Raw genomic sequence first — 288,358 nt, 5'->3', positions numbered from 1 at the left:
TTCATCATTTAATTCAAAAGCAGAGGGAGTGGCAATCCTGATTAATAAAAATCTTACAATTGCCTTGGAAAATATTTTAATAGTCCAAGTAGGTGAATATATAATGATAAATGGCAAACTTTACTCTGACTCTTGGATACTAATTAATATTTTTGCCCTGAATTATGACAATGAAGTCTTTATGAAGGATATATTTTTAAAAGCAGCAGAGGGAATGCTAAATATATTGATTGGAGGGGACTTTAATCTTTGTCTAGATCCAATCCTTGATAAATCAACAAAAATGGTAATGAGCTAAAGCAGCCAAGTTAACTCTTTCATATTTGAAAGATTTAAATTTGATGGACGTGTGGAGACAGTCCAAACCTAAAGAGAGATATTACTCATTTTATTTTTTAAAAATGACTAGCATACTAGAATAATTTTTATTATCGTCAAGTCTGAAAGACTGAGTAGTAAAAACAGAATATTTACCTAGGCTGCACTCGGATCACTCGCCGCTAACTTTGGTAATACAAATATCGGAGAAACAGGAAAATAAATATAGATGGTGATTAAATACGACGTTACTGAAAAAGGAAGACTTTAGACAATTTATAAAACAGCAGATCGAATATTTCAGTGAAACTAATGGGTTTGTCTGATAAGTTTTTTTAAATATGGGACACATTAAAGACATACTTAAGAGGACAAATTATTTTATACATAAAAAAAGATTAAAAGAGAATTTAATGCAGAAATACATAAACTGGATACAGAAATAGGGGAATTGGAAAAAGAATATCAGAGAACAGGAGACCAGGATAAATATAGAACAATGGAAAATAATTAGATCCAATACAATACTTTACAAACATATAGAGAAGAGAAGACAATATTAAACACAAAACAGAAATACTATGAATTAGGAGAAAGGGCACATAAAGTACTATCATGGCAAGTGGAAGCTGAAGAATCAGCAAGAGCCATAAATGCTGTGCAGAAGGAAAATGATACAATTACATGTAATCAAAAGGAGATAAATGAAACATTTCAACAATATTATAAAAACAATTATATAAATCTGACTCGCCGGAAGATGAGGTTGAAATAAAGAAATTTCTGGATGGAGTGGAACTTCCAAAGTTGGATGATGAGGCCAAAATTAGATTTACATTTTACTAGGGAAGAAATTGAAAAAACACTGGGAACGCTTCAGGCTAATAAAGCCCCGGGTGATGATGGATTTCTGGTTGATTTTTCTAAAAAATTTAAAGAGCTTTTATTATCTTTGTTCATGGATGTAATAGAGCAAGCAGTAAAATCTTAGACATTACTGGACTCCTTCTCAATGGAAATAATTACTGTGTTGCCAAAATAGAATAGAGATTCTCTGAAAACCTCATCTTATTGGCCAATATCTCTTTTAAATGTAGATTGTAAAATAATAGTGAAAGCACAGGCAAATAGGCAGGGACAGTATTTACCCAAACTAATACATACAGATCAAATGGGATTTGTTAAGGGGAGACAAACATCAAATAACCTAGCATAATTATTTAACATAATACATTTAGCTCAATCACGGAAGGACTCCAATATAGTGGTATCTTTGGATGAAGAAAAGGCATTTGATAGAATTGAATGGCTTTTCTTGTTTAAAACACTGGAAAAATTGGGGATAGGATGAGGATTTATAAACTGGATTGGGGCATTATACCAAAATCCACAGGCAAAAATAATAACTAATAATTAGATATCAAGAAATAGACAGGGCTGCCCCCTCTCTCCAGCATTATACGTTATGGCAATAGAACCTCTAGCAGAAATTATTAGGGGCCATCCTGAAATCAAAGGCTTCGAGGTCAGGCAAATTCAGCTCAAGATTAATCTATTTTCCAATGATATACTGTTGTATATGTCTGAACCCAAAGGGTCCTTGGAAAAATTATGAAATTTTATAAAATACGGGAGAGTATCACGATATAAAATAAATATGGAAAAAAGTTAAATTTTACCAACAATAAATCAAGACTATGAGCGCTTTAAAGTAAATAGTATGTTCAAATGGAAAAGTGAAGGGATTAAATACTTAGGAAATCATGTTTGATAATAATTCAAAAACATTGTACAAATTGAATTATTCTCCTCTTCTGGCAAGAATAGAAAAAAGATTTGCAGAAATGGAAAGACCTGCCCCTGATGTTAATAGGAAGGGACAATTGTATTAAAATGAAGATTATACCAAAGATTCAATGTTTATTCCAGTCAATACCAATGTATTTACCAAATAAGTTTTTCAAAATAATAAATGACTTGGTTAGGCAATTTTTATGGAATAACAAAGTACCAAGAATAGCACTGGATAAATAGGTTCTTAGCATTTTTCTTTGAAAATGACTTACCAAATTGGGTACCTATGGTATTACATAAGATAGACAAAGTATTATCCAAAGATTTTATCTATATATGGAACCTGAAATTAACCAAGAAAAAGACTTCAAACTCTTCTACTGAGTCATTTGATAAAAATTTGGCAAGATATTAATGATAGTATAGGAAGTAAAATTGGAATTTCTTTAAAGTCTCTATTATGTAATAATCCAATGTTGTCCATAATAATGAGGAATAGGATTTTAAATATATGGTCTCAAAAAGGAATTCGGTACATTGTGAGCTGTTATAAGGATGGAGTCTTAATGTCATTTGAACAAAGGAAGCAAATTTATGATGTTCCAAATGGCACCTTTCTTTGCTGTCTACAATTAAGGGTCTTTCTAAGAGAAAGCTGTGGAGTCAACTGAAATGCACATTATGGATGGGTAATACACCTAAATTTATTACCCGAATATATTATTCCCTGCAAATGGATGGGGAAAAGTTTGGAATTCATAGGTCCAGGGAAAGATGGGAAGCGGATCTAGCAGTGAACATATCGGAACAATCTTGGGCTGAATGATGTAAGGATGGGGTAACTTCAATTATTAATGCAAGGTACAGTTTGGTGTCATACAATTTTCTCCATCAATTATATTTGACTCTGCAAAGATTGCACAAATCAAAGCCAGAGATATCAGACAGATGTTTCCGATGTAGAATAGAAGAAGGAACATTTTTCCACTCCGAATGGGTGTGTGTGGAAGTATCTGGCAATAGGTATCAGAAGTGTTAACAAAGATTACTGGAGTCAACTTTCCTGTTAATTCAGAACTATATCTATTGGGGAATTTCATAGATATAAGTAACCACTTAACTGACTTTCAAATATCACTTACTAAGATTCCACTAGCCATAGCCAAGAAATGTGTCACAGTTACATGGAAGACAGATACGCCAGTTTCTTTGAAAAGATGGATAGCTAAATGGATAGTTGTATTCCCATGACACCTTCCTGAAGACCTGGCAACCGTATTTGAATTACATTGGTGCACAAGTATATTACTGCTGTAAATTCATGATCCGCCCTCGATTTTATTTTTTATTAGTAAAATAGACTGAGAGTCCCGGCGGTGGATGGAAAGATTCTGTATCTGCCTTATCTTGTCTGTTTATCTTCTTTAAATTAAGGGGAAGGGGGAAATGGGGGAGCTGGAATGTTTTTGCTTTGGGATTTTATTTTGGTTTTGTTATCAATACTTGTGAATGTTGTATTTTTCTATATAAAAAAAGAAAAGGATTTATATTTTGTATGTAAATGGTGTATAGGCTATTTTGCTATATTTCTTTGGCTTGGCTTCGCGGATGAAGATTTATGGAGGGGGTAAATGTCCACGTCAGCTGCAGGCTCGTTTGTGGCTGACAAGTCCGAGGCGGGACAGGCAGACACGGTTGCAGGGGAAAATTGGTTGGTTGGGGTTGGGTGTTGGGTTTTTCCTCCTTTGCCTTTTGTCAGTGAGGTGGGCTCTGCGGTCTTCTTCAAAGGAGGTTGCTGCCCGCCAAACTGTGAGGCGCCAAGATGCACGGTTTGAGGCGATATCAGCCCACTGGCGGTGGTCAATGTGGCAGGCACCAAGAGATTTCTTTAGGCAGTCCTTGTACCTTTTCTTTGGTGCACCTCTGTCACGGTGGCCAGTGGAGAGCTCGCCATATAACACGATCTTGGGAAGGCGATGGTCCTCCATTCTGGAGACGTGACCCACCCAGGCTATACAACTGATATATGCTTGAAAAGCAAAAATATTTTTTAATTAAAAAAAATAGAAGAGGCATCTAATTCCATCTGATCTTTATTTTCCAATTTTGGCAATTCAATCAATGAGAGAAATTCATCTATCTCATTAGATCACCTAATAATTCTGACATACAGATTAGTATCATATTGTTTTAAAGTGTCATCAATTTGGTTCGGATTATATGTTAATTTATCAGGCTCTGTTTGGATTGCATTAATCATCCTTGATATCTCTTCCACCTTTAATTGCAGTAACAGAACTTTACATGCTCCATCTCCCAATGCCATTATATTTCTGTTTTTATTTTAAAATAGTCATTTTTATTTTATATGTTTGCAATGTATTAGATTTCATTTTTTTACTTTCCAAGGTCTTATATTTATCTTTCGAACCCAATCTCTGGTACCCTATTTCCAGCTCTGTTATTTCTTTCTCCAGACCATTGACCTCTGCCCTGTGCCCCATATTAAAAACCATCATTAGTAGAAGGGAAATTGATTTCACAAAACAATTCTATTTGTCCCCTAATAAAATGACAGAAATGTATCATTTTCAACAGTATAGAATCATGACACTGTCCTGGGTAAACTTGTACCTCTCACTTTGTTCATCTTAGATTGGTCACAATGTTTGAGCTACTGAAAGAAAATAGACACACACACACCGAGAGCACTTCAGTTTATACAAATCTTTATTACAAATTCAAAAGCTGATTTCAAGCTACAATATGCAAGCCCTTCCCAATTATACTTATCAACGCCTGGGCTGGTCCCAACTGCCGAAGCGAGGCAACAACCGCACACTCGTAGTAGGTTGTCGGGGCGCCGGTAGCAGCTTCTCCACCTCCCCTGACCGGGACGTTGGCTGGACTCTAGAAGTTCTTCTTCTTGCTGAGAGATGTTGCCACCTCTCGGAGAGTCTCCCACTTCAGCAGTGGGACCATGGCTTATATTACCCAAAAACTGCTTACCCAAGCACCTATTCCCAGCACAGCAAGAAAGATAAGCGAGCAAGCTAGCATGCTAGGCTTCTATCGAATAACGTAATTTTCAGCTTATCACTTTGAATACAATGGTTTATTTTGCATCAAGGCTAGGCCTCTGACAGTCTGTGACCAAAACAAGCAGGATGATTAAATGTTCTTGGTATACAGATGTCCTTTCTTCAGATAACTGCATCTCTGGCCCCTGGGTGGAATTTAGCTTATGTCTGCTGATTCTAAAAAACAAGCAGGTTCTCAGCCTTGTAGAAGCAAAGGCTGCAAAAGTAAAAAACACGGTTTAAATCTTCCATTACAGACACCATCTACAAACACTCTCTTGTTTTTCTGGCATCACTCATGTTAGAATCAGCAATGTATGGTAAGATACTCCATTTCGACCACTCTGTTTGCCAATTGTACAGACATTAAAAAAAGATCAATTCTTGTATAAGAGTTGTGAACCTTTGAGTAGACTGAATAATCTGTCACCCTGGGATGTGGCTGTCTCCATGCATCTATCAGATTTAAATCCTTCATAAAACATACATTAACTTTCACAGCTTTTGCTTTTGTCCCTGTCTTCACTGATTTATCAAGGATGAGGTCCAAGCAAAAATTGAAATCTCCCATTTTGTCTTCCTTCCATTATTTTTGAGAAGACATTCTCAGAAAGGATTCATCATCAAAGTTCAAAGCATAATTATTCAAAAGCATCCAGGGTTCTGCATAAATCCATTACAAACATTCCTGCTGAGTCAAGGGATGTGTCCTCAACTAACACTGGTATATTTTTGTTAAATAAAATTGCCACCCCTCTTGCTTTGGAGTCGAAGGAAGACAAAATGACCTGTCCCACCCATTCCCTTTTCAATTTATTATGTTCCAATTTTGTAAGGTGTGTTTCTCGTAGGAAAACTATGTCCGCCTTTAAATTTTTCAAGTATCCCAAGATTCTTTTCCTCTTTATGGGTCCATTTTGGGTTGTTTAAACCATTAAGATTATAACTAATAAATGTTAATGTTTTACTCATATCCAGTTTTACCATATGACCCTTCTGCTTATTCATACAATACAGTGATTTTTCTCTTTTAAAAAACACGTGATGCCCCTGCACTGACAATGATGTAATCTAGAAACCCCAGAAGCCCACAGTACTAAGAGTGCCATTCTGCAAAAACTCTCTTCTCCGGTGCTATTAACCCCCTTAAATCGCGATACCTGCCCTGCTAATATTTTACCAAGTATTCACCCTCTTCTGAACTCTCTTTATACATTTCAAAACTACTTTAATTAACTAATAAATCATTCTATTTTTACTTTTACCCAGAATTTTAAATTCACTGTTCACTTTATCTTTTTTTCTTGTTCTTTCTGGAATCCATTCTGAGGTCCCCCTTGCAAATATATCTCTCTACCTCCTATGGAGATTTACAGAATCTTTGAGCACTCTCTGACATATCGATCCTCAATGTCGCTAGGTATAACTTCAATACTTTATGTTCTGTGTTCACAGTTGTCACTTGATGCCATCAAATTCCTTTCTTTGTTTAACCAAGTTCGCACTAAGCTCTTGAAAAAACAGCACTGTTCCACCCTCAAACTTGGCTGGGCCATTATTTTCCCTGGCATAATTGCCTGGTTCTCTTAGCATTGCCTCCCAATCCCTGTAACTCAGAAATCTTACCAGGACGGGTAATGGGGAGCTCTCTCCACAAGCAAGTTTTATTTGAATCTTCCTGCTTTCCACACTCGTGGGATCCATTCCTCAAAGAACTCCACTGGGTCATTCCCTTCAGTCCCTTCTTTTAGCCTGATGATACGGACATTATTCCTTCTACTGAAATTCTCCATATGATCCATTTTATCCAACACCAGTGTTTATCCAGTTTCCATGCCGTTGTATTTTCTTCCAGGGCCTTCAGTTTTTCATGAGCCATTATCAGATCATTTTCGGCCCAGCTCACCTGAGTCGTCAGGTCTTCAAGTGCCTTTCCCATCATCTGTATTTTGTCTGCCACCTTTCTTAGCACATTCTTTTATCTTAGAAAATCATCCACTCAAGGTCTCCATTGTTTCCAGCAATTTTTGACCAATCGTCTATTTGCGTCTACTCCAACATCATGGCAGCACCTTCTTCATCACGGCCTTGTGGACTTCCTGTCGATGATTTCGGTGATCTTTGAACTTCTTCAGCCTTAGCTTTATGGACTTATTTTCTTAACCTTCATTTTCTACTTTTAGCATGTAAAATCTTTAACCTGATATCTTTGAATTGACTTTTTAATCACTCTTCATGGAGAGCTCGTCTAACCCATGTCTGACTAGATCCTTCACATGGCCACCACCCCCACCCCCCAACATGCAGTGATCTTAATTTAGTATTTCCACTCTATCCTCTCAGGTGACCCCAAGCAGAAAAAAGCAAGCTCATTAGAGCCAGGTATAAAACAAAGCTGGAATGCACTGTAAGATAAGATGTTCCTTCCACCAGAAATGAGTAAGTACATCCCTTGCATGAAGATTTCTAGATGAGGGAAGGAGTTGGATTTCCAAAGGTTGAACATTGTGTTTTGCATTTTCATGGATCAACTCCGCACAGTGATCCAAAGGGGTGGAATGCTGTGCATTCATGCAAATTATCCCCTGAAATACCCCATCAGAATACCTAATGTTTTAGGCAGAATGAGGCAGTACAGCTCTGCAGAGTATCCATCCACCAGTCGACCCCTTGGAAATAAGATTTCCTAATACACACCCTGCAAACCAAACTAAATGTGTGTCCTGATCACTTTTATAACTCCAGTGTTTATTGCTCATTTGATAAGATTTGTGTGAAATATCTAAGCATCTTTATCTTTTACTAGAATTGCTGTAATAGATTTTCATTTGATGCATCATTTTTCCCCATTATCTGTTTATGAATAATTTTTCAGTGAAACTGTAATATTGAAAATAATGGATCAGATGTTAGAGGACCCATGAGCATCAATCATATGGTTTATTTTCTGCGATATTGTGACATCAAGTATGTTGATGAATCAACTGTCAATGTTTGATCTCAGTGTTATGGAGAGGCTTATTGAAATGACATCAATTTTTACAAATCATTTTGTGAGTATTTTTCAACAAATGTAGTCTCCTTCAGTGTCTTGTCAACTTAAATGTTTCAAATTAGCGGACACCACCTGAACTTTTTGTATTTAAGATACCGTAAGGAAACACAGGGAATTATGCAGTACTTTCCTATTGAAATAATTAGCATTTCAAAGCATACAGTGCAAACGGCCAAAACACTGGGGCCAATATTATTTAACAGTACTGAGTTTGTGTGCTCTTCCCCAGACACATGGCACCGCCGTCTTTTGGGGCTGGATGGTTACAGTTCCGTGTTCGTCTTCGTGAACCACGAGTGCATGAAGACCATTGAGACCAGCAGTCCCAACCTCCATTTGTGACCCCTGTGAAAGTAAAGGACAGTCAGACATTTTTCCATTAACTTGGTCTGGCATCATATTCACCTGTAAACAAAAGGGCAAAGGTTATAAGCTCCTTTTCAAACTCACACTAGAAAAATTTGGTACAGTATTTCCTCAAACATAAATTATGATTTTGAACAGAAGGCACATCTTATCCTAAAATTTTATTATATGAAATTATTAAAATGATTTAAACTTGAGAAAGCATCATCAGAATAATGAGTAGTTAATCTGTGTCCGATTACTCCACCTGCAACTGTTTGGCACAAAATCAAGATTTGACACTTTTTTAAAAGCCATTTAAGTAGAGTTGGCTCAACAGGTGCAGTCCTGTCCACATCACAAATCTTCATATTCTTAGAAATTAGCAGCTTCAAATAGCTGACCTGGGAAATGAAAATTGATGGTCAAGAATCCATATTAACGCATCTACTTGGTTAGAAGACGAAGGAAGTTCAGCACGTTCCCTTGTCCCTCAACATCTGCAGATGCACCATCAAAAGCTTTCCAACTGGATGCATCACAGCATGGTATGGGAGGTGTTTGGAAGAAGCTGCTGAAGGTGGTGAATACAGCTCAAAACATAATACACTTTCCTGTCCTCCATGAATTCCATCTACATCTTCCATGGCCTATACCCATAACACCACATTCACACTTCCTTCTCCCTCTTCCCATTGGGGAAAAGACTCAAGGGGTTGAAAGCACACATGAACAGGATTAAAAACAGTTTCAACCCTGCACCCATCAGGGTCCTGAATGAACCTTACATCAGTTTTATCCTGTTGCCCCTTTTTGGTACGAATTGATCTTTCTTTTCATTGTAACTCTTTACTCTGTAAATTGCACTCCATGCAGAGCTTTCTGAATGTTAGATATAACCTATTAGATTGCTTGCAGAGGAAGCTTTCTCACTGTACAAATGTGATGTGACAAATAACCTTAAACTTCAGCTTAAACTTAAATAAATGCAGCCATGAAATTCCAATTTGTCATTATAGCTACTATATTTCCTATTACTTCTCAAGACTGGAGAGGCACTGTCAAGTTTAAACTGAAAGCATCAGGCTGTGTTATTATGTGTCCCAGTTGCAGACTCAGAGCTGTGAAAAATAAAACATCAAAGGTGAGTAAAATTAAAATTCCTTAAATGTTCTTTTTTCAAAAAGCCCAGGTGCATGATTATTTCAGAATGTAAATTGATTCCTTGGCTGACAATACAATTTGTGCCTCTGGCTTTAAATGTCATTGAAGATGGAGTTCACAGAGTGCTTTAGAAACTCAGCAGATCACCCAGGACACTTGGAAAGTAAAAGTAGTCGATGTTTCAGGCCTGAGCCCTTCTTCAGGAGTGCCGAAAATTAGGCAGACACGTGGATAAAAAGGTTGAGGGGGGGAGTAAGGGAAGGGGGTGGAACACAGTTGAGAGGTAATCAGTGGGAGGGTAGAAGCTGAGAAGTGTTGGAGAGTCAAGCTTATTGTCATCTGATTGTACAAGTACAACCTGACGAAATAGTGTTGTCCAGTCCTCGATGGAAAAACATGCAGACTCACAACCAGACATAACATACATACAGACAAACAATACATATGCAGGACAAGTAGTATAGCTATAAAAATAAATAAATAAATGTTGTTTTGTACAAATGAGAGTCTTGGATGGTTAGTGTGAGCAGTTCCTGAGGGCAGAGGGCTAAGAAAGATGGTTCTCTAATCAGAAAGGAGTGGAGAACTGGAGAAAGGAGGATTAGGGAAAGCGAGACCAGGGAAGTGGGTAAACAGAAATTGGAGGAAAATGTTAATGCTGTCTGGTGAGAGACTGCCACGATGAAATAGAGGTATTGTTTATGCTATATGCCATTTGACTTAGCAACAGTAGGCCCTGATCCATAGAGTCAATGATGCACCACACAATGAGCAAATCGGATGTTTTTAACAACATACTGGTCTCTAAGCTTTGAAGTATTTTAACAAAAAAATAATGCATACAAACAAGAGATTACATTTATATCTGCAATAGAGGTAATATTTGTAACTTTAACTGAAACGACTACAAGGATCCTGATAATATCTGTCATAATTTCTTACCCTTTCGTTTTGTTTCTTGACAAGCTTTCCCACTATAACCAGGTTCACAAACACAGCTACAGACATTGGTCATGAGTAAAGGACTTCCGTTATTGTAACATTCGTGGCACCTGCAAGGATGAAACTCAGACAAATATTCCTCCATTGCTGTCTTTAAATGCTGTTGCTTAATGTTAACTGATGGAAGATTACTTCTGGATATCAATTCATAAATGGGCATGACCTAGAATAAGTGACATAAATGAAAGTTTAGACTTGGCCCAAAGTTAAAACTTTGCATCAGTCTGTTCATTTTAATTTAATTTGTCTCAAAGCACAAAAGCAATTTTAAAATTACTGAGACCAGTCTAGATCATATATAATTATGGGGATAAGGCTGGAAAGGGGTACTGATAGTAGTGTCAGCCATGATCTGTAAAATGGCGGTGCTGGCTCAATGGGCCGAAGGGCCTACTCCAGCTCCTATTATCTATCTATAATTTTAATTTTTAAAAAATGTAGACATATAGAACAATAATACCCTATTTGGCCCATGAGCCCCTGCCACCCAATTACACCCTATTGACCTACAACCCCGGAACGTTTTGAAGAGTGGGAAGAAACCAGAGACCCTGAGAGAAACTCTCGCAGACACAGGGAGAATGTACAAACTCTTTACAGACAGTACAGGATTTGAAACCCAGTCCCAATTGCTGGCGCTGTAACAGCATTGCGCTAACCGCTAGGCTAACCATGCCAACCCAAAAAAGGATATTCCTAGTTAATATCTGCTTTGAAGCATTCGTTATATGTAAAATCACCAAACATTGCAATTTGTGAGTATTATTATCTGCATTGATTCTGCTTCTTAATTAAAGGTCTTTCCAATCTCAGAAAAGTTTATTGCATTGCAGTGACTGTAACAATAGTAACACACAGCACCAAAACTTTCCGTTTCTGAAAGGTCTTTACTCGAGGAACCTCACTGCCCTGATATCTCAGTTCTATTTCTGAATCTTGTTCTGCTTCCAAATAAGTATCCAGCATTTCTTTAAAAGATGGTCTCAGCTAAGTATTCTGACAAAAATATTCATGCTTAACTCACTCTGCTAAAAAAAATTGTCCCTCTTCTACTTCCCACTTTGAAGTAACCGTTTTAAATTAATATGCTTTAGTTGCTGATTTCAGATTCACAAGAAATAGTTTTGTCCCTATTCAATGCTTTAGAAAATCCTAAGATTTGAAGCCAACTATAAAAGCAGGTGTTTTTCTTGATCAGGAGGCTGCACCTTATTTCCTCCCTCCCTACGTATCTTTACAAGTCTCAATGCTTGCAGACGCTTTGTCCATGTATTAAAGCATTATCCATTTTCTGTTTGGATTATGACACTTTCACCAACATCGTTCCTTAGTAGATTTCCCTTTGGGCTCACTATCTTTCTAAATATTTGTTTCAAGATCATTATGACAGCTGTCTGTCTTGTTACAAATTAGCTATTATGATATTCGGGTCTTTGTTTGCTGCTTCACAAACAAAACCAATGACTTTTTCATTGAATTTTTAAAAATACTATTGCCCCTAAAGAATTTCTCCAAGGAGTAGTGCAAATGTAACAACTAGAATCATGCCCTGTTCTCACTTATCTATTCATGTTTTGGTCTTGCTTTCAATGCTTCAGGGCTGCTTGGTGGAAAATTCTCCTCTATTCCCATTTTTATTTTTCTTCTGTTCCATTTATCTATCAGTTCACATGTTTCACCTGCAGTCAAAAGATATCCTCAGCAGTGGTTCACAGATCCTCAATGCTTCAAATGCTCATTTAAATGCTCTTAATTTCTAAGATGCTGGATGATATATTTCATAATGTTTGTTTTAATTGCATCAAGATGAAGATGGGATATTTTAATTTTCCTTAAATAGCTGGGATAAATCCTTATTTGTGTGAAGTAGAGCACAGATCTCTGGATGGCTCCCAGATTATGATTTTACCTCAAAGTCAATGATTGCTGGAACGTATTTCAAGGATTTACCCCAGTGCCGATACATTTTGGCATTTGGTACTTCTTGACCTTGCATTCCGCCAATTGACTTATGGTCTCCTCCCACAACATGTACAATAACATCTTGTATGTAACTTCTCGAACTGCTTGAAGCTAAAATAATAATTGAAAAATATTTACTTTTTCATAGAATATCACACACTGTACAACTGAATTTTAGGAGAATGAAATTAATGCTCCAAGCACATATTAATTTTGAATATTATTTCAAATTCAGTCAAGGAAATCCTACCATGATCAAATAGACATTCTCCTTTGACTTAGTTGGTTTTTTTTTCTTGACCTTATCATTGTTGTATTTCATTCTTTTTGGTTCTTCAGCAAATATTATTGCACGATTGATTAATACTCTAATTTTTAGCACCTAACATCTGGCTAAATGCAGGAAAGGGTTCTGCATCAAATTGCCAAATTAACTCATGTCAATAAATAATTTTGCACTTAGTATTGATTAAAGTCTTTAACATATCAGCCATTTTACTGCACAAAAACACAAGAGCTGCAGATGCTGGAATCCTGAGCAAACAATGAGGACCTTGAGGGTCTCAAGCATCCAGATAGAGAAATTTTTCAGATCAGAATCTTCCTCAATCTACCTTACTATGCTTGTTTCTACTGGGAGAAAAAAAAATGCAGTGTGTTAGGACAGGTTTCGGTGCTTTTCAATAATCTCAATGTATATATTTTTTAAAAGGAATGATTATTTCTACAAATATTGTGAGTTGCAGATAAAAATGCAGTCATGAGATTTGTGATACAACACTTTGAACTTCCTGAAGTGGACCTCAGCCACAATTTTATGCATCTCGTAGATAAATAACAGAAAGACAATTTTGAAAAGCAGTTTATCATCATCAATCATAACTAGCTCTTCACATTATACCAGTAATTTTCATGTGAGTCCATTTACCTTTATATTTACCTTTTAGTGCAGCCTAAACCAAGTAATTCTTTGCAGGAAGTGCTTTCTTTTGGTTTTACTCTGCAGTTTAATGATTCTATGAAATTACAATTAATGTTAAACTGGGACTAATTCACACTGATGTCAACCTTGAAGTATAAATGCAATTTAAGACAAAATGTCCTCAATGGAACTAAAATGTTTTCTCTGCACTGTTGCCAGCTTTGCTACCATAACTTTGAGTGAGTTTGAATCCAGATTGCTTGTGTGGGGTCTTCTCTTCTATGACTTCAACTCTTGTGCCATCATAACCAGGGAAGCTGAAGTGTATTTAGCCCTCCATAATAATGAGAGTGGAACCATGGACTACATTTGGCAAGAGTTCAATTCTTGAACCTGGGGTGTTTGAGAAAGATGGATAACCAAGCAAATATTTATCTTTTTAAAAAAAAACATATTTTTGCAACAATTTTGAACAAGATGCTTCCTGTGTAACTAATGACTCATTTAAACTATCAAATTTTGTTGTGTATTTTATACTGCAATAAATAGTAATTCACAGCTATTAAAATATAAGAAGCATTTGTGTTAACAAGTAAACTTTATTATTGTGATTTAATGTTTGTTATTTGCTTACTTTTTTCCTCATTTGCTCTGTGCTGACACTTTTCAAAGCCAACAGAAAAAGCACCCATCAGTACTCCCAGTGATCCTGCAATACAACTTCCAGCTTGGTCCGCAGAAAAACCTTTAAGTAAATAAAAGAACATGTACTTAGATACAACTTATTCAAATTGTGCTGCAAATTCTGTCATGCTTTGCAAGGACCTGCATTGAGAATCAGGTAATGGACAGTACACAGGTAGCAAAAGAACTCATTCTCATGTGGAGTTCAAGAGGAAGAAAGTCCAAGCCATTTAGTAAAATTATATGAACAGATATAAGGAGGAGTTTCTTTATCCAGAGGGTGGCGAATTTGCAGAATTTGTTCCAAATGGCACTGTGGAGACCATCATTGAGGACATTTAAGACATTTAATCAGGAAGTGGATCAAGGGATATGGGGAAAAGGCAGGAGAATGGGATTGAAAAGGATAGTAAATCAGCCATGATGGAATGGCAGGGAAGGCCATTCGATAGGCTAAATGGACTAATTCCCACATCTATATCTAATGGCCTTAAACCAGATCTTTCACAATTCATATGAAACATTGCAAATTCTCAGGTAATCTTAGGAAAGTCTCTATTATAAACATTTTAGCTCAGCAAACTTAAAAGTTTGTTTTGAGGTTCTCTAAAAATGTACCCTGTGTATTTTTGGTCCAATTTCTTTGTCATACTTTATATGGAATACCGCCTTAATAAGAACTAATAGAGTCTATCAGCAAAATAAACCGGACAGAGAAAGAGATTACAGTGATGGATAGACCAATGAGATCTGGAAACTACAAGGAACCAAATTAATGTTAAAAAAAAATCAAAGAAAATCATTTTTTAAAAACAGGATTTTGAAATGGAAGGTGAACTAAGAAAAAATAAATGATAAAATTAATTACCTCTCAGGGTAAAAGTTACCATTCAGGCCAGATTATGATTTCCCTTGAGCTTAGTGGCTTACTAGACCATGTCCAGGGTAACTGCAAGTGAACATGGGTCTGGAATTACACGTACGCAAATTGGGGCAGATCTGCTTCATGGTCCTCAAGATATGCAGAGGTCCCTGAACTCTTGAAAAAAACAACAGCTCAAGTTGCAGAGATCCCAGCATGTAGTGCTACCGTCCACTGTCACTCATGCAACAATGGTCCATTTTGTGAGAGCTTTTGTTGGGGATGCCAGAGCAAGCAGTGTGACCACTCAGGCTGCATTTTGGTCACCATGCTATTATGGGTGCTGGCATCTATGGCAACACCATGATTTCTACCTGGACTTTGTAGGCTGGTCCAGAAAGTTAAAAGACAAAGGATTAGAGGCATGGACCCAAAATTAGCTGGGTGAAAGGAGAAGACAGAGAGTAGTGGTGAATATGTATTTTTTTCCTAAAATCTGTTATGGTGGACCACACAGATTAGTGATCAGATCTTTATTGCCTTTAATTTATATAAATGTCATAAATGAGAAGACACAAAAGTTGATAGAGACATGGATAATGAAGAAGATTTTTTAAGGATATAGTGGTATATTCAATCAGCTGAACAGTTGGGTGGAGCTGTGGCAGATGGAATTTAATCCAGTCGAATGTGAGGGTATGCACTTTGGGAAGTCAAAACCTAGTAAAAAATATAGAATAAATAACAAGTGATTCATTGCAACAGTAGTAACCGCAGCAAGAGCAAGGGTTCAGACCCTGATAGTGTTTTCTTTAAATTCTTGTATAGATCAATAAGACAATTTTTAAGCACACACCAGAATTTAACTCTAGTCATCTATTACAATGCCATATATCCAGTCTTACATTTCTGTTATATTGGCTGTTGTGCAATGCACCCCTCCACAATACACAAGTATGGAGCTAATATGAAGTAACTTCATCTGAAAATAACGTCACAATATTAATTTATTCAAACAACAGTATTAATTGTCACAAACCTGACTTTTTCAATTCATGGTTATTCATGACAAGGAAGAACTCAAAAACACCTCCCATCGTTCCTGAAGCATAGTAATGGGTTCCATAATCAGCAATGAATTTAGAGTACATCCCATAATTGTACTCATCCGGGAGTTTCATCAGGGATTCAATCATTCCTTCATCCAAAATTAAATTGTGTCTCCTCATTTTGAAGTGAGCAGTTTGAATTTTAGTTCGTACACGAACAAAGCTCACATCCTAGAAAAAAATTGTGCCAATATTTATTCAGTAATTATTTTAAGAAATGCAACACAACATGTAATTGTGGACTATAAGTGTCTTTATTAACTAATCAGTCAGTGATGTTATGGAGTCCAGAGGATCCCAAAACCCAGCAGCAATAGATATGCACCATGACAAAGGGTTACTTAAACAAAAGTTGCTTTTAATTATCTTTAAACATGAAAACAGAATCAAACTTTAACTTATTACTATCAACTTACTTAACCTACTTAATCCCCTCTAATTCTAAGTGCACGTGTGTGTAATGTGTATATAAATGTAGAAAAGTTTTTTTGGTTCACAGTCCAATCTCACTGGTTCCAGGCAATTCTTGTACAATGCATAGAAGTTAGCATTAATAAAATTCACAAGGCTCTGGTGCTTAACAGACAGCTGGTTACCACTCAGGAGGGTTCTTGTTGGTTTTTAGAGAGAGATTCCTTTTGTTCCAGGACATCCGGAACTTTTTAATCATTCTTGCTGACAAAACTTGTGCCCTTCAGGGTTCTCCAGATGATCCTCTTTCTTTCAGGCCACCACAGAGTTCCTTTCAAACAGCCGGTCTTCTCCTTTGACCAGGTAGTCTTTCATAGTTTGCCAGCTTGTCCCTCTGGAACCAAAGTTTCTTTCTTTCCTCTCTGTCACTCCCTCCCTCTCTGAGAACACAGCTGTTCTGCCTCTACCTGCAAAGATCACGTGCTCTTCCAGCCAAGTTGCTGCTGTATGTTGCTACTTTGTTGCCTTTTGCAAAATGGCACTCCAAAAGTCCTGCAAAGATTCTGTGTTTTAAAATGTTTGTGTGCAACCTGCTCTAACAATCATCCCAAACCACCTTTAAATACTCTGTCACAATGACCATAAAGTTATTAATATTTCAGTTGCCAAATACAGTCACTTTCCTTTATTTATAGAACCTGTACAGTGACAATGAATATATTTTAATAGCAAACCCATGCATTCACAGAGAAGTGGCTTTGCCATTGGCACAAGAATCCTTCCACTTTCAGTAAGTGGTTAAGGCTACTTCAGAAATAGTTTTCGGACAGCACAACCAGGAACAAGTAGAAGTTGGGCACAAATACAATCGACCAGATGGTGGGTTTTGAAATCTCAGTGAGCTAAAGTACACATTTTAGTACCTACAGCTAAAATTCAATATGCACGCACAACCATATACACAGTTGCAGATAACTTTCAAAGAAACTCAGATGCGTGGCTTTCATAAACATTTGGGGAAACACATTCCACCAAGGGATGATTCAATACTATTGAACTGACATCAATTATTTCCATAGAAATGGTATTTCTGAGAATTGTGTGGGTTCCAGGTTTTTCTTGAGTCCTAGTTTGCATTTTGTACATAAACTTTTGAATGTGGTCTGCATGTCAGCTGTAATGCATACAAATTCAAAAGGTATATGTCTTACATAAGCCCACGTTCACACTAAGCCTTAACTACAGTGAATAGTCCAAGGTCAGCACCAGAACAAGTGTTGGAGGAGGGCATTAGGGTAACCAGGTGGGGCACAGTCTGACAATCATAAACATGCTCAGCCGGGGTGGGGGAGGAGGGGTAGACAGCGACAGCCTACCTGCCCGGGTGGGACATAGTCTGACAGTCATAGAGTCAGTCAGGGGGAGGGTACTGGCAGGGGTCTACCTGCCGAGCAGACATGAACCTCCTCCATCACTCTGATGTAGCAACTGAAAGCACTGCTTTTATTGCATGGAGAGTCACTAGTATGCATCAGGCTGGTTGCTAGCGACTTGATGCACTCTAGTGGCGCTGGTAGAGGAGGGCCTGACAGTAACCATATGGGGCACAACACCTTGCAAGAGGGGAGGCCGTGTCACGCGAGCGTATCGAGCATGTGTGGGTACAGCGCCTCATAAGGAGGAACCAACCATGGAATAGACTACGTCAGTTTCAACTGACATAAATCAGCAAGAAAAATTGCAGTTTATATGCAGACAATTTTACGTGCGTTTTGCTCAAATTTTTTTGGATGCTTACCTTAAATAAATAATATAAATCACTCTGACCAAATCCAATTTGTAAATGTGGAAGAAAACAATAACAATAGGAAAATAGCAAATCAATAAGAAAACTCAAAAATGCTTTGGCCATTTTAACTCTTCCATTAATCTATTCAGTTTGACTAGATTGACAGATATTATCTGCAATTTACTCACCATCTTTTCATAGCTGGTCAGATTTTGAATAACACCTGAGTAGGAACTATACCTGGCTCCAACATCCACAATAAAAAGTTTGAAATTGACTCCAATTTCAAAAGAATTCTCTTTCTTCAATGCTGTGTGTAAACTGTTAATATCTCTGTAAACCTCCACAGAAAACCCAGAATCAGCAATTGCCTATAAGTAAAACAGAACAAAAATGAAGAATAAAAGAGCAGCGAATTGATAAAATTGGACCTATAGCTCAAGTCTGTGAAATTCCAAACTACATGCAGCGTTGAAAAGAAAGTGAAGACAAGACTTAATAAGGTCTCAAGGTGGTGATGAAAACGACAAAAGCCTCCAGAAAGTCCAACAGAAAAAAAATTGGGCCAGTAAGTCCTTAAGGCTAGTTCAGAAATAGTTTTCGGTCAGCACAACCAGGTTGGGCACAAAGGGTACAAACACAATCGACCAGATGGTGGGTCTTGAAATCATGTTTTTAGACCTAGACAAAAGACATAGGGATTTTCCAGAGATTTGTTTCCTGTCCAAAGTTCCATTTAATAATGGCAAAACAAAGATTTATTTCCCCTCCTTGAAAGCTTTAGACTGATAGTCAAGCAAACTGTTGTTGGTCCAAGTCAGCCAAATGGCGTGGGTTGAATTAATGGCTGTCAACAGCAGTATATGGACTGTACTTTGCAAAATTAACACAGGAGAGGAATGATGGCCCAAAACTTTGCATTAGTGGTGTCTCAATAGGCCTGCTGAAACTGCATTGGAGCAACCAGTAAAAGTAACATAAAGTCTTTGCTTTGTTTCAGTCACAGACAGTCTGGGAGTTGTATCACCAGAGTTTCGTATTTCATAACCTATTAAGGAAGAATTTCTGCATTCAGTTCTTACCTCAAACCTATACTGAAATATGTTGTACGGTTTTCGGAAGTATTTCTCATCATCATTATAGTAGAGATGTTCGCACTCACTGTCATATCGCAGTTCCCTCCAATCTCCGTTGTATACATACTCACAATATCCATTGTATCCAGAATTTAAAACAGTGCTTACGACTTCATTTGTTAAGATGTTATAACTTTAAAAATTAAAAAAAAACAATAGGTGAAAACAAATCCAATGCTTGATTTGTAAATATGTGCAAAGTTTTAATATGAGACTCTGTTGATAATGCTGAGACCTGCTAAAGAGTGCAATTTTAAACTGGTAAGATCCAGATCAATGTAGTTCTATGTTTTGTGAAGGTTCTGAACCAAAGACTCAAATGAGAGGCAATTTAACAGTGTTAAAAAAATTTTGCATTGTAATGTTGCAAGGCAGCAAAATAGATAATGAGTGTGACAGAAAGGGACCTTGCATTCTATTAGGGCTTTTCCACAGAAATTCCACAACATTGCTGTAAAGAAGGCCTGGCATTAAGCCGGCTTTGTTAGTTTACACTGAACCAAACAAAGCCGGCTGAATGCCAGGTCATTGTATTATTTTACACAGCAAACCAGCATTCCAGAAGCAAAAGAGGCAGGATGTGTAACACAACAGCGTTGGTGTCTAATGTTGTATAACATACACGTCGGACATTGCTTTCTACATAAAAATGGCGGTTGATGGGCTTATGTTAGCCATGAACATTTATGTCACTCTTCAAACGCAAGCAAATTTTCTGCAGAATGGATGCAGAATTCAGGTGAGCAATGTGTTTGAACGATCAGAAATATATTGGAGGAGAAATTGAAGAGAAGCGGAGAGCTTTTTGAGGCAGAAAGGCATGTGAATTTTCGATATCGTAGATGGAGACATTTAATTCTTGCAATTCAATTCGCGCTGGTCTCAGATAGAAAAATGTGGAGGAAAGAGAGAGACCACATGGGGCCCATGTTCTAGTCTAATGTCCTCAACAATTTTGATGAAGATGGGTGGCGGAGTCATTCTCTTATGTCTTGGAACACTTTTGACTTTGTATTGAAACTCATTGAGCCACATCTGAGGCACATGACAACTAACTGGTGACAGCCTCTGGAACCTCAGCTTGGACTTACTGTTGCTTTATGGTGGTATGCTATCCCATGTGAATATCGATCCATCAGTTGCATTTTTGGTGTCGTTGTCACCACTGTGTGTGTGTGTGTGTTGGTACGCCAAGTTACTGAAGGATTGAAGAGGGCCATTTTTAAATGTTTTGTTGACCTGCCGAGTTGTTCATGTCTTCAGGATGGACTTGCAGAACGGAGTATCCAATATGTGCTTGCGCCATCGAAGGCACACATATTCCCATCATCGCCCTCCCCACCACCCCATGAGGATGCACCAGCCTACTATAATCTGAAAGGGTGGAACTCCATGGTTCTTCAAGCTACTGTTGACCACAACTACTAGTAAGGACCACAATCTGGGTTACAATTATTTGTCTTTATCAATTAGTGTGTTTCATATGTCGATCTGTTACAATTATTTGTCTTTATCAATTAGTGTGTTTCATATGTTGATCTTTTTTGATTTTTCAGATACATAGATGTGTATGTGGGTTGGCCTGGTTACATGCATGAGGTTCGAGTTTTAGTCAGTCTACAGAAAGGCCAAAGATCAAGCAGCTACATCTATCCACGTGAAATAAGTTTATATAGCTCATTGCACTGTAATGTGTGAGTGGATCAATCAATCAATCATTTTTTTTTGTCATATGTAACCATATAGGATACCATCACAGTGAAATATATACATGTTGAAACTGAAGGAATGGCTGACTGAGCCTACTTCAAATGAAACTTATGACAAGTCCAAGGGTCAGGTCCAAGAGTCTTTTTATTGTAAATCAGCCACAAGATCTCAAAGCTTGCATAAAGTACATTGCTCTGCACAGAAACCCTAAATTGTTAACAGAGTGGAAATCCCTGTCCATGTAATCAGAGACCCAGTTTACCCCATCAGGAAGTGGCTTCACTAACCACCATGTGCTTGATCAATGTCAGAAAAGCTTTAACTACCATTTGAGCCCAGCAAGGATAGTGGTTGAAAATGCTATTGGACAGCTCAAAGGTCACTGGAGGTGCCTGGCCAAGCGACTTGATATTTGTACCACTTTTGTATCAGATGTTGTTGTCGCCTGTTGTGTTCTAGACAATATATATGAAATCAACAAGGAACACTTCTTGCCAGAGTGGAACAATGAGCTGCCCAATCTCCCTGAACCTGATCAAATTGCTTATCAGGGTGCAGAAGCACACAGGTCGCCAGGCTATCTGTGAAGCAATTATGTTCTTTCTGTAGGCAATTTAAGCAAACAAATAACAACTTTTAATAAATGTAAATTGCACATGTCAGAGAATTGTAGTATACAGGAAATGTAAACAACAATAAAAAGGGTAAATTCAACAGCAAATAACTATTTACAACTGTGCAAATAAACAAATCACCAATGACCATCTACACATGGCACCGCTGGAGTGGGGTTTACAGCAGCATATATATACCTTGCCTAGTGCCCTTTCCTCCGGCAGTTCGAGCAGGTCATGCTATAGGCTGGACAGTACTTCCGCGGGTGTTTGCTTTGGCTGCAGTGGTTGCACCTCGTGTGCTCAACGGTGGCAGCGGCAGTTAGGGGCCCCAAGTCCCAAGATGGCGTCGCCTGTTCTCCCCACCTGGTGGCCGTGTGGCCTGTTGAGTAGGCCTTCACGTTCTTTTGGGCAGTCTCCAGTGACTTGGCCATCTGCACAACTTCCTGAAAGGACCAGTCGCCCTTATATGATAGGAGTGGAAGCCCATAACTAGCCTGTTGCTGATAAGCTCCTCCTGGTAGATCACTGCAGTCACATCACAGCACCCGCAGGCTCACCTCAGCTCCTGCATGGTCCTTATAAATCGTCAACTGACTCACCAGGTCCCTGGCGTCGGGTGTCCATTTGGTAGCGAGCATACAAAATGTTCATCAGGGCTCCATATTGCTGTCATAGTAGGGCCATTGCTTCTTCATTCCCTTGACAGCCACGGATTATTTGGTATGCTCGGTGGCCCACCACTGTGAAGAGCAGGTCATATCGATCGCCATTGACTGTGATCTCATGGTATCTCATGTAGGGCTTCAAGCAATGTAGCCACATGTCGAACTTGACAAAAGCCTTTGGTTCCTTTGGATTGGTTTCCAGCTTCTCCAGTCTAATCACCTTGTCCATGACAATTAAAATACTGATTAATAAACTGTGGCACAATCAATGACCACCCACAAATACAAAGCAAGTAGTCAAAGGCTTTATTAATCAGAAAACCTTGGCATGCCTCTACATGCTGCTGGCTCACATCCAAGACAGGTATGCGAGAGGAGACTAGGGCCCTCAGCCTTTATTAGGAATCTTACAGGGAGGAGCTACAGGTACAGAAGGTGAGCCAGCCTGCCCAGCCCAGGGAGGTCATGCCTGCAGTACCATGTTCCACCACAGGCACAACACAGTGTGGACAACAGTCACATCACTCCAGCATCTGAAGGAAGGAGGAGGAAGAAGACCCATGTGGTGGATGCTGTCATTCTTCTGTGGTGGCGGGGAATAATACTGCCTCTGGGGTGCTCGTGCTCGGTACTGCCATGTGGAGTTTGGTGCTGTGGAGTGGGAGCAGGGTGCTGTTGATCAGGAGATGCCATGAGTGCAGTCAGGTTCCAAATAAGTGAGGCCTAATTCTGCCTCCAGTGCTGCCATCTCTGCCTCCTGTGCCTCGCTCCTCAGCTGCTCCTCATGGGTCCTCTGCACTTCTGATTGAAGGCACTCCCCACAGCCAGTGCCAAGGAGGGGGCATTCACAGGTATTGCCCCCCCAAATTAGTTATTGTGCCCCCCCCCACCCGCAGCACTAGCCTCACTAGCGTCGCTAGTCACCATGCAGTGCATTTGTCTGTTATGTCAGAGGGAGGGGGAAGTGTGACAGTGGCATACATGGGAGGTTCATGGCAGGTAGGCATCCCACCCCCTCCACCATTGAGTGAGTTTTCGAACATCAGATTGTGTCCCTCCCACCACCGTGGTTGCCCTAATGTCCCCCATTAGGCTTGTTCTGACAGCAACCCTGGCACTCCCATTTCACACCTTCGCGGTCCATAGCCAGTAACAAGTCCTTCATTTCCTTTGTCACCACTTTGGCTTTGGTTGGTCTCTGCCTTTTCTGCCAAGGCAGGCATCCTATTAGCTATTAGCGAGATGGCTCTTTCTGGGCAAACACACTCACAAACACACATGGAAAAAAATTGTTAAACTCAAAATAAAAGGTTTTTACCTGGTCAATCGTGAGGCCCAGATTCATCATTTTTATTGCGGGCCTCTGTATCCATGGCATTAGGGACTCCGGCATCAGCACTGCTGCTGTAGGAGGGAGACACAGCTGGAATGTTCTCAGGGGAAGATGGATCCACCATGTTGCTCAGAAGAGCCACTGGGTTTGCAGTGTGACTTGTGCCCCAAATGGAATAGCACAGATCAAAATATGGCCAATCCAAATGCCATCTACCACACCTGCCATAGTGGTTGTTCACCTAATGGTAACTTTTTCACAGACATTTTAACTTGCTTGTCATCTGTGCCTTGTCCTGAGCAAAGCCACAGTCTCAAAGTTGTTGTGCCATCCTTTCCAATATTCGGCCATCCTTTACTGTCCCCATAATATGTCACCTTATTTTGTCCTCTGCTTGGAGGGTAAGGAGCTCGCAGATCTCTTTACCTCCCCAATTTGCAAACATCGTAACCATTAGCTGCTGACTGCTACCTGCTGCTTTAAATTTTTCAAATTTCCCACTGATAAGTCATACACATAACATGTCATCAAAATGTCATATTCCTTTCCCAACCTGGTCCCAGAATGCCGGATCTCCCCTTTTACATAGACGGTGATCCAGCGCTGTTACAACCTCTGCTGCCAAAAAAAAAGCCAGGACTGGAATGACACGACACCCCCCACCCCCCCATTGATAATAATTATCTTTCAGTCTTATATAGTGACTATAGGGTTGGAGTGAATGTGAATCAAAAATTAATGGGACTTGTAAGAAAGGGCTATTACAATTGTATTTAGATTGGCAAAGGTAGCCATGGGGACAAATCCATAGAGTGAATTCCAAAGTTTCTTGGAAGAATATGTCATGATGCTATCAAAAACCAGCTATTTTTAGATCCCTAACCCTAACCCTAATAAGGCAGGATAAAATAATGATCACATAGTAAAGTATCCTCTGATAAAGTGTGATCATAACATGACAAAATTTTTGACTCAGTTTAAGAGTGAGATATTTAGGTCGGAAATTGGTGATGTAAGTTTAAATTAACATAATTTAAAAGTTAGCAATGTGGTTGGTAAAATAAGCTGAATGCAAGATGGTAGAAAAATAGTAGAAGATATTTAAAGAGTTATTTCAAAATTCTCAATAGCAATATTTAATAAAGATATATCATTGAGATGTAAAGAATCAAACCACAGTTAAATAGATATCACAATGGAGTGAAAAAAATAAAATATCTATAATAAGTGGAAAATAGATTATGAAAGTTAACAAGTAAAATGTTAAAAACAAACACAAAGAAAAAAGTACATGACCAAAGAGGGAGCATTGATGAAATGAACATGGTCCCATTAAATGATGAGAATGGGGAATTAATAATGGGAAATAATAAAATAGTCAAGATTTGATAGAATCTGGTAGAAGATAATAAAAACCTCAGGCACATAGGAGGGAATCAGATGATAAAAGAGAAATATTGCTAAGATACTCTTCCATACATCAAGAGGGTCATGAGATAGTCGTGATTTATAACATGCACCAAGAAAGAGCTCAATGTGTAGCATATGGTAAATTGGAGGAAGTATCTGTTAATGTACCTGACCATCTTCCTCTTCTCTTAAGGCCAATGTATTCCCCTCATTCATATCTTTACATTTTTAACTAATACAGGGGCCATGAGTCTCCTGCTGCTTTCCATTATAACAAATTCCCCTTTTGACCATCATCCCTTTTCCAGATTGTTTGCAAGTCCCAAACTAAATGCAACGTTAAAAAAAAATGCAAAGCAGCCCTTTGGAAGCATAATCACTTACGTGGGGCACCAGCTCAAAGAGCAGCCTTGAATTTCTAGGATCACCAGTGGTTGAGTCACCACACATGTGTGAGCAGGACCGATGAGAGCAGAGTAGGAACATTTTCACAGGATGAACTCCCATGTGTTACAGGAAGCAGAGATGAAGACATTTGTAACAAAGCCTTTACATTGAAAAATACGCAGCAAAATTCAACAGTCAGTTGCCCATTCTAATATGGGTAAGTGTTGTGTAACTACAAAAACTGCTCTCTCACCTGGATGACAAATGGCAGTTAATATCTTTGCTTCAGTGCTTGCCCTCTATTGGCCTAGCTGCTCCCTCAGTGCTGGCCCACCATTGGCCTGGCTGCTCCCTCAGTACTGTCACTCCATTGGCCTGACTACTCCCTCAGAGCTTGCCCTCCATTGGCCTGGCTGCTCCCTCAGTGCTGGCCCACCATTGGCCTGGCTGCTCCCTCAGTACTGTCACTCCATTGGCCTGACTACTCCCTCAGAGCTTGCCCTCCATTGGCCTGGCTGCTCCCTCAGTGCTTGCACTCTATTGGCCTGGTTGCTCACACAGTGCTGGCCTTCCATTATCCTAGCAGCTCCATCAGTGCTGCCCCTGCATTAGGCAAGCCACTCCTTCTGAAATAAGACAATAAGAGATGGCAGCAGAATTAAGGCATTCAATCTATTGAGGCAGCTCCAATATTTGAATCTTGGTTCATATATTGTTGTAAATACCACAATCTATCAGATTCTAGGTTGTACAATACTAGAAAACAAAACTTTTAATATATTTCATATTTCTGCAAGGAACATAATCGGAATCAGATTTATTGTCATGAGCATGTGCCACAATGGAAAGCAAAATATGTTGTGCACATCACAACTTCTAACCCGTTGCAATGCCTAGAGGCTCACGGGTGCCGCAAGGGGAGGCGAGTAGGTACCATGCAGCACATGATCAACGGAAACATAGAAGCAGAGATCTCAGTAATGGAGCCCACTGTGATAGCTCTGACTGTTCAATGAATTTCACGTCGATGACCTTTGCTTCTCAATCTTCACACGAGTCTGGAGTTTACGAAGAAGTATTTGTTGTGTCTTGGAACTATCAGAACTGATCTGCACTCCCTTACTATAGGATCCACGTATGGCAGGTAATAATTGATAACATTTTGCAGTATTGCCAGATCTGTACCATGTTCCTGTCTAATGCACTTATTTTCCATAATTGTCATTCAGGCAAGTTGAGATATGTAATAGATACCAGATCAGATATCACCCCAAACTAAAATACTCAATCAAAATGAACAATTGAGTATGATTTTATATTCTGAGCTAATTAATTGCATGTTGTTACCATCGTAGTTTGTAGTCGTAAATTAGTACCGGTAATTATGATAATGAAAATGACGATGTGTTGATTTTCATACTCATTGCACAATGTACGTATGCCCCAAAATTCTTATTTGCTGCAACTGAACAGATGCTTCACAAAAATCAACTTCAATAGTACACATTAAATTAAAAAAATATAATAAATATTCACAGCAAAAAAGTGCGTTACAATTGTGCAGACACTCACTTTTGTGATGTCAGAGTGTTCCATGGTTAGTGTAACAAGGAGAGGTTCAAGAGGCTGATAGCCTTTATGTACAATTTACCAGCATCCAGCTGCGCTGGATGGGTCACGTCTCCAGAATGGAGGACCATCACCTTCCCAAGATCGTGTTATATGGCGAGCTCTCCACTGGCCACCGTGACAGAGGTGCACCAAAGAAAAGGTACAAGGACTGCCTAAAGAAATCTCTTGGTGCCTGCCACATTGACCACCGCCAGTGGGCTGATATCGCCTCAAACCGTGCATCTTGGCGTCTCACAGTTTGGCGAGCAGCAACCTCCTTTGAAGAAGACCGCAGAGCCCACCTCACTGACAAAAGGCAAAGGAGGAAAAACCCAACACCCAACCCCAACCAACCAATTTTCCCCTGCAACCGCTGCAACTGTGTCTGCCTGTCCCACATCGGACTTGTCAGCCACAAACGAGCCTGCAGCTGACGTGGACTTTTTACCCCCTCCATAAATCTTCGTCCGCGAAGCCAAGCCAAAGAGAAGAGACAATTTACCAGCCAGAAAGCATTGTGAAACATACAAGTCTGGCATTTTAAAAAAAAACCACATGACCATTACACTAGAATGAACAGAGTCAGGGCCGGTTTTAAGCCTATTTGACCAATTTGATCAAATTGGGCCCCACACCTCAAGGGGGCCCGACGCATGTGTTTGAGCCCAGGCCTTGAGCAGAGAACACTGTAATGGACTTTGTTTAAACTGGTAAGAAAATAATAATACTATAGGCCTTCTAAACTAAGGGATTTGTCTGTGAACTCGTGAAGTTATTTCCTTTAATTGATCGTATTATCTCAGTGAAATATTTTTAGGAAATATGTCTTCGATTAAACTACTGGCTATAGGCCTCCTTTGTCTCCCTAGCCAAAAATTTAATGTTTCGTATTCATTTCGCCCAGTAAGATAGATGTATTCCTGAGCTGATGAAGCATCACTTATTATTATCAAGCTCAAAACAGGGTATAGGCTAATCAATAAGAGAACTTGTACTTTAATATGAGATTGAGATAGCGTCATGCTAGCCTAGGGCCTAGCCTATAGCCTAGGCTGAAGCAGTTAGCCTGAACGCAAATAGCCTAGGCCTAAGCGTAGAATTTCTGACAACGTTAGCAATCATAGATGGAATTGGTTAGGATATTCGGATCTTGTAAAGATGAATAACCCCGAAGTTAGGTTAGTTTAAGTTGATCTTTACTAGGCTAGGTCGCTGTGGGGGTTATAGCCTACATCTTTACGAGCTGGTTTACAAGGTTATTCAGCTATAGGGGTATGTACTGTACATCTCAGGGTTATTCATCTTTATAAGATCCAGAAATTCTTAGCAAGGCTGCCTCTGTCATTGTTTCATAATTTTGCAGTAATTTGATTTAGTATCAAAATAGTACTAGGTTACTGTTACTAACTATGCTATTGCACTGCCAGGGCTTAATATAGCCTATTTCATGTTTTTGGTGATTTGGAACAGGTGCAGTTTAGTTTGACCATGCGGAAATTGTTTTCTTTGGGGGTGAATTTCATCCATTACATGCATCAGTTTTTCCACCAATTTTCTACCCAAATATCTAGTGACAAACTAGCGCTAGACATTTGACTCAAAAATCAGCTCAACAAAACGGCAAAATTAAAGTGCGTCCCCCCACCCCCCCCCCCATTCTGGAATGTAACCTTAACTAACTAACCTAACCTAACTAAACTAACCATTACTAAAAAAAGGCAATTCATACTTTATTCGAAGTTGTCGTCATTCAACAAATCCAGAATCGGTCACTTGTTTTGCTGTTCTGTGGCATTCTCAAGTTGAGAGTTGGGCGCGTTGTTCCAAGGTCAGCAGCTGACATTGGAACAACGTAAAGCCAACGAGCAAAGTGACGGGGAATTGACGTTGGTTTCTTACATTGAACCAACGACGATGACAACATTGTTCCATTGTTGGATGTTGAGTCCAATTTTATAACAAATTGCTAATGTCAAGTTTAAACATTTTAAAATATACTTCTTTTACCTTTTTGACCTTAAAAATATAGCCCAGAGAATTAGCATCTTAAAATTTGTATGTAATTTTACATGGCGAGCACAGCAGAGATAGAGACAAAAGGCATAAGTATTTAAGCGGCAACCAGAAACTAGCACTGGCCAAGGCTAAGGTAGCTGAAAATGAAAAACATAGAGGTGCTATCAGAAAATTCCTTGTCACGCCCATGTATTGAGGATGAAGAAAACAAAAACAATTCAGAAAATGACAATACAGCCTTGAGTGCAATTACAGTTGATTAATACAATGATGAAATTTATAACAAGTTAGAAAAGGATGATGCAGCTGTGAATCAAATTGAAGACTGCTTCAATGCACCAGAAGACAGTGCCAAAGCGGAAAGTCCACTTATAGCCGAAAAAGACCAAGTCCAAACATCACGCAATGATGGATCATCCATGAGTACAGTTGTAATTAACATTTATGAGGATCCAGCCAACTGCCCAGCATACATAAGTCAAAATCTAAGAGATTGTTTAACAATGAATGGTCCTCCTATTCCAGTGAACAACTTTCCACGAAATGAAAAGGGATTGTGTTTTTCAAAGTTTCACTGTAAGAGAAAACTTTCAAATGGGGAGTGTGTTGAAAGTCCTTGGATTATATACTCTCAATCTGCTGATAGAATTATTGCTTTTATTGTAAACTTTTTAGTAAGAACACAACCAGTGCATTATCAACAAGTGGATTCAACAACTGGTTTAATCTTCACACAAGGTTGTGAGAGCATGAAAATTCTAAAAAAACCATTTGGAAGCCACATGGAGTTTCTGGGAGTTACACCAAAGACTTTGTAGTGGACAAACAATTGACAAAGAACTTGAAATAATCATCACTGAACATGCAAAGCACTGGCAGCAAGTATTCAAAAGGCTAGTAGCAATAGCACAGTTTCTTGCTGAGAGAAATCTAGCATTTAGAGGAATGGAAGAAAAAGTTGGTAATGAGAGTGTACACAATGGAAACTTTTTAGGTCTTGAGCTGTTTGGAAAGTTTGACCCTGTTCTTGAAGAACACCTACGAAAAGTCAAAACCTACGAAATTCATAATCAGTATTTAGGAAAAGATACTCAGAATGACTACTAGACATTATGGCTACAGCTGTTTTGAATGAGATACTGAAATGCGTAAAAGCTGCTAAGTACTACGCCATAATTTTAGACTGCACACCTAAATTGAGTCACCAAGAGCAAATATCTCTAACGATCAGGTATGTATCTGATGATAACTTGGTTCCTTCAGGAGTTTATGAACATTTCATAAAGTTTATGCAGGTTGAAAGTAGCACAGGAGAAGATTTATATAAAACATTATTAAACACGCTGAAGGAATTAAATTTAGAGGTGAAGGATATTCGAGGCCAAGGCTATGACAATGGTAGCAACATGAAAGGTCACACATCTGGAGTACAAGCACGACTGTTGAAGAGCTTTCTTTGTACCCTGTGCATGTCACAATTAACCTTTTACTCGGAGATGTAGCCAAGTGTTGTCCAGATGCTATAACATTTTTTGGGATCTTGCAAAGGATCTACATATTGTTCTCAGCATCAACTAAGAGGTGGACAGTTTTTAATAAACATGTACCTGGGTTATCAGTGAAACCCTTGAGCAACACAAGGTGGGAATGTCGGATTGATAGTGTTAAAGCTATTCGTTATCAGGTTGGAGAAGTATATGATGCACTTGTGGAAATATCAGAGATAACAGATGAGCCCAAGGTAAAAGCAGAAGCTGAATCTTTAGCAAACCAGCTAAAAGACTACAAATTTTTAGTTTCTTTGATATTTTGGCATGAAGTACTTTTTAAGGTTAACTATGTAAGCAAAGAACTACAAGGTGAAACAAAGGTCATTCATGAAGTCATGGAGTCATTTGAAAAACTATTATCATGGCTAAGAATTTATAGAGAGGGCAGTTATTATGATGTCCTAATAGGGACAAATGAATTGGCTGAAGCTATTGAATTACCATTGGAGTTTAGACAATTTCAAGAAAAAAAACTAAGTAGAAGGAAGAGAATGTTTTCTTGCGAGGCAAAAGATCAAGCTTTAGATGATCCAAAAGAAGCATACGGAGTTCAATGCTTCAGTTTAGTGCTAGACAAAGCTATTCAATCTTTAGAGTCTAGATTTAAGCAGCTTAAAAGCCACGTAAAATTATTTGGATTTTTAAATAACGTTCAGAGCTTACAAAAGGTGGAAATAAGGAAACACACAGCAGACCTTGAAGCAGCTTTAACTGACACCATACTACAAACAGAGCACTGATGAAGGGGTAGTTACTGAAACAACTAAAGACGTGGATGGTTATCTGTTGGCCAAAGAACTTGAAGCTCTGAAAACTTTTCTTCGCTTCAGTGTCATTAAGCCTCAAGCTCTGTTTGAATACCTGGTAGTAAACAATTGATTCACAGCATTTCCTAATGTTTTTATTGCTTTGAGGATTTATTTAACAACGCCCGTAATAGTTGCATCGGGCGAAAGAAGTTTTTCAAAACTAAAACTGATTAAAACAATTTCACAAGAGAGACTAAACAATTTGGAGATGCTATCTATAGAAAATGACATTTCTAAAACCATTGACTTTGAAATTATTTTGAAAGATTTTGCAAATAAAAGAAAGCCAGAAGAGTCTGTTTCTAAAAGACCTGCATAAACAGTAGGTCTGTAATTGTCTTAACTTGTATTAAAAAATTAGAACTTTCATATTGTCTTTCAATATTTAGTATATCAAGCATTTAATGCTTTTTGGCTAAGACTGGCATACTACACCAAATATAAATCATCAATTTCGACTTTTGTAAAGGCCCCGCTATCAATTTTCTAACTGGGCCCCGCAATTCCTAGCACCGGCCCTGAACAGAGAGTAGAGAGGAATTAAAGAATGAAGCCCATCTGAATCCAGGTGGGAATCATAACATGACTTACCCCTTCATAATTGTTTGGTAACCATGGATTGGAAACAAATTCCTGCAGAAAGTATGTATCTCATTAGGACCATCCAATTCACAGACATCCTCATCAGAAGCATCTTCACAATCACTGTCTCCATTGCATAATAAACGTCTTTTAATGCACCAACCTAAAAAATATTAACGTGAATGTCACATGGTGATGATACATTTAGTTCACAAAATATCATATGGTACCTTTAATAGCAAAGTCTTGAAACATCTAATTCATATGTTTGAAAGATGCCATCTTTCTTCCCATCCAGTCTCTGATGCAGAGGAGACCACAAAGGCAGCATTGGATGCAGCAGAAGACCCCCTTCAGTTTCACAAGGGAAGTGTTGCTTCACTTGGAAGGATATTTTTCAAGCCCTTCCCATGCCAACATTGTGTTCTTTTTTAATAGCGCTGCTGCCAGAGCTGCTGTAATGGCAGCACTGTCGCTGGTGCAAACCTGGGAGGGCAGAAATACACCTCAGAGTTCTACCACCTGTTCAAATGCTGGTGACTCCAAACAGGCTTTAAACAACCTGTTAAAGTAGCTGGTGGTGATTTTAATTAAAATTCTATCACCTCGGAGATAGCAGCACCTATGCTCGGGAAGGGTGCAGACTCCAGTGAACAGCAGGGCACCAGAAACAGGGAGAACAACCCCCACTGAGAAGGAGAAGCAGACGAGATTACTCTACAGGACGGTGGACTAACGAGGGGCTCGGCGGCTGAAGGACACATGCTGGATGCAGTATGTTGGTGATTTGTGGTCGAAGGACCCACACAGGCTGCGAGCTGCTAGAACTGGTTCATAGGAACCAGGTATCAGAACTGAGATTTGAAAGGGGACAGTCAGAGCTTCCAAAGTGGCCTCAGATGCTGAAAGCTTCTTGATCGTATTGGAAGTCTGAACCTGGAGTTCAGGTTGCCAATAGATTGAACTGGAATCTGTGTGGTTGCAGAGGCTGATGGAGCACTGGAGGTGAACCCACAGACACTCAAGTGTCTCTGAAGGGACTTTCTTTTGCTTCTATTTCTCCTATTGTGAGGGTGCTGGGCAATGCTCATGGCAACTCTTTGATCACCTTATGGCAGACAAGAGTTGAGGTATCTCATGTACATTACATTTTAATCATGTATATTACATTACATCATGTATATTACATTATATTACATAGCAATAAAAGGGGCCTTTGCACCTTTGAATCTTTTATTTAACACAGAAATTGATAAGTTCTGAGAAGGAAAGGTGTCAAAGGTTTAATGGAGAAGACAGGAGAAGAGGGTTGAGAGTAAAAATACATTAGCCATGAATTGAATGGTGGAGCAGACTCAATGGGCTAAATAGCTCCTATGTCTTATTGTACTAGAACACCAAACACGTTGTGGTGCTGAACAATATTGCTAGCTTATCAAAACATTGGAATGATTGTCTCACATTTGGGAGTGGGGAGAAGAAATGTAAAAATACACAAGCAGCATTTCATCCTCCAACACTGTCCAACATGTTTTGTCACGTGATTTTTGTTTGCGATCCTCAAAAAGAAAATAGTTGATTTAGGAACTAGCTGAATTAGTAATAAACAAAAGATGATAACATTCTAAATGCTTGAAACTCTGAGTTACTTGCCTGAACTACATCGGAATTGATCACCACAGGTATTTATTGATGCACATTCTGTAGATGTTTGGCAGACAACTTCTTCCCAAAGAGATCCAATACATGGGCTACCACCAAATATGGCCGGCCTTTGCAACTTCCTAAATCTCGACTTTATCATAAAATAGATAAGTCAGTTATCAGTCCTGGAACTTCATCGTGGATATTCATTGAAAAAGCAATAGACATCACAATAACATTATTTAATTTTAAAATTGAATATTATTCTGATATCCCAAATTAAAAAAATATTCACTCACCATTTGGATGCAGGCGCACAAGATTTTAAACAACCAATTTGATCTGTTTATATTGATATATTCTTTCACACAACTCAAGCCCATCTCTTTAGACATAATTAAATAGAAATATTAAGTGTTTATCAACAACAATTTGATTCCTTCCTCATCATGTTACAGAAGATTGCAATATATTTTTGCAAAATAACTCAAGATTAAATTTTATTGTATTGGAGAACTGAACTTTCCACACCCCTCCCCCCCCCCCCACCCCACCCTCCCCGAGCCCTGCACCCACCCCTATGGGGTTTTAATATTCCAGACTGACCAATCTAAATGTCAGCTTGGCTCCATTGGTAAAAATATCACTTTGAAATCCAAAGTTTGTGGGTTCTGATACCAATGTCTACCCATGGGCATAACCTAGGTTTTCACTTGCCCACAGTATTAAAAGAGCACTGCTTTGGATGAAAGGTAAAATTGAGGGCCTAACTGATTTCATATCCCCTGACACCAGCTTAAGAAGCTCTCCCAGATTTTTAGCCAATCTTCACTTGTTAGCCATCAACATCAAAAAGCATATTATCCAATCAATTACAGTGTTTGTAATACTTTGCAAAACTTTGCAAATTGCCAATTAAATTCAACGTTAGTGTATGCAACAACAGAGATTGCATTCAAAAATAATTGTTATTATAAAATTTGTTTAAAAGTTCAAAGGACAAGAAAGTTCCTGAATATATTTAATTTCCTTTGAAAAATTGTTCCATTGTGTGATTTAATTCTACCTGCCTCATATTCTAAAACCATTCAATAACTCTGCACAGTCCTCCTCACCTTCCTTATTCTGGCATCCCAGAATTCAAAAATCACTACAATTGGCAGAATCGCTTTACAATTTTTGTTCAGATGAACAAGGCTATTCCTTCTGTTAATTTTGATTGAAATTTGGATGTGGTGAAATTAATGCTCTTGGATCCCTGCAAATGTATTAACAAATTTGCTCTGGGTCAGCATTTGTGGGTAATGGCCTGCACTCTGTCTCTATTGCTGGTCTAAACTCCACTCAGCATTATTAGATCCTGAATATATTTGTGTTTCTTTTGTGATGAGATATATTATATTTTATGTAATATATACATAAGTTTTTTAAAAGAGATAGATTGTGGGGGTTTAGTGTAGGTCACCACAGAGTAACACTTCACATCTATTTAAAATGCAAGAGCTTTGTTGAAAGTGAGACACTGAGGCACTGAGTGCCTTTGCAAAGACAATAAAAGCTACTTTGGAAATGCTTTGCTAAGGAACTTCAGGTAGAAATGAAACAGTCCACACTCAGAGGCTGATAAGATCTTTTAAAGACTAGGTCTGGAGCCCTGCAGGAAGGTCATGTGGCTTTGCAAGCAGAGAGAGAGAAAAGACCAAACAGGCTTTCTCTAAGAGAGAGAGAGAACTGACTTTTGCAGTGGCTCTTAGATCTTGTGGAAAACCCCATTTTGAAGACAGGTCACGAGTTCTGAGTTCAGAATGTTGAAAATTCCTTGTGGTCCTTACAAGAGGAAATGGCTGGCTAGAGTGTTTCACCTGAAATAAGGGAAACAAGACTCTGTGGTGAACTGGAAGAAGAGGTTATCATTTGGAAAACCCTGATGGGGCAAGACACTAGAGTAACTGATGGAAGCAAATCAGTTTGTTTGTGTCCAACGGGCAACAAATCTCTCTCTCTGAAACCAACAAGAACCTTCCTGAGCGGTAACCATCTAACTTTAAGCACCGGAGCCTGGTGAAAATTCATAAATGTTAAATTCTGTGCACAGTATAAGAATTGCCTGATACCAGTGAACTTGGAGGGGTGAGAAGTAAGATTGGACTGTCAAACAAAGAACTTTTCTGAAAATTTACACGTTAGATACACGTGCCCGAGAATTAGAAGGGGGTTAAATTAGGTTAAGTTAATAGCAATAAGTTAAAGTTTGATGCTGTTTTTATGTTTCAACAAAATTAAAAGTAACTTTTGTTTAAGTAACCATTTGTCTGGGTGAATTTCTATTGCTGCTGGGTTTTGGTGTCCTCTGGGTCTGTAACAAATTGTACAGCAACTCTTCTGAGGGTGTTTAAGTTTTTGGATTTTCCATGCAAAGACTGGAATTTTCCATCATGTCTGCAGCTTTCACCACTATTTTCAGTCCAGATCTGCTGTTCATCTGATGCTCAATGTACTCACTTTTTTGTGTCTTTACTCGGTACTGGGAAGTACCGATGCATTGTAAAATAAATTTATTGTAGCATTGGCAACCTTCTTTATAATGCCACATATTGATTTGTTTGCAATTTGGTTTGAGTCGTGGGTGCTTATTTATGGTGTGGCTCAAATTAAACAGTGAAATGAACGGTACAACGTCATTGCATAATGATTGCCGTGTAGCCAATCTTCATTAAATGTGGATCTGGTGCCAAACAGATAGATGTGCTATATTGATCCAACTCATGCATTGTGGTCTTGCCAACAGGACCAACCATCAACTCCCTTCTCACAATCTGCCAGGTCTGATTGGGAAGTTGGTAAGCTGAGAGAACTGGATTAGTTCTTTCATGGAAGATTAGACATTTGATGTGGGTTATGATGTGCCAAGGAGCTGCTACAGAAACATTGGGAACTGTGGTGTTACCAAGAATAATAAGAGAGGACCAGAAGACAAAACATTGTTGGTGAATGATCGTAGAAAAATGGAGGTAGTGCAGATGAATGTGTGACTAAAAGATGGCACAGGAAGGAGGTTCTAGCAACATTTGGGTAGGTCTAGGGAAGGTGAGCTAGTAGAGACCTGACAGGGTAAACCCCAGTAGGGTCCAGGCCCTTTATCCTTACAGGGTAGGTTTGTTCATGTAGTTGAGGAAGGCTTAAATTAGCTGGACATGGAAATAGGAAGTTGACAATATATTTAAGAAGGAGAAAAGCAGAACAAGAAATGGAAGGCTAAAAATTAGTAAAGGAGTTTCAAATGGAAAATGGTCAAAAGTTGGAAAATAGAGAAAAAAGAAAGTTTGGCTGTGTTTGTCAGAATATACCTAAATACAAGTTCAGTGAACAAATCAGATGAGCTGAAGCTATGGATAGACATTTGAAAGTTTGATATTTTAGCCACCAGCAAAACACATCTGAAAGAGGAGCAGATCTGATAACATCACTATCTTGGCTTCAGTGTCTTTAGGTGGGCTAGGGAGGAGGCTAACGAAGAAAATGGGAGGCAGTGAGGGCCAGTATTAGTTATGAAAGCAATCACAGTTTTGGGGAGGGATAATATGCAAGAGTTCATCAACTGACATTGTATGGGTTGAACGAATGAATTAAAAATTCTCCAATCCTCCCTGGCTCCAGGTGTTCAAAAGTGGAGAAAAAGATGAACCAAGTAATTATCAGCCAATTCATTTAATTTCCATACTCAGAGCAAGAAAATGACAGATGCTAAGAGATCTAAATCAAAAACAGGGAATATTGAAGTCATTCAACAGCATCAATTGGGAGAGAAACAAAGTACATTGAATTGTGTGATAGTACAGATTCTATCACCAATGTGCATATGTACAGATTGTAGTGTAGGATGACTGTGATTGGCTGAGAGCGTAGCCACGCCTACTGGCAGGTCTTAAAGGTTGCTCCTAGCCAGACCAGGTCATTCTGGACTGGTCGACCTACACGTGATATGCTCCAGTCTTCAAGTTAATAAAAGTCTTGGTTTGGATCAACAAACCTTTGATTCCTTCGACGCGCTCTACGAACTGGAAAAGTCATAGAGACATGAGGAATGGAATAAGACCTAAGTCCCAACTCTTTATGTTGACCATTATGAAGTAGTCCCATTTGTCCACATTTGGCTCATATCCTTCGTATCCCTTTCTATCCATATATCTGTCCAAATGCCTTTCGAATGTTCTGTTGTTCTGAATAATCTACACTGGAAAATAGACTGTGATCAGTCATGTGTCTATGCTCTCGTGATTTTACAAGTCTATATTAGGACCCTCTCATCTTCCTGTGATCCAGGGAATAAAGACCCAGCCTATTCAATCTCACATAAAAATAGTCTGAATCATTTATAATGAATAATCTCCATTAGCTGTTTTTAAAGCCTGCATCGATTTATTATGGAAACCCTGCAATGTGATAAATAGATCACATTTTTGTTACATACTATTTCACAATAATTTGACAGGAGCTAATAGTTTCAGCAATGCATCGGTTATCGTAAATTATAGATTTCATTTAATATTTTATCTGTCCAAGTGCAAACATTCATGCAAATTTTACCTTACAAGAGATAACACGTAACAGATAGCTGAATAAATATATCTTGGCAAATGCAAGCTATTTTGAAATCACGTGGGTTTGCTGGGATTTATGAAACAGTTCTGCAAGAATAATATTGACTGCAAATTTCCTGTTCCCCTTTATTACTGTCTTCTTCTTTAATTTTAGCGTATTCTTTCCTTGATCCATCAAAATTGGAATTTTATATCTCTTTAAATCTTATGAAAGCTATGAAAATTCATTTGGTGTCACAAAACAAGCACGTCGTAACTTATTTTCTCTTTTATTCTTGGGAATGTTCAATTATACTCTGGACCTGGGTTTCAATTTAAATTTCTTCGTACAATAAAGTAACTGAGTGCTTCAGCTCCAACTAATCCAAGTACCCATCATACTCAAGCAATGCCAGAAATTATATACAAAAATATCTAAATAATATTTTCATGCTCTATTCTTCCTTCTCATTATGTCGAAGCAGTCATATTGCAGATTAGAAATATGACTCTTGAAATTTTTGTTTATTGTGAGCTTCGGAATAGTTGAGCAGAATCTGAAAATTAATTGGAGGACCAGATGTTTTGTGATTGGTTAAAACTTCTAGATTTTTTTTTCTCTCTCTGTAAAATAGACAGTGCAACAAATTAGATGTTGGAATGTGAAACCGAATGCAGGCAAAGTCTTGATTTCTGACTCTTGGGGACTCAGCTAAGGTTTTCCCATCTCAGTTAGTTCCTAGCAACAATGTCAACAACTTTCATTGACAAGGTACCTGGAATGCAGTAAGATCAAAATCAATCAAACTTTGCGTTCAAGGTATATTCTGCAATACAGTAACCCCTCCCACCATGTTATCCAGAATTCAAGCAACCGGCTGTCTCAAACATCCGGGGAAAAAAATTGCAGAAAATAAATAGGTAAAAAATATTTATTTAAATTTAGTGGACCTTGCTGTTAGTTCGGCAAAATGCAATCTCAAGTAACTGGAAAATTCACTTATCTGCCATCTACCAATCCCTTTAGGTGCCGGATACCTGGGGTTTTACTGTATGAGGATTGTGATCAAAGGCCATCTCAAAAAGTAAGCATTTAAAGAGTGTTTTGAAAGAATAAGAGAGGCAGAGAAGATGGGCGATAAGGTAAGAGCTGAGGTGGTGAAAAAAGAGCATGTACAAGTTACTGGAAAATTGGAAATGCACAACAGGAAAATATCTCAGAATTCTGTGGAATTGTAGAGGCTGAGAGGGTAAAGGTCATGGAAGGATTTGAAAACATGAAAATAATTTTAAATTCAAGATGTTGTAGGAACGAGAGCCAGTGTCAGGTGTGATATGTGAAAATGAGCATTTGAAGAAGCATTGGTAGACAGTGGGTGCAAGGTGGCAAACTGTCTCAGAGATAAATAAATGTATTTATTCTATTTAGACATGCAGCACAGTAACAAGTCTTCTGGCCCATGAGTCCGTGCTACCCACATATCCCAATTAACCTGCAACCTCTATATGTTTTTTTAAAAGGTGGGAGGAAACCCATGCAGACACATGGGTGAATGTACAAACTCCTTGAAGACAAGCACCAGGTTCGAACTCAGACTGCTGGTGCTACAACAGCACTGCGCTTAACCATCCCAAAAGTCAAGAATTGCAGATATTTTTAAGAGTTTCAGCAGTGGGTTTTCAAAGGCTGATATACAAACATTTAGCTTGGTGATGAAGATACTATGTTGGTTGGAAATGCAGCTCAGAATCAAGAAAGGTGCCAAGGCAGCGAAGACTTGCTTGGCATCTGACAGTAGCCAGAAGCAGAGATGGAGTCAGAAGCTGGCAAAGGAAATATAAATGACCACAAAATTACCCATAAATTGGGGAATTGCTATTAACCTAGCAACATCATTTAAAGGATTATGAGATGTTTAGTGGGGAGATGGGAAATTGAAGGGACGTAGCAGAAGCTATTCTTTTGAATATGACTGCTAGACAGAGCATTGGATTTTTAGTTCTATGAAATATAACCTGATATCAATTTTGATAGTGAGAAATATGTTTCATATGTTTAGAGACAAAAAATACAAAAACATATATCTCTCTTTTGGACCTGCTATCTTATTTCATTATTCACTGTTTCAATTTCAACCTTTGCGCCATATATTTTCACTTCAATGTTGATTATTTCAATAATTAAGAATTAACTGTCCTTTACTTGTGAATTCGTACCTTTGTTGTTTCACAAGGTGAACAATCACTCCATTTCGCCCATTTACCAAGTTGACAATCAAGTGGGACTAGGCTTCGGATGTTTCGTCCAGAGCGATGACTAAATGAATATTCTGAGCTATGTGAAGTAAAATAAAATAGTCATAATATTCTTTCTGCTTAAAACAAGCCATTTATCTACTTTCGATGAGAGAGTTGCAAGGAATATTCTAGCATTCTTTGTGTCCAGGGATTTAAATTCATTGAGGGGTGTGTGCAATCTGGAATTCATTGCAAGTAGCAGGTGGAAGCAGGAACTCATACAATATTTAACAAGTATCTGGATGAGCCCTTGAAGACACAGAAGATGATAGACCAAATGCTGATAGTAATAGAATTATTTTTGATAAGTGCTTGATAGTCAGTTTGGACGTGATGGCCCTGTTTGTGTTCTGCTTGACTCGATGGTTCTATGACCATTAGAGTTGTAGTCTTAATGATTTGGGATAGAAATAGTTTTTCATGAATGCTGTTATGAAATACACAGCATAGTGGCAGATGTGTGTCTAATTTGTTTCTAAAATGACCAGTTCATAGACAAATCCATCAGTTGAACCTGAATCATCAATGACATGATGAAAAGGGCAATAAAGTCACACCTCTCCAATCATAATCTACTCTCTGGTGCTCCATTAGACTTCCATCAGATGACATTACACATTTGGTTCACAACAAGGACAAAAATGAGTAAATTCTAGAAATAAAGCAGGAATGACTGAAAGACAGCATTTTATCAGATGGTTTTGAAGAATCCAATGAAAACTGAATATCACTGGGACCAAGGGGAAAGATCCCCTATGATCCTACATGAGAAATGCCCATGGTTGTCAGAGATCAATCATCCTAGTCCGAATTCATTACACCAGGAGCTCCAATGGTTATGCATTAGGCATGTCTTTGCAGTTCTAGTCCAATTAAAACCAATAGCTTGCTTTCTCATTCTTCCTTCCAAAGTAAGTAAACTCACATTATCCCACATTGTTCTCCATCTTGCAATTTCTTGTCCATTTGCTTAACCATATTCCTTTGCAATCTCCATGCACTTCTCAAGATTTGCTAATACACTTTCTTTGTATCAATAGCAAATTTGGCTAGAATACATTTGATCTCTTCATCCAAGTTATTAATATAGATTGTAAATAGTAAAGATCCCAACAATGATCCTTATAATCCCCCATTACTTTCTGACTGCTAATCAAGACTGACAAGGACTCATTTATTCTGACTGTCCACCATTCTAAACTTCAATCTTTCCACTGTCATTACATCATGCTTGCAATGTATCATCTGGAAGATACAGAGTAGTTCTCTCTTCATTCAAAGGCACCTTTTAAATTCACAACCTCTTCTAACTATGAGCACAAACACAGGAAATATATGGAAATACCATCATTTTTAAGCACAGGCCAAATTCCATACCATCCTGTTTGGGAAAATCAAGTTGTTTCTTGATTAAAATCCTGCACCTCCCTCACCAAAGGCTCTATGGAAATACCTTCAGATTAAGATCTCCAGTTGACTCCAGCATATTGTCATATTTTCAAGGACAATTAGAGAAAACCTAAAATGAGGTGACCAGTGAAGTCTGCATCCTGAGAAATGACTGGAATGAAGTAGGCATTTTGCGGCTTGGTAGCTGAAATCACATTTGGCATTTTAGAATAGATAGTGGGGGAAGTAGAGGTGGAAAACATGAGTGGAGTTAGTGAAAGTGAGAGCTCAGTCCAAGGGCACATAAGAAACAGCAAAACAATGGTTTATTTTACCAGGAGACTAGACAGATGTGGTTAGATAAATGAGCCCAACCTAATCAATATACTACTGAAAGGACCAAACAGAAGAACCAGAGAAGTAGAGTTCAGGAAGTGAAAAAAAAAGAACTGGGGATTATCTTTTCACTCCTGGAGAATCATGGATTTTGAGTAATGTGGGGAGAGGAGAGCAGGAGCTGCCTGCACTGTTCTCATTCAGCTAGATAGCTCAGGAAAAGATGGCTACTCTGCCATATTGAGGAAGGCAGTTATTTTCTTTCAGTGCCTCATGGCTTGCAAGAAAATAGGATAGTGCGCTTTCCTGAATTAAGTTATGCTCTCCCTGCTCCAAAGAAACTGGATACAGTAGAAAGAAAAACCCAAAATGATAATTTCCTATGATTACATTCCTGTATACATACATCTATATTTGCATTAAATTTATTCACAATCTTCAACATGCGTTGCAATTGAAAGTACATTGCACAGCAACTCTGCATTTGTCTATGAATTATACATTGAATAGTCAAACCAAAAATATCACAATTTTTAAACCACCTATAGACGAGATAAATACAAACCTGTTGCTGATGTGATTCAAATCGACAAAATGAATAAAAAGTAAAAAGTATGCAAAAGATGAGAGGGAATTCATTAGCGAATTCATTCTTTAACCATACAATCCAACTTCTATAAAATAAGAAAAATGACAGTCAACATCAATTCACTAGTTACTTCTACCAAAAATGCTGGTTGTTGCAATTTCACACACCATTGGCAGTGTTGTGAGATTGAGGATGGTTGAATAGCTTAGCGGGCAAGGGGAGTCAGGGCGACATTGTTTTTAAACAAACTTAAAGGCTAAACAAACAGCACTTTTCAGTGAATGAATAACAGCAATGTAAATGCAGAAAGAAATCTTTGACTAAATTCTCCAGTCTAAGTTTGATATGAAACTTTGTTTGCTCCAATACAGTTTATTTTAATGCTCCATTTAACTTTTCAGAAGCTAACAAAGTTCATAATAATAGCATATTGAAAAATTGCTATCTCCATTCCCTTCAATTTCAAAAGGACATTATACTTTGAGTATTGTTCAGAAAAATATTATGTTAAACTCCAAATCATATTTTCATTAAAGTATTGTAAGAGAAATCACTTTTCAATTTGTTCATAGATTCATAGATTGGATGCAATCTGCTGCATATTCTCAGATGATCATAAGATCACTTCAGTTCCAAGGACTGGTGGGAGAAGTAATGAAGGAAATTGAACAGGATTGTTATGATGGAGTGAAGGCCCTCGAGAGTGACTTTCATGTAGATTTGTTTGATGAATTGGCAGCACATATGAATATCAAAAAAATTGAAAATCAAGATAGTTCTCCAACATGTAAGGGATCGTTTCCTGTACCAGGTATTATGCAAACACCACATTCTCTGTTAGAAATGATATTGTGTGCACATATATAGAAGAATGTGCTTGCCTGGAAATTCAATGGAAGCCACAGAAATGTGGTAAATGGTCTTTATGTGGTGCAATATTATGTTTGCTGTTGAATTGCTGCTTGAACATATGGTGGTGCTCAAGATTGCAAGCTTCATTTGACACTAAACATGGCCCATGCCTTTCCCACAGGGTGCTGTAATATTGTGGAGCATAGTTAGAAATAGAGCAGAAAACATCCAGGAGCAGGCCAGGTCAGGAACATGGGGAGTGAGGTTCAGTACTTGGGGGTTGTAGCATGATCAATAACCACAACCAGGTACCAAGCGAGTGATTAAAGTCTTTAATAACCTGAAATGTCAGGTGCATCTTTACATGCTTCTGGCCTGGTTCCAAGGTTGGAATGGGGGGGGGGGGGGGGGGGAGAAGACTAGGGCAATCAGCCTTTATTGGGCATCTTACTGGGAGGAGTTACAGTGTCAGAAGCAAGCCAGCCTGTACAATGTAGTGAGGTTACCTCCGGCACTACCACCACATCCACCACGTTCACCCCTTCTTTTTAGGTAAAGTCTGGTGAGGTGAAGTGGGACAACATCCATCATTACCGGTTGTGCAGTCTTTCATAGTTCATAGATTCAGCTGGTCTGGTGGCTTTATCCGTCTCTGTGATCGCCACAGCACTGCGTCATTGTTGGCTCCTGTGGGATGGAGGCAGAATGACCTATGTTAGTTCAAATAGGTTCTGAGGGGTGTAGGGTGTTAGGGGTTCAGCTCGTGGTTCTAGGGGTGGTGGGGGCAGAGGGCCTGAGGAGTAGCAGTGGTGGGTTCCAGTGGTCATTTGTCTGGATGATACATGGAACTGGCTGGTCACTGATGAGGGCTTCTGGGTGCAAACAGCCTCTGCCAGAGCCCTGCTTGAGCCAGGTCCCTGACGGACACCGTGTCTTCCCACCTCTCTGGGTACTGTACGTGGGCATATTGGAAGTGGGTCAATCCAACATCATGATACAGGTTGTGGTCTGCATATGGCGCTGCTGGATGAAGGTTTAGAACAGCATACCTTGGCATAGTGCCCCTTCTTCCTGCAGGCCATGCTATGGGCTGGACAGTACTTCCTCGTGTGCTTAATCTGGCTGCAGTAGTTGTACCTCATGTTCTCAGTGGCAGAAGCATCAGTCAGGGTTCCTGAGGCCCAAGATGGTGGCACCTGTGGTCCCCATCTGGTGGCCACGTGGCACAGCTTCAGCGTTCTTCTGGGCTGTCTCCAGTGATCAAGCTACCTGCATGACTTCCTATAGACTCTGATTGTCCTTCTCCAGGAGTCGCTCGAGGACGCGATTGGAATGGAAGCTCCTTCTGATAGACTGCCGCGATCACATCTATGCACCCACAGGCTCGTCCCAGCTCCCTCATGGCCCTCACAAAGTCGTCAATGGACTCACCAGGGTCCTAGCAACAGGTAACCAGCAGGTAATGAGCATACATAGAGTTCACGGGAGCACCATATTGCTGCCACAGCAGGGCCATCTCATCATTGTACTTTTCGAAGACCCGTATTATTTGGTAAGTTCAGTGGTCCACTGATGAAAAGAGCAGATCGAACTTGTCTACATCGGCAGAGCTCTCGTGGCATCTCACGTAGGCCTTTAAACATTGAAGCCACATACTTGACAGAGGCTTCTGGATCCCTGGGGTCAGCCTCCACTTTCCACTCGGATCGCCTTGTCCATGGCAAATAATCAGATTATTAAATTGTAGCGCAATCAATAACCACAAATAGATTTGAAGTGAGTGATTAAAAGCCTTAATAATGCACATCTTTACATGCTTCTGGCCCAGATCTAAGGCTAGAATGGAGGGAGGAGACTAGAGCTATCAGCCTTTATTAGGACTCTTACAGGGAGGATTTACAGGATCAGAGGCAGGCCAGCCTGTACAGTGTAGTGAGGTCACCTCCTGCACTACCGTGTTCCACCACAGGGGTCGGAAAATCTGATCAGGGCCTATAAAATGTAGTTACGATAAGGGTCTGGGCATTGATAAGTATCAATAGATTTTCGCCTGTGTTAGGGGGTTGGGGGGGGGGTGGCAGGAGTACATGAGGGATGTGATCTCCAATTGGGTGTGGGATTGAGATGTGTCTTGCATTGAAGCCTGTGCATTGAGAGCACCAAGGATAGAAGGAATCTTGGATTGCGCACTGAACATTTAAAAATATTGTGAGTGGATTCTGAGATCTGAGTGGGATCGTGATTGAATGATTGGGGATAGAGATGGTCATAAAGATTGATGGGTCTGAGAATTGTCCAAGGGTGGTAGGCTGTGGAGGTGGCCAGAGGTAAGTAGAACAAGCTGGTAAGGACTCAAAGGAGTACACATAAAACTAAATCAAAGGGGATCTATTCTGGTTGTGTTCCCTATGGCTGACTGGGACCTGTTCAGGGAGATCAGTTTTAAATCACACTATTGAAAGGATAGTAGCACGATGAAAACCTACCAGTTTTATAACTGTTGAGCCTCAGAATTATGGGAATAAATATCCACAGCAACACCATCACACACAATATTATCATTAGGTCCATGTCTTATGTGAGAATCCTGTCATCTGTGTAACAGTGATTAGCAATTTGTAGTGTTGACCTGAATTTGCTGAATGGTATGATTTGGCCTTGCAATCAGTGAATTCACATTCTGCTCTGGGAAAGATCATTTTCATTTGTGGAATTGTGGTAAACCACTGTTATGCTGGCTGGACATGACTCCCAAAACCGATCCTACCCATAGCCCTTTGCATGCTCCTCATTTCACTCTGCCTTGATCAGTCAATGAGGTTGACGGCTATTCCAGTCTATAGTTAATAAAAGCCTCTCAGTTTCACAACTTTACCCTTTTGTGATTATTGATGGCGCATCAGGAATGCTATTAAAAATCAGCCCCATGTATCTATTCTTGTGGACCTTGAAACTTGGCCCTACTTAACCCAACCGGTGTGAGCAGTGATTCTGGTAAGCTCCTGGAAGGAGGAAAGGGACGTGGGCATTCGTAGCATTTCTAGTGTTTACTGACTGTTTTTAATTTTGAGAGCTTTCGAAGCAAATGCTGTCATTCTTTTCTTTTCCAAAATGGTAATTCCTCAAGTCCTTCACGTCGAAAGCTGAATAATAAAGCATATTCATGCTCAATGTGATTGCCAGTTTTTAAGTGTAATAAAAAAAGATGTGTAATTGACTATAGCCTTTGGAACCAAAATCATCTTTAAACATACATACATTTAACAATCTTGAATTATTAAATCAACCTTTGATTTATATTTCCCTTAAAAGCAAATCTAGAAAGATGATAACAGCTATATTGCTACATATTATTCATGAAATGAACTGTTGCTGTGGTATGATAACAATAAATATGTTTCTCACTGATACCACAGTGCCCTCTCTTGGCAAGTAGGAAGAAGAAAACACTTGGATATTTCATAAAAACTACATTGAATCAGGTCAAACCCAGCAGGCCCATCTCACTATTTGCCTTCATTATAAGTAAAAAAAAAGCATCAATTAGTGTCGCTTTCATTGATTGCTTTTCCTTCAACTACATTTTTTTTTTAATCAGCTTTATGTTACTTCTTCTGTGGATATATGCTACTGCAGATGCTGAAATCTAGAGCACAAATGATCCATTCCAGGAACTTAGCAGATTGACCAGCATCAATGGGCAAAAAAGAATAGTCAACATTTTGGGTCAGGACCTGAAGTATTGACCATTCCTTTCCCCTCCCCTTCCCCCACAGGTGCTGCTCCATCAGATTGGGTTTTTTTTAATCCGGGATGAATAAGTATTTTTATCTGATTACACCCTGAGACACTTCCCCAAAAGACTAAAGCAGCTTAGAAACCTACACAGGGGAATTTTTCCTGTTATCTATACCTTTATAGAAATGTTGATAAGATGCAGGAAGCCACAGAATCTGCTGTTTTTTCCCCCCTTTCATGAAAAGTGTGTCTGCAAGATTTAAACTGTTCCTGATACCGCAATAGTCCAACTGAACTACAGCCCTATAAATCAGCAAGGAGCTGTTACTGCCACCATGCAAAATATATGCATTGTGCCAAAAGCTGCTTGTGGTAGTCTATATCATTGCTGCCAGCTGCTCTTTCCTCCAATAGGATAAGATCAACCTTCCCATGCAAACCAGATATGCTGTTTCAAATTTCTGATCCTTTTGTCAAATTCTAATGAACACTGAGAAGCCAAAGAATGATAATTTTGATTGCAACTTTTAAATAGTTAAATCTGCATGATTTGGTGCTGTTACAGTTATGGATTTCAAAGCAAAAGACTAGTTTCTAATGATTATGTGACCTACGTTAAGACAAAATGTTCCAAAAGGCATTAATTTCCATAATAAAGTACAGCCCTCAGAGTACCCCATCAGTAGTCAAGTGTACCATGTGTTCTTTGACTCTTACCTGACCCTTTGCTAATTGACCTGTTGGATACAAATCACTGACTCCTTCATAGCAATGAAAAAGATTCCATTTTTTTTTGTTTCTGTGTTTAAGTGTTTGAGACAACTACCAAGTGGATGAAAACAATCAATCCACAACAACACGACTTCATATGCCTAAACCAAGCCAAAGACTGAGGCAGGAGTGCACTCATTGCTGCTCTAGTTTACGACACTAATTGATGCTTTTTTTTTACTTATAATGAAGGCAAATAGTGAGATGGGCCTGCTGGGTTTGACCTGATTCAATGTAGTTTTCCCCACAGATGGGGAATCCCAACCCTGCAGTACTTCACAGCAAAGCCCGTGGTGACAGTTCAATCAGCTTACTGCACTAGTGTCAAAACAGAACTGTCTTTAAATACTCAGCAAACCAGGCAGCATCTGTGGTAAGAGAAACAGTTCAGGTCCTCTTAATCAAAACTGGGAAAGAGAGAGCAAGTTCACTTTCAATACCAGAGAAAGTGGAAGAACGATGGTAGAACATCCAATAGAGTAAGACCGAATAAGTTAAAGATAGAAGCCTAATTTGTTGCTTTGTCTGTGTTGTGGCAGCGCTGAAGGATGTGGATAAAACGTGGGAGGTTGAACATCAGTACTGCTGCAGTTGGTTGCAATTGGCTCCGCAGTCAGAGGCAGGCAAGCTGCAGTTGAAGGAATCAGTGGACACAAGGAAATATGAACACAGAAATGCTGGAGGAACTCAATAGGTCTCACGGCTACCATAGGAGGTTAAGATAAGAAGGGTTCAAGCCCGAAACGTCGGTAATATATCTTCACCTCCTGTGGATGCTGCAAGACCAGCTGAGTTCCTCCAGCATCTCTGTGGAAGAAGGGCTCAGACCCGAAACGTCAGTAATATATCTTTACCTCCTATGGACACTGCGAGACTGGCTGAGTTCCTCCAGCATCTCTGTGTTTTAACCATTTTCAGGAAAATATGTACTGAATAGGCTAATTGGATTCAATGATAATTAACTGAATTGTAGAACCATGTTAGGAATGATGTTTAAGTGGTCTGTAATCGCAGTAAAAGGATTGATAGTACTTGAAGACGGTATTACACACAATCTTAATGAAGCTGTTTTGTTATGGGATCCTAATGATCTGCTCTGCTATACATCACCTGAGCTAATTCTACAAGGAAAGGAAGGACTGGAGAGATTCAGTTCCAAAACAGGGCGAAACAAATTTTGAATTCAGAGAAGGCACTTTGCTCTTGCTAACTGCCCCGGAAAGAAAATACCCAGTATTCATTCATTTATAACAGGATCTGTTATACAACTCAAGAATCTTCTTGGAAACAGATCATTTGATAAATGTATTCCATCATGAAAATGGAATCCAAGAAAAACAGTAAAGAGAATTTAAATCATTTACACTTCCATTGTCAGCATCTTGGTTTCTAAAATCACACATTTTTAAAAAAAATTTGGCTGAGGCTAAGAACTGTGACTGGGAAACTACAGTTCGCTACCACCTGCCTGTTCCTATTTATTGGGTACTGAGATTTATCTGAGCAGATTTGGAAGCTGCTCAGTTTTCAGTGTGGCATAATTTGCGAACAGCAGCAAGGAGTTTGATACTTACTGTGTACCAGTAACACTTTAATGAGTCCTGTACCTGATGTTGATTGGACAAATGTACTATGTAGAATTAAGGTATTGGGGTTTCCATGAAAATATAGCTGTCAGGTCTTATGGTTGGCAAATGATTATTATCAATGATATTATGGTCACCAACCATTTCTGTCACCATATATTCTTCTTCTTTGGCTTGGCTTCGCAGATGAAGATTTATGGAGGGGTAAATGTTATTTTATTATTATTATATTATTACTATATTATTGCTTTATATTTATTATATTATTACTAGGGTATATGGATGAAATTAATGGACATTAACATGGCATTTTTTTAAAAATAAAACACCTCAAAACCTCAAATTTAGGCACATCTTTATTAACTGTATACTGTAGTTCATACAGTATAGGATGTAAATTTAGTATAGCTGGAGCAGAAATTCTTCATTGACATTACTAAGGCTTTTAAAAGGCTCCCTCATGGTAGGCTAATCCAGAAAGCTTGGGATCGACAATGGATTGATAGTTTAGATTCAGAACTAGCTTTTCCATGGAGACGGGTTTGCGATGGAAGGTTGTTATTCTGCCTGGAACCATAACCAGTGGTGTTTTGTAGGGATCAGTGTTGAACTTGTTACAGGCCCAGAGTACACCAAAACCCAGCAGCAATAAAGATTCACCAAGACAAATGGTTACTTAAACAAAAGTTACTTTTAATTTTCTTTACACATAAAAACAGGATCAAAGTTTAACATTATTATTATTAATTTAAGCTAACTAAGCACCCTTCTACTTCTTCTCATTCCTCCAAGTTCACCAATATCAGGCGATTCTTATACTGTGGACAGAATTTAACATGAATTTAATATGAATTTTCCCCTGGCGTTTAAAGGCAATTCGATACTGCTCATGAAGGTTCTTGTTGGTTTCATTGCTCATTGGACACACACAAACTGATTTACTTCCATCAGTCACTCCAGTGTTTTTTTTTCTCTCTCTTTCTCTCTCTCAAAACCACCTGACCTTCTTGCAGGGCTCCAGAACCAATCTTGTGAGCCTATTCATCTTGCTTTCAAAACAATAATCCATTACTCCACAGCATCAGTCCAATTAACACCTACCTGTGAATTCTCCAAAGGCATTCTTCAAAGTTTTTGCAAAATCACTGGTGCCTTAATGTCTCATTTTCAGCAAAGCTCTTGTATATTAAATGAGGAGTGTTTGTGATTACCTACACCAACCACCACCCCCCCCCCCCAACAATCTATTTCTTTTAAAAAGTATATTTATATATAATATAAAATCTAATATACCCATCATAGAACCCTTGTTGTTTGTGATATATATAAATGACGGATGAAAAAGTAGGTTAGTGGGTGTCGGACTCTGGCTTTACCTTACTCTTAATTTAGTCTATGTGTAGTCTGAGTCCAGCGTGTCCTTTGAATGAAGTGATAGGAGAAGGTATTCGGTTCAACAGTCAATTTATTACACAGCACAAGAATAAAACTTAACAGAGCTCTGGGTCACTCATTAGTTCATAGGTCACCTGCACAGTGAGCTACTCCCCAAGACTGACCCCTATTGTCCAGTTGGCTCAGTTTATATAGATCAACCTTATCATACAGAACAAAAGTTGTCTTCCTTTGCTAGATCTTTTTGCATAAGGGTTATCACAAGTCATCTCCTGTTTTGCAGATATCTGGGGTGTAGCGCTCCCATCTTAATCCTCCAGGCCAGACTATCCTGTTGTTTTGATCAGAAATGAATTCATCCCCAGATATTTCTAATCACCATTCTGTCCCTGTCTGGCCAATTTCTGCTGTTCTCTTTAACACCTCCTCTTGCCTTAATCTTCCTCCTAGACTGGTTTTCCATTCCCTTTGTTTCTTGCAGGCCATTCTTTGTTCAGGTCTGGCCTGTGTCTCCTGTGCTACTCACCACCTCCTTCAGTTTGAGCATTCCTCCTAAATCGTATTTTGGAGCAGACCATTTTGCTCGGCCAACTTTGCTCCATGCTGTGATTGCCACTTAATCACATTCCTCTTTTTCCCTGAACCATGCAGTAAATATAAACTTATTAATTAATCATTTCTTTCATAATGTTTTAACCCCTAGATTCCAACATGGGTTAGTAATTGTGCAGAGGACACAAAGATTGTTGGAGCTTTTGACAATGTGGAGGTCAATCAAAGATAAGGGCAGATAAGTAGATAATCCAGACAAATGTGAAGAGTTGCATTTTTGGAGATCAAACCTAAGACGAAAGTATACAGTTAAAGGCAGGACATTTCACAGCACCAATGTGCAGAGGGATCTGGGATCCAAGTCAATCATTCCTTCCAAATGGCCAAGAAATTAAATTAGATGATAAGGAAGATGTATGGCATGTTTGCTTACATTGGGCAGGGCATTGAGTAAAGAAGTCAGGTTTCAACAATATAAAAGTTTGTTTGGGCCAGACTTGAAGTACTTTGTGCAATTCTGGGCAATCATTACAGCAATGACCTTAAATTTAAATAAGAATCTTTTGAAATGAATTCAATTTCCCCACCACCACGTATAAGTTGCCTGGAATTCAGTAAAACCTGGAACTGTAAAGGGAAGGGTTTAAGCTATATTCTTAAATCCCAAATTTAAATCATGGCTCAGCTCACACACTTCCTACCTAACCCAAACCTGCTCTCCTATTACATAAAATCAGCAGGAATCTGATTTTTCAATCTATTTTCCCATTCAATCCTCTGCACCCTTGATTCTCTTAATTCAAAAAAATCTACCCAGTCCTCCCTTGAATACACTCACTAACTCAGCTATAGACAATCCCAAAGATTCAAATTCCTCTGTCACTTTGTCACACTTCCACATTATCATCAATTTCTAGGAAAAAATGATTTACTGAATAAAACATAGAAGCAATATTGCACAATATCACTGCAACATGGAACATTTTGAGGCTGAAACTTACCTTTGGAAACCAGCGCTTTAGTTCAGTCTCTAATCAGTGTAATTTTCATGACAATGTATTGAATTTAACATGTAATTAAAGCTGTCTTCCAGAAATGTATATCAGAAATTAAACAATAAACAACCAAAGAAATGATATCAAACAGATTTTCAAACCAAGGAATGCCTAACTAAAAAATGCAAGAGGTAAATGATACCCAGAAATAGAAAATAATGTGGTTACTTCATCAAAGTGTGAGCACTGCTGTGTGAATAATTCTGACACAAAGTTCACAGACTATACAACAGGCTTTAATTAGCTTAAACTTGTACACACCAGTTTCTGTATCTTTGCTGGCTCCACCTTTCTGGCTCTCCAAAGAGGCCGGCTCGAGTCTTTATATGGGCCAGTGATTGATAGCCGGCAGGTAAGGCCAGTCTCCCAAGTTGCCCACCTGCAGGTACAGTGGTTTCCCCCTGTAGTAGGCCAGTAGGAGTCAGTAGGAGTGCAGTCAGTGTAGTGGTTGGATCACCACATTCACCCCCTTCTTAAAATGAGTCCGGGGAGGGTGGGGGTGTGCTCTCAGTACTGAGTAGTATCTACAAGTTCAGGCAGTCCGACGGTCATCTGTGCCTCAGGCTCCTGGTCAATGGTCGGTAGGGGCAGGATGGTCTGGGGATTGGCGGGGTCTGGGGCTGCCGGTAGAGTGGGTGGGATGTTGTCTCACAGAGTGGAGTGTAGGTGTGGGGCAGGTCTGTGAGGATTGGGGCCCTCTGGAAAAGCGGAGAGAGGGTGTTGGCTCCTGGGGGATCCTGGATGGGCCAGGGGTGATGGGGTGCCAGGTCCCTGGTTGAGATGGTGTCCTCACTTCCATTGGGGTACTTGGGGTACCTGGTATAGGCGTAATTTGAGTTTGAATGGAGCAGGTGCACCTGCTCCATCAGGGGTTGGATTTGTGAGTCATTATGTGTTTGCAGAGGAGTACTGGACCCAGAGACGTCAGCCATGCTGGCAGGGAGATGCCAGTCTCCGATTTCCTTCCCATTGACAGTGATGTCCATCATCAAGCATCAAGTCAGTGGGGAATGTCCTTCATTAGCATGGTTGACGCTAGGATCACCTCGGGGTCCGAGTCGCTGCTCCCCAATGGGATCCGCACATAGGGGCATTCTGAGAGTCAAAAGGGGCTCCCAATTGGTTGTGGAGGGCATCAGTACTCCCAGTGGGTTTGGAGAGGCACACTTTAGTGAAGTAGCCTTTCTTGCCTTATCGGGATCAATGCGAATTCCTTGCAGGGCAGTTCTTTCGGGAGCACCTGTCCAATAGTACTTATAGTGACGGACTGCATCAGCAATTGTCTCTTCCTCATGGGGCCCCTCAGTGACTGCTATCATTGGTGTCGGCCAGGCCAGAGGTTGGGGGAAGTGAGCATCGAAGGTCTCTACATGGTGAACTGCTGCAGCATCTAGGGAGCAGACCACCTCCATAATCCTGTTAAGGGAGGCATTATTCTCTTCCAACAGTCTCTGTTGAGTCACCTGCGACCACAATGCTCACACGCAGACATCTCGGACAAGGCACTCCACCTCCCCAGCACTCACCCCAGCTTCGATCATGCATGGGAGTGGTATTTCTTGCAGTTCCCCCAGGTAAGCATCTTCCATCTCACCTGGCTGCTATACCCTGATGCTGAGCAGGTACCGGGTGTAGAGTATGCTCGTCGCTGGCAAGTACATGCCTTCCAGGATGACCATCACTGATTCGAAATCCATGCAGTCTCAGATTGCCTGGAAAGCACACGGGCCCAGCTTAGAGCAAAGTACCATGAGTCTCTACTGATTAGTGTTGATGGCCTCAGCCTGTGTATGGATGATCACCTCAATTTCCTGCTTCCAGATCTCGAAGTATGATGGAGCGTCTGGGTGATGAAGTTCGATATCCAGCCACTCGATTGTGAAGAACCTCTCCATGGTCCTTTTAATTTTAAGTTAATTAAATTATGAGCGCTGCTATGTGAAAAATTCTGTGGGAAAGCCCACAGACTGAACAACAGGCTTTAATTAGCTTAAACTTGTACATTCCAGTCTCAGTATCTTTCTGGCTCAAGATGTCTGACTGTCCCCGTAGGGGCCAGCTCGAGTCTTTATATGGGCCATTGATTGACAGCTGGCAGGTGAGCCAGCGTCCCAGGTTGCCTACCTGCGGGTATAGTGGTTTTCCCCTGCTGTAGGCTGGCAGGAGTGAGGCCAGTGCAGTGGTTGTATCACCATACAAGGACAACTATATTTTTTTTCCAGACATCCTGCAAAACCACAATGAACGTTGATAGAAAACAAGAAGTGATCAGATCAGATATAAAATAAAGGAAGTAGACAATAGAAACTCTGGTGAAGAAGAATATAAATATCAACTAGCTTGAGATTGTACATACAGGTGTGACTATGAACTCCTTGGGATACTTTCATGCATTAGTATTCTGTCTAGTCCCAAGAACAGGAAGTGAGAAGTAGACTACAGCTGCAAGTAATTTGTCCAATATAGTTCACTAATTAAATTAAATCTGCTTGCTTAACCTTTGTACTTTCCATTCTCAATAAAATGTTTTTTTCATATCAACACACACCAGACTATCTTGTCAGTGAGTTATGACCTTGGTTTCTCAAGTCTGCAGTAGTTGGTCTGTGATAGCTGTACCAAACTGGAAACCATCACAGACAGCTTCTACTCTTCACAAGGAAGCTTGGTGCAGTGGACAGATCCACAAGATACAGACATAAACACCACTCCACTATCACAGCTTAGGAAGTCAGACACTTTGATATTGACATATCACCCAAAGAGAAGCACAACCTGCAAGAGTGCATGAACTCCAACCCCAGAATATCAGAAGGCTCTTATCAATTTTTTTGTCTATCCACACTAATCCATTTGTCCTCATTAAGGCTGTATCCTCCTATGCCCTGTCTGTTTAGGTGCCTGCCTAAATGTCTCTTAAATGGAATTAATATACCTGATTTCATCACCACTTCTGGGATAGCATTCCAGATATCAACAAATTTCTACATAAAATCTAACTGTACATCTGCTCTGCCAAATTAGTTTAAACCCTTCAGAACACCATGAGATATTGGACCTGTTCTATTTCATACGCAATCTGTTCACCTTGTAAAAGTCTCACTTTCCTGAGAAGCAGTCCTAGTGCCCTTCCTTCCTTACTAAATTAGCCATGCCATCACCTGATCCTCGTTTACTCGGGCCATTTCATGTGTAATGGAAGATTCTAACTGTTTTTTTTTACTTTTGCAGGCTTTGCTTCTGCAAGGCTGAGAACCTGCTTGTTTTTAGAATCAGCAGACATAAGCTAAATTCCACCCAGGGGCCAGAGATGCAGTTATCTGATGAAAGGACATCTGTGTACTAAGAACAATTAATCTTCCTGCTTGTTTTGGTCACAGACTGTCAGAGACCTAGCCTTGACGCAAAATAAACCATTTTATTCAAAATGATAAGCTGAAAATTATGTTATTCGATAGAAACCTGGCATGCTAGCTTGCTCACTTATCTTTCTTGCTGTGCTGGGAATAGGTGCTTGGGTAAGCAGTTTTTGGGTAATATAAGCCATGGTCCCACTGCTGAAGTTTGAGACTTTCCGAGAGGTGGCAACATCTCTCAGCAAGAAGAAGAACTTCTAGAATCCAGCCAACCTCCCGGTTGGGGGAGGTGGAGAAACTGCTACCGGCGCCCTGACAACCTACTACAAGTGTGCAGTCGTTGCCTCGCTTCGGCAGTTGGGACCAGTCCAGGCATTGATAAGTATAGTTGGGAAGGGCTTGCATATTGTAGTTTGAAATCAGCTTTTGAATTTGTAATAAACATTTGTATAATCTGAACTGCTCTCGGTGTGTGTGTGTCTATTTTCTCTCGGTAGCTCAAACACTGTGACCAATCTAAAACGAACAAAATGAGAGGTATAAGTTTACCCAAGACATCATGTCATAAGGAAATGTGGATCTCACCAACTGTGGGAAACGTAATATGAAAACCATTGGTCTTGCCCTGCTGCCAATTGGTAGTCAACTCTGACTAGCTGAACTCTGTCATCTTCTGGAGAATGGCTGCCATGAGCTGGTGAAAGCCTTTCTGCCGCCCAATGGTACACATATCCACATTCCCAACCATGATGGGTAGAAATTCAAAATAGCAGCAGATCTTCCTTCAGAAGCCTCCCAAGCACACTACTGTAAAGTGTAGCCTCCTCACACAAAGCCCCCATGTTACCCTCAGTCTAGTGATCCAGTCAGGGGAATCTACGGCAGGTACCTTCACAGTTGTTGGCAGATCCCTTGCAGCACTCAATTGAATACTCAGCGATTGCAATAGGAGAACAGCAGATGCAACAACTTTGCTGGAATAAGAAGCACGTATATAGGTAGTTGCTGGAGGACTTCAGCTGCAGCTTAGCTGCATTCCCATTAAAGAGATGAGTAAGGAAGTTAAGTCAGGGCTTCTTGGATAACAAGACAAAAGGAGCCTGTGATAGAGAGCATGGTGCAAACACAAATATGGACCAAGCTGATTACAAAATGTGCAGATGTAAATCAGAAAAGGAAATAGGATAAGCAAAGAGAGAAGAGAGTAAAGGCCAGAGTGAACTATAAATAGGAATCCAAAACCATTCTATTGCCACATAAACAGGAAATGGAAATGGAAAATAAAAAGAGATAAGCTCGTGAAGACAGAAGACTCATCTGGTGCTAAAGGATATTGTATTATATCAGTCTTTACTAAAGAAAATGCTTACAAAATATTAGCTGAGATACTGGATGGGCTAAAATTTAAGAGATACAGAACGCCCGTGAGGTCCAACCACCCAGTCAACTGCCATCAGCTCCTCAGAGGCTTTGAACAGCTCATTTAAAAACCCGCAAACATGGGGTCTGCGCCCAATATGGCAACGCCTATGATCAGCAGTAGCCACAAGGGTTGAAGACTCTAAGGGAGTGGAGAACTGGCACAAAGCACCATATCCCCTGTCTGAGAAGGAGAAGCAGAAAAGATGACCCATAGGATGGAGACCATGGCAGTGGACCAGTAAGGAGGCTCTGCGGCTGAAAGACCTATGCATGCGGAGGACTGCTGTGATTTGAGACAAGAAACCCATGGAGGTTGTGGGCTGTTGGAGACTGCTGTCAGGAGACTCATGCTAGGCTGTGGACTGCTAGAGACTGGCTCGAAAATGGCTGAATGTGTACTAGGTATCGGAATGGGGATGTGAGGGGGTGCTGAAGGCGCTGAAGAATTCCTAAACGCATAGGAGGTTCAGATCTGGAGCTCAGCTTGCAAATGGTTTGGACTGGAGCCTGTGTGGATGCAGAGGCTGAAGAAGCACTGGAGGCAAATCTCTTTTCCTTCTTTCTCTCTCTCTGTCTGTAAAAGGGACTTCAGGAAATTTCTGCTCATGGTGAATCTGTCTGCCTTACAGCAGGCAAAAGCAATTTCATGAAATACGGCACTAGTTTATTACAATGGCAATAAATTGAATCATGAACATTAATGAAAAGAACAAACTACAAAAGGCTAGCTAAAGTTGGCATGGACAAATCACTTGGTAGAGATATTTTGAGCTCAGGGAAGTGAGGAATGAAATTTGAAAATGGTGACAAGTAATTTGCAAGATTTACACCCTTTTGCAGAAAAGATCAGAGTGGAGTTGTGGAGGAGACTCGATGGGCCAATGGCCTATTTCTGTTATTTTATCTTGTGATAAACCCAGTAACTACAGACAGTTAGTTTAACAATGTTACAGTGAGGAAAGTACAAGAAGCATTAATCAGGGATAAGTGCATAAGTTGTAGATTGATTAGAGAAAAAAATCTTTTGGATACCCTTTATTATGTTCTCTGGGAACATCTAGCAGTAGAGTCTGAGTGGAAGGACGTTGCTTTGTGATTCAATATCCAGCTTTGTCTTTAGGTTAAATATCACAGGCTTCTTCTGGATTGTCCTCTGTATTTGGATTCTTGTGTGCAACTCACTTCCTTCTTTCATCTCACGCGACATCTCGTGAAGGTGTATGGATTCTATGTCCAGTATCTGGGTATCCTGTTGTTTCCTTTTATGTGGTGGATCTTCTTCTTGTCTTCTTTCTTCACTGGTATTACTGTTAACTTCATATCAGACTTGCACATCTTTGCCTAGTGACTTGCTTTACCACAGGCTCTACATTCAGAACCATATGTGAGGCATTTGTTTCGGTCATCGAAGGTGAGTTATCTGCCACACTTCCTGCAGGACCTAGGGGTTTGCTCTTTTCTTATTGTGTTCTTTATAGCATCAACCCTTTCTTCTTTTTGCTGTGGGTGGGTCTGCATAGATAGGGGTTTCACTTGCATCCTCTTGGCTTTGAAGGCTTTGGCTGTGGCTTTGAGCTATCCTTCCCTATGAGACTTACACTTTGGGATGGGCATTCCCCCACATTAGTTGATCAACTAGTCTTTCCTCTATATCCTTAAATCTACATTTTGCATCAATAATTTTTAGTCGAGTGAGAGAGTTATCAACAGTTTCATCAGTCTCTGGCATTGAGCCTTGAAATTCATAGTGTTTAATTCTATGATTAGACCTGGGTTCAAGGTGCGAAGCAAACTTAGCAAATATCAACTCTGGATCATTTTTCTTGAACTCTGTACGTTCCCAGCTATGAAATAAGTCAAGGCCTTACTTCCTGTAGAGCTCGTCGAAAGAATCAAAGACTTGTTGATCAAAACCAAGGCTTTTATTAGCAAAAGACAGGAGCTCTTCACAGGTGGCCGACCAGTCCGAAATGATCCGACCTGGCTAGGGACACAACCCTTTAAGGCCCAGACAGTAGGCGTAGCTAAGCTCTCAGCCAATCGCTGTAAGCACAGTCTAGATACTGTAACTATATACACTATATACATTGGTGATAGATCTGTACTATCACATTCACCCCTTCTTGGAGAACTGACCCTGGAAAAAAAAACGAGGGAGAGAATGAAAGGAAGGGGTAGGTTAAGGACTGTAGTGGTCAGGGGGTCTGACCATCCGGCGTGACCGCCGTGGTGCCGGCATTGGGGTCGCTGGAGTGGTGTCGCCAGCGGGCTCCTTTGCTCAATTCCCCAGTCGTGTTGTCAGCAGGGTGGCCCGGGTCGTTGGGGTGCTGTTGGTCCTTCTGTTGCGGCATGGGGCCTGGGGAATAAAGAGTTGGGGAAGATTAGGTTGGGGGGTTTGCTGGGTCTACCGCGTCCTGAGCTAGGTCCCGCACCGAAACAGTGTCCTCCCGCCCGTCTGGGAACTCAACGTAGGCGTAATGCGGGTTCGCGTGGAGTAGAGTCACTCGGTCGACCAAAGGGTCATTCTTTGAGTGCCGGACGTGGCGTCGCAAAAGGACGGGCCAGGGACGGTGAGCCATACTGGTACAGTGGTTCCTGATTCGGATTTCCTCCAGAAAAGGAACATCCTTTCGTGGGGGGTGGCATTTGTTGTGGTACATAGGAGGGAGCAGATGGAGTGTAAGGCACTAGAGAGAACCTCCTGCCAGTGAGAGGTGGGGAGACCTTTAGACCGGAGAGCCAGTGTAACCGCTCTCCATATGGTGGCATTCTCCCTCTCGACCTGGCCGTTACCGCGTGGGTTATAGCTCGTGGTCCTGCTTGAAGCAATACCACACTCCAGAAGGTACTGTTGCAGCTCTGCGCTCATGAATGAGGACCCCCTATCACTGTGGATGGAATTGGGGTACCCAAAAATGGCGAAAATACTGTGAAGGGCCTGTATCACTGAGGTGGCAGTGGTGTCTGGGCAGGGCACAGCGAATGGGAAGCGGGAGTACTCATCGCGTTGAGCTTACCAGGCTGGTACAGGATGTCATAGTTAAAGGTGGAGAGTTCGATTCTCCATCTGGCGATTTTGTCGTTTTTTATCTTACCACGCTGGGTGTTGCTGAACATAAAGGAGACCGTGCGTTGATCAGTCAACAATGTAAACCGCCTCCCAGCGAGATAATGTCTCCAACGACGCATCGCTTCAACTATGGACTGGGCCTCCTTCTCGATCGAGGAGTGCCTACTTTCTGGACCCTGGAGGGTTCTGGAGAAGAAGGCTACAGGCCAACCGGCCTGGTTCAAGGTGGCTGCCAGGGCGAAGTCGGATGCATCGCTCTCGACTTGAAACGGGACAGACTCATCGATCGCGTGCAGCATCGCAGCGACAATGTCAGATTTGATTCGATCGAAAGCCATTCAGGCTTCGGTCGAGAGGGGAAAGGAGGTGGTCTTGATAAGAAGATGCGCCTTGTCAGTGTAGTGTGGAACCCATTGGGCGTAATATGAGAAAAGGCCCAGGCAGTGTTTGAGCACTTTCTGGGTATGGGGGGTGGGAGGATAAGCCATTAGGGGACGCATGCAGTCAGGATCTGGCATGACTATCCTGTTCTCCACCACGCAACGTAGAATCGCGAGTATTGTGGTCCGGAAGACACACTTGTCCAAATTGTAAGTCAGGTTCAGCCGACGGGCAGTTTGAAGAAATTTGTCTAGGTTGGCGTCGTGGTCCTGCGTGTCGTGGCCGCAGATGGTGATATTGTCCAGATACGGGAAGGTAGCAGTTAGCCCGTTCTGGTCCACCTTCCGGTCCATTTCCCGCTGGAAGACCGCGACACCATTCGTGACCCTGAATGGTACCCTGAGAAATTGATACAGCCGCCCATTCGCTTCGAAGGCTGTGAATGGTCGGTCCTCACAGCGGATCGGGAGCTGGTGGTAGGCCGAACGTAAGTCAATGGTGGAGAATATGTGGTATTGGGCGATCTGGTTCACCACATCCATGATGCGTGGCAGGGGGTGCGCATCCAGGAGCGTGAAGCGGTTAATGGTCTGGCTATAGTCGACCACCATCCGTAGCTTTTCCCCGTTCTTGACAACCACCACCTGGGCTCTCCAGGGACTTGAACTGGGTTCGATGATGCCCTCATCCAGCAATCTACGCACCTCACTCCTAATGAATTGCCTGTTTTCGTAACGATATTGCCGACTTTTGGTGGCCACAGGCTTCCAGCCTGGGGTGAGGTTTGCGAAGAGTGCTGGTGGGGCAATCTGGAGTGTGGAAAGGCCACAGGATTGGCCCCAGGGCACGGGGGCGGGTTGCTCGGGTGCTTCGGGGGCGGGGCAATGGCAGACCGAGAGGGGGGCGTGGGGTCCCCCAAAGTGTAGGGACACCGTTCGGAACTGACACTGAAAGTCTAATCCCAGCAACACTGGGTCGCACAATTGGGGAAGGACGAATAATTTGAAGTGGGTGACCGTTACGCCCTGTACTTCCAGCGTGGCAATGCAATACCCCTTTTATCCTGGTCGAGTGCGACATCGTCGCTAATGAGATCCTCTGGGTAGTGGAGATAATGTCAAGTCCCCAACGGAGAGCCTGATCTGGCCGGATAAAACTGTCAGTTGACCCAGAGTCAAATAAGCAATTGGTGTAGTGTCCATGCACTTTAATCAGTTCCATTGCTTTAGTGAGGGGATGAGAGCATTGCTGGTTTAGTGTTATAGAAGCAGCCACTGATCCAGTTGACAGGGGAGTTCCGCATGATGACGTCACACAACGGGATGACATCATAGACGTAGTCAGCGCTGGAGGAGCAGGTTGGAGGACCTCCCGGAAGTGCTGTTGTGGTGGCGTCGGCGGATGAAAGGTAAGTAGTGGGGTTTGTAGTTGCTCGCGGTTGGCGGTGGGTAGGTAGTCGGTCGCAGCGGTCGGGCCCCAGCGGTCGTCAGCGATGGACACTAGGGTGAGTACCTGGTTGGCCGCGGCGGGTCCCCAGTCGGTCGTGGTGGCCGCACCGGCGGCGGCGTCGGCGGTAGCAGCAGGGGAGCGGGCATCAGCAGTGGTAGTGTTGGCCGCGGCAGGTCCCCAGTCAGTCGTGGTGGCCGCATCGGCGGTGGCGTAGGCAGCGCAGACGGGGAGCGGGCAGCAGCAGCGGTAGCATCAGCCCTGGGGGTGGCTGTGGCGGCGGCAGCAGCAGCGGTTGCCACAGTCGGGACCGAGGTCGGGTCGAGTGTTCCGCACGGGGGTGAGAGGTGGTCCAACACCATGGTTGCGAGGGTGGGCTTCCCCTTCCGGGTTCGGCATCTCCGTGATGTCAGGCGTTGCCATGCAGGGGAGCCCTTGCTCTCATTGGACGAGTGCTCTGGGGAAGAAGAGTTTGAATGGGATAGTGGCGATTGGGCTTCACACAAGGCACTGTGTTTGCTGGCGGCCATTTTAGACCTATAGACTGCAGCAAAGTGGCCGTTTTTAAGGCACTTCTGGCACCTGGCTTTTCTTGCTGGGCACTGGGACCTGCAGTGCTTGTCCCTCCCGCAGAAATAACATTTTGGGTTTGTAGGGGGCAGTGTAGCAGCAGCCGACAGGCCGTCAGTATCTCGGGGGGTGGTAGGGTAGAAGGGCACTCTACTCACATCAGAACGTGGGGACCAGTCCCTAGAGAACTCGTTGGACTTTAAGGCTGCATTCTCCATTGTGATCGCAATCCGGGCCACGTCCTCTAGTTTTTCTACGCCTTGCTCGAGCAAGCGCAGCCTCACTTCGTTCAATCAGAGCCCGGCCACATAGGCATCCCGGACGAGGTCGCTAGTGATCTCGGCAGCAGTTTTGTCCACACAGTTACAGTCCTTGCCCAATGCCTTTAATACTTGTAAATATGCCCTGCTGGACTCGCCGGGCTGTTGCTTCCTCGACGCAAGCACGAGCCAGGCATGAACTCTGTTCACCGGTTGATCATATAGTTCTTTCAGTACCTTTATGGCTGCGGTGTAAGTGGTCTCATCCTGGTTGTTTTCGTAGACTCTCAAGGACACCATAGACAGCAATGCTGTTAGACGCTGGTTATCCTCCCCCACCCGAATGAATCTCAGGAAGTTTTCAAAGTTCAGCAGCCAGAACTTAAAGGCTTTGAAGGCTGTAGCTGACTGTGGGTCGATATCAAGTTTTTCTGGCCGAGTCAAACGCTCCATCCCTTCCAAAAAAATCTTTTTTTTCTTTTTGCTAATAAAATTGTAGAGCTCGTCGAAAGAATCAAAGACTTGTCGATCCAAACCAAGGCTTTTATTAGCAAAAGACAGGAGCTCTTCACAGGTGGCCGACCAGTCCGAAATGATCCGACCTGGCTAGGGACACAACCATTTAAGGCCTAGAGAGTAGGCGTGGCTGAGCTCTCAGCCAATCGCTGTAAGCACAGTCTAGATACTGTAACTATATACACTATATACATTGGTGATAGATCTGTACTATCACACTTCCCTATCCAGAGAAGTATATAACTGACCTTCTCCTCTGCTATTGCATTTTTAAAATAGCTTTTGAATGCTAAATTGCACTTTTTCTGAAACTTTTTAAACAATTCAACAATGTCTTCAGCCTTCCCAGTCCATCACTGGCTGAACTGCTGTTGCTCCAACCATTTTTTCTCTTTTTTCCCATTCATATTTCAGTGACTTACAATCAATTGTATAGCTTTATTCTTTTTCTCTTATACCACTGCCACCATATTGTATCTTTGTATTACTTGGGAGGCTTCATAAATAACTTAGAGATGCAAGATTCAAATAACAGAAGAAATTTTACTTACTCATGTTTTCCACCATCTCAGAAAACTGTTCACAAGCTCATATGCATATACATACACCCCACAGTGGTGCACTACTGTTACTACAGTAAGAAGGGTGTATTCGTACGTGTTTACAAAATGGTTCACATTATCCTGACTATATAACACTTACTGGTCTACAATTCCCAGGATTCTCCTTATTACCTTTTTTATACATATTTGCCATTCTCCAATCCCTGAAGCAACCTGGAGTATATCTTGTTTGGTTCTGGGGACATCAATTGTAATGTTTTTAAGAAGATTCAGCGCTTCCTCTTTAACACATAAACTTGTTCTATACTGATCTCTGGATAATCAAGATTCCTCTCTCTAGTGATCACTGAGTTATCATTTAGGACTTCCTCTGCATTCAGGCTCTCGTTGTCATCATTCTATTTTTCACATAAGCATAGAATGTCATAGGGCTTCCCTTAATCCTATTTTTCCACGGCCTTCTCATGCTCCCTTCTAGCTCTCCTATGTCCCTAAAGTTCCTTCCTGGCTATGATATAATTCTTAGGAGCTGTTCCTGTCTTTTATTCATAAACCTCTATATGCATCTTCTAAACTAGCTGTCTCACCTCTTTTGTCAACTGCAATACCCCTATCCTATCATGTTCTCCTTGTCTCGGTGGGACAAACTTATCCAGACCCCTCATACGTTCCATGCTTTACTGCAAGAATATCTGGTTCCAATTTACTTTCCCCATTTCCTGCCAATCCCATCATAATCATCCCTTTGTCATTTTGTCCACTCATACCCTTGTCCATAGGCTAAAGACAGGGAGTCATGGTCACTTTCACCGAAATGCTCCCCCACCAAGAGGTCTGTCACCTGACCATGTTCATTACCCAGAACTCGAGCCATTATGGCCTCTCCTCTGGTCATCTTGTCCACATACTCACATTGCATCTGTTTTTTGCCTTCTAATTCTGGTTCCCATAACTTTGGCAAACTAGTTTTAACCAACCCCAACATCTGTTGCAAACTTCCCCATCAGGATATTAGTCCATCTCCTATTCAGGTGCAATCCATCCTATTTCTACAGGTCATACCTTCCCCAGAGAATTCCCAATGGTCCACGAACCTGAACCCCTTCCCCTGCACCAACTCTTGAGTCATGCATTCATCTGCCATAGCTTCCTGTTCCTGCCCTCACCTGCCCATGGTACAAACAGCAATCTAGAGATTACCACCCTTCAGGAACTGCTTTTTGGCTTCCTTCTTAATTCCCTATATTCCCTCTTCAGGACCTCTTCCGTTTTCCTTTTTCATTGTTACCAACATGGACCATGAGATCTGCCTGCTCATCATCCCACTTGAGAATGCTGTGGTCTTGAACGGAGATGTTGGTGATGATGGCACCTGGGAGGCAATATACCATCCAGGAGTCTCAATCTTGGGCACAGCACCTCCTATCTATTCCCCTAGCATATAAATTCTCCATCACCTTCCCTTCTGAGCAGAAGGGCCTGACTCTGCATCAGAGACCTGACCACAATAACTTGTCCATGATAGATTATTCCTCCAAATAGTTGAAGGGTATGACTACAGGGGTGGTCTCTCCTAACAGCCTGCCTCTTGCATCTTGGGTGTGACTGCCTATAGCTTCTGTCTCTCATCCCCTCTGCCTCCAAAATGATCTGGATTTCATCCAGCTCCAGCTCCAGTTCCCTAACACAGTCTGTAAGGAGCTCCATCTGGATGCACCTCTTGCAGGTGTAGTCATCAGGGGCACTTGCTGACCCAAATTTCCCCACATCCTGCAATTGGAGTATTCACTATCTACTCTGGGTTATTATGAAAGATGTTACCTGACCTTGCCAGCAGCATGTCCACAGTGTCTGCTTGCCATAGCCTCACGATCTAAAGACTCTAACTCTGCACACCTACACAGGGCCACTCACACACTTGGAACAGAAGAGGTCAGAATGAGATCTGATAGGCATTTAAAAATATGATAGATAAAGTTCCAGTAGACTGAAATTGTTCCTTTTAGAAGACAGAAGAAGAAATCTGGCACAAGAAATAAAAGTGAGTGATAACAGAGTCAGAGAAATGACTTGTATCCAATGAAGATCTATAATTCACTGCCAGGGACATTTGTGGTGGCACAATCAATTGAGCAAATCAAAAGGAAGCTAAATCTGGCTGTGTCCCATCCTGTGACTGTACCCATGGTTCGTCTCTCCTGACCCTGTATTAAGGCACCAACACCATAACCCCTCCCCAGAAAGCATGGGTGGTGGTCATGTTTATTGTAGATAAAAACCTATTTTTCTGTAAGTCTAGTCTTTTGAGTTATTGATAGTTCTTCAATTTTACTTGCAATATTTTTTTTCCCAACAATGGATCAACTCTTGAACCTGATAAGCTGGAGAATTGCAAGAAGCCTCAGACTGTTTTAAACTCTGGCTACACTGCTTTGAGGTCTTTCTACAGAATTTGGCCACTGAAGCAAACAAGCTGCATCTACGGGTCAGACATTGAGTGTTCCTGATGATCAGGGGACACCTCAACATACACGGAGGCAATGAACATATTCAAGGACCAATACAGGGAGAAAGTTAATGAGGTATACACCAGGCACATGCTGGCTACCCGCAGACAGCAAGCGGGCGAATCAAGCAATGTTCCTCTGGGCCCTGCGTGTACTCGCATGAGCGTGCAACTTCCAGTCAGTGTCAGTCAGAAAAGACAGAGGACATGATCTGCCTATGTCACAGGCATCAGGTTGGACTACATGTGCCAGAGGCTACTGGAGAAGAGTAATTTACACTGAAGAGGGGCGATTGACCTAGTGAAATTGCTGGAGATTGCCCTCCGTAACATGGAAGCATACTCAGCGAATGGCGTAGGGTCCTCATGACCCATCTTGGGACGTGGGTCCACAACCCACCAGCCCGCTACCATGTTTGATGAGCGAACCCACCACAGCCGCAGTCTCCCAGGATGGCTGCCTCTTCAGGGTCCCCTTCGGTATTATCAACGGTATATCTGTTTTCCAGCAGGAGGAGCACCAAAATGACCTGCGCACCACCTTCCCCTACCTGGATAACATCATGATCTGTGGCCACAACCTGCAGAAATTCTGCACAACAGCCAAACACCTAAATCTCACCTACAACAGGGATAAATTTGTTTTCCATCTGGCGATCCTTGGCTATGTTTTGGAGAATGGAGTTATTGGCCAGACCCCGACCTCATGCCCCCACAGCTAGAGCTTCCCCTTCCCCACAGCCTCATGTCCCTGAAAAGGTGCCTGGGGTTCTTTTCCTATTATGCCCAGCGGGTGCTTAATTATGCAGACAAAGCCTTATCCTTCTTTCAGTCAGATAAAAGAGGACATCGCTAAAGCCGCATTGTATGTGGTGGATGAATCTGCCCTGTTTCAGGTTGAGAGCGATGTGTCTGATTTCACTCTGGCTGCCAACCTTAACCAGGCAGGTTGGCCCATGGCCTTCTTCTGTACCCTCCAGGGCTCTGAAAGCCAACACTCCCATTGAGAAGGAGGCTCAGGCAATACTTGAGGCAGTGCGGCATTGAAGGTGCTACCTGGCTAGCAAACGTTTTACCCTGCTCACGGACCACTGAGCCATGGCATTCATGTTTAACAATAACCAGCGGGATAAGATAAAAATGATAAAATTTTGAAGTGGAGGATTAAACTCTCCACCTATAACTACGATATCCTGTATCAGGTGGGGAAGCTTAACGTGCCCCCAGATGCCCTGTCCTGAGGGACATATGCCAGTGCCAAGATAGACCATCTCAAAACCCTCCATAGTGACCTCTGCACGAGATTTTTTTCATTTTATCAAACCTCATAATCTGTCGTACTCCATTGGGGATGTCAGAGACATGTCTAGGGACTGCCAGGTCTGCGTGGAGTGCAAATTGCACTCCTATCAACCAGATAGGTACACCTTGTGAAAACCACACGGTCGTTTGAATGCCTGAGTATGGATTTCAAGGGCCCCCTTCCCTCCACCAACCACAATGTGCATTTCCTCATGGTCATCAATGAATATTCACGCTTTCCCTTTTCCATCCTCTGCCCTGACATGATCACCACCACAGTCACAACTTGTTCACCCTATTCACATACCCGTCCTACATCCACAGCAACCGGGAATCCTCGATCATGAGTGGCGAGCTGCGCCAATACCTTCTGGCCAGAAGTATCGCCACAGCAGGATCATTAGTTATAATCCCCGAAGGAACAGCCAGGTGGAGAGGGAGAATGCCACCATGAGGAAGGAAATCCTCCTTGCCCTTGAGAACAGGGGTCTGCCAGTCTCTCATTGGCAGAGATCCTTCCTGAGGTGCTCCACGCAATAAAGTTTCTGTTATGTACTTCCCCAGCAACCACATCAGGGACCACTCTGCCATCCTGGTTGATGTCTCCAGGTCCTGCTATGGAAGCACATGAGAGACCATAAAACTAGCCCACTGGCCAAAAGAGTCCAGCTCCTCCGTGCAAACCCCCAATATCCATACATGCCGCAAGGAAACTGTCTCCATCTGGGACTTTGTGACTGCAGGAGTATCTGAGAAGCAGAAACAACACCCTCCCCTCCCACGGACACAATTACATACCATGGCACCCTAGCCCCGGCCCAGTCACTCTGACCAAGCCACCATGCCCCCAGCAAGTCGACACAGCACTGGAGGTCCAGGATGAATCATCAGCCCCAGCTACAGCAGAACAATCGACTCTCCACTGGTCACAACGGAAGACCAGGCCACTGGACAGACTTAATCTGTAAGACCTTTGTAAGACTTTGTGCCCCATGTCACCCCGCTGGACAAAATAAAAAAAAAACAAGGGGTGATGTGGGCCCTGTCCTGTGACTGTACCCCTGGCTCCTCCCTCTTGACCCTGTATGAAGGCTCCAACATCTCCTCAGAAAGCTTGGGTCATAGCACAGGATGACCTTCACGTTTATTGCAAATAAAAGCCTTTAGCGCTGTAACTCTAGTCTTTTGAGTTATTGATAATGCCTCAGTCTTCCCAAGCTGTGCTGTGCTTCCCAAGAAGAGGCTTTCAATATTTCTCAGTCTTACACAGAGAAGGTCACAGCTAACAACACATCAGGTTGACTAAGCTCAGGATATTGGGTGTCTCAGGCATGAACCCCTTTTGAAGCCAACCAGTCGCTTGCTTTAAGCATTTGTTTAAATGCACATCGCACGGGATAACTAGATATCCATAAGTGAATGCTGCTGACAGGCACGGTTCAGAATGCAGGAAAATGTACTGAGGGACATACTAAAACTCAGTCTAGCCACTGCAAAGGCTCTGTGAAAAGGGACGGGAGTAATGGTTTAAAAGTATTATGTATGAATACACAAAGTATAAGAAATAAAATGGATGAGCTTGAGGCTCAATTGGAAATCGGCAAGTATGATGTTGTGGGAATAACAGAGACATGGCTGTAAGAGGACCAGGGCTGGGAAATGAATATTCAAGGATATATGTATTGAAAGGACAGACAGGTGGGCAGAGGAGGTGGGGTGGCTCTGTTGGTGAAGAATGAAATTCAGTCCCTTGCGAGGGGTGACATAGAATCAAGAGTCGTAGAGTCAGTATGGATAGACTGAGAAATTGGAAGGGCAAAAAGAACCTAATGGGAGTTATCTACAGGCCCCCAAGCAGTAGCCTGGATAATAGACAATAGACAATAAGGTAATTCTACGGTTGTTATGGGGTATTTCAACATGCAGGTAGACTGGGAAAATCAGGTTAGTACTGGACCCCAAGAAAGGGAGTTTGTGGAGTGCCTCTGAGATGGATTCTTAGAGCAGCCTGTATTAGAGTCTATCAGGGAGAAGGCAATTCTGGATTTAGTGTTGTGTAATGAATTGGATTTGATAAGGGAACGTGAGGTGAAGGAGTCACTGGGAAGTCGTGACCATAAAATGATAGGTTTTAATCTACAATTTGAGAGGGAGAAAGAAAATCAGAAGAGTCAATATTACAGTTGAACAAAGGGGACCCTGGAGCTGGCCAAAGTTGACTGGAAAGATACCCTGGCAGGGATGACTGGAAAAACAATGGCAGGTATTTCTGGGAATAAATACTGAAGGTGCAGGATCAGCTCAACCTAAAGAGGAAGAAAGATTCTAAAGGGAGTAAGGGGCGACTGTGACTGACAAGCGAGGTCAAGAACAGCATAAAAATAAAAGAGAAGTATAAGACAGCAAAAATGAGTTGGAAGCCAGAGGCTTGGGAAACTTTTAAAGAGCAACAGAAGATAACTACAAAGACAATACAGGGAGAAAAGATGAGGTACGAAGGTCAGCTGACCAAGAATATAAAGGAGGATAGTATAAGCTTCTTTAGGTATGTGAAAAGGAAAAATTTAGTTAAGATCAAAGTTGGGCTCTTGAAGACAGAAACAGGTGAAATTATTATGGGGAAGAAGGAAATGGCAGACAAGTTGAACAGATACAGGATGTCCTCGACTTACAGCTTACGCGAGTTACATCCACCCGCACATACGACCAATTTTTAAAAAAATATTTAATAAAACTACTTAACAAGTACATATTTTGTATTTAAAGTACTTTATACAGTGGTCCTTGCTCCCAGCGGCAGCCCGAAGTCCTCACTCCCTGATTCCTGCGGCAACCCGAAGTTCCCTGTTGGTACCCAAGGTCCCCATTTTCCCGGCAGCCCAAGATCCTCGTTCTTCGCTGCAGCTCAACATCCCCTTTCCCTGCGGCAGCCTAAGGTCCCCATTTCCCTGGCAGCCCGAGGTTCCTGTTCCCCACGGCAGTCCAAGGTTGCAGTTCCCCAACTTATGACCAAACTCAGTTACAACTAATCCTTCGGTCCTCATTATGATCATAAATCAGGGACTACCTGTACTTTGGATCTGACTTCACTAGGGAAGACACAAACAATCTCCCAGATGTAATAGTGGACAGAGGACCTAGGGTAGTGGAGGAACTAAAGGAAATTCACATTAGGCAGAAAATGGTGTTGGTTAGACTGATGGGACTGAAGACTGATAGATCGCCAGAGCCGGATGGTATGCATCCCAGGGTACTTAAGGATGTGGTTCTAGAATTCGTGGGTGCATTGGTAATAATTTTCCAATGTTTTATAAATACAGATTGGAGGGTAGCTAATGTTATCCCACTTTTTAAGAAAGGAGAGAGAGGAGAGAGAGAGAGAGAGAGAGAGAGAGAGAGAGAGAGAGAGAGAGAGAGAGAGAGAGAGAGAGAGAGAGAGAGAGTAAATAGGGAATTCTTGACAGACATCAGTTAGCCTGACATCAGTGGTGGGAAGATGCTGGAATCAATTATAAAAGATGAAATAGCGGCACATTTGAACAGCAGTAACATGATTGGGAAAATCGTGCTTGACTAATCTTCTGGAAATTTTTGAGGATGTAACAATGAAAATGGACAAGGAAGAGTCAGTGGATGTAGTGTATCTGGACTTTCAGACAGCCTTTGATAAGGTCCCACATAGGAGGTTGGTTGGCATAATTATAGCACATGGTATTAGGGATTGATTACTGACAAAGATAGAAAATTGGTTGGCAGACAGGGAACAAAGAGAAGGGATTAACAGATCCCTTTCAGAATGGCAGTCAGTGACTAGTGGGGTACCACAATACTCGGTGCTGGGACCGCAGCTATTTACAATATACATTAATAATTTAGATGAAGGGATTAAAAGTAACATTAGCAAATTTGCAGATGACACAAAGCTGGGTGGCAGTGTGAAATGTGAAGAGGATGTTATCAGAATGCAGGGTGACTTGGACAGGTTGGGTGAGTGGGCAGCTGCATGGCAGATGGAGTTTAATGTGGATAAATGTGAGGTTATCCACTTTGGTGGCAAGAACATGAAGGCAGATTACTATCTGAATGGTGTCAAGTTAGGAAAAGGGGAAGTACAATGAGATCTAGGTGTCTTTGTTCATCAGTCACTGAAAGTAAGCATGCAGGTACAGCAGGCAGTGAAGAAAGCTAATGGCACGTTGGCCTTCATAACAAGGGGAGTTGAGTATAGAAGCAGAGAGGTCCTTCTGCAGTTGTACAGGGCCCTTGTGAGACCACAGCTGTAGTATTGTGTGATGTTTTGGTCTCCAAATTTGAGGGACATTCTTGCTGTTGAGAAAATGCAGCGAAGGTTCATGAGGTTGGTTTCCGGGATGGCGGGACTGTCATATGTTGAAAGATTGGAGCGACTCAGCTTGTATACATTGGAATTTAGAAGGATGAGAGGGGATCTGATTGAAACCCAACAGTATCAGATAGATGTTTTCACTGTAAGAAGGAAACGGGAACAACAGTACATCCAATTTGGGCATGTGAGAAAGTGGAAAAGTTTTGGGAAGATCTAAACCAGGTATTAAATAAAATCACAAAAAGCAACATACCAAAAAATCCAGAGATCTTTCTTCTAAGTAATATAAGAAGTAAAGAACTAGGCCTCAAACTGGATGAAGCACAAAAAAGTTTCATTATGATAGCCTTAGCTGTAGCAAAAAAATGTATAATGTCAACCTGGAAATCAGAAGAGAGTCTGAGAGTACAGCAATGGTACATAGAAATGAATAAATGTATTCCATTGGAAAAAATAACATATAATTTAAAAAATAGTCACATTATTCGAACAAATTTGGGAACCGTATATGGAACAGAACAGAGAGGGCCTACCGTGGACCTCCACTGCCTAAAATGATAGAATGAGAAGAAGACAAAATGATCTGACCCTGTATGTAAAAGTAGATGACACAATTTTCATTGCGTGATGACATTGTTTAATGGGTTTATTGCATTGTTGAGCGTTTAATGGGTTGAGAGAGGGTGGGAAGGAGGGAGGGGGAAAAAAGGGAGAAAACGACACTATATATTCAAGAGGGAAATGTTTGTGTGTATTTTGGTTAATATGGTTCATAGTGTGAAAAATAAAAAATTATTAAAAAAAAGTTAGATAGAAATCTTAAAGATAGAGGAGTCAAGGGATATGGGGAGAAGGCAGGAATGAGGTACTGAGAGTGGATGATCAGCCATGATCACAGTGAACGGTGGTGCTGGCTGAAAAGCCTACCCCTGCACCTATTATCTATTTCTCTCTTGTCTCTCTCTCTGTAGCTGAACTTTTGTATGCAAGTCTTCTGGTTTGCTCTCAAAACAACTGCATTTTCGATTCATGTGACAATATCTTTTTTTTAAGTTGAACTTGAGATTTCCAGCTTCTGCAGTTTATTCTGTTTTCTCCCACCTGTCGAGGAGTCTCCTGGAGCCGGTGGTTTGCAGCCTGCAAAATCTCAGGGTTGACTTCCACAATGACATTGAATGCGCTATGTAAATAAAAGTTACGTCTCAGCCATCCTTCCAACATGCTAAAAGTATTGAACGCTTTCAAACCTCGCAGGAAAAGGAGGGTGGGGGAGGGTGGGGAAGTGGGGAGTCCGAAGTAAGTGGCATGCGACAAGACTGGTTTGCAGCTGGAGGGCGTGTCTTGTGGAAAGCATCTGATTGACGGGCTGAAGGAGGGAGGTGGAGCGGGGACGATGCGAACTCCAGGTGCCTGGAAACTACAGCGCGGATGACGCGAGTGGCCGGGTGTCCCGGAGCGGAGTCCGGATGGTGAGGTCACAATTCTATTGCATTCTCCTATGACTTTGCTCTCTCGCCGACTCCGGACCCCCCCCCCCCCCACTCCCCCATCCCCACCCCCCCATCCCCATCCCCTCCCCCCCGTCCCCAGCCCCCCATCCCCATCCCCACTCCTCCATCCCCACCCCCCAACTACCCCATCCCCACCCCCCAACCCCCCCATCCCCAACCCCTCCATCCCCACCCCCACCCCACGCTGACCCACTGCGGAAAGTTTTTCCTGCTTGGCAGGTGGCCCGATTTCCAGCCCGGCTTCTTCCAAACAGTTCCCTCGGGATTCGGGCGGTTGTTGCCCGGTCTCTGTGTGAAAGCACTGAAAGGTGTTTGGTCCATCTCGTGAAGCCTTGGCTTCTCATTTGGGGAGGCGACGGGCCATTTATTCCGTGAAATGTGGTTGGGTAAAGTTTTCTGCCTGATAGTGGCACGATTTTGAAGTTTATCCTCCGCAAACAAACAAAATCCGACAGTGGAATTATTGGCAACGATTGGACAGAGTTAATGAGGCAGTTACTTACTTGGAATGTAAAACCCACAATTGCTGAGAGGGGGTGATTTCACCCTTTTAATATGAAACATGTTGCCAAAGTAGAACTGGCAGTAAAATTGATTGGAAAATGTTTGAAATGCTTAAAGAGGAACAGGTTGAATTACCTGTTTATGCCAGGAGAGAGCTAGGTGTGAGTAGATGTAACGTTTGCGTTATGAACCCCTTTCACGTGAGTGGCCGGGTGCCCACTGCCAGCATCAGATGATGTCATCTCACGCCAGGGATTGGCGGTCTCGACCCCTGGCCCGGCCTCTGGGCCCCCCTGGCCCGGCCTCTGGGCCCCCCTGGCCCGGCCTCTGGGGCCCCCTGGCCCGGCCTCTGGGGCCCCCTGGCCCGGCCTCTGGGGCCCCCCTGGCCCGGCCTCTGGGGCCCCCCTGGCCCGGCCTCTGGGGCCCCCCTGGCCCGGCCTCTGGGGCCCCCCTGGCCCGGCCTCTGGGGCCCCCCTGGCCCGTCCTCTGGGGCCCCCCTGGCCCGTCCTCTGGGGCCCCCCTGGCCCGTCCTCTGGGGCCCCCCTGGCCCGGCCTCTGGGGCCCCCCTGGCCCGGCCTCTGGGGCCCCCCTGGCCCGGCCTCTGGGGCCCCCCTGGCCCGGCCTCTGGGGCCCCCCTGGCCCGGCTTCTGGGGGCCCCCCTGGCCCGGCCTCTGGGGCCCCCCTGGCCCGGCCTCTGGGGCCCCCCTGGCCCGGCCTCTGGGGCCCCCCTGGCCCGGCCTCTGGGGGCCCCCCTGGCCCGGCCTCTGGGGGCCCCCCTGGCCCGGCCTCTGGGGGCCCCCCTGGCCCGGCCTCTGGGGGCCCCCCTGGCCCGGCCTCTGGGGCCCCCCTGGCCCGGCCTGCCCGGCCTCTGGGGCCCCCCTGGCCCGGCCTCTGGGGCCCCCCTGGTCCGGCCTCTGGGGCCCCCCTGGCCCGGCCTCTGGGGCCCCCCTGGCCCGGCCTCTGGGGCCCCCCTGGCCCGGCCTCTGGGGCCCCCCTGGCCCGGCCTCTGGGGCCCCCCTGGCCCGGCCTCTGGGGCCCCCCTGGCCCGGCCTCTGGGGCCCCCCTGGCCCGGCCTCTGGGGCCCCCCTGGCCCGGCCTCTGGGGCCCCCCTGGCCCGGCCTCTGGGGCCCCCCTGGCCCGGCCTCTGGGGCCCCCCTGGCCCGGCCTCTGGGGCCCCCCTGGCCCGGCCTCTGGGGCCCCCCTGGCCCGGCCTCTGGGGCCCCCCTGGCCCGGCCTCTGGGGCCCCCCTGGCCTGGCCTCTGGGGCCCCCCTGGCCCGGCCTCTGGGGCCCCCCTGGCCCGGCCTCTGGGGCCCCCCTGGCCCGGCCTCTGGGGCCCCCCTGGCCCGGCCTCTGGGGCCCCCCTGGCCCGGCCTCTGGGGCCCCCCTGGCCCGGCCTCTGGGGCCCCCCTGGCCCGGCCTCTGGGGCCCCCCTGGCACAATCCTGGCGTCTGCAGACGCCAACATTGAGATCAGGCAAGTCGGCTTCTTCAGGCGGATTCTCCACCAAGACTGTGCCTGCAGAGGCGGAAGTGGATTCCTGTTCAGCTGGCAGCGCTAAAAACGCAGTGCTGGCCACCTGAAGGGACAGCTGCACCTGATGTTCCTCTCTGCCTCCTGTCTCTTCGGGCTTTCAGGTTTGGGATGGCCGGCTGTCAGAGCTTGGACAGCCGGCATGTGCTATCAGCGCGGGGACATCCCATGCCGTTCGCCCCACAGTATGGGACTCATGTCGGGCTGTTGGAAGAGAGTGGGGCAGCGGTATCAGTGTGGTGATACCCCCCGTGCTGACAGCCCAAGCCCTGCACTGGCCGGGATGCAGGGGCAGCTGGGAAGGGAGCTGTCAGGTGCTCGCCAGCTGACTGTCATTCCCTTAGCAGCCGCTCTCCTATCAGGCGTGGGGGGGGGGGGTGGGTGGGTGGAGACCTCAGTGCTCCAGCAATTATCTCTCCCAGAGGAGGGTTACAAAGTTCACTTCAGAGGCGCTTCCTGCACTTTAAAGTGGCCTCCCGACAGCCGCATATTGGCAGAATATGCAGCTTTCCCATTAGGGATTTTGGCCATCTGAAAGTGCCTAAGTGTGAACTGGGCAATTGCATTGCAGGCACTTCTTATAAAAGGTAGAGCAAACCACATGCCAGGGATAAACCCTTGCAAATGTGAAAGCATTCAGTATCCCAGATAGGAGTGATCTAATGTGAAAGGCAACCCCCCCCCCCCCCCCCATTCCTATCCTGGGACACTGATTTACTGGGGTGCAAGTGTGAAAGGGGCTATACACTGCATTCCAGCTTGTTCTATCATACCCAGAAATGATTTCACACTTTACCTCACCTTCCATTTTTGCTAAATTCACCCTCCATTTGCTGTTCCTGTAACACTCCAAACCATATTCAAGCTCATCTGTGTGCCTTTACTACTTACTGTCCATGTTGTCTTTGATCTTCTAACATCACCATCTCGTCTTTCTGCACAAAAATCCCTTCAATAATCAAACACTTCCAGCCACCCTTCACACTTCTTTCCATACAAACCCCAAATAATTCAGTTGGGCATCGTCCATTCATTCAACAGAATAATTTGCATACACTCTTCCTTCAGTATGCTACCTTGTTTTTGCATTTCAATTTTTGTTTAATGATATCTTTGTGATGTGCTTTGAGATGCTCTGCATCAAATTCTGTTAAGTCATTTAATTTCAAATTGATGTCAATAAAATGTCATTAAATGAAAGAATCCTGTTTATCCAGTCAAAAGAGAAACTATCTTAATACCAAGAATATTTTCATGAGGTTGCTTTAATAGTTGATTTACTGTACGAGTTGCTATCCTTCATGAAAATTGATTGTACCAGGAAGTTTATCCAAGTAAAATATAATTTAATCAGAAGTTAGTTAACAGCTGAGAATGAGGTCTTTGTTATCAGGAATCAACCATATTTTAAGAGTATCCAGGAAAAAAAATGTTGCAGACATTAATTTATGGACTGTACTTACTCTTTCATTTATGCAAAAAAAAGCAAATCCACTTCACCTCGTGTTGAGTAAAATAATCTCATTTTTAAGCATTACAAGAATTGTTGATAACATTGATTTCAATATGCATATTTGCTAGTATAATTATTGAAACCTGTGAGAGAATTAATTAAATTGACAGATTAAATAATTCACGTGTCTCAGGCAAAACAGTACATATCAATTTAATTTTTTTTATTCTTGGCTAACTCAGCTTCTTGTCTGGCAATTTTCTTGCCAGGATTCCCTCTTTATAGTGCAAGGTAGGGAGCACTGTAACACTGTTTTTCATTTGAGTAATTGAAATAAAAATACTCCGTCATCTCTGCTTGATTTTACAGGTTCTCCCTTACTCCTCACTGCTCATTTCCTTCGACTCCCTTCTCAACTCAACAGCCATGTATTTCTTCTGCCACCCTGAGCCTCTGTCATGTCTATTTTCATAGCCTCATCTTCCTTTCTGTGTCATGGTTATCTTAATAAAATTCAAGAAGCAGCATAGAAGTGAATGACAGAAGTGTCCTTTGCAATGATTCAAGACTCTAATGTTTAACAATGAAACAACTTGTCTGGTATAGCTTGTATCCTAGCCTTGATTTTTTTTTTTGAAAGTAATAATTCATCATGACGTTCATCAAAGGAAGTTGTACCAAGCATGACATCTAGCTGTACAATGAGCCTTCAGAACCGTTGACTGAAGCATGTTCCAAGAAATCTCTTGGAGAGGTAGAAAGGTCCATGGGGATACTTACCAATAGCAAAAGTTTTGAAAGTGTGGCTATTATTAATGGGTTGGAAGAAACAAAATACACAGAAAGGTGGAACTAGCATTAGATAAAGAGATGAGGTGATTATTCAATTCCGAGATTTTGGAGGCCAGCTTGTTATTACTGGGCTGCAGAACAAGAGACTGCAGATGCAGGAATCCAGAACAAAAACAACTGTGTCGGAGGAACACAGCAACATCTTGAGAGAGGGGGGTGGAGAAGAGGAATTGTTAGTGTTTGAGGTAGAAAATCATTGCTTCGAAACATCAGCCCCCATCTTAACAAAAGCTACTTGACCCACAGGACAAGAGACTGTTGCTGCAAACCATCATGATATGAGACTTCCTGTGACAACCTTCAAGATTCAATTTATTGTCATGTAATGTAAACACAGTGTCACATTACATGAAATTGCTTTTGTCTACTGTAAGGCAAACATATTCAAAATCAGCAGAAATTACAGAGGAAAAGAAGTATAAGAGAGTCCCCCACTCCGGGTCATTGACTGTCCGTGGATTTGCCTCCAGCTATTCCACAGCCAGATAGAATCCAGTCCGAACCATGGACAACCCAAACTCCAGATCAGAACCTCCACCATTACAAATTGTTCAGCGCCTTTAGCACCCTCTCACATGTCAGATCTTTTACCCCTTCAGCCAGTTTCGAGCCAATCTACAGCCTGGTGCGAATCCCTTGTCTGCAGTCTCCAACAACCCACAGCCTGGATGGGTTCCTCGCCTTGAGTGATTAGCATATGTGTGGTCACTGACTCATAGGTCATCTCCTCAGCTTCTCTTTCTCAGATGGGGTTGGGGGTGTTCTCATTTTCTGGTGCCCTGTGCCCATTCTCTGCTTCACTGGAGACTGCAACCCCTCATAGCTGCTGCTAGTCATAGGTGCCTCCATCTTGGGCACAGACCCTGCGGTCCTGGGTCAGCTTCTTTAACGAGCTGTTCAAAGCCAGTATGGAGCTGACAGAAGTTGGACTGGGTGGTTGGACCTTGTGGGAGCACTGTCTCCTCTGCCCTTTCTCTGTGGGTCCCCACCAGCAGCAGCACTGTCTTTGCAGCAGTCCCACCATTTTTCCTCCCTTCCATATCAGATAAGACCCCACCTTCTTTTACAAATGAAAAAAATCAGATTTTCAAATCATTTCTGCTCTGATCCTCGATAGTAAACTGTTGGTTAAGGTGGATTAGATTGTACATTTCCACATCATACATTTTCTAGTCCACCCATGAAAAATATTTTCCTCCTCAATATGGAGCCTTGAATGTACTAAATTGCTTTCTGGAATGCCAGGCCAGTACCAGGATATTAAGATGAGGTCTAGGACAGTGTTGGAGCCCCAGCAGCCCAGACCCTCCTGTGGAGCTGTGTGGTGTCATAAGATTGACTGCATAGATTTCTCCTAGGTGCTTCAGTTACTTCCCGCATCACAAAACTGGTAGGTTAGTTGATGACTATAAATTCTGCCCAGTGTGGTAGGAAAATCATGTGGAGTTTATGAGCAAGCAAGAGAGACTGGGTCAAGGTAAATAATGAGATTGCTCAGAGCTGGCATCACTGCGGCAATGAGGAAATTAGTTTAATCATTAGACTGGTTTTAATGAGCATCTTAAATAAGGCCTTGACTATAAGATATTGGAGTAGAATAAGGCCATTTGGCCCATCAAGCCTGCTCTGGCTTTCCATCATGAGCTGATCCATTCCCTGACTCAGCCTCACTCCCCTACCTTCTCCCTATAACCTTTCACCCTGTCTATTCTAATATCTGCCTTAACTATACCCAACAACTTGGCCTATGGTAACATTCCAGAGGATCACCACTCTGGCTGAAGAAACCACCACATCTCTGCCCTCAATCCTGAAGTTCTAGCCCTCTTGTTCAAGAGTCCTCTACCATAAGAAATAACTTTGTCACATCCACTCTGTTCAGGCATTTCAACATTCAAAATGCCTCTATGAGGTCGCCTCTCATTCTTCTGAACTGCAAGGTGTACAGAATGCTGGAGGAACTCACCAGGTCTTGCAGCATCCACAGGAGGTAAAAATATATTACTGACATTTCAGGCCTATTTTTTACATTCCTTGAAGAAGGGCTTAGACCAAAAGCAACAGTAATGTATCTTTGACTTCTATGGACACTAGAGACCTGCTGAGTTCCTCCAGCATTTCTGTGTTTTCACTACAATCACAGCATCTGCAGACTTTTGTGTTTCACTGCAGTCTAAGAGCTGTCCAATGTTCTTCATATGCTAATCCTTTCATTCCAGGGATCATTCTTGTGAATCTTCTCTGAACTCTCTCTAAGGTCAGCGCATCCTCTCTTAAATAAGGAGCCCAAAACAATACTGCATACTCCAAATGAGACCTCATGAGTGCCTTATAAAGCCTCAACATCACATTTCTGCTCTTGATTCCTATTACATTCACCTTCACCACCGACTCAAACTGAAGTTGACCTTTAGGGTATTCTGCATGAGGACTCCCAAGTTCATTTCCCCCTCCATATTTTGAATTTTCTCCCCATCCAAAATAATTGTCTGCACTTTTATTCCTTGTATCTAAGTACATGACCATACACTTTCCAACATTATATTTAATTTGCCAGTTCTTTACCCATTCTCTTTATCTAAGTCTCTCTGAACCCTCTCCATTATCTCACCACTCCCACCCCGTCCACCTATCTTTGTATCATCTGCAAACTTGGCCACAGTCATTTATTCTGCAATCCAAATTATTTACATACAATGTTTTTTTTAAAAAAGGGATCCCAATACCACCCCATGCAGAACATCATTGGTAACCAGTAGCCAATAAGAATAAGATCCCTTTATTCCTGTTCTGTTTCCTGCTGATCACCCAATGCTCCACCCATGTGAGTATCTTTCCTATAATTCCATGGGCTCTCATCTTGTTAAGCAGCCTCATGTTTGCAGTACAGGGTAGGTGTTTCAGGCAATATTTAACCTGAAGGAAACTATGCTGCCTTTGGCATATCTTGTCATGCACCTCCAGGAACTCCATAACCTCATCCTTGATAATCCATAGAATGGCACTGCCAGATCCGCTGTAGCAGCAGCGCTGTCGCTGGTAGGAACTCGGGGGGGGTGGGGAGGGGGATGGAGTGGAGAGCGAGGGAGCAGAGATGCAGAGCTCCCATAGAGTCCAGCCACTCAGTCAGCTCCTGTCTGCTCCAGATGGGCTTAATTGAAATCCCATGATCACGGGTCTGTGCCAAAAATGGTGGCGCCTATTAACTGGCACCAGCCATGAGGAGCTGCAGACATGAGGAAGCAAAGGATTGGAGCAGGGCACCGGAGGATGGGAACATCATGCATCATCTGAGAGGGAGAAGCAGTAAGTTCTTTACTAGTCATCAGCCACTGGTGGGTGACCACACCCAATTTTTGCTTAGGGGATTACTACCTTTTGGTAGGTTTTTTTTGGGGGGGTGATTTTCTCTTTTTTCTTTATTTTTTTTAATTTTCATTTTAGTTAATTTTTAATTTGTGATTTTTTTTCCTATTGGATTTGAGTTTTTATATAAAGATATTATTGGTATTTAGTAATAATAGTAAGTATGACAAAGTTGAGGTTTGCTACTTTTAATGTTCGAGGATTAAACAGTCCGATTAAGCGTAAGCGAGTCTTGGCGTATATTAAGAAAATGAAAATTGATATTGCTTTTTTACAAGAAACATTTGAATGTGAATGAAAGAATGAAATTAAAGAGGGACTGGGTTGGGCATGTATATTCTTCTTCATTTAATTCTAGGGCTAAAGGTGTAGCAATTTTGATACATAAAAATTTATCTTTTGAATTACAATCAATGGAGGAAAAGGCAGGATGTATTCTTAAATTGAATTGTAAGATTTTTAGTGAATTTTGGACTTTACTTAATATTTATGCCCCAAATGCAGATGATGAAATATTTATTTCAGATGCATTTTTATGTTTGGGTCAGGCTAATGATAATATTTTAGTTGGTGGTGATTTTAATTGTGTTTTGGAACCTTTATTAGATAAATCTCCGAAGAAAGTTAAGAAATCCAATATGGAAGTTCAGGTTCAAGCGTTGATGAAAGATCTTAATTTAGTAGATATTTGGAGATGTCTTAATCCGACAGAAAGACTTCTCCTTTTATTCATCTAGACATGAATCGTTTTCAAGGATTGATTTCTTTTTAGTATCGGCACACTTACAAGGGAAAATACAACAAGTGAAATATAAAAGTAGGGTGATTTCAGATCATTCTTTGTTATATTTTACATACGCAACTTCTGAGAAAATTCAAATGGCCTATCATCGGAGGTTTAATACAATGTTGTTTAAAAATATGGAATTTATTGATTTTTGAAAAAACAATTTAATTTTTTTTAAAGAAAATTCTAATTCTGTTTAAAGTAAGTTTGTATTATGGGATGCTATGAAAGCCTATTTGAGAGGACAAATAATTAGTTATACTTCTAAAATTAAAAAAGAATCGATTAAATCAGAGTTTTGAATTAGAGAAACAGATTGATGAGTTAGAAAAGGAATTTCAGAAAGATGCTACAGGAGATCAGAAAATAGAATTATCTAGGTTGAAATTGGAATATAATACTTTGCAATCTTATCAATTTGTGTGATTAATAGGACTAAACAATGGTATTATGAATGGGGAGAGAAAGCACATAATGTACTGGCATGGCAATTAAAGAAAGAACAGATTTCGAGGACTATTAATGGAATTCTCTTATTACTTATATACCTCGTGAGATTAATGATGTATTTTATTCATTTTATAAAAAGTTTTATATATATCTCTAAAGGAAAACAAGAAACTGGATCGATTGATTTTTTTTATCACAGTTGAATTTACCGACATTAGAGGATGCAGATATACAGGAGTTAGAAGAACCATTTACTGATTCTGAAATTAAAATGGCTATGCTGGAAATGCCGAATGGTAAATCACCTGGTGATGATGGATTTTCGGTTGAATTTTATTAAAAAATTTATAATGATTTATCTACAGTGTTTGGGGATGTATTACATCAAGTTGGAGAACATTATGAATTACCTGAGTCTTGTTCTAGTGCTTTAATTACAGTAATTCCAAAAAAGATAGAGATCCTTTGAAAATATCTTCATATAGACCAATTTTGTTGTTAAATGTAGATTATAAAATAATTGCTAAAATATTAGCGAATAGATTGGCTAAATTTTTACCTAAGTTGATTCATATGGATCAAACAGGTTTTATAAAGAATAAATACGCTTCGGATGACATTTTGCACGTGATTAGTTTGATTAATAGATTTTGACAATCTTCAGATCATCCGATGGTGATATCTCTAGATGCAGAAAAAACATTTGATAGAGTTGAATGGAATTTTTTGTTTAAAGTTTTGGAGAAATTTAAGTTTGGTTCTTTTTTTATTGGTTGGATTAGGGCTCTATATAGTAAACCAGTAGCTAGAGTATTGACGAATGGTTTGATTTTGGAATCCTTTAAGTTAACTCGATCAACTCGTCAAGATTGTCCTTTATCACCAGCTTTGTTTGCGTTAGTGATTGAACCTTTAGCACAGTTGATAAGACAAAATACACAGATACAAGGTATGAAAGTTTTAGACAAGGAGTATAAAATTAATTTATTTGCTGATGATGTACTGCTGTATTTAACAAACCCAGTTAAGTCACTTTTACACTTGAAGGAATGTTTAATACAATATGGATGTCTTTCTGGATATAAAGTTAATTGGGGAAAAAAGTGAAATATTACCAGTAAGTGAAGGAGATTATTCAGTTTATAAGAATATTATTAATTTGAAATGGACTGATCAAATTAAATATTTGGGTATAATTTTGAATGTTAATTTTTAATCTTTATATAAATTAAATTATGTTCCGTTAATTAAAAAAAATAAAACTGATTTGATCAAATGGAAAGATTTACCTATTAATTTAATGGGTAGGATAAATACAATTAAGATGAATATCTTTCTACGTATGCAATATTTGTTTCAATCTATTCTGTATTTACTTGATAATTTTTTTTTTGAGACTTGAATAAAATGGTTAGGGAGTTTTTATGGAGGGATAAATTTTCGAGAGTAGTTTTGAATAAATTAACTTGGAAATATGAGTTAGGGGGATTACGTTTACCACATTTTCAAAATTATTATGAAGCAGCCCAACTTATTAGTTCATTGATGGATTTGGTACGGCCTCTTAGTTGGGCCAAAATTGAGATGGCAAATATTTCTGAATTTGAAATACATCAATTTTTGTTTAGATGGAATATAAATGTGTTACAACAATATAATGTGCCTATATTAAAACATTTAATGAAGTTATGGATAAAGAAAAATAAAATGACAGGCTCTAGGGGTAAATTATTGGCTTTGACTCCATTGTATAATAATCAACTTATTTCTTTTTCAATACATAATCAAAGTTTATTGCATTGGAGATTTAAATGTGTGAAAAATTTGGGAGATTATTTTAAAGAGGGTAAATTTTTATCTTTTATTCAGATGAGGGAAGGTTTTGGTATTGATAAGAACTCTTTGTTTCTTTATTATTAAATTTGATCTTTGGTAAAATATATGTTTGGTAGAGATATGATTTTACCTGAAATGACTAAATTTGAGACTTTTCTTATGAAGGTACCAGAGAAGGGTTATATTTCATCTATGTATCAAATATTACAGGATGGTATGGATAAAAAGGGTTGGGATAAATCTAAAAGTAAATGGGAAGCGGATACTGGTTTTATTTTTTCCGAAGATGATTGGTTAGATATCTGTTATGATAGTGTAACTAGATTGATAAATGCACGTTATCCAATAATTAACTACAATTTTTTACATCAATTATACTTAACACCTGAAAATTTTTAAAAAGTATGGTTTTCATGAATCAGATTTGTGTTTTAGATGTGGTGATACGGTTGGAAATTTTTTCATGCTGTTTAGTCATGTATACAATCTTTTTGGAAGAAAATTCAATCATTTGTAGAATATTTGTATAAGATTAAAATAGTTTTAGATCCAACAGTATTTTTATTGGGTAGTTTGCAACCTCTGAAAGGCTTGGGATTAGATAAGTTTCAGCTTGCTTTTGTATATTTAGCTTTGTCACTAGCAAAAAAATGTATTGCTAGTACGTGGAAAGATACAAATATGATTGATATTAATATATGACATAATGAGATGAAATATTGTTTAATAATGGAAAAAATTATGTATGTTTTGTGTGATAATTATATTTTTTTTATTATAAGTGGTTGTTATATTCAGAATATTTACATTTCAATTTACATTGATTAGATCTTAATATGTTTATTTAATTTTTCTTTAATATTTTTTCTTTTATCTTTCCTTATGGCTCTCCTTAGGAGAGTTGGCTGAAGGGGGAGGGTTTTTTTTTCTTTTTTCTTTTTTCTTTTTTTCTATATATGGATAAAAAAGTTCATGTTTATGGTTAATTGTTGTATATGTCATATTATTTGTTTTTTGAACGAATAAATAAAGTTTTTAAAAAAAAAAAGAAGTATATTTAGTTTGGGAGTGAAATTCATGGCCAGCTGTCGGGCCACCTCTGCATTGTCACAGCTCCATGACCTGTTTCTACACCTGTGGTGCAGCATGCTTCTCATGCTCATGCCAATCTTCCTGGAACACTCAAACTACCTCCTCTTCCTTGCATTCTCATTTTCATTGAATCAGCTGTATTTCCACACTGCCACACACAACCTTGTGCTCCCAAAACTCCCAATCTAACTACAGTAAAACCCCTGGTATCTGGTATATGTAAATTTTCCAGTTGCTTGAGACTTTGCTCTTGCAGTGCCTAACTAATACACCAACATTAAGAATAAACAGTTTAAAAGACAAAAATACTATCCTGCACTTACAATGAATAAATTTAACTTGCATGAAAATAAATTTCTTAATCTTAAAGAATTTTACTTTATTTTCAGTCACATTCTTTGAAAACATTTAACTGTCACTGCATCTCCATGGAGCCGCCCGAAAGATGAACAATAACATTATAGATAATTAATGTCCTCCACCCCATGTTAATAGGTAAAGCCTTACTAATATACTAATAAAGATAAAGACACTAAGCAGAGAGAGAGCTCTAAGACCTACTAAACAGGCATCAACCAGCTCTTCATGAGACGTTCCACTAGCTGAATATTTGATTCTATCTTCACCAAAGGTTCATGTGTTACCTCAGAGAACATTGACTTTTAGAGGAGTCACGTGATGGAGTAGTAGCCGGTAGGAGAATACCAGCCCTCTACAGAAAAGAAGGAAAAAAGTAAAGAAAAAGCAAAGCCCCAGACACACAAACCACAACAAATGGAAAATAAAGGTGTGGAGGAAATGGCACCAAAGAAAGAAAAGCCAAAAACAAAGGGAAGAAAAGAAGGAAAGACAGCGGAAGATAAAGGTGAAGGCCTTACCAGTACGAAGAAGCAAGGACACGCCGTGGAAAGAGGAGCCCACTCCCTGGGGTTATTGGAATCTCTGCAGGGTCGCGACCCACTGAACGCAGGACTACAAAGATGGTTCACAGAGCCAAACAGAGGTGCGCAACCGCCCACGACAAAGACAACACCAACAGGAGGGGGGACCAGCTGTGGAGTGGAACTCCACAGCTTGAACAGCTGAGAAAGACCAACACCAGGGATCCCAGCAGGAAGATACAGAAAATAACAGGAACGGGAGGGATGAGAATTTTAAAAAAAAAAAGGAAATCAGAGACACAACAGATAACCAGCCCAGAAGAAGAGAACCAACATCAAGACACCATTAAAAAAAAATGCAACAAACTGAAACAAACAGCCCAACAAGAAAGTCAGGGGAGACAAAGATACAAGGAAGAGAAGAAGAAGACACAAACCCTGGAGCAAACGTGGAAGAGGAGGAAGGAGGACATCAAGCTCTGCACAGAGAAATAGAAGATAAAGGGATTGGACTGTACATAGATTTAAAACATTTTCAAGTGTATGTGGAGGTAGGAAAAGAATGGCAGACATGAGAATTTAATGAAATAAAAAGAAGAATTAAAAATAACAGAAAAAAAGGTGAGTAGATTAGAGCTGGTCATGACAGAAATAGGGAAAAGAGTAGACAAGGTGGAAGAACAAGAAACAGCCGTAGAAATGGAAGTGGACGACTTAAAAAGAAAATTGGAAGAAACTGATAAAAAAGTTAAAGAAACACAGTTGTTAGCTCAGAAGATGGATATAATGGAAAACTATAATAGGAGAAACAATATAAAGATAGTGGGTCTTAAGGAAGATTAAGAAGGCAAAGATTTGAAAGAATTTATAAAAGAATGGATCCCCAGGTGTCACATTTGTGGCCCGAAATGTGAAGTTAATAAAACATTAAACACAAGTTTTATCAGGTAAACTTCTCAGTGGCTTTATTTTCCCGTTTCCTTTGTTCTCTTGCTTGTGCTCTTATCTCTCTCTCATACCACGTGACTTCCGGTACATCTCATACATATTCATTATCATGACATCCCTCCTTTAATCAGAAATAAACTTTACCTTCACTTACCAATATCCCTCGGAAACATACAAACATCGTAACTAATGGTAATACTATAACTCAACTACATAAAATTTACTTCCGACAGCATTCATACATGCACTTTATGATATAAGATTAAATACTGTCCCAAAGTTCTTATTAAAACTATGGCACAAAGTCTTCGTATCGTTTGGGCACTTTCCAGTTTAGTTTCGGCCTGCCTGCGATATTGTCGTCGCTTCTCGGTTGTTCACTCTCAGCGTCGGAAATACTGCTCACCACGGCTTCGGGTGTTTCTGGCGCTCTAGTCACTTCATCAGGAGTGCTGGTAACTGCCTCTGGAACATCATCAGGTCTCTCAGTTTCAGCATCTCGTATTGGCCTTTCAACCTTTTCGCTCGATGTATCTCTGGACTGGTACCTTTTTACACTTGATACATTTCTCTTATACAGGACTCCAGTCGGAGACTTGACTGTCACCATACTGCCATTTCTGGATACGACAGTATAGGGTTGTTGGTAATAAGGTGTGTCTAGCTACCACCAGTTTCATGCCTCACTAGAACATTATCTCCTGGCATGATGTCTGAGTACTTGGCTCCAGGTTTCGAATCTGTGTACAGCTTTGCTGCACCTTTCTTTTCAGCCTCGTGGTCCCTCATCTCCTGGTCGTCTCGGATTTCCTTTATTTCTGGCATTTTTGTGCAGATTTTTTTCCCAAAAAATGCTTCTGCAGGACTTTTTCCAGTGGTTGCATGAGGCGTTGCTCGATAGACAGCCACATAAGATAGCAATGCTTCTCGCCAATTTTGTCCTTCTGCGTGTGCAATCCTCAATCGTTTTTCAATGGACTGATTTTGTCTCTCTACTTCTCCGTTGCCTTGTGGCCATTTCGGAGTTACTTTATGATGGTGGATACCTGTGGTCCTCATGTATTCAGCAAATGTCTCTGAAATGAATTGTGGACCATTGTCAGAGTATAATGTAACAGGTAATCCATATCTTGCGAATATCTCTGCTAACACTTGTATTGTTTTTTCAGTGGTTGTGGACTTCAACACCACGTACTCATAGTATCTGCTGTAGTAATCTATCACTAACATAATTGATTCACCCGTCAGTAAAGGTCCAAGAAAATCAACAGCTACGTCAATCCATGGTCCTGTCGGGAGTTACGTACTCCGGATCGGTTCTGGCGGATTACTCCTACTTGTGATTTGACATCCGTGACAAGTTTTAACGAATTTCTCTGCGTCTTTATCACAACCTGGCCACCATACCTTGGTCCTGAGGTTTTGCTTGGTACCAACAATACCTAGGTGTCCGTCATGCGCTAAGGATACGATCTTCGGTCTCAATCTTTGCGGTATTACCAATCTGCAACCTCTCAATACACAATGTCCGATGCAACAAAGTTCATCTCTAATGGGAATGTAAGCCTTGTGAGTACACTTGTCCCATTGTCCACTCTGTATGCATTCTCTTACTTCCCTGAGTTCTGGATCACGTTCGGATTCTCTCTCGACTTCCTTTGTAGTCACAGCTTTCGGTGTCGACTGAATAGCTACGAAGCGTACAAAGCTCTCTGTTTCTGTTCCCAATTCTGACTTGGATTGTGGACCTCCATCCTTCACCAATCTGGACAGCGGATCTGCAGTGTTTGCTTTCCCTGCAATGTGGATTACTTTATATTTGTAGGGTTGTAGTCTGAGTACCCATCTCTCTATTCTGGCACATGGTTTGGATCTAGGTGCATAGATCACCTCTAATGGCTTATGATCTGTGATGAGTTCAAATTCAATGCCGTATAAATATGCATGGAACCTCTCACAGGCCCATACAAGTCCGAGTGCTTCTTTCTCTGTCTGAGAGTATCTTCTTTCCACATCTGATAATGATCTGCTGGCATAGGCAATGATTCTTGGTCCTCCATCATGCATCTGGACCAACACGGCTCCTAAACCAACCGGGCTGGCATCCGCTATGACTTTGGTTGATGCCGCCGGATCGTAATATCCAAGAGTGTTTGCATCTGTCAGGCTTTGCTTCAGCGCTGTGAACGCTTTCTTCTGCTCAGATCCAAAATGAAATGGTACACCTTTCCTGGTTAGTTTACTTAGTGGTTCTGCCACTGTAGCGAAATTAGGAATGAACTTTGCACAAAAATTGACCAATCCCAGGAAACTCCTTACCTCTGTTGCGTTCTGAGGTGCACGTGCCTCTTCAATAGCTTTCACCTTGGCCTCTGCAGGGTTTAGTCCTTCCCGTGTAAGTCTGTATCCCATGAAGTCCATTTCTGACACACCGAACTGGCACTTGTTTCCATTCACGGTAAGGCCTGCCTCCTGTAGTCTAGATAGTACACGCCTCAACCGTTTGTCATGCTCTTCCTTCGTTGGTGCATGGACTATGATGTCGTCAGAAATGTTGGCAACTCCAGGAATGCATTGAATCACTCGATGGATTTCATACTGGTAGATCTCCGAAGCTGCATTAATTCCAAATGATAGTCTCTTGTAACGATACAATCCACAGTGAGTCACAAATGTTGTTACATCTCGGGAACCTGGATCCAGCTCTAATTGATGATAGCTCCATTTCAGATCAATTTTTGAGAATACCTTGCTGGTAATTAGTTCTTGAAGTATTTCCTCCACCATTGGTATAGGGTGTCGTTCTCTAATTATAGCTTCATTGGCCATTCTCATGTCAACACATAGTCTTATGTCACCCTTTGGTTTGGGCACAATCACTACGGGACTGACCCATTGTGTCGAATGTTCCACCGGTTCAATAATGTCTTGTTCGATCAATTCTTTAATTTTGGCTTCGACTTTCCCACGAAGTCCAAACGGAGTTCTGCGCATTGGTTGTGCCTTGGGTTTGACCGTTTCATCTACCGCTAGCTTCAATTGTCGACCTTTCAGCTTTCCTACTCCTTGGAAGACTGCGGGGAATTCTTGCTTCATATCCTCGTATGACTGAATTGAATTGACACAAGCTCCAATATGAAGTATTGCCAGGTCTTGCGCTGTGCTTCTACTCAGCAATGGTTCTCCCTTCTCTTCTATGACCATAAACTCTGCTTCGGTGTACTTATCTCCAGCTTTAACAGTTGCAGTAAAACATCCAATGGTCTGCAATGGCTTGGTTGCTGTGTATGGATACAGTTTCTTGGAACACTTCTTTGAGGTACAGATGATCTTTTTCCTTTTCAACTTCTCCCATAAATGTCGATCAATCACATTACTGTCACTGCCTGAGTCTACAATGCCTGCACTGTCACTCCACCAATGATCACTGGGACCTTCTCATGATGTACATCATTCAACGTAAATTGGTAACAACTCTGTTCCTGCTGGGTATCATCATCGTTACCGTCTATCTGGCGAATGGTATCTTTCTTTCCAGGATACTTTCCTTTCCCCCAGGCTTTGTCTTTGGAAGTTGTACTCTTCCTCTTCTGGTCTGCATTGGACTTCCTTTTGCACTTCTTTGCAAAATGGTCCTTACCTCCACACTTTCTGCAAACTTTGCCTTTGGCCGGGCAATATGGGTCTTTTCCAAAGTGACCTCGGTTTCCACATCGATAACACTCCACGTCCTGTATCGACGTATATCTTGGCTGGTTATGGCGATGTGATAGCCTCTTAATTTGCTGGCTTGAGTTGTCTTTCAGGGTCATGGTATGAAATTGCCCTTCAACAGCCTCTAATGCAGCAGCAATGGTTAAAGCATTGGTGAGTTCCAACTCACTCCCTCTTTCCAGTAGACGTCTTCTGAGTTTATCTGATCTGCAGTGCTGTACAACTTGATCCAATGATTGGTTGTCCAAATCAGCTGGCATGTAATTGCATCCAACAGCTAGCTGGCGTAGTCTCGTCACGTACTGAGCAATTGTCTGTCCATCTTCTTGTCTCGTTCTCCGAAACAAATGGCGTTGAAATGTAGCATTCGGTGTCACTACATAGTGTGCATTTAATGCATCTACCGCTTTCCGGTACTCATCCTTTCTTCCAGTATTCAAAAGTGTCTTAAATGTTTCCCGAACAGCAGGTCCTGCGGTGAAAAGAAGTAACGCCCTCCTCTGCGCTTTTTGTTCAATCGTGCCGGTATCTAGAAATAGGCCACGACTGTCGGTGTAGGATTCAAATTCTTCCAGCCATGCCTTCCACTTCACACTTACAGTGCTTGCATCACCCGTTGGGTTAAAATGAGCAATTCCATTATGTGTTAGAAAGTCACTGTCTGCACCAGCCATGAGGAAATATTCCAGCCCCAAAAGTACTGAGTCAAAGAGAAAATTCTTATCACTTTGAAGTTGCCTGTAATCCTCTGTAATCTTGTTTAGTCTTTAATTTTCTTCAAGCTTCTTTCATCCTCGTCGCCAATGTCACATTTGTGGCCCGAAATGTGAAGTTAATAAAACATTAAACACAAGTTTTATCAGGTAAACTTCTCAGTGGCTTTATTTTCCCGTTTCCTTTGTTCTCTTGCTTGTGCTCTTATCTCTCTCTCTCATACCACGTGACTTCCGGTACATCTCATACATATTCATTATCATGACACCAGGGTCTTCGGAATGCCAGAAATACAGGAAGGAATGGAAATAGAAAGGGCACACAGAACATTAGCCCCAAAACCACAGCCACAACAAAAACCAAGATCCATTCTAGTAAATTGGGGTTAAGGGAATTTTAGAAGTGTTGTCATACAGTGTGTTCAAAACAAGAAAACAGAAATGGATAAGGAGGAAATGTGGTGATGAGGAATCGGAAATGAGAGGTAAACAAAGTATGAAATGGCCATTTTGAACTATATGACTATAAATATTAACAGAATACATAACCAAATCAAAAGGAAAAGGCTGTTAAATTTACTGAAGAAAGAAAAAATTGATATAGCATTTGTGCAGGAAACGCATCTAACTGAAGTGGAACACAAGAAATTAAGGAGAGACTGGGTAGGGCTCGTAACGGCAGCATCATATAATTCAAAAGTCAGAGGAGTAGCTATATTAATCAATAAAAATGTACCAATCAAAATAGAGGAAATAATAAGCAGGGAGGTATGTAATGATAGAGTGTCAGATATATTCAGAATTTTGGAATTTGCTCAATGTATATGCACCTCATGAAGAGGATCAAAAATTTATGCAAGGTATCTTTGTGAAGATTGCAGATATGCAGGGGAATATACTGATAGGAGGGGACTTTAACCTTAATTTGGACTCAAAGATGGATAAAACTGGAAAAAAGACTAGCAGAAAGAACAAAGTAACCAAATTTATGGTTAAATTGATGAAGGAAATGCAACTTTTGGATATATGGAGGAGACAACACCCAAAGGAGAAGGAATACTCATATTATTCAGGTAGACACAAAACATACTCAAGGATAGACCTGTTCCTGTTGTGAGCCCTCATCCAAGGGAGAGTTAGGAAAACGGAAAATAAAGCTAGATTGTTATCGGATCACTCACCACTGTTATTAGCAATAAAGCTGGAGGACATCCCACCAAGAATGTATAGATGGAGATTAAACTCCATGCTACTTAAAAGACAGGATTTTAGAGAATTCATTGAGAACCAAATTAAAATGTACTTTGAAGTAAATACGGAATCAGTGAAAGATAAATTTGTACTATGGGATGCAATGAAAGCGTTCATCAGAGGGCAGATAATAAGTTATGTAACTAAGATGAAGAAGGACTACAATCAGGAAATAGAACAGCTGGAAAGGGAAATAGCAAGTACAGAAAAAGAATTAGCAACAAAGGAAGATAAAACAAAAAGAAGAGAATTGGCGGACAAAAAAAACAAAATATGAAACATTATTTCATACAAGGTGGAGAAGAATATAATGAGGACAAAACAGAAGTATTATGAGCAAGGAGAAAAAATGCACAAAATACTAGCTTGGCTGCTTAAGACAGAACAAACTAAAAGAACGTTATTGGCATCAAGGAAAAAGGACAAACAAATTACATATAACCCAACGGAGATCAATGAAAACTTCAAGGAATTCTATGAGCAATTATACTGAATTGAGAACGAAGGGAAAGAAGACAAAATAGATGAGTTTCTCGTTAAAATTGAACTACCGAAATTGCAAGGTAAATGTTTACCGCAAGAATTTAATAAAATCATTTGAAATAGAGGAAATACAGGATATATTAAAAAAATTGACCAAACAATAAAACGCCGGGAGAGGACGGACTCCCAATAGAATTCTATAAAACATTTAAAGACTTATTAATTCCTCCTCTCCTGGAAGTAATGAACCAGATGGAAGAAACACAAAACATGCCAGATTCATGCAAAACAGCAATAATTACAGTAATACCAAAGACGGGGAAAGGTCCACTCACACCACCATCCTATAGACCAATATCTCTATTCAACACAGATTATAAGATAATAGCTAAACTATTAGCAAACAGATTGGTTGACTGTGTACCAAAAATAGTAAAACTAGATCAAACTGGATTTATTAAGAAAAGACGAACAACGGACAATATCTGTAAGTTCATTAACTTAATCCATGCAGTACAAGGAAACAAGATGCCAACAGTGGCGGTTGACTTAGACGCAGAGAAAGCCTTTGACAGAGTAGAATGGAATTATTTATTCAAAGTACTACAGAGGTTCAACTGACCAGAGAAATATATTAATTGGATTAAAGCATTATATAAGGGACCATTGGCAAAGGTGACAGTAAATGGATATATATCAAACCAATTTAAATTAAGCAGGTCAACTAGGCAGGGATGTCCACTATATCCCTCACTGTTTGCGTCAGCTATAGAACCATTGGCAGAAGTATAAGAACAGAAAATAAAATAAGAGGGATAAAAATAAAAGAGAAGGAATATGACGTCATAGTATACTTAACAGAACCAGAAATATCAATAAAAGAATTAATAAGAAATTGAAGGAATATGGAGAAGTATCGGGGTACAAGATCAACGCAAATAAAAGTGAAATGATGCCAATGAATAATGCGGATTTCACAAAGTTTAAGAAAGAATCACCATTTAGATGGCAAACACAAGCAATCCAACACCTAGGTATTCAATTCGATAATAATCTAGGCCATCTATACAAATTAAATTATCAGCCATTAATGAAGAAATTACAAGACGACTTAGAACAATGGAAAGATTTACCACTAACACTGAGAGGAAGGGTAAATTGCATTAAAATGAATATCTTCCCAAGGATACAATACCTATTCCAATTATTACCAATTCACCTAATAGAGAAATTCTTCAAGGAGCTAAAGAAAGAAAATAATAAGGAAATTCTTATGGAAAGGGGGGAAAACCAAGGATAGTGCTAGATAAATTAACAGAATGGTACAAACAAGGTGGCTTACAGCTACCAAACTTTAAGAATTATTATAGAGCAGCATAATTAAGATACCTATCAGATTTTTATCAAGCAAGGGAAAACCAGATTGGACCAGATAAGAGCTAGATAAAATAGGGGAGAAGGTACCTGAACATACACTCTATAAGTGGGATGAAAAGCTGGTGCAACATGGGAATTCACCAGTACTGCACCATCTGCTCAAAATTTGGAAGAAGATTCATGTAGAAAGGAAAAAAAACAAATGATCAACTACCAAAATTAACATTGACGCAAAATCAACTAATCCCCTTCACAATAGATAACCTTTCCTTTAGAGCACACATGTCAAACTCAGGCCCGCGGGCCAAATTTGGCCCGTGATATAATTATATTTGGCCTGCAAGATCATATCAAATATGTATTAAAACTGGCCCGCTGGCCGCCGTGCCAGTATAGCGCATGCACAGCTAATACTACAAATCCCAGAATGCTTTGCAAATGCGTTGGTGCCGGCCCGTCAGCCCGCTAATCGCCCCCACCTCCTCTCTTTACTTTCATTAGCATCTGCGACCTGTCGCCCAACTCACATGTAATAAACCCCTTACGAAAAATGGCCAAACCAAAGACAGAAAACAGGACCTTTCAAGATAGGTGGGAGGTAAACTCTGACCCCAGAGTTTGATGAACTTACTTGCATCTAAGAAGAGATGCCAAGTATCTGATTTAGACCCAGGTGCATCAGAGTAAATCACAGTGTAGCAAGCTAAGCTTGGATTAATATTTTCTTTGGTTAACTTTGGACTGTTCAAAGTTGAAAGATTGGATTTTCATTGAAGCAAGTTGTTATTTTTTTGACTTGTTGGCTTGTGGAAAAAATACATTTAAAAGGAGCTTAAAGGCTATAGAGAAATATTATTTATTGAATATTTTATTTCTCATTTGTTAATGCTTCTTCTGGAAAGTGTTTAACCAAAACTATTATTAAACATTTATTTTATTAAGAAAAAGTTTAACATTACATTTGTTGAAAGAAGAGAAAACATGCAGATGTTGTTGAAAATTTTCAATAAATATTTAGTTTGGCCCACGACTTAGTCCAAGGTTTTAATTTTGGCCCTCTGTGAATTTGAGTTTGACACCCCTGCTTTAGAGAATGGGAGAGAAAATGGATCCAAAGAATAGAAATTTTTTTTCGGGAAATAAATTATTATCTTTTGAACAAATGAAGTGCAAATATGGTATAACTCACGGTGCAATGTTTGCAAACCACCAACTGAAAACGTACTTGAAGGACAAATTGGGAAGCAGGCTGAGGTTACCAGAAGGAAGCAATTTTGAATATGTGATTACAGACAAAATGATAATTAAATTATTTATTAGAAACATGTACATCAAGCTGCAAGAGAAAGAGAATGAGGAAACAAACTGTAAACCCAAACAAAAGTGGGAACAAGATCTAAACATAAAGATAAAGAATGAAACATGGGAAAAGTTATGTTCCAGAACTATGAGAAATACAATAAACACGACGTTACGCATGATACGATATAATTGGTTACACAAGCTATACACCATGCCAAAAGTTAAATAAATGGGACCCAACAGTATCAGACAGATGTTTTTTGCTGTAAGAAGGAAATGGGAACAACAGTACATGCAATTTGGGCATGTGAGAAAGTGAAAAAGTTTTGTGAAGATCTAAATCAGATATTAAATAAAATCACAAAAAGCAACATACCAAAAAATCCAGAGATCTTTCTTCTAAGTAATATAAGAAGTAAATAACTTGAACTCAATTTGACTGGAGCACAAAAAAAGATTTATTATGATAGCCTTAGCTGTAGCAAAAAAATGTATTATGTCAACCTGGAAATTAGAAAATAGCCTGAGAATACAGCAATGGTACATAGAAATGAATAAATATATTCCATTGGAAAAAATAACATATAATTTAAGAAATAACATCACAGTATTCGAACAAATTTGGGAACCGTACATGGAACACAACAAAGAAGTCCTACCGCGGACCTCCACCACCTAAAATGACAGAAGAAGAAGACAAAATGAACTGACCCAGTATGTAAAAGTAGATGACACAAATTTCTTGTTTATTTTCATTGTGTGATGACATTGTTTAATGGGTTTAATTTATCATATATGCTTAACGTTGAGTGGGTGGGGAGGGGGGGTGAAGGAGGGAGGGAATGGAGGGGGAAAAGGGGAGAAAATGACACTGTGTATATTCAAGAGGGAAATGTTTGTGTGTATTTTGGTCAGTATGGTTCATAATGTGAAAAATTAAAAAAAGAGAACATTGAATTTTACAATTTTAAACTTGTATTTAACTTTTTATTCATTTCATTTATTTATTTATCTTCTCTGGGTTTTTTTGACAGTTGCTTACATTCCAGATAGTGGCGATTCTACTGTACTATCAGCAAATAACTTTCTTTCACTCGTATTGTCCTTACTAATCCTTGACCATTGCCATCTATAAATGCATTCTTAGTGCTCCTTGAGCTGGAAACACTCTCAGTATTTCCATGTATCTGCTTCTCTCTCCCAGATTGGACAATCTGTCCAAATCTAAGATCTAAATGGGATAAAGGAGTAAGGCCATTGTAACAATATTTATATTTGGGGAGAATTTATAAGATTTAGAGTAGGTCACATGCATACACACATTTTAAAACAGATCTTATTTGAAAGACTGAAGAATTTGCATTGCAGGATCTGTTGGAGAATATAAGCACACCTTTCACAAGTAGGTGTTAATTGAACTGACTCATAAAATGCTTGACCATTGTCTTGCTGGAGTCATGCTGTCTGTCAGTACCCTTTCTGCAAAGTGCTCACAAGAAAGTCAATTCTGGATTTTGTTTACCTAAGATAACAACTTGAGAAGAAGAAAGAACTGTTGTTTGCTGGAGAAGGTGGAGGTTTTGCAAGACATGAGTCACATGCTCTCTTTGGAGTTTCATTTGAAAAAGAGAGAGTGTTGAGTTAACATGTCAGTCGGTTAGTGTGTGGGACACTGAAAAGTGCAATCTAGTGAAAACTGTTTGAAACTGATGAAAGTAAGTTCCAGAGCAGCAGATGGCTGTAAGTGCTATCTGTCTGATGTTTCTCTTAAAATAGAAGAAGGAATGGAACTCTGTGGTAGCTTGAAGAAAGAGGTTACCATCTAGAAGACCCTGATGGGGCAATTTTCATCAGGAAGACCCTGAGTGACTAGTGGTGGTACCTCAGTTGTGGAAATCCTGGAGCAACAAATCTCTCTGCAAACCCTACAAGAACCTTCCTGAGCAGTAAACATTTACCTTTCAAGCACCAAGTCTGGTGAACTTTATACATGTTATATTCTGTGCACAATACGGTGATTGCCTACAACCAGAGAACTTGGAAGAAGGAGAAGTGAATTTGAACTGTGAACCAAATAACTTTTCTTGAATTTACACACACATTACATACACATGCATTTAGAATTAGAAGGGGGTAATGTGGGTTAGAGTATAGTATAAGAGTAAAGTTAAAGTTTGATTCTATTTTCATGTTTGAAGTTGATTAAAAATAACTTCTGTTTTGAAAGCCACTTGTCTTAGTGAATGTCTGTTGCTGGTGGGTTTTGGGGTCCTTTGGGCATGTAACACCATACATAAACTGCATGGGAGGACACTGTTGTGGCTCACAGGGAGACATTGCAGAGAAATGGATCGGAGGTCAATCCACAGGACCATAAGAGTGGCAGAGAGGATCACTGGTGCTTCCCCACCCTTGATCGATCTGATCACACCTCCATTATTTGCTATATAATGGAATTTTTTTTCAGAATATAGGATGAAGATGAGAATATAGTTGTATGTTGTTAGAACACCAATCTTGCTTCCTGTACTTAGGTGACCAAAACTGCATACAATACTCCAAATTTGGCCTGCATTAAATTCAATCTGCTATTTTGCAGTTCGTTTTACCAGCTGGTCCAGAACCCTCTTCAACCTTCTTTGCTGTCCACTACACATCCAATCTTTGGGTCACCTGATTACTTCTGAGTTGCTTTAAATTTTTACTATTGCAGTTGGGTATCTTGTATATCTTTTTGGTTGTGGCAATTAAGAATTTTGGACATTGTACATATGATAGTTACCTCACATTGATCCTAGGGCACTCATTTAAAAAAAAGACTTTTGATTCATTGTCTCTTAATCAACATTATAAACCAGATTGTCTGGATATTATCAGATACTGCGTCAGAGCTAGTTTTGCACTTTTTGTTTTGAGTACATTCCTGAAATACCTAATTGATTCATTCTGAAACCACGAGTAGCACTTCATAATGTAACCGATTCCCATTAATCAATGACTAAAAGAAAAATGAATATAAATGCAGAAAAGAGAAATTTTAATGCATTCTTGGTTAGGGTATGCTTGAAGCACTCTCTGTTATAGGAAAATCTCGAGTAACTATACAAAGTAAAAGTTATTAGCCAGCTGAACCATGCTCCAGCGTTGAAGACCCAGCCATGCACATCACTTCTTCTCCCTTCCTCTGGCTGGCACCACCTGATTCCCTCTGGACTTCATAAACCAATTCCACCCCCAAACCCTGCCCATCTGGAATTGTGATTGCAGTTGCACTGGTGATAAAGCAACTCAGCAGGAAAGGACTCTTCATACAAGTGTTTGCCAGTGCTGCCTTGGGGAGGTGTGGGGTGGGGTTTTAAACTGGTTTGGCAAGAGAAGTAGGTAGCTGAAGGTAGAATTGGAAGAGAACAAAGCCAAGCTGGAAACACAGCAGAGGTACAGGTGAGGAGATATTTAGAATAGTTACACAGCAGAGGTTCAGGTGAGGAGATATTTAGAATAGTTACACAGCAGAAGTTCAGGTGAGGAGATATTTAGAATAGTTACACAGCAGAGGTTCAGGTGAGGAGATATTTAGAATAGTTACACAGCAGAGGTTCAGGTGAGGAGATATTTAGAATAGTTACACAGCAGAGGTTCAGGTGAGGAGATATTTAGAATAGTTACACAGCAGAGGTTCAGGTGAGGAGATATTTAGAATAGTTTAGGAGAGGGCCAGAGTCTGCAATCAAAAGAGTACGTCAGCAAGTGGAAACGGAGTTAGAAAAAGTACAAGCTAATATTTAAAGGTTTTTTTTTTAAAAGCAACAAGAAGTGGGGAAAACAGTGCATTTGACCAAGTCTGAGTGAGACATTTACTGGAATTATGAAAATGGTGGAAAAAAATGTAACTAACTTGTTTGTTGTGCATGTTTGTGAATGTGCGGTGTGGGCTAAGGTGAGTGGGCTGCAGGGCCAAGTCACTGAGAATGTGATGTGCCATTGATAACAGAAACTTGGAACTGTTTGTTGTGGTATGTGACTTTTGTGTGCTATTCAGGCAAGTCAATCCGTGCTTGTGTACAACAGGTAGTGTAAAATCAAACAAAAGTAAAATACATGTGTTAATGAAATAAAATTCAATTCAAATAGTGAAATAGTAACATTATTTTATGAAACAGGTATTTTTTATCAGTTTGGTAACAACAAGGAAGAAATTGTCCTTGATTCTGGATAGTGTAATAGTGCAAAAAGCTATGAGACTGAGTCTTAAATTTTGTGGATACAATTTTTTTTTTAAGGTGAGCTTTCCAGTCAGATCAAGCATTTCATTGCGCATGCCTATTGCCGCCTTAAACTGCTGCTCGCGATGGTGTTAGGGAGGGAGTTCCAGGAAATGGCAACATCTTTTCAAGTCTGGATGGTGTGTGCTTGGGAGAACATCTTCAAAGTGGTGATGTTCAATGCTTTGGTTCCCCTGCACTTCAGTGGTGGTAGAAGTCACGGGTTGGGAAAGTGCTGTCTAACGAGCCTTGATAAGTTGTTGCCTTGCAGATGTTACAAATTGCTGGTGCTCATTGATGGAATGAGTACAGGTAGTCCTCAACTTCTGACCTACGTGAGTTATGTCCACCAGTGCATACAACTGAAATTTTTAAAAATCTTTATTAAAACTACTGTGCAAGTACAGATTTATAAAAAGAATTACGATTAGTGTTTATTACTTTTTAAAATGCTGCTCGCCTGCTTGATGACTTCATTATTCTTGGATTGTTGGAAGTTCCAGAGAGTTACTGATTCCATCTGCTTTGAATTCGTCCATCGTTATTGAAAGAAGATCTACCGGGACCAATGCCTGAAGAGGGCGCACAAAATCAGTGAACCGGTGCGGACTCGAAAGGTTTCCGCTCCGTAAATGGTTATATACAGTGGTCCCCACTCCCAGCGGCAGCCTAAGTTCCCTGCTCCAGATAGTCCCCGACTTACAACCAATCCAACAGTCTCAATTACGGTCATAAATTGGGGACTACCTATAAATGATTATTGATGGGGTGTCTTATCAAGCAGGCTGCTATATTCTAAATGATATCAAGCTTCTTGAGTGTTGTTGAAGCTGCAGTCATTCAGACGGGTAGATCATGGGCAGGCTTTGTAGAGTTAGGGGGTGAGTTTGCAAGATTCTCAGCCTCTGACCTGCTCTTGTTGAAACTTCTCATTTCTGCTCAGTGGTATTCCCCAGGATATTGATAGCAAGAGACTGGGTGATAGCAATGACTTTGAACGTCAGGAGGTAATAGCATGGCGCAAAAGTTACTTTCCACATAACAGCTCAGTCCTAGATATTGTTCAAGTCCTGTTGCTTTTAGATATGGACTACTTCATCATTTAATGAGTTGTGAATGTTGTGTAGTCACTGATCAAATGTCACACGTGACCTTATGTACATTCTGTGGGCCAGGCAGAATTTCCACTTATCAGAAACTGTAAACTGTACTCAAAAAAAGAGAAATGTAAACAAAAATGTAAAAATACTATGCAATACAGAAAAAAAAATATTCAGTTGCAGGGGTAGCTACTAAGGGAAGTGAAATAAGGAGACGACACACTGTAAGTCACTTGCACTTCCAATGAATGACTTAGTTTTGAAAAGCCTGTGCTGCGCCTTATAAGGTGGCCCGTAAGTCCCGCCCACATGCGTCCGGTGACATCACAACGCAGCTGAGTCTGCGTGCGCGGCCCGTTTGAGCACGGGAGAAGATGCTCTCGGCGGTGCCCTCTTGCCACGGCTGCTCCGCTGCCATGGCCGTAACAATGTGGAGCCGGTTTACCTGCATCTTGATGTGCGCTGCCACACAGTAATAAATAATGTGCAAAGTAAGTGTTCTTAAATGAGTCTCTGAGTCTGTTGTTTAGGAATCTGATGGGCAGAGGGGTAGCAACTGTTTCTGAACCTGATGTACGAGCCTTGTGGCACCTATACATCTTTCCTGATGCCATCAGTGAGAACAGAGCATGTCCTGGGTGGTGTGGATCCTTGAAGATTCCTGCTGCCCTCCAACAGCAGTGTTCCATGTAGATTGTTTCGATGGTGGGGAGGGTTTTGCCTGTGATTTACTGGACTCTGTTCACTACCTTTTGCATGGCTTTCCACTCAGAGGTAGTGTTGCCCCCATACCAGCTTGTGATGTAGCCAGTCACCACACTTTCCATTACACAACTGTAAAAGTTTGCTAATGTTTCTGAACCTCCACAAGCTCCAATTGAAGTGGAGGTGTTAATCATTTCTTGTTTGAAGGAAAGTCACTGAAGCAGCTGAGAATTTGGGCTAGGCTAGGGACAGGGCATGAGGAACTCTTGCAGAGGTTTCCTGATGTTGACATAATGGACCTCCAATCTCTAGATGACACTTTCCAATCTCTTGTATTTCCCAATTTCAAAACATGTCATCTTCACAGAAATGTAAGCAGTGATATTCAGAATTACTATCTTAATATTCTAATCAATCAAACTTCATACTTGCAGCTTTATGTAGCCTTTAATTGGTTGATAAAAATTTTTGCACAACTTCGCATCAAGATTTTGGTAATGAAGGATATAACCATAACCATATAACCATTTACGGAGCGGAAACAGGCCATGTTGGCCTTTCGAGTCCACACCAGTTCACTGATTTTGTGCGCCCTCTTCAGGCATTGGTGATTTTAAATGTAGTGTATCTTTGAGAATTTTAACATCTATCCATAGGTACTCTGTACTTTGGATGTGAAATCTCATATTAAAATATTCTAAAACATTGGCTGTGTGGGAGAAGCCAGTGAGTGGCCGTGGACAATAGCTTCTCAGACTGGAGGCTTTGGACTAGTGGTGTGCTGCAGGGATTGGTGGTGGGACCAGCATAGTTTGTCATCTAGATCCACAATCTGGACAACAATGTGGTGATTGGATCAGCAAGTTTGCAGACAAACAAAGCATTCGGCTATATTTAAAGACATAACGATACAAGACGATAATAAGAGATGATTAATAGATGATTAAGGCAAAATAAGATGAATTGATCCTTGTGAAGCCATGTCAGCTGGATTATCTACTGTTTTAAAATGTCTCTATTGATTAGCATGCAAAACCTTCTTGATCTCATTCATTCTATTAGCCACAAAGGTATGAAATCTCATGGTTTGGCTATTGATTTATTTAAGAACTAATGTACCATCAGTCCAAAACATGCTAACTCCATTCTGTAAATCTTTTTTTTAAAACACAGAGTCCATTTTTCTCGCCATAAAGGTGGCAGTCAATTCAATTTGAGGTATGGTGACTGGCTTTAATGGAGCCACACTGGCTTTTCCCATTATAAATCCACAATGTACTTATTCGCTCTTGGTTATTTCACAGTACTAAATAACTGACAGTACCATAACCACCTTCGCTTGCGTTAGCAAAGCGGTGTAACTGAGCAAATGTGGCCACTCCAAAGTCTGTAGGTTTAAAACATCTGTTGACGTCAAAACTTTCTAACATTTTAAGGCTCTCAATCCAATTCATCCAATTTTGTGTGATGGAATCTGGTATAGCTTCATCCCATCCAAATTTTCTTCTGCACAATTCTTGCACAATTTTCTTGGCTATTAACATGACTGGTGCCAATATTCCCAAAGGATCATATATTGAGTTTACAATCAAAAGAATATCTCTTCTTGTTAATGGTCGTTCTTTCAAAATAATTTTGAATTTGAAAACAGATTGAACACACCATTGCACTGCTAAAATTCTTTCATCAGATAGAACATCACAAAACGTCACAATCCAACTCAAGATATTTTATCTCCTTTGCTCTTTCAGTCTCAGAAATAACAACCAACACATCTCGACTGTTGCTCATCCATTTTGTAAGGAAGAAACCTCCTTTATGACAGATCTCCTTTAACTCATGATAAAGATCTGTTGCTTCTTTTTCTGAAACCACTAAAGTAAGGCAATCCTCAACATAGAAATTATTTCTGACGATGCCTATAGCTTGAGAACGAAATTGCTCTTTATTATCTTCAGCACATTTTTGAAAGCAAAATTTGCACAACTTGGCGACAAAGTTGCTCCAAATAAATGAACTGTCATTTTGCATTCATTCATGTCTTTACTGTAATCGCCACCATAACAATCGTAGAAAATCACTATCTTCTGATGGTTCTTTCACTTGATGAAAGATCGCTTCAATATCTGCTGCAATCACAATAGGCTCTTTACAAAATCATATTAGAACACCTATTAAAGTACTGGTTAGGTCTGGACCTTGTAAAAGTTGAGAATTCAATGCCACTCCTTGAACTGATGCTCCACAAACAAATACTACATGTAGTTTCTCCTTTTATGGATGTATAACTCCATGATGAGGTAAATACCATTTTCTACTATCTATATGTTCCGAGATATCTTCTGATATCTTTTCCACATAACCCTTGGTTATCATGTCCAACATGACATTTGTATATTCCAAATGAAAGGAAGAATTTCTCTTGAATTTTCAAATTTTCAAATTCAGCATACGCTGTTCTGCAATTATTTTATTGTCTAGCATATAACTTTCTCTCTTCTTCAAAGGTAATGCTACACAGTAATGACCATCAACATGTTTAACAGAATTTGACACTAAATCCAGAAACTGCTTATCCTCCTTCGAAAGTTCTTGAATATCTTTGTGACATTCAGGGAAATTAATTTTAAACAGTTGTTCCCATAGATCATTGATAACTGAAATTCTGTTGTCAATAACATTCAACAACTCCTGATAATTTTTCCTCCTAACGGTCCGTTAATTGTCCATCCAAGCAATGTTCTCACGGCATAAGGTCCGTCATTTTGACTCCTATTACTTCTGGAGGTTCAAGAGCTTTTGGTACATCTAATCCAATTAATATCTCAATCTTATTTATCAATCTTGGGTAAGCAAACATCTTTTACATAATCCCACTGTTTGGTATCATCCTGATATGGAATATCTCCTTATTCACAGACATAGTCTTCTGAGTATATACACTTAGAAGATTGCAAAATTTGTTGCTATTCAATCCAGCAATCTGTAAACCTGAAACTATATTAATTTAAATGTTCTTTTCGTCATTCATTATCTTCAAAAAGATTTGTGATCTTTTACCATGAAAATTAATTTATTAATCAATTCAACAGTACAAAATGATGCGGTACTTCCTGGATCAAGGAATGCATAAGTATTTAGTATGAAGCTTCCTTTTTTTTAGCCTTAACCTTTACAGGAACTATTGAGAGAGCTTTGTCATTGACCCCAGTAAGACTGTTTGTCTGAACTGAAGTATTCTCTTTGACTATGTCTTTAGTCTTGGATTCAGATTGTTGGACTTCTTTCTCAATTTTACTTTGTTGAGTATACAGTAACTTAGGATGTTTTAAACTGCATGTATCAAAACTGAGTTGCTTGTTAAAGTTCTGCTGATGTGTCCTTTACACAAGCAACCAAAACATATTCTTTAAAAGGGTTAATTTCTCATCATACGACCTTTACTCCAATCATGAACATTTTTCTAAAGCATGCTTATCTTTGCAATATAAACAGCTTTCCTGAACAGTCTGATCTTCTTTTTCCATTGTTTCCTTGATCTTTCTTGTGCTTGTATCTAACACAGCAATAACAAAGGTACTTTTGGTTTCTGTTGAAACGGTTATTTAGATTTCTTTACATCTTTAGGAACTATTGAAGCATCCTTAATACTTCCAAATGCTGGTACAGTGTAAACATACACATGCCATTCCAAGAATTGTACAACATCCTCAAAAGTGTAGTCTCTTCAGGAAATCATTTTAAGATCTGCAACTTTGGTTCTTCAGATTATAAGTCCTTCAGATTTTAAGAACATTTGTTTACAATAATTGACAAATTAGCAAGGAAATTCAGCTCTTGCAATGGGAACAACACCCTCTCAGAAAGAGTGCATATGCTTGTAAAGTCTTTGTGTCCTCTGATTTTATTGCTGACCAAGAAAGAATCTTGTCTTTGTGGGGCCTTGCGATTTTATGTTCATTGTCATAATGATGAAACAGTAATTCTTTGCCCTTTTAAAACTTTGGTCTGGATCCATATATTGGAAACTTTTGACTAACTCCTTCACTTGTCCTCCAGTGCAATGTTCCAGGTAATACAGATAATCTTTGGCATTTTTGATATCACTTTCAATGTGATATTCAAAGGATTTCATGAGCGTCAGATATTATAATGGATCTCTATTTAAAAACTGGAATTTCCTTCTTAGGTAAACCATATGAACCTTGTTGCTGTGCTAACATCACAGAAATTTCAATTTGTTTCGCTATGAATGATACATTGTTTTGTTCCACCATGGCTTATGTCTGGTTGTCTTGTTGTGAATGGAACTGGCTAAACTTGAACTTGTGCCAAAGGTGTAGGACCTTGGTATGTAAGTGATGGGATGGATGGGGTTCCTCGGTATGTTAGAGATGGCATTGGTGGAGATCCTTGACTTGTCATTGGTTCTAAACATCAATTGTTCAGTATGATCAATTCACATGGTTGAACCTGGTTGAAATGCTCTCCTTTCGGGAAGATTCATATATTGTGTGCTCAGAAAGGATAGAATGTTGCTAGCTCTTTCCACAGGGTTGGTCATTGATGTTCGAGCACTAGCAGTAGCCCCACCCATGGCTTGTAGCTGCGGTATCCATTGACCTGTTGGAGTGTTATGTGATACCCTTTTGGGTACTTTGAGAGATAGATCTTTCAGAAACCTGAGATGATGCTTTTACTCTGGCCATATTCATAGCATGTTATTCCTCAAGTTCTAGTCTTTTGTCTATTCAATAATCTTTTTCGTTCTTCTTGCCGATTCTTCATTTCAGCTTCTTGCCTTAGTTGCTGATTCTTCATTTCAGTTTCCATATTTTCTAAAGCATATCTTTTCTCCAATCACTCATGTTGTGCACAAATAGTAGTTAAGTCTGCTTTGCGCCTTAGCATGCATAGCTGATATGCTTGAAGCACACGAGGCTGTACTTGCTCTAGATGCCTTTGAAGACTTTGAAGATCATCCAGTGCTCATGACCTTGGAAATACTATCATCAGGATTCACATCTGAACATTCAGACACCGCTGATTGAATCTCTATCTTCAACATTTTGCTCAATACCACCCCGGTGGGGCTTTGCAACGTACATTCATCAGTTTTAGTTCCACTAACCTTTAAACTAGCTAATGAGGTCTGCAGTGCCTTATTGGAGTCTTATTTCTTCACTGGTGGTTGGCTCTAATCTCATGCTAAGCATTGTCAGACTGCCATGCTGGCCCATCTCACAATCAAACAGTTCTTTGAGAGGAGCTGTTGGCTCAAGGTCTCTAGCACAATGAGACTTATTTTTATCCATCTTGGGCTCTTTACACTGCAGCCTATCTTCTTGCTGCTTCTTCTGTTTCCTGGGAACTGTAAAAAAATTTGTATCTATCATGGTCCTTTTGAGGATTTCTCTGGCTGGCGCTCTGTTCTGCACACAGCTTTTCTTATCTCTTGTTTATATATATATATATATATATATATATGTTCAAACCATTATTCTAGGATTTATGCCAGATTCTGGCTGCTAGCAATGGCTCTTATCTCCTCAAGGACACAGTTGTCTTTCAGTCAGACATTCGTAGTTTAAATTTTAAATTAAACAATCAGACATATATGGCTGGTAGACATTTTCTCACAGAAAACTGCTTCTTAATTTTAAATCTCGCTGTAATTTTTTCATACAAATTATTAGCCTTTATTCCAAACAAAGTTCACAATTTTATTACTTTGAATAAGAATGTAGATGACACTTTCCCAATCTCTTGTATTTTCCAATTTCAAAATGTCATCTTCACAGAAACAGAAACAATGATACTCTGAATTACTATTTTAATATTCCAATAAATCAAACTTTGTAATTGCAGCTTTATGTAGCCTCTAATTGGTTGTTAAAACATTCTGCATAATTTTTCATCAAGATTTTCATAACTATGGATTAACAAAGCATTTGGCTATATTTAAAGACATAACGATATAAGATGATAATAACAGATGATTAATAGATGATTAAGGCAAAATAAGATGAATTCAAAGAAAAGCATTTTGATGCTAATGCCTCCTCCATGGTTCTTCAAAGAATGAAAGCAAGCTTCCCGTACACCCAGATATTATGACATATGACATCATAGTAACTATGTTAACACTACAATCAACAATTTTTTCTTAAAGGGATAGTCATAAAATTAACTCAGAAATAAAAACGCAAGATTTTAACCTTTGCACACCTCTGTAAAAGTTTGCTAATGTTTCCCATGTCTCACCAATCCTCCCCAAGCTCCCATGGAAGTGGAGGTGTTGAACATCCCTTGTGACCATATGATTGAAGGAAAGTCACTGAATCAGCTGAAAAGTTAGACCAAGGACAGGACTGGAGGAACTCTTACAGGGGTGTCCTGTGATTGACATAATGGACCTCCAATCACTACAACCATCGCCCTGCGTACTAGGTATGATTCCAATCAGCAGAGGATTTTCAGCCCAGATTCCCTTGACTCCAATTTAATCAGAACTTATTGATTACTTGATATCACGCTGCTTTGATGTCGAGTGCAGTTACTTCCTCTGCACCTGTGGAGTTCAGCTCTTTAATCTATGGCTGTAATGAGGTTAGGTGCTGAGTGACTTTGCTGGAAAGTGCGAGCTGGTTGTTACCAAGCAAGTTCAGCTTGACAGCACATGCTTGTATCCCTTTCCAGATGATTACGTATAGACTAATGTTGTTAGAATTGGATGAGTTGCTGCTTCTTGTGGACATTTTTTGCATTGCTAGAAAAATGACAGTGTTGTAGCTGCAGTGGAAGAGCTTGGCCAAGGGCATGGCAAGTTCTGGACCACCAGTCCTCAGTACTATTGACAGAGAGTTTTTAGGGACCACTTGGCGCTTCATCCAGTGTTTTTAGTTGTTTGTTGATGTTACGTTGAGTAAATGGAGTTTATTGAAGGCTGACATTGATCACGCTGGGGACTGTTGGAGGAGATTGAGATGGATCATGCACTTGGCACATTCACCTGAAGATGCTTGCAATGCTTCAGCTTTCTCACTTACATTGATGTGATGCCCCTCACTCCCATCCCCAAAGCACACCCCACTCCCAAACTTGAAAATAGCAATATTTGTTTACTTGTCTATCACCATTTGTGACTAGATGTAGAAGGACGACAGAGTTTGGATCTGATTGGTAATAGGATTGCCGGACTCTACCTATTTCCTGCTGTTTGTTATGTCCTTATCTTGAAGAGATGAAAGTTTGAAATCATGAACATAAGAACAATGTACAAAATATTTACCTGCTGCAGCAAAAATAAGGACAAGATGGACCAACTGCAGAGTATAAATTAAATGTTCACAATGTTTCAAGAAAAAAAGATAGTAAACATCAAAGGATAGCTAAATATTCACAGTTGCAGGTTGTGCAGAATAAAAAGTGGCATTTCTAGACTGCAAACAGATCTTTTTTGTGGTCCCGGAATAGTTCATGATTAACATTAGAGTAGTATGGGATATTTCTAGAGCAGGGGTGAGCAACCTGGCCCACGGTTCAAATTTATCTGGCTCGCAACCCAATGCAAAAGTCTTTCCCTGGGCCACCACCCATCAGTGCACATGTGCGAAAATGGGCTTCCTACTATTTGGTAGGAGGATGAGCAATAAAATGGACAGGCAGACAGCTGCCATGGCTTTGGCGACGTGAGAAAAAAATTGCCTTGGAAAACCATTGTGAGCTTGACCCATACACCGTGCCAGGGATTTTGCACTTAATTCAGCATGAGTGGGCATATTTTAAGATGGCAAAAGCACTATGGGATGTGGAAAAACTGAGCTGCAAGTGGGGGTGGGAGAGAAGGGTTGAGGGGGGAGCATTGAAAATAAACTGCACTGATAATCCTTGCCTCACAGGATCGATTGCTGAGGTAAAGTAAGTTTTAAAAACTTATTTTATTCAGAAGAAGGGCAGCAGTATTTAAATCATTTAAATTACTATTTTTTAAATTACTGGTAGCATCAGTGTGCCCGCCATTCACCCATTGACACACCATCTGGCCCACGCATGATGGCAATTGGGCTGGGAGAAAAACAGTTCTTGAATCTAAAGATGCTGGACTTTGGGCTTCTATACATTCTGCCCAAAGATAGCAGTGTTACAAGCCCAGAGGACACCAAAACCCAGCAGCAATAGATATTAACCAAGATAAATGGTTACTTAAACAAAAGTTGCTTTTAATTATCTTTAAACATGAAAACAGGATCACACTTTAACTTGTCACTATTAATTTAACTAACCTAACTTAACATCCCTTCTATTTCTAAGCACACGTGTATGTAACATGTGTTTAAGTTCAGAAAAGTTCTTTGATTCACAGTCCAATCTCACTTCTCATTCCTCCAAGTTTACTGGTTGCAGGCAATTCTTATATTGTGTACAGAATTTATGAATTTCACCAGGCTTTGGTGATTGAAAGGTAAATGGTTTCCGCTCAGGAATTTTCTTGTCGGTTTTCAGAGAGAGATCTGTTGTTCACTGGACACCCACAACTGATTCCTTGTAACCAGCCACTTCAGTGTCTTGCTGAAGAAATTTGCCCCATCAGGGTTTTTCAGATGATAACCTCTTTCTTTCAGGCCACCACAGAGTGCCTCTTTGTTTATCTTATTCCAAGTGAAACATTAGACAGCCAGTCCTCTCCTCTTGAATGAACCACAAAAGCTTTGACCAGGCTGAACTAAACACTCACAACCCATCTTCCAAAATGGGGTTTTCCACAAGTTTGCCAGCTTGTTCTGTTCCAGATCCAGCTGCTGCTGCTGCTGACTGTAAAACTGCAGCACTGATCTCTCTCTCTCTCTCTCTCTCTCTCTCTCTCTCTCTCTCTCTCTCTCTCTCTCTCTCTGAGAAACGCCTGTTTTACTCTCTCTGCTTGCAAAACCACATGATCCTCTTAGAACAGCAAGTTCCACTCCAGACAGCCTGCAGCTCCAACAAGTTCTTTCATCTGTTGTCTTTTTGTAAACAACAATCTTTTAGTGAAGTCTTTTGGGCACTCGACAAAGCTTTAGCAGAGCTGCAGTATTTTAAATAAGATCTGTTTTGAAGTGTTTGTATGTGACCTACACTAAAAAAAACTGCCCCAATTTATCTCCCAAAAACATCTATAATATGTCACAGCAACAATAAGAGATTGTGACCAGGCTGATGGGAGTTCCTTGGAGTTCACTTAACGAGTACCTATTGTGGACATACAACATCTAATTTGTGAGGAAGGTGCAATGGGCTGCACTTCCTGAGAAGACTGAAGTGGGCAAGGCTGTCAGCTACAATTATATCAACCTTCTACATGAGTTATATCATGAACATCCTGGCTGGCTGCATCAGTGTGATGGTTGCAGGGAAATAATTTGGAGGTCAATCTGCAATACCTGAAGAGTGGCTGAAAGTATTTTTGTTCATGAAGTCTTCTGGAGACACTAGTCATTGATACATCCACATCTGCCTCCTGAACAGTGTTTCTGATCTGTTGGACAGGAGTTTGGGGATTTTTCTTCATTATGATGAGAATTCTTCTGTCATCAGTAGAGTTCTTCCTTGGCCTACTAGTCCCTTTGCGATTAAAGAAATCACCAGTATGCTATTTCTTCCTAATTATGCTCAAAGCTGTTGATTTTGGAAATCCTAAGGTTTAGGCGATGTCTCTTACTGTTTTATTCTTGTTTTCCAGCCTCATAATGGCTTCTTTCATTTTCATTGGCACAACTCTGGTCATCATGTTGAAAAATTGCAACTACAAACTTCAAAGATGATCAAAAGCTTAGAAGCAAGACAAGCTCTCATTTACCTGTACCAATGAAGCAACTAAACACACCTGAGTACTATCAAATACCTGTGAAGCCAAATGTTATGGTGGCCTGAAATGAGGGGACTTGGTATAAAAAGTTCCATAATTTCTACATGATTAAACCAAAATGTAAACAAACAAACTTAAATAAAATCTGGATTGTGCACTTCAATTGCATATGAAGTGTTTGATTACAAATTTTAAACTGTGGAGCACAGGGGCAAATAAAGGAAAAAAAGTGTCCTTGTCTCAAACATTATGGAGGACTCTGTATGTCCATATTACATTGGGATTCTTCCTTATTCAACTTGCCATGAACAACTTGGGGACCCTTTTTAACCTGTAATTGCTTGTTTAAGCTTCCTGCTTCCTTTATTATTCCATAGGGGCATTCTTCTGTTTCTCTTTTCTAAACCTTGTGATTTATCCTTTTTCTTTTTTGACTAAACTTGACAACCTAGGTTCCTGAACCATGCCTTTCCTTTTCATTATCACAGGAAACGCTAATCCTGGACTCCAATGGCAACCCATTTTCAAGTCCCCACCCCAGTGCCACATTGGCATGTCTGTCCATAGACCAGACTGAGACCACCGCAAAGTGGAGGAACAGCATCAAGTATTCCATCTCTGCACCCTGCAAGTGGATTGCATTAACATTGACTTCTCTGATTTCCGATACCCCTATCCCATCTCTCTATCTCTCTCTCTCTCTCTCTCTCTCTCTCTCTCTCTCTCTCTCTCCCCCCTCCCCCTCCCTCCCTCCCCCACTGTCCTAGCCATGTTCTGATATCACCTCTTGTCCATTGCTCTGTGTTCTTCCCCTTGCCCTTTCTATCCTTCTCTCCACCCTTTTAACTCAAGCATCTGTCTGCTTTTGACTCAGTGGAGTGAAACATGAAAACCTGCAGATGATAAGATTGTAGAAGTGGTGGAGGAACTCGGCCAGTCTTGCAGCATCCACGGGGGGTGGGGGTGGGGGGGGTAAAGATGTATAGATAGACCCTGGCTTACGACATCCCAACGTGATATTTCAAAGAAACGATGGTCAGAATCGGGTACTTTCAGTTTCAAGTTAAGATGTTCCCCGCAATGGCGATACATGGCACATCTTTGTAATTTTTTTTCAGTTTAATTTGTGCTGTAATAAAGGTTTTCAGCGTTTAAATTAAATTTAAATAATGAAACAGTAGAGAGCGCTATTGTTTCAACTTGTGATGCAAGTCCTGGAATGGAACCCTATCGTGAGTAGGGGTTTACCTGGAGCCAATATTTTGGCTCTGAGCTCTTCTTCAAAGTATAAGTAGAAAGCAGACAGGTGCCTGAATTACATGTCTGGGGAGAGGGGAAGAAAGGCAGGTGAGGAGCACAGACAAAAAGACAAAATGTGTTAATTGGATAGGAGGACAGGAGAGGAATTGATCGGGGAGGGGGGTTGGCTCCCCATTTATCCCCAGTGTCTCCTCTCACTCTTATCATTTTCTTTCCCCTTCCTCCTCCATCTCTTTTCCTCCCAGCATTGCACTCACAGAGCTAAACACGCACCCAACCCCGCCATCAATTCTCCCCTTTCCTCACTCTTGTCCTATCCATATCCAATTAACACCTTTTGTCTGTTGGCGTGTGCTCCTCCCCCTGCCTTTCTTTATTTCTCACCAGCCTTTTAATTCAGCTGCCTGCCTGCTTTTTACTCATGCCTTGAAGAAGGGCTCAGGGTCTAAGTGTTGGTTATATATCTTTACCTCCAATGGACAATGTGAGACTTACCAAGTTCCTCCAATATTTCTGTGTTTTCACTATAATCGGAGTCTGCAGACTTTTGTATTTCACTCGATCCTGGACCCCAATCAGCTCGCTTTTGAAGGACTCTCACCTTGTCCAATGTGGAATTATGCTCATACAGCCTGCTCCCAATTTTCTCTCCTCAGTTTCTGCCTAATAGGTTTATAATGATCCCTTATTAATAAAAATGAAAATTCAGGAGAATTTACCCAGAGAGATTACAATATGAAATATATCACGGGCAATTAATTGAGAAGAATGGTTGGGTTTGTAGCCGATTGCTGCAAAGAAACACACACACTCCCAGTGTGGGAAGTTAAGTTCTGAGTTTTATTGAGGCTGGAAAAGGCTCCTTTTATACAGTTGGAGCTCCTTCCGTTTGTTTGATTGGCTGACATCAGCTGCATGAATAACATTAGCGAACGGGGACATTCTTGCATGTGAATACCCTTCTTCCCCAGCCTGTTATCGATCTGTTCGTTGCATAGCTTGGCCAGTGCCATTTTTAGGGCCGCTGGTCTTGTACTCCTCTAGCTTTCAACTGCACCAGTTCGCTGTGTTAAGGGACGCGTTGCAGTGTGTTATGCTGCTGTTTACTACCGCACCCGCCGGCTCGATCTCCACGGTGGCGGGCCACCACAGGGTATTTCGGTATTTCTTTTTTAAAATCTGTTTTCTTATGATTGTATGGTTCAGAATTTACCTTTCCCATTTTTATTTGTATTTTACACACTTGGATATTTTGGTTATTACAAAGAAACTCACAAGATGCACCAATTTATATTCTTTACAAGGTGCAATGAAATTGAAATTGCTGAAAATAACAGTTGGAGACATTTTTTTTTCTTTCCTGTATTTGTAAGCACGTATTATTTTCTTATAAATGTCCACCCACATATTTACTTCATCACTGACCAGACGATATTATTGGAAAACAGGAATGGTCAGTCATTTGAGGTATGAATTTTAAAAAAAATGTAAATTCTAAATGTTGATCATTTTTGTTGGCATGGAGTCATATTGGGGGGGGAACCTTTTTTGTAAAAAGCTGATTTTTCAGATACACCTTTTGATGGCATTATTTTGGTTAAAACTGTAACAATTTGTTATGAGAGTATAGCTGTATTTTAGGGGGGTGCTAAATGTGTGAGGCAGGAGGGATTATGGGTGATGTAAAATGAGGAGAGGTGAGAAGAAGCTCTCATACACACAACAATGGTACCCATTCTGTGTTACTCCAGAATCCTTTTACTTCCATCTTGAACGATTTGAAACATCCTGCCAGTTCTGTTTAAGATGATCCAGACATTGGGATAGTCTTGTAGCAGTGTAGATACGATACCTCAGTTCAAAACAAAATGAGAATTTGGGAGCAAGATGGATGGTGCTACTGTGTTATTGGAAAGGACCCTTTTATTGCAAAAACCGGAACTCTCTTGCATTCCCAGTTCTTTTCATTCACTCCAAAGAAACATTGTCAATTACAACTGAGCAGTTAATCCACAAGCCAAATTGTGCTCCGTTTTATTGTTCTGCCTTTGTCCTGAAATGGCATTGATTGCTAGGGAGTCCTAATCAGAGTGTCCCACAGTCACCAGGAGTGCCATGGGAGCCATCCATTAACTAAAGGACTCACAAGATTGCCTTGTGTCTTGAAGTCACAAGCTTGTGTAAATACTATAAATAGATTACGCCATTTTGTGTAAATAGTCTATGTCTTGAGAATCTGAAGTAAAGAGCACGGTGTTTGGGAAACCTCTGTGTTCTGTTGTTTCATTACTCTGGTAACCAAGAGTGGGAGTTCGGTTCCTCATTTAACATTTCTGGCCACTGTCACAACAGGGATCCATCACAATCTTCGCCTCCCACCTTTCTAAATGTATTCCATCAGTCCAATTATTTTTTATCCTAAATGAAGGAATGTTGATTGCAACTGCACTTTCACTAATTGTGTTGTATTTCTAACTTCTCAGCAATTGAAGATAATGGAGCCAGTCCTTAGTTTCGTTTTTTTTTCAAATGAACCAAACATGAAATATTTTTGGCCTAAACTTTAGGGCAGTGGTTCTCAACCTTTGTCTTTCCATTCACGTACAGATTTAAATAATCCCTATACCATCGGTGCTTTGTGATCAGTAGAGATTGCTTAAGGTGGTATGTGAGTAGGAAGGTTGAGAATCACTGCTCGAGACCCAATTTTTACTGAAATATTTTGCTTGAGAAAAATTATTATTGGCCCATTTCCTTTGGAGTTATGAAACAGTGCACATAACGAGTCCATTAGGTCCGATTAAAACAATGGTTTTCAAACTTTTTCATTCTGCCCACATATCACCTTATGCAATTACTTACTAATCACAGAGCACTATGCTGTTGGGATTACTTAAAAGACAAAGGAGGAAAAACCCAACACCTAACCCCAATCAACCAATTTTCCCTTGCAACCGCTGCAACCATGTCTGCCTGTCCCGCATCGGACTTGTCAGCCACCAACGAGCCTGCAGCTGACATGGACATTTTACCCCCTCCATAAATCTTCATCCACGAAGCCAAGCCAAAGAAAAGGAATGTGAGTGAAAAGAAAAAAAGTTAAAAACCTCTGCTTTAGGGTTAGAGTCATCCTGCTTGTACAAAAACCCTGAAACCAATTTGCTGAAATGGAGATGCAAATAATTTAGCTGGATAAGATGTGCCTGCTGGCTTAGATAACTGTCTTCCGGCTGTCTCTAATACTCTAAGACAATTACAAAAATAGATATAAATAAGCTTGAAATTAATTCTTCCTGTCACTTGTTCCTTTTTCTCATAGCTTGTATTCAAATGTAATTTTAAATCTATCTGTCCTAGCAAGAGATTGTTTAAATTTCCCAAATACTGTTATATTTACTCTTTTATAAACCACTACAACTGAATAAATGTGGGTGATTACTTTTACACTGCAATAATGGCTTTTGGTTTTATTTTCTCTTTTTCTTTGTATTATGAGATTGCTCACTATTTCACACATTGAATATTTTTTTTGGTAAATACTTGCATGGTCACTTGTGGTTCCTGTTTGACAAAATATAGGTGTAACCTGTAGCATTTCAACTTGTCTCCTTCTGAAGTTATTTCTCCTCTCCCTCAAAAAAAGTCAACTCTTACTATTTTCATCTTTTCCCTCTTCTTTGGTGTTTTATCTACATCTCAGTTACATTTTAGTTATTCATAAAGTTAACTGCTTTTCAATTCTTGGAAAAGGTAACCGATCATTAATCATTATCGGGAATTTTTTTTTTAATCTTCATGATGCATTAATTGAGTACAAGGCCAGTGTTTATTTGAGTCTTAATTTGTCCTTGATAAGATAGAGGTGAACTGTGACTTGACCAATATGATTTTCTGAAGGTTTTTTCCTTGAAGCTATTGAAAATGGAATTCTATTATTTTGATCCCACTGTAATAGAACATAGAACATTACAAGCCCTTCGGCCCTCAATGTTGTGCCGACCCATATATTCCTTTAAAAAAGTACTAAACCCACCTTACCCTGTAATCCTCTATTTTTCTTTCATCATGTGCCTGACTAAGAGTCTCTTAAATGCCCCTAATGTTTCAGCTTCCACCTCCATCCCCGGCATTTGTTCTCATTTGCCCTCAAGGCATTTACCCTCATTTGCTCTCAAGGCATTTGCCCTCATTCAGTTAAACTGCCTTTAATTGCATCTTCAAAAATACTTTTTCCAGTTTGCATTGTGTGAAATTATCTGGTAGAAAAGCAAGATTAATAGGAAGTCTTTTACAGTGTCCCAGAGCTACAGAATCTGATTGTAACACTCTCACTCCCACACTGGCTGAGGAGTTAAATGAAGAATGTTCTTGAGGTAATTGTAAGAGTTTCCCTAGTATCGGTCTGTTGTAGTGGAAGCATTTTAATCCATGTTGATTTCTGTCCTTGTTGAAATTGTTTACTTGCCATAAGCTATTTTATGGTCAAAGACTTTTTTTGCTGCATTAAGTAATCATTGTGTTTTTTTTTCCCCAGAAAAGGAGCAATGATTTTCAAGCTCTTCGAGCCAAGTTTCAGGAACATGATGTTATAAATAACAAACTCAATGATGACTTGAAATTAGCCAGGCCGGAGAGTTTGCAAGCACCTGATGCCACAGCAGCTTCTGATAGTAAAATAGGGGTGGACATAAACAAAATTAACATTTTTGAGACAGTTAATACTCACAATGCAACTATTCAACAATCGAAGGCAAAATCTCCTCCTTCTCTTCCTCTGGCAAAACGAACAGTTGCCTCAAAACAGTTGCCTGAATGGATAAAGCACAATGTTCCTGTGGAGGGTAGGGGAAGACCTGAAGATTTTGTCACTTCCAACCTAGCATCAATGAATATTCAAACAGTAGAACACAAAGTATACAAAAATAACAGAGGAACCAAGGAAGAAGGCAAAATCGCATTGAAGGAAAAAATAAATATTTGGGAGAATTCTTCACATAATGGTATAGCAGCTAGCACACCTGGTCAGAAAATAAAATGTAGCACACTCCCTCCTTCAGTAATAAACTCAAGATCAAAACCTTTACTTGACTCTCCTTACAAGGTCACTTATCTTGTGCAAGGTAAAAAATTCAATGCGAGGATGGGTGCAGGGGAGAAGGTATCTGGTGACAGGAATAAAATGTCCCAATTTGAGGAAACAATCACAGTTAACCGAAGTTGTGAAGATTCCCAAGCAGCCTCTAACACTAGACTGGCTGATTCATTTTCTCAACTGGAAATTAATCATCCTGTTCCTCAAAATGATCAGAAAACATTTAAACAAGATAACACTCTGGAATCAGAACCTCTGGACCCCGTAAGATTGGATGTAATTGACTGTTGTGGTTCAAAACCTACAAATGATCAAAGGGAACAAGAAGTCATGGAGAGAAATCATTCATGTAAATCCCTGCAACGCTTGGAACCTCCACCCATTGAAGAATTGGGACCCCCTCCTGTGAAACCACCCAGACCATTCAAAATAGATCTGAGTGCATTATGGAATCTAAAAATTGACAGTTTTTCACTAGAAAGTAAGTTCTGCTCTTCTCTCACAAAATTCATAACATTAGGATTTTTCTTGTGCTAACGGAGATCTAATTCCTAAATTATGAATGGCTTTAAACAAATTTCCATTTTATATTAATTTTTATTGGAATATTGTGAGCAAATGTAACTGCACAAAATCTTAGCATGGTCTGCTGCAGCCATTCTCAACTTTTTTTTTTAAGCTATGGCCCCCTTAGAACTCTGCCCAAAGTTTATAGCCCCCTCCCATTCCCTGGGAAGCAGTCAAGTTTAGTTGGTTTCCATACTTAACATAACATAACAATTACAGCATGGAAACAGGCCATTAGGCCCTTCTAGTCCAGACCAAACCAAACACTCCTCTCTAGTCCCACTCCTCTCTAGTCTCTAGTCCTCTCTAGTCTCTAGTCCCTTACCAACTACATTAAAAAATGTTATGGTTTCAATCCATTCCCCATCCACCTTTTTATGGCTGGATAGTGCTTGATTTTTGATCACTGATAAATATGTCCCAAGCAATACCAACCACTGCCATTTTATTCTGAAAATAAATCTATTCTGGAGATTAGATTCTGCCTCATCACTAAAATTATATCATAAAAAATGAGGAAAGAATTATTTATCCTAGATAAGAATTTTTAAAATTGAAGCATCAAAAATTACATATCCTCTATATTGTCTGATTTCAGTATACTGTCTTATGACAGGAGAAAATGCTGAGAACTGTTAACACGTCAGGCAGTAAATGAAGGGTCTTCAAGCTGAAGCATTAACTATACCTCTTTCCCCAGGTGATGATACATGGCATCCTGAGTGCTTTCAGTATTTTCTGCTTTGATATCAATTTTCAGCACCTGTGGTCTACATTTTCTTTAACTTCTGCTGGAAACTTGAATTGTATTCCATAACTTTGCTCACAGCTGTGAGCTGATCTAAATTTCAAATTGAGGTTTTGCTCTGCACGTGGTTATGAGATTCAGATACAAGATGAAGTTGGCTCTAGATTGTCTTATTTTTCAACAAAAGTAACATTTCTTCAGCTGGCTGTAAATGTTCAAAAACTTTATTGAAGTGAAATGTATAACTGTTTAAATAAACAGTGCTTGTGAGCCATAAGGTTTTGTGTAGTATTTTCTGGTTTGCTGTTTTTCTCTCTATGCTAGAAGCGTCAGAAAGTGAAAGAGAGAAAACAAATAACCTAATGTTCAATCTATTTAAAACAGGTTTATAAGCTAATTGCCACCAGCAATTTGTTGTTATTTGTTAGGAATTGTAAGCATGGCAAGATGGCGTAGAGGGCAGAGGTACGGTCCTAATCCCCCCCAGCCAGTTTTTTTTTAAACACCCGTTTTTAAACTTTAATCTAAGTATATAAACGTTTTATTTCTGCTTCTAAGTACATTAGTTGTCTGTAATGGCGGCTAATATTAAAAAAACCTAAGACTCAACTACAGAAAAAACTACTTTTTAAAAGTGCTGAAGAACTGAGGCCTACCTGTCCAGTTGGATCCACGGAGTTGCCGTCGGGAACTTCCAAGCCACAGAGAACTCCAGCTAGGCTAAGTATTACGCCGGTGCCGGTCTTGTCCCCGCAAGATGGCGCCGGCTTCTTGATGAAATTGACTGACGTTGACCCGCGCGTTCGCGATGTCGGGCGTGCGGGCTACCTAACTGAACAAAGAGCCCTTGGGCCTGCGCTGCATTCGGGGGAGTCAGGGACACGCAGGAAGGCGCTGGAGACCACCCCTACGCAGCCCCTGGCCCTGCCGGGGATGTGCGGTACTTCCAGGGTCCACGATTTATTGGGGCGTGTGTGGTCTGCTGGAGGGCCAGAGCGGCGTTGCCCAGATATGGTCGGGGTGCTGTTGTCGGGTGTCCAGACCCGCAGCCGCATGGGAAAAGCCTTGACAATGTTGGAACAAGAAGAAGACTTACCTTTCATGGCCAGTTCACAGGAACAATTGGAGGAGGAGCTTGTAGAAGGTGGGTCTCAAAATGTGGCACTGGAATCCGGACTGAATTCTATTTTTACTGTGCTGGAAGGAATTGCTTACCATGTAGATACTATGTCTCATCAAATGACTCAAATGCAATCTACAATGTTTAATGTCTCTGAAGATATATCTACACTTAAGAGAGAGTTAATAAATGCCTTACTTCAGTAGATGTAGTACAAGAAAAGTTTAAAAAGCTTGAGACAGCTTTCTCTGAATGTAAAGAGCAAGTTGTACGTAATAAAGATAAAATAGAGAAAGTGGAAGATACGTTCATAGATTGGGGAATTCAGAAGAGAGATTTATTGAAAAAAAATGGATTCATTGGAAAATCAAAGTCGGAGAAATAATGTAAAAATTGTGGGCCTTCCCGAAGATATTGAAGGTGCAGATCCCATAAAAAATTTTAAGAACTGGATCCCTGAGATGTTGGGTAAAGAGTTCTTTACGGGTGGCTTAGTATTGGAAAGGGTACATAGAGCGTTGAGGAGGAAACCGTTTCCGGGAAAACCATCACGAGCAGTTTTAATTCGATCCCTAAATTATCAGGATAGAGAAATGATTTTGCGGTTGGCGGGACAGAAGGCGAGACAAAGTCAAGCTCCAATGATGAGTCAGAATAATAGATTTCTTCTGTGATGATTTGAGTAAATAAATTATTAGACATCGACGGGAGTTCAATTTGGCTAAAGATGTGTTGTGGCGGAAAGGATATAAATTTGCTTTTCGATACCCTGCTGTGTTGAAAGTTTTTTATGGTAATTATCAGTCTCAATTCTTTGAGAATGATCATGATTCATTGGTTTTTGCTAATTCATTACCGGATTTACATGGTCAGGGAAGAGTCTCGCCGTCGTCGCCTAAAAGAAGGGCCAATGGAAATGGAAATGGACAGAATGGAAAGAATGGGAAGAATGGGAAAGATGGGTTGAAGGAGGTTTTGACATACAGTCTTATTGATGTTGAAGATTCGAACCAGTCATTGGAACTGGAGTCGCTGGGCTGAATATTTCTATGATGTTGAATTACATTATTATATATATTGTATTTCTGGCTGGGGGGAGGTGGATGGCACTGATATCTTTGATAGTCATCTGCCACCGGTGGGGTTTACCACACCCATTTTTTTTAGGGAATTACTACCTTTGGGTGGTTTTTTTGGGGGGGAATTAATTGTATTCCTTTTTATATAAACTTTTTCTATCATATTAGGGGAGGGAGAGTGGATTTTGTTTATTAGTAGGAGAGCGACTTTTTGCATCAAGTGATTATATTGTTAGTTTATTAAAATGTCTAGCTTGAAATTTTCAACTTTTAATGTTCAGGGATTAAATAATCCTATTAAGTGAAAGTGAGTTTTAGTTTATAAAGAAAATGAAAATTGATATTGCTTTTTTTACAAGAAACAGATTTGACTGAAAAAGAACATTTGAAATTGAAAAGAGATTGGGTTGGTCATGTTTTTTTTTTCTTCATTTAATTCTAAGGTAAGAGGTGTAGCGATTTTAGTTCATAAGAATTTTTTTTGAGTTATAGACTGTAGAGGGGAATGCTGGGAGGGTTTTTAAAGTTGACTGTAAAATCTTTAATGAACTTTGGACTTAATATCTATGCACCTAATATAGATGATGAATGTTTTATTTCAGATGCTTTTTTGTTATTAAGTCAAACTAATGAAAATATTCTAGTTGGGGGGGATTTCAATTGTGATTTGGATCCTTTGATGGATAAATCCCCAAAATGTATTAGAAAATCAAAGATGGTGATACAAATTGGGGCTTTAATGAAAGATTTAAATTTGGTAGATATTTGGAGAAGGATTAATCCTGCAGAGAAAGATTTCTCTTTTCATTCTTCCCGAAATGATTCTTTTACTAGAATAGATTTTTTTTAATATCAGCACATTTACAAGGAAAGGTATTGCAGGCAGAATATAAGAGTAGAGTTATATCAGATCATTCTTTATTATTTTTTTCTTATGAAAGTTCAGAGGGTAGTACATTCATCCTGTAGATGGAGGTTTAATACAATGTTGTTGAAAAAACCTGAGTTTGTTGCTTTTGTTAAGGAACAGATTGATTTTTTTTCTTAATTGAAAATGCTAATTCAGTTAAAAGTCATTTTGTATTATGGGATGCATTAAAAGCTTATTTAAGAGGACAAATAATTAGTTATACTACTAAAGTTAAGAAAGGGTAGATGGCTGAAAGTCTTAAATTAGAAAAGCAGATCGATGAACTGGAGAAGGAATTTCAGAAAAGAGTGACAGAAGATCAGAAAATAGCTTTGACTAAATTGAAACTGCGGTATAATACATTACAGACTTACCAATTTGAATGTTTACTTAATCTTTTTAAGAATTATTTTCTATCTGAATGGCCACTTCCTTGAGTACCCTAGGATGTAGATTATCAGGCCCTTGGGATTTATCTGCCTTCAATCCCATCAATTTCCACAAGACCATGTCCTTAGAGATACTGATTTCTTTCAGTTCCTCCCTTGCATTAGTCTCTATGTTTCCCAACATCCTTGGGAGGTTATTTGTATCCTCTCTTGTAAAAACAGAACTAAAGTAAGAATTTAATTGGTCTGCCATTTCCTTATTGCCCACTATTTATTCCCCTGATTCCGACTGCAAAGGACCTACTCTGGATTTCACCAATCTTTTCCTCTTGACATATTTATAAAAGCTTTTGCAGTCAGTTTTTATATTTGCCGCAAGCTTACCAGTTTTATTCATTTTATAAAAAATTATATACTTCTGAGGGGAGACAGGACAATGGATTTATTGATTCTTTTTTATCTACATTAACGTTATCAGCATTAGAAGAAGATGATATTATAGATTTGAAAGCTCCGTTTACAGATTTAGAAATTAAGACAGCCATGTTGGAAATGCCTAATGGTAAGTCACCAGGTGATGATGGGTTTTCGGTGGAATTTTATAAAGTTTTTTTATGAAGACTTATCTTCAGTCTTTGGGGAGGTATTACAACAAGTAACTGAACATTATGAGTTACCAGAATCTTGTTCTAGTGCTTTAATTACTGTAATTCCAAAGAAAGATAGAAATCCATTAAAGGTGTCTTCATATAGACCTATTTCTTTATTGAATGTGGACTATAAAATAATAGCTAAAATGTTAGCAAATTGGCTTGCTAAATATGTACCTAAATTGATACATGTAGATCAAAAAGGTTTTATTAAAAATAGACATGCTTCATATAGCATTCTTCGATTAATTAGTTTGATCAATGCATACCAGCAGGAACCTAACCATCCAATGGTGGTTGCACTTAATGTGGAAAAAGATTTTGATAGGGTCGAATGGGATTTTTTATTTAAGGTTTTGGAAAAGTTTAAATTTGGCCCATTTTTTATTGGTTGGGTTAAAGCTTTATATACAAACCCGACTGCTAGGGTGGTGTCAAATGGACAAGTTTCATCGTCGTTTAAACTGACACAATCTACCCGACAGGGTTGTCCATTACCACCAGCCCTTTTTCCATTGGTCATTGAACCGTTAGCTCAATTAAAATGGCAAAATGAACAGATACAAGGGATGAGAGTTCTGGACGAAGAGCATAAGATTAATTTATTTGCAGACGATGTTTTGATATATTTAACAAATCCAGAACAATCTTTGCTGCACTTGCAGGAATGTTTATTACAGTATGGATCATTATCTGGTTATAAAGTTAATTGGGCTAAAAGTGAAATTTTATCGGTTGGTGAAGGAGATTATTCAGTTTATAAAAATGTTATTAATTTGAAATAGTTGGATAAAATTAAATATTTAGGAATAATTGTGAATACTATCAATCTTAATGTAAATTAAATTATTTTCCACTATTGAAAAAGATTAAAGCAGATTTAATTAAGTGGAAGGACCTTCCATTAACTTTAATTGGTCGGGTTAATTGTATTAAAAAGAATATTTTTTCCACATATTCAAGATTTGTTTCAATCAATACATAGGAACATAGAAACATAGAAACATAGAAGATAGGAGCAGGAGTAGGTCATTCGACCCTTCCAGCCTGCTCCACCATTCAACGAGATCATGGCTGATCTTAAAGTTCAGTACCCCATCCCCGCCTTCTCTCCGTAACCTTTAATACCCTTATACTGAAGAAATATATCTAATTCCCTCTTAAATATATTTAATGAACCTGCCTCTACTGCCCTATGTGGCAATGAATTTCACAGATTCACCACCCTCTGGAAATTCCTCCTCATGTTCTCTTACAAGGAACTTTTTTCAGGACTTAAATGAAGTCACTCAGGAATTTTTATGGAAAGGTAAATTACCAAGGGTAGCAGTAAATAAACTTACTTGGAAGTATTCATTAGATGGATTGCAATTACCTCATTTTCAGAACTATTATGAAGCTATTAGTAGTTTGGTGGATTTGGATCAGCCTCCAAGTTGAGATGTCATGTACCTCTGAATCTGCAGTATATCAATTTATATTTCGGTGGAATATAAATTTATTACAGGAGTATAATGTGCCGATATTAAAACATCTATTGATGTTATGGACAAAAAAGAATAAGATTATAGGATCAAAAGGTAAATTATCTATTTTAATGCCATTATATAATAATCAGCTTATTCCTTTTTCATTATTTAATAGTCATTTAAAGAATTGGGAATTTAAGGGTATAAAAACATTGCAAGATTGTTTTGTAGAAGGTCAGTTTCTTTCTTTTGCTCAATTGAAAGAGTGTTTTGTTTATGCTGAAAATTCTTTATTTGTTTATTATCAACTTCCATCGTTGGTTAAAAAAAATATGTATGGTAGAGAGCTGATGTTACCTGTATTGTCGGAATTCAAGTCTTTGATTTCTTCTATACCTGTAAAGGGCTATATTTCTGTTATGATTCAAGTATTACAAGATAATATGGATAAACCGGAATGGGAGAAATCTAAGCTCAAATGGGAAAATGACATTTGTTTTTCCTGAAAAATATTGGACAGATACATATCATGATAGTGTTACTAGATTGACAAATGTACGATATGGAATGGTTAATTATAATTTTTTGCTTCAGTTATATTTAACTCCTGAGAAATTGAAAAAATATGGCTTTAGTATTCTTATTTTAAATGTTGTACATGTGTTGGAACTTTCTAACATGCTGTTTGGTCCTGTACATATATACAATCATTTTGGGACAAAATTAAGCTAATTTTGGAAAATTTGTATAAGTTTAAGTTACCATTAGATCCATCCATTTTTTTATTGGGTTATATGATTCCTTTAAAGGGATTGGGGTTGGATAAATTTCAAATTGCATTTGTATATTTAGCATTATTCGTAGCTTGAAAATGTATAGCAAGTACATGGAAAGATAATACAGTGATTAATATAATGCAATGGTATAATGAAATGAAAGCTTGTATTGTTATGGAACAAATTACATAAGTTTTGCATGATAATTATTCTTTATTTGTTTAAAAAATGGTCACTATATTTGGACTATATGCATTTAGATGTACTTTGATTTATTTTATTTTTTAGTTTTTCTTTATATATTTCTTTGGCTCTCCTTAAGAGAGCTGGCTGAAGGGGTGGGGGGGGTGGGGATTTAATTTAAAAAAATAATTCTTATATTTCAAAATCTTGTTATGGTCTGTATTTTGTATGATTACAAATAATTTTTTTCAAATAAATAAAGTTTAAAAAAAAAGGAATTGGAAGACTGCCTTTCCTCCCAAATGTGTGAGGCTGAGCGCAAAAGGGTGGCGATTTAAAGGAAAGTCGATTGAATGGGACTAATAGGGGTGAGAAGAAGGGATTGAAGGTGCCTGTTGTTTTAGCACTTTGTCTAAAAGGAAGAGGTGAAAGTTATGAGACCAATAAAGGGAGGAGTTAATAGATTAGGGTGGTGTCATGGATACTACTTAACTCGACCAGTGTAATTTTATTCTTTTTCAGATTTTTTTGGCCTTATTATTTCAGTCTATTTCACAAGCTGTGGATTCTAAAATTGTGATGACAAATTATTATCAGAGTTAGCGAAACTTGATAGCCAAACAAATAAAATTTCAGTTTTGTGGAACCTGCTGTTGCTTCACTAGGAACTCTTCATCCTGTATTATTTGTGGATAAGAACACGATTTGAGCCTGCTTAGTAAATGGCTAGAAGAATGCTTGGGAATGTGCAAATGTTGTGGACCTGGCTACCGCTGGGGGATTCCACCCAATGCTTTAAGACACCACAACAGTTGCAGTGACCCTGAGGCATGCTTTAAGTTGGATTTTTTTGTGTTTGGAATAATCCTTCCTTGAGTTATTTTTGGCAATGCTCTAGAAATCTAAAGATCAGCATTTTTCTGCTGCTAACCATTGCAACAAGTTGGCTGAAGAGCTCATGTTATTTTTTTTTGGCAGCATCTGAGAACAGTGACACACCTTCATCACCTATTACACATCCAGAGAAAGATGAAATTCAAAGGTATGGGGAGAATTTTTCTGATTTGTGCAATTAAACAAAATGTTCTAGTCATTCTTGTATTTTGATGAGTCTTACTGTACAAACTATGAAGTATTCTAGTAAATTATAATAAAAATATCCTTTCCTTCCATCTTCGTATTGAAAAGATTTTCAGACTGGATTAGTCGTCGAAGTAGCCACTATGATGTGCCAAATGGTGGTTTAAAATTGTTAACTTTTAGTGAAGTACTTAATTAATGACCCTAAGTGTCCTTATTCAGTGACTGTGAAATGTTTTGGGTCAATTTACCAGGAAAGCGATCTTTTTTCTGGGCTTTGCTCTTTAAATTTACCTAAATGAATAATTAGCTGAATTAAATGGGAGAGGAAAATAATTTGTCAAAGAGTAGTTGGAGGACTCGCACAGATTATTGAAATATTTCATGTGATAATTTGGTAAAAAAAACTATCTTGAAGCATCTGGGAAGAAGGGTAATTTTAAAAATTGAATTAAGTGATTTATTTTTGAAATTGCAAAAAATAATTTTATAATCTGACTTCTATCAAATGTTACATTGTTGATTTTTATCACATTTAAAAGAATAAGTGTAACTCCTGCAAATTTTCACCACATTTCTAAGCCTGCATTTGCAATGGAAAATTCAATAAAATCTGTTATCTGGAATTCGAACAACCGGCAGCCTCAAGCAACAGGTAAAAAAAGTTGAGGAAATTAAAATAGGTAAAAAATGTGGATGTTTAAAAATTGGTGACCCTTAGCAGTCACTTCGCCAATCATGCAATACGCAATCTCAACCAACCAGAGAACTCACTTATCCAGCATCTACCAATCCCCAGATACCAGGGTATTTTTTAAACTGTATCTAGTTATGCCCTACTTTCACGGTGCTCTTCCTATTGTAGGTGCATAGAATCACTACTGATAGAAGGGTATGAGAGTAAGTTTACAAAAGCAATTTCCATTTTAGTACATCAATATAGCAGATCTTCTGAAATAAGGGCAACGGACGTTTAGATGATTTTAAAATGGGGGCAGATTATGTCTGTGTCTAGGCTCAATTCCATTTTTTAACTTTCCTTTAACTCAGTTTTGTCTCTATGAATGAAGGCTGAATAAATACAACAAAATGTTTTGAATAAATTTTAATGCTGATACATTCTAGTTTTATCTTTTTAGCTTTGTGCAATTGACTATTAATTTCTAAAGACTTTGCTAATATTTTTGTAAACAAATCTTAATCTTTTTGCTTGAAGATAACATTCTACTTTTCTACCAGGGGAGTTCTGTGCAAATCAGTAATGATCACATTGTTCTAAAATATTACTCTGCATTTAATAAATAATGTATACAGTCATAGATGTTTGTTCCCACATTCCTATCTTTCTATGTTTATTTTAAAGAAGCATACTGCAGCTGTTCAAAGAACCTGATCAATTTTATGATGTGCCTTTTTAAAGTCAGGCGGTACACAAATGCCTCTTGCTAGACCAGTTGAATTTCCACTGCACTGTCCTTGATGTACTTTTTCCATCATACTTGAAATCAGCTAGCCTGCATTGTATACTTCAATATTACCCAACACAGAGCTGCTGCTCTTTGAATTTCCTTCTTTAAAAAAAAATTTCTATGAAGTTCATTCTTTATCTTACAATATTTTTATTGAGTTTAATATAGAAACATATACAAAGTCATCGAATATAACAAACACAGGTCATTTCATATGCATATCACAAATTAAATATAAATGTAAATTGAAGGCCTATCCATAATTGTTTATTTAACAATATCTATTTCTTTAAAACATCAAATCTATCAATATGGTAATTAACCATTTATCTGTTTATCGCAATATAATTCAATATGGTATTGGATAGAAAATGAACAAGACTAAATTAAACAATCCTTTTATTTAAACAAAGGATAAATTCTTTATTAATTAATGATATGAATTAATGTGTTAAACAACACAGTTTGGGTATGAACAAACAGCAGCAGACTCGCATTTAAATGATTGTATTTAATCCTTTGAACTGATTTGTTGTACATGGCACACTGTATCTCAACAGAGATGAATAGGGAAGTGAAAAATTGTCAGATCAACCAATAAGATTCTTGTCATGGATTATGAATAAATCAATAAAATATGCCTTTGAATTAGCCATTGCATTTTCTTTTTGGAAGCAGAAGCGATGCACAAGAAGCAAATGATGAAAAGGTGCAGCACTTCAGACAAATGGAACAGGAAGGGGACTTGCAAAACAGAGTAAGTGAAGAAAAGCAGATGGATCAAATGAAGGAACATGGAAATAAAAAAAGAGAAAAAGAATTGCAGAAAAAGTTCAACGTATGTATATGTGAATTTAATAAAATGCATTTAGTTGTTGAACAACACAGTTTGGGTATGGGGAGGCAGCATTTAGTTGTTGAACAACACAGTTTGGGTATGGGCAGGCAGCATTTAGTTGTTGAACAACACAGTTTGGGTATGGGCAGGCAGCATTTAGTTGTTGAACAACACAGTTTGGGTATGGGCAGGCAGCATTATTGTCTTGCTTTTAAATGATTAAGTATTTAATCCTATGAACTGATTTGTTGTACATGGCATACCATATCTCAACAGGGATGAATAGGGAAATGAAAAATTGCCATCTCTACCAATCTTCAAATGTTGAATTGTGAATGCTTCTATCTATAAATATGTCCTTGATAGATCATGTTATTGTCCTGGAAACTTAATTTGAAATAAAACATAAGGAATGGAATTTACAGTTGGGAAGGCAACTCGTTGAGTCTGCATAAACCAGTTTTTTTTTACCTTCTACAAATGTTTTGTGTTTTTCTTTTTGTCAGTCCCATTATAAGTGGTACAGTCGGAAGGATTGTTTCACAAGTAGTCTCAAAGGTCAACTCTAACATTCATACAGGTGCACAAAGTAGAAAGGCACAAGCATAATTACATAAAATTGGGTTACAGTGAGGAAATAAAATCAGTTAGTACAGATCAAGGGCAACATGAGAGCACTGCTGTTGGGTTCATGGAGGAGCCTGATGGTTGCAAAGGAAAATCTGTCATCAAGTCTGTTGGAATGTGATTCACACTCTTGAGCCTCTTCCCAATGGGGTGTGACTTATCCTTCAGTATTTTGGCTGCCTTTGCAGCTTCCATACCACACTCCACATTCAGCAAATATTCTTTTGATGGTGCACCAATAGAAGTTGAGGGCCATCTACACATTTTTTTCCCCTTTGGCTTATTATATTACTCCTTACTACTTCTCTTCCTTAACTTTCGGGTAGCTATGTAAGACTTTAGTGCTCTAAACAATTGAAAAGACAACTGTCATCTCTTGGTTCCTTTTTGATACTGATTTTTTTTTCCCTCCTTGGGCTCCTGCTTTCAATCAAAAAGATAGAAAATATGGACACTTCGTGAAGGATTGACTAAAATATTGCAGTTTTTGGGAGGATGATGCAGTTTGAAAAGTTAATTAATTCACGTGTATGAAAATAATGCAAATCACTAGAATCAGTTATGGATTGTTCTATCAAAAAGTGGCCATTGAATTGATGGTCTCCTGTGTAGTTCTGTTTTTGTTGCATATACAGCAAAACCCCTGGTATCTCACAAATATGGGGATTGGCAGATGCCAGATAAGTGCATTTTACAGTTGTCTGAGACTTTAACAATGCCTAACCAATACACCTGCATTAAGAATAAACAGTTTAAAAGACAAAAAAATACTATACAGTACTTACACTGAACAAACTTCACTTGCATGAATATATAAACCTTAAAGCATTTTATTTTATTTTTTTATCACATTCTTTGAAAACATTTAACCATCACTGCATGTGCAGATCCCTCCCCCTCCAGAGCTGCCTGAAATATGAACAATAACATGATAGATAATTAACCCCCACCAAGGTTACAAATAAATCCTCTGACCCGGGTGACTTTAACGAGGCAGAGATAAGGAGACACTTTAAGAGTCACCCAGTGGTGAGCGGCATCAACCAGCTCTTCTTCCTGGATGATGACAACTTTCACACAACTTTATTCAAACAGCTGCAACAAACAAAACACCAAGGCACTCCACTGGCTGAATATTTGCTTCCACCTTCATCAAAGGTTTGTGTGGTATAGTACTTCAGAGTGCATTTACTTTACAATTTTAAATGTACATATTTTTACCTATTATTTTATTCTTATTTATTTTAATATTTTAATTTATTTTCCTTTTTTTGATAGTTTCTTGAGGCTGCCAGTTGCTTGTATTCCGAATGCCAGGGGTTTTACTGTACATATCAATTTTAAGTGTTTGTTTGTGACTGTTTTATCTTGGCTTTTGGGGTATATCAGTCTGCGTTTACTTTTGGCCTTAAATTTGTTCAATATAGCCAATATTTGTTCAGTTTGAGAGTACAATATAGATCTTGCTAACTTGCTCTGAATATGTGTGCAAGGATATCACTGTCTAAAGGAATAGAACCAAACTGGATACTGCATCATTCTGAAATGCTTTAAAAATGATCAGAAATTCTGCTCTTGCTTCATTCATTGTCATTATGGTATTTTTTATTACTTGTGCTTAGCTCACAGGTTCAGAGGTTCCAATTCACAAAGTTCAAATACAAGAATACTTAAAAGGTGGCAAATTCAACCTCGAAGTGAAACCAGGTGAAATGGTGGAAATTATACGAATGGTTGACTGTCCTGCTGGGAAGTGGGTGGCTAGAACTCAAGATGGCAATTGTATGTGCATTTTATTTTTTTGTTTATTCTCCACATCTTTTCCATTTTGTGAATTTGAAAACTAGGGTATCTCGAGCTCATAACATGCCACTTTTGAAGTGGGGAGATACAAGGTTATTACCTCACTGCAGACACAATCAAATACATTAAAATGTGATATTTGTTGTCATTCTTTGGCAAGCAAAAATCTTAATCCAATCCCTGTAAATTTATAGCAGGGTTTGGCATTTGTGCTAACTGCACCATGCAAATGAACAAGGAGGAAGGTTTATCACTGCCTTAACTAATCTTGCAGGATATCATAATTAGCCTCTGATTCGAGGATTCCATATCCATGAAGATTTCCATTCGGGATCTGACCTTCAGTCCCAAAACAATAATCATGTATCTTTGCCTCCTATGGATGCTGGGAGACCCACTGTGCTTCTCCAACACCTTTGTGTATTTACTACAATCAGAGCATGTGCAAACAGGGCTCAGTCAGAATTGAAACATTTGTTATAAAATTATTGCCTCATATGGATGCTGCAGGGCCTGCTGAGTTTTTCCAGCACTTTTGTGTATTTAGGAAATAACCAGATCTGCCCTTTGAAAATTTTTTTAAAAATGCTAGAAAATGAAAACGAACAGGAAATGCTGAAAAGAGGAGTGAAGCACCTTCCCAATAATCACCAATTGTCATCAGACCAGAGAAGTTGTCACAGACCAAACAAGTTAGTATTCAACAGCTTAATTGTTTCAGAAATAACCTTTCAGACTTCTATATGAAAAATTATCATTCAGACATTGCTGGAGCCAAGCTGCATTCCAGGGCAAAACATGACAAGAGCCACAATGGCCCAGAGATGGACAGTGCTAGTGGTAAATAGTATCCCCTTAATCCTATCTATGGATCGAACTCCAATCCCAGAATCAATATTTTGAAGACCACGCCACCCCTCAGAAAATGTATTCTGTATTCTTGAAGTTTTTCAGTGGATACATTTTAAATTTAATTTAATTTTAATTTAGACATACACCATGGTAACAAGCCCTTCCTGCCTACAAGCCTGTGCCATCCAAATACCCCAATCCTCCTACAACCCCTGTATGTTTTGAAGGGTGGGAGGAAACTGGTGCACCTGGAGGAAACCCACGCAGACATGGGGAGAATGTAAACTTTCAAACAGTGCCGAATTTGAACCTAGGTCGCTGGCACTATAACAGCGTTGAGCTAACCACTACACTAACCATGCTGGCCCATTTTATAAATTTTAAATTATTCCTTGGGTCCTGAAGCAGTATTAGTATTTGCTGATAGCTGCTTCACATAGAGAATTATTTAAAATACACTGAATCTGAGGTTCCTGCTGAGCATATATTTTCCTCTTCAGATGGCTATGTCCAAATTGATGCTGTGAAAATGAATAATGACGAAATTAAGGAAATTAATAATAGAATATCAAAATCCCCACACGTGATGGAGAAGATATATGATGACGTTGGACTGTCTGATATGCAAGTATAGCTTTTTTCAGCTAAACATTTATGTTTCAGTTAATATTTCTGATCACTTAGTTGCTTTGAGTTGTTCAACTAGAATGAAAATACCATGTAATATCTTAGCTTTGTTCTTCGTTCGAGGATTTAGTGGCAAGTGAAAAGCTGTAGGAAAAGCAGTGCTTTTCAGAAGTTTGATATATTTCTACACTCCCTTCCAAGGGAGAATAGAGTTGATGAGTTTTGTGGCATGGAAGCAAGCCCTTTGTCCCTTCAGCCAGCTCATCCACGCTGACCAAGTTGGCCAGTCCCTCTAAACCAGTGGTTCTCAACCTTTTTCTTTTCACTCACATACCACTTTAAGTATTCCCTAATGCCAAAAGTGCTCTGTGATTAGTAAGGGATTGCTTAAGGTATGTAGCCGGAAAGAAAAAGTTTGAAAACCACTGTTTTAATTGTACCTAATTGACTCGTTATGTGCATAGTTTCTTAACTCCAAAGGAAATGGGCTAATGACAATTTTTCTCAAGCAAAGTATTTCAGTAACAATTGGGTCTAGAGCAGTGGCTCTCAACCTTCCCTTCCCACTCACCTACCACCTTAAGCAATCCCTTACTAATCACAGAGCACCGATGGCATAGTGATTGCTTAAAATGGTATGTGAGTGGAAAGAAAAAGATTGAGAACCACTGCTCTAAACCATTCCCATCTATATACCTGTCGATGTACATTATATGTTGCATCAGCCTCTTCCATTTCCTCTGGCAATTCATTCCACATACACACTATACTCTATGTGAAGAAGGGACTCCTCTGCTCCCTTTTTAAATCTTTCCCTTATCAACTTAAACCTATGTCCTCTAGTTTTATAATCCTTACCCTGGGCATTTTTTTTTAAAGAAGATTATAGCTATTTACCTTATCTATGCTGTTTATGATTTTATGAACCTCTATAAAGTCATCAACTTTTCTTTGCTCGAGGAGAAAAATGTCCCAGTCTTTCCCTCGGGTTCCAGGAACATCATGGTTCTTTTCTGCACTTTTTAAAGCTTAATGACATCTTTCTTGTAGCCAGGCGATCAAACTGCTCACAATACTCCCAGTTTGGTTTCACCAATGTCTTGTATAGATTGTGAGCTAATGTCCCAAAAAGATCTTTTGCTCTTCCCTTCCAGCTCTGGGTTTTCCTGCTTTTCTGCATCTACAAAATAGAATGTAATTGCTGGCTCAGGCTACTCAGACAGCACCTCCCAAAGTTGCAACCAGTACCACCAAGAAGGGCAGAGATGGTAGGTTCATGGAAACATCACTACCTGGAGATTCCTTAGACCATATACCATCCTGACTCAGAAATACCTGGTGCAGGGTCTTCATTCTGGAACTTCCTCCCCATCAGTATTGTGGAGTGCTTCTTGTTAAGGTGGTTCAAAAAGATAAGACATCTCCAGCCATATCCAGACCCAGGAGATGAATATTCAAAACAGAATAACTTCTGCAATTGAGATGTTTCCAGCAATGTTTGGATTTATTTGTAAGCTCTCATTGTCTTGAGAAGGGAGTGAGGAGCTGCTGTAATTGGTAATAGAAACTGAGACTACCCGCAAATTGGAGGAATAGCACCTCGTCTTCCATCTGGGCACCCTCCAACTGGATGCCATTAACATCAATCTCCAGTTTTCATTAGTCCCCAAACCCCATCTTTTCTTTCTCTCTCTTTCTTCCCCCTTTCCCTCTGTCTTCTTTCACGGAGCCAAAATCAATTCTCATCTCCCATCTTATCATATCCAATTAACACCTTTTTGTTTGTTGGTCTGGATTCCTCCCCCTCTTGTATGTGGATTTTGGAGAAACTCGTAGCCCCCCTGCCTGTCTGGAATATTGTGGGTGGAAATGTGTCCTCCTTGACTGGCCACCCATTAGTGGACACCTTCCCGTTGGCTTGTTTAATTACCTAGAGTCATTATTGGCTAGGTGCCCAGATCAGAACTGTATATAACATCACTGCATAGCACATTCTTTCTCTCTGCCTCATGTTCCAAGCCCCAGACATCACACCACACCAGGTCGCTTCTGCGGACGTCACTTGAAGTATCACAAGTAAGGTTTGCACTGCACTGAGGCTGCACCGCAATACTGCAATAAATCAGTGCTTGTAGAGAGCCACACCCCTTTTGGAACAGGGAGTGTGTGTGAAAGTCCCTGTCTGTAGAGTATGTACATGTGCGTGAGCGTGTAGAGCAGGGGTGTTAAACTCAAATTCACAGAGGGCCAAAATTAAAAACGGACTAAGTCGTGGCCCAAACTAAATATTTATTGAAAATTTTCAACAACATCTGCATGTTTTCTCTTCTTTCAACATATGTAATGTTAAACTTTTTCTTATTAAAATAAATGTTTAATAATAGTTTTGGTTAAACTCTTTCCAGAAGAAGCATTAACAAATGAGAAATAAAATATTCAATAAATAATATTTCTCTATAGCCTTTAAGCTCCTTTTAAATGTATTTTTTTCCACAAGCCAACAAGTCAAAAAAATAACAACTTGCTTCAATGAAAATCCAATCTTTCAACTATGAACAGTCCAAAGTTAACCAAAGAAAATATTAATCCAAGCTTAGCTTGCTACACTGTGATTTACTCTGATGCACCTGGGTCTAAACAGGATACTTGGCATCTCTTCTTAGATGCAAGTTCATCAAACTCTGGGGTCAGAGTTTACCTCCCACCTGTCTTGAAAGGTCCTGTTTTCTGTCTTTGGTTTGGCCATTTTTCGTAAGGAGTTTATTACATGTGAGTTGGGCGACAGGTCGCAGATGCCAATGAAAGTAAAGAGAGGAGGTGGGGGCGATTAGCGGGCTGACGGGCCGGCGCCAACGCATTTGCAAAGCATTCTGGGATTTGTAGTATTAGCTGTGTATGCACTATACTGGCGCGGCGGCCAGCGGGCCAGCTCTAATACATATTTGATATGATCTTGCGGGTCAAATATAATTATATCACGGGCCAAATTTGGCCCGCAGGCCTGAGTTTGACATGTGTGGTGTAGAGTATAGGTTGCCACTGATATCAGAGTCCAACCTGGGTCCAATGTGAATGTCTATATAATCGTTTAGTAATATAGGAATTCAGCATCATTTCACGTTCTTCCCTGTTTGTCTCCTGTGTGTTCATTAAAGTTAACTGTGATTGTAACACTTGTGTCCAGACTCAACTCTCTGTGAACCCAAACACAACACCCTCCCATTCTTTCTCCTTTCTCTTTCCAGTCTTCAATTCAGACACCTGCCTACTTTTTGCTTATATCTTGAAGGGCTCAGGCCGAAAACAACATCAGTAATATATCTTTACTTTCTATGGACTCTGCGAGACCAGCTGAGTTCCTCCAACATTTCTCTGTGTGTTTTAATAAAGATATGTCAACAGAACTAGTGTGTGCTAGGACTTAGACCAAGTGATAAAGAAGGCACATTGTTCTGCAGAACCTTGAGAATTTTTTGCTTCTCCTTGCTGATGAGAGTTCCCAGGGTTTGAATATGCAATCAAAGGACCTTTTGCGAGTGAGTACAGTTCATTTTGCAAATATTGCAACTGAGAGTGGGGTGGTGAAAATGGAGTTCCATTCAAGGTTAACCTGAGTATCATCAGCTTGGAATGGTTTTAGAACATCACTGATTCAGACAAGTATTCCATCTGTTACGGAGTCCAGAGGACCCCAAAACCAGCAGCAATAGATATGCACCACAGCACAGGGTTACTTAAACAAAAGTTGCTTTTATTTATATTAGAACGAGAAAATAGAATTAAACTTTAACTTATTACTTAACCTACCTAACTACTTAATCCTCCTCGAATACTAATTGCAGGTGTGTGTAATGTATATTTAAGGTTAGAAAAGTTCTTTGGATCACAGTCCAATCTCACTGGTTGCAGGCAATTCTTGTACTGTGCACATAAGTTAGCATTAACAAAGTTCACCAGTCTTTGGTGCTTAACAGGCAAATAGTTACCACTCAGGAGGGTTCTTGCTGGTTTTCAGAGAGATTCCTTTTCCAGGATATCCGCAACTGATTCCATCTCAATCAGTCTTGCTGACAAAACTTTCCCCCTTCAGGGTTCTCCAGATGATCCTCTTTCTTTCAGGTCCCCTTTCAGACCAGGCAGCCTTCCAAAGTTTGCCAGCTTGTCCTTCTGGAACTGATTTCTGTCTCCCCTCTCTCTGTTTCACACCCTCCCACTCTGAGAGCAAAACTCTTCTCCTCTGCCTGCAAAGATCACATGCTCTCCCAGGCAAGCTGCTGTCGATACTTTGTTGCCTCTTAACCATATAACCATGTACAGAGCGGAAACAGGCCATGTTGGCCTTTCGAGTCCGCTCCGGTTCACTGATTTTGTGTGCCCCCTTCAGGCATTGGTCCCGGTAGATCTTCATTCAATAACGATGGGCGAATTCAATGCAGGTGGAATCTTATTGAAATTGAAAGCAAGAATGTTGTCCTGGTTATGAATAAAGATAGGTCTGGTCCTTGGGTTGAGATTCTAAATTGGAAAAATTGCAAAAAGCATTCTGGAAAAGTCCTGCAAATATTCTGTGTTTTAAAATGTGTGTGTGCAAGCTGCTCTAACCATTCCTCCCAAACCACCTCTAGGTACTCTGTTACACATCATACTTCTTGATTCAAGCCTTGTCAATTGTAGAAAGTGTTGGAAGTCGGCATTTGAATTGCTAATTGCAGGATACCCATGTCTATTCTGCTCTTGTTGTTACAATAATGCTGTGCCTCATCCAGTGAAATTTCTGGTAAATAATAAACCAAATAAATTTAACAGTGTAAACGTTATGATGGTAACTCCACTGACTGTTAAGCCATCTTTTTAGTTGCGATCATTGCTGAGCATTTGTGTGGTATAAATGTGACGAATTTTATTAATTGAATAGTGTTTGTAGTTTCCCTGTTTGTTTTCAAATTTTGTAATGATCGTTATATCATTTTTGATGATGTATCTTGCAAAAATGTTTTGAGCTAGAAAACATTGCATTTGTACTTTGTCCAAGAAGCTAATCAGAAATTTAGAGATAAGTCTTTACCCTGGGTACATTAGGGTTGGTTCTGATTTTAATGCATGTAGGATAGCAAGTGGACTGCCAACCTCCTTCAAGGAATGGATTTGCCATTCAACTATCTCAAAGGCTGGCAGCCGAAGATTCCATCTGCATTTCAGCCTCAACTATAGTTGGCTAGACTTTCTAACCCTCAAAACCCAATGGCTGCAGTGGGACAACTTTGGGGTGGGGGGGGGGGAATTATCTGACTTTCATTAGAGCACAAATGTACCCACTCCTTAGACAGAAACAACCTCCATGATTAGGCCCTGAGTGCACTCTCTACACCATCCCTGCAGAAACTGTAGGACCCAAAATGGTTGTGTACCTTGTGCCCGCGTTCTTCCCGCTGCATTTGAAGAAAACCTTATGAAACAAAATGGCCACCACCAGGAACCTGCTGAATGGATTTTCATGCCATGGGTGCAGAGAAATTTAGACATTCAGGCTCTCCATCCAAACAACTATCCACACCATCTCCATTTCCCCTCCTTCTACTACCACCCCCCAACCACGCCCTCCACCATTAAATCACCCACAAAAATCATAGACTTCATGCACAGTTCAAACCATTATTAGGCTCTGAACATATCATCGGCATTTCATACATTAAAATCCCCGTTTTCCAGATTTGAAGCAACCGGCAAATAAAATCGTTGAGAATAAATAGGTAAAAAAATACAGCTTAAAATTGGTGCCCCTCACGGTCAGCTCACCAATCACACAACTCATAATTTCAAGCAACCGCCAAATACCCTTATCTAGCATTTACCAGTCCCTATAGATGCCAGATAATGGAGTTTTTACTGTATTGTATAATGTATGAAATAGTCCCGTTTTCTCCATATTTATACATTTGCATCTTTGATAAATGCCACACTTTCATAGTTAAAGAGAGTAACTGCTATGGCCTTTGAAAATATTTCCTCCTTAAAACTGGTATCTAACGTGTGAAATATCAGAATAATAATGTACAATCATTTTTCCTGGCCAACTAATTTCCTAAGCAGAAATTGCCTACCATAGTTGCAGCATTTTAAAAACTCTGTTGACCTCATGCTATAGCCACGATGGTTTCATAGATCATTGCTGTGAAACATGTCAGCATATTTGTGAAAAATTAATTGATTTCTATTGATTGGAAGGATGCAGTATGGTGTAGCCTGTGAGGGAAGGGTGAGCTCTGATTTCCAGTGTTTCTATGTGTGCATAGTTGATGCAGAAAACCTGGTGCAACTGCAAAATGAACACAAGACCCTATCTCCTGGGAGGTGAAAAAAAACATGCAGAATTAACAAATTCTTGAAATGGCCAACTATCTTTCTTGGGAGCTCAAATCCAGTACAGGGCACATCCCTACTCCTGATTGCTGCTATACAAGCTGATTTATGCCCCTGCCAAAAACAGATTTGGTTTCCTCTCAAAGGAATTTAGCTAATCAAAATTCAGCACAGGTGCCAGCCGAAGCATCCAATCTTGGGAAAAGATCTGATTATGCATGTTGTAACAAATTATCCACAGAAACATAATGCATCCCATGTTCATTAAATACAACCACATCTCTAAATAACAGGGCATGTTGTTTCAGCTTTGCTTGAGTAGTAATTATTTGGTAATCCCAACTATTTTTATTTTGCACAAGTGACTTCCTCCTGTTGGTTGTTAACGACACGTCTGGAGAATATTTCTTTCCCTCAGGTTGATTTTATTGGTGCGTGTCCTTCAATCAATATAGATGCAAATCATATATAGATAAAATTATGTTGTGAGCAATTTTATTATTTGTAAACTCTGCAATGTCGCTACGTGATAAAACAGCATTCAAAAATATGGTAGCTGTTCTCTAAAAGTGTATATTTATATATGGATCAAGTTTACTGGTATTTGGGTTATAAAATGTAAGATTTCTTTGTAAATTATAAACGTCATGTTTAAATAGACTGCTAAATTGCCACAACATCTACAAATGTAACTTTCAATGCAGAAAATTTACTTGATAGGGTTAAAGTAAAATCTGATGGGGGTTTTGAGATTCTGAGGTTTAGAAATTGCATGTTTCATGAACTGAATTAATTTTTTTGACAGATCTGTTGAGCATCCCAGAAAAGTGCTTGATAATGTTGGTAAGCACTTATCATTGTGCTATGACTTTGATATCACTGGTTATTTGTGCAATATATTGAATGCTGTTTTGCTTGTATTTTGTGTCTAATCTAGGTTTAGTTTATCATACACAATTGAGTTAACAAGACTGAATTTAAATGGAATCAACAGCTGTTATAACCCCACACAAATCTCCGTTTGCTCATTAGATCATGCTCCTATGTTCTCATAGCATATCCATGTGGTAGCATTTTCCTTTCTCTGTAAGTAATTTGCTCCTTGTTTGGGCCTTGCCTTTTCTACCTGGCAGCTTATTGATTTCTAGAAAATAATAAGCCACCTATTTGTTTATAGCTTTCTCTATGGCCATACCATCTGTGGATTTTACTTTTAAGTTGACTGATCTATGCTTCTAAATTACTGTCTTTCTTTCTTTCTTCTTTCCTGAAATAAATTGCTTCCTTTTATTCCTCCTACCAACATGTACCATCTGAAGACTTCACTTCCAGTTATCCATCAACACTGCAGTGTGCTTTCTTACTCCCTGCATTTTCATATCATCTTCAAGTACCAACGATGCTTTTGTATTTTCCATTTCCAAATTGTTTTTGTGAATAGTGATTATCAGTGATCTTGGCACAGATGAATCCCTTTTGGTACAGCCTTCCCAATTTCCTCCTCGTCTGATAGATTTGATTCATTGTACCATTGGTTTGATTTTTTTTTTGCAAACTCTTTTCAATCCATTCCACTCTTGGGCAGCTGACTCCTCAACCTGACCGATGCCACAATCTCTGGTACCGCTTTACTCAAGGTTGCTGAATGTCTGTGACGATGATGTACTTCGCAATCCCTTTGCCCTTTTCCCCACTTCAAAATTCTGCATGGTTAGTGAAATGGTATCATTTTTAAAATCAGTGTAGATTTTTGTTTCTGTTGACAGAAAACATAACCTCCCTCTGGTCATTGACATTAATACACTTGCCTCTATTTCTTGGATTACTCTTTAAAAACATCTCGAACGTAAAGAAGCATTTAAATGTGAATAATCATTCAAATGCCATTAAGACAGTCCTACCATTGAAAATATAAAATTATAGAAACTGGAACAATTAATGGAACCAGAATGTTTAAACTGAAACTAATTCTTAGAACACAGAAGTTTAAATGAATCCTTTTGTTCCCTGCCATTGGTCTTTTCTCTTCAGCAGATCTAGATGATCAAGGTGGTTTTGACAATCTCCTCAGTATTACTCTGGGGAAATAGCATTGGATTGTGGCTGCAGTTAGTTTCCAAACCATGAACAATTAATATTAACCATCTGACTTTTAAATTTAAATTCACTCATAGAGCACGGTAACAGGCCACTTCAGCCCATGAGTCGGTGCCACCCAGTTTGCACCCAATTAACCTACACCCCTGGTATGTTTCGAACAGTGGGAGGAAACTGGAGCTGTTTGTATTCTGAGGTTGTATACCCTGGTCCCAGATTCCCCCACCATAGGAAAATCCTCTCCACAACCACTTTATCCAGGGCTTTCAGTATTCAATAGGTTTCAGTGAGATCCCACCCACCTCCCCTGCACCCCCACCCCCCCATATTCTTCGGAACTCCTGCAAGTACAGTACTAAAGCCATCAAATGCTCAACATATGATAACTGATTCATTCTGGGAATCATTCTCTTCTGGACATTCTCTAATGCAAACACATCCTTAGATAAAAAGACAAAATGGTCACAGTACTCCAAGTGCAGTCTAACCAATGCCTTATAAAAACTCAACATTACACCTCTACTTTTATATTCTAGCAATACATTTCAAGATCAAGATTCCTTCCTTGCCACTGACTCTCCGTGCAAGATTCCCTAAAGGTTAACTTGCAGAAGGACTCTCAAGTCCCTCCGAACCTCAGAGTTCTGGATTCTTTGCCTGTTTAGAAAGCCTTTGACACCTTTGTGCATTATTATAAGCTTCTCTACAATTACGTATCAACAATCAAACACGTGGAACAATCATATACATTTACACTTATGAATGAAAACACAAAAATCTGTAGACACTGGATAAAGTAAAAACATAATGCTGGAGAACCCCTTGATGAAAGGCTCAAGCTTGAAACGTCAGTTATGTACTTTTACCTTTGCTATATAAAGGACACTGTTTGACCTGCTGAGTTTTTCCAGCATTGTGTTTTCACATTTACACTTATTCAGGCTAGTCCTTCTATTGGTAACATGAGTTAATCATGTGTTCTTATTATGGGAGGGTTGAGATGATTTTTTTTTAAAGATTCAAAAGTTCCTTTTATTGACACATTAAAAATGTAATATGCATGATATACTTCAACTTTTGTCTGGTGTAAGGCAAACAAAAAGTCGCCATGAACATTGCTTCTTTCTCCCATTTGTGGTGCCAGGCTAAGGAGGGTACCTTCAGAGCTACTGAGTGTTTGTGGATTTGCCTCCTACACCCCTACAGCTGCACAGACCCCAATTCAAACCATGGCAACCTGAGCTCCAGATCCATACCTCCGATTCGATTAGGGTACCTTCAGGAGCCCTTCTTGCCCTCAGCACCCTCTCAAATCCTAGTTCCAATGCCCAGGCCCCATGAGCCAAACTCCAGCAGTCCATAGCCTTGGTGTGGGTCCTTCAACCGCAAGTCACCTGCAGCCTGTTTGGGTCCTTGAGTTGCTCACTGGTCTGCTGCCATGGACTCCGACTTGTGCTTCTCGGAAGTGAGGGGGGTGGGTGTAATTCTCCCCTTTTCTGTTTTCGTGTGCTGGTCTGTTGCTCCCCCGGAGTCTGCAACACCTCGTGCTATGCTACCCAGCACAGGTGCTGCCATCTGGGGAACAGACTTCTGAGGTGGCAGGAATTTAAAAAAAAACATCGTTAGCTCCTTTTACAAGCTATTTATAGCCTGTACTGTGCCATCGACATCAGGACCAGGTAGTCGGATCCTACAGAGCAGCACTGTGCCTCCAGTCCCTGGTCTCCTGGGTCCACACTAGCGGAAGCACTCAGTGCCGGATTGAAGTATTGTGGAGCCTGTAGCAAATAATTTAAAGGGGCCCTAATTAGTGCTGGCTGGCGCATGCATGGTAAGGGGACAAATATTTACACTGAAATTACTTCCCTCCCTGCCCTGTTAAAACTTTCACAATTTGTTAAAACTTGCAGCAGCTTGTGGGATCTATGGCCGTCTTCATTACCCATAATCCCTCCCACGCAGTTGAAACCACTCTGCATTCCCCTGGGGTTGACACTGGCAGAGTGGTTCCAGCTGCATGAGGGGTTATGAATAACCAAGACGGCCATTGGTCCCACATTGAGCTGTTGCCGTTGTCTGTGTTAATAACCCAGGTTAAATTTAAGGTTAGTGATTTTAGCCAATTATCGCCTTTAACGGGGTTATTTACACAGAGTATTAGTGGAATCTGATTGCTGTAAAAAGAGGAAAATGTTTCTCATAATTCATCGTACATAAACATGAGGACCCTTGAAATAATGGGGCCCGTAACATTTGCTCCTCTCGATACTACGTTAATCCTGCCCCAGCAGCGCTGCCGTTATGATAGCTCTGGTAGTGTCGTCATTTTTTTAAAAAAAGCTTATTATTCAAAAATGCTGTCTCAATTTTGCAAAGTTTTGAATCATGAAATGGTCATTATTTATGTTGACAAGTTAATTCAGTTAGCTTGTACTGCACATTTTGGATCTTTACTCCTTTTCCTTTGCATTAATTAATTTAGAGTGTGGACAGTGCCAAGAAACAACGGATATTAAAAATGAATTGGAGAAAAACAGGTCAGTATATGTATAAGCTCAAGAATTGCAAAAATGTGTAACTGCAATAAAGAAATATCAAGTTTAATTTCATTTTTTTTTCAGTAATATCCATGAACAATCATTGTTTTTCATTTGCTGTGTAAAAGAATTCTCTCAGAGAGTACTTAAAATACAGAATAGTGTTTAGTAAATATTTTATGGAATGTTTTAGTGGTAAAATATAATATTTTTATGCTCTTACTGAAAGGTGTCTAAGTAGATTTGTGTTTTTCTTCCCTCTAATGTTTACTGATTGAGCAGAGGAGTTCACTTTTTTCATGATTGTACTTGTGTATATGACAATAAATCTCACTGACATTCTTAATTGGTGCAGTCAAGCAAAACCTTTTGATTTAAAAAAAAACTAACGACAAAAATATACCTTAAATTATCCCAGTGCAGGAAGTGATATTAAATATAAAAGATAAATAATAAAAATTCACAATTACAGTTTGTGCAAGAAAAAAATTCAGTAAATAGTCCAATTGTGCAGAGAGGTATTTTTGCAGTCCCAGTAGAGTTTTTGGTCAGGATAACAAGGGAGAGGTTCAAGAGCCTGTTGCTTGGGAAATCTGCTCTTGAATCAAAACCTGCTGGACTTCAGGCTTCTGCACTGTCTTTCCAAAGGAAGCAGTGAAAGGAGGTTGTGATAAGGATGATGGGCTCCTTTATGTTGTTGGGAGCCTTCTTCAGTCAGCACCTTGTGTAGATGCCTTCATTAAATGGGAGTTTGAAGTCTGTGATAAGGTTGCCGATGCTTGGTTCTTTCCTCAGCCTTCTGCTTTCCTGGGCATTTGAATTTACCAAACCAAGCTGTGATGTAACCAACCAGTGTACTTTCCACAGTACAGCTGTAGAAGTTTGAAAGTGTGTTTGATGACATGCTAAATCTCTTCAGATTTCTTGGAAAGTAAAGGTGTTGGTGTGTGTATTTCACAGTGTTCTAGCTTCAGGAGAGGCTCTCAGATTATGTGGACTCCCAGACACTTGAATACTTAACGTCTCCACTACTGTCCCATTAGTGCAGACAGGTTCATGGTCCTTTGGCCTAACATTCCTAAAATCCACAAGAAGCTCCTTGCTCGTGTTGACCTTGAGAGCAAGATTGTTGTTCTGACACCACCCAAACAGATTCTTAATCTCTGTACTATATTCTGATTCATCACTTTCCATTAGTTGGCCAGCAACAGTGATGTCGTTAATGAATTTATGAATTGCATTGGAGCCAAACTTAGATACAGAGTAATGAGCGCACAGGAACGAGACCAGGGGACAGAGTATATGGCCTTGAGGTGTCCCTGTGTTGAGGGTGAATGAAAAGGAGATGATTGGCATCTGCCGATGACAAAGTTAAGGATCCAATTGCAGAGGGATGAACAGAGTCCCAGGTGTCACATTTGTGGTCCGAAATGTGAAGTTAATAAAACATTAAACACAAGTTTATCAGGTAAACTTCTCTGTGGCTTTATTCTCCCATTTCCTTTGTTCTCCTGCTTGTGCTCTTATCTCTCTCTCATACCACGTGACTTCCGGTACATCTCATACATATTCATTATCATGACATCCCTCCTTTAATCAGAAATAAACTTTACCTTCACTTACCAATATCCCTCGGAAACCTACAAACATCATAACTAATGGTAATACTATAACTCAACTACATAAAATTTACTTCCTACAGCACTCATACATGCACTTTATGATATAAGATTAAATACTGTCCCAAAGTTCTTATTAAAACTATGGCACAAAGTCTTCGTATCGTTTGGGCGGTTTCCGGTTTTGTTTCGGCCTGCCTGCGATATTGTCGTCGCTTCTCGTTTGTTCACTCTCAGCGTCGGAAATACTGCTCGCCACGGCTTCAGGTGTTTCTGGCGCTCTAGTCACTTCATCAGGAGTGCTGGTAACTGCCTCTGGAACATCATCAGGTCTCTCAGTTTCAGCATCTCGTATTGGCCTTTCAACCTCTTCGCTCGATGTATCTCTGGACTGGTACCTTTTTACACCTGATTCATTTCTCTTATACAGGACTCTAGTCGGAGACTTGACTGTCACCATACTGCCATTTCTTGATACAACAGTATAGGGTTGATGGTAATAAGGTGTATCTAGCTTACCACCAGTTTCATGCCTCACTAGAACATTATCTCCTGGCATGATGTCTGAGTACTTGGCTCCACGTTTCAAATCTGTGTACAGCTTTGCTGCACCTTTCTTTTCAGCATCGTGGTCCCTCATCTCCTGGTCGTCTCGGATTTCCTTTATTTCTGGCATTTTTGTGCGGATTTTTTTCCCAAAAAATGCTTCTGCAGGACTTTTTCCAGTGGTTGCATGAGGTGTTGCTCGATAGACAGCCACATAAGATAGCAATGCTTCTCGCCAATTTTGTCCTTCTGCGTGTGCAATCCTCAATCGTTTTTCAATGGATTGATTTTGTCTCTCTACTTCCCCGTTGGCTTGCGGCCATTTTGGAGTTATTTTATGATGTTGGATACCTGTGGTCCTCATGTATTCCGCAAATGTCTCTGAAATGAATTGTGGACCATTGTCAGAGTATAATGTAACAGGTAATCCATATCTTGCGAATATCTCTGCTAACGCTTGTATTGTTTTTTCAGTGGTTGTGGACTTCAACACCACGTACTCATAGTATCTGCTGTAGTAATCTATCACTACCATAATTGATTCACCCGTCGGTAAAGGTTCAAGAAAATCAACAGCTACGTCGATCCATGGTCCTGTCGGAAGTTGCGTACTCCGGATCGGTTCTGGCGGATTACTCCTACTTGTGATTTGACATCTGTGACAAGTTTTAACAAATTTCTCGGCGTCTTTATCACAACTTGGCCACCATACCTTGGTTCTGAGGTTTTGCTTGGTACCAACAATGCCTAGGTGTCCTTCATGCGCTAAGGATACGATCTTCGGTCTCAATCTTTGCAGTATCACCAATCTGCAACCTCTTAATACACACTGTCCGATGCAACAAAGTTCGTCTCTAATGGGAATGTAAGCCTTGTGAGTACACTTGTCCCATTGTCCACTCTGTATGCATTCTCTTACTTCCATGAGTTCTGGATCACGTTCGGATTCTCTCTCGACTTCCTTCGTAGTCACAGCTTTCGGTGTCGACTGAATAGCTACGAAGCGTACAAAGCTCTCTGTTTCTGTTCCCAATTCTGACTTGGAATGTGGACCACCAACCTTCACCAATCTGGACAGCGGATCAGCAATGTTTGCTTTCCCTGCAATGTGGATTACTTTATATTTGTAGAGTTGTAGTCTGAGTACCCATCTCTCTATTCTGGCACATGGTTTTGATCTAGGTGCATAGATCACCTCTAATGGCTTATGATCTGTGATGAGTTCAAATTCAATGCCGTATAAATATGCATGGAACCTCTCACAGGCCCATACAAGTCCGAGTGCTTCTTTCTCTGTCTGAGAGTATCTTCTCTCCACATCTGATAACGATCTGCTGGCAAGGGCAATGATTCTTGGTCCTCCATCATGCATCTGGACCAACATGGCTCCTAAACCAACCGGGCTGGCATCCGCTATGACTTTGGTTGATGCCGCCGGATCGTAATATCCAAGAGTTTTTGCATCTGTCAGGCTTTGCTTCAGCGCAGTGAACGCTTTCTTCTCCTCAGATCCAAAATGAAATGGTACACCTTTCCTGGTTAGTTTCCTTAGTGGTTCTGCCACTGTAGCAGAATTAGGAATGAACTTTGCACAAAAATTGACCAATCCTAGGAAACTCCTCACCTCTGTTGCGTTCTGAGGTGCACGTGCCTTTGCAATAGCTTTCACCTTGGCCTCTGCAGGGTTTAGTCCTTCCCATGTAAGTCTGTGTCCCATGAAGTCCATTTCTGACACACCGTACTGGCACTTGTTTCCATTCATGGTAAGGCCTGCCTCCTGTAGTCTAGATAGTACACGCCTCAACCGTTTGTCATGCTCTTCCTTCGTTGGTGCATGGACTATGAAGTCGTCAGAAATGTTGGCAACTCCAGGAATGCCTTGAATCACTCGATGGATTTCATACTGGTAGATCTCCGAAGCTGCATTAATTCCAAATGATAGTCTCTTGTAACGATACAATCCACAGTGAGTCACAAATGTTGTCACATCTCGGGAACCTGGATCCAGCTCTAATTGATGATAGCCCCATTTCAGATCAATTTTTGAGAATATCTTGCTGGTAGTTAGTTCTTGAAGTATTTCCTCCACTGTTGTTATAGGGTGTCGTTCTCTAATTATAGCTTCATTGGCCATTCTCATGTCAACACATAGTCTTATGTCACCCTTTGGTTTGGGCACAATCACTACGGGACTGACCCATTGTGTCGAATGTTCCACCGGTTCAATAATGTCTTGTTCGATCAATTCTTTAATTTTGGCTTCGACTTTCCCACAAAGTTCAAACGGAGTTCGGCGCATTGGTTGTGCCTTGGGTTTGACCGTTTCATCTACCGCTAGCTTCAATTGTCGACCTTTCAGCTTTCCTACTCCTTGGAAGACTGCAGGGAATTCTTGCTTCATATCCTCGTATGACTGAATTGAATTGACACAAGCTCCAATATGAAGTATTGCCAGGTCTTGCGCTGTGCTTCTACTCAGCAATGGTTCTCCCTTCTCTTCTATGACCATAAACTCTGCTTCGGTGTACTTATCTCCAGCTTCAACAGTTGCAGTAAAACATCCAATGGTCTGCAATGGCTTGGTTGCTGTGTATGGATACAGTTTCTTGGAACACTTCTTTGAGGTACAGATGATCTTTTTCCTTTTCAACTTCTCCCATAAATGTCGATCAATCACATTACTGTCACTGCCTGAGTCTACAATGACCTGAACTGTCACTCCACCAATGATCACTGGGACCTTCTCATGATGTACTTCATTCAACGTAAATTGATAATATCTGTTCCTCCTGGGTATCATCATCGTCACCGTCTATCTGGCGAATGGTAACATAACATAACATAACAATTACAGCACGGAAACAGACCATTAGGCCCTTCTAGTCCGCACCGAACCAAACACCCCTTTCTAGTCCCACCTCCCTGCACAATGCCCATAACCCTCCATCTTCTTCTCATCCATATACCTGTCCAACCTTTTCTTAAATAATACAATTGACTCCGCCGCCACTATTTCTCCCAGAAGATCATTCCACACGGCTACCACTCTCTGAGTAAAGAAGTTCCCCCTCATGTTACCTCTAAACCTCTGCCCCTTAATTCTTAACTCATGTCCTCTTGTTTTAATCTTTCCTCCTCTTAACGGAAATTGTCTATCCACATCCACTCTGTCTATCCCTTTCATAATCTTAAATACTTCTATCAAATCCCCTCTCAACCTTCTACGTTCCAAAGAATAAAGACGTAATCTGTCCAATCTCTCCCTATACTCTAGATGCTTAAACCCAGGTAACATTCTGGTAAACCTTCTCTGCACTCTCTCCACTCTGTTTATATCCTTCCTATAATTAGGCGACCAGAACTGCACACAGAACTCCAAATTAGGCCGCACCAACGTCTTATACAATCTCAACATCACCTCCCAACTCCTATATTCCATGCAATGATTGATAAAGGCCAGCATACTAAAAGCCTTCTTCAACACCCTATTCATGTGAGTTTCTACCTTCAGGGAACGATGTACCGTTACTCCTAAATCTTTCTGCTCTTCTGTATTCCTCAATGCTCTCCCATTTACCACGTATGTCCTATTCTGATTCTTCTTACCAAAATGAAGCACCTCACACTTATCAGCATTAAATTCCATCTGCCATTTTTCAGCCCACTTTTCTAAGCAGCCCAAATCCCTCTGCAATCCTTGAAAACCTTCTTCATTATCCACTATTCCACCTATCTTAGTATCGTCTGCTTATTTACTAATCCAATTCACCACCCCATCATCTAGATCATTAATGTATATAACGAACAACAATGGGCCCAATACAGATCCTTGAGGCACACCACTGGTCACCGGCCTCCAACCTGACAGACAATTATCCACTACCACTCTCTGGCCTCTCCCTTTCAGCCAATGTTCAATCCATTTGACTATCTTAAAATTTATACCTAAAGACTGCACCTTCCTAACTAACCTTCCATGTGGTACCTTATCGAAGGCCTTACTGAAGTCCATATTGACAACATCCACTGCGCTACCCTCATCCACATTCCTAGTCACCTCTTCAAAAAATTCAATCAGATTGGTCAAACATGACCTTCCTCCCACAAATCCATGTTGAGTGCTCCTGATCAGACCCTGTCTATCCAGATGTTTATAAGTACTATCTCTAAGAATTTTCTCCATTAATTTACCTACCACAGACGTCAAACTTACAGGCCGATAGTTGCCAGGCTTCCTCCTTGAACCCTTTTTAAATAACGGAACCACATGCGCAATGCGCCAATCCTCCGGCACTATCCCCATATCTAATGACATTTGGAAAATTACCGCCAGAGCCTCTGCTATTTCCTCCTTCACTTCTCTCAATCTCCTGGGGAAGATCCCGTCTGGTCCCGGAGACTTATCCACCTTTATATTCTTCAAAAGCCTTAAAACTACACCTTTTGTAATCTCTATATTCCCCATATTTACCCAATTTGCTTTTTTTATCTCACATCTCCCAATATCCTTCTCCTTAGTGAATACCGAAGAAAAGAAACTGTTCAATATCTCCCCCATTTCTCTAGGCTCCACACACAGTTTTCCGCTCTGATTTTCTAAGGGACCAATTTTGTCTCTAGCTTTCCTCTTACCATTAACATATTTGTAGAACTCTTTTGGATTAGTTTTCACCCTGCTTGCCATAGTTTTCTCGTACCTTCTTTTAGCTTTCCTAATTCCTCTTTTAAGATTCCTCTTACATTCAATGTATCTTTCAAACATCTCCTTAACTCCATGCTTCTTATATCTAATGTACGCCTCCCTTTTTCTTCGAACCAATTTTCCAATATTCCTTGAAAACCACGGCTCTCTCAAACCTTTTGCCCCTCCCTTTAACCTAACAGGAACATAAAGCTTTTGCACTCTCAAAATCTGATCTTTAAAAGACTTCCATCTCTCTACTACATCCTGCCCATAAAACAAATTGTCCCAATGCACACCCTGCAAGTCCTTTCGCATCTCCTCAAATCTAGCTTTTCCCCAATCAAAAACCTCAATCTTTCCAGGATACTTTCCTTTCCCCCAGGCTTTGCCTTTGGAAGTTGTACTCTTCCTCTTCTGGTCTGCATTGGACTTGCTTTTGCACTTCTTTGCAAAGTGATCCTTACCTCCACACTTTCTGCAAACTTTGCCTTTGGCCGGGCAATATGGGTCTTTTCCAAAGTGACCTCGATTTCCACATCGATAACACTCCACGTCCTGTGTCGACGAATATCTTGGCTGATTATGGCGATGTGAGAGCCTCTTAATTTGCTGGCTTGAGTTGTCTTTCAGGGTCATGGTATGAAATTGCCCTTCAACAGCCTCTAATGCAGCAGCAATGGTTAAAGCATCGGTGAGTTCCAACTCACTCCCTCTTTCCAGTAGACGTCTTCTGAGTTTATCTGATCTGCAGTGCTGTACGACTTGATCCAATAATTGGTTGTCCAAATCAGATGGCATGTAATTGCATCCAACAGCTAGCTGGCGTAGTCTCATCACGTACTGAGCAATTGTCTGGCCATCTTCTTGCTCCTTTAATGGGCTATTCAAAGCCTGTATGGAGCTGACAGCAGTTGGCTGGGTGGTTGGAACCTGCAAGTGTGCTGCATCTCCACTCCTTGCTCCCCGCAGGTCCGCAACAGCAGCAGCGCTGCCATTACAGCGGCTCCGGCAGCTCCGCTGTTTTCAAGCATCTCCATCCTGTAATCCTTGCATACACAACTTTTGTTAATTTCCAACAAATGAACATGTTTGGGTTATTGATAGTTCTCAGAAAAGGAATGTTGTAATCTGGAGACTTCCTGTACTGTTAACAAATGAAACAAATATAGAGCTTGCATGTGGTCACTGCAGAATTATTCCCAGCAACAATTCTATTCAGTTTAACTTAAAAAAAAATAATTAATTCATCTTGTTTTGAAAACCAAATCAGATATGATTACCACATCAGGTATTTTGATCAGGATTTTACAAAAGACATCTCAGAACATTTAATCTGTTAATTTACATTTTGTGTCGACAGAACAAACACGATGAATTGCCTGACTAAAATATTGCAGAAAAAGAAAGAAAAGAAAGTTACAGATGAAAGGTAAAATTGATGAGATTTACCACAGATTTTGTAAAAACAATTCCCTGAAAATTTGCTAGTCAATGCTGTCAACAAAACTTGCTTTTCCTTCCTTTGTTCATCATTTTTTTATTCGTTTTCAGTCCTTCACAGACCCAGCAATTTGAACGAGGTAAGATTGATATTTTCTCACAATTTCAATGCTAAAAATTAATTTTGTTTCTTGCAATCTAATTCTGTTCTAGTGGGTCATAATTCAAGGCAAAATCACTTGGATTGTAGCATTCTCACAGCATTTTGATGGAGAATTTAAGATGGAGTTATTCAATAGCAGCTGCTTTTAAAAGACTGGTGGATTTTCTTGAATCTCTAGCCTTTGGTTATTTTTTGTGTGTGGAAGCCAAGTTGAGAACAGTTGATGGTCAGATATTGGCCTTGTGCTAGCGTACTGGAAAGAAAGGTGGAAACTTGCGGAGCAGAGATTTATCAGCAGTGCTATCCAAATATCTTTTCCAGCATCAGAAGATGTACTTCTCAAACAATTTTAACTGTTTAAAAGTCATCTAAGCCAGTGGTTCTCAACCTTTTTTTTCCCAATCACATACCACTTTAAGTAATCCCTATGCTGTTGGCTCAAAAGATGCTCACAAACTCAAGCTAGCATGCTGGAACATCAGAACCATGCTAGACAAGGCTGACAGCCACCGACCTGAACGTCGATCTGTCCTCATTGCACAAGAACTCCTCAGACTTGACATCGACATAACCTCTCTCAGTGAAGTCCGCCTGGCAGATGTAGGCAGCCTCCAAGAACGCGGCGCGGACTACACACTCTACTGGTCTGGCAAGCCTTCGGATGAACGACGCCTATCTGGTGTAGGCTTCATGGTCAAGAGCTTCATTTCCTCCAAACTCGAAAACCTTCCGACAGGCCTCTCGGACCGAATCATGTCCATGCGACTCCCCCTTCAAAACAAGCGTCGCATCACCCTCATCAGTGTCTATGCTCCAACCCTCCAGGCGGAACCAGCAGAAAAGGACAAGTTCTACACCGACCTGCGCAACCTCATCCAACGCACCCCTACAGCCGACAAGGTTGTCATCCTGGGCGACTTCAACGCTCGTGTCGGCAAAGACTCAGAAACCTGGCCAGGAATCCTGGGCAAGCATGGCGTCGGCAAGTGCAACGACAATGGGCGCCTCCTGTTGGAGCTCTGTGCAGAACAGCGGCTTGTCATTACAAACACCCTTTTTCAGCAGAGGGACAGCCTTAAGACCACCTGGATGCATCCCCGATCCAAACACTGGCACCCCCTGGACTACATCTTGGTGCGAGAAAGTGACAAACGAGATGTGCTCCACACCAGGGTCATGCCTAGCGCGGAATGCCACACTGACCACCGGCTGGTTCGCTGCAAGCTCAACCTTCACTTCAAGCCAAAGCCCAGGAACAGTAAAGCCGCCAGAAAGAGGTTCAATGTTGGAAACCTGCAGACAGACAAAGCGAGAGGAAACTTCCAGGCAAACCTCAAAGCAAAGCTCGACGATGGAACCCGCCTCACGGACCCGTCCCCTGAAACCCTCTGGGATCAGTTGAAGACTACCATACTGCAATCCACTGAAGAGGTACTGGGCTTCTCCTCCAGGAAAAACAAGGACTGGTTTGATGAAAACAGCCAGGAAATCCAGGAGCTGCTGGCAAAGAAGCGAGCTGCCCACCAGGCTCACCTTACAAAGCCGTCCTGTCCAGAGAAGAAACAAGCCTTCCGTCGCGCATGCAGCCATCTTCAGCGCAAACTCCGGGAGATCCAAAATGAGTGGTGGACTAGCCTCGCCAAACGAACCCAGCTCAGCGCGGACATTGGCGACTTCAGGGGTTTCTACGAGGGTCTAAAGGCTGTGTACGGCCCCTCACCCCAAGTCCAAAGCCCGCTGCGCAGCTCAGACGGCAAAGTCCTCCTCAGCGACAAGATCTCCATCCTCAACCGATGGTCAGAACACTTCCAATCTCTTTTCAGTGCCAACCGCTCAGTCCAAGATTCCGCCCTGCTCCAGCTCCCTCAACAGCCCCTAAGGCTAGAGCTGGATGAGGTCCTCACCCTGGATGAGACATATAAAGCAATCGAACAACTGAAAAGTGGCAAAGCAGCAGGTATGGATGGAATCCCCCCAGAGGTCTGGAAGGCTGGCGGCAAAACTCTGCATGCCAAACTGCATGAGTTTTTCAAGCTTTGTTGGGACCAATGAAAACTGCCTCAGGATCTTCGTGATGCCACCATCATCACCCTGTACAAAAACAAAGGCGAGAAATCAGACTGCTCAAACTACAGGGGAATCACGCTGCTCTCCATTGCAGGCAAAATCTTCGCTAGGATTCTACTAAATAGAATAATACCTAGTGTCGCCGAGAATATTCTCCCAGAATCACAGTGCGGCTTTCGCACAAACAGAGGAACTACTGACATGGTCTTTGCCCTCAGACAGCTCCAAGAAAAGTGCAGAGAACAAAACAAAGGACTCTACATCACCTTTGTTGACCTCACCAAAGCCTTCGACACCGTGAGCAGGAAAGGGCTTTGGCAAATACTAGAGCGCATCGGATGTCCCCCAAAGTTCCTCAACATGATTATCCAACTGCACGAAAACCAACAAGGTCGGGTCAGATACAGCAATGAGCCCTCTGAACCCTTCTCCATTAACAATGGCGTGAAGCAAGGCTGTTTTCTCGCACCAACCCTCTTTTCAATCTTCTTCAGCATGATGCTGAACCAAGCCATGAAAGACCCCAACAATGAAGACGCAGTTTACATCCGGTACCGCACGGATGGCAGTCTCTTCAATCTGAGGCGCCTGCAAGCTCACACCAAGACACAAGAGAAACTTGTCCGTGAACTACTCTTTGCAGACGATGCCGCTTTAGTTGCCCATTCAGAGCCAGCTCTTCAGCGCTTGAAGTCCTGCTTTGCGGAAACTGCCAAAATGTTTGGCCTGGAAGTCAGCCTGAAGAAAACTGAGGTCCTCCATCAGCCAGCTCCCCACCATGACTACCAGCCCCCCCAAATCTCCATCGGGCACACAAAACTCAAAACGGTCAACCAGTTTACCTATCTCGGCTGCACCATTTCATCAGATGCAAGGATCGACAATGAGATAGACCACAGACTCGCCAAGGCAAATAGCGCCTTTGGAAGACTACACAAAAGAGTCTGGAAAAACAACCAACTGAAAAACCTCACAAAGATAAGCGTATACAGAGCCGTTGTCATACCCACACTCCTGTTCGGCTCCGAATCATGGGTCCTCTACCGGCATCACCTACGGCTCCTAGAACGCTTCCACCAGCGTTGTCTCCGCTCCATCCTCAACATCCATTGGAGCGCTTTCATCCCTAACGTTGAAGTACTCGAGATGGCAGAGGTCGACAGCATCGAGTCCACGCTGCTGAAGATCCAGCTGCGCTGGGTGGGTCACGTCTCCAGAATGGAGGACCATCGCCTTCCCAAGATCGTGTTATATGGCGAGCTCTCCACTGGCCACCGTGACAGAGGTGCACCAAAGAAGAGGTACAAGGACTGCCTAAAGAAATCTCTTGGTGCCTGCCACATTGACCACCGCCAGTGGGCTGATATCGCCGCAAACCGTGCATCTTGGCGCCTCACAGTTTGGCGGGCAGCAACCTCCTTTGAAGAAGACCGCAGAGCCCACCTCACTGACAAAAGGCAAAGGAGGAAAAACCCAACACCCAACCCCAAACAACCAATTTTCCCCTGCAGCCGCTGCAACCGTGTCTGCCTGTCCCGCATCGGACTTGTCAGCCACAAACGAGCCTGCAGCTGACGTGGACTTTTGCCCCCTCCATAAATCTTTTTCCGCGAAGCCAAGCCAAAGAAGAAGATGAAAGAAAGAAGATGCTATTGGTGATCTGTGATTAGTAAGGGATTGCTTAAGGTGGGATGTGAGTGGGAAGGGAAGGTTGAGAATCACTGCTCTAGACCTAATTGTTACTGAAATATTTTGCTTGAGAAAAAATTGTCATTGGCTCATTTCCTTTGGGGTTATGAAACCCTGCACATAACGAGTCAATTAGGTATGATTAGAACAGTGGTTTTCAAACTTTTTTCTTCCCACTCCCACCTTAAGCAATCCCTTACTAATCACAGAGCACCTATGCATAGGGAATACTTAAAATAGTTTGTGAGAGGAAAGAATAAAAGGTTGAGAACCACTGATCGAAGCCTTGCATTGAATTGATGACCCCAATGGAAAGTGAGCCAGGTGCTTGGGGCATGTAGATGGATCAATAGATTGCAATGTTCTACTTCAGGCACATGGTTAACCTGATGAATAGGAATATTTGACTGTCTCTGGCTGCAGATAAAAGAAGCAAATATTGCACATCAAAGAAGCAGTGAGAATGATGTAAATGTTGGAGGGTGTCACTAATGGGAAAATAAGGTTGAAAATTCTACAATAAATCAAGTATTAATGGTCTCCAAGGAAGTTAATAGCTTCAAAAATTTAAAAATGAAATTGACATGTACAGTCAGCTTTATTAATTCCCAACTTCCAATCTAGTTTGTATTTCCAGTCCCTTGAAAGTTACTCTCCTACAGCAGACATGGGAAATAATTCATTCCTAAGTACAGTTATTACTTTTCATGATAAAGAAATTTAATATACAAGACCCGAAATAAAGGTAATGCTTGATAAATGGATTTATTTATCTTGCTTTGTGTCACCTTTTTAATAGGATTGGCATCAAATACTTACGATAATGCAATAAGTGAGGTGACGGCGTCTCTTATCAGGTACTACGCGAACTGCTCACGTGAATCTTCTCTCTTTAAGGCAAATCTGACTAACACATTGAAACATTTTTTCAGAATGCACCTTCGTGTTCATGCAAATTGTTTAAAAATACCTATTGATTCTGCTTTGAAAGATTAAAGATAATCAGGGATAAATTGAATAACACCTGAAAACTAATTGTAGGTTGACTGTGTTCAAATAACCGGAACCTTTTAATCACATCAGTTTTGTTCTCCTGGATGGTCTCTGCATTCAGCCACGCCCAACCTCAGCGTTCACTGGTTGGACACCTCAGCTGCCGATTTTGTTGGTGGCCAGCAACAGATAAGGGAGGGTGTTTAAGTTTAGTTGTGTAAATTTTATTTATCACATCTAGTAGAGTGAGAAGCAGACTTGCAGGTTATCTTTAACATTCATACAGCTGAGTAAAGAGTATAGAGTCCAGAGTTACAATGAAAGGAAGATTAATGAGTACCAAGCAAGGGCTGCAGGATGGCACTTGTGTGGGATTCATTCAGGAGCTTGATTGCTATGGTAAAGAAAACTGTCTTTAAATTTGTTTATACGCACTTCTGCACTCATGAGCTTTCTTTCCAATGGGAGAGGAAGAAGAGTCTGTCTGGAATTTAGTTACTTGGTATAAGTTAGTGATTCCCAAAGTGGTTGCTTCCACCCCCCTGGGGTCAGTGGAAAGATCCAATGAGGAGGTGAATGTTTGTTTCCTGATGACGTGCTCTGGACAGGACACGCTACACATTCACATCTGCAAGGGCCAAGGTTCCAGGTTTATAAGAACTTCAAATTATCTTCAAGTTGTAATATACATTTAAATTGTGTATAAGTATACTGACCCCCAGGCCCCAACCGCCCACCCATCCAGCATCTGATGGCCCAATCACGGATTGTCACCTCAGCCTCCCGCCAATCGAGCTCCCAATGGCTGATCCTCACCCTCACTGCTCGCCCATGGGGATTCTGATGCCCCAATTGCGGATCCTCACCCTGGCTACCCGCCCATCAAGCTCCCGACGGCTGATCCTCGCCCCAGCCACCCATTCATCGAGCTCCCAATGGCTGATCCTCACCCCAACTGCCTGCCCATCCAGCACCTGATGGCTGATCCTTGTCCCAACCACCTGCCCCGCCCAGGCTGTCCGCACATTGAGTTCCCGACAGCTGATCCTCTCCCCAGCTGCCCGTCCATCAAGTTCCTAATGGCCCAAAGATAAAGTAGTTGAGATGTAAATTTACCCTTTCGTATTGCAAAATAAATTAGTTTACAGTGTTTTATTTGTGAAATCCATACACTTGTATATAGTATTAGATTGGTTGTTGTTTTAAATTTGTAGTAGACCTAATACCAAGAAAGAGGTGTGTACTCATTGTGTGTATGGATTCGGGTGCTAGGGATGTGGTCTGGGAGCCAAGGGGACAGCAATCCGAAAAAGTTTGGGAACCACTGGAAGTGTTCAAGTTCAAGGCATACATCGTTAAAAGCCACTTTCTACCAACTGCACAAGTGGATTCAGCCATTGATCCGATTATCACCCTTACTGTATTTCCTCTAACAACCATGTTTATCATTTCCAACTCCTTCCTACATAATCCTTGCATCTTTCAATGTGTTTCCATTCCCATCTATTCAGTTAATGTAAAATCAACTGTATGACATGCCTTGTTTTGCAAAGTAAAATTTTGTACATCTATGAACAGCAGGGACTAACCACACATGGTGCATATCCTAATATGAGAGAGAAATGTTGCTGGAATTATCACTTCTGAAGCTGTGTTTGCATTGGAGCTGAAATATTTGAAGATGACACTACCCTTAATAATTCAGAAATGTCACATCCCCCCCCCCCCCCCTAATATATTTGCTTCATGAAATTCTGGATTCCACATCCCATCCTCCCGAGGCACTATACTGTTAGTACTATATACTTGTCCCTTTTTCTCTTTCAAATGACAGAGCAGTGAAAAGCATCAGGAATGGCAATGATGAAGCTGGCTCACCACTGTCACTCAATCAACTACTGCATTTGTCTCTATATGTATAGTGAAACATTAGACACAGCATTACTTGTATCAAATGACTGCAACTGCTGGGAAATAAAGACAAAACATGCAGACAGTTGATGATCTTAGTTGAGTGGAATTACTCTAATTGTCATTGGGGAAATAGCATTCAGGATCCAGGCAAAGCATCAGTGGGTTGAGCCCAGCCAGGAATAAACCTTCTCAAACAATTGTTCTTGAAGGTTTATTTTACAATTTTGTTAAGCCCTATTACATTTTACTTTTTACTTTTTAAAGATATTTTTACTGAAGTTTGCAACCAATCGTTGAAAGTGATAAAGGCGACCATCTCTATAATAATAATTTAACCTGATTAAATAGAGTGGAAAATCTTTCCTTAAAAAATGTTTATAGCTCTTAGTAATTGTAATGCCGAGATAAGTACATTGATTCCTCCAAATCTTAAAAGGAAAATGTCAGATAAACGGTCTTTTTTTTTTAAGAAAACTGGTCATTTTTTAAAAACAGCCCTGTAGCAACAGAAAATCTCTTGTATCAATGTTTAAACAACAACAAAACAAAAAGGGAAGGTTTTTTAAGCATTAAAATAATGTTGAATTCTCACCAAAACAATGCTAGCTGCTGCCAATCACTGGCACCTCCCCACCGAGGTCTCTGCTGCTGTCAGCAACCCGAGGTCATTGCTGCCACTGGCGGACCAAAGACCACGCTACCGAGGTCTCCGGTCAGTTCGGCTCTGAAAAATTTTCAGGTAAATGAGGATTTTTGATGTGTTTCGGCTATCCTCATTTATCCAAAATGTTTTTAAAAATTTTAGATAAATGAGGATTTTGGAGAACCTAATTTTGAATAATCGGAGTTGTGCTCTATATAATAAAATGCTAATTACAAGAAAAAGAAAAAAAGTTAATTGAAAACCCCTACCATTATAAAAGGTTGGGGAGGAAAAAAAACAAATGTGTGAGTATCAAGTAATGACAGCCTGGAAATAGACAGGACAGCATCAAAGGTATGATAACCTTAAAACTGTAGATTATGATAATGGTCCATAAACAGGCCGCATGTCTATAGGAAATTGGTATTTGTCTCTTTTATGACATCTAATTTTTTCTAAACTTGAACAAGACTTAATATCATTTAGCCATTGTGTGTGTGTAGGTGGAGTATTCTCTTTCCATTTAATTAAAATTGCACGTCTGGGTATCAATGAAGTAAAATATCTTTCCAAAATGTTTCTAAACTATGGCAAGTCCAAAACGTGAATCAAAGAAGCTTCAGGAGTTTTACATTTGTCACATAGAGGGTTTATATCAGATGAAAAATGAGATCATTTAACTTCAGACATATGTTCTCTATGGACCACTTTAAATTGCAATAAGCAATGTCGTGCACAAGGGGGGGTCGTATTGATCAGATTACAAATGGAATCCCAAATCTCATCAGAGAGTGAAAGATTCAAATCCTGCTCCCAGTCTCTCTTGATCTTAACTAATGAGGCCATTCTTAGATCAAGATACTTATTATAAATAAGAGATATTGAACCTTTATGAAGAAAGTTGTAAATCAAAAATTAAATCCAGAATATTTGCCTTGGGAATTTGCAGAAAGTCAGGGATCTGAGATTGAACAAAATGTCAAAAAAATAAATAAATGAGGGTATGCTTTTTGTTTGTAATCCAGCGGTTTCTTTACCAAGAAAACTGGCTTTGCTTTCTCATATTAATCAGTTTTCAGGGTACAAGTTGAATCCACATAAAAGTGAACTTTTACCTTTAAATGGTTTAAAATCAAGTTATTCTAATTTTCCTTTTAAGATTTGGAGGAATCAATGTACTTATCTCGGCATTACAATTACTAAGAGCTATAAACATTTTTTAAGGAAAGATTTTCCACTCTATTTAATCAGGTTAAATTATTATTATAGAGATGGTCGCCTTTATCACTTTCAACGATTGGTTGTATTAACTCTATTAAAATGAACATTTTACAAAAATTTTTGTACCTCTTTCAATCCGTACCAATTTTCATCCCTAAATATTTTATTAATTCACTCGACTCACTTCCTACACATGGCAGCTTTGCTGCATTTTAAATGAATTAAATAAAATGAAAATAAGAAATAATTACAGGTAATCTTGAGTTATGGACACCCCTACTGACAAATAAGCTCTTGTGATATGAAATTCAGAGGTCTAGTGTACTTAATTTATTCCTACAAATGGCAGAACTAATTTCTTCTCTTGCAACATGTTTGATACCCAGATAGATTGATTCGGAATAGAAGTTTTAATGTATTTTAATGTTTTAAAATTTCAGTGGTAATTTTAGCTTTTGGAGTCCAAAGATATAATTTTTTTAATTTTTCTGAATAAACCTGTTTATTTCTTTCCAGTTATTACTTATTAGAGAGTTTCAAATGTATGAAACTTCACTGTAAATTTACACATTAGAAAATGTATTTCTCTTCAATGAGCAAAATCTCTATGTTTGCAAATTAAATGACATCTTACTCTTTGTTTTGTTTTATTCTGATCTTGTTTAACACCATAATAACGTCCAGCAATTCACAGAGCCATTTAGCGGATAAAGGTAAGTTGAAGATGAGCTGCAGAATGACCTCTCCAAGCCTGTAAGTTGTGACACTATGGAAATAATTGCCCTAAAATATTGAAAGAGTAAAGACCTGAAGAAGCTGTTGGCAGAAAATTAAACAATTAGTTGAACAAAATAAATATTAAATGCACATATTAATGTAGATCATATTTGCTTTGAGAAAACAAAAGGTTTGGAACAAAGTTTGAAAACCTCGGTCAAAGATGGGGGTATCTAGGGGAATGTTAGAAAAGATAAAAGAGTGGGAAAATAATTCAGATTGAAGCTAGAGCCATTTTGTGCTAAGAAAACAGGAAAGGAGTGTCAGAGGAGTGTTTATGGTACTTTTCTGGGCTGAAGCAACAACTGTAAGATATGAAAGAAAGGAAATATTTAAATAAAGGGATTGTATTCAGATGACCTACTTCATCACAGGCTGAATTTACAAACTTGTATCAACTTGTACAAAAGACTATCTTTTCTACTTCCAGCTGAATCAGTCTGAGGATGAACCCTCACCACTGTTTTTCAAAGTTCATAACTTAATGTCATCGGCCAGCCTCAAACTTCTAAAATGTTGTTGGTTTTGTCTTAGACAGATTTGTTTGTGTATAATTCCTTCCTTCACTAACTTTGAATATCTCCCAAATACAAAATCTAAACAAGTTTTCCACATTTAAATCTCTTTGTGGTCTTGTCTGACTTTATTCTGAACTACAGTCAATGCTAATCATTCTTATTGCATTCTTGTATTGCACTATTGATAAGTAGAAAGGATCATATATGTACTCTGACAATAAATTTGAATTTTGAACTTTGCTCTTACACTGACCTTAATACCCTGTAGCAGCTTACTGGAAGCTTAATCGAACCGACTCGGGAGGTTCTGAGTGACGTCATGACATCACAATGCGATGACATTATTTGGAATGCACGGGGTTTTAAAAAGTTGTGCATGACTGTTTGAGTAAACAACTTTTACTGATCTTTGACTCGACCACGTCTGATCATTTCCTTGTTCTTCATTTCGTACTGCGACACAGTTGCTACTTTGGTGACCCCAATGGGCCCAAACGATTTTGGACCCAAGATGGTCAATGCAGCGGTTTTGCTCAAACTGCCTGTCTTTTGGACCACTCAACCTGAAGTTTGGTTCAGACAGGCTGAGGCGCAGTTCCATATTTGCAAGATAGAAGTGGATGCCACTAAGTACTATCATGTGGTAAGTGACCTCGACCAGGACATGGCCAGTCGAGAAGTGGATTTCCTTTGGGACCCACCAGCTCTCAGTAAGTACGAGGCCATCCTTCTCCAGATTTATGGTCTTTCATGGCGCAATCAAGCCGCATGTCTCCTTTATATCAATGGCCGGGAGACTGCACCCCTTCAGAGTTAATGAATGACATGTTGGCACTGGCAGGCAGCCGTAGGCCTTGCTTTCTCTTCGACCAGTTTTTAGAGTGTATGCCAGAAGGCATCCATCTCATGTTGGCCAACGATGACTTTGATAACCTTCAAACAGTAGCCACTCATGCAGACATTCTGTAATGAGCGAAACAGCAAGGTGCACAGAAATTAGTGCTGCATCACACCCAAAGGCCCAGGCTCCATGAGTACTGGCAACAAGGGCACATGTTCTCCCAAACAAGCATGACTCCATGACAACCACCTGGTGTTTTTACCATCAACGCTGGGGTTCTGGAGCTCATTGCTGCTGACCCCTTTGAACTTTTCAGGAAACATCATGGCCAGTCGTCGCTAATAGCTTTAGTGGCTGGCCACCATAACTGCCTGCTCTATTGTCTGGGATGAACTCTCCCACATATCAACTCCAACAGTGGCCTACAGTTTATCTCCACATTCTGGGACATTTTGTTGCGGCTGCTGGGAATGCATCTTCACCACACGACAGCCTATCACCTGCAGTTGAATGGCCTGGTGGAGTGGTTTCATAGGCACATGAAGACTGCACTAATGGCCTGCCTCCAGGGACCTGATTGAGCGGATGAGTTGCCCTGAATCCTCCTGGGAATAAGAATGGCACCCAAGGAGGATCTAAACTCCTCACTGGCAGAGTTGGTTTATGGAGCCCGCTCATTGTACCTGGGGAGTTCATGCCCGCAGCACACGGACAGGAGGTGCCACTGACTGAAGTCTTGGGCAAATTCCGGGAATAGTTTGGAAAATTGGCCCTAGTTCCCACACCCTTCATCCAAAAGGAACTCCGGGACTGTGAATTTGTGTTTGTGCATACAGGGGCACACGAGCCACCTTTACAGAGGCCGTATAAGGGCCTCTTCAGAGTGCTACAAAATAATTGTACAACCTGTGTACTTAACATTGGGGGGGCATCAGAGACATTTATGATTGACTGACTAAACCCTGCTCATCTCAACCTTGATCGCTCTTGCCATGACCCCCCGATGCGAATGCATGAATGACCACCCAAGAGCAATGGACAGTAATGGCACTAGAGGTTTAGCTTCCTAGCACCAAAGAAAAGGTACAAGGACTGCCTAAAGAAATCTCTTGGTGCCTGCCACATTGACCACCGCCAGTGGGCTGATAACGCCTCAAACCGTGCATCTTGGCGCCTCACAGTTTGGCGGGCAGCAACCTCCTTTGAAGAAGACCGCAGAGCCCACCTCACTGACAAAAGGCAAAGGAGGAAAAACCCAACACCCAACCCCAACCAACCAATTTTCCCTTGCAACCGCTGCAATCGTGTCTGCCTGTCCCGCATCGGACTTGTCAGCCACAAACGAGCCTGCAGCTGACGTGGACTTTTTACCCCCTCCATAAATCTTCGTCCGCGAAGCCAAGCCAAAGACTGGTTCTGGAGAGTGAGGCATGCAGTGGCTCACTGGAGGCTTAATTGAACTGGCTTGGGAGGTTCCAAGTGACATCATGATGTCACAAAGCAATGACATCATTGTGAACATGTGGGGTTTTAAAAAGCTGCATGTGACTGAATAAATGACCTTTACTGAACCTCATCTCGACTATGTTTGATCATTTTCTCATTCTTCATTTTGCACTGCAACACAGTTACTACTGTACAACCCCATCTTTCTTTACTCAACAAAGTTTTCATCTCTAGATTCTGTCTTTTGTAAATCCCTTGTTTTCCATCTAAATGTAGTGGAGCACATTTTTTTCCCCCCATATCTTTCAACATTCTTTGATGTGGGATGAATTTTTTCACCTTGTGTCTCTGAGTGGCTCTGCTTTGCTGAATTAAAAATACTATATAAATGCAAATTGTGATATTTTCAGATTCACTAATTTCAAAACACTGCATTCCACATACTGAATCATTCCAAATTCATTTATAGTTGTGATTTTTTTTTTGCTGGATGTGGATGTAAATTGCCTCATTTTACCAAAAATATCTTTAATGTGCTCATGCTTAGAGCATTTGAGGCAATAATTGATTTTAAATTGTACTGGGAACAGCTGTTGATCAGAAAATAAATTGATCTGGATTATTATCTTCCATTAAATTTGATATATTTATATGCAGATATATGATATGGACTGAATAGTTTAACTAATTAAAAATCTTTGCAGAAAATAAATATAATATTATTAGTGATCATTTCTTCCCCATTGTGCAGTTCTTTGTTTATGGCTAATTATATTCTGTTCCTCAACCTGACCTTTTCTGTTGGACCTGTTTATCTTAGAATCACTTCATGAAGAAATATATGATGATGTGGAACCAGATAGCTCAGGGTAAGTATGATACTTTTAGTCTCTATTAATGTGAGTTTTTAACATACAGCAATGCTATTGGAAAACATCCCCACTGTTACAATTGTTCTTGGCATGCTCTGTTTTATTTTAATTAATACGGGATATGGGTTTTACTGGCATTTATTGCCCTTATAAAATAGTGATGACCCAGTTAGTGTAACTGAGTGAGATACAGCCATTTCAAAGGCTTTTTAAAGGTTTTATTGTCACCACAACTATATTTATTTATATCTGCATCTGTATTTGTCAGCTGCCAAGGTAATATACAAACCCTTGCTCTGGTTCATCAGTCACCAATACAGTTATTTTATCACTGTAACCCTATGAAGTATATTCCTCAGCAGAATATTTTTTAACAATTTTTCCTGAAAATAAAATGTGTCTGGAAAGATCATTTAAGCATGGAGACAGTCAAAACCTTTATCTCTATCTGAATTTGGATTTTAGTACAAATGAATATCAGAACAAAAAATGTTTTGTGCAGGGAACTGGATTTTGCCGTGTCCATTTAGCGGTAAGTACTGTAACATGGAAAGTGAGTAGTATGAAAGATTGTGAGGCGTTTGAGAGGGAATAGTGGTGCAGCATTTAACTCTATTGCCCTGCTACTCCAGTGACCCCCCCTAAGTTCAGCCTTGACCTTGGGAGCCACCTGTATGGAGTTTGCATGTTCTTCCCGTGATTGCATGGTGTTATGGACCTGACCAGCAACAATAGAAATTCACCAAGACAATGGTATCTTCAAACAATAATTTTTATTAATAACATAACACCTTACTTAACTCTAAACTTAAACCCACTATGCACGTGTGTGTGTGGGGGTGGGGAGGGGCAGGTCCAAAAATAATTACATTTTAGGATCAATTGTAAAAAGAATACATTTTTTAAGTTCACTCAGTTTTGTTTGAAACCTAGATTCTTTAAATTGTAGCTCAAGTGTGAGGCCTCACACTTCTCAAAACTCAAAATTCTTGTAGAGTTGTTTTCAGAGAATTGTTCCTTCATATGAATGATCCCTCCCGTCCCACCCTTACAGTATCTGTGTTTTACACAATGATTTCACAGACTCGGATGTAAGTCTGGTGAAGTAACCATCAAAATGGTTATGATCCAGAAACAAGAATGATCTTGCTTTCTTTTACCCAGAATTGGGTCAGCCACAAGTGTCTATTTAAAATGCCACCACAGCACTGCTCTCTCTCTTGACCAAGGGCAGCAGCAGAGTGGCCATCCTTTCCGAAGCCACTCCAATTCTGTGATCCTCCCTTGACAAAGAGAATACAACATGAACAGTACCTCTCTGACCAGAGGCTACTGCATTTCTGACCTCAGATGTTTCTTGGTGTAATATTAAAATGCAGCTTTTCTGGAGTGCCAAAATTGCATGACATGACCTCATTGCTGTTTTTGAAATTTTTTCAAAAAGCATGATTCATGAGCAAATGATTCCAGCCTGGTCATTCGAGGATGATCTTGCTTGTTTGAACAGATGTCGTCTCTCAGCAAACACTATTGTCTTAGTTTCAATGAAGAACCACTTAGGTTTTTATGGAATTTTACATTAGCTACAAGCAACAATGAACTAGTAGACATTTTATCTCTCAAAATTGTTTCTGTGTGTAAGGGTCTGTGGTGTCTGTGAGTGTGCCTCTGACCAGCCTACAATTCCTTTTCTAAGAAATAATATAAATTATAATTAAGGACTAATGATAGCAATTCTGTCACACATGGTTCCACTGGTTACTTGATTTGGAAGACAAACTAAATGGTTAATTGGCTTCTGTAAATTACACCTTGGTGCTATATAGTCAGGATAATGTGAACTATTTTGTCACCATGTAAGAATACACCCTTCTCACTGTAGTAACTGTAGTGCCCCACTGTGGGGAATATGTATATGTATACAAGTGTGTGAACAATTTTCTGAGATGGTGGAAGATATCAGTAAGTAAAATCTCTTCTGTTATTAGAATCTTGCATCTCTAAGTTATTTAAGAAACCTCCCAAGTAACCCAGAGACATAATGCTTGGGATAGCAAGTGTCAAAAGGATTAAAGGGAATTGATAAATGTAAAAATAATTGAGAATGTGGGACAAGAAGAAAATAGGAGAGAAGAAATAAGACTGTAATTGTTCTGCTAGAAACCTGTTATTACTTCTCCTTTTGGAAACAAATATCAGTTATAATACCTCATAGAACCTGGGTCATCAATATTTGGCCAAGTATTATCATCTTCAGCTGTGAAGTTGGGAGGAGAAAAATCAACAGGGGTGGTCTGCGCTTCAAATTCCTGTCTGAAGATTAACACTGAAAAAATTTTCTGTAGGTCATTAGGTAAGGATCAGGTTGGGCACTTAAGGCATTGCCCATTGTTGCAATCAAAGACCATCTTGCATCATTCTTTGTAGCGGAGGTCAGCTTCCTGATACAGCATGGAGGCAGGCTGAGTTATTAACACTATTTCTGTCTCCCTAGAGCTAGAAAGAAAGGCCGAATAAAAGAATTGGGAAGGCGGTTTAAGAAAGAGATCAATGACGGAGGAAAGGAGAAGAAAATAAAGAACAAAGACAAGGCGATGGATCATCTCAGGTATTTGTTTTCTCAGTCCTTGTTTCATCTCACTTAGTTTATTGCTACTTTCTCCAAGCTTTCTCTTTTTGCATGTACTTTTTTATTTGGAATTAATTTTCAAGATGTGGGAATTGTTGGTTCTTCATCCCTTGTTACCTTTTGACAATTGTTGAACCATTGACTTGAACATCTGCACTTTGTGGGTTGTGTGTACTTGGAGGTTGAAGTGGTGTTTTCCTGAGCCAACATTTCAGTAATTATTCATTTTCCAGGAAGTGGGCTATATTGGCAATAGCAGCATTTATTGCCCATCCCTCAATGCCCTTGAAAAAAGGTGATGAACTAGAATATAAACTGCTGAAGCCTTTCTGATGAAAGTACTTCTGTAGTGCTGATGGGTAATAAGTTCCAGAACAATGAGGAATGTAAAACATTTCCAAGTCTGGATGATATGTGAGGTGGAGGGCATCCTGCGAGTGGATATGTTCTTTTGCCTTGAATACCCTTGTCCTTGTTTGTTGTACTAGTCTCAGGTTAGGGAGGTGCTGTCAGAATAGCATAAGTGAGTAATTGTAGTGGATTTTTCAGATGGCAAGGGCAATCCCCAGTTTATTGATGTTGGGAGATTTGGAGATGGAGACCTTTGAATATCATGAGTAGTTGGTCACAACCTGCCGCTTTTATTGGATGAATGTTATTTGTTGCATGAATGTCATCTAGATCTTGTTGCATGCAGGCTTGGAGTGCTTCGCAGACTTTCGAGTAGAGTTGATCACTGTGCAATCATCAGCGAAAATCCTCACTTCTGACCATGTAATAGATGGAAAATCCTTAGTGAAGCAGCTGAATGTGGTCCAGGCCAGGACACTACTCTCAGGAACTCCTGCAGTTATCCTCCAGGGCTGGGATGATAGACCCCCATCAACCACAACTTTTTTTTGTTACTAAGTTTGAGTCCAACCAATGCCCTTATCTCTCTGTGGTAGAAGTAATAGGGTGTGCTTGAGATGTTTTGAAAATTTACTATATGCATCTTGTAAATGGTACCTTTTAAATCATTATGCGCAGATGGTTGAACACTTCCTCTAGTCTTCAATCGATCCTTTCTAGTTTATGCAAAAAGAGAAAACACGACAAATTATAGCAGTGCCTTATTTCCCAGTTGTGTTTTATAATTCAGCTCATCAGGCATTGAACCTTGCATTTCCTCTAAAGAATTTATTTAATTTGTGTCTCCTGAGAAAGACTCCCTCTTAAACTGCAGGGTGAATTTTTATCATTTTATGATCACTGCCTCCCAAGGGTTCCCTTACCTTCAGCTCCCTTATCAACTCTGGTTCATTACACGACACCCAATCCAGAATTGCGATTTCCCAGGTCGGGAAATAAGGATTTCACTAAGGATTTTCCATCTATTACATGGTCAGAAGTGAGGATTTTCTCCATGGGAATTTTGTTACTGGATAAAAACATTGTGCCAAGTCAGAATCTTCAGTGAATTAAACTCCTTAGGCCTAATTTCATTGTTTAGGATCCCACTTCCATCCAAAACATGAGGGACCTGTAAGGAGGGAGCCTTTGCACGATTCTCCAGATTATGATTTCAGAGAGTAAGGAGTGGTAAGTGGCAACTCCAGTTGGGGGGAGGGATAACCACTCAAAATAGAGACAAGATTTCTTTGTAAAGCTTGAAAGAAAACCATTTCATCTTCTGGTTCATGCAAACATGAGCAAAATTTTCAACTTGTCTTCCTAAGCATCTTGCTCGCCTTTGCCTGCTATTTCAAGGACCTAGCTGAGGGCAGATATGACAGGATTAAAATGGTCACAAACAACTCTTTCACATATTATTTGGGCTTGTCTGTTTCTACCTCCCAAAATGTTTTTTTAAAGGCAGAAAATGGAACTTTAATATTCTTGGAGGTAAATTTTCTATGTCTATGCGAGTGTTGGAAGCTCTACTTTGTTTCCGAGGAGTTTGTGAGCAGAGCTAGGAATTGGCAACTAGTGAGTGTTAGAAGTTGGACTTTGTCTCAGGAACTTTATAAGTGAAGTAGAGCAATGATTGGTGGGAGTCTGTGCTACAGATAGAGCTAGTAGCAAATAAAAAATAAAGAGAAGCACAAGCAGAGCAATGAGTGTGAGAGTGGCCCAGGGTAGGAGTGGGGAGTTAGAGGCTTTGGCTCGTGAGGCTTCAGCCAGCAGAGGTTGAGGATATGCGACAGGTAAGATCTTTTCATAGTAACACAGAGTAGGTGATAGAGATAGAAGATAAGGGAATGGAATGTTCCAGTTGCAGAGTATGGGAAATATGGGACAGCACAAGTATCCCTGATGACTATACCTGCAAGAGATACATCTAGCTGCAGCTCCTTACAGACCTTGTTAGGAAACTGTAGCTAGATGAACCTTGAATTATTCAGGATGCAGAGGTGGGTGATAGACAGAAGCTATAATGAGACAGACATATCTTAAGAGGTAGGCAACTAGGTGACAGTAGAGGGAAGGGTATTGGCAGAACACACTATTGGCCATTCCCCCTCAGTTACAAGTATACCCCTTTGAATACTACTTGGGGTGGCAGCCACATCAAAACCACTGTGGTTGGCTCTGAGCCTCAGAAAGGAAGAGAGATGTCAGGCAGAGTAATGGTAGTTAGGGAACAGGCAGGAGATTCTGCAGCTGTAAAATAAACTCCAGGATAGTGTGTTGCCTTTAGGGTTTCAGGTCTAGGATGTCTCTGAGCAGGTGTAGAATATTCTTCAGTGGACGGTGAGCAGTCAGGGGTCATGGCACATATTGGCAATAATGACATTGGCAGGAGTGGGGTAGAGGTCCTACAGAATAAAATTCAGGGAATGAGATTGAAAAGTAGGACTCCTAAGGTGGTATTCTGTGTTACTCCTGATGCCTCAAGTTCAGGAAGGACAGAAAAGGAAAATAGTGCAGACAAATGAATGGCTGATGAGATGGGGCAGGGTTTCAAGTTCTTGGATCATTGGAACAGTTTATGGAAAAGGGTTGACCTGTACAAGTGGGTTGGGTGGTACCTGAACTCCAGGAGAATCAATATCCTGGAAGAGACATTTGCTAATGCTGTTGGGGGTGGGTTAAACTATATTCACAGGGGCATGGGAACCAAAGTGACAAAGCTGAGGAAAAGGTTAGTGCACAGCAGAGACAGCTGATAGGGAGTTTGTGTGGAAGGACAGGCAGATAGGGCAAAATTTCAGCCATGGGGATGAGTTGTAATACAATTAGGAGAGAGGTTTTTTTTTAAGTGACAAATACAGGTCTAAAGGTTTTGTATTTAAATACATGGAATGTAATAACTAAAGTAGATGAACTTGTAGTTCAGCTATAGATTGGCAGGTATTACGCTATGGCCATCACTGAGTCGTGGATAAGGAATGGATGACATGGGGAGATGAATGACCAACGTACATTGGGATAGGCAGGTATGCAGAGGGAGTGGTTTGGCTCTGCTGGTAAGGAATATTATTAAATCATTAGAAAGAGGTGTCCTAGGATTAGATATCGAATCATTATGGGTTGAGTTAAGAAATGGCAAGGGTAAAAGGACACTGTTGGCAGTTATATACAGATTACCAGACAGTAAACAGAATGTGGGCAACAAATAAATGTGTGTCGGAAGGGAAATGTTATGGTTGTCATGGAGGTTTTGACATGCAAGTAGATTGGGAAGACCAGATTGGGACTGGATGTCAATAGAGAGAATTTGTAGAATGCCTAGTAGATGCCATTTTAGACTAGCTTTTGGCTGGGCCGACCTGGGAAATAGCAATTCTGGATTGGGTGTCGTGTAATGAACCAGAGTTGATAAGGGAGCTGAAGGTAAGGGAACCCTTGGGAGGCAGTGATCATAAAATGATAAAAATTCACCCTGCAGTTTAAGAGGGAGAAACTAAATTCCGAGGTATCAGTATAGCAGTGGAATAAAGAGGACTACAATGGTATGAAAGAGGAACTGTCCAAAGTTAATTGGAAAGGCACACTAACAAAGAGGATGGTAAAGCAGCAATGGCTGGAATTTCTGCAAGAAATAAGGAAAGTGCAGGACAAGTATATTCCAAAATGGAAGTAATATTTGAATGGAAAAATGATACAGTTGTGACTGACAAGAGAAGTCAAAGCCAAAGGCAAAAGAAAGGGCAAAAAAGGAATCAGAGATTAATGGGAAGATAGACTGGGAAGCTCTTAAAAGTATACCGAGGGCAACTAAGAAGGTAATTAGAAAGGAAAAGAGGAACTTTGGAAAAGAGCCTAATACTATCAAAAGGATACTAAAAGCTTTTTAAATTATATTAAGAATAAAAATAGAGGTGAGAGTAGATATATAGGACCACTAGAAAATGACAGAAGAGTAATTATAATCGGAGACAAGGAGATTGCAGAGGGACTGAATGAGTATTTTACATTAGCCTTCACTTTGGAAGACATTAGCAGTCTACTGGACTTTCAGAGGTGTCAGCGAAGAGAGGTGAGTGCAGTCAAGATCAAGGCACTTGAGAAGCTTAAAAAAACTAAGGGTAATTAAGTCTCCTGGATCAGATGGACTGTGCCTCTGGGTTCTGAAAGTACTTACAGACAATGATCTTCCAAGAATCAATAGGTTCAGGCATAGTTCCAGAGGACTGGAAAAATTGCAGAAGTCACTCTGCTATTTAAATAGGCAGGGAGGTAGCAGAAAGAAAATTTAGACCTGTTAGCCTAACATCAGTGGTTGGGAAGTTGTTAGATTTGATTTGTCAAGGATAAAGTTGCAGAATACCTGGAGTGCATGGCAAAGTCAATCTGGTTTCCTAAAGGGAAAATCTTGCCTGACAAACCTCCTGCAAATTTTTGAGGAAACCACAAGTTGGCTGGACAAAGGATTTTCAGTGAATGTTGTGCATTTGGTCTTTCAAAAGGCCTTAGCCAATGTGCTGCACATGAGGCTGCATCATAAGATGAGAGCCCATGAAATTACTGGAAAGATACTAGCATGGGTAGAGTACTACCTGCTTGGCAGTGGTGTATTGCGGGGAGGGATCAGAATCGGGGCCACTTCTTTTTGCATTGTATGTAGGTGATTTGAATTGTAGAATCAATTGTAAATAAATTTGCAGATGATACAAAGTTGGATGGAGGGGCAGATAGTGAGGTGGAAATGGAAAGGTTGCAGAGACATTTGGATAGATTAGGAGTCTGGGCAAAGAAGTGGCAATTGAGATGCAGTGTTGAAGAGTGTACGTTGACACACTTTGGTAGAAGGAATCAAAGGGCCGACAATTATTTGGGTGGGGAGAAAATTCCAAAGTGGAATCGGACTTGGGGGGTCTTTGTGCAGGACCTTAAAGGTTAAACCTCCAATTTGAATCAGTGGTGAAGAAGGCAAATGCAGTGTTGCCGTTCATGTCCAGAGGAATAGGATATAAGAGCAGGGATATGATGTTGAGGCTTTATACGGCAATGGTGAAGCCTCACTTGGAGTACAGGGTACAGTTTTGGGCTCCTCATTTACTTCTGCTTCTACAATCTTGTTCTCCTAACTGATTGGTTTGTCTTCTGTGCATGTTGAGGCTCATACATCTGTGCAGTGATCATTTTAGGTGCAGTAGTTCATAAATAAGCAAATAATTTTCATTTTTACTTCTCTAAAGTATTGCAGTGATTTTCAGAAATTCAAGTCCAGATTGAGCAATCGAGTTCAACAGTTGAAAACAAAGGGGTTGAAAAAGGAGAGACGCAGCAGAGAGCAGTTGATTGGGCAATTGAGTTTAACAGTTGAAGACAAAATGGAGGAGTGTTCATCATCGGAGTGGGTTAAGTCAGAGTGGTAAGGCTTTGGCTCAACATGTTTCAGCAAGAACCAATAAGAGGCAAGGAATGGTCAAAGTTGAAGTCAGAAAAGGCCACCTTATTCAAGGAACAAAAGTGATTCAGCAGGTAGGCAGAGGTAAGGGCAGGTTTTTTTTAGGAATCATACTTTGTTCATCTAGTCTTAGCCGTATCCCTGACAACTTCCATCTGTGAGAGGTGCATCCAGCTGCTGCTCCTGACAACCCAAGTTAAGGAATTGGAGCAGGAGTTGGATGAACTCTGGATCATTCAGGAGACACAGGGACACGATCACACCTAGGAGGCAGGAGGAAGGTTGATGCATAACAGTCAGGAGAGAGAAAGGGAACAGGCAGGTAGGGCGTCCTTGTGGCCGTCCCTTTCAGTAAAAAGTATACCATTTTGGATACTGTTGGAACAAACCATGGAGATCAGGTCTCTGGCACAGAGTCTGGTCCTGTGGATAAGAAGGGGAGGGAGGAGAAAAGGCGAGCTATCATGATAGGGGATTCCATTGATAGGGGACAGATAAGAGGGTCTGTTGAAGAGATCGAGTATCCCGGATGGTATTTTGCCTCCCTGGTGCCAGGGAGATATTTCAGATTGAGTTCATGGCATTCTCAGGAGAGAGAGTGAGCAGTCAGATGTTTGTGGTCCATGTAGGGATCAATGACGCGGGTAGGAAAGGTGAGGAGGTCCTGGAAGGAGATTTCAGGGAAATAGGTGCTAGGTTGAATGACAGGACCTCCAGGGGTGTAATCTCACGATTGCTACCTGTGCTAAATACATGATGTAGTAGGGAGGGTGTCAAGATTCTGGATCATTGGGCTCTCTTCCAGGGAAGGTAGAACCTGTTTTGGTAGTGTGGTTTGCATCTGAACTGGAAGGGGGCTAATATCCTTCCGAAGAGGTTTGCTTGTGCTGTGGAGGAGGGGAACCAAAGTGCTAGAGCAGATAGAGGAGTGGAGGAGGGAAAAGATTATGTTAAAATTGCATGCACCATTGGAAGTCAACAGGCTGAATGTGGTGGAAATGTTCTCAGGTGCATCTATTTCATTGCAAGGAGTATTGTAGGGAAGGCAGATGAGCTTAGAGTGTGGATTGGCATGTGGAATTATGACATTGTGTGATCATTAGTGAAAGCTGGTTGTAAGAGGGACAGGACTATCAGCTCTATGTTCCAGGCTTCCATTGCTTTAGACATGATAGAACTGGGGGGGCGGGGAGGGGAGGGTGGATGAAAGGTGGGGGTAGTGCCATTGCTCATCAGGGCAAATATCACAGCAGTGCTCAGGCAGGATAGACCAGAAAGCTTGTCTACTGAGGCTAAATGGGTGGACCTGAGGAATGTGAAAGCTATGGCCACACTCATTGGGTTTTATTATAGACAACCTAATAGTCAATGAGAATTGGAGGTGCAAATCTGTAGAGAGAGAGAGAGAGAGAGAGAGAGAGCAGCAGGAAACAAGGTTGTGATAGTTGGAGATTTTAACTTTCCACATATTGACTGGGACTCCTATACTTTAAAAGGGTTGGATAGCTTGGAGTTTGTCAAATATGTTCAGGAAAGTTTTCTAAATCAATTTATGGAGGTATAAACTGGAGAGAGTGCAATACTGGATCTCCTAACAGAGAAGGAGACAGGACAGGTGACAGAAGTATGTGCAGGGGAGCATTTTGATCCAGTGATCATAATACCATTAGTTTCGAGTTAATGATAGGTCTGGGGTTCAGGTTGAAATTCTAAATTGGAGAAAAGCCAATTATGAGGAAATGAGAAAGGATCTAGAATGCGTGGATTGGGATAAACTGTTTTTGGGCAAAGATGTGCAAGGTAAGCAGAAGAAATTTTGAGAGAATAGAGTTTGTATGTTCCTGTCAAGATCAAAGACAAGGTTAGAAGGCATAAGGAACCTTGGTTTTCAAGGGATATTGGGGATCTGGCTCAGAAGAAGAGAGACGTATATAGTAGATACAGGCAACATGGAGCAAATAAGGTACTTGAGGAGTGTTAAATAATGCAAGAAAAACCTTAAGAAAGAAATCAGGAAGGCTAAAAGAAGTCATGAGATTACATTGGCAGACAATGTGAAGGAAAATCCTAAGGGTTTCTAGAGGTATATTAAAAGCAAAATTGGTCCCCTTGAAAATCAGATTTGTTGGCTTTGTATGGAGGCAAAAGAGATGGGAGAGGTCATGAATATTTCTTTTCATCAGTATTCACTCAGGAAAAGGGCACTGAGACATGGGAAGTAAGGAAAACAAGCAGTGAGGTCATGGAACATAAACCGATTAAAGAGGAGGAAGTGCTCGCTGACTTAAAGCAAATAAGGGTGGTTAAATCCCCAGGACCTTGGTCTTTGAAGATGCCTATCATACTTGATGGACTAATAAAATATGATTTTTATATTTGCTGCACTTTTTTTTGCCTTTTCCTTCCACAGCAGCATGTCACTTGGTGGTGAAGGCCGCTTTCCATAAAATAGAGGGGAGTACTACTGTTTTTTTTTAATCATTACTTTTGGGGGGGGGGTACTTTTACTTATTTTTTTTCTTTTAGGGGTTTCTAACTTTCTGTTAGGAGATGTTATTTTTGTAAACTGCTGTGGAGCTGGGATCTGCTGGGACAGTAAATTATTTAAATTTTGTAACTTACAATGTGAATGGGCTCAATAACCCAATCAAGAGAAAGAAGATTTTTGGATTATATTAAGAAATTAAAAGCTGATATTGCTTTTTTACAAGAGACTCATTTAATTGAAAAAGAACATCAAAAATTAAAAAAGAGAATGGGTAGGTCAAGTTATAGCTTTACCTTTTAATTCCAAAGCTAAAGGAGTTCCCATTTTAATTAATAAGAAGTTACCATTTAAATTACCATCTACTGTCATAGATCCTGCAGTGAGATTTGTTTTAGTAAATTGTCAAATGTATTCAGTATTTTGAATGCTTTGGAATATTTATGCACCTAAATGTAGATGATGAGAAATTTATTCAGGATTTTTTATCTTGAAAAGGCATATGAAAGGCATGTGGTAGTTGGTGGTGATTTTAATTGTTGTTTAGATCCATTATTGGATAAATCTCAAAAATCAATAACTAAAACAAAAACTGCAAAAAGAATTTTAACTTTGAAAGATTTGAATTTAGTTCATATTTGGAGAAAATTAAATCCAAAGTAAAAGGATTATTAATTTTATTCTTTTAGGTTTGATTCTTATTCTAGAATAGATTTATTCTTAATTTCAGCTCAATTACAAGGACAGGTTATGCATGCAAAATATAAGGCTAGAATTTTATCAGATCATTCACCTCTATTGACTTCATGTTTAGGTACTGAAAAAATTCAATTTATAGATGGAGGTTTAATTTTTTGTTGTTAAGAAATGTTGATTTTTTGTAATTAAGTAAGAAATCAATTTCAGGAATATTTAGATATTAATACTGATTCAGTTGACAATAAATATATTTTATGGGATGCTTTAAAAGAGGTCAAATAATGTTATTCTATTAAAATTAAGAAAGATTATCTTAAAGAAGTAGATAAATTGGAAAAAGAAATAGAGAAGAATTTGCGGAAAGACCCATCTGAAAGGAAAAAGACAGATTTAATAAATAAGAAAATGTTTATAATTCAATACAGACTTTATAGAACAGAGAAATTAATTAAGATAACTAGACAGAATTATTATAAATTTGAGGAGAGAGATTATAAGGTATTGGCTTGGCAATTGAAGATAGAACAAGCTTCAAGAATTATTAATGCTATTATAAGAGATTCAAAAAATTCTTATTAAAACCCTCAAACTATAAATGATTCTTTTAGAGATTTTACTCTAATTTGTATACATCTAAATCCAATAATGATGATGTAAAGATTAATAATTTTTCATCTGAAGTTCATCTTCCTTCTCTAAATTGCCAAAATCATGAAGATTTTGATTCCCCATTTATGGTTAAAGAAGTTATTAATGCCCTTAATACTATGCAAAATGGTAAGTCTCCAGGTGAAGGTGGGTTTCCATCTGAATTCTATAAGAAATGTAAAGATTTGTTAATACCTCCATTAATGGAGGTACCGAAACAAGCAATGGAAGTCCATTCTTTACCTGAATCTTTCTCTAATGCAATTATTACAGTAATGCCTAAGGAAGATAGAGATTTATTAAAGACTGAATCTTATAGACTAATTTCATTATTAAATGTTGATTATAAAATTGTATTTAAGGTTGCCTAAATACTTGCTGAATTTAATTCATTCAGATCAATCTGGATTTGTTTATAAAAATAAGGTATTCTGCAGATAATATTGCTAAATTAATTAGTTTAATTAATATTTCCCAGAATATATCTGATTTAGCAATTGTTTCATCATTAGATGCTGAATGGATCAGAATGGAGTTATTTATTTAAGGTATTAGAAAAATTTGGATTTGGATCAGTGTTTATTAACTGGATGAAAACTTTATATAAAAATGCTTCTGCTAAAGTGGTAACAAATGGACAAATATCTTCTGCTTTTTTGTTAACTAGATCAACTAGACAAGAATGTCCTTTGTCTCCAGATCTGTTTGTTTTAGCAACTGAACCTTTAGCACAATTAGTAAGACAAGATATTAATATTAAAGGAATTAAAGTTAATAGTAATTAATTTAAGATCAATTTATTTGCTAATGATGTTTTGATTTATATAACAGATCCTGAAAATTCTTTGCATCCATTGTATATGAGATTAAAAGCATATGGTGAAATATCAGGTTATAAAATTAATTGGGATACAAGTGAAGTGCCTTTGGTTGAGGAAGATTATAGTTAATGTAAACAGATTGTCCACTTTAGGTGGTCAGATAATGGAATTAAATATTTAGGTATTAAAATGATTTAAAAAATTGGATAATTTATACAAGTTGAATTACTTATCGTTATTTAATAAAATTAAAGAGGATTTAAATAGATGGAATGATTTACCTATAAATTTAGTAGGTAGAGTGATTTGTATTAAAATGAATATGTTTCCAAGGATTCAATAACTTTTCCAATCTATTCCTTGTATTATATCTCAAAAATGTTTTAAGGATTTAAATTCAATTGTTAGAAAATTTGTGTGGAAATGGAAAATTGTAAGAGTATGTTTGGAGAAATTAACTTGGAAATTTGATCTAGGACAAATTTACAACACAAATTTTCAAAATTATTATAAAGCTGCTCAATTGAAATTTATTAATGTTTGATTTAGGTAAATCTTTAATGTGAGCTAAGCTAGAATTAAATAAAATAGATGAACAATCTACACAAAAAATTATTTATAAATTGAGCATGAAATTATTAATTTGTAATAAGGACCCACCTATATTGAAATATTTAAATGAATTATAGAATAAAATAGGTTATGAGATAGGTGGGAAAGGTATGATTTCATGTAAACAGCTTTAAATCAAAATAAACTCTTTCCTTTTACTGTTAATAATCAATTTTTAAAGATATTGAATCAAATGGGGATTAAGATAATAGAAGACTGTTTTGAAGCTGGTTATTTTATTTTTCAACGAATAACAGAAGAATATAATGTTCCAAATAATACCTTTTTTTATTATCAAGTTAAAGCTTTTTTAATTGACAAATTACATCAAAGTTTAAGGTTATCTAGACAGTCTGAATTAATAATGTTGGTAACTAAAGGAGGTACAAATAAATTTATTTCAGAAATGTATAAACTACTTCAAAGGAAATGTCTAAATCAGATATTGATAAATCAAGATTAAGATGGGAAATTGATTTAGATAGAACAATAGATCAAAATAATTGGAGAATGTAATGTAAAGATAATATGATTAAAATTATTAATGTAAAATGTAGATTAGTACAATAGAATTTTTTGCATCAATTATATTTAACTCCCCCAAAATTAAAAAAAGATTTAATTTAATATGTTCAGATGTTTTAGATGTGGCAAAGAATAGGTTCTCTTTTTCACTTGACTTGGCAGTGTACTAAGGTTAAGCCGTTTTTGGATACAACTTGAAGTATTTTTTGGAGAAAACATTAAAGGTAAAACTTCCATTGCATCTAATGTTATTTTTGGGAAATATTAAGATGTCTAGTTTAAAATTAAGATGAACTACGTATCAAGTTGAATTTTTACCATTAGCTATAGCTGTTTCAAGGAAATGTGTAGCTACTACTTGGAAGTCGGATATGGATTTAGGGATGCAAATATGGCATATCGAAATGAGATATGTAATCCTCTTGGGGAAAAAAATAACATAATTTGTGATAGTATCATTTTTCTTGAAAATATTTACAGCATGTTGGTTTGAAAATGTAAGCTCTCGGTTTCACAGTGGTTGATTTGAATTTATATACGTATTTGATCATCTTTTCTTCTCTCTCTTTTAGGGGTACTTGGGAGAGAGGGGGTGGTGGGAAGGGAAAGGGGTGGTGGAGAGGGAGGGAGGGATTAGGTTTATATGCCACATGTACTATATATGTATTTATATAATTCATTATTATTGAAATGTTTTGTGGTTTTAAAATTTTAAGTAAAATATTAAAAAAAGACTTTGGTCATGCCACTTGTGTAGAAATTTCAGATCATTGTACATTACTTTGGATAATACACTGACACACTTTCTGTTTTTATTTTAAAATAGCCTGTTGCACCAAATTTTAACAAATTTTCCAGTGAACCTCATGAATTTAAAGGGAGCCGGGGGAAATGCAAATACTCCAGAGCTCTGCTCGCACTATAATCATAAAAGTGTTTTTGGCATCTGTTATTCTGGAAACCACAACTTCCTCTGGAAAGTACCTCCCCCTCAGTCCAGATCCCAGCTCTGGCTGCATATCCCAGATTCCAGACAATATAGATTTTTGAACAAGCAGATACCGGAATATCAGACCTCTTTTGCTATATTTTTGCATGATCAGTATCGGCAAACATGACAAATTAATTTGTGTGAAGTGAGAGAATCCTAGCACCAATGCGAAGAATCATTTGATCTGTTCAGATCTTCTTGTTCATGGATAAATTTTGGCTGAGCTTGGAGAATGCCTTGCACTTTTTCAGAATGTGCCATGTTGCCTGAACATGCGGACATCCGGCAGTTTCACTTCTTGTCTCTCATTAGAAATGCATATTTGTATTATTCAGGAATTTAATGCTAGATTACATAAGTCCTGCAATGAGGTTGAAATCACAACCTTCTGCTTTGATGATTCATGTATTGTTCAAAATTAGATGCAAGTTAATGTTTGTAATTTATCCATTTTATTTTCCCCCCACAGTGTAAATTCCAGATCAGAATCCACTTTGGGTAAGTACGCTCTAACTGAAGAGTTTTAAAATTAATTTTAAAATTTGAGTGATTTGAAATACAAAGACTATTAAAACTGTGTCTAAGATTCCTTAACCCATTAATCCAAAATATTTAACTCACCATTTATTGACTTTTCTAGGAAAAAAGTGCAAAATTATTTCAGAATTTTCCATTACCCTTTTCCATTTTGCTTGCTCTCTTGTAGTCAACCACTCGATATGACAATGGGAGAATTCCCATTTTATTTCTATTTGTACAGCCTGTCTTGTTTTGAATGATACATGCATTCAAATAAGAGACTTTTGTCTTTTTACCATCTTTCTCAACTCCAATCTTTATATGCTCTCTCCCTTCAAGACACAATTTTTTTCAGTACTCATTTCTCTACCTACACTGTTAACTTTCTAAACCTTCCCTTAGCAGAACACTCCCATAAAAAACCTTACATATACAGCATGGTAACCTGTCCCCAGGGAAAACCCATGCAGACACAGTGGGAACGTTTAAACTCCTTAACACAGGATTCGAACCCCAGTCCTGATTGCTGGAGCTGTAAAGGTGTTGTGCTAACTGCTACGCCAACCATGCTGCCCCATGCATAAAGCTTTTCTTGCAGGTATTTACTGGATGTGTATGATCACTGGACTTGACTGGATTCAAGTGAAATAGCTCCTCCTTTCTGCAGTATGCTGCAAGTACGCTGTGAATTGAGTTCCATTTCTTCCTTGCCAATCTAAGTTGCAGAAGAAATGAATAAAGCAGATTAGAGAAATAGAGAGACCTGGACACGTATGGAATGATGGGGAGTTAGTGAAGACTGAGCTCCTGGCAAAATGGGATTTGGGCCAGCATTTAATATGGGACCAGTGCTTAGATAAGCTGAAGAATGGAAAATATACAAAACTTTAATAGCCAAACCTAGAGGAAGCACTGTCGAGGGTTTCTGCAACAGAGTAGCCAAGTTATGGCCTGAAGTACAACAATTACAGAGATGTAAATAAGTAGTTATTGCAATATATACCAGAATCTTGATCAAAGATTAAGTTCGTTCATTTATCATTCAATTGTTACAGTACAACCTGCTGATACAGTGTTCTTTAGTCCAAGATGCAAAAGCAGTGCAAACACACATACAGACAAATGATGCATATACACATCTATTAGAAATAAATAATAATAATAAATAGAGTCACTGGGAATTGTTTTAGCAGTTCAGCCGATATTCAGCAGCCTCACTGCACATGGGAAGAAGCTGTTTCTCAGCCTGATGAATCTGGCTCTAATACTCCTGTTGGGAGTGGCTGGAAGATGCTGTGTGTGGGATGATAGGGTCCTTGCAGATTTTGCAAGCCCTTTTCAAACAAGGATCCTGGTAAATCACATTGATGCAGGGTAGCTGGACCCCAGTGATCCTCTCTGCCACTTTTATGGTCCTGTGGATTGACCTCTGATCCGATGCTCTACAGCAACCGTATCACACTGTGATACAGTCATCCAGGACACACTCTGAGTAGAAGGTTGACAGGATTGTGGCCAGTATCCTGTCCTGCTTCAGCCTTCTAAGAAAGTGCAGTTGCTGTTGTGCTTTCCTGACGTGAGGAAATGTTCTGTGTCCACGATATGTCACTATTTAAATGGACTCCAAGGAACTTGGTGCTCTCCATTCTTTCCACTACTGAGCTATTAATGTGTATTGGAGGGTGTTCGTCTCTAATCCTTCTGAAGTCCACAATCATCTCCTTTGTGTGGTCCACTTTGATACTCAGGTTGTTATTCTTGCACCATTTCAAGAGACTTTCTGCCTCTTCTCTGTATTATGGCTTATTGTTGTTACTGATGAGGCCATCTACCATCGTGCTATCTGCAAACGAGTTGAATGTGGCATTCCAGTCTTGGGTCAGCAGTATGAGCAGGGGCAGGCTGAGCAGACAGCTCTGAGGTGCACCAGTGTTCAGTGTGATGGAGCTCAATGTTCTGCTGCCAATCCAGACAGGCCGTTGTCTCACCATTCAGGAAGTCCCGAATGCAGTTAAAGAGAGAGGTGTTGAGTCCCAGCAAGGACAGCTTCTCCACCAACCTCTGGAGTATGATTGTATTAAATGCCAAGCTGAAGTTGGTGATCATTCTCCAGGTGGGCAAGGACAGAATGGAGGGACAAGGCTATAATGTCGTCAGTGGAACATTTCCATCTGTAGATGAATTGAAATGGGTCCCATATTTCTGGGAGGTGTGCTTTGATACATTCCATTACCAGATGCTTGAATCATGTCATAGTGGTGGAGGTAAGTGAGGCCTGTTACTGTTGCCTTCTTTAATACTAGAGTGATAACAGCTACTTTGAAACCACTTGAAACTTAAAGGGGACACCAATATTTAAAATTTTGATTGAATCAAAACATTCATCTAAAATATGGTTCGATTGTTTATCCCAAATATATATATATATATATATATATATGTAATAAAACAGAATGCCTTCTCTCTTCTCTCCCCCTCCCACCCCCCCCCCCCCCCACAACCCCATAAAAAATTTGGTTTTTTTCTGATCTACTTTTGAAATAACAAAGATTAAAATCAGTTTGGCAAATATATTCCAAGAGAAGGATATCCAAGAAATGCCTTGCACACTCTGGCAGAGGCTTTTCACAGTAATCAATGGAACATTTTATTCTTTGCTGGAACTTTCCTCATTAACTTACTTTTGGCTAAAGACAGAGAGAGGTGTTGAGTCCAAGCAAGGACGTACTGCAATATAATTGCAGTAGCATCCTCGAGGAACTGCACGTTCAGCTTTTGAACTCCTTCAAATTTGACAAATCTGCAGAGTCCCAACATGTGACATTATTGGGTGAACTGCAAGGAAAATATTCTGGGAGAGTATTATTCTGAAGCATTTTAACTTGAAAATAAATTTGCATTTTGTACATCCTTGAAGAGAGCTATATTGTTACGAACCCAAACCTAGCAGCAATAGACATTTACCAAGACAAGTGGCTTTCATAACAAAAGTTATTTTTAATCAACTTCAAACATGAAAATAGAATCAAACTTTAACTTAACTCTATACTTACACTATATACTAACCCAAATTACCCCCTTCTAATTCTATGCGCACGTGTGTGTAAATTCAAGAAAAGTTCTTTGGTTCACAGTTCAATCTCACTTCTTCTTCCAAGTTCTCTGGTTGCAGGCAATCATCATACTTTGCACAGAATTTTACATGTATAAAGTTCACCAGGCTTGGTGCTTGAAAGGTAAATGTTAACCGCTCAGGAAGGTTCTTGTAGGGTTTGCAGAGAGAGATATTTGCTGCTCCAGGATTTCCACAACTGAGGTACCACCATTGTCACCTCAGTGTCTCGCTGATGAAACTTGCCCCATCAGCGTCTTCTAGATGGTAACCTCTTTCTTCAAGCTACCACAGAGTTCCATTCCTTCCTCTATTTCAAGAGAAACATCAGACAGATAGCACTTCCAGTCACCTACTGCTCTGGAACTTGCTTTCATCAGTTTCAAACAATTTTCACTGGATTGCACTTTTCAATTACTTGTCAGTGTCCCACACACTGACTAACTGAGCTGTTAACTCAACTCTCTCTCTTTTCCAACTGAAACTCCAAAGAGAGCATGTGACTCATGTCTTGCAAAACCCCCACCTTCTCCAGCAAGCAACAGTTCTTTCTTCTTCTCTTAGGTAAACAATCCAGAATTGACCTTTCTGTGAGCACTTTGCAAAAGGGTACTGATAGACAGCATGACTCCAGCAAGACAATGGTCAAGCATTTTATGAGTCAGTTCAATTAACACCTACTTGTGAAAGGTGTGCTTATATTCTCCAACAGATCCTGCAATGTGAATTCTTCAGTCTTTCAAATAAGATCTGTTTTAAAATGTGTGTATATATGTGACCTACTCTAAATCTTATAAATTCTCCCCAAATATTAATATTGTTACAATATTAAATGGATTTTTTTGTGTACATGTTTATTATCAGTGTGTATGCTTTGATTGTTAAGTTTAGGTAAGCTACATAATTTTCACATTATTAATTAAGTTATATTTTGTTTAATTCACTTTGAGTGCTGTAATCTCAGTTGCAAGGAAAAATTAATGCAAACATCGATTGCCAGCATAACCCAAGCAATGCTAAATATAGTAGCTAGTTTTGAATATTATTTAGTCTATTTTCTAATCATTTTTTTTATATAATGGTTAGCAATAATGAACTTGGACAGTGAAAGAAGTTTGTATGAGGAAATCAGCAATCTAAAGGAACTCGATGATTCAAAGTAAGTGCCATTGTAATTTTGATGCTGATTCAATTGTACTGATCAAAATGACATTTCTTAATAGAAGAGGTTTATCTTCAACTTCATTGCCTCCGTATTTGATGGCCTTAATTCGTATTGGGTATTATTTGGAACATTTTCCAAATATCCGGAATAGGTGTGATCTGGCCAATGAATGGGAGTAAAACACAAAATTCTGCAGACCCTGTTGTTGAAGTAAAAACACAATGCTAGAGAAACTCAGCTACTCAACCCGTGTACTTTATATAGCAAGGGGGAAGCACGAAAGGCTGCAGACACTAAGATTGTAGTAAAAACACTGGAATGCTGGAGGAACTCAGCTAGTCCATTCAGCATCTATAGGAGACAAGATTATATTGATAATATGTCAGGTCTGAGCCCTTCAAGGAAAACTCAGAAAAGGTAGAAGCAGGATATATCAGTAAGTCTCAGAATTCAAACATCCTCCAACTGGATGTCGCATTAATAGCGACTTCTCTGGCTTTTGTTAACACCTTCCCGCTCCCCCACCCTCTTCTTCCCCCATAGTCTCTCCATTCCCTGTCTCCTTTCACAAAGACATGATAAATTCTACCTAGTCCCTCATCACATCCAATTAACACCTTTTGTTGTTCTGGATTCCTCCCCCATTGTTTGAATGAGACTTTCTGATGTATCCTACTTCTTTCTGCCTTTTCTGATTTTACCTTGAAGAAGGGCTCAGACCCGAGACATCAGCAATAGATCTTTGTCTCCTATAGATGCTGAATAGACCAGCTGAGTTCCTCCAGCATTTCAGTGATTTTACTTTATATAGCAAAGATAAAGATGCCTAACCAACATTTCGGGCTTGAGGCCTTTATCGAGGTATGAAAAAAATTCAGCAGGCACTCGAACAAATGGTGGGACAGGGGGAGGAGCACAATCCCAAAGGTAGGAGGTAATAGAATCAGAATTTATTGTCATAAACAAGTCATGAAATTCACTGTTTTACAGCAGCGTCATAGAGCCAAGATTCATTTTATAATCATCTTACAACATTACTATAAAAACTTCAAATAATAGTGCACAAAAAGTTAGGCAGCATATTTGGTTCACGGATTATTCAGGAATCTGATGGCAGCGGGGAAGAAGCTGTCCATGTGCCGCTGAGTCCTCGTCTTTAGGCTCCTCCACCTTTTTTCCGATGGTAGCAGTGTGATGGCCTGGGTGGAGGGAGTCCTTTCAGGATAGAGGCTGCTTTTTGAAGACGTCACCTCATGTAGATGCCCTCGATGGAGTGAAGTCTGGTGCCTGTGATGTCGCAGGCCGAGTTAACAACCCTCTGGAGTTATTCTTGCCCTGAGAGTTGGCGCCTCCAAAGCAGGCTGTGATGCAACCAGCCAGAATGCTCTCCACGGTACACCTGTAGAAATTTAGGAGAGGCTTCGGTGCTGCTAGTGGGCCTTCATCACTATGATGACTGCATCAACATGGAGGCTTCAGGACAGATCCTTGGTGATGTTGACACCCAGTGGTTTACCACATTCACCCTTGTTTTTAAAAATAGTCCAGCAGGATGAGGTAGTGCTTACAAAGTCACAAATTAAGTCTCTCAGGTGGTCTGGACTTTGTTGGGAGCGTCGTAGTACCTGTTGGGCAGTTGCAAGGTCCTCGACCGTCTTGGGCACCTGTATGTGCTCATTGGTGCTGTGTTAGTGGGTAAGCGACAACGAGTCTGGTGTATCCTCTGTTGGGGAAGAGACAGGGTTCCATGGTTCGGGTACATCTTGTGTGGTCAGGGGTGAGGGGAATGTGGGATGATCAGTGGAGGTCTCCAGGAGGAGCCAGATCCCTAACGGAGACAATGTCCTTGAGTCTGTCAGGATACACCACATAGGCATACTGGGGATTGGCATGGAGGAGATGCAACCTTTCGACCAGGGGGTCGGACTTATGGTTCCAGAGTAGGACTGGCACTGGGGATGTCAGCCATGCTGGAAGCATGGTCCCTGTCACAGATTTTCTGGGAAAGGAAAATATATGTTCATGGGGTGTGCCAGAACATAGAAGGGACCTGATGGAGTGGAACACCTCCGAGTGGACTTCTTGCCAGCAGGTGACTGGAAGGCCCTTAGTCTGCAAGTCCAGGAGGATGGCCTTCCAGACCGTGACATTCTCCCTTTCAACTTGCCTGTTCCCCAGGGGATTGTAGCTAATGGTCCTGGTTGTGGAAATGCTCCTGGCCACAGATACTGGTGCAGCTCATCACTCATAAAAAAGGACCCCGGACACTGTAGATATAGCTGGGGAAGCCGAATAGAGTGAGGAGACTGTGGCAGCTGTCATGTCAGAGCAAGGGATGACAAACGGGAAATAGGAGTATTCGTCAATGGCATTGAGGAAATGCACGTTGCGGTCTGTGGAGGGCACGGGCCTTTGAAGACAACACTGAGCCCCTCAAAGGAATAGGTGGCTTTCATCAACCGCTCCCTCTCTGGCCAATAGAAGTATGGTTTGCACTCAGCGCAGACCTGACAATTCTTGGTCATGGATCTGATCTCTTTGACCATTCAATTCACCACCTCAGTATCTTGTTGTTTTTAATTTAGCCCCACTGTTGGTTGTTGAACATGAACGCAAATTCATGTTGGTCAGTTAGCAGGGTAAATCGTTTACCAGCCAGGTAATGGCGCCAGTGCCGCACTGCCTCAAAAATGGCTTGGGCCTCTTTTTCTATTGAGGAGTGTTGAATTTTGTTGGCCTGTAGGGTTCGGGAAATGAAAGCAACTAGTCTGCTTACGTGGTTAAGGGTGGCAGCCAGGACGAAGTCTGATGCATCGCTTTCCACCTGGAATGGAAGAGATTTATAGCGTGCATTGTGGCCTTGACAATCTCTGCCTTGATGTAGTTGAAGGCTGCACGAGCCGTCAGAGGGAAAAATGTTGGTTTGATGAGGGGATGGGCCTTGTCTGCATAATTAGGGACCCATTGGGTGTAATAGGAAAAGAAATCAAGATACATTTTCAGGGGCTTAAGGCTGTGGGGGAGTGTAAGTTCCAGGAGCGTCCACATGTGGTCAATGACTCCGTTCTCAATGACACAGCCAAGGATGGCAAGGCAGGATGTCCGAAATACGCACTTGGTTTAATTATACGCAAGGTTGAAGAGCTTGGCAGTTTGGAGGAATTTCTGGAGGCCCTGCAGGTCATGACCGCAGATGGTGAAGGTACAAGGTACAAGAAAGTGGCCCGCAGCTCGAACTGGTCCACTATGTGGTCCATCTCCGTTGAAAGACCGAGACGCAGTTCGTAACTGTGGCGAATGTCTACCAAGCTGCCTGTCTCCCCTCTGGCAAGCCTTGCTGTACTAACATTGGCTGTGCATTATCTCTACTGTTAAGGACAGTCCCCTTGGGTATAACTGTGTATGCACCTATTGTCTTTTATTGTACCATGAGTTTCTGCTAATAAAAGCCATGATTATTGTTTGACCACATCGTCTTTGTCTACTTCATCAACTGGCACTTCAATTTTATTAGCAGAAATGGATGCAGCACTCAAGCCAGAGCGGCTGATAATCGACCACTCTGCCCCGAGGGCCAGAGAAATTTTCAACCACTGGATTGCTTGTTTCGATTACTATATAGCTCGAAACAACGTGGTCGATGAGGCGATTCAGTGGGACCACCTGATCTCTCTGCTGGGTGGAGTCCCTTTCGCCGTAACGCAAGGAGCTACCACTCTGCTATAGCCCGGGAAAGTCTGTCTGCTTACTATGCAGCGCCACGGAATGTGGTGTTTGCTCGACACCAGTTGCTGACTAGATGCCAGAAACCCAGGGAAAGTGATGCTGCCTATGCTCTGGCCCTCGACTCACTGGCAAATGAATGTGATGTCAGGGCAGTCAATGTGCAACAACACCGCAATGCCTTGAAGCTGGGTGCTTTTGTCAACGGATTGACTCCAGTTACATCCAACAGAGGCTGTTGGAGATGGAGCCCTTAACCTATGACCGGGCAGTCACTCTAGCCAAAACACTGAGAAGTGCTGTCCGGACCAGTGAAATGCTAGAAACTGAAAAGGAAACATCCAGGAGTGCTGGAACCCCGAAGGAAAGAAAAAGGTTAACTCCTGAAAAATGCTACTTCTGTGATAAGAGCTGGCACCCCAGACAGAAGTGCCCGCCTCGATTTGCTACCTGCAGCTATTGTGTGAAACTCGGATTATTGTTTGACCACATCGTCTTTGTCTACTTCATCAACTGGCACTTTAATAACGTCGAAGGGGACTGGCAGGAAATGGTAGAGGTGGCTATCGCCTTGAACCCAGTGTATTGGTGGTTATCCGGGTGGATGGGGAGCTGGTGATATACCAACTTCAGGTTGATAGTAAAAAAGACCCGATAATGTGCAATTTGGTTCACCATGTCAGCAAGGAGGGTAAGGAGGTTAACATCTAATTGTGTGTACCTGTTGTCTGTCTGACTGGAGTCAATGACCATCCTGTTCTTCTCATCGTTCCTCACTGCCACTACCTGCACTCAACAAGGGCAGGTGCTGGCTTCAATTATCCCCTCCTTAAGTAACTGCTTTACCTCTGCCTGAATGGAGGCCCTGACCCCAGCACTGTACCATCTACTTTTAATGGCAATTATTTTACAGTCAGGGGTGAAGTTGGCGAACAATGGTGGAGGGGTGATTTTAAGTGTGGAGAGCCCACATTGTGTGTGGTGGGCGACTGGGTTGTTGCCCGGGTACAGTGGAAGGGAGGGATGGGTGGAGCGTGGGTAGGGTGGGTTTGAAAATTTCCAGTTAGAGACAGTGAGGGCCAGAATGGGCCTGTCAAACTCCATTATCACACTTTTGAGGTGACATTGACAATCAATTCCCAGTAGCTCGGCAGCACAGAGCTGCGACATTAAGTCTTTATAGTCTGTACCCGCACGGTTAGAGTCACTATGCAGTATCCCTGGACATCCACAGTATGTGATCTAGAGGCCAAGGAGACTTTCTAGTTCACTGGTAATACTGAGAGAGGAAGTGCCGCACCATATCAGCGTGTATGAAGCTCTCTGTGCTCCCACTGTTGAATAGGCAACTCATCATGTGGCCGTTTTACTTAATGTCCATCATTGGCCTGGTGAGCTGATGCAGGCTATGTTAGAGCCCAGTGTCTGATCATTGTTGTGGAGGATGACAGTGTCCAAGATGGTGGCCTGCATGCAGCGCTGCTGGATCCTGAAGATGGCACCCAAGATGGCGGCCCCCACGGTTTGCACATTGGTACTGCTGGCTTCCGGCAATGCCTCCAGGATGGCAGCCCCCCACAATCCACACACAGTGCTTCTAGGAAGGGGTTTAGACTTACACACTTTGGAGTAGTGTCCCTTCTTCCCACAGCTGGAGTAGGTCAAATCCTTCGCTGGGCAGTGTTTTCTCCGGTGCTTGCCCAGATTGCAGAAGTAGCACTTTGGGTGCTCCTGGAGTACTGTGGCTGTGGTTGGGTCGCCGACGAAACTGGGAGAAAGCAGTGAAAGGCGTTCGCGGAGCACTGCTGTCAAGGTCGACTCATTAGTGGAGCGAAGGGGTGGTGGCCACATTATCTGTCGAGTAGGCCTCCATATTGTGGAGGGGCACCTCCAGCATCCCTCCCAGCTCGACTGTTCTCCACAGACTAAGCTTCCCTTGTTCCAAAAGTCTCTGGCGGATATAGTTTGACCTGATCCTGGAGACGTAGGCATCCCTAATCATGTCCTCAGTGTTCTCAGCAGCTGTCACAGCCTTGCGTTCACAGGGCCCAAAGGTACTTGGTGCTCGACTAATCAGGTCGCTGTTTGCAGGTCACTAGAAGGTGCCTGGTGTAGGTAACATTGATCTTCTACAGGTTCTGGCCTTTAAGAATGTCCATGGCCTCCTGATACAATGTGGCATCCCTGATAATGGAGCACACCAGGGTGCCAACTTGGGAGTGCAGTACCTGCAATTTATCAGTCTCTGACCGCATGATGGCTGAAGATTCCTTTGTGAATGCTTAAAAGCAGCGTAGCCAGAGTTCAAAGTTGGTAGATACCTCAGGTGATTGAAGGTCGATTTCCAGCTTCTCTGGCTTCAGGATCTACTGCATTGCAAAAACTTTGAGTGAATAAAATTGATGCCCCATCAATTACTCAAAGACTAAAGTTGAGAAACCAAAAGGCTTTTAATCACTAAAGAACAAATGCACATCCATACTGCTCGACTGTCCTGTACTGAGGAAGGGGCTGTGGAACAGGCACCTTTCTACAGGAGCCTGTGGGAAGGGCCATAGGTACAGTCGGGCAATGGGTGTGCCTGGCCAGACAAATACATACAACAGTGGTTTGCCACATCCACATAGCCCACAAACAGGCAGGCTTAGCTGGGACCATAATTGGAATGTTTACAAATAATGGCCAATGTTTTATTGATCTCCTTATTTTTCCAGTGCTCTAACTTCTGTTGTGTTTCTGCCGATGGGTGGATACCAAAGTCAGTTTCATATATTCAAAGATTGTTTCAAAAAGGTGTTATTGTTTGTTCTTCTATTTTCCAATCATCAACCTTTTCTAGTGAAGTTATATGAGGCACAAAATTGAATTTCCTACAGGTCATGTTCTGGTATTTTCCTATGCTGTTTTAGAGACAAAAGTTCTAAATCGGACACAATTAAAATAAGATGGGGAAAAATCTTCAGGAAGCGTGGAGAAAATGCAAAGAGAACAGAAGACATGAAGCTGGAAGAAAGTGAAAGGTATAGTGCAATATGTTCGATCTCCGTAAGACCGGAAGAGAAAACCTGGAGCTATTGGACAATGGAGCTCTGGTTTGAATAGTGGCTCGAGCAGTATTTGTACATTGAATTTTATTTCTGCTGATATGAATCATGGTTTTCCTTAAAAAGTTGTGGGTGGCATATGGCCAAGCTGTTTTTATTTCCCAGTGCAGAATGTCTGGTCCCTTTCCCGGACATCCCATCCAAACCAACTGTTGCTGAAGGTGTGATAGCAGAATGTCTCAGCTGAAACTTGATACTGCAAGTCAGCATCAATTATTGCATCAATCCACTGGTACCTTAAATTCACAAAATGATACCATTTGTTTAACAGAATGCATAGAGCAGTGGTTCTCAACCTTTTGTTTTCCACTCATATACTGCCTTAAGGAATCTCTTACTAATAGCAAAGCGCCTATAGCATAGGTACTGTATGTGAGTGGGGAAAAAAATAGGTTGAGAACCACTGGCATAGAGTATTGACAAAATGTAATCAGCTTCTTTGCTCCTTCAAATCTCTTGTCACTAGATACTCTGCTAAGGGAATAGCTTCTTCCAATTTATTCTATCTAGACCTTCAAACTTTTATCAAACTTAAACCTCCTCTTGTTTCCTTTGAAAGTAACCTTAATCTGTTCCTGCCCTCTTCATAACTCCAAAGGTCCTGCCCACTGCAGCATTCTTGTGAATCTCCTCTTTTACCCCAAATTTTCCTGTGGTGTGCACTATATCTGTTTTCTAACTATTGCCTGATTGATGTTCTATTCAATTCTACATTTACCTTGTACTTCCCTTTATTGGCCAAGATGAAGAAGGAAAATATCTTGTGTGCATCCTTAACTACTGTATTTCCATTCAGATCTTTGTGGGCATGCAACGTTTTGGTCACTGTTGAGTCTTGAAGAGCTTCAACCTGAAACGCCAACACCTCCTGTTCCTTCACTGATGTTGTTCGACCTGCTGAGTTCCTCCAGATTGCTTTTTGTTCCAGGTTCCAGCATCTGCAGGTTCTTGTGGATCTAATTTACTGACTGTTTATTCTATAACATGATACCTGTCCTCCGCAAATGCTAGAATTTATAAACATAAAGATGGTGAGGGATTCAAAAGTAAGAATGCCTATATGAAGGGAGAAGGAGTTTTAAGGGGACTTGATGGCTTGATCATTTATATAGATATATGGCACTCACCGCCAGAGAAGGTGGTGGAGTCAAATAATTATTGTTTTGAAGAGTCATTTAGACAAATAGGTAAGGTATAGAAGGCAATTGGGATCAGTGCAAAGGAGCAAAGTGGCCAGTTGAATGTAATGGGCCCAAGGGCCTGTTTTGGTTCTATAAACTCTTACTCCCATTTCCAAGTTGGTGCTCTCCACTTTTCTACACAGCTTAATATTTTACCACAATGTCGTCCGTAATTTTATTTTGCCTCTCCAAAGCATAAAGCAGTATTGTTTTTCTCTTAAATCTCAACATTGGCAACTGATCATGCACAATTTATTTTATTCCATATCCTACCTCAAATAGAAAGAGTGGGCTGTATCAAAATGCAGGAGACTCTTGACCTGTACATTTTGACAATCTCTTATATATAATAAAACCTGTCATTTGGAATTCAAGCAACTGGTTTAAAAAAAGATTTGCAGAAAATAAATACATTTTAAAAAATTTTTAAAAATAAGAATAAATAAAAATTTAAATAAAGGTTTTAAATTGTAAAAGTAAATAACATAAATCTTTGGTGAAAATGGGAGCAAATATTCAGCCAGCGGTATGCCTTGGTCGTGCTTTGCTCGTAGCACCTGTTTGAATAAAGTTTAAATAAAATGGTGTCTCCCAGGATGAAGGGCTAGTTAATGCTGCTTGTTGTTGGAGTGATTCTATTCACGTGTCTCCTTATTCTGCTTAGTAAGTCTTTATCTTTATTTGTACAGTATATTATTAAGTATATTAGTAAGGCTTTATCTGTGAACTTGGGGGGGGTTGGTAAGTTGTGATGGTACAATGCTGTTATATCGCCAACAACTGGGATTCAAATTTAAATTTTGTAATTTATGGGAATTATCTGATTAAAGTGAACTTTACATTTTTAAAGACTACAATACTGATTTTTTTTTTTCAAATTACATTTTGCCTTTTCTTTTTCTTTTAAAATGTTTATTCTTAATGCTGGTGTATTAGTTTGGGATTGTAAGAATGAGTCTCAAGCAACTGTGAGTGCTGGATACCAGTTTTACTCTACTTATTTGTCCACAAATAAATCAAAACATTAAACTGAGGAATATATCCAGGTCTGCATACAAGAAGTGTTCATCAAACATATGCATTAAATGGTAGGTTATTGAGATGTGCAGAGCAACAAAGGGATTTAGGAGTTGTGGTAAATAGTACCCTCAAGGCTGATACTCAGGTAGATGGTGTGGTGAAGAAGGCATTTGGAATGTTGGCCTTCATAAATCGGAGTATTGAATTCAAGAGTAGGGAGGTTATGATGAAATTGTACAAGGCATTGGTGAGGCCAAATTCGGAGTACTGTGTACAGTTTTGGTCACCAAATTATAGGAAAGATATAAACAAAATAGAGAGAGTGCAGAGAAGGTTCACGAGAATGTTGACAGGATTTCAAGGTTTCAGTTACAGGGAAAGGTTGTGTAGACTGGGGCTTTTTTCTCTGGAGCATAGAAGATTGAGGGGGGACTTGATAGAGGTGTTTAAGATTTTAAAAGGGACAGACAGAGTAAATGTGGATAGGCTTTTTCAATTAAGAGTGGGGGAGATTCAAACTAGAGGGCATGGTTTAAGATTGAAGGGGGATAATTATAAGGGGAATATGAGGGGAAATTTCTTTGCGCAAAGGGTGGTGGGGATGTGGAATGAGCTTCCGACAGACGTGGTCGAGGCGGGATCATTGGATACATTTAAGGAAGGACTGGATCGTTACATGGATAGGAGGGGACTAGAGGGGTATGGACCGGGTGCTGGTCAGTGGGACTAGGAGGGTGGGAATTTGTTACGGCATGGACTAGTAGGGCCGAACTGGCCTGTTCTGTGCTGTAAGTGGTTATATGGTTATAAAATAATCCTTGGGAAAATAATTCTCAAAATTATATGAGATCTTATTCTGATAAGATCACACATGTAGATGCATGCTGTGGGGGAAAAACAGAATCTGAGTAAAAATGGGTTGGACTGCTGAAGAGAGAGAGGTCTGCTTCAAATTGTTTAAAATGCAAATATATTATTCCAAGTAACTGTAGCCCTGCTGAAAGCTGCCGAAGACCTGAATAAATTGAATGCAGATGAGGGTTCACTGGTGTGATATCGACCATAATAATGACAAGCCATTGTCTGAACCCAGCACTTAGAGGTAATCATAAGGACTTCTGATCCATATGCTTATTTATTTTCATAGCAAGCTGATCCACCTTGGTATCCTGTCTCCTAACTATGCCATTAAGCACTATGTTCCCTTGAAAAGCGAAGTTTTAGTTGCTGCTGGGAATATTCATTGGGAAATAAAATGTGCTTGTTCATGAGGCTTTTGTATTTAATGTACTAACTAGGACATGGGGAAGTCGTTTGAGGAACTGGAGAGGCATTGAATTGGAAATTAGTTTAAATGTTGGTGAGAAGTAAGTGGAAGGAGGAGGTCTGTTCTGAAGCAGCAGGTGAGAAGTGCTTAGTTTATGCAACAGTTAAGGATTGGGCATTGGGTGGGGCATGTGACTGGTGATGAGAGAAATGAGGCTCGCTTCCCTGAAGACTGGAGGAGAGAGCAAGAATTGTCAGTGCAAGAAATTTAGAAAGGTTTGTCTGTCCTCATCTTAGCCAGTCATAAGAAGCTGTTAAATCTCTTCCTTGCAACCTGTGTGGTGATACAATCACTACACTGGCTGCCCTCCTACTAGTCTACTGCAGGGGCACACACCACCACTGTACCTGCGGGTAGGCACCAAGGCCCCACCTCCCTGCTGCCAATCACCAGCCTGTATAAAGACTCAAGCCGGCCCCTTTGGGGACACGCGGAGTCAGGAGCATACTGAGACCTGGGGTGTACAAGCCTGTAGTACAGTCTGTGGACTTTGCAACAGAATTATTCACCCAAACAATTTAATTAACTTAAAATTAAAGGACCATGGAGAAGTTACTCACCATCGAGAGGCTGGATATCAACCCTCAACATCCAGATGCTCCAGCATTCTTCGAGATCTGGAACCATGTGATTGAGGCGATCATACACACCAGAAAATTCTCATGGTACTTCTCACCAAGCTGAGCCCACCTGCTATCCAGGTAATCCGAGACTGCACTGATTTCAAACCAGCAATGGTGGTCCTAGAAGGCATAAACCGGCCCCCAATGATCAGACTCTACGCTAGGTACCTGCTCAGCATCAGGGTACCGCAGCCAGGTGAGACGGCAGACGCTTACCTGGAGGCACTGCGAGAACTAGCACTCCCGTGCACGATCAAAGCTGGAGTAACTGCTGGGGAAGTGGAGCAACTCATCCAAGATGCCTGCATGTGAGGGCAACTGGACAGAGACTGTAGGAGGAGAATAATGCCTCCCTTACCAAGATCATGGAAGTGGTCCGCTCCCTATAAGCTGCACCTGCATGTAGAGGTCTTCGATGCTCGCCTCCCCCATCCTCTGGCATGTCCAACACCGACGACAGCAGTCGCTGAGGGGCCCTACGTGGAAGAGACGATTGCCACCACTGACGCAGTCCACTGCAGTAAGTACTGCGGGTCCCGGTGTGGGTCAGACAGGCGCTCCCGAAAGAACTACCGAGTGTGGAACTCTCATTGTTCCTAATGTGGCAAGGAAGGCCACTTCTCCAAGCCCACCAGGAGCATTGCGGTCCTCTACGACAAACTGGAAGCCCCTCTCGATTCTCTGGGCACCCCCCACATGTGAATTCCAGGCAGCACCATTACTCTTCCCGTCACTTCTGCTGGCACAAATGACGTCGGCCCAGCCATCCAACCTAGCCGCCACCATGTGCTCACCATGGTTGACACCATCTTTCATCGTCCAACTTCAGCCTGCACTGATGACGTCTCTTCTGGATGGATCGCCAGACCATGTCGACACCATGTGCATCTCCTAGATGCCACCATCAAGGGCTGGCCGACCCCGTCCCCCCATCCACCCCAACTCACCAACCAGACAGCGTGGACAACACGCATGTGTGTAAAACCACGCACTCATTGCATTCCATGCTCCTACAGAAACCCACTGGCCACTACTCCCCACAACCATCAGGGAGCAGCAATTCGGACCCCACTGCAGACTTAACGGAGGACGTTCCCAACGTACTTGGGTGCTCGATGTTGAACATCACTGTCAATGGGAAGGTAATAAAATGCCTGTTTGAAAGTGGTAATACTGAAAGCTTTGTGCACCTGAATTTGATCCATTCACTAAAACTCAAAGTACATCCAGCAAACTTAACTATTGCGTTTGCCTCCTAGGACCACTCCATCACGGCACTAGGGTACTGATTGACGAACTTGACAGTGGGGATTATGGGAGTTCAGGAGTCTGATGGCTTGGGTGGGGGGTGGGGGGGGAAGAAAGCTCTTGCCCAATCTGGATGCAAGGGCCTGAGTGCTACGGTTCCTCCTGGCAGAAGGGTGAACAGTTTACTTGAGGGGTGTATGGAGATGTTTATTGCCTTTCGCCTGCATCAAGTGTTGTAAATGTTCTTCATGGTAGGAAGAGAGCCCCCAATAATCTTTCCTGCTGACTTCACTATCCTCTGTAGGGTCTTACAGTCTGAGGTGATACAGCTTCCAAACCACGCAGTGATGCAGTTACACAGGATGTTCTCGATACATCCTCCGTAGAATGTAGTGAGGACGGAGAGTGGGAGATGGATTTTCCTCATCCTTTGCAGGAAGTAGAGGCGCAGCTTGGCTTTCTTGGCTATGGAGCTGGTGTTAAGGAGCCATGTGAAGTTCTCCACCAAGTGCACACCAAGGAACTTGATACTCTTGACGACCTTAATTGTTGAGCAGTCAATGGTTAGCGAAGGCTGGTCCCCCTGGCGCCCACTTGAAGTCCACAACCATCTCTTTTAATTTTTTAATGTTCAGATACAGGTTGTTGGCTCTGCACTAGTCCGCTAGCGATTACTCATCATCTCTGTACATTGACTCATCATTCTTACTGATGTGTTGTCAGTGAACTTAATGATTTAGTTTGAGCTGTGTTTAGCTGCACAGTCGTGGGTCAGCAGAGGGAACAGCCGTAGGGGGCCGTCATGCTCTGAATGATGGTCTTGGAGGTGCTACCTGAGGTCTCCCTGACAGGAAGTCAAGAATCCAATTGCAGAGGAAGGTGTTTAGACCCAGCAAGCCTAACCTCCTTATCAGGTAATGTGGTACGATTGTGTTGAATACTGAGCTTGAAATTGATAAACATCTCAGTATCCTTGTTTTCTAGGTGGGTGAGGGCATTGTCTGTAGAGTGGTTGGGTCTGTATGCGAACTGCAGGGGGAGTGGAGTGACAGGAGCAGCAGGAGCTTGGTGTGCCCAAAAGCACTTTGCCATGAGTGTGACAGGGTGATAGTCATTGAGGCAGGACACAGCCAACTTCTTTAGCACGGAGACAATGGTGGCGGCTTTGAGCACATTGGGACCATGGTGCTTCTTAGGACAGGAATTTGGGAGAGAATGATTTAAGGAACGCTACAAGTTAAATTGCTCCCACTGTAAAGGCAGCTTAACCTAATTGGCATTTTCTGCTCTATCTTCCTGAAAGCCAACATTTACATAAATTTATCAATTTTGGTCACAAGGAAAAACTGCGATGATTATATATGTACAGTATAAACAAGGACAACCAATAATGCTTGAAAGTCACAGGAAGTCAGCATTAAAGGCATGAAAATGGCTGTAACAATCCACTTGTAATGTTGACCCTCTTGGAATTTTCTGCCTCAGGTGGCTGTGGAGGCCAGGTCATTGAGTGTATTTAAGACAGATTTATTTCTTAATCAAGAGCGAAGTGGTCTTACTTACTTTTCAGCCATTTGTTTTGTGTTTCCGTTTTCCCAGGAGTAATATACAACAGTACCTTTTCTGGTTACTGTATCTTCAATCCTGAAACTGTCCTCCTTATTCAAAAAGACAGTGAAGTGACTTCTTTATGGCCACTTTTTTTGTGCATCTCCTTTGATAAGGACAAGAACAGCATCTCCTTCTCTCTTCAGTGTTTTACCTGTGCCATTCACAGGAAGGTCAATTTCTTCCAACTGGTTTCAAAATGTTCTTTCTTTTATGTTTCTTTGAAATCACGTGACTGGATATCACTACTGTTTCAGTTTCATTTCTGTCCAAAGGACTCTAGTCACTTCACATCCACAAACATCTGACTTCATCTCTGTTGAAGTGGTTATATGTCTCCTTAAGGTCTACACAGGTCATTCCAAACTGATGCAGGGCACTAGTAATGGGGAGACACCCACCCGCCCGATTGAGAAGCGGGGAGACGACCCTAAGAATGTGACCACCATAGTGAGGTCACATTCAGCAAGGGGCTCTACAGATGAAGGACACACACAGGCAATGAACTGTGGGTAGCTTACGGGCGAGGAACTCACACAGGCAGTGGGCAACTTGAGGACAAAGAACTCGCACCAAGCTGCGAACTGCTGAAGACTGCCTCATGAGAACTAGATATTGGAACCAAAATCTGCTGGAAGTCATTTATATTAAGTACGTTTTTTTAATCCTTAAGCATTTTTTTGAATGAAAGTGCAGGAATTCAAATTATTGGATTTCTTTTTCGACAGTAATAGAACACTGAATGATAGCAGCTATTTGAAGCTCCCATTTCATTTTAGTGGGACTATCACTTTAAGGGCTAGTATAAACTGTGACCGTTCACAACTGTGGGGAGAACTGAGTTGGCAACAATCAGGTACAAACTGTGCCCATAGTTTATCCTCTGGAGGAAGCATTTTATCCAGGGACAGTCATGTTAGAGACACACTTAAAGGAACAGGCACTCTGTGATCAGCGGCCATTGATAAAGGAGCAGCAGCCATTGGAACATTGCTGGAGTGGCCATGTGTGGTATTGGACAATTTATTTGTCTCTCTCTCTGTCAGGAGAATTTTTGATTTCTCCTCCTCCCCCCCATGACCAGAGGAAAGGTCATTTTTGAAGGGGGCTTAGTGAACCACACTGTGACCAAAGGAAAGGTCCCTTTGTTTGACCCCTATCTGGGTTAAGGAAGTAGTAGACTTGCCTCATTGATGATTGTACTAGTCATTTTGACTAACCCTTGCCAGGGCTTTTGATGGTTCGTGGAAGTCGCACATTTCGATTCCCCAACAAAAAGGGGAGTTGTGACAACCACTCGTCTGAAAGGACATTCACTCTGGAAGCAACTGTTTTGGGTAAACTTGTACCTCTCATTCTGTTCGTTTTAGATTGGTCACAGTGTTTGAACTACCGAAAGAAAATAGACACACACATCGAGAGCAGTTCAGTTTATACAAGTCTTTATTACTAAATCTAAAGCTGAATTCACACTACAATATGCAAGCCCTTCCCAATTATACTTATCAATGCTGGACTGGTCCCAACTGCCAAAGCGAGGCAACGACTGCACACTTGTATAGGTTGTCGAGGCACCGGTAACAGCTTCTTTACCTCCCTCGACCGGGACGTTTGCTGGACTCTTGAAGTTCTTCTTCTTGCTTAGAGATGTTGCCACCTCTTGGAGAGTCTCAAACTTCAGCAGTGGGACTATGGCTTATATTAACCAAAAGTTGTTTACTTCAGATCTTATCTCTTTGAACAAATGATTTAATTATCTTCAAGGTCTCCTGACAGTCTGCGACCAACAAAAGACAACTGCATCTCTGGGCCTCATGGTGGAAGTTAGGTAATGTCTACTGATTCATATGCATCCCTGGGCCCCATGGTGGAATTTAGGTGGTGTGTCTACTAATTCATATAAATAAAGACCTCAACAATGAAGACGGTGTTTACATCCGGTACCGCACGGATGGCAGTCACTTCAATCTGAGGCGCCTGCAAGCTCACACCAAAACACAAGAGCAACTAGTCCGTGAACTACTCTTTGCAGACGATGCCGCTTTAATTGCCCATTCAGAGCCAGCTCTCCAGCGCATGACGTCCTGTTTTGCGGAAACTGCCAAAATGTTTGGCCTGGAAGTCAACCTGAAGAAAACTGAGGTCCTCCATCATCCAGCTCCCCACCATGACCACCAGCCCCCCCACATCTCCATCGGGCACACTGAACTCAAAATGGTCATCCAGTTTACCTACCTCGGCTGCACCATTTAATCTGATGCAAGGATCGACAACGAGATAGACAACAGACTCGCCAAGGCAAATAGTGCCTTTGGAAGACTACACAAAAGAGTCTGGAAAAACAACCACCTGAAGAAACACACAAAGATCAACATGTACAGAGCCATTGTCATACCCACGCTCCTGTTCGGCTCCGAATCATAGCTCCTCTACCGGCATCACCTACGGCTCCTAGAACGCTTCCATCAGCGCTGTCTCCACTCCATCCTCAACATTCATTGGAATGACTTCATCACCAACATCGAAGTACTCGAGCTGCAGAGTCCGCAAGCATCGAATCCATGCTGCTGAAGACCCAACTGCGCTGGGTGGGTCACGTCTCCAGAATGGAGGTCCATCGCCTTCCCAAGATCGTGTTCTATGATGAGCTCTCCACTGGCCACCGAGACAGAGGTGCACCAAAGAAGAGGTACAAGGACTGCTTAAAGAAATCTCTTGGTGCCTGCCACATTGACCCCCGCCAGTGGGCGGGGGTCCAACTGTGCATCTTGTTGCCTCACAGTTCGGTGGGCAGCAACCTCCTTTGAAGAAGACCGCAGAGCTCACCTCACTGACAAAAGACAAAGGAGGAAAAACCCAACAACCAACCCCAACCAACCAATTTTCCCTTGCAACCGCTGCATCCATGCCTGCATGTCCCGCATCAGACCTGTCAGTCACCAACGAGCCTGCAGCAGACGTGGACATACCCCTCCATAAATCTTCGTCCACGAAGCCAAGCCAAAAAAAGAAGAACTAATTCATATGCAACAAGCAGGTTCTCAGCCTTGGCTGCAAAAGTAAGAAACACGGTTTAAATCTTCCATTACATTCCACCCCTTGGTCACAGCCTGTCACTTATGAGACCTAACAAGCATTTGAGTACAGAAGAAACGAAAAAAAAAACTAAAACTATAATAAGCACAAAAATAAGCAATAATGCGAGCAACCAACGGAGAATATTGTGGCCCAATCCCTCAAATGTACCATTTGTTGTATCTCATCACGGGTAACTGGAGCAGGAGAAGCCGGCTCGATAGGAGCAGCAGTGGGAGCAGAAGGCACAGTTGGGCCAGGAGGACTCAGCAGCTGGGGATGATGTTCCCCTGCTTTTCTCTTATAAAAGGCATAAAGGACTGCAGTAGGTTTCCCATCACTATCACTTTTAGGTACGCCTAACTTTAACAAGGTTAGAAAAAGGTCCTTTCTTGTCGGTCCGTTATTAGCAGCAGGCCCTCTCCTTTCATCCTGCTTGTCTGATGTAACCTGGGTTGTACGTGAGTGGATTTTACCTCCCAATTCTAATTCTTGAAGCCCAGATAAGGCGTGCACTCCCTCAGACACAGGGTGCCCAATTAGAGGACTAGTTATGGACAGAACCAGTCCCCGTACAGTGGGATGGGCGGAACGAACCAATCTGGTATGTATTCCAGCCGTGAATATCTCTTCATCTGGGCCCCCCCCCCCCCACCCCCCCCCCATGTACCCACAGCCTCAAACGCCCTGCATACAAGGCAGAGGCCAGGGCCTGCTGACGAATTACTGCTATATCCTCCTCTGGGGTGCCCCAATTGTTCTGCAAATGTAAATCCCAATCTACTGGTGATGGGTATACTCGTAGCAGGGCATCCCCTAGAGTGGCAAGTAAGTAATCCACCTCTCTTCCTCTACCCCACAGCTCAGCAGTGACCCGGATATCAGTAGACAATGTTCCTAATCCCAACAATTCCTCAGGGGTTAAATATACATTACCACCCCCCCCCCCTTGTTCCCAGACACGCAGGAGCCAGGCTGCCAGAGTTTCTCCCGCCTTTTGCCTAAATCGATCTCCAATGGCAGCCAGCTCCGTTACAGAGAAGTCACGGATCATTGACGGCTTCCAACCCCTGTTCCCACTTTGGCCCACAGGGCCCTCCACCCAGTCTAGGGGAGGAGGCCAAGGCCATCCCGTAGAGGGGGTAGGCCAGAGTGCATAAACAGGGGTTCGGGTATTTTCCCCTGGGTCCGCTTGGGAGATTGGGGTATCTATCCCTTCAATCTGTACCCTTACATCATCCCCCCTTCCGTCTGTTTCAGAAGTCTGCTGCCTTATGGGGCGGGCATGAACAGCAGGTGGAGAGGGCAGTATGTTAGGCACATGCTGAGGAGTATCTGCATTATTACCATGGTCATCATTCCAGATATTCCCGTCCTATTTATCAATTACATCAGGATCGTCACCGTTCCTTATCATGGCGTGAATATGATGTGGATCGGGTTCTACTCCATGCCTTTCTTTATCTGCACAGAGCTGCTGCCGGAGTTTAATATTACGGCAGATCGTTTGGACATGCTTATCTTCCCATTCTTTGGCTCGGTCCTGACTGGTGCGAACAATCTTGCTCATCGTGGAACAGCGTTGTCGCATGGCTTCTAGCTCCTCCTCTAATTGCTCTCTCTTGTGCTGAGATTCTACTTCTCTTTTTTTTTTTTTTTTTTAAATTTTTTATTTTTCACACCATAAATCACAATAGCCATGATATACACTTTTTCTTTTCCACACATTTACAGTGACTTTTTCTCCCTCCCCCCTCCCTCCTCCCAAGCCACCCCCCCATCCCCCCCCCCCTCTCATCCATTTTAGTTATACAATCTAGGTTGCATTAATTCAGTTAGACAATGTTGTCATTCAACAAAAATACACCAGAAATTCTACTGAGTCCATTCTTTTCTTTTCTTCTCCTTCCATCAACTTAGGTAATGTTTGTTCCCGGTAGGTTTTCGCTATTGTATTTAATGTAAGGCTCCCATACTTGTTCGAATATTTCAATATTATTTCTTAAACTATATGTTATTTTTTCTAATGGAATACATTTATTCATTTCTATATACCATTGTTGTATTTTCAAATTATCTTCCAATTTCCAGGTTGACATAATACATTTTTTTGCTACAGCTAGGGCTATCTTAACAAATCTTTTTTGTGCATCCTCCAAGTCAATTCCAAATTCTTTATTTTTTATGTTACTTAGGAGAAAGATCTCTGGATTCTTTGGTATATTGTTTTCTGTTATTTTATTTAATATCTGATTGAGATCATCCCAAAATTTTTCTACTCTCTCACATGTCCAGATTGCATGAATTGTTGTTCCCCTTTCTTTTTTACATCGAAAACATCTATCAGATACTGTTGGGTCCCATTTATTTAACTTTTGCGGTGTAATGTATAGTCTGTGTAACCAATTATATTGTATCATACGCAGCCTCGTATTTATTGTATTTCTCATCGTTCCAGAGCATAACTTCTCCCATGTTTCCTTTTTTATCTTTATATTTAAATCTTGTTCCCATTTTTGTTTAGTTTTACCATTTGTTTCCTCATTTTCCTTTTCTTGCAGTTTAATATACATATTTTTTATAAATCTTTTGATTAACATTGTATCTGTAATCACATATTCAAGGTTACTTCCCTCTGGTAAACTCAAGTTGCTTCCTAATTTATCTTTCAAGTAGGATCTCAGTTGGTAATATGCCAGCGCTGTATCTCCCGTTATATTGTACTTATCTCTCATTTGTTCAAAGGATAAGAATCTACTTCCTGAAAAACAATTTTCTATTCTTTTAATCCCTTTTTTTTCCCATTTTCTAAAGGCAAGGTTGTCTATTGTAAAAGGGAGTAGCTTATTTTGCGTCAATATTAGTTTTGGTATTTGGTAATTTATTTTATTTCTTTCTACATGAATTTTCTTCCATATATTGAGGAGATGGTGTAATACTGGAGAAGTTCTATGTTGTACCAATTTTTCGTCCCATTTATATAATATGTGTTCAGGTATCTTTTCCCCTATTTTATCTAATTCTAGTCTCGTCCAGTCTGGTTTTTCCCTTGTTTGATAAAAATCTGATAGGTACCTTAATTGTGCGGCTCTATAATAATTTTTGAAGTTTGGCAATTGTAAGCCTCCTTGTTTATACCATTCTGTTAATTTGTCTAGTGCTATCCTCGGTTTCCCCCCTCTCCATAAAAATCTCCTTATTATTTTCTTTAACTCTTTGAAGAATTTTTCTGTCAGTTGTATTGGCAATGCCTGAAATAAGTATAGTATCCTTGGAAAAATGTTCATTTTAATACAGTTTATCCTTCCTATCAGTGTTAGTGGTAGCTCTTTCCAATGCTCTAAATCGTCCTGTAATTTTTTCATTAGTGGATTGTAATTGAGTTTATATAATTGGCCTAGATTTTTGTTTATTTGCACACCTAGGTATCTTATTGCCTGCGTTTGCCATCTGAATGGGGATTCCTCCTTAAATTTTGAGAAATCCGCGTTATTCATAGGCATTGCTTCACTTTTATTTACGTTTATCTTGTATCCCGACACTTCTCCATATTCCTTCAATTTCTTATATAGTTCTTTTATTGATAGTTCTGGTTCTGTTAAGTACACTATCACATCATCCGCAAACAGACTGATTTTATATTCCCTGTCTTTTATTTTTATTCCTTTTATATTATTATCTCTTCTTATCGATTCTGCTAGTGGTTCTATAGCTAGCGCAAACAATAATGGTGATAGTGGGCATCCCTGCCGCGTTGACCTGCTTAAGTTAAATTGCTTTGATACATGTCCATTTACTGTCACTTTCGCTAACGGTCCCTTATATAATGCTTTAATCCAATTAATATACTTCTCCGGTAAACTGAATTTTTGCAATACTTTGAACAAGTAATTCCATTCTACTCTGTCGAAGGCCTTCTCTGCGTCTAAAGCAACTGCTACTGCCGGTGCTTTATTTCCTTCTACTGCATGAATTAAGTTAATAAATTTACAAATATTGTCTGTTGTGCGTCTTTTTTTGATAAATCCAGTTTGGTCTAAATTTACCATTTTTGGTACCTGTTCTGCTAATCTGTTCGCTAATAGTTTAGCTATTATCTTATAATCTGTGTTTAGCAGAGATATTGGTCTATATGACGCTGGTGAGAGTGGATCTTTCCCTTGTTTTAGTATCACTGTAATTATTGCTGTTTTACATGAATCTGGTAAGTTTTGTGTCTCATCAATCTGGTTGATTACATCCAGGAGGGGCGGTATTATTAGGTCTTTAAATGTTTTGTAGAATTCTATTGGGAGTCCATCCTCTCCTGGTGTCTTATTATTTGGTAAATTTTTTATTATCTCTTGTATTTCTACTGTTCCAAATGGTTCTGTTAATTTATTTTGTTCCTCTATTTGTAGTTTTGGTAGTTCAATTTTAGTCAAAAATTCATCTATTTTCCCTTCTTTCCCTTCGTTTTCGGTTCGGTATAATTGTTCATAGAATTCTCTGAAGTTTTCCTTAATTTCTTTTGGATTATATGTAATTTGTTTGTCTTTTTTCCTTGTTGCCAATACCATTTTCTTAGTTTGCTCTGTCTTAAGATGCCATGCTAGGATTTTGTGTGTTTTTTCCCCTAGTTCATAATATTTCTGTTTTGTCTTCATTATATTCTTCTCCACCTTATATGTTTGTAATGTTTCATATTTTATTTTTTTATCCGCCAATTCTCTTCTTTTGGTTGTATCTTCCTTTATTGCTAATTTTTTTTCTATGTTTATTATTTCCCTTTCCAACTGCTCTGTTTCCTGATTATAGTCCTTCTTCATCTTGGTTGCATAACTTATTATTTGCCCTCTAATGAATGCTTTCATTGCGTCCCATAGTATAAACTTATCTTCCACTGATTCCGTATTTACTTCAAAGTACATTTTTAATTGTTTTTCAATAAATTCTCTAAAATCCTGTCTTTTAAGTAGCATGGGGTTTAATCTCCATCTATACATTCTTGGAGGGATGTCTTCTAGCTCTATTGCCAATAACAGGGGTGAGTGGTCCGATAATAGTCTAGCTTTATATTCCGTTTTCCTAACTCTCCCTTGTATGTGGGCTGATAACAGGAATAGGTCTATCCTTGAGTATGTTTTATGTCTAGTCGAGTAGTATGAGTATTCCTTTTCTTTTGGGTTTTGTTTCCTCCATATGTCCACAAGTTTCATTTCTTGCATTGATTTAATTATAAATTTGGTTACTTTGTTCTTCCTGTTAATTTTTTTCCCCGTTTTATCCATATTTGGATCCAAATTCAGATTGAAATCCCCTCCTATTAGTATGTTCCCTTGCGTATTAGCTACCTTCAAAAAGATATCTTGCATAAACTTTTGATCTTCTTCGTTAGGTGAATATATATTAAGTAGATTCCAAAGCTCTGAATATATCTGACATTTTATCATAACATATCTCCCTGCTGGATCTATTATTTCCTCTTCTATTTTAAATGGCACATTTTTGCTAATTAATATAGCCACTCCTCTTGCTTTTGAATTATACGATGCTGCTGTTACATGTCCTACCCAATCTCTCTTTAATTTCTTGTGCTCCAATTCAGTTAAATGTGTTTCTTGGACAAATGCTATATCTATTTTTTCCTTTTTCAGTAAATTTAGTAGTTTCTTCCTTTTAATTTGGTTATGTATTCCATTAATATTTAGAGTCATATAGTTCAGCGTAGCCATTTTATATTTTGTTTATCTTCTCTTTCCGTTTTTCCATCATTACCTTTCCTCCTTTTCCATTTCTGTTTTCTTATTTTCAACTCTTTACCAGACAACATTCCTACAACATCCAACATTTTCCTTATTCTCCTATTTCTATCTTCTTTATCCCCAATCTCCCCTTCCCCTCCTGAGTTGCCCTTTATCCCTTGTCGGACAACCACATCTCCCCTCTCCATTTGGATTTGCGAATCCACTCGCAAGCGTCAACTGATTTTGCAGTGACCGCTCTTTTCCCCCCACCCAGCCCCCCCCAGAAAAGATTTCATTTTTTATATGTCACAAAGGTCACTCTTTTAGTTCCCTCCTTATTCTCTCTATTCCATTACCTTCCCTTATTAATTCTTGTCTATACTCTCTATGTTTTCCTCTAATTACAGATACTTTCACATATGCCCATTGTCTCTATTCACTCTTATACCTCTTTACCCGCATACATATCAATCGTGGTCATTTTTACCCTCCTTACCCGTCTTCATCCCTCAGTCTATTTTTGTCTTTACCCACATACATATCAATCGTGATAATTTTTGCTCTCATTACCCGTCTTCATCCCTCAGTCTATTTTTGTAATTGTTCTGCAAATTTTCGTGCTTCTTCTGGATCCGAGAATAGTCTGTTTTGTTGTCCTGGAATAAATATTTTCAATACCGCAGGATGCTTCAGTGTAAATTTATATCCTTTCTTCCATAAAATCGCTTTTGCTGCATTGAACTCTTTTCTCTTCTTTAGGAGTTCAAAGCTTATATCTGGATAAATGAAGATTTTTTGCCCTTTATACTCCAGTGGTTTGTTGCCCTCTCTTACTTTTTCCATTGTCTTCTCCAGTACCTTTTCTCTTGTAGTATATCTTAGGAATTTTACTACAATAGATCTTGGTTTTTGTTGTGGTTGTGGTTTAGGGGCCAATGCTCTATGTGCCCTTTCTATTTCCATTTCTTGCTGTAGTTCTGGACATCCTAGGGCCTTAGGGATCCATTCTTTTATAAACTCCCTCATATTCTTGCCTTCTACATCTTCCTTAAGGCCCACTATCTTTATGTTATTTCTTCTGTTATAATTTTCCATTATATCTATTTTTTGGGCTAGTAATTCTTGTGTCTCTTTAGTTTTTTTATTAGATTCCTCCAATTTCTTTTTTAAGTCTTCTACCTCCATTTCTGCTGCTATTGCCCGTTCTTCCATCTTGTCCATTTTTTTCCCCATTTCTGTTAAGGTCATATCCATTTTATTTATTTTCTTTTCTGTGTTGTTTATTCTTCTTCTTAAATCATTGAATTCCTGTGTTTGCCATTCTTTAAATGACTCCATGTATCCTCTAACAAGAGCAAGTACCTCCTTTACCTTGCCTTTCTTTTCTTCTTCTATTTCCCTGTACTCTTCCTCTTCCTCTTCTTCTTCCTCTAGGTTGACCATCTGTTGTTTCTTTGCTGCCCTTTCCTCCTCTTCTTTCTTGTTTCCATTGTCTTCTGTGGTCTCTTCTTGCTGCAGGTGTTCTGCAGCTGTCGTTGCCGGCTGTGGAGATCGACTCCCCAGCTGGTCCCCCCTCCCGTCGGTGTGTTTTTTTTCATGCGCGGTTGCGCACTTTTACTCGGCTCTGTGAGCCATTGTTGTAGTTCTCTTTCTACCGACCTGAGGTAGTGGGGTCTTCTCTCCACAGCGGGCCTCTTCGGACAGGTAAGGCCTTCACCTTTTTCCTCCGTTGTCTTCTCTTCCTCTCTTCTTTCCGTTGATTTTGATTTTTCTCCTTTTGTCTCCATCTTCTTTCCACCTTTATATTCACTTTTCTTTAACTTGTATTTCTGTGCCTTTGTATTTTCTCTTGTTTTTCCCGACTTTTCTGGAGAGGGCTGGAGTTCACCGTCCGGCCACTACTCCATCACGTGACTCCTCCGAGATTCTACTTCTCTTTGAACTAATTCTGCTTCACGCTTAATGGAGTGGCATAAGGTTGTGGCCAGCAGCCAAAAACCGTCCTTTTCACCAGGAAATTTACTTTCTCGAAGGAGAGTGGCAACCTGCTCTCCCAGAGGTGCACTTGATGGGTCTAACTTCTCATCCCAACTAATGGGTGGTCCCAACAAAGACAGGGTATTGGCCATCATGCCAAACCCATCGTCTTTGGAAATTCATCCCGGAATCAAGAACTGCTCAGGGCTGACATCTTTCTTTCGGCGAAACATCTTGAGACCAACCCTGCTCACAGCGCCAATTGTCTTGGGTAAACTTATACCTGTCATTTTGTTCGTTTTAAATTGGTCACAGTGTTCGAACTACCGAAAGAAAATAGACACACACACCGAGAGCAGTTCAGTTTATACAAGTCTTTATTACTAAATCTAAAGCTGAATTCACACTTCAATATGCAAGCCCTTTCCAATTATACTTATCAATGCCTGGACTGGTCCCAACTGCCAAAGTGAGGCAACAACTGCACACTTGTATAGGTTGTCGGGGCGCCGGTAGCAGCTTCTCTACCTCCCTCGACCGGGACGTTAGCTGGACTCTTGAAGTTCTTCTTCTTGCTGAGAGATGTTGCCACCTCTTGGAGAGTCTCAAACTTCAGCAGTGGGACCATGGCTTATATTACCCAAAAGTTGTTTACTTCAGATCTTATCTCTTTAAACAAATGATTTCATTATCTTCAAGGTCTCCTGACAGTCTGCGACCAACAAAAGACAACTGCATCTCTGGGCCTTATGGTGGAAGTTAGGTAATGTCTACTGATTCATATGCATCCCTGAGCCCCATAGTGGAATTTAGGTGTGTCTACTAATTCATATGCAACAAGCAGGTTCTCAGCCTTGGCTGCAAAAGCAAGAAACACGGTTTAAGTCTTCCATTACAGCAACTCAACCAGGATTTGTGAGTTTTAGCAGTCTGATCCCTCAGTCTCTCCCACCTCATTCGTAATTACTTCTTTGCCTCAGTTTATGAGTCTTTGTGTTAACACTATATGTCGAAGACCAACTTTGGAATGTCTTTCCAGAATTGTGCCTAATGGTTTTGGGTATCACACATACCCATATAAGTCTATTCGTGCATAGTTGGGGTTAAGTTTAGATAAGGTGTTATTAATAATTAATAATAAAAATATTATTTTAAAAATAACAGTCCTGGCAAATTTCTATTGCTGCTAGTCTGTGATGTAACACAGATAATATTATGTTTTGAAGTGAATAGAGTTGAAATTTCATGCCCTAGCTACATTTGTTTCCATGGGATGGTTTGTTGCTTCCCAGTATTGTAACTGAAAGGTTGCAGAGCACTCAGGAGGTTTGGGGATTGGGTGTTGGTTTGTGAACAAACCAGATCTTGCACTGTTTTTTTACTTCAATCACTGTGTCTGAAGACTTTGCTGTTTCACTCAAATCTTGCAATCCAGAGGTGGCCAAACTATGGCCTACAAGTCAACTGCGTCCTGTTGCATATTTTTAAGTGGCCCATTAGAACATGGTCTCTAACAATTGCACTGCATGTACATTGCACTTCTAACTTTCAACACTAGAAGCTGCTGCTATTTTGAACAAACATTAAACTAATTGTTGCAATGTCACTCATCGATGAAAACGTTTACCTCAGTTTAAAAAAATACTTTGGACTAAACCAGTGGTTTTCAAACTTTTTCTTTCCATTCACATACCACTTTAAATGGATTTGTGGGAGGAAGGTCATGTTTGACCAATCTGATTGAATTTTTTGAAGAGGTGACTAGGAATGTGGATGAGGGTAGCGCAGTGGATGTTGTCTATATGGACTTCAGTAAGGCCTTCGATAAGGTACCACATGGAAGGTTAGTTAGGAAGGTGCAGTCTTTAGGTATAAATTTTGAGATAGTCAAATGGATTGAACATTGGCTGAAAGGGAGAGGCCAGAGAGTGGTAGTGGATAATTGTCTGTCAGGTTGGAGGCCGGTGACCAGTGGTGTGCCTCAAGGATCTGTATTGGGCCCATTGTTGTTCGTTATATACATTAATGATCTAGATGATGGGGTGGTGAATTGGATTAGTAAATATGCAGACGATACTAAGATAGGTGGAATAGTGGATAATGAAGAAGGTTTTCTAGGATTGCAGAGGGATTTGGGCTGCTTAGAAAAGTGGGCTGAAAAATGGCAGATGGAATTTAATGCTGATAAGTGTGAGGTGCTTCATTTTGGTAAGAAGAATCAGAATAGGACATATGTGGTAAATGGGAGAGCATTGAGGAATACAGAAGAGCAGAAAGATTTAGGAGTGACGGTACATCGTTCCCTGAAGGTAGAAACTCACGTGAATAGGGTGGTGAAGAAGGCTTTTAGTATGCTGGCCTTTATCAATCATTGCATGGAATATAGGAGTTGGGAGGTGATGTTGAGATTGTATAAGACGTTGGTGCGGCCTAATTTGGAGTTCTGTGTGCAGTTCTGGTCGCCTAATTATAGGAAGGATATAAACAGAGTGGAGAGAGTGCAGAGAAGGTTTACCAGAATGTTGCCTGGGTTTAAGCATCTGGAGTATGGGGAGAGATTGGACAGATTGGGTCTTTATTCTTTGGAGCGTAGAAGGTTGAGAGGGGATTTGATAGAAGTATTTAAGATTATGAAAGGGATAGACAGAGTGGATGTGGATAGACTATTTCCGTTAAGAGGAGGAAAGATTAAAACAAGAGGACATGAGTTAAGAATTAAGGGGCAGAGGTTTAGAGGTAACATGAGGGGGAACTTCTTTACTCAGAGAGTGGTAGCTGTGTGGAATGATCTTCCGGGAGAAATAGTGGCGGCGGAGTCAATTGTATTATTTAAGAAAAGGTTGGACAGGTATATGGATGAGAGGAAGATGGAGGGTTATGGGCATTGTGCAGGGAGGTGGGATTAGAAAGGGGTGTTTGGTTCGGTGCGGACTAGAAGGGCCTAATGGCCTGTTTCCGTGCTGTAATTGTTATTATATTATTATTAAATATTCCCCATGCTATCGATGCTCTGTGATAAGTATGGGATTACTTAAGGTGGTATGTGAGTGGGGGGAAAGAGGTTGAGAATCACTGCTCTAGACCCAATTGTTACTGAAATATTTTGCTTGAGAAAAATTGTCATTGGCCCATTTCCTTTGGAGTTATGTAACTGTACAGGTACACGATCCTTTATCCGGACATCTAAAATCCAGAAAGCTCCAAAATCCAGCAAGTGGGGACTGACGGTTGGGGGAGGCGGCCGAGGGAGACTGCTGAGCGGCTGAGGGACCACGGTTGAGGGAGGCAACCAGGCAGCTGAGGAACTGGCAGTCGGGGGAAGCAGCTGAGAGAGACTGCCGGTTGGCCGAGGTAGACTGCCGGGCGGCTGAGAGACCGGCGGTCGGGGAGGTGGCTGGGGAACCAATGGTCAGGGGAGACTGCCGGGTGGCCGAGGAACCGCGGTCGGAGGAGGCGACAGAGGGAGACTGCCAGGCGGCCGATGGACCGGCGGCCAGGGTAGGCGGCCGAGGGACCGGCAACCGGGTGACTGGAAAGGGGTTGGGGTGGATACGGCAGCACAATTCGGGTGGGCTTTCCGAAATCCAGAAAAATCTGAAATTCGAACACACTGACCCCCAAGGATTCCAGATAAAGGATCGTGTACCTGTAAATGATAAGTCAATTAAGTACAATTAAAACAGTGGTTTTCAAACTTTTTCTTTCCACTCACATACCACCTTAAATAACCCCATACTAATCAGAGCACCAATGGCATAAGGATTTCTTAAGGTGTTATGTGAGTGGAAAGAAAATGTTTGACAACCACTGGTCTAAACACACTATTTTTCTTGCATTGTAACTGATTGAAAACTGTTGGGCTTAATGCTGAGCCCATGACTCCTATTTTTTTGTTTGTGGCTACAACCAAATGTTTTTGGCCATCCTGTTGTAATCCATGTCTGAAAAACAACATAGGTAGTCAGAAGGATGAGGTCCTGCAGGAAGACTTGAGGAAGTTAGGCTAGTAGGTTACAATAGGATTTGAATGATGGGAGTCTGTGGATTACTTCCAGTGCCACCGATTAGATGCAGAAATATGTGGATGGAGCAGATGGACTGTGGCTAATGAAATGAAGGTGTAGACTTTTGAAGAACCAAATTGGTTTCTGAGGGAAACTAAAAGCTAGACTGTTACACCTCAACAGACACTATCCTTGCCTGAGGCTTTGTTGGTGCCTTTTGAGAGGGTTTAATCCATCTTGCTGGAGTGGGGAGAGCCAAAGAGTAGAATCACAAAGGAAATTTTTTAAAAAATGACTGGGTAAATTGAAGGGGATTTTAGGAGAATAAAGAAAAAGAAGGCTATAGTGCAGGGGTGGCCAGACTTGCTTAACATAAGAGCCGTATACCATAAACTTCAGATGTTTGAGAGCCGGAGCAATCACGCGATCGCAAACCATGAACTATCGTTCAGGTGGCCATAATGCCTGAATGTAAAGCCGGCTAAAATACCCAAATGCGGCTGATGGGAGGCCACCTGAAAGTGGAGAACCCGTCCCAGAGGTGTACTTACTCAACCCACCTCGGGGAGGTATGTTCTCCGCTTCCGAGCCTAGCAGGTGCCTAGCAGGGGGAGGGATGATGACAATCAGCCGGCGACCCAACTCCCCATGCCTGACAGCCACCCCCACCCTCCCGGGGTGGGAGGTTGGCCACTCCAGTACAGTTTTGTAGGGGAATGTATTTTCCAAATCATCCATTTGCATAATGCTGATACATTGCAGATAGTGAAGAAGTACCCTCCCCGTTGCAGACAGCCGCCCTTCCCACGAGTCACATTACATGTCAAAGAGCTGCACATGGCTTGCGAGCTGCGGTTTGGCCACCCCTGCTATAGTGCAAGATGATAGCTGGAGTAACAATAATCAGAACAAATTGGGAAGGGGTAACAGATGTAAGACTAACAGTGCATTAGCAAAAAATGATGATCAACTTGTCTGAATGTATGCAGTTTTCAGAATAAGGCTGATGAATTAACAGCACAATAGAAAATTTTGTGGCCTAAACCTGGTTAATGTGGTTCAAAGTTCAGATTTAATGTCAGAATATATGCATGGGATCACATATAATCATGAAATTCTTTTTTCTATGGGCCTGGCAGAATTTCTACTTGGAGGTGCAAATTACTCAAGGAAAAAATGCATATATAATAGAGAGAAATCTAAACTAACTACAATAGAAAGGAAAAAAAATCATTAATAAATAATGTGCAAAATAAGAGTTCTTAAGAGTTTGTTGTTTGGGAGTCTGATGATGGAGGGGCTGCAGCTGTTCCTGAATCCAGTGGTACATGTCTTGTGGCACCTATACCTCTTTCATGATGGCAGTAGCAAGAACAAAGCATGTCCTGCATGGTGTGGATGCATGATGATGGCTGCTGCTATCTGACAGAAGTGTTCCATGTAGATGTCCTCAATGGCAGGGAGAGTTTTGCCTGTTCCGCTCAGAAGTATTGGTTCCCCTATCATCAGGCCACGATGTATCTGGTCAGCATGTTTTCCACTACACACCATGGTTGCAAGATGGCTAAGGCTGGGAACTGTAATGGGGGGATATTTAATATTTTGGAAGGATGGGTAGAAATGAAAAGGAGGCTCTGTCCACAAAGGATGAGATAAAAATTGGCTCCCCAAGCTTGTGATGTAGAATCTGCTTGGGTAGAAGAGCAATAAAGTCGACATGGTGGGAGTTGTATATTGGCTGTGTTGCAGGTCAGAGAATAAATCAGTTCTATCATGTGTTTTTATGAAAGATACAATTCACCATGGATGGGTTTAATCCCCATACAGAGTAATCAATGTGATCATATTAGCCATGAGAGAGAAGTCGGTATGATTTCTCAGAACAATAAATCAAGGAACCAGCCAAGAAGCAGTATCACATATTGGTTAATAATCTATTGGTAAATGATCCCTTCAAATAGAGTGATGCCAGTATTACAGGATTTCAGTTTAAGTTTGAGAGTGAGGACCTACATCTAGTGTTATATCTTGGAATTCCCTTCAGTTACAAGGACAATTAGTTCAATGGACAGGACAAAAATGATAAGATGACAGATTAGAAGTAAAACATGTAAAGGAAAGATCATAAATCTTGCCCGAGGTTTACTTCAGTGAGAGGGAAGCTCAATATGAAGGATGCATCCTCCGTAGTCCCTGGATAACTTTCATATTGAAAGAAAAATTGGTGATAGGCCAGAGAATTGGGAATTTTTAGCAAAGGATAATTGTTTGAAAAAAATTGTAAAATGGATAGTAAAAGCTTCCGCAGGTATACACGATTCCTTTGCTTATAACAAATTCATTGACTGTAGGGTAGGGGGAGGGGTGATGTTGTTGAGTCTGGGCCATTACCCACTCCACCAACATAATTTTTATTGTTTTGATGGAAACAATGAGAATTATTTTTGCCAAAATTACAAATGTGGTTTTACATACGACTGGTTTATATCAGTAATATTTGAATCTGCTTGATTGTTCTTTGATATTCTATGTATTCGGGTATTAACATTATTAATGGACTTCAGCATTTCCTCAATTCCAGATGTTAGGGAGAGTGGTCTCTATTTTCCTGCTCTCTATCACCATCTTGAATAGTGGTGTAACTGTCGAACGTCATGGTTTTAGAATATTTCAAAGTGAGTATAGCCAGGATTACACGTATTTGGGGAAAAACAAACAACTGTAGATGCGAGTAATCTGAAATTTAAAGAAAATTGCTGGATGTCCACAGGTTAGGCAGTGTCTTAATAATTCAGATGACGACCTTTCATCTGAACTTAAGAAATAATTTCATGCAGTATGTCCATTATTTTCTACTTTTTACTTTCATTTGAATTGTTTAATTGAGAAAGTTTCTACTACCTATTTACAACAAATTTCAATTTTGTACATTAATTTGTCATTGTTTTTGTTCTGCTAGGGAGAAGGTGAAAGAAAAGTTCAAAGTTAAAAAAAAAGATCTAAATGAACAAACAAAAGTAAATAAAAAGAAAATGTTAAATGAGCAAGATTTTAGAGAAAATTTTAATGTAAGTTCATTTTTTCCTGATGAATTATTCTGCACATTTCAGTACAATCTTCTATAAAAGAACAGGTTGATAAATTGTGATCAGCAATAAGCATTCCACTTTAGCTTTCCTGACTTTGTCCATAGCTTTGAAACTCTGTCAAGAAGCATAGCCTTTTTTCTGTGTGGGGATCAAATACTTGTTTGAAATTATTTTGTGCATACATGGCCTACAAACAGCATGGGCCAGTTAAGGAGCAATAGTTTTCCACAATGTGAGGCTTACTTACCAGATCCAATGCTGTGATTCTCTTGCAGGATACACCCCTTTAGATTTTAACATGCCCTTCACAGCTCTTTCTCACTGTAAATCTTTTTTCAACCCAAGCATCATACCCCCATACAGCAGTGAAAGCATAACACCTCGATTTCAAAACAGATGGAGCCAATGAATAGATATTATGCACACACTTGCATTGCAGCTAAACTTTTATTTGTGTCTATCCATTTAAAACTATGGATATTTCTCTAGTACACCAAGGAGATCCTTGTGGAGAACACTGCAGTTGTGGAGTGCAATGTCATGCAAGAGCAAAAAGGATCCTTATATTTACCTTTAAAACTTGGAGAGAGGCTGGATGTCATAGATATTGGAGAAGAAAACCTAATAATTTGTCGGAATAGCGAGGGCAAATGTAAGTGACTCTTCTGTTTAACAATGTTTAGTGGATTTAAAATATAATTGTACAATCATTTGGATAACAGAAGAAATCTGAAGTCCATACATTGTATAACAGCTATCAGGAATTTGAAAAAAGAGAGGTAGATTCGAAAACATTATTTCTCTTTCCATTGATATTGCCTCACCTGCTGAGTGTTTCCTAGTTCCCCCCCGCCAGTTATCAGTCTTAACCAATGCCCTAGCAATACAATGGCTTGCATCACGCACAAAGTAGTTTTATTCTTGGTCTACGACAAATTAACTAGCTCAAAATGAGTGGCGCGTGATTGGTGAATTTCGCCTCCATTCCCAAGACTCAGAAATGTTCCTAGGTAAAATAAATGCTTTCAAAAATGTTTCAAAGATGTTGAATAAGGTAACAGATTAGGTTGTAAGCCTGATGCTTAATCATTTTTCATCTGTCCAGCTTGATTTTAACACTCCAAGTAAATGATCTTTCCTCAAAATTAGTTGTGTGTTTTGAGTGGTGCTCCAGAAGATGTATATTTTACTGTTGATAGAACTTACCTGTGGTCTTCCTGCTTGTACAAATTGCCAAAGTGGTCATTTTCTACATGCTCGTACTGTCTGCACCAATTGAAATTATTTTGTATTGTTCCTGGGCTGCTCTTTACGCTCCCTGTCCAAGCAGAGCTCTCTGAGGTGATCAGGCCTCAAATCAACAGATCCCCAGAAAATGCTCTGGTAGCTTTTACATGACTTGTGCTGTCAAAGATTTTAAACTCTTTGGCATTTAAAAATAGCTTAATCATAGTTAAATAATGCAATACTTCACTTCTGATATTTAAGGTACTTAAAAGAATCAAAAATAAAACCACCCACCTGCCTATCAAGCAATATTATTGATTCAAATTAATGTGCTGCACTACAAATGTTGATTGGGTCTTGTTCAGCAGGAGCACACCTGTTTAATATTTTTACATAATTAGTGATTCAAAAATGAATAATTTTGATTTGATCCTGATTTGACCCCAAAACTCAGCAGCAATAGAAATTTACCGAGACAAATAGTTATGTAAATAAAAGTAATTTTCAATTTTCTTTAAACATAAAAACAGGATCAAACTTTAACTTATTACTAACTTAACCCCCTTCTAATTCTAAGCGCATGTGTGTATATGTTCAAACAACTTCGTTGATTCACAGTCCAATCTCACTTCTCACTCCTCCAAGTTCACCATATCAGGCACAGAATTTAACATTTATGAATCTTCACCAAGCTCTGGTGCTTGAAAGGTAAATGGTTACCGCTCAGGAAGGTTCTTGTTGGTTTCAGAGAAAGATGTATTGTTTGTTGGACACACACAAACTGATTCCCTCTAATCAGCCATTTCAGTGTCTTCCCGAAGAAACTTTCCCCATCAGGTTTTTCCAAATAATAACCTCTTCTTGAGGTCACCACATAGTTCCTTTTGTTTTCCTTATTTTAGGGGTAACACTCTAGCCAGCCATTTCCTCTTATATGGGCCACAAGTGTTTTCAACAGGCTGAACTCCGAACTCTCATCCCACCTTCAAAATGGGGTTTCATCAAGCTGCCAGCTTGCTATGACTGCAGAAAGCAGTTCTCTCTCTCCCCCCTTGCCAAACCACTCAAACTGCAACCACACCCATTGCAGCACTAGACCCAAACTTCTGAGTCCGTTTATACCTGCTTTTGAAATTCTTTAGTAAAGCTGACTCCTTGTTTTATTGTCTTTGACTCTTGGTGCCAACATGACCCACTTTCAGCAGAGCTCTTGCATTTTAAATGAGATCTGTTTTATGAAGTGTTTGTGTTTGTTTGTGACCTACACTACCTTCACAATCTATCTCCTTCAGAAACATTTTTATACAATATATGATATAATCTGTCACACTCCTACACTTCATTGTTGCATATTCACAAAAATCCAATTAACAATTATTTTTTTAAGTGCTTGCCATTATTTGTTATGCCCATCGATTAGTTATTTAACATGGATTATTTTTGAGATTAGTACTTGTACATAAGCTTATAGTCATACACAGGAGTTGATTGAAATATACAAATGAACAAATACTTTCTTGTAGCCAAAAGGGCACTTTGTGAGGAAAAAAATACTAATTCTACACATTATCGGGGGGGGGGGGTTAGCTTAATGCTGCTACAGCACCAACAGTTGGGACCAGGGTTCCAATCCTGCGCTGTCTGTAAGGAGTTTGTACGTTTTCCCTGTGTCTGCGTGGGTTTCCTCCAGGTGCTCTGGTCTCCTCCCATCATTCAAAATGTACTAGGTAGGTCATTTAGGCATAATTGGGTGGCATGGGCCTAAAGGACCTGTCACTGTGCATCTAAATTTTGAAAATCATTAAATTTAAATATTTAACATGTAAACTACTATATGGAAGAAATAATAATTACAGTAGCACTTGGGGGTGAAAAAGTGGTATTTTAATAAAGCAGACAGGTCTTTTCGTGATGCCAGATTAGTTTATGATTAGGGGGTTAAATAAAGTGCAGAAATATTTACATTATGACATTGAAACCATACCTAAACACCTGGTTTATTTTCTGTCTTAGATGGTTATGTCCACGTACAACATTTATCTTTTGGGTAAGTCTCCTTTTTCCTATACAAAAGTTTACATTTTCTAAATAAGGTCAATCACAAATTTTAAAAATGTTTCTATTTTCAGAACCTGAGTTAATGTGGATACCTTGCAGTGAAAAGGAAAGAACAGTGAATAATTGTATTTTAATTTTATATAATTTGCACTATTTTTTCCAACTGGATTTCTGTCATTTCAGGTAGTTTTGATACACAATCACCTCCACACACCAGACTGTTTCCCTCTTGATGCTAATTATCTTTGCACTTAAAATAAATAATTGGAAAGAATACTTGCTTGTCACATGTCAGTTTGCTAAATGTGTTATTTGATTCCAGTTAGGATGGAGAAGCAGTGTGTACTGCAATGTTCATTAAATCAGTGGGATTATTAGATATTATTTTAATTGAGATAGTGTGTACTGGCAGTATATGTCCTTGGCAGTGAGTGGTTTAACATGCACAAAATTCCTTGTTAAAATATGGACATAAAAGTATATATTGCAGTCTGTTCATTTGTTTGAATAAACCAGCCATTCTCAACCTATCTTTGACTATGGTCCCCCTGCTCTGTGAAGCAGTCAAGTTTTGATTTCTTCTGTTCTATCAAATTCACTTAACAAAAAAAGTTTGTAATGTGAGGTGAAAATAAAACAAAACTTGTAGCATTTGCAATATGCGAGTGTGGAGAAGAATGGCACACGCACACCAAAGTCTTAAAGTTGAGACAGGTTTATTGCATTGGCCATCGTGTTTGTATGGGCCTCAGGCGCTGACATCATCAGAGCGCCGGCCTGGGATTGGCCAGCATTCTCACCACAGTTCACTCTCTTCCTACCGTGCAGGAGGTCACTTTGGGACAATAGCCAGTCACCCCAGGACCGCACGGTGGCTGCATTCATCGACCATTTTATGGGCTGCTGCACGACCCCACCCCAAAACTGGCGATCAGGCTGTTAGGCAGTCTGCTCCTGCGAGAGGAATGGAGGCGGGCTAATTATAGTCCAGATATGCCGGCTTCAGGTAAAGGCCTCCTCCTTACTGCCAACATCAAGGACATAAATGGAGCCATTGTCCCTGTATGGCCCCTCATATGGTCGTGCGCTTCTTTGCATGAATGTGTATTGATAAGTCTTGGGGATGTTATGTTTAGGTTGGCCATGTGGTGGGGGTTGTTGCGGGACTAGGGACTCTAGTTTACGCCACAAGTACTCAAGGGTGGCCTTGGGGTCTTCTGGGCATTTGTCAGGGAGCAATAACTCAAAAAAATGATTAAGGATGTGCATAGACCATCTCTGCCACTGAGGCGTTGAAGAGTTTCTTTAGTGTGTGCGATTTCCCCAGCAGCAATAGGATGGCGCACTTGCGCTGTGAGAGCCTGAAAATGCAGGTTAACAGCTCTTTGAGGGCTGTGTATTTGCCTTGCTCCAGAGGCTGCGGTAGGAAATCTATGACCCTTGCCCCAGTGCACTTACGACATAGAAGTAGTGGGTGTCGTCTGCAGCAAAATATCGAAGCTGGATCTGACCCTTGGCCTGCTGAAACATATGTGTGGCTGCGACACCCAAAATGTTGGGAGCCTAAGAGAGACCGTGTGGATGGTTATTGGCTCTCTCTGGTCCGTCATCTTCGGGTCCAACTGCCAGTTAGACCTGTGAGGGGTCATCAATGTAGCATTCACACTATGTGAGAGTGGAGAATGATATGCACATCAAAGCCTTGAAATCGAGACTGGTTTATTGCACTGGCCATCATGTTTTTATGGGCTACAGGCACTGACATCAGGGCCCCGCGTCATTAAAACACCAACCTGGGATTGCTGGCATTCCCACCTCAGTTCACCTTCTTCCTGCTGTGCAGGAGGTCACCTGGGATGATGGCTGGTGTCACTCCCAGGTCCGCAAGATTATCTTCGTCGGCCTTTAGTGGGCTGGTCTGCGTCTCTGGGCCGCTACAGGCTTTTACTTGAATGTGCGGAATAGACTTACAACGTATTTACGGTAAAAATTCTTGGAGTTGAGTACTTTACAAAGAAAGGAAATGCTCACATTCTCAACCACTGCCTCCCCTCTTCACCCCATCCAAAAAGCAGCAAATCTCAAAGGTTTAAGCCTGTACTCAATAACTATACTAGATTAATGTTAATTACTACTGAAAAGTTAGATTTTTGCAATTCAAAATCAAAAATAAACTGACATTACTTGAAAAAGAACAGGAGTGGAAATAACTCCCCTATGGACATACCATAGTTGTATGTAAATAACACATTTAAAAAGAGAGCAGAAAACTTTGTATTCTTGATTATTTTTTATTAAAGTGCAAATAGCAACCATGATACCATGCAGTGCATTACATTTCAGAAACAAAGATGAGGCGCACACACACATCAGAATAGTCAGTTTTCTGCTGTCACAACAGTACAAGTTAAACTGTTAAAAATCATGCAATCAAATTTATTGGTAACTAATTTGCTGTTATTAGTGAGAGCACCCTGGTATTGTGTAGCTACAGTACAGCTGTGGTAATGACACAAACATTCTGTAAATACCAAGGTCATGCCTCAATTTTAACCTCCTACCAAACTCTACTCCACCTCTGTGATAATGCGCTTTTCAAGAAATAGCAGCGTTTTTTTTTGCCTTTAAGCTGCCAGATTCATTATGGAAGACTATATCATATAGTGCTGCGAAACTGTACCAGGCTCCCACAGACTCTACCTGCTCTCTGACCCATTCCTTACCACAAATTTGGATTACATGGAGTGTTTTTAAACTGACCACACACCCAGGTTGGTCATTTCTATTTCTTAAGTTTCATCAAAATGAAGTTTAATTTGAACTCTCACTTCTGATGAAAACACAAGTCATGAATGAAAATGTTAATAATATCATTGATGGTGAGAGACTTCCAATTTTCCAGTAAATATTGTCCTATCCTAAGGAACACAATTAAGCCACTCTAACATCTACATGTGTGGATGTGTTGCCATGCCATGTAAACTGATCAAACTCACTACATAGATATTGCCTTCACTATTCTAGCCAATAGTAATTTCCACATGTTACTAAGGAATTCCAGATCTCAACTTACCTCAGATGTTGGCCCGTTGAACTCAGTGGCTCAAGTTTTGGATTGTTAGGGCGTCTTATTTTGTGCAATCTCAGTGACAAAACTTTTCTGTTTCTGGTAATGGTTTGGCTATTCATTTCTTAGATGTTAAACTCGAGGGTGAATTCACCATTTCAGCTGGCAGTTCATTCCATACTCCCATCACTGTGTTTGAAAAAATTCCCCCTAATGTTCCCTCTAAAATTCTCTGGTTTGTATCTCATCTAACCTCACTGGAAAACAGGCTACTTGCATTTACAGTACTTTGTTTATAACCATCATAATTTTGTCTCCCCTTCTTATTCTATCCATAATCCAGGGAATAAAGTTTTAACCTTTCCCTGTTCCTCAAATCCCAGTAAATTTTCTCTGCATGCTTTCAATTTTATTGATCTTTCTTGTAGAAAGGTGACCTAAACGACACACAATACTCCAAATTTGGCCTCACCAATGTCTTGTACAACTTTACCATAACATTCCTATACTCAATACTTTGATTTATGAAGGCCAACGTGCCAAAAATCTCTTAGCAATCCTATCTTCCTGTCACTCCACTTTCAGTGAATTATGCATCTGTAATCTCAGATCCCTCTGTCCTACTGCACTCCTCAGTGCCTTATTGTGTATGTCTTACCTTGGTTAGTCCTTCCAAATTGCAACACTTCACCCTTGTTTGCATTAAATACCATCTACCAATTTTCCAGCTGGTTCAGATTCCTCTGCAAGCTTTGAAAACCTCTGAAGAAATTTCCCTGTAAACTACTCCCCTTTCACCCATACCCCATGTCCTCTGATTTGTATCTTATCTAACAACTACACTTCCAATCTTCGTGTCATCTGCAACCTTGCTAATCCAATTTACCACATTGTCATCGATTTAAATGATCTAGATGGTAAATAACAATGGGCCTAGAACTGATGCTAGCACAGCATTAGTCACATACTGCAATAATACAATTACATGGTTAGTACATTGAAATAGATAAACATTCACAACCTCTGTTGGAAACCCCTCAAATATAATACTCAAAAATCAGAAACAAAAATAGAAAATGCAGATCAGGTACCATCTTCTGTAGAATCAAGTCAATGTTTCCAGTCCAGAAACAACCATCTATTTTCTTCCACAGATGCTGCCTGATCTACTGCGTATTTCCAGCATATTTTTTATTCAAACAACATTATTTCATTCTTGCAAACAGGAAAAATAACATCTTTATACAAATACATTTAAAAAAACTATCAAGATGGGAATGCCCAAGTTTTAAGGCAACAAGAGAGCTATTCAGTAATGAAGACTAAAATCAGTTGTTTTATGCCTGATGGGTCCAAACTACCACAAAATTGCAAGCAGCGCATCCATGCTGATCTTCACAGCAAATAAAATTTAAATCGACTTGTCATGCAGCAATCAACTGCTAATCCAGCACATAAAAATTCATGATATCCCACAGCTAACAAATCCAGTATTGTTTGGCTTCACTAAAATATTAATTTTTGATAGCAGTGGTGGATATTCCTTTGATAAAGAAATTTTTAAAAAATTTTTTAAACATTGATTTAAGTTTTTGAAATAGTGACCAACTATTAAGCAACAATTTAGAAAAGTAAACTTGCTCATTTTGTTCAACATTGAGGTGTGTTCCAAACATAATGGGAACAAGAAGCCTTCATTTACATCATTGCTGGAATAGATTATTTGGTGTCACATCCACACGAAAGATCATGCACAATGTGGCTGCCCATGGGTACAGTTTGAATAAACTATACAGGGGTACTTGAGATTTTCCAGCAAATACATCATTATGTGGAAAACTCATTTTAAATCTTTCAGCAATTTAAACTATTAATGTTTGGGAATTGGGTATGGCGCAGACCCTTACTACTAATTTCTCGTTTAAGATAGCAAAATCCACTTAATCTTGATGCTCAAATTAAAGTTCATCCATGTGAACATGATAGCAACAGAACCTCCTGCAGTTGATGTAATTAAGATTGTTGAAAAAAATCTCATTCACAGCCTAAGGATGGTGATGGAAAGAACCATGAAGAGAAAAGTTTACATGTCCCCATGCTTGCTAATCTGCATAATCAATTTGTTCCTGATAGCACTGGTTACAATCACTGCTAAACTGGAGTCAAAGTTGCACATACACATTTGGGATACTCTTTAAAATGTTTATGTGTGAGGTGCAGTTGGCAAACAGTAGCAGAATTATATTCAGCACAGTATTTTCATGGTCCTGATTATTTCTTTATCTAGAGAACCATTCAACTAGACCAACTCCAGTTCAATGAGGAGTGTAGAAAATACACATGAAAACAGCAGCAGGATTTGGAAACGAGGTGTCAACACTGAGGTTACAACATACATATCTAGATAGCACATACTTTAAACAACGACCTGTACACCAACATTAATGGAAAATTACACACAAACCACATCAAGGCAGCATCATATACATATCCATCCTCGGTCTAGGCAGAGGCCAGTAAATAAGCACAAAAAGACAAGGTTGATGTTGGCAAATATCTTCAACCTGAAGAGTTGAAGAGATGATCCATTTCAAGCTGCTTTTGATATCCTCACCACAACAAAAGGTGGCAAATGTCACTCTGAACACAACAGGGGTATAAGCACCAAAAGCATCCTGACTGCAGTGCTAAAAATCTGTTTACCAGGCAACTTGTACTTCCAAATTGTTTCACTGCAACTACCATGCAATCGGAGAAAACTGGGAAATTACTTAAATATCTCCATTAATTGTTCCATCTACCAATTTTGCCACTTGCCTCAGCTTCCACTCAATCATCAATAAAGTGTTTGAAGAATTTATCAATAATATTATGTGGATTAGTTTTTGTCAAATGACTCAATTTATTAACAACTCAATTTCCAATTCACTTTTTTTACCCAAACATACTAAAGAGCTGAGTTATTCTGTCTTTGGCATCAGTGTATTAAACAAATGGAATTAAGAAAAGCTGAACATAAAAATCACCATCCACCTGAAATTCCATCTCAAATTTACTCTCCACTATATTTAAATGCAAGTTCAACAACTTTTGTACATTAAAAGATAGTTTTGAATTACTTTAAATACTTGAAGTGCAGATAAAGTGCTGCAACTATGGCACTCATGGAACATTATGTGATAAATAAATCCAATAAAACACTGAGAAGACCAAACACTTAACATTCCCACACTCACATGTCTGTCCACGGCCTCGTGTACCATCTCACCAGGACCACCTGTAATTTGGAAACCACGTCTCCAGCCGGATGGTATTAACATAGATGCTTCTGCTAACCTCTCCTCTCCTCCTCCGTTCCCTTCCCCATTGTTAGCGCTCTACCCCCTTCCCTCTCTATTCACCTAGTCATTCCTCCTCCCCTTGCTGCTGCTGTGCCTTCTCTCCCTTCTCCAACTATTACCTCCTGCCTTGGTGACCACACCTGCCCCCTTACCCTTTTATGCAGACGTCTGCCAACATTTTTCAATGGCTTGATGAAGGGCTCAAGCCCGAAATGTCAGTTATGTCTGTTTGATCCGCTGAGTTCCTCCAATGTTAACATTCTTTTTGTTAACATTCCCATGTTCTGATACTTTAATCTGACACGTACCCATGAGTTATTAATTACCTTCACAGCTCTATTACCAACTCAATATCTTAAATTCACAGCATTATTACAAAGTAGTCAAAACATTCATTATCGTATTTTAAGTTTAAATGTGAAGAACAATAAAATATTTAAACTTTAGCACACTACCTGAATTGCTTTACTACTCATATTTACATTATATTATTAAATGTTTAAGAACCTTGTAGAGCTAATATTTCATTAGGTCACAGTGCCACATATTCAGTCAATATAACATTCCAGGTTTGTATTTTCGCCAGGAACACAGAATAATGTGTGCACAAAGCCACTCATTCAAATGAGAAGCATAGTACAAACTTACCAGGTCTATTTTAATGCATTTGTTACTCTACAACACAAACCTAATACAGTATTACATTAGTCCAAGAACATTAAAAAGATCGATTTTTATATGAATTGCTTCAAAAAATATACCTTGCTTTCAAAGGGGAAGTCCACTAATTAAAATATTTTAAGCCTTTAAGAATGAGCTAATTTAAACAATCAATTATTCATGTTAAGATCAAAATCTATTTAAATATTTTAAATGATGTTTTTGTGGACAGTAGCATACATTAATAAATTAAGTTGTGCCCTGAATGACCCATCAGAAGAAAGTCTGAAAAAAGTAACAAATTCTACAGTTTCTTTTTCATCTAATCCTGCTTGCCAGACATCAATTTCCTTCACATATGATCTAATACCTTTATAAACTTGGGAAGGAAAATTAGCTGAATTAATTACACTCCTTGGCATTGAGAAGTGACAAGTTTAATGTAGGATGAAAACCCCACAGTACATGGAAAGTGACGACAGAAAAGGCACTACCTTTCACTCATTGACTGTCGACTGCAACTCTAGGAAGTGACATTAGCTGCATTATTATGCTTTAAGCATATGGCACAAATGCCTCACAAGTGGCCCAGGAAATATTATTATATTAAGAAGTCACAACCTTAAACTACTCCAGGACAAAAAGTAATTGATTTAACTCTTAATCATCAACTAAAACAGTCACAATGGGTGCCTTAATTAAATATAGTTTCAACACAAATATTAAGAGCAAGTAAAAAGAAAATTTGACAATGGATGCTGCTCCGAATCATTAAATATTAAGATTTGAAAGGATTATTAAAGGTTGAATCTCCTCATCATATCCAATTTCAGTTTAGAAATTAATATTTTCTTGATTATAGTACACTGAGTATTCATTAATCACATGAAATATTTTATTTCAACAATATTTTTTTTAGGAAGACCAAAGTTGGATTTTGCATCTCTCTGCAAGAAGGGAGATTAAACCTCCCAGCCTGCATCATATATTTTTAAAAGTCATTAGAATGGAGGCCTGGGAGCAGATTATCCCCTTCAGGTATGTTTTGTGAGAAGCAATTTGAGAACAAAGAAAACTTAGTTGCAAGTTTAAAAGTAAAACTAAAAATATCTGCACTGAGTGACTGGGCCAAATTTAGTTTCATCAAGATCTATGATTAACCAGCACTTGTCAAGTGTGGCAGGTTAGATAAAAAGAGAATTTAGAGTTCCAACCTCTGTTAAGTTTTAAAGTTACATCATTTTTTGTTTCCTTTATTGGTTGCCTGAATAAACATATTGCACATATTCTAAACATTAAAGTACGTCTTTCAGTTCCATTGATGCCCAAATTGCAGATCAGGTGCATCATTTGTACATCTTCGGTGCTTATAATAATTTATAAATCCTTTTCTATTACTTAAGGATTTACAATAAGTAACAAGGCAGGATGTCTGAGTTCTGAGGGAAGATCTGTTAGATTTTAAACATTCATCAACTTTGTCCCTCCCCATAAGCTGCTCAACTGAAAAAGTAGCCAATGTTTTCAGTCCAATTAATTTTCAGAGCTATCCACATGTAATCAGGTATTAATAGTTAGCTTTGTTTATGAAAAATTAATTTGCCAACCTCTTTCTATCTCTTAAACATGTCAAATCCAGTTATTAAGTTGATACTGGCAACTAATTCAATCAAATTCTATTGTGTACGATATATTTAAAAATAGAACCTTATTAGTATAAAATATTCATTATTACTTTAACTTCTCTGACTCATCCTTAAAAGAATTTTAAAGAATAACCTTGGTGTCTTGGAATTTCCTTCAACAAAGATATTAACAATTCACGAACCAGTGTAACCTGCTTCCTACTGCCATATCAAAAACACATTTGGAATAGATCACACTTTGCACTGCACTCATCACAACCAATGCAGCCAATATTCTGTTCTGGGCCACCAGCCATAAAACAAGGAATTTTAATCTCTCTGCATTCCTTCTGCTCCACATTTACTTCTATTTTGTTAAGTGATATTCTTTGACAAGATGCCATGTTTAAAAGACCAACGTATTACATATCCAGCATCAAGTCCAGTGGAATATTGTTTAAAATTTGTCATTATTATTAATAGCAATCAGTGCAGCAAAGTTACTCATTCTGCAATTAACTGTCATTCAAATTACATAAGAAACAGGACATTAATTTTATTGGTGGTCATCAGCTAACAAGTCCCAAGTAACTTGTATTCATTCCTCTTTATCACAAAATGCTGCAAGATGCATCCAGATTAAATAATTTCAGATAATGAATATTATTTGGGGTACTTGACAAAAAAACATTTAAGACAGTACACCAGATTTACTTTGCATGGCATTATTAAATGTTATTCAACATGACCTATTTTTCTAATTCACCCATAGAAATTAGAAATTAAATTCTAATTCAAAAATACGTCGATTTGTATTATAAATCATATGAACAAAAGTCCTTGTTAAAATTATTTTGTGGCATGTCTATCACAATCCTCACTAAACACTCAATTTGTCAAAAAAGACGCTCTATAAGTTTTAACTCATTTCCAAATATTTTGGAGCTCCAAGAAACTATGTATTTTATGTTGAATATTGTTATTCTTTCTTATGGATCTTACACAGCAATAATCACGTACAACTTTATAATACTTGGTGTAAACATACAGTCTTAGATTGTACCAGCACACACTTCATTGTTGTCCCTTTACTGCATCAACTTGATGCAGGGTGTGGGGGGGGGGGGGGGAAGGTGCTTCTTTCCTGCCACAGGGTGTTTCAGCATCCTGAGATGGAAGCTGCTGCAGACCTCAGAATCTCTGATAATCCGACAGATGGCAAATACTTGGTCCCTCGATTCATTGGCTGTCACAGCTGTTAGCATTTAAAAATGTCTGAATGTCTGAATTTTTTAAAATTTGAAATCTAAAAACTCAAAATTAAAAATCTTGAACAACCAAATGTATGTAAAAGAAAAATTAAATAAATTGCCTTGTGCATGTTTTGCCACTGAAGTCCAGAAAAATCAACAGGCTTGCAGATCCCTTGCCAGGAAAAATGGTGCAGGGTGTAAAAAAGCAGATTCCCAAGCTAACTGCTCAGAATCTCAACAAGATGAACTACTGCTGGGAAATGGATGGCAGAGTTCAAGCAATAATTTTAAACTTGTATATTCATACACCCCAAACTTACTGCTGGCATTTCTCAACATAGTATATGTATTCAATTTTCTGATGATTAACAAACATTCATCTGAGTACAAATGCTGCACAATCTTGATGTTCTAAAACAGACTGTTGTTTCGTTACTGCAGAAACTATCAACTCCCCCCCCCCCCACCCATTTTCACAGAGTGTAAAATGCTGAAAAATATACTCGAAAATAAAGCTACTTTTTGGATGTGCATTTTTGAAGCGGTAATTATTTACGTTGATGAAAAATTTGCATGAACATTATTTGAGCAAGGTTTAACATCATCAATATTCAACATTTCAGAATCATTATCCCTAGGCTTGTACACGAACACTATTATGATACGGTTTTAGTGGGTACCGGGACCATAACAAAAGAATATCATGGTATTCACAGCATTTATTAACTTAAAAATTGACCAAATACTATTAATTTCCAATTGTTTTGATTATGTGTCTCGGTATTGAGTGCTAAAGTCAAATAAAGTTATGTTGGAGCATGACATTACACAGTTACACCATATTTTACTGAATTTTTGCATTGTAAAATCATTTCACTGTTAGAAGTTCACATGAAACTCTAGACCACTCCGTAGTTCAACGTCATTTAAACACTTGATTTTTTAATATTAACTAGTAACAATATAAAACCATCTTATCAAAGCAGAAAATAAACTTGGTCAACCTATATTCTCTTCATTGTAGCACTGAAATTTGCCTAGACTTTAAAATGGTGAAAATTGTTTAGAATGGGTTAAATAAAGCATTGTTTCACATTTTGACGCTGGGAGAAAAATCTGTGTACCTTATCAATGCCTCTTTTAATCTTATCAACTTTTATCAGCCTCCAAGACGCTCCAGCACATCCAAACTGGAGACATACACCAGGCTGCAGATGCTGGGCTCTTAAGCTAAACACATTCTGCTGGAGAAACTCAGCTGGTGAAGTAACCTCAGTTAAGAATAGTTGAAGTCTCAAGCCTATACCCTTTATTGTGAGGTTTTTTTTTAATCTCATTGACCCGCTTTGGTCCTCCATCAGATTATCCAACCCTTCTCTGCAGCTCATAACCTCTAATCCAGGTAACATCCTAGTAAATCTCTTCTGTACCTTTTCCAAAGTTCCGACATCCTTCTGAATAATAAGGGTGGCAATTCTCCAAATTCAGCTGAACCAAAGTTTCACAAAGTTGAAACGTGACTTCCTTACTTTTATACTCACAGCTCTGCCCAATGCAGGTAAGCATGTCATACTCTTTCTTTGCTATTCCAACTACTTGCATAGCCACTTTTAAGAATCCATGGATCTGAACTCCAAGAAGCCTATGCACATCAAAGTTTTTGCTATAAATTACTTTCCCTTTACATTTAATCTCCCAAAGTGCAACATCTCACATGTTCAGATTAAACTCCATCTGCCATTTTTCCTATATCTTCTATAGGCCAGCCAATTCTGAATTCAAACTATCTATTTACTATGGATCTCGTGCATCTGCATCCCTGGACCATGTCAAGTGCCTTAGTAAAGTCCTTACAGACAACACCAACTGTTCTACACTCATCACCTGCCCCTCACAAAGCTAACTCTGTCTCTAACCTGACTATGACTGTTCAAATGTATGCAAATCCTATCCATACATATCCTTTCCAATAGTTTCCCTACCACTTGGATGAAGTTCACCGACCTACAAATTACTGCAACATCCTTATTTCCTTTCTTGTATAAAGGCACAACTTTGGCTACTCTCATCCTTCAGAATCTCGACCACTGCCAGTGAGTATACCAAGATCTTTGTCAAGACCCCAGCAATCTCACTTCCCCCTTTCAATCATCTTTCAATATCCCATTAGACTCTGGTGACATTCACCTTAATGCTCTTCAAAACACCTTGCACCAACTCTTTCTTTATCTCAAATTGCCCTAACAGATTAGCATTTTCCTCACTATGCCCCCTTTTATTATGTTTTCTCTTTGCTGAATACTGATGTACTCATCCAGTCCCTTGCCCACTTCCCTTGACTTCATGCATACATTCTCTCCCTCGTCACCATCTCTTGCTTTTAAAGTATAAAATGTCTTGGAATTCTTTTTAAGCCCGTTTGCCAAGGATATTTTATGTCTTGGTTCTTCACCTTCACTAGGATCATTTGAGCGAGAGAGATACGGTGCAAATTGTTTGCAACCAGAAGATAGGAGTGGAAAGCCCTACTTCATGGGAGGGATGAGTTATAATGTGCACATTCTTCAAGAACTGTATATGGAACTCTTTTCTTTGAAAGTACTACCTAACTGGGAAAATCCAAGCTAGGGTAACAAAGCTTTGGTCTGAGAAGTTGCTAATTGCCCATCCATCTGACTTGGGGAACCGTATTAAAAAATTAATCCAGTGTGCCCACCATCACCCCATCCAATTCATCCAAGCAACAGAGGCCAGGATTAGCATATTGGAATTCTGGCATAAGTCCCAATTTAGTGGCAGTGTATAAGCGCATGGATTTTTAGCTCACAATTATTGTATGCTTTATCAAAAATACTTGGGTTTGACACATGAAAGGAGGTGATCTCATCATCCAATCTCCTTGCTCTTCTCAATCAATTAAAATCCAGATCATTGACAAGGTGGAGTCACCAAGCTTGAAAATACTTAGTTTCTGAAATAAAAATTAAAAATAAATCAACAAGACAGCCATCTAATCGAAAGTAATCTTTGGGCTATTATCGTTGGAAGCATCCTATGTTTTTATATTAGAAAATTGATCTTAAATTTGCTTCAACAAGCACAAAACTGGAAATACTCAGCAGATAAAAAGTATCAGAAGAGGCAAAAGATGCAAGTCACTGTTTCAGGTCGAAACCCTTCATCAGGACTGAGATGCAACAGGAAAGATTGCCAGTATTCAGCAGTAGAAAGGTGGTGTGGAGAGAGGGTGCGGTGGTGAGTCATGGCAGAGGAGTGAGATAGAGGCAATAGGTAGAACCAGCTGGAAAAGGGGATGCCCCAATATGTCAACTTAACCTTCGCGTCCACAGATGCTGCTCGTCCGGAGTTCTTGCAGTTATCTTTCCCGACTTCGCTTAAAGTTTTGTGAAAAATCTTTTTTTTTTTTGTTTTTTTAGACATTACAAAGTTGATTATGAAATCCAATGAAAATAACGTTAATCATAATGTTAGGAAACTGATTTTGAGGATCTGTTCAAAAATACCATTTGTGTCAGTTTTGAATGTCATCCCTCAGTCTATACTGCAAGAGCACAGTAAATGCTAAATAAAAACCAGGAAACATTTAACTACATTTAGCTTTGCACGCTACTAATTTGTTCAACTGAAAGGTGTGCTGAAGAGAAATACACACGTGAGAACAAATACAGTTCCAAAGCTTGACACTTTAACCTAAATATCACACATGTTGATATATGGAATAATTCCTGTTGTAATTGTACTAGGAAACGTAATCCTTCCCATCAAAATAATCCTTCATAATTGCTTAAAACATGCAATTTTAATCAGCTACTTCACATTAATTTCAATTCAGTTTACCTCCTTTTATGTTATAATCTGTTTTCTAGCCACAACTAACCTGAATAGAAATTCCCATTCTGGCTACCAACAGCCTAGTTTATGAGTAAACCGTGAACTCATCCAGTTCATGTGAACAATCTGAGCACTACAACAAATCTTTTTATACATTTCATCTGTTCTTTAACATTATCACCAAAATATTCTAAAGTACATTACTTTTATATGAAATTTGATGCTTTCTTATGCTTTTACAATTGTGTTTGTAAACCCGTATAATCCTGTGAATTTGGAAAACAAAAAAAAATGCCACAAATAAAACTCCAGTGTATGCCTGTAGAGTTTCTAAATGGCCATAAGCAAATACTGCCCTGCAGCTTCCACTATGTCAAAGTAGCAAAAGAACCAGCTGCAAACTGGCACTATAAATAACAAGGACTGAAGTAAAACATTGTTTTGCAAAGTGGAAATAGCATTTTTTTTGCACAGCTTTACAGGTTAAAGAGCTGATTTTTCAACAGATTAAAGTGCTTTGTAAAATGTCAACGAGCAAGTGTAGTTATAAGGCTAGCACACATCTCAAAGAAATCCATCGTGTGGCTCCCATATCGTGGAGTTATAGAGCTCAAGCATCCAGTCAATGAACTGGGGAGTGATCCAATGAGAGTCAAAGGCTGGCCATCAATGGCTGCTGCATCAATACTCAGTCTCGGTCTGTGTAGCAGAGCCGTCGACCCTGAACGTTTTGGAGTAGAGGAGCCTGACCTTTGTTCCATAACGTCATCTAATCAAAGAAATCAAGGTAAAATGCAGTGAATGCAAGAAAATACAGCAATCTGAAATAGAAACAAAATAGCAGGAATGTACAAACCAGATATGCAAGATGTAAAAGTGAGTTCGGTTCATAATGTTTATATGATCAGCACAAGCCAGTTCCAGGGTTCCACCAAATCTTTAACTTATCTGCTATACAGTTCCAACTTTTCTCATTACTATTAATGATACAGGACACCAACTGTTAAAGAAAAAACTGGAATTTGCTAAAAAATTATGGTGTGAAGCCATGCAGTGCAAAGCCACATTGATATGTCTATTAGTACGCTATACACACACATTTGCTTTCTCTTTTATTCTAAATTGTAAAACTGATACCAATATCTATATCATTGATCACTCTAACATGAATCTGCTGCCAAATGAATTTCTCAAATTTATCTCAGTTCTGAGCAGGGTACAAATTTATGGGTAAAACTGATACCAATATCGATATCATTGATCACTCTAACATGAATCTGCTGCCAAATGAATTTCTCAAATTTATCTCAGTTCTGAGCAGGGTACAAATTTATGGGTAAAATGTGTGATGTCACATTCCTTGAATTTACTGTGGTTTCTTAATTTCTACTCAAAACAAACCATATTTTTGGAATTCAGAATCTTTTTAAAAAATTGCATTTTCTTAAATATTACAGCTCTACTGTGCATTAATACTTTGGATTCTGTGTTCCAGTTTTCTGCAACTACCAACAAGCTCATATACTCATGTCCTGATTTTCTGGGACTAGTTTTATAACCAATTACATACTGTACTTTAATACTGTAAAGGTAGATATGACATAAGGTTAAAAATAGTCAGAGTCCAAAGAGTTAATAAGATTTACGAAGTTAAGCTTCAGGCTATTGGAGACTTAGAGGAATGTGATGGAAGTCTGGTCCTGATTTTTTTTTAAAGTGATTTTCACTTGTATTAAGGACTTTTATATATTCCATTTTCAGCTCAAAATTCTTTGGAATTTCAGCATAATGTACCAGTAGAAAAATGTAATTAATATGACTGGTCAGTTAAGCATTTCACAAAATTTCAGGCCACTATCCATATCTGTCAAAATTGCACTATAATTCACAATCCAATGGGGGGAAAAACACATACAATTCATGTTTTCGATAAAGGTAATGCTCAATTAGACAAACATAGCAGATGTCACCCTTACCATCAATGCTCATGAAATCTAGCAAATAGCTGCGATTATCAACTTGATACAACTGCAAACTCATCTTCACGTTGTTCCCAGTTACTGGATTCCTTCTACGCACACGCAGATGATAAGGATTCACCACCTTGAGGAAATAATTTATTACAAATCTCGCACAGAGTAAGATTAATTACACTTCAATTTTAATCAAAGTTAACTTTCCAAATCCATCCGGTTCATACAATAGACAGTGAAGTAAATTAGACTATCCTGAACAGTCAAAAATCAGCAACTCAAAGAAGAGTGCAAGTCATAAACTACTCATAATCTAACCCTAAATGACAATCATAGTGTGCTTTTGGAGCAAAACAATAAAGCTTTTTAAAGAAAGAATGGTTGAAAGAATTGCCAGCTCCAGTCCGACAGTAGAGGTATACCAATTCTGTGAATCCAAAACAAGTATAGATAATTAAAGTTCAAGTTATCTTGACTAATTTCATCTTAAGTCACACTAATTTAAAGATGTTTCCATATCACAAATAGATGGGACGTGAAAAATGTCTAATTGTCACAATATTATGTGAAAAATGTTGCATTATAAATTTCTATGTTCAAGAGATCAAAGCAATTTAAACAATAGACCAATTGTGGAATCTGGCCACTGGATTCCACAATCCACCTTCATCTTCTCCACACTTCTCCCATTAGCTCACTCTTTTCATCCCTTTGCAACTGCCATCTAATATCCAAAACAAGGGTTTGAACACAACACACACACAAAAAAAAGAGTAAGTAGTTATCCAAGCTAACAAATTGAACAGTTGGATCAAAACTAAAGGAACCCATTTCAGATGTCTACATCTTAAATCTGTTTGACTATTACCATTTACTTTCTTATTGCAAATAGTTGATGCCCAATTAGAGAAAATCATTCATCAAAATAATAATAATAAATTAAGCAATGAATATTCTATATGGCCAGAATGCAGGAGGTTTTGTTTTAATAATATTCATGGAGCTACTGTGTTGGCTCATTAATTCCTGAAGTATAATAATAACCATCAAAATCAGAAACCTTAAAACAAATGGATCTATAACACAATCATGGCATATTAATTATTAGTCACATCATACAGAAAATCTCCAATAATCTGGCACTCAGCATTTGGCTAAGTTGAATGAGCATATTTTCCAAAGCATTGGATGTTACTCTTTGTAGTACTCCTTGTATGATGCATTTTTTTAAAAACATGCTGCAGAGTATTTTCATATATTTTCCAGTGAAAGGTATCGGTTTAAAGTGAGCAGTAAGCACTCCAGACCTTAACGCCAGCCACTGATCCTCGGTGTTCTAAATCTGGTTGGGCATCTAGACAATGCTTTGAATTTGTCTGCACACCCACTTGCATTATGGACACAATCTGCAATAATGAGCACACCAGATGTTGTATTATCTGGATTTCCAAAAATTAGACACTAGATTATTGTTGTTTTACTAATGCCCAGAGGAAGATTTTCATGACATTTTCACATATTATTATTGGTTCAGTTTGATTTAAATTAAAAATAGTTCAAATCACAAAGTCCTTTTTTAAAACTCTGGAAGCAAAGAAACCAGCAAGTTACAAAGTAGTATAAAAATCTAATTAATTCACGTATCCATATCTGGTCAGATTTAACAGTAGCCACTTTCAGGTGGCCAGCTAAAAGCAGAGAACCCGGCCAGGAGCACTTACCTAACCCTCCTCCTGTAGGTATATTCTCGGACTCAGAGAATCCCCCGTTGCACCTGAAAGCAGCAGTGGGACCATGGCCACAGTCCAGAGGAGCTGGCGTTCGCTTGGACGCGGCTCTCCTTCAGCCGGCACATTCAGGTGACAGAAAGGTGTCTTCTCCGTGGCCACCTGAACGTCCCAGCTGCACTTCCCCAGCCGCGTCTGCCGGTACATAATCTGCGTCCGAGCACCCGAAAGCGACTTGTGACTCCAATCCCATAACCACAAGCAATGAACGCTGACAGCTTGCTGAGCCTCCACGTAGAACCACCACCAAATTCCAGCATGCATAGAAGCATGTTCCATTACTACCACCACTGCACAATTCAACGTACACCTCACCTTGTGCTCTATCCCTGTACTCACCAGGGAATCCAGGAGTCTTTGAAAAATTGCTGAACTGAGGGACTAGATATATTTTTCAGCCCCATTAATTTGAATGATCGGATGATGTGCCAATGCACTTTAAATGTACTCCACCCTAGAAGGAGTGAAATATCAACTTAGACAGCATGATACACCTCCCCTCTCACCCACTATCATCCATCTCATCTAATCTACCACTCGTAGATGATACCACCATCCAGGATTCATCATTAAAACTAAAAGTGGCGGAGAAAGGAAATTATAAAGAGGAATCATTTCTCAGACAGATGGTACTCACCGATGGATAGAAACAATCAAGATTTTTCTCTTAAGGGGTTCAAGGAACATGACAAAAAAAAAGCTCAAAGTGAGAATTGTTTTCCTGAATGTGATCCTTTTATTGTTTCTTACCTTCCACTCATAATCCAGCTGTCGCATAGCTCTGTAGACTTCTGCCATGATATCATATGGTTTACTTTGACTGCGAATTCCCAAGTGCCATTTTGCTTTTTTCAGTGCCATTGGTTTGGGTTTGGTAGTGTTGAGTGCATCCAGTGGACAGCGTGCCTTTGGGCTATCTGCCATCAGAGGTGGCATACGCTCAGGATGTGCTTTGACACCAGGTGGGATGTGTAATCCATTATCATCCATGAATGAACCTGTTGGGGGGCTGGATGCAAGGTAAAATTCACTGGCTTGATTCATAATTCTCCGATTGTCAATAATGAGATGGTATGCCACTGCAAGCTGATCCTGCGGATCACCACTGTATAAACTGTTCATAACTTCGGACTCAGTGCATTCAAACTTCTCACAAACTTCCTTCACTGCATCTTCTTCTATGACATTGGAATCATATGCAGGATCCTCAGGGAACAGGTAAGTTGGCAAATCGTGTTTAAACCACTCATGTTCCCTGTCAGTAAAATAATGGTTCAATTAAGTTTAATTGTGGACAGCAAAGATTAATCTTGAATTCTACTCCAAAAATAAAACAAATATAAACAAAAGATAATCTACTACAACCTTTCAAGCCTGCATCACCCTTTGATAAAATCATAATCGATCTGTTCATGGCCTCAGCTCCATTTTCCAGTCACTTCCCATTGCCATTAACACCTGTATGACTATTTCCAAATATGATTATCTCCAAACATCATTCCACCATAGTTTATTATGCAATGCACTATTCTTAGATTATTGCAAAGTGCTGATCAGTATTTATCTCAAAAATACCCACTGCATTTCTGAAATTAGATCATGGCAGACTGAACCTAGGAAGGATTTTTTTTTTTTTTAATTTCATTAAAAATTAAGTTACTTTAACATTAAAATTTTGCCTCAGAGGTGGAACTATATTTGGGCACCCATCATGGTGAGATATGGGTGAAGATAATATGGGAATAGATTTACTGACCCCCCAACCCCGGGATAGACTGTGTTTGACCAAATAATCTAAACCTTGGATTACATTCTCTGAAAAATTCAAGAAAGCAAAAATATTATAAATGGATAGACGTTATGGTTATACCTGATTTCTTTAATGGTTGCCCGCTTCAGGGGGTCAACCTGCAGCATATGCATGAGAAGGTTAGCTACCGAGCGGTTGAGATACTCAGGTATGTAAAAGACTCCACCACGGATCTTTTTAAACAATGTTGGGACATGGTCATCATCAAAAGGTAGTGTCCCACACAGCAAAGCATAAAGAATCACACCACAACTCCAGATGTCGACCTCTGGACCTGCATACAATCTAATAAAAACAAAAATAACATTTATGTTTTATTTCTACCATGTTTTGAACATTATTAGCAAAGTCACACACTGGGGAACATATAATTGCCAGAGTACATAACTACATTGTGCATCATTTGTAAAAATGCATTTGAATATAGTCATTAAATTCTGATCAGTTGAGAAGTGATTAGTGAACAAAAGAATGGAGAAAATAGAGAAAGAATATATTAACAAGTTCAGTCCAGTTGGCGTGCTTATTATAGTATTGTATTGAATTAGCCAGATTCAAGAAGATACTGTAAATGATATGTCAAGCAATTAACAGATTAGCATTTAGATAAAATGAAAATGAGAAGTATGAACTATACAATTACAGAAGTTCATGAAATTTACCTCAATTTTAAATACAACCCTAGAAGACTGCATAGAAATTAATGTCGTCTGTTGAAAAAGGTATTGAAACAGGCTGTAGTGTGACATGTTGAAGATGCTACTAATTGTTAGTTTGATAAAAAAATGTGTCTGTTTTGCTTCAATTACATATCCAGCTGAACTAAAACTGAGTTTCCATAATTAAGCCAAAGGCTGATTGACTAATACATGATAGATATTGCTGTACGAATAGGCATTGGAAAAATCTCTTTCAAAATCGTATACTTAAAATCTCTTGGAAATCTGATTTAAAAGTTACAAAACACTATCTTTGTGAAAGTTTTGTTCTTTTAAATCTTGCAATAAACATGTATTTCTTTGCTCATTTCCTGTTAAAACAAAGTGTGAGGGAAAGAGATAAATTAAACTGGAGAAAAATGGAAATACCAGCATCAAAAATATACCTAAACGCATTCCTTCTCAACTGTTTCATATTTGAAGTACTTCATATGAGTACTGGTTGTACTCAGAAAGAGAATATTAAATATTGGTGATTTGCATTATTACATACTTTTATAAATGTTAGATATAGAGCAACAATGGAGATGTAACTCTAAGAAAGACAAGTATTTAAACCTTACATTCTTAAAAATTATAAGTCCATCATTGAGAAACTTGCGAGGAGTTAGCATGCGAACAATTCATCTTGATTTTTGTCTCTATTTTCCAATCCAATCTACAATTACAATAAAAGAAACTGTACATGTATCTATGTTGCATTCTTATAAGTTTCAATATTGTCAATTCTTTCCAAACAAACAAATGAGAAACAGGAATAAACCACTTGGGAGTGGCAATATCTATGAATCTGCCTCCTTAAAAAAAGTCAAAAACTGTTTCCACAGCCATTACACCAGATATCTAAAAATTCACAAGTCTGAAAAAAAAATTCACCTCAGGTCTTAAATAAGAAATTCTTTATTTTTAAACAGTGACCTTTTGTTCTTGATTCTCCCAGAAGAGGAAACATCTTCACATCTACTCTCTCAATACCCTTCAGAATCTTGTTTGTTTTATTCAAGACCCTTCTTTTTTTTTTTAACCTCATTAGATATAACTATCAGATATAAGATTTTCTGTAAAATTAACTGACATATACAATAAACTTGCATTACCCAAACTGTGGAAAATAATTCTCAAAATTATGTGAGATCTTATTCTGATAAGATCACACATGTAGATGCATGCTGTGGGGGAAAAACAGAATCTGAGTAAAAATGGGTTGGACTGCTGAAGAGAGAGAGGTCTGCTTCAAATTGTTTAAAATGCAAATATATTATTCCAAGTAACTGTAGCCCTGCTGAAAGCTCCCGAAGGCCTGAATAAATTGAATGCAGATGAGGGTTCACTGGTGTGATATCAACCATAATAATGACAAGCCATTGTCTGAACCCAGCACTTAGAGGTAATCATGAGTACTTCTGATCCATATGCTTATTTATTTTCATAGCAACTGATCCACCTTGGTATCCTGTCTCCTAACTATGCCATTAAGCACTATGTTCCCTTGAAAAGCGAAGTTTTAGTTGCTGCTGGGAATGAATTGCTTCCACGGCAATTGGGTGCCAACACTATCCTCAGTTTTCCATATACACTAGTACCCCTTATCCGTGGGAGATATGTTCCAAGTTCCCCAGAAGATGCCTGAACCCTATACAGGGTATGCACCACTTAACGTCAACAATACATTCTGTAAAATTGGGTGTTGTGCAATGTGGACATTGTGCAAACACCATATTATATACTTAGCAAAGCTCCATGGGATGCTGTAGTGTACCTGTAAACTTTTTATTTATAATTAGGGATCAGTATGGGGACCGACACAGGACTATGGGGAGAGGGTGAGGCAATGGGATCAATGAGGGGACTGACATGGGACAGTGGGGAGGGAGCAAGGCAGTGGGATCAGTGTGAGGACCGACACGGGGCAGTGGGATCAGTGTGAAGACCAACACGGGGCGATGAGGAGAGAGCAGGGCAGTTGGATAAGTTTTAGACTGTGGTTGAACACGGAAAGTGAAACTGTGGATGGGAACAACTATATACTCTTAACAATATGCTATATAATTAAAGAACAGCTTCCTTATCTCTGTGCTCAATTCCCCAAGCATAAACAATACCAATCTATTAACTTTTTCTGAACACTCATCAATAGCTAGGTAAGACAATAAAGGTAGAAAATTTAGTATAATTTTTGTTTCCCCTACACTTGGTGACTCTGGGGGGACTCACTTTTGCTTTTCTCTTTCACTGTCTGTAAGACTGTAAGAACCGCTTAGGCAATTCCTGCGTTGGTTAATCAGTCTACCTTGCAGCAGGGAAAAAGAAATTTAAAGTAATATGACACTGTTTTATTGCTATGATAATAAACTCAATCTTGAATCTTGAAGGAATGACAGATTGTGTAACCTATTTGGAAGAATGCCTTCCTTCAATCTTCAAGTCACTCCAAACTTCCTTTTATATCCAACTTCAATTCTTTCTCCCCTTAGCCTTCCATGCAGAGGCATCTTTAGCTTGAGGAACAGCACTTTAAACCCTGACAGGATTTACAACATTATGGATTCAAAAAATTCAAATATTTTACAAGTTGGCATCTCCAATCTTTTATGCATTTTTTTTAAAGAATTCACATACCTTTCCTTTGGCATTTAAGGTAAAGACCTGTCCAAGTTTAATCTCTTGCAGACTGATCATTTGTTTCTTTACTCAACTGTGACAGAATATAGATATGTTTTTGGGAGATAAAATGCGGCAGGTTTTTTAGTGTAGGTCACATACAAACATTTTAAAACAGATCTTATTTAAAATTCTGGAGCTCTCCCCCATGCTAGACATGTCAAGGGCCAACAGTCTTTGCAGAAGTTTTGGAGAATGCCCAAGAGACTTCACTCGTGGATTGTTTACAAAAAGGCAACAGAAGAAAGAGCTTGTCGGAGCCGCAAATTGTCTGGAGTGGAACTTGCTGTTCTAAGGTGATCATGTGGTTTTGCAAGTCAGAGGCTTTCTGTGTGTGAGAGAGAGAGAGAGAGAGAGAGAGAGAGAGAGAGAGAGAGAGACACACACAGATCAGTTTTACAGTCAGCAGCAGCAACTGGGACTGGAACAGGACAAGCTGGCAAGCTTGTGGAAACCCCATTTGTAAGATGGGTTGTGAGTGCTTAGTTCAGCCTGGTGAAAGCCCTTGTGGTTCATGCAAGAGGAGAGGACTGGCTGTCTAATGTTTCACTTGGAATAAGAGAAACAAAAAGGCATTGTGTGTGTGACCTGAAAGAAAGCGGTTATCATCTGGAGAACCCTGAGGAGTCAAGTTTCATCAGCAAGGCACTGAAGTGGCTGATTTAAAAAGGAATCAGTTGTGGGTATCCTGGAACAACAAATCTCTCTATGAAAACCGACAAGAATCTTCCTGAGCGGTAACCATTTACCTTTCAAGCACCAAAGCCCGGTGAAGATTCATAAATGTTAAATTCTGAGCACAGTATAAGAATTGCCTGCAACCAGTAAACTTGGAGGAATGAGAAGCGAGATTGGACTGTGAATGAAAAAACATTTTGGAACTTACACACACATTACATACACGTGTTTAGAATTAGAAGGGGGTTAAGTTAGGTTAGTTAAGTCAACAGTGATAAGTTAATGTGTGATTTTGTTTTCATGTTTAAATTAAAAGCAACTTTTGCTTAAGTAACCATTGTTCTTGGTGAATATCTATTGCTGCTGAGTTTTGGGGTCCTCTAGGCTCATAACACAACCCATTATTGTCCACTTTCACCTTGCATTATCATCCCATTAGACGTTACCTTTTAGACTTTGATATAGGAGCAGAATTTGGCCCATCAATTCTGCTTTGCCATTCAATCATGACTAATTTCTATTCCCTTTCAACCCTATTCTCCTATCTTTTCCACATAAGTTTGACACTAAGGAGCTAGCAACCTACATTTTCCCCCTCTTTTCCAATTCTATCTTCCATTGCATCGCAGGATAATTTTCTAACACTCTCCAGATGATGTAAAATATCACTCTCTCCCAAATTATTGGGCCTACCAAGTATTTTCAATATTTATTGTTTTTAGTTTATAAAGATGGTCAGCTTGGTAAATAATAACATTAAACACTAATTCAGATTTGAGATGCCTGCTTGCAAAATGACTCCAGTCATAAGGGAATGCAAATGCAGGAATCCCAAAAACTACTGTTGGAACTCAAGAGGATACGGTAATATATGATCATAGATGTTGCCTGACAAACCAACTTCCTCCAGTCATTTGTTTTTTTTTGGTCTAAGGACTATAGATGGCTCAGCAGTAAGAGCTACAACTTCACAACATTAAATTGTCATCTCAGCTGATCTTTGTGCTCTCTCTCTGACTGCGTGTTTCCTCCAGAAGATCAGGTTTGTTCCCATGTTCCAAAGACACTTTGCATAATCAATACATACCAGCCATTATCAATGAGGCCCCGTCGTCCTCCCACCTCCTCTATCCCAAGGGCCACAGCACATTTAAGTAAAACCCTTGTTTTCTTTTCACCTCATGCAACATACATGTCTTTTTTTAAATGTTTTTATGTAATCGGTAGAAGAGAGATACCACAAATTGCCCTTAGTTTATGTAGGTGATAGGAGAATTGGGGGATTTGATGGGTATGTGAGAGAGAAAGTAAACCATTGGGACATAAATGGGTGAATGACATGGGTGGAAAAGCTCAGTCTAGCACAAGGATACAAGAAAATATGAGCAGAAGCCTGCCATGTGATATTATCATGGATAATCTATACTGCCTAAAGACCTCTGCTCCCGAGGAGGAATCACGTGATAGAGTAGTGGCTGGTAGGAGAATACCAGCCCTCTCCAGAAAAGAAGGAAAAAAGTGAGGAAAATAAAAGCCCCAGACACACAAATCTCAACAAATAAAAAAAAAGTGTGGAGAAAATGGCACCAAAGAAAGAAAAGCCAAAAATAACGGGAAGAAAAGAAGAAAGACGACAGAAGAGAAAGATGAAGGCCTTACCTGTACAAGAAGGAGGGACCTGCCGTGGAAAGAGGAGCCCACTCCCTGAGGTCAGTGGAGACCCTGCAGGGTCGCGACCCATCGATCGCAGGACTGCAAAGGTGGCTCACGGAGCCAAACAGAGATGTACAACCGCGCATGCAAGATGCGCACGACAAAGATAACACCGACGGGAGGGGGGACCAGCTGGGAGAGACCTGACAGCAGGGCTCCCAGCTGGAAGATACAGAAAATAATGGGAACGGGAGGGGTGAGAATGAAAAAAGGAAACCAGAGACACAACAGATAACCAGCCCAGAAGAAGAGGACCAACATCAAGAAACTGTAAAAAAAAATGCCCAACAAACTGAGACAAGCAGCTTAACAAGAAAGTCAGAAGAGACACAGATACAGGGAAGAGAAATAGAAAACACAAACCCAAGAGCAGACAGAGAAGAAGAAGAAGGAGAACACCAAGCTCTGCACAGAGAAATAGAAGGTAAAAGGAATGGACAGTACATAGATAAAAAAATTTTCAAGAACATATCAAAGCATTAAAAGAATGGCTGACACTAGAATTTAGTGAAATAAAAAGAAAAATGAAAAGTACAGAAGAAAAAGTGAGTAGAATAAAGCTAGTCATAACAGATGTAGGGAAAAGATTAGAAAATGAGGAAGAACGTGTAATGGCGGTAGAAATGGAAGTGAACGACTTAAAAAGAAAATTGGAAGAAAGTGATAAAAAAGTTAAAGAAACACAGGAGTTGTTAGCTCAGAAGATGGATATAATGGAAAACTGCAACCGTGTCTGCCTGTCCCGCATCGGACTTGTCAGCCACAAACGAGCCTGCAGCTGACGTGGACTTTTACCCCCTCCATAAATCTTCGTCCGCGAAGCCAAGCCAAAGAAAGAATAGTAGAAGAAACAATATAAAGATAGTGGGCCTTAAGGAAGATGAAGAAGGCAAAGATATGAAAGAATTTATAAAAGAATGGATCCTCAGGGTCCAAGGAATGCCAGAAATACAGGAAGGAATGGAAATAGAAAGGGCACACAGAACATTAGCCCCGAAACCACAGTCACAACAAAAACCAAGATCCAGTTTAGTAAAATTCCTGAGATATACGACGAGAAAATATGTTGGAGAAGGCAATGAAAAAAATGAGAGAAGACAAAAAACCACTGGAATACCAAGGTCAAAAAAAATTTTTCTACCCAGACACAAGTTTTGAATTCCTGAAGAAGAGGAAGAAATTTAATGCAGCAAAATCAATCCTAAGGAAGAAAGGCTATAAATTTATGTTAAGATATCCAGCGGTGCTTAAAATAGTTATCCCGGGGCAGCAAAACAGACTGTTCTCGGATCCGGAGAAATCACGAGAATTTGCAGAACGCCTGCAAGACAGAGAGATGAAGAGATGTAACAAAAACAAAGAATGACGACAAACTACATATAAAGAAGAAAAAAATAACGTATAAGAAAGAACTAAAGTCCACGCTGCTGAAGATCCAGCTGCGCTGGGTGGGTCACGTCTCCAGAATGGAGGACCATCGCCTTCCCAAGATCGTGTTATATGGCGAGCTCTCCACTGGCCACCGTGACAGAGGTGCACCAAAGAAAAGGTACAAGGACTGCCTAAAGAAATCTCTTGGTGCCTGTCACATTGACCACCGCCAGTGGGCTGATATCGCCTCAAACCGTGCATCTTGGCGCCTCACAGTTTGGCGGGCAGCAACCTCCTTTGAAGAAGACCGCAAAGCCCACCTCACTGACAAAAGGCAAAGGAGGAAAAACCCAACACCCAACCCCAACCAACCAATTTTCCCCTGCAACCGCTGCAACCGTGTCTGCCTGTCCCGCATCGGACTTGTCAGCCACAAACGAGCCTGCAGCTGACGTGGACATTTACCCCCTCCATAAATCTTCGTCCGCGAAGCCAAGCCAAAGAAAGAAAGGAGGGAAAGAAAAGGGAAGGAAATAAGGAAGGGGAAAAAGGGGAAAAAAGAGGGTGAAGATAAAAGTCTTTTCTAGAGGGGGTTGGGTGGGAGAGAATAACAGTCACTGTGAAATCAGTTGACGCTTGCGAGCGGGTTCGCAATCCAAATGGAGAGGGGAGTTGTGGCTCCCCAGCAAGGGACAAGGGGCAACTTGGGGGGGGTGGGGGGGGAACATTTGGGGTTAGGGGCATTTTAGATGTGGAAATAATGGAAATATTTTATGTTTTAGAAGTGTTGTCATACAGTGTGTTCAAAAAAAAACAGAAATGGATATGGGGGAGGTGGAAATGAGAGGTAAACAAAGTATGAAATGGCCATGTTGAACTATATGACTATAAATATTAACGGAATACATAACCAAATCAAAAGGAAGATGCTGTTAAATTTACTGAAGAAAGAAAAAATTGATATAGCATTCATGCAGGAAACACATCTATCTGAAGTGCAACACAAGAAATTAAGGAGAGACTGGGTAGGGCACGTAACGGCAGTATCATATAATTCAAAAGCTAGAGGAGTAGCTATATTAATCAATAAAAATGTACCAATCAAAATAGAGGAGGAAATAATAGATCCAGCAGAGACGTTTGTAATGATAAAGTGTCAGATATATTCAGAATTTTGGAATTTGGTCAATGTATAGGCACCTAATGAAGAAGATCAAAAATTTATGCAAGATATCTTTTTGAAGATTGTAGATACGCAGGGGAATATACTGATAGGAGGGGACTTGAACCTTAATTTGGACTCAAAGATGGATAAAACTGGACAAAAGACTAGCAGAAAGAACAAAGTAGTCAAATTTACAGTTAAATCGATGGAGGAAATGCAACTTTTGGATATATGGAGGAGACAACACCCAAAGGAGAAGGAGTACTCATATTATTCGAGTAGACATAAAACATACTCAAGGATTGACCTGTTCCTGTTGTCAGCCCACATCCAAGGGAGAGTTAGGAAAACGGAATATAAAGCTAGATTGTTATTGGATCACTCACCCGTTATTAGCAATAGAGTTGGAGGACATCCCACCGAGAACATATAGATGGAGATTAAACTCCATGCTGCTTAAAAGATAGGATTTTAGAGAATTCATTGAGCGCCAAATTAAAATTTACTTTGAAATAAATACGGAATGAGTGAAAAATAAATGTATACTACATCAGAGGGCAGATAATAAGTTATGTAACTAAGATGAAGAAGGACTACAATCAGAAAATAGAATAACTGGAAAGGGAAATAGCAAGTACAGAAAAAGAACTAGCAACAAGGGAACATACAACAAAAAGAAGAGAATTGGCAGACAAAAAAATAAAATATTAAACACTATAAACGTACAAGGTGGAGAAGAACATAATGAAGACAAAACAGAAGTATTATGAGCTAGGAGAAAAAACGCACAAAATACTATCTTGGCAGCTTAAACAGAACAAACTAAAAGAATGGTATGGGAATCAAGGAAAAAGGACAAACAAATTACATATAACCCAACAGAGATCAATGAAAACTTCAAGGAATTCTACAAGCAATTATATCGAACTGAGAATGAAGGGAAAGAAGACAAAATAGATGAGTTTCTCGCTAAAATTGAACTACTGAAATTGCAAGAAGAGGAGCAAAACAAATTGATAAAATCATTTGAAATAGAGGAAATACAGGATATATTAAAAAAACTACCGAACAATAAAACGCCGGGAGAGGATGGACTCCCAATAGAATTCTATAAAACATTTAAAGAGTTATTAATTCCTCCTCTCCTGGAAGTAATGAACCAGACTGAAGAAACACAAAACATGCCAGATTCATGTAAAACAGCAATAATTACAGTAATACAAAAGACGGGGAAAGATCCACTAACATCAGCATCGTATAGACCAATATCTCTACTTAACTCAGATTATAAGGTAATAGCTAAATTATTAGCAAACAGATTGGCCGACTGTCTACCAAAAATAGTAAAACTAGATCAAACTGGATTTATTAAGAAAAGACGAACAATGGACAATACTTTAAGTTCATTAACTTTATCCATGCAGTACAAAGAAATAGGACGCCAACAGTGGCGGTTGCTTTAGACGCAGAGAAAACCTTTGACAGAGTAGAATGGAATTATTTATTCAAAGTTCTACAGAGGTCAACCGACCAGAGAAATACATTAATTGGATTAAAGCATTATATAAGGGACCATTGGTGAAGGTGACAGTAAATGGATATATATCAAACCAATTTAAATTAAGCAGGTCAACTAGGCAGGGATGTCCACTATCTCCCTCACTATTCGTGTTAGCTAAAGAACCCTTGGCAGGACTGATAAGAACAGAAAATAAAATAAGAGGGATAAAAATAAAAGAGAAGGAAAATGCAGATGACATCATAGTATACTTAACAGAACCGGAATTATCAATAAAAGAATTACACAAGAAATTGAAGGAATATGGAGAAGTATCGGGCTACAAGATCAATGCAAATAAAAGTGAAGCAATGCCAATGAATAATGCGGATTTCACAAAGCTTAAGAAAGAATCACCATTTAAATGGCAAACACAAGCAATCCGATACCTAGGTATTCGACTAGATAATAATCTAGACCATCTATATAAATTAAGTTATCAGTCATTAATGAAAAAATTACAAGATGACTTAGAACATTTGAAAGATTTACCTCTAACACTGAGAGGAAGGGTAAATTGCATTAAAATGAATATCTTCCCAAGGATACAATACCTATTTCAATTGTTACCAATTCCCTTAACAGAGAAATTCTTCAATGAGCTAAATAAAATAATAAGGAAATTCTTATGGAAAGGGGGGGAAACCGAGGATAGCACTAGATAAATTAACAGAATGGTACAAACAAGGGGGCTTACTTTAAGAATTATTATAGAGCAGCACAATTAAGATACCCATCAGATTTTTATCAAACAAGGGAAAAACCAGATTGGACCAGATTAGAGCTAGATAAAATAGGGGAGAAGGTACCAGAACATATAATATATAAGTGGAATGAAAAGCTGGTGCAACATAGGAGTTCACCAGTACTGCACCATCTGCTCAACATTTGGAAGAAGATTCACGTAGAAAGGAAAAAAACAAATTACCAACTACCAAAATTATTTTTGACGCAAAATCAACTAATACCTTTCACAATAGATAACCTTTCCTTTAGAGAATGGGAGAGAAAAGGGATCAAAAGAATAGAAAATTGTTTTTTGGGAAATAATTTATTATCTTTTGAACAAATGAAGTACAAATATGGTATAACTCACGGTACAATGTTTGCATACCACCAATTGAAAACCTACTTGAAGGAAAAATTGGGAAGCAGGCTGAGGTTACCAGAAGGAAGCAGTTTTGAATATGTGATTACAGACACAATGATAATTAAAAGATTTATAACAAACATGTTATGAACTGCAAGAGAAAGTAAATGATGAAATAAGCTGTAAACCCAAACAAAAGTGGGAACAAGATCTAAACAAAGATAAAGAATGAAAAATGGGAAAAGCTATGCTCCGGAACTATGAGAAATACAATAAACACGAGGTTACACATGATACAATATAATTGGTTACACAGGCTATACACCACGCCCCAAAAGTTAAATAAATGGGACCCAACAGTATCAGATAGATGTTTTCGCTGTAAGAAGGAAACGGGAACAACAGTACATGCAATTTGGGCATGTGAGAAAGTGGAAAAGTTTTGGGAAGATCTAAATCAGGTATTAAATAAAATCACAATAAATAACATACCAAAAAATTCAGAGATCTTTCTTCTAAGTAATATAAGAACTAGGCCTCCATTTGGATGAAGCACAAAAAAGTTTCATTATGATAGCCTTAGCTATAGCAAAAAAATGTATAATGTTAACCTGGAAATCAGAAGATAGCCTGAGAGTACAGCAATGGTACATAGAAATGAATAAATGTATTCCATTGGAAAAAATAACATAATTTAAGAAATAACACAGTATTCGAACAAATTTGGGAACTGTACATGGAACACAACAGGGAGGTCCTACCGCAGACCTGCACCCCCTAAAATGACAGAATGAGAAGACGAAATGAACTGACCCACTGTGTAAAAGTGACACAATTTTCTTGTTTATTTTCATTGTGTGATAACATTGTTTAATGGGTTTAATGTATATGTTGAACATTTAGTGGGTTGGGAAGGAGGGAGGGAAGGGAGGGGGGGAAAAGGGGAGAAAATGACACTGTGTACATTCAAGAGGGAAATGTTTGTGTGTATTTTGGTTAATATGGTTCATAGTGTGAAAAATATTTTTTTTTTTAAAAAGACCTCTGCTCCCCAGAATCCTCAATCATTCAAGTATTTATCTATTGCCATATCAAATATACAGTCATGCACCACATAACATCTGTCCTGAAAACTTCTGACCACATATATGTCTATAGTTCCATAAGGTTATAATAGAGTTCAGAAATCCCAATCGGAGAACGGAACTTAGCTTTGCTATGTATATAATATGGTGTCTGCACAATGTCCAATCACATAACATCCTATTTCACAGAACATATTGTAGATGTTAAGCGAGTGCCCTCCATAATGTTTTGGACAAAGACACTTTCTACCTTTATTTGCCACTGCTCCACAGAGTTAAATGTGTAATCGAACAATTCACATGTAATTAAAGTGCACATTCCAGAAATTACAACACTTTTTCTACACAGTCCCCGCATTTCAGGGCGCCATAATGTTTGGAACATTTGGCCTCACAGGTGTTTGTGAGTACTCAGTTGCTTCATTGGTGCAAGGATATGAGAGCTTTACTATGCTGGAGAAACTCAGCAGGTCAAACAGTGTTCTTTATATAGCAAAAATACATAACTGATGTTTCAGGCTTGCGACCTTCATCAAGGTTTCTCAAACATTGTGTTTTCACTTCAACCAGGGTGTCTGGAGACTTTTGTGTTTTACTTAAAGAGAGCTTGGCTTGTTTCCAAGCTTTTGATCACCTTTGGAGTCTTTAGATGCCATTTTTCAACACGAGAACCAGAGTTGTGCCAAAGAAGCCATTATGAGGCTAAAAAGAAGAATAGAATAGTAAGAGACATCAACCAAACCTTAGGGTTACTAAAATCAATTGTTTAGAACATCATTAAGAAAAAAGAGTGTACTGGTGAGCTCAGTAATCACAAAGGGACTGGTATTCCGAGGAAGATCTCCACTGCTGATAACAGAAGAATTCTCTTCATAGTGAAGAAAAATCCCCAAACATCCGTCTCACAGATCAGAAACACTTTGCAGGAGGCAAGTAAAGATATAGCAATGACTATTGTCTGCAAAAGACTTCATGAACAGAAATACAGAGGCTATGCTGCAAGATAAAAACCACTAGATAGCCACAGAAAGGATGGCCAAGTTACAGATTACCAAGAAGTATTTAAAAGAGCCTGTAGAATTCTGGAAAAAGGTCTTGTGGACAGATAAGACCAAGATTAACCTGCATCAGAGTGATGGCAAGAGCAAAGTGTGGAGACAAAAAGTAACTGCCCAAGATCCAAGGCAAAGCACATTTGCCATGGTTTGTATTTTGCAGTGTAGCCTGTTTATGAAGTCTTCTGTGGACAGTAGTCACTGACACATCCAAACCTGTCTCCTGAACAGTGTTTCTTATCTGTAAGACATACTTTTGGATTTTTTTTTCTTCATTATGATGAGAGTTCTTCTGTCATCAGCAATGGAGATTTCCAAGGAAACCTTTGCGATTACTGAGCTCACCAGTACGCTCTTTCTTCTTAATGATGTTCCAAACTATTGATTTTAGTAATCTTAAGGTTTGGGTGATATCTATTGCTGTCTTATTCTTTTTTTTTCAAGCCTCATAATGGATTCTTAGTCTTTCATTGGCTCAACTCTTGTCCTCATGTTGAAAAAAGGCAACTAGAGACTCCAGAGTTGATCAAAACCTTGGAAATAAGCCGAGCTCTCTTATAGTTGCACCAATGAAACAATTAAACATATCTGAGTACTTTGAATCAGAATCAAGATTTATTGTCATGAACAAGTCATGAAATTCAGTGTTTGGCAGCAGCGTCGTAGAGCGAACCTTCATATTATAACCATATTACAACATTACTATAAAAAAAATGGGGAACGGGGAAGAAGCTCTCCTTGTGCCGTTGGGTGCTCATCTTTAGGCTCCTGTACCTTTTTCCCGGATGGTAACAGAATGAAGAAGGCATCACAAACACCTGTGAAGCCAAATGTCCCAAACATTATGGTGCCCTTAAATGAGGGGACTATGTATAAAAAGTGCTGTAATTTCTACATGGTCAAACCAAACGTCTACAAATAACCTTGAATAAAATCTGGAAGCTGCTCTTTAATTACATGTGAATTGTTTGATTGCAAATTTAAAACTGTGAAGCACAGGGGCAAATAAAGAAAAAAAAGTCCCAAACATTGCAGAGGGCACTGTATCTATTGATCTTGCCTCCACTTCCTTCTGGGACAGAGATTCAAGAGATTCATTGAGCTCTGACAGAAGAAATTTTCTATGTACAGTTTTAAAGGACTGGCCCCTCATTCCTTTGTCAGAGAGCATCCTCAACATTTAACCTATCAAGCCTTATTTTCCAAACACAGATCCACACAATTTTCCATCTCTTGATAGGACAACCCTCTCATCACAAGACAAAGTCTGGTGAATCTCCTTTTGTTTAGATAGGGGACCAAAACTGTGCACCACCTTCCAGGTGAGACCTTGTACAAGAATTCAAGCAAATGTGTCACGCATAACTTACCAGTCTTAAAACCACATTGACCAGGTTCAATTATATCAGACCCAAAATATAGGTAATTTATATTTACCTCTTATGGATGCTGAAAGTTCCTCCAGCATTTCTGTGTTTTGACTACAATCACAGCATCTGCAGACTTTCATGTTTCACTCCATTAGTTATTTCCTCTTTGACTATTGACTACACCATATGCCAACAACAGATGTTAAACTAATTGGCTTACACTTGCCCACCTTCTATCTGCCTCACATTGGCTGTTTTGTAATTTTTTTTATATCCTCTGGAATTTATCAAGTTTTGGAAATTTCAAACAATGAGTCAACCATCTCTGCAACACTAACTTTAAAATGATTGAATGCAGGTCAGAGTCACAGCAACTTATCTGCCTTCAGTTTTGTGAGTCTCTCTACTACTGGTTCCATTCACCTTCTACCCATATATTTCACCTACCAAATCCCCTCTCCTATTTGATTCTCTCCCTTCAATCACCTTTCTTACTTATCAGATTCCAGCCCCTTTAGTGTCACCAATTATTACTCTCCAGCAGCTGTCTTCATTTTCACCCTCCCTTTCTCCTACCTAGCTGGTTTCATAGGCTTATTTTTCCTTGTCTGCTTTAACCCAACACTCTCTTGCTTGTCTCCAAACTCAACCCCCTCACAGATCCAAATGCTGGTCTTATTTTACCCACTTTCAGTCTACCTATTACCCACTGGTCCCAGTCTCACCTCTTCCCCTTTCTTTATACCATCATTCCTCTCTATTCTCAGTCCTGATGCAAAGTCTCAACCTAAAACATTAACAACTCTTTTCCTTCCCCCCCCCCCCCCCCCCCACAAACCCAACCCACAGATGTTGCTCAACCCTCTGAGTTCCTCTACAGAGGTGGGCAACCTGTATTTTAAAAACATATTCCACCATAACCAATCCCTATGGCATAAGTGCTCTGAGATAGGTAAGTGATTGCTTAAGGTGGTATGTGAGTGGGAAGGGAAGGTTGAGAACGAATGCTCTAGACCCAATTGTTACTGAAATATATTGCTTGAGAAAAATTGTCATGGGCCCATTTCCTTTGGAGTTATGAAACTGTGCACATAACGAGTCAATTAGGTATGATCAGAACAGTGGTTTTCAAACCACCTTCCTTCCACTCACATACCTCCTTAAGCAATCCCTTACTAATTACAGATGTGACAGATTATGTTATATTTTATATTATGTATATATACATTTTTGGAAGGTAGATTGGGAGTTTTAGTGTAGGTCACAAACAGATACAAACACTTCAAAACAGATCTCATTTTAAAATGCAAGAGTTATGCCTACAAGTCTGAAAAGACATTATAGGAAATTTTGCAGAAAGTTTGCTGAAGTTGCTCTTCCTTTAACTAATCTTTTGTAGAAAGGGGAGAAATTTGTGAGGACAAATGTTTGTCAGAGAGCTTTGGAAAATTTAAAGAATATACTTTGCCATTACCCTGTTTGAAAATCTCCTGATTTTGGCAGACCATTTTCTTTAGCAGTGGATGCCAGTGAGGGGGCAGCAGGTGCAGTTTTGTTACAAAAACATGATGAAATTGACTATCCAGCTACCTACTTTTCAAAAAATATCAATATTCATCAAAGGAACTATTCTACTAATGTCTATAATACTTGCTCTGTAGAATTTTGATGTATATCTCAGTACCCCTTATGAACCAATTGTAATATTTACTGACCACAATCCTCTGGTGTTTTTAAATAAAATGAAGAATAAAAAAACAGAAGATTATTAAACTGGAGTTTAATTTTGCAAAATATAATCTGCAAATTAATCATATCAGAGGAACAAATGATAGCAGATTGTTTGTCAAGATGTTAAAATTTATCATATAAAGAAAGATATACTCTGAACATTGAGTTACAGTGTTATAACATGTTATAAATTGTGTATTGTTATCATTTTAGTGATTGTAAAGTCAATTTAGCTATAACTGAATTTTAACTCAAGAGTTAAAATTCCTTTGTGGGGGAAAGATGTTACATTTATTATGTATAGACATTTTTATGGAAGATAGATTGGAGGTTTTAGTGTAGGTCACAGATACAAACACTTCAAAACAGATCTCATTTTAAAATGCAAGAGTTATGCATAAAGTGGTGCCAACAAAAAAACAATAGACTTCTGTACTAGAGATTTTCACAACGAGGAGCAAATGGAAAGGCCCATCTCAGGAAACTGATAAGATCTCTCGTGACTTGATTTTGGGAGTCAGTAAGCAGTTTTGGTGGGGTGTGCTGTTTTAGGAAGGTCATGTGGTTTTCCAAGTAGAGAGAATCAAACAGGTTTTTTCTCCAAGTGTGACACAGAGAGAGAGAGAGAGAGAGAGAGAGAGAGAGAGAGAGAGAGAGAGAGAGAGAGAGAGAGAGAGAGAGAGAGAGAGTGCTGGTTTTCTGCAATGGCTTTTGGAAGCTTGTTTGAAATCCCATTTTGAAGACGGGTTGTGAGTTCTGAGTTCAGCCTGTTCAAAGCCCTTGTGGTCCATGATGGCTGGCTGTATAATGTTTCACCTGAGATAAAGGAAACAGGATAGGAACTCTGGTGACCTGAAAGAAAGAGGTTATCATCTAGAAAACCCTGATGGGGAAGTTTCTTCGGAAAGACACTGAAGTGGCTGATCAGAAGGAATCAGTTTGTGTGTGTCCAATGGCAACAAATCTCTTTCTGAAAACCAACAAGAACCTTCCTGAGCAGTAACCATTTACCTTTCAAGCACCAAAGCCTGGTGAAGATTCATAAATGTTGAATTCTGTACACAGTATGAGAATTGTCTGATACCGGTCAACTTGGAGGAGTGAGAAGTGAGATTGGGCTGTGAATCAAAGAACTTTTCTGAACTTATACACACATACATACACATGTGCTTATAATTAGAAGGGGGTTAAGTTAATAGTAATGTTAAAGTTTGATCTTGTTTTTATGTTTAAAGAAAATTAAAAGTAACTTTTGTTTAAGTAACCATTTGTCTTGGTGAATTTCTATTGCAGCTGGGTTTGGGGGTCCTCTGGGCAAAGGGAATACTTAAAGTAGAATGTAAGTTTTTTTTTTAAAAAGGTTGCTCACCTCTGGTCTAACAGTTTATTTTTGCTCCAGATTACAGCATCTGCATCTCGTATTGCTAATACTTTATCCCTGGTGATTGGAAATTTTACCTTCTTCCATGTTATTTGAAATTTTCTCATCAGATACCTTAGAGACATTTGTAGTTCTTCCACATGAAAACTGATGCAAAAAAATAGTTTAACATATCTGATAGTTCTTTGCTTCCTGTTATTAATTCACTCATCTCATTCTCAAGAGCAGCCAAATAAAGATTATTTAAGATTTAGATTTTTAGCCTTTACTAACTCTGAATTTACTTGGTGCTCCGTACTTTTTACATTTTCTGTCAAGCCTGTGATATTCTGCTTGTCAATTTCCCCTTCGCTATCCTGTTTCACCATTCTTTTATTACCTCTTGATTTATTAAACATCTCACTTCTGGAGTCCTCCTATTCTTATTCAGTTTAAAGGCATCTCTGTAACCTTATCTATTTTATCTGCACGGTGAAGGTTCTCCCATGGATCAGCTCGCTCCTTCCCCAATACCAGTGTTCCATGTATCAAAACCCTTTCTACCACACCAAGCTTTGAGCCACTCATTTATCTCCCCAATCTTATTTATACTTTGAAAATAATGTGGATATTATTTTTTGTGCTTTTCAATTTTCCACCAAGCTCCTCAACTTTTCTCAGTTCCTCAGCAGGTCCTTTTTCCCACTCTTTGTGATGAGTGGGGTGGGTCACACACTCTTTGGGTCTTCAGAACTGTCTAAATAGAAGCAACTGTCAAGCCCTTGACATTCTCACAAAGATATAATTGCTTCTTTTCTAATCAAGATCTCATACTGTTGCCCTTTGATCAATTGATTCATTATTCTAAGCTGTCGCACTATAGTTTATGGGATACGTGAACACAGAGATATAAACCAAATCCATATCAGTCAGTCGACAGGCAATAAAACAATAAACTAAAAATAACCTGGATAGATTCAAGTCATTCAAATGTGCTGAAGATAACAAATGAAATTGAACTATTGAGCATTGTTTTAAAAAGGTTGAGGAGAAAGCTTTAAAACTGTAATAAAAAGTTAATGCATGTAAGGCAATCACACAATCTCAGCAACAAAAATACAAACCTCAAGAAACTCAGCGAGTCAGGCAGCATATATGGAGGGAAAGAGATAAGTAATGCTTCAGGTCAAGGCCCTGCCTCAGGACAAAGAACATAAAGAGGAGATAGTACAAGTAACACTGACAGGCAATAGGTGAATCCAGGTGATGGACAGATTGGAGCTAGATAGGGAGAGACAGTGAAGAGATAGTGATAAATAGAGACAAAGAGTTGAAGGCTATAGAATCTTGTAAAAAAAAATAAGGTAATGAATGAACCAGAGAGGCAAGGGATGATGGACAGATCAAAAGAGGAGGAGCAGGAGGATAGGGGAACCAGTGAGAGGAGAGTGTGGATAATGGACAGAAGGAGCCAGGGAGAAAAAACTAGTTAACAACAGCATGTGGGAAGGAAGAGTGTGTGTTAGAGGATCTGAGTGGATCATAAGGGGATAGAAAATAACTAAGTGGGTTCAGTTTATTTGAAGCTGTTGTTTTAATCCCAGTGGATTACGTTAAGATGTTCCTCTATTTTGGTCATGCCCTGCTTGTGGGTAGGGAGGGGATTCTCTGCTCTGGCTCTAAAAATATGATTCCATAAGTCTAGCTCCTCAAAACTATTTTAATGAATATTAACCACAGAAAAAATGACAAGGACTACATTTATTTATTTCAATAAAGGAGCAATTATAATAAATAGATCTGAAGAAAATATTATAATTCTCTTCTGAAGTGGAGCATTCTTGGTTCATTAGTGACATGCATTTTCTCTGCATCCATCTAATCAAGGATACTATAATTTACAACTCAACACAATTCATTTAAGATGTTCCAAGACTAGAACAATTATGTTAATATTGGAACATTACAATTGGCATTTATACTGCAGATGTGAAAATATACTAGAAGATGTCATGAGCAGGAATTAGGGGGACAAGAAAGAATACAGGATCACAATGGAATAACAAAGCAGAGAAAGTTATTAGATTAAATATGAGAATATGAACAAGATAGATCTTACCGGCCTGAGATAACTTCTGGAGCAGCATAATTTGGTGAACCACAACTAGTACGTAAAAACTCCCCATCTGCCATCATGTTTGATAGTCCTTCAATGGAAAGAGAACACATTAGACAGAACATACCTTCATCAGTTACACCCTTTATATTATTCCACATTCCTTGAAACTTATGTAGAAACCTTTTTTTAAAATAAGCTAACACAACAGCAAACTGGAAATAGCAGCCAGCATTTTCACCATAAGTTTATTTACACCTTTCTTCACCTTTAATCTTTTCATAGTTTTTTTTTAAAATTCAACAGAAAGTAACATCCTCCATGACATTCACTTAAATTGAAATGGTCAATATGGCCAAATACAATTTTTTTTCTGCTTCACATTCTTTAAATTTCCCCAATAGAATTATTGTCTGTACTCCAAGAGGAAATGTTTTCTTTCTATTTGTTTATCCAAACACCAATTTTAAATACAATGATTTTCTCAATTTTCTCCATTTATCTAACTGGCTTTTCTAAAGGTTCTCATGCCCTTTCCAGATTTTCCCAAATCAGGGGTGATCCACAATTGCAAAAGCTACTTATCAAAATTAACCTCTCTCGTAGAATTTAACTATTATAGTTAGATGTTGCTGAGCTCAGCTCGTCACACATGTATATCAAGTGTCAAAATTGTTTTAAAATTATTTGGCTAATATACAACTACTCTTTGCGTCATAGGACATTTCATTTCAATTCACAAATTAAAATGAACCAATCTTAAACACTATTCCAAAAGGGGCAAAATATGACAATCAAAACATTTGTAAAGTAAGTCACTCCTTCTAATAGCTGGTTCTAAGGTGACTCTGGCAGAGTTACCGACAGAAACCTCTCTCATTACAGAACAGTTTAAAATTCTCCAAATCTACAAATCCTCATTCACAAATTCCAATTCCCATGTGGTAATTGGGCAGGAGTTGAATGTAATTAACACAACATAGATTCTTGTTAATTTTTCTCTGGAAAATATTTACAGTGCAATCGTGATAGTAACTTGTTTTATCCATTAATCAATGCCCACTATACTTCTTCCAACAGAATATTAGCAATTTAATATAATTCTACAATTGATTGAGCTCCAAACTAATTTCTCAATTATAATTTTCAAAAAGAAGTCAGTCTATATTTTAACACATCTGTGAATCAAATTAGAGTTCTGTGTTGTATTCTTGACACCGTGTTGTAATTAGCTGCTGTCTGACACATTCCTCACATACATCAGGAGTCACATACCAAAGTCAGCTATCTTGGCATTCATTTGAGCATCAAGGAGAACATTCTCTGGCTTCAAATCACGATGAACCACCATGTGTCTGTGACAATAATCAACAGCTGAAATAATCTGTTGAAAAAGGCGGCAAGCCTCTGCTTCCTCCACCTATGGCAATGAGAAAACAGGGGCGATCATTATCACTGCAAATGTTCCTAAATCAAATACAGTAAATTGCAATAGTTCAAGTGCCAGTCTGAAAGGGGCTGTAGAAACTTTCATTTCCTAGTTCGTTTCGATACTCTGTTAAAGCAATGGGAACAGGAGAGAATGGCAGAAAAGGAAAGGTTGATAAGAGGACAGAAAAGAAATACTCTGAATATACAATAGATACTTTTCTACAAACCTGCCTTTGTAAAACCATATACAAAATATATTCTGAGAACCATTTGCCAATGGAAGGATTTACAAATAAGTTTGGAGTCAACTTAGTCCTTGACTGGAGCACATAACAGAAATTAAACAGAACATGTAATTCATTTCTATCTACAAGTTTATACAAATAAGAAAATGTACGTAATCTTACTTGCAGTAAAATATATTCATATACTAATTTCTTATAGATAATATTAATGCAAAGTAAATACACCTTTCCTTAAGCACCCCAAAAGTTATATAACTCTTACCCTGCCATGTTTACAGATGTAGTCAAAAAGCTCACCACCTGGCACGTACTCCATCACCATAAAGAAGTCAGTTGGAGTACTAATCACCTGGTACCTGGTAAGATACAACAATAATTATGGAATCTGGCAAAATGCAACTTAGTGTTATGACATCAGAAACAAGGATAACTATCTTGAAAGTTGCCATTGTAATGGCAGTAAAACTGTACAAACTCAGTCGCAGTGTAAAATTGACAGGAACTTCTGGATTTCAAACAAGCACTGTCAAACGTGTAAATCCATAGGCTGCTTCCTTGAGAGATACCTAGCATCTGTCTGAAATTGATTTTATAAATGTTTCAAGTAAAGTTAAGTTTACTGACATCTGATTGCAGAAGTACAACCTGATGAAACAGTGTTCTCCCATCCTCGGTGCTATTGAATGTAATTTCCCTCTGTGCTAAGATTTTTTTAAATATTATTTAAAGTTAAAATTTAAAATTTAAATTTAAAATATTTAAAAAGGTCTTGACATTTTAAAAATATTTTAAAATTAGATATGAATTACTATAATGTAATTTGCATGTCCCCATTTTTATTTTGTTGAAACAAAATAAGTAAAAAATAATCAAAATCTGTAGATTTAACTTCTTCAGCCTGATTGGCTGTTCACATTGACCTTAATGTTCTTGGATCCCAAGAAAGTTACCAGATCACAATTCCATGGGAATTAGGGAAATTCACACCATAAAGTTTTTATGATCCATACCAACTGGTCTCTCTTTCTGTAACTCTGCACTTTTGCACTATATCTTACTTGTTATGTATGATCTGCTTGAAAAACAACCTCTATCATTGGGCTCTTGTGATAATAAACCTGAACATTTTTGCCATGCTACCATTACTCCTTCAGGGTGTACATTCTAATCACTTAAACCATTTTACATATATATTCCAAGGGAAAGCAACGCAATTATTGGAAACCCCACCCTGAACATAAAAACCCTCACCCTTCATATACATGTGACTAATGCATGTTGATTCAATAAATGTATGCCTGCAACTGATCAAAGCCCAAGTCTCAAGGGCAGTAGGTGCATGTGGACACCATCAACCACAAGATTCCCTCCAATCACAAGCTTGGAAATGGACGGCCGTGCCTTGAAGTGATTGTAAATTAATACACAGAAGCCCTGGAAAAACTGAACAAGTCACACAGAATTAGAAGTACAAGTAAGAAAAGCTGTAGATTAAAATTCATTTGAAAGCAGATGTTTGAAATGTATTTTTTTCAATCCAAGCATTAGGAATAAGGGAGATGACTTAGAGTATGGATCAGTATGTGGAATTATGATGTTGTAGCTGGCAGAGAGACTTGGCTAATGCAAGGACAGGATTGGTTGATGCCCATACCAGGGTTTAGATATTTTAAAAGGGATAGGTAAAAGGTCGGGTGGGGGGGGGGAAGTAACATTACTAATCAGGGATAGTATCACAGCTGCAGACAGCAAAACTGGCAGATCCTACTGCAAGATGGATAAATGGGGCAGAATTATCAGATGTGACCAAGAAGGATGCCTGACACAGAATGTGGACCAGCTGACTAGAGTAGAGGCTACACTGGATTCAGCACTGGACAATGAACCTGGTAAGGTGACAGACCTCTCAGTGGGAGAACATTTCAGTGAAATTGACAACTCCCTGACCTTTAGCACAGCTATGGACAAGGATAGGAGTAGACAAAATGATAAAAGGGTTTAAATTGGGAAGGGCTGATTATGATGGGATTAAACTAGAACTTGAGAGAACAAATTGGGAATAGATGGTCTCAAGGAAAAGCAAAGAAGTAATGTGGAGGATGTTTAGTTACCACTTGCATGGGGTTCTGGATAGATTAGTTCGACTGAGACAGGAAAAAGATGGTAGGATAGGGAGCCATGATTGACATAAGAGGTGAGATAGCTAATTAAGAGGAAGAAGAAAGTTTACATAAGGGTTAGGAAGCAAAAGACAGGAAGGAACTTAAAGGACTTAGGAGAGTTATAAACGACAAGAAAGTCTTGCAAGGAAGATTAAGAAAAACCTTGAGGCGTTCTATTCATTTGTAAAGAATAGAAGGATTACTAGAGTGAAATTAGGGCTGTTTAAGGAATATATGCCTGGAGGCAGAGGAAGTAGGGGTCCTAAATGAATAACTTTGCTACGGTGTTCACCAGAGAGACCTTGGCTAATGTGATGTCAATATAGAACCAGCTTTTAGGCTGGAGTATGTGGTAGATAAGAAAGAGAAAGTGCTAAATTATTTCAAAAACATTCAGATTGATTAGTTCCTAGAACTGGAGGAAATATACCCCAGATTACTACAGGAAGCAATGATAGAGATCGCTGGGGGATTGGGAATGATCTTTGTGTTGTCTCTGACCATAGGGGAGGTATTGGAGGATTGGGAAAGACCCCTTGTTTAAAAATGGTATAAAGGAGAATCCTAGGAATTATAGACCAATGAATCTTACATTAGTTTTTGGGCAAATTATTGGAGAGAATTCTTAGGGACACAATTTATGAGCACTTAAAGAAGCATAGTCTTCTCGGGGATAGTCAGCATGGCTTTGTGACGGGCATTTCATACCTCAAGAGCCTAAGTGAGTTTTTTGAGGAAGTGACAAAAGAAATTGATGAAGGTAGGGCAGTAGATTTGGTGAAAATAAATTTTATCAAGGCATTTAATGAAGATTCCCCATGATAGACTCAATCAGAAAGTCATGAGGGATGGGATTCCTGGATCTTTGGCTCTGTGGATTCAGAATTAACTTGACTACAGAAAGCAGAGCATAGTATTAGATGGAATATATTCTACCTGGAGGTCAATAACTAGCGGAGTTCCGCAGGGATGTTTTGGGACCCATTCTCTTTGTGATTTTTATTTATATATAAATGATCTGGACGAAGAAGTAGAAGGATGTGTCGCTAACTTTGCAGATGACACAAATGTTGGAGGTGTCATGGATAGTGTAGCAGATTGCGTAGGTCACAACAGGATATAGACAGGATGCAGAGTTGGGTAGAGAAATGGCAGAAAAGTGTGAAGTGATGCATTTTGGAAGGTTGAACTTAAAGGTGAAGTACAAGATTAATGTCAAGATTCTTAACAGTGCAGAAGTTCAAAGGGAACTTGGTCTCCATATCAATAGATCTCTCAAGGTTGCCAGGCAGATTGATAGGGTAGTTAAGAAGGTTATGGTATGCTGGCCCTCATTATTTGGGGGATTGAGCTCAAGAGCCATGAAGTAACTCTGCAGCTCTATCAAATGCCGCTTAGATCACAATTAGAATATTTTGTTCACTTCTGGTCACCTCATTAGAGGAAAGATGTGGAAGCTTTGGAGAGGATGGAGAGGCGATTTACCAGGATGTTGCCTGGAGTGCAGAATGTATCTTATGAGACAAGGTTAAGAAAGACTTTTCTTTTTGGAGCAAAGAAAGATTAACAGTGACTTAATAAAGGTCAACAAGGTTATGAGAGGCATAGATAGGGTAGACACCCAGCACCTTTTTTCTGGGGCAACAGTAGAAAATACCTGAGGACATCCATTTAAGGTTAGAGAAGGAAAGTAAGGGGTACTTTTTTTTTAATGCACAGAGAGTAGTGGCTGCCTGGAATACATTGCCAGGGGTTGTGGTGGAATCTGGTACAATAGTTTAATTTAAAATACACATGGATGCAAGAAAAATAGAGAGTAATGGGTGTGAGGTAAGGAACGTGTAGATTGTTGAGTAGGTTTATATAGCTTGGCACAACATTATGAGCCAAAGGGCCTGTGTACTGTGGTGTAATGTTCTTATGTTCAAATATAAACAGTAGAAAATGATATGTGATTCTCAGCTCCAGAGAACAGGCCTAGCAACAAAAACAGCCCTTCATATATAGAAATGCTACATAAGACATAGCTTTTTGATCACCAAAGTTTGGATCAAACAATTTTTTTTTGGAGGAAGCTTGCCAATATTAATATGATAGATTTTGGCCATTTTATTCACATATTAAAATACTACCCTTTTCAACAATCTCCACAAATGTCTTTTTATAGCAAAATTGTAATCTTGCAAATAACAATGAATTCAAATGAAGCATGGATGTGCCATTCTGTTGGTTTCTCTCACAAATCAAGTAAAGAAAAGGCATTTTGAGAATCGCAAACTGGATCGTCAAGAATTAGGACTGGTGTAAAACAAAATATGATTTTAGATTCCAGGCCCTTGCAGTATTTTGCTTTTGTATAAATAAAAAGGTCATTGAGGGCACAAATATATTATATTATGTATTAATACAATAATGACTAAAAGAGTTAGTCTTTGTAAAAAAGACTAATTAGACTTTTCTGACAAGCAGCGAAGGCTAAAAGGATATTTTAAAAGGTTTTCAGTTGCAAAGAAACACTGAAATAAGAACCTAAGAATCACAAAATGACAGATAAGCAAACTATATAGTGCACTTTAGACTGTAGACATGAATTGAGAATATAATGAGGAAACATAGAGCACAGTACATAAGCAAGAAATTTTTAAAAACTGCAAAATTCAAAGACTTCAGATATAAAGTTACTATAAAAACATAATGGCACATCCTAGTCAATTTTAAAATATATAAAAGCTAGTAGGTAACTATTATTGTTATAATAACAATGGTCTTGATAAGTTTTTCAAAATGTAGTTAGTTTTGGGCAATCCAATAAGGAAATTCTAGTGTTTCAATAAGTCCAAACTTCACCAGATTAACAAAAGGATACTGGGTTCAAAACTATGATGATATACAAATTCTTTCGACAAATCCATGTTTTGACAAATCATAACCCTCAGGAGAATTCTCAAGGAATGAGGTGGGGAGCAAATTCTTTCCTTGTGGCAATTCAAGAAACACTAACCTATTAGAATCTAAAGGCAGTTCGCAAGTGCAAATGTCAAAATTAGGAATTGGAATAGGCCACTCAATCCATCAATTGCTTTTCCATTCAATAAAATCATGGTGGTGTAGCGGCAACAACATTGCAACTGAAAGAACACACAACCAGTCGGGTTGAGCTCAGTGAGCATAAAAAACTGGTTTATTGCTGCCTGCCGGGCTGGACTTACCACACTGGGGGGGTGCCAACATCACTTGGGCGTCACATGGTCCCCCAGCATGGACTTCTGAGCCCGGTGCTGGGAAGAAGGGGAAACCCCCCCTCCCCCGACGGCGCCAGTTTGGACGGCTGCCACGCCAAGTGGATTACAAGCGGGACTGGTTAACCTGTCTAGTCACATGCTGCCACACAGCCCACACCCCCCTCCCAGAACCGGCACCAATGTCCTTTTTTAGCTGGGCGGCCTCGCTTCTTGGACATCTGCCAACGAATGCATGTTCCAGCCCAGCCCGCGATCTGCTTCCTCAGCCCATGCCAGACGAACCGCTCTACCACCATACGGAGCCTGGACCTGATGGATGGGTGCAAAAGGTCATGGATGTGATGGAAGACTTGCCTGCGCTACTGCTGGGGAACCACTGGCTGCGGGGTGCCCATGGAGACATCACACAGGATGGTGCCTTGCTGCTAGGAGTCGGGAGGTCTTGGAACCGCAGGCCTGTGAAGGCAATCCTGAAGGCTCACGTCTCCTCGTCGGATGTCTGGTCCTGGGCAAGCTGGTCGAAGTCGAGGCCGGGTGTCAGCATGCAGATGGCCGGTCATGAGAGTGCATCGGCGACCACATTGTCCTTCCCCGCCTTGTCCCGAATGTCGGCAATAAACTCTGACGGGTAGGAGAGGTGACGCTGCTGGCGGGCCGACCAGGGATCCTTTGCCATCACGAGCTCCTGAGTGAGGGGTTTATGGCAAGTGAAGATGGTAAAAGTCCTCCCCTCCAAGAAAGAGCAGAAATGCCGCACCGTCAGTTACATGCCCAGTAACTCACGGTCAAAGTGCTATACTTGCGCTCTGGTGGGCGGAGAAAACGGCTGAAGAATGCCAGCGGCTTCCATTGTCATTCACCTACTGTTCCAGGACGGTGCCAACGGCTGTGGCAGAGGCATCGATGGAGAGCACCATGTGCAGGTCAGTGTGCGGGTGAGCGAGCATGGTAGCCTTGGCGATGGCATCCTTGGTGGCTTCAAACGCACTTCAGGCATCTGGGGTCCAGGTGAGCGTTTTGTGCTTAGCTGTGATGAGGGCAAATAGCGGCTGCATGATGCGCGTGGCTCCTGGGATGAATCATTTATAGAAGTTTACCATTCCCGCGAACTCCTGCAGCCCCTGGAGGTTGTCTGGGCGTGGGAACTCCTTGATAGCGGCAACCTTCTTAGCAATGGGTGTGAAGCTTTCGGCCATGATGGTATGGCCCAGAACTGCATGGACTCTTTCCTGAACTGGCACTTGGCTGGGTTGATGGTGAGGCCGGTCAGCCAGGAGGGAGAAGAGGGCGCGCAGGTGGGCCTTGTGTTGCGCTCGATCCCTGCTGGCAACGAGGATGTCGTCCAAGTAAATGAAGATGAAATCCAGGTCCCTGCCCACTGAGTACATGAGGCACTGGAAGGTCTGAGCACCGTTCTTCAGCCCAAATGGGATGCAAAGCCGAAGGGGATGATGATGGCTGTCTTGGGTATGTCCTCAGGGTGCACCGGTATTTGGTGATACCCACGCACCAGGTCAACCTTGGAGAAAACACTTGCAACATGTAAGTTGGCCATGAGGGATGGGGTAACGGTCAGGAACTGTCGCCTCGTTGAGCCGTCGATAGTCTCTGCAGGGGCGCCAGCCGCCAGAGACTTTCTGGGCCAGGTGGAGCAGCGAGGCCCACGGGCTGTCGGAGCGCCGAATGATACCCAGCTCCAACAGATGCGAAAACTCTTCCTTCACCACCTGGAGCTTGTCAGGAGGGAGCAGGTGTGCCTTGGCGTGAACCGGTGGACCCTGGGTAGGGATGTGGTGGAACACCCTGTGGCGTGGTGAGGCAGCAGAGAACTGGGGCCTGAGGTGGGTTGGGAACTCGTCCAGGATTCACTGGAACTAGTCTCTGGGCTTGCTGATTGTGGCCATCTGCGGCTGCTCTGTGCAGGAGGCGTCGAGGCGAATAGCTTAGAAAGTCTAGGCGTCTACCAGGAATCCACCTCAAATGTCCACAAGGAGGCCTTGGGTAAGGAGGAAGTCGGCACCCAGGATGGCAGTTGGAAGGGACGAGACGGTGAACCTCCACTAGAACTTTCGCCGGCCAATCTGGAAGTGGACACTCTTGTTCCCATATTTCCGGATCTCCGTTGCATTGGCTGCCTGGAGGGGAGTTCCTCGAGGTCAGTTCCTGGTCTTGATGGCTGTGGCCGGGAAGATGCTAATCTGGGCCCCAGTGTCGACGAGGAAGCCCCGGCCGCTGACTGAGTCCCGCAGGTAGAGGAGGCTGTGTCCTTGGCCAGCCGCTGCAGTCATTAACAGCGGCCGGCCTGCTCGTTTTCCTGGAATGAGCAGGGCTGATGACACTTCTGAGTCTTGGCTCCCCAGCGCTGGTGGTAGAAGCAGAGCCCCGGAGTGGATGCTATGCCCCTGGTTATGCGCTTGGTGGTCCCTGCAGAGGCCGTATGTTCTACTGCAGTGCTAGCGGCAGGCTTGGCGTGGTCATACCCATGCCTCTTGACCTGCTGGACTTCTGAGCCCTCCGAGAATTGCTCGAGCCATAGCACTTGGGCCTTCTGAGCAACCTTCCTCAGGTCGGTAAAGCTCTCTTGGGCCAGTAACGGCCAGATGTCGTCAGGCAGATGGTCGAGGAAAATTTGCTCAAAGAGTGGGAAGTTGGTGTGATCACCCATGAGCGCGAGCATCTCGTCCGTCAGCTCCACTGGGGATCTGTTCCCCAAGGCGTAGAAGTACAGCATCCGAGCGGTACGCTGCCGTCTGGATAGTCCGAGTGATCCGGTGAGCACTCGCTTGATGATCCCATACTTGTCTTCGGCAGGCGGATGCTGAACGAGGTGCAGCACACGTTTGGCGGTGACCTGGTCTAGGGCGGCGACCACATGGTAGAATTTGGTCACGTCGGACAAAATCTGATGGAGGTGAAACTGAGCCTCTGCGTGGCCGAACCAGGTCTCTAGCTCCTGAACCCCGAAGTCAGGCAGTTTGATAGCTATAGCACTGATCCCAGGTTCGCTCATGTTGAATTCAAAGATGATTGAATCAGTCGGGGTCACCAATTGTAGCGGCAGTTACACTGCTACTGAAAGAACACACAACCAGACGGGTTGAGCTCAGTGAGCAGAAAAACTGGCTGCCGGGCTGGACTTATACTCCCAGCCCGGACCTGGTTGAGAACCGCGCTGGGGGGCGCCGACGTCAGTCAGGCATCACGTGGTCCCCCAGCGCGGGCTTCTGAGCCCGGTGCTGAGAAGAAGGGGAAACCCCACACCCATAATCTCTACTTTTGAATTCTTTCCTCTGTAAATAAATAATAATGTTCTGTTGGCTTTCTTAATTTCCTGATATACAAAGTCAGTTCAGTTTTTATCCAAGCATAGTAAAAATATGGAACTGAAAGCCAAATATACTAAGCAATGTGCTTAAATGGAAAATACTTATTTGAAGTGGGACTTTGAATACAAGAGCAAAATAGCACCAGGGCTTTCCATAATTTAATAAGAGCATCGCATTTGATCAATTTCAATTGGTCTACTATTCACAACCTTTTGAGTAACAGTTCCAAACTTCTAACATCTCTTTGGGAAAAAATGTACCTCTCAGCTTTCATTACTAAATACCATATTTCTATTTTCAAAAATGTGCCCATATTTTGAAAGTACCCCACCAAGAAAGATCAGGAGTCATTATTTTGAACAACTTTATCATTATTTTAAATAAGCTTCTAAACCTAAGTTCATTCAAAATTGATGCAACCCAAATTTAATTTCAGTCTCTCAACTTCAGAGCTATTCAGGTGAATCCAGAGCATGCCTACATTCCAAATCTGACTGACATCCACAATTTTTTTTCTAAGATGAAGCCCCAAAATTGAACTGGGTTTTTCAGAATTAGTCTGACCTATTGTAACACAAAAATGTTATTACTCACAGTTTGATGATGTGAGGATGGCGGAAGAGCTTTAAGTTTTGAATTTCCCTTTTAATCTTTCCAACTACATCCAAACTGCGAATCTTCTGTCTATTTAGAATTTTAACTGCAACTTTATGCCTTGTTAGTTGATGCTCACCAACTATAGAAAGAAAGATCATGATTCAGCATTAATAACGTTTATGCATGGAGAAAGGATGACTGACAAAGGAAATAGAAATGAAAAGGAATCCTTCAAAGGAAGCTGGAGGCAAAGTTGAGAGAACATGACAAATGGTCAGAGGTTGGGGAGAGGTGGGTAGCCAGAAAGAATGAGAATGGGATTGAAAGAAAAGGTGAATGCAAGACAGAATGGTGCGAGGGGTAGCAATGAGGTTGTACACACACTGTGGAGAGAAATCTAAAGCTATGATGTGGTTGTGAATGGGGAAGGAGCAGTGGGGGGGGGGGGATTTGGAACTTTGGGGTTACGATTGAGAGCTTGACAGCTGCATGGTTCAGGGAAGGTTGGTGTACAGAGGGAAAAGAAACTGTGGACTGTGTAGGGCAGAAGGGACATGATCTGTGGGTGGGATAGGGATGAGAGTAGGGTTGGTAACTACGGTTGCAGGATGATGTCCAAGACAGATAAAGCAGGGGACTATACCGGGGTAAGCAAGACAATTAGGGCCGAAACAAGGGGCGGTAGAAGAGGCATGGACAGGGAGGATGGAAGAAGGGGGCAGGGCTGCGAGAGAGGGCGGTAATGGGAGGAGCAATGGAAGGCGGGGTTGGGTGGGTGATAGAATGGGTAGAGCAGGGCATTGCAGAAGAGTCGGGACGAGGAGGAATAGATGGTGGAAGGAGAGGAATAGAAAGGGCACCCCAGGAGGGGCAGGTGGTGCTGTCGCTTGTCCTTGGAGAGAGTGAAGAGCCGTGGGAGGGGAGCAGTTGACCGATGAGCACCCGGTCGCCAGCCGCATCCCGCCAATCGATACAATGTTTGCTAATTAACGCAAACCACCGAGAAGCGGGACACACACACTTAACTCTTTACTTTGCCAAAGGTGCCGACCCCCAAAGTGTCTCCCAGGATGTAATGGCCGATCTTCACCCGCCCGTCGTGCTTCTGCTTCTCCGCCATGGCGAGCGGATTCCCTCTACCCACCCTGCACTGCAGCCCGCCCTCTGCCGGAAGTTTCTGTGACGATTTGGGGGCGGAGGCAGGACTCCCACCATCTTTGATGCAGTCGCCGGTCTCCACGCCCATGAGTCGGGAAACAATGGGAAGGAACGAGGCAGAGAAGGGGTGCTCTGCATGTGTTTACCCACACTTTGCTCCCAAATACTAATCACTAACAGTGAGCTGAAGTTGGCTGCTGATCTCTTTTTGGTTTGGAACAGCTATTGGGAATTTCTGACCAGCGTGCTTGCAATCTATCTTTCAACATTCTTTTCTCAGAATAGCAGAAGGTTGTGGTGTGCTTGGTTCTCCAACAAGTTGACAGTTTTAACAGAAATAGGAATATGCAATTTTGCACTGTGCTTAAGATTTAAGATTCCATTTATTGTCAGTGTAATAAAACAGTGAAATTGCTTTTGCCTGCTGTAAGTCAGACAGATTCACCATTGGCAGAAATTGCCTGAAGTACCTCCTAGTCAGAGAAAGAGAAGCGAAAGAGAGACGCAACCTATACATACAGCATGGAAACATGCCCTGCAGCCACTTACAATGTTAACCATCAATTTCCATACTCATCATTTAAAAGAACTTGATCCTCAGGTTATGTATTCCAGATTTCAACCACCGTCAGATTGAAACAAAGTAGCTTGGAAGGGGGCATGAGTAGGGTGGATGGCAGAGCAGTAATGGATAGAGTTTCTGCAAGAAGGTGAAGGATCAATAGATACCCCCAAAAAAAGGAAATATTTCAATGGTAAATTGTCACAAGCCAAGTCAAAGCAAACGTAAAAGCAAAAAGCAAGGAAGTAAAAATTAAAGGGTAGGTGATTGGGAAGTTTTAAAAAAAAACACTCAGCCATAAGGGAAAAATGAAATATGGAAGTAGGCTAGCAAATAATATCAAAGAGAATACAGAAAGCTTCTTCAAGTATATAAAGATTAAAAGTGAGGTGAAAATGAGAAAATAATGCTGGAGAAATAATAATGGGAGTTAAGGTAATAACAGGAACTAAATTAGTATTTTGCATGTCTTCACTGTGGAAGATATCCAAGAGTATCTATTTCAAAGGAGAAGGTGTTTTGAAAGCTGAATGGTCTAAGGATGGATAAGTCTTCTGGACCAGGTGGATTGCACCTGAGGATTCTGAAAAAGTAGTGGAAGAGATTGTGGAGGCATTGGTAATTATCTTTCAGGCATCAATAAATTCCAAGGACTGAAAAATTGCAAATGTCAGGGAGGAGGGAGGGAGGCAGTTAAAAAGAAATTATAGACCAGTTATCCTGACGTCAGTGGTTGGGAAGATGTTGGAGTCGATTGTCTAGGATGAGGTTACAGAGTACTTGAAGGCACATGACAAGAAAGACCAAAGGCAGCATGGTTTCCTTAAGGGAAAATCTCGCTTGACAAACCTATTAGAATTCTTTGTGAAAGTAACAAGCAGGCTGGATAAGGGGGATGCAATGGATGTTGTGTATTTGGATTTTCAGAAGGCCTTTAACAATGTGGCTATTAAAAAAAAAATAAGAACCCATGATATAATGTGAAACATAATAGCGTAGGTTGAGCACTGGCTAATTGACAGGAAACTGACAGTCATAATACAGGGATCATATTCTGGTAGGCTAGTGAAGTTACACAGGGATCATTGTTGGCGTTGCTTCTTTTTATGTTGTAAATCAAAGATTTAGATTATGGAATGAATGGCTTTGTGGCTATGTTTGCAGATGATATGAAGGTAGTTGGAGGAGCAAGTAGTGCTGAGGAAACACATAGGCTGCAGAGGACTTAGATTAGGATAATGGGTCTCAACCTTTTTCTTTCACATACCACTTCAAGTATTCCCTATGCTATAGGTGCTCTGTGATCAGTAAGGGATTGCTTAAGGTGGTATGAAAGAAAAAAGTTTGAAAACCACTAATTGACTCATTATGTGCACGATTGCATACCTCCAAAGGAAATGGGCCAAGGACAATTTTTATCAAGCAAAATATTTCAGTAACAATTGGGTCTAGAGTAGTGATTCTCAATCTTCCCTTCCTATTCACGTAGCACGTTAAGCAATCCATTAATAATCACAGAGCACCGATGGCATAGGGATTACTTAGAGTGATTTGTGAGTGGGAAGATAGAGGTTTTGAACCACTGGATTAGGAGAATGGACAGAGAAGTGACTAATGAAATACAAATGTTGGAAAGTGTATGATTGTTCACTTTAATAGAAGAAATAAATGGGCAGTCTATTTTCTAAATTGGAGAAATACCCAGATGCAAATGGATCTGGGAGTCCTCATAAGAACATAAGAAATAGGAGTAAGAATTGGCCATCCAGCCCATCAAACCTGCTTTGGGGGTCGGCACCTTAGAGAATTTATTGAGCGCCAAATTAAAAAGTAATTTTAAATAAATATGGAATCAGTGAAAGACAAATTTATATTATGGGATGCAATGAAAGCCTTCATTAGAGGGCAGATAATAAGTTATGTAACTAAGATGAAAAAGGACTACAATCGGGAAATAGAACAGTTGGAAAGGGAAATAGTAAGTACAGAAAAAAAACTAGCAACAAGGGAAGATACAACAAAAAGAAGAGAATTGGCAGACAAAAAAATAAAATACAAAACACTACAAATGTATAAGGTGGAGAAGAACATAAAGAAAATAAAGCAGAAGTTTTATGAGCTAACAGAAAAAATGCACAAAATACTAGCCTGGCAACTTAAAACAGAACAAGCTAAAAGAACTGTATTGGCATCAAGGAAAAAGGACAAACAAATTACATAATAACCCAACAGAGATCAATGAAAACTTTAAGGAATTCTATGAACGAAGGGAAAGAAGACAAAATAGATGAGTTTTTAGCTAAAATTGGACTACTGAAATTGCAAGAAGAGGAGCATTAACTCAGAGGATCTTTCCTGGACCCAACACACAAATGGCATTATGAAGAAAGCACATCAACCCCTCTACTTCCTCAGGTTTGGTATGACATCAGAAACCCTGGCAAATTTCTACAGATGTTTAGTGGAAAGTTTCTGACTGGCTGCATCATGATCTGAGTGTAAAGCCCTGCAAAAGGTAGCAGAAACAGCCCAGGGCATCACACTACAAATAAGTGCCTCGCCTGCAGAGAAAAGAATCTCAGGGTTGTATGTGATGTCATGTATGTACTCTGACAATAAATCTCAAATCTGAACATCACTAATTTTACCTGTCTCATTGCACTGGACCAGATCCAACATAGTATGTTCCCTTGTAGGTTGAGTAACATGCTGATTCAAGAAAGCTATCATGGATACATTAAATGAAGTCTTTGGAAAGGTTGCTTTGACCAACCTGATTCACTCAATCTATGGGCATGTTAAAGTCCCCCATAATAACTGCTGTTCTATCCTTACATGCCTCTGATGTTTCTTGCTTTGTTCCCTGTGTCACTGTAATGTTATTATTGGGTGGCCTACAGACAACTCCCTCCAGTGATTTTTTTTTTCCCTTTATTATTCCTTATCTCTACCCAGATGGATTCAACATTTTGCTCCTTAGATCTTATCATCTCTCACTATTGCCCTGATCACATGCTTAACTAAGAGCACTACCTCAGCTCCCTTACCTTCCTTGGATATTTAATTCCCAATCCTCTCCACCCTGCAACCACATTTCTGTAATGGCCACCAAATTATACCCCTTTGTATAGATTTGTGCCACAAGTTCACTAACCTTGTTTTGAATACTATGGACAATGAAAGTGCCCCGATACTCATTGTGCTTTTAAAATCTGGTAATTTTTGCCTCTTTTGCACTTAAATTTTATTCATTCTATTTCTTATTTTCCCTTTTTTAACTTTTACTTTATCCACACTTCTTTTACTTCATCCATCTCTCTCCAATCTGTTGAACCCCCCCTCCCCCACTATTTAGTTTAAAGCCCTGTCCACAGTCCCATTTATCCAATTCACCAGGATCCAGATCCCTTCACGATTCAGATAGAGCCCATTCCCTTTAAATAGTTCCTTCCTTCCCCAATACTGTTGCCAATTTTCTATGAATTGGAACCCACCTCTCCTACACCCATCCTCACGCAGGATAACTTGAAGGAAACTTGCAGGTTGAGTCAGTGGTGAAGAAGGCAAATGCAATACTGGCTTTCATTTCAAGAGGAATGGAATACAAGAGCAGGGATGTGATGTTAAGGCTTTATAAGGCACTGGTGAGACCTCACTTTGAGTATTGTAAACAATTTTGGACTCCTCATTCAAGAAAGGATGAGCTGACATTAGAGAGGGTTCAGAGAAGGTTCACAAGGATCATTCCAATAATGAAAGGGTTATATGAGGAAAGTTTGATGGCTCTTGGCCTGTACTTATTGGAATTTAGGAAAATGAGAGGAGATCTCATTGAAACATATTGAAAGGCATGTAGAAAGGTTATTTCTCATGATGGGAGAGTACAGGACAAGAGGTCACAACTTCAGGATTGAAAGGCACCCACTCAGAACAGAGATGCAGAAGAATTTCTTTAGCAGATGGTAGCGAATTTTTTTTTCAAACTTTATTTAAAATTTTTCAAAATACTTATAAAAAGGTACATAGAATAAAAATCAAAAAAGAACTACAAATAACCCCAACCACCCACCCCCCCCCCCACCCACACCCTCAACAAACCTTGCAAGGGGAGCATAAAAAATATAGTAAAAAAAAATACAATGATTTAAGATATTATTAAACCCATACATTTTAAATAAGGTGACCACATCTGAAAAAAAATTATAATTATCATGTAAATTATATGTTATTTTTTCCATATAAATACAAGATCTCAACTCCTTATGCCAATGAGCTATATTCACTTCTACATCATCCTTCCAAGAAATCGCCACACATTTACGTGCTACAGCCAATGCTAGATGAAGAAAAGCAATCTGAAACTTATCCAACCCCAAATCATTAAATAGAACAATATAACCCAACAAAAATTTTTTCGGATCCAATAAAAATTTAATCTGAAACAGTTTTTGAAGAAATTCTCTAATTTTTTTCCAAAATGGTTGAACCCTATCACAAAGCCAAACTGAATGTAAAAATGTTCCTATACAGCATCCACATCTAGAACACAACTCCGAATTACTAAATCCATATTTCTTTAATTTCTCAGGGGTCAGATACAACTGATGTAAAAAGTTATAATTCTTTGGCTTGGCTTCGTGGACGAAGATTTATGGAGGGGGTAAAATGTCCACGTCAGCTGCAGGCTCGTTTGTGGCTGACAAGTCCGATGCGGGACAGGCAGACACGGTTGCAGCGGTTGCAGGGGAAAATTGGTTGGTTGGGGTTGGGTGTTGGGTTTTTCCTCCTTTGCCTTTTGTCAGTGAGGTGGGCTCTGCGGTTTTCTTCAAAGGAGGTTGCTGCCCGCCGAACTGTGAGGCGCCAAGATGCACGGTTTGAGGCGATATCAGCCCACTGGCGGTGGTCAATGTGGCAGGCACCAAGAGATTTCTTTAGGCAGTCCTTGTACCTTTTCTTTGGTGCACCTCTGTCACGGTGGCCAGTGGAGAGCTCGCCATATAACACGATCTTGGGAAGGCGATGGTCCTCCATTCTGGAGACGTGACCCACCCAGCGCAGCTGGATCTTCAGCAGCGTGGACTCGATGCTGTCGACCTTTGCCATCTCGAGTACTTTGATGTTAGGGATGAAAGCGCTCCAGTGAATGTTGAGGATGGAGCGGAGACAACGCTGGTGGAAGCGTTCTAGGAGCCGTAGGTGATGCCGGTAGAGGACCCATGATTCGGAGCCGAACAGGAGTGTGGGTATGACAACGGCTCTGTATACGCTTATCTTTGTGAGGTTTTTCAGTTGGTTGTTTTTCCAGACTCTTTTGTGTAGTCTTCCAAAGGCGCTATTTGCCTTGGCGAGTCTGTATATCTTACTTTAAGCAATTTCATGGCACATAATCTCCCAATCATCCTGATCAATGTTCCAAATTAAATCTCCTTCCCATTTAATCCTAGATTTATCCAAATTTACTTCATCCATAGTGTCTTGCAACAATGTATACATATCTGAAATAAAACCCTTATTTAATGAATGAGAAATCAAAAATTCAAATTTTGATAACAGGAATTTTCATTTATCTTCCAAAATTATTTTTTACTAATGCTCTAACTTGATAATACACAAATAAAGAATTCACTGAAATTCCAAATTTTACCTTGTTGATTAAAAGAAATTGACCTTCTTCAAAACAATCCTCCAACATTTTTATACCTTTAATATGCCATTCCTTTTAAAAAATCTATTAAAACAAAAAAGGAATCAAGTTATTTTGATATAAAGGAGTTTGAATTGATATTTTACCTTTTGTAGCTATAGGGTTCCTTTTATACCAAATCTCTAACAAATGTTTTAAAATCAGTGCATTATATGTCTGTAATAAAATGATGCAAATAAGGTTCTGATTGGCCAATTCAACCCGAGCCCAACTATGAGGATGCAAAACATCCAGCATAAGATTAATAAATTTCAATTGTGCAGGTTCATAATAATTTTGAAAATGAGGTCATTGTAAACCTCCCAAAGTATATTTCCAAGTCAATTTATGCCACATTATTCTAGCTAATTTTCCTTTCCATAGAAACTAGATGGTAGTGAATTTGTGGAATTTGAGGCCAAGTTGTTGGGTGTATTTAAGGGAGAGATTGATAGGTTCTTGATGAGCCAAATGTTAAGGGGTGAAGGCCAGGAAGTGACGCTGACTGGGAAAATGGATCAGACCATGACTGAATGACAGGGAAGACTTGATGAGCTAAATAGCCTTTTTCTGCTCCTATGTATATGGTCTTATCTCCCTCCAGATTCAACCACTGACTTGCACAACAGGGGCCATTTACATTGGCCAATTATTTACCAATCTGCACAACTTTGCAATGTAGGTAGAAATTGGAGCTCCTGAGGGATACTCATATGATTACAGGGAGAATTGGGAAATTCCATACCGACAGCATTAGAGGCTGGGATTGAACCCGGGCCACTGAAACGGTGAGGCATCAGCTTTCCTTATCAAGTCACAGAGCTGCATTCTCATTGAACCAAATTATCACAAGATAAAAGAACAATAGTTCTTACATTCAGCCCATCAAGCCTGCTCTGCAACCCCACCCTGAGCTAAACCGTTCTCACATCTAGTTCCAAATTCTGGCCTTTTCCCCATATCCCTTGATACCTATCAATTTACACCTCCAATGATCGGGCCTCTATAGCTGTGTGCTGCAACAAATTCCACAAATCCACGACCCTCTGGCTAAAGAAATTTCTCCTCATCTCTGTTTTAAATGGACACCTTCTAATACTAAGACTGTGCTCTCTTGTCCTGGATCAGCAATTACTTCTAGTGGCAGTAATTCAGGGTCTACTAAGACTTGCATTGCTAAGTGGAAAGAGAAAGAACTGAAAATGGAAATGGTTGGGAAGCTGTGAGCAAAACAGCATTTAATATTTTAACATTTTTATTTACATTTCATGATATTAATTTTTAATTAAAGAATCTAATATTCTCCAAGGCATACTATGGTAAGGCAAGGAGACAAGCATTGCTGTCCACTCTCTTCCCTTCTCCAAGGATCCTATCTGTCCAATATAGGATGGACACTCTCTGAGCCAGGATCAACAACCAGGAGGCAAACACAAAACGTTCAAGATCAGATCCCTTCTGATCATACCATGTCACTTTACTGAATCCTTGCACAGCATAATTTCTCGCTGCAAGACAACTGACATGATAATTTCTGCTATTATATAGTGATGCCTTATTTTATGTTGAACATAGCAAATGTATATTTATTGCCCAAAATCACTATGTTTGCTCTACCAAGTATCACTATGGTGTTCTCCATGTTAGTGACTGTCAGATTAATTGTGCTATAATTTGTGAATTTTAAAATCTGCAGATGTAGTACTGATATACAAAGAAATATACAGTGCCCTCCATAATGTTTGCAACAAATACACTTTATTTCTTTATTTTCCCCTGTGCTCTACAATTTAAAATTTGTAATTAAACAATTCACATGTAATTACATTGCACATTCCAGATTTTATTCAAGGTCATTTGTATACATTTTGGTTTGTCCATGTAGAAATTATAGCAGGTTTTAAACGTAGTCCCCTCATTTGGTTTCACAGGTATTTGTGAGTACTCGGGTGTGTTTAGTTGCTTCAATGGTGCAAGTATATGAGAGCTAGGCTTGCTTTCAAACCTTTAATCATCTTTAGAGTCTGCAGTTGCCATTTTTCAACATGAGGATCAAATTTATGCCAGTGAAAGTCAAAGAAGCCAATATGAGGCTATAAGAGACATTACTCAAATCTTAGGATTATCAAAATCAACAGTTTGGAGCATTATTAAGAAGAAAGATGAGTTCAGTAATCGCAAAGGTACTGGAACACCAAGGAAGACCTCCATTGCTGATGACGGAAGATCTTTCATTATAATGAAGAAAAATCCCCATATGTATGTCCGACATATCAGAAACACTCTTCAGGAGGTAGATGTGGATATGTCAATGACTACTGTTCACAGAAGACTTTATGAACAGAAGTACAGAGTCTGTACTGCAAGATGCAAACCACTAGTTAGCCACAGAAAGGATGGCCAGATTACAGTTTGGAAAGAAGTATTTAAAAGAGCCTGCAGAATTCTAGAAAAAGGTCTTGTGGATAGATGAGACCAAGATTAACCTGTATTGGAGTGATGGCAAGACCAAAGTGTAGAGGCGTAAAGGAGCTACCCAGATTTAGCTTTGCAGGAATAAACACCAGCAGTATTTGCAGCATTTTCTAATACTTCATTTTCATCCATTTTTGATGAAAACAATTCCTTCAGCGCTGATTTAGATGCTCTTGATTTATTTTCAACAGCAAGATTTTATATGAACTGTTTGTTTTCTTTCGAGGGTTTTTGGTCATTATTCAGGCATTCACGAAGGTCTGTCTTGAATGGTTGTTTCAATGGTTCATTGAGTTTTACAACAGATATCATATTAACACTTGTTGACTGTTTCTGAGCAATAGCATTCTTTCTTTCTAATGGTCCATTGAATGTCTATCCAAGGATAGTTTTGATAATGCAAGGTCCATCTCTCACACGGTATTACTTCTATTGGTTCCATAGTATTGTGGTTGTATCATTGCCTCATCACTGTGCCTTAACCTTTCTAGTTCAGGACCAAGCATGTACTGTGGTTGCAACACTGGCTCAGCCTTGGTATTCAATATTTGATATTATATTCTCCCGTTTAGACTATTCTCCTAGAAAATATATTCTCCCATTTCGACTATTCTCCTTGAAAATATATTCTCCCGTTTAGACCATTCTAAATACTGGGATTAGTCAGTATTCATTATTTTGTCTGCAACGGGTTCAGAGTGCAGCAGCAAGGCTTGTGACAGATGCCAAGAAGAGGAACCATATCATTCCTATTGTAGCCTCCCTCCATTGGCTGCCAGTATGGCTCAGAATTGATTTTAAAGTTCTCCTGTTTATCTAGAAAACCCTTCATGGGCTAGACCTCTCTTATATCACAGATCTCCTAACTCCTTATTCCACTTCAAGACCCCTTCGGATCAGCTAACTTGGGGAGCTTGGCTGTTCCGCTCTCAAACGTAAACTCAGAGGAGATTGCGCCTTTGCTATTGCAGCCCCCAAACTGTGGAACAATATTCCTCCTATCAAATCGGCCCCTTTATATCAACTCTTTTATATCCCAATTGAAGATGTGCTTTTATTCACTAGCGTATTGAGTCTTCCTCATGCACCTGATTGTGACCTTGTGTTCTAACCTCTCACAGTTGTTTTATTCTCTACTTTAAATAGTTGCCAAGTTGTGATGTCTTTTTGATCTGTAGAGCAGTTTGGTCAACACAAGTTGTTTTAAATGTTTAAATGAATTTCAAACTGTTCCCCTAAAGTCACAGTCCACCTTAAGTAATCCCTATGCCTTAAGTGCTCTTTGATTGCTTAAGCTGGTATGTGAGTGGGAAGGGAAGGTTGAGAACCACTGCTCTAGATGCAATTGTTACTGAAATGTTTTGCTTGAGGATGATTGTCATTGGCCCATTTCCTTCTGTGGTGAGCTGTCGGTCAGAAGCAAACACACAAAACCAAAAGACTGTACAACAGGCTTTATTCGATGTAAACCTCCACAGAGCCAGCTGTGAGATTGTGTTGTTGTAACTTCGAGTGACTTAACTGAGAGTGACTTCAAAAGGGCTGGCTCAGACTTATATCCTGGAGGGTGATTGACACCCGACTAGGTGGGGCTTGGTCCATTCAGGTTGGCTGATTGATAGCTGGCCAGGTGTTGTCCCCATGCTCTTCTTAAGGTACAGAGGTTTCCCCCTGCAGTAGGCCAGTGGTGTACCACCTCACCTTTGGAGTTAAGAAAATGCACATAACGAGTCAATTAAGTACGATTAAAACTGTGGTTTTCAAACTTTTTCTTCACTCACATTCTACCTTAAGCAATCCCTTACAGAGCACTTATGGCATAGGGATTGGTTAAGGAGGAATGTGAGTTTGGGGAGGCATTTTGAAAACCACTGCTTTAGATAATTTACTTTGAGCACCAGATACCACTGAGCCTCCTAGTGCCTTCAACCTGACCTGCTTAACAGCAATTTCTGTTTCAAGATCCAACAACTCCTATTGTCTCTTTTACTGCTCCACCTGCTCTTCAAAAGCGTATCTCTCTTGAAGCAATTGATCCTCCTATTGCCTCCTTAACTGCCACAACTGGCCTTCTGAAATGAATTTATTTAGAAGGATTTTTTTTGTGTCAAGAGCTGCCATATCAGTCTGAATCTTTACACGTGTAGATGCAGCACTTGAAACACTGGAGCCTTATCTAGAACTCCTATTACTTCTGCTTCCAGTGTTTGACACACTCATCCTTAGGTCCAATTAGGTCCTGCATGTCAGATGTTGCCTTAATATCTGACTCTGTCTCCATTTTGATTGCCCATCCTCCTCCTCATCACCATCTTGTGACTCAGCTTCAGCCATTTCCTTGTGGCTGATCTTAGTTTCTATTAATTTTTTTTGCATGCAGTAATTCTGAGGAATCTGTACCCCCCAGCAGCTGTAATCTTCTTTTTATCTAGATCTTCACTCAGTCTTGCTTGAAGGGTAGCTTTGTTTCCACTTGTCTCTAATTGCTGCCTTTGCAATTCTTCTGCAAGTTCCTTTTTTTTTATCATCTCAATACATAGCTCCTTAGATGCAGCATCTTCAGCAGAAGCTGCCATCTTATCCATCCAGTCGATTGCTGCACTCAGACATCAAACATCCACAATAATTACTCCAAAACGGTCCTCAAAGGACAAGCGGCAGTTTCTCTAAACTGTGTTCTTACTTGTTATAAATACACAGAAGGAATTCTTTAGTCAGGCTTACTGCTTCTTCAGTGACTTTGGTGCTGTTGATGTGTGTGTCTGTTTCTTCGATATGCTCTAAACAGTGCCCAATCAATCCAGTCTGAATTCCAGATCCAATTTTCAACTTTCTTTTGTCTTTAACTTCATATTTTATTGACTAATAAGTCAATAGTTCCACTTTTATTGACTAAGTATTGCGACTATCATCCTTTATAATAGTCTGGAGAGACTTCCAAAAGACTCCAGTCTCAAAGATCCCATTTCGGAAGGAGGTGGACTCTTTCCCTTCCCATTTTTCCGATTTATGCCATTTCTTCTGTTTCCAGAGCTACCAAATTTTCCTTTAGGAGATAATGGTGGACTACGTCTTTGTCCTCTTATATCTGGCAATGAGTCAGCAAAAATCATTGCTTCACAATCAGTTTTTAAAAAAAACAAAATTTATAGTCTCCGTAAAACACCTTCAACACTCCAGGGTAACGAAAAGTAGACTTATAACCTTTACGCCACAAAACTTCTTTAACTGGATTAAATCGACATCAACATTGAATGACATCTTGACTCAGATCAGGATAAAAAAAGACTCTGCTATTCGGAATCAATAACGGAGTTTGTCGTTGTCTCGCATTTTGTACTGCAAGTCGAAGTATTGCTTCTTTATCCAAACAACTCTGACATCGAATTATTACCGGTCTTGGGGGGGTTGACCAGCTGAGGATATTCTTCTTAAAGCTCTATGGGCTCTTTCCAGTGCCATTCCCCCAGGGAAAAATTCTTGCCCTAATATTTGCGGAATCCAGTCTTTAAAAAAACGAAGAGGATCTTATCCTTCTATACCTTCTGGCAAACCAACAATTTTCACATTATTCCTTCTGCTTTGATTTTCCAAATAATCTATTTTTCTTTCTAGCTCCTTCTCACATTCTCCTAATTCTATGACTGATTTTTCCACCTTCAACACTTTTTCTGTGTTAGAAGTAACTTGTTGTTTACAGTCCAAAAAAGCAGTCTGAAATTTTTAAAAATCTTCATAAGATGCATCCACACATGTCTTAACCATATTTAATTCTGAACTTCTGAAGGGATGGAGCCTATGCTACGGCTGGAACACCTTGACATCAACCCACAGTCAGCTGCAGCCTCGAATGACTTTAAGCACTGGGTAAGATGCTTCGAAACATACTCTGACCCTGCCGTGATAGAGGACAGCCGTCGACTACTAATATTGATGACTATGGTGTCCTCAAGAGTCTACCAGAGTGTCCAGGACGCGACCACTTACACCGCAGTCATGAAGGTGCTGAAAGGGCTCTATGAGCGACTGGTGAATAGGGTCTATGCTTGGTACAAAATTGCTACTAGGAGGCAACAGCCCGGTGGGTCCTGTAGAGCTTATATTCAGGCACTAAGGGCAATAGGCAGGGACTGTGCCTTCAGAGACAGAACTGCTGCGGAGACCACAGACGATCTAACTCAGGATGCCTATGTGGCCAGGGTTCGATCGAATGAGGTGAGAGCACAGGGGAGAAAACCTAGAGGACATGATCCGGATTGCAGAGACGATGGAGGCTGCAGTTTTAAGTATGGACATGTATTCTCGGGGCTGGACCTCACACTCTGGTGTGAGTAGGATGCCGTCCCTCTACCCTACTACTGCCGCTATGCTGCCTGATGCCACTCCAAAGTGTTATTTCTGTGGGATGTACAAGCACATCAGGTCCCAGTGCCCAGCGAGAAAAGCCAGGTGCCAGAAGTGCCTTAAAAGCAGCCACCTTGCTGTAGTCTGTTGCTCCAAAATGGCCACCGTCAAACACAGTGCCTCGTGTGAAGCCCAATCACCACTCTCCATTTCAAACACTTCTTCCTCAGAGCTCTCGTCCAATGAAAGCGAGGGCTCCACCACGCAGCAGCACCTGACGTCACGGGGCAGACACCGAGTGCGGAAGGTACAACCCACCCTCGCCGCAATGACGTTCACCCTACCTCACGAAGCAACATCTGACCAGGGATCCGTCTCCGCCGCTGACCAGGGACCCGCCACTTCTGCCGACCAGGGACCTGCCACCGCCGCCGTTGACCAGGGACCTGTCACCGCCGCTGCCAACCAGGGACCTGCCGCTGCTGCTGACCGGGGACCCACCGCTGCTGCTGTCCGGGGACCCGCCACCGCTACCGACTGGGGACCTGCCACTAACGAGGCAGCTGACCAGGTACCCGCTGCTGCTGCCGACTGGGGACCCACCACCACCGACGGCAAGCAGCGACTCCCAACACTTACCGTTGGCTGGCTGACACACCCAGCAGGCTGCAGGCAGCAACACCAACTCCTTGATACTGTCTTTTCAGAACAAACTGTATGCGTGACATCACTACGCAGGACTCCATTGTCCCCATTACAAGTCACTGCATCAGTACCCTCAACCAGGACTTCCCCCAACCCCTCACAAAAGCAATGGAACTGATTAAAGTGCATGGACACTATACCAATTGCTTATTTGACTCGGGGTCAACTGACAGTTTTATCTGCCCAGACCTGGCCCACCGTTGTGGACTGGCTATTCTCCCCACTGCACAGAGAATTTCATTGGCAACCAGATCGCACTCGACTGGGGTAAAGGGGTCCAGGGCATCACGTTCACAGACTTGAAACTATTAGTCCTTCCCCAATTGTGTGCCCCTGCTCTGCTGGGATTGGATTTTCAGTGCCAGTTTCAAACCATTTCCCTGCACTTTGGGGGCCTCAAGCTCCACTCTCCGTCTGTAACCACTCCACCAGCGGCAGCCCGAGCCACCCACCCCCATGCCCCGGGGCCTCACCTGTAGTCTCTCCACCCTCCGAGTTGCTCCACCAGCGCTTTTCACAAATCTCACCCCTGGCTGGAAGCCTGTGGCCACCAAAAGCCGGCATAATAGTTATAATCACAGGAAATTTATCACAAGTGAGGTGCACAGACTGCTGGATGAGGGCATTATCGAACCTAGCTCAAGTTTATGGAGGGCCCAGGTGGTGGTTGTTAAAAACGGGAGAAGCCGCAGATGGTGGTTGACTACAGCCAGACAATCAACCGCTTCACGCTTCTGAATGCGTACCCCCTTCCATGGATCACGGATGTGGTGAATCAGATTGCCCAATACCGTGTATTTTCCACCATTGACTTACATTCGGCCAATCATCAGCTCCAGATCCACCGAGAAGACTGACTTTCCGTCGTCTTCGAAGCAAATGGGCAGCTGTATCAATTCTTCAGGGTACCCTTTGGGGTCACAAATAGCGTCGCGGTCTTCCAGTGAGAAATGGACTGGTTGGTGGACCGGAATGGGTTGACTGCTACTTTCCCATATCTGGACAATGTCACCATCTGCGGCCATGACACGAAGGATCATGATGCCAACCTTGAGAAATTTTTTCAGACTGCAATTTGGCTGAACTTGACAAGTGTGTCTTCCAGACCACTCGGCTCGCAATTTTGGGTTGTGTGGTGGAGAACGGGGTGGTCATGCTGGACCCTGACCGCATGCATCCCCTCATGGACTTCGCCCCACACCCAGAAAGCACTCAGACGCTGCCTGGGCTTTTTCTCTTACTATGCCCAATGGGTTGCACATTATGCCAACAAGGCACGGCCACTCATCAAGACCACCTCCTTCCCCCTGACAAGCGAAGCCAGTGTGGCCTTCAACCACATCAAATCAGACATCGCTGCTGCAATGCTGTACGCCATCGACAAGTCCATTCCGTTCCAAGTCGAGAGCGATGCGTCTGACTTTGCACTGGCAGCCACTTTGAACCAGGCCAGCCGGCCGGTAGCCTTCTTCTCCAGAACCCTCCAGGGTCCTGAGAGCCAACACTCCTCTGTCGAGAAGGAGGCCCAGGCCATAGTCGAAGCAGTATGTAATTGGAAACACTTCCTCACTGGCAGGCGCTTT

The 288,358-nt window shown here is 40.2% G+C and overlaps 3 protein-coding genes and 1 long non-coding RNA gene across 16 annotated transcripts; 1 reads left to right on the top strand and 3 right to left on the bottom strand.

Annotated features, from left to right (window-relative positions):
• Window positions 1-8,113: 8,113 nt before the first annotated feature.
• Window positions 8,114-43,398, bottom strand: c8a (complement component 8, alpha polypeptide). Of its 2 annotated transcripts, XM_069938492.1 has the most exons (12): window positions 43,327-43,398; window positions 43,136-43,244; window positions 40,765-40,882; window positions 33,977-34,118; window positions 32,333-32,486; window positions 19,580-19,766; window positions 18,686-18,868; window positions 16,228-16,468; window positions 14,277-14,387; window positions 12,668-12,831; window positions 10,699-10,921; window positions 8,114-8,592 (listed from the first exon to the last, which is right to left on the bottom strand). In XM_069938492.1, exons 2-12 carry the CDS (start codon window positions 43,219-43,221, stop codon window positions 8,444-8,446), a joined length of 1,758 nt encoding a protein of 585 aa, XP_069794593.1. In that variant the 5' UTR covers window positions 43,222-43,244; window positions 43,327-43,398; the 3' UTR covers window positions 8,114-8,443. The 2 variants fall into 2 exon arrangements, with proteins under 2 accessions (XP_069794593.1, XP_069794594.1); XM_069938493.1 differs by lacking the exon at window positions 43,327-43,398 and having other exon boundaries at window positions 43,136-43,314.
• Window positions 43,399-74,213: 30,815 nt separating this feature from the next.
• LOC138763770 (FYN-binding protein 2-like) lies at window positions 74,214-222,335 on the top strand. Of its 9 annotated transcripts, none has more exons than XM_069938487.1 (21): window positions 74,214-74,314; window positions 118,602-119,640; window positions 128,029-128,092; window positions 130,278-130,437; window positions 132,687-132,846; window positions 134,220-134,343; window positions 141,512-141,549; window positions 145,286-145,340; window positions 153,550-153,618; window positions 153,741-153,769; window positions 158,348-158,405; window positions 163,004-163,032; window positions 166,722-166,770; window positions 169,268-169,381; window positions 182,489-182,517; window positions 186,737-186,809; window positions 193,448-193,558; window positions 218,391-218,499; window positions 219,010-219,172; window positions 221,761-221,794; window positions 221,877-222,335. In XM_069938487.1, the coding sequence occupies exons 1-21, from the start codon at window positions 74,312-74,314 to the stop codon at window positions 221,881-221,883; spliced, it is 2,517 nt and encodes an 838-aa protein (XP_069794588.1). In that variant the 5' UTR covers window positions 74,214-74,311; the 3' UTR covers window positions 221,884-222,335. The 9 variants fall into 9 exon arrangements, 6 of the variants coding, with proteins under 6 accessions (XP_069794588.1, XP_069794591.1, XP_069794590.1 ...); XM_069938490.1 differs by having other exon boundaries at window positions 130,275-130,356; XM_069938489.1 differs by having other exon boundaries at window positions 130,275-130,437; window positions 132,687-132,771.
• Window positions 97,368-121,577, bottom strand: LOC138763773 (uncharacterized). 3 transcript variants are annotated; one of them, XR_011357777.1, is made up of 3 exons: window positions 121,131-121,577; window positions 118,794-118,899; window positions 97,368-108,334 (listed from the first exon to the last, which is right to left on the bottom strand). It is a non-coding gene; the product is annotated as an uncharacterized lncRNA (long non-coding RNA). The 3 variants fall into 3 exon arrangements; XR_011357778.1 differs by lacking the exon at window positions 97,368-108,334 and adding an exon at window positions 108,369-109,931; XR_011357776.1 differs by lacking the exon at window positions 97,368-108,334 and adding an exon at window positions 115,234-115,919.
• A 1,754-nt stretch (window positions 222,336-224,089) lies between the features above and the next one.
• prkaa2 (protein kinase, AMP-activated, alpha 2 catalytic subunit) lies at window positions 224,090-272,984 on the bottom strand. 2 transcript variants are annotated; one of them, XM_069938483.1, is made up of 9 exons: window positions 272,875-272,984; window positions 271,846-271,987; window positions 262,784-262,877; window positions 262,121-262,265; window positions 260,849-260,936; window positions 241,234-241,458; window positions 240,114-240,618; window positions 237,580-237,706; window positions 224,090-236,372 (listed from the first exon to the last, which is right to left on the bottom strand). In XM_069938483.1, exons 1-9 carry the CDS (start codon window positions 272,966-272,968, stop codon window positions 236,131-236,133), a joined length of 1,662 nt encoding a protein of 553 aa, XP_069794584.1. In that variant the 5' UTR covers window positions 272,969-272,984; the 3' UTR covers window positions 224,090-236,130. The 2 variants fall into 2 exon arrangements, with proteins under 2 accessions (XP_069794584.1, XP_069794586.1); XM_069938485.1 differs by lacking the exon at window positions 224,090-236,372 and adding an exon at window positions 236,521-236,603.
• Between the last annotated feature and the right edge of the window lie 15,374 nt (window positions 272,985-288,358).

This window comes from Narcine bancroftii, chromosome 5 (assembly GCF_036971445.1).
Source record: "Narcine bancroftii isolate sNarBan1 chromosome 5, sNarBan1.hap1, whole genome shotgun sequence".
In the NCBI taxonomy this organism is placed as follows: domain Eukaryota; kingdom Metazoa; phylum Chordata; class Chondrichthyes; order Torpediniformes; family Narcinidae; genus Narcine; species Narcine bancroftii.
This window is presented reverse-complemented; position numbering and strand designations above follow the sequence as displayed.

Coding starts and splice junctions, on each gene's coding strand:
- prkaa2 (XM_069938483.1), bottom strand. CDS start 272,968: ATGGCGGAGAAGCAGAAGCACGACGGGCGGGTGAAGATCGGCCATTAC. Junction 271,988..272,874: donor CACCTTTGGCAAAGTAAAGA/GTTAAGTGTGTG, acceptor TTCTTTCTATAG/TTGGTGAGCATCAACTAACA. Junction 240,619..241,233: donor GCAACCATTAAAGAAATCAG/GTATAACCATAA, acceptor TTTTACTGACAG/GGAACATGAGTGGTTTAAAC.
- LOC138763770 (XM_069938486.1), top strand. Junction 141,550..145,285: donor AAAAGTGCTTGATAATGTTG/GTAAGCACTTAT, acceptor TAATTAATTTAG/AGTGTGGACAGTGCCAAGAA. Junction 163,033..166,721: donor GAGCCATTTAGCGGATAAAG/GTAAGTTGAAGA, acceptor TGTTTATCTTAG/AATCACTTCATGAAGAAATA.
- c8a (XM_069938492.1), bottom strand. CDS start 43,221: ATGAATTCGCTAATGAATTCCCTCTCATCTTTTGCATACTTTTTACTT. Junction 32,487..33,976: donor TCAATTCCGATGTAGTTCAG/GCAAGTAACTCA, acceptor AATATTTTTTAG/GTTGGTGCATTAAAAGACGT. Junction 14,388..16,227: donor CCATGAATTGAAAAAGTCAG/GTTTGTGACAAT, acceptor ATTTACTTAAAG/GTTTTTCTGCGGACCAAGCT.